The 247,197-nt window shown below is 46.2% G+C and overlaps 2 protein-coding genes across 3 annotated transcripts; both read left to right on the top strand.

The window, feature by feature from the left end:
• Positions 1 to 13,570: 13,570 nt before the first annotated feature.
• Positions 13,571 to 176,345, top strand: ITPR1 (inositol 1,4,5-trisphosphate receptor type 1; the record flags this gene model as incomplete). 2 transcript variants are annotated; one of them, XM_082004786.1, is made up of 60 exons in its annotated part: positions 13,571 to 13,722; positions 17,520 to 17,590; positions 49,976 to 50,091; positions 53,628 to 53,714; positions 55,357 to 55,515; positions 56,780 to 56,878; positions 57,347 to 57,430; positions 57,514 to 57,660; positions 59,043 to 59,138; positions 60,582 to 60,626; positions 63,614 to 63,768; positions 65,049 to 65,148; positions 65,619 to 65,779; positions 66,588 to 66,729; positions 67,110 to 67,268; positions 67,856 to 68,028; positions 68,293 to 68,412; positions 69,729 to 69,923; positions 71,658 to 71,909; positions 73,300 to 73,441; positions 74,445 to 74,598; positions 74,936 to 75,123; positions 76,576 to 76,714; positions 78,166 to 78,224; positions 79,475 to 79,636; positions 79,735 to 79,905; positions 80,908 to 80,973; positions 81,867 to 82,004; positions 83,488 to 83,613; positions 83,985 to 84,185; positions 85,707 to 85,958; positions 86,515 to 86,640; positions 87,370 to 87,498; positions 91,297 to 91,417; positions 92,059 to 92,243; positions 93,591 to 93,739; positions 94,736 to 94,847; positions 98,385 to 98,411; positions 108,651 to 108,686; positions 110,303 to 110,353; positions 113,810 to 113,942; positions 114,965 to 115,155; positions 130,285 to 130,465; positions 131,083 to 131,336; positions 136,515 to 136,715; positions 138,834 to 138,944; positions 140,212 to 140,307; positions 140,978 to 141,100; positions 142,116 to 142,220; positions 143,047 to 143,239; positions 146,978 to 147,100; positions 150,774 to 150,949; positions 152,240 to 152,404; positions 153,974 to 154,169; positions 155,554 to 155,655; positions 157,332 to 157,471; positions 158,756 to 158,921; positions 159,696 to 159,856; positions 171,220 to 171,381; positions 176,259 to 176,345. In XM_082004786.1, exons 1-60 carry the CDS (start codon positions 13,631 to 13,633, stop codon positions 176,343 to 176,345), a joined length of 8,253 nt encoding a protein of 2,750 aa, XP_081860912.1. In that variant the 5' UTR covers positions 13,571 to 13,630. The 2 variants fall into 2 exon arrangements, with proteins under 2 accessions (XP_081860912.1, XP_081860913.1); XM_082004787.1 differs by lacking the exons at positions 98,385 to 98,411; positions 108,651 to 108,686; positions 110,303 to 110,353.
• Positions 176,346 to 225,779: 49,434 nt separating this feature from the next.
• BHLHE40 (basic helix-loop-helix family member e40) lies at positions 225,780 to 229,533 on the top strand (the record flags this gene model as incomplete). Its single annotated transcript, XM_082004520.1, has 5 exons — positions 225,780 to 225,859; positions 225,957 to 226,026; positions 226,146 to 226,253; positions 226,781 to 226,904; positions 227,960 to 229,533. 5 exons carry the CDS (start codon positions 225,780 to 225,782, stop codon positions 228,817 to 228,819), a joined length of 1,242 nt encoding a protein of 413 aa, XP_081860646.1. The 3' UTR covers positions 228,820 to 229,533.
• Between the last annotated feature and the right edge of the window lie 17,664 nt (positions 229,534 to 247,197).

Here is a 247,197-nt window from a genome sequence, read left to right as displayed (position 1 = left end):
GAGCTTCAGCGGCGGCGAGGGGGCTCGTGCAGTCCCCGCATACGTGGGATGTGCCGTTACTCTGATCGGGTTTATGTCTTCATGCTAAAAGCTCAATTATTGCTAGTTCCGCTGGTTGGTTTGGGGCGGAAGGCTGCCTTGTGGCTGCTCCGGCTGTGCAGACAGGCTACGTGTGCCTGTTGCTCCTCGCACCCTTGCTGTGTTACCCTGGGTGCAGGGGGGCTTTGCTGTCGAGCTGCATGCAGTAGTGGCCTCAATGGAGCGGCCGTGGTTTGGGGTCGGTCAGGTTTTCTCCTCTAGTATGAAACCTCTTTGGCCCATGTGGGTTCTGTCTGGCTTACGGTAGTTTGTATAAAAGAAGTCCAACAGGTGAAAGGTTTGAATTACAGCATCAAATGTATCGTCATACACACTGTGCAACAGCTCGCGTGTGCCGGCTCTGCGTGGATGGGGCTGTGGTGTTGCTACTCACAAATCAGGAAGGGAAAATGTGGCTAATACAGTCCAGATCCTTGCCTTACAAAGATTTAGTGATTCAAAGTCGTGCCTGGAGTAGCGTGTGTGTGTGTGTGGTAGCTGTTTGTTTTATTTATTAATGAGAGTCAGTGCTTGTGCATGTGTTTTGTTTCTTAAATGTGCACTTTGTCATTTGCCTTTGAGTTTCTTTTCCTGTGCTCGGAAATTTGCCTGGTATCCCAGGACTTCCAAACCTGTTGAGCCAAAAGACTCGCTGACTCGGAGCCCAGTCCAAAGGCCCCACATCTGAATTGCTTTCCTTGTGGGGTTCAGCTGTGTGAGTGTGGGATGTGATGTGAAGCCAGGATCCATTTCTTTCCCTCGGTGTTTTCTCTGTGGCGAAGTTAATGGACTACCAGGCACTGGATTTTTTTGTTTGTTTATTTTCTGAACCTCTACTTTAAGCCAATTTCCTTGCACAGCGAATACTCCAGGTTCTAAATGCTTAGTGGTTTTGCTGGTGTAAGGTCAGTGCCTGAAATAATAACAGTATTTTACGGTGTCGTGACTGTGGCAAAACATTGGTTGTCCAACACGAGTTGTTCAGTGAGTGGAGAAAACTGGTGGCATCGATCAGGCCAAAAATTCTGCTGTAACAGGACACTTGACGAAAGAAATGTGCAAGTTGAGTGCTACGGAAGACTTGAAAGGGTGTGAATGCGTAGTGGTCAGTGTTTGTAAACCAAAAAAGGAGTCATTGTGGAAATGAAAAACACAGTTCCAGTGTTTTTCAAAACAAGCTGTTATAAGAGTGCTGTCAAGTAAGCTGTTTGCGGAGCTGATTATTGTTCTTTAAGCCATCTTTTGTCAATAACAATTTTTTTTCTTGTTAAAATACCTTATTCCACCCTGAGATTGAAGTGTTTGCTTAGATGGGTTTTTACCCCATCTGCTTGTTTTGCAGTGTTGATGCAGCCTTGAAATAGGGAATGACCTGGTTTCCTCTTACAGAGGTTCATAAATTAGGAAGTAAACAAACAGCAAGAGTAACTTTGGTTTGCCTTTGCAATCATGGGGTGGAGCTTAACTGTGGGAAATAGTGTATTTTTCTAAGATTTGCTAGTCCTGAACAACATCGTTGGAGGGTGGAAAAGGCCCTAGTGAAGAACACAGAAGGGGTGAGCACTTATTTGGTGCCTTTCTTCGGTGAGTGTTGTTGGAGCTGCAGGTCTGGGTAAGAACAGCTGGATGGCAGAGGTGTACTGGGAGTGATAAACTGGGTGGAGAGTGGTGTAAATGACAGCTATGGCCTCTGCTTATAAATGAGGGGAGTAATGCGATCTTATTTGTGGTGCCATAAATCCTCTTGCATCATGTCAACAAATCTGCATGTTGGGGGGGGGTTTACCAGCAAGTGGAAAAAACAAGTTCAGGTGAAGAAACTGAGTCTTGAGTCCTGGCTGCTCACAGGTGCCATTGCAACTTAGAGTGAGCCTTGCAAAGTGTGAAGCCACGCTGCTGTGTGGTGTGAGGTCTTGGTCTAATTTTATAGCAACTCTTCTTCTAAAGGCAATGCTGAGCGAGCAGTACAATGTGGCGGTGTGAGAAGATGGCCAGTCATCTGCAAGAGTGGCAGATTTAGGATGAAATGTGCAAGCAAGGTTCCAGCTTCTGCAGTACTCTGTGTGTGTGTGCCAGAGGAAAGGTAACAGTCCTGGTGGCTGATCAAATACCTCCTGGTATTTGGAAGCCCATTCTGGAAGCAGAAGCTTCTTTCAGCTGCTTCCTGTAAGATGAGCTGGTGTCTGATGATAAATTGCTGAAATGGGCAGTATTGAGGTGAAACTTCCTTGTCAGTGCTATAAAGCAGGCTTAAAACAGGACCCAGATATCTGGAGTCCTTGTCTTGTACCTGCCCTTAGATGAAGCAGTCAGAGGAGCAGGTGTAGCTCATTCTGGTTGTTTTGTTGATGGTGCTGTTGCCCCGTGATGCTGCGTGTGGTAGTTCTTCAGTGCTTAGCGTACTCCTTGGGAGTATCTGTTTTGTCAAGTTGCAAAGTGTACTGGGAGTCTTTGAGACATTATTACCCCATAAATATAAGATAGTTGTAGGATTGTGTCTTAAAGACGGGAGGAATCTCAAGATCCCGTGGGAGGTGGGATGAGGGTAGTGGCTCTGTAGTAGCTGGTAGACGAGCTGCTCACTCGCCCGTGGGTGCGTGTGAGGAAAGGCAGCTTCACCAAAGCAGCTTATGGAGACCGGAGGGGTTTAGAGGTAGAAAATGATGTGCTGCTAGAAAGTTATGTAAATCTAATGGTTCTGTCACAATGCAGCCATGGTATTAATCTGGTTTCGTAAAAATCTGCCTTACAGTACTTTCCAAATTAGTTTCTTCTGCTGCTGAGATAGGCTCCAGGCAATAGAAAGCAGAGAAGGTGCTTTTTTCTGCTTTTTTTGTGTGATAATACAGAAGATGAGTTAAAAGCCATTAACAGTTTCATATAGTGGCCCATGCTGGGTACAGACAGGTACTGCTTTACTGGGTGCTGTAAAGGAGAAGACTTGAAAAGCTAGCAGACAGCATCTTCAGGCTGCTGAGCCAGATCCTATCTGTGTCCATAGCTATTCAGAATTATTCCTGTGCTCTTCCGCTGTGCATCTCCCAGAGGCTGCTGTGGGAGGCAGGATGCCAAAGAGCACAAGCCTTCATCTGGCTCAGTATTCGTTTCTGATTTCTGTTCCCAACGGACGCTACAAAAGCACTACAGCAATTACTGCCTGGTTCTCTGTCTCGGCACAGAGTGGCGGTGGCTGGGTACGGAGGCAGAACCCCCTTTCCTGGGTGCTGCGACTGCCCCATGAGACTGGCAGAGGCAGCCGCAGGAAGCGTGTGCAGTTCTGTTCGTTCTGTACCTATTGAGAAAATACATTTCCAAGTGTTCAGAGCAGTTGTGTTTTATGGGACCAAATTCCTTTGAGGGGGGGGAAAATTAGGGTAAAATGAACAGTGCAGAAACTGTAATTCAGATGAGGAAAGCTGCAAAATTCAGGTATGGATTCTGAACTCAGAAGAGTTTCATTTTCATAGTTGTGGTTTTGATTAAGCCTGTCAAAACTTAGACCAGACTTATTTTTTCTTCCTAACAGTGTCATATGGAGAATAAAACGTCACTTCAGATCTGAGCAAGTTAACCCTCTAGAGAGAAAAATGGGTTAGAAATGCACATGGAAGTATGTGTTATTTTGCTGATTTATGGCTTGTGGCAATGTAACTGCATCTGCACATGCCAGAATGCCAACGTGAGGAGTGTTGCAGAAAGCTGAGTGTTCATATCTCACTGATCATTTGGCTGAACAGGTTAACAAAGGATGGTGAACAGCTCTGAGAAAACTGAATGCCAGATGAAGCAAATTTCTGGGTTAGGATGTTAGATAATGTTTCTGCTTGGGGAGTAATCTGATACTAAGCTCTAAGGAAAGAGGCTTGGATACTGGATCCAAATGTAATGATGTACTGAAACAGTTCATTCTCTCCTTGTCCCTGCTGTGTGCATGATGTCTGCAGTCAGAAGACTGTAATCTCTGTGCATATACATGTAAGAAATTTCTGATCACAGTAGGCCAAAAAATGACTACTGCTAGAAGGCTGTAGCTTTTTATTTTTTAATTTATGGGACTTGTTTAGTAGCAGTTTAGTATGAAACTTGTACAAACATTTCTTTTGTGCCTTGGCCCAGCCTATCCACTACTTCAGAAATTCAGGAATCTGCCAAGAAGTTCTGAAGAATAAAGTTTTGATTGCATCTCTCTCCATCCTGCTCTGAGAAGAGACGCGTGGACCCAAAGTCGGATACATACCTGAGTTGGCTGATGTTGCTTGATCTAAAGGGTTAACTGAAAACTTATCTTATGATTAAAATAACTGTGCAATCCTTGGCCACTCCTTTGTCTGTAAGAGTTAAGTAGATGGAGTTGCTAATGCTCTTTGAGATAAGGTGGTACATTATTTTGAACCTTTGCTTCAGAAGAATGACTCGTACTTGCATTCTAGAAAATTACTGTTGGGGTACGAGTGCCTACAAGTCAGCCTGGGAACTGGAGCCTTCATATGTAAAGGTGCCTAGCCCATTGGATTTTTTTAGACCAGCAGTGCTCAAAGTAGGTCCCCTGGCCACCAGTGGTTCTCCACATCTGCTAATCATGTGCTGGTAGTGGCTCCTCCTCTTCGGCTGCTTGTCACAGGCACTTAGGTTTTAGTCTGCAGACCTGGATGCCTGCTGAGGTGTCTAGGAGGGAAGAGCAGCGAGCTTACCCTTGTAGGGCTTGCTGCATCTGGAAGACAAGAGAAGACTTACAAGCCTTCAACAGGAGAGACTTGCTAGTGGAAGAGAAGTGCTAACTTTATTGCTGCTGGGGACCCAAGGCTACCAGGAGACATCCAGCAAAGCCCAATCGTGGATAACGACAGCAGTGCCACCATGGAGGCCAGAGAACCCCCACCAAGGTGCAGTATTGGCGAAAGAAGAAGTGGGAGGTGTAGGACATGGGAAGGATGAAAGTGTTGGGCAAGTAGTGTTAGAGGGAAATGAGCAGACACAGGCGGATGAAGGCTAGTGAGACAGACAAACAGAAGGAAAATACTTTCATAAATTAAGGGATAGTTGCATGTGCTAAAGAGTGTGAGGAAGGAAGCTTGGAGGCTTGATGCAAGGAATGGGCTGTAGGAGACAGCCCATTCTGTGGTGAAGGCTCAGTAGAGATATGGCCATGCAAAATGAAATTGGGACTGTTCTGTACCCTCTTCTTCCCTGGTCATTTTTCTTCCTTGGCCAAACTCCAATTGGTGTTATAAACTTGCTGTCTTTCCCGATGACATTGGTTGCCCTGGTTCTTTTGGCGTGTTCCAACTCTCTCCTAATAGAAATATGCTGGAAAACATTGTGTGCTTGTAGGGGCCTCGTCCAGAGGCTGACGTCTAAGCTGCCTTCTCCCATCAAGGTTAGAGCCAGTAAGTACGAACTTCAGTAAGTATCAACTGCAGTAACTGTTTCTTCCTTTTAATGGGATTAAAAAGGTGCTGTCAGGTCATACTTGTTTGAAACAAAAAATTATTTTTTTTTTCCCCTGCCAATGTGTCTCTAATAGATGTTCTTTTTTCAGCTTTCTGCAGATGCCTGTCAATAGGATCCATCAGTTGTGTTTCTTAAATCAGTCTGTTGGCTGCTGTCAAAGTGTGACTTCTACCTAGCATGTTGTTATAAGTGCATTACTTTCGACTTGAATTTTCTGTAACTAGCTTGTCTGGTTGCACTGGGCAAATTAAAAAAAAAAAGCAGGTGCTCTTTCTGAGGAGAAAAGGACGTTGTGCATGTTTGCTTTCCTGTATTGAGGATGTCTTGATGTTTAAGTTAAAATTAGTTACCTTTACCTGTTTCTCCGTTTTTCTTAAACCGACTTTTGTTGCACCTATGAAATAGTAACTGCTGAATAACTTTGTCATAGATATGGTAAAAAAAAAAAAAATCTATTTTTCTGTGGAGCGGCAAATAGTATGAATAGAACATAATTAACTTGGCCATTGTCTTGCTGTGAATTTACATGCCTCTTCCAACTTCCTTCAAGAAAAGGGGGAAACGTATGCTTAATTAGTTGTGCAATGAGCTTGATTTTCCTCTTGGGAGAAGGGTGGTGTGGACCAATGGATAGGGATTCGAGAGACCTGAATTTAAATCTGGGCTCTGAGCCTGACCTGCTGCGTGTCCTTGAGAAAGTCATAGCACTGTGCTGCTCCCTCCTTCCCCTCTTCTGTAGCCTCCATCTTGCCTGTTCAGATGCAAGCTATAGAAAAATCTGCTGCATTGTGTTAGGAGGAAAAATACTTTCTCTGAGAAAGTGCCTTTCTCTTATTTAATCTAACGGTTCATCAAGTGACAATTTGTCGGCAGATAGCGGGCTCCTGGACATGAAAGGTTGCAGTTAAATGCAAAACAAGATCATGTGGTAGATAAACGTACCATGCTGATATTTTTTTATGTGTAATCTCTTAAAATGTAACTAGATGTGCATAAAATTAGCACTGCTGAACCCTCTCAAAACTTAACGCGATTCCTGAGCTGCCTCCCACTGTGAGCGTGCGAGGGCGAGGATCCCGATGCTTGAGACGGCGTGGCTATGGGTGCCCTGCTCTGTTGTCATTTTCCGTGTGCTATGAACAGCGTTGGTGGTTGAGAAACTGCAGGATTTCACTCCGCTGTTCACTTGGTGCTCAGTTGAGGAGTGAACGAACTTCCCTGAGACGGCCCGCTCGGTGGCCCTTACCCCAACTGCCCGCGCGCTGCTACCCAAAATCTGTTGTATTTGTCTTTCCCTGGTGCATGCAAAGAGCTCCTTTTAGATTTGCTAAGTCAGACGCTTCGCAACTGCCAGTGCTCCATCCTGCAGCCCCAGAAGAGTGATTATTCACTAGACGATCTTTTAAATAGAGCACTTCCTCCTTGCTTTGGCTGTTCTAATGGGATTATTATGAATCTTTCTCACAGCCCTCAGGGAGCAAACCTTCCTTTTTTATTGAAATAAGAATGGGAAACATCAGATTTTGGTTTCAATTTTTAAAAAGTTAGCTGCACCTGTAAAAATAGATACAGAATGCTGGGTGGGTGTTACCCAAAATTATTCCAAAAAGATGGAAATCATTAGAGAAATGTTAGGAGATTCATTGACTCAAGCCTGTAGGACCAAATTTTTGGCCGAGTAATCTTCTTGTAAAGTTTGGGTTTACCGAATTGTTTAAGCATGGGACTGTCAGCTAAATCTAGGGAGTCAGGGTTTGGGTGCATTTAAAAAGAATGTTAACTTGCTTGGCGAATTCCCAATTCCATTCGATTCAAACGCACTTGCCTGATCTTGTGGGCTCTCAGTTGAGCGAGTCTTGCAGTAATGATAGAGGTATCTGTTAACTTATGGATGCATCTTCAAATGCATGGCAATAATAGCTTATGCCACTAAGCAGTCCTTTGGTTGTTTTTTGTGTCACTATTTTTTTTTTTTCCTGTTAAAAACTGAACCAAAATTAAACTTTCACTGTGGAGTCTTCTGTCTGCAGGAATGAAGTTGAAGCAGTTAAGTACAGTTTGAGATTCTATTCTTACCTAAACAACTTAAATAGTGAAAAAGGCTTTGATAAAAGTGCTGCCCCAATTTCTGTAACGGTACATATAAAATTGCCAGTCTCTATGTAATTGAGCACTAAACCACAGTGAAAATATGGTAATAGAGAACTGAGGACGTCATGGGTCTGCAAGGCAGAGCAAGGAGCTTTTTTGCTCAAAAGAAACATCGTTAGAACCATCTTAAAAAGATTAAGTCATTTGTATGCCGGTTGCTGGAAATCAAACCATCAGCAGTAAGACATATTTGGTCTCGTTTATTTTACAAATAGGATTTGCAGTCATAGGTTAAAGTATTAAAATCCCACACAAAGTAGACTAGTGAGACATGGTATCAACAAAATAGCTTCAGATTCTTTGAAAAGCCTTTCAGCATGAAATTGCTTGAGATGAGGAATAGCATCCTGCAGAAACAGTCCGCATAAGGAGGGACTTCAAAAGAGGGCCTTGACTCTGCTATTCAAGGAAAGCTAACTTTCAGCATTGCTCTGAAGCCTGTTTTTTTAACTTAGCATCAAGATCTAGATGAATAACAGGAGAAATTAGCATGAAATGTTTACAAAGCAGTTGCACTTCCTATTCTGAGATCTTCAAAATGCAGCTGTCTCATTAAGGTATTTGATATTTAACAGTCAGTTTGATTTCTAAGTGTTTTCACTGTTAATTCTGCTTTAACTGCCATTATGAAATGTGTTTTCATAAGAAAATGGATTGAAGTGTCTCACAGTTGAATGTCAGTGACAATATCAAACTTACACTGGCTTATTCAAGGCCATCAGCCTAAGCATATGATCTACTTGTGCCCTAAAATAAGACTGAGTCCTTTCAGTCTTCCTGAAAGCCAGTGGAAACAGTTACGAGGGAGAGTCTGCAGAACTTCGCCTTGGACTGGGAGAGGAATGGTGGTGCTGATGGTGACGGGCTGTGTACAGACCCTGTCAAAGTGTTAGTTTGCGTTTCAAGATTGGTTCTTTTCATTGGCTTTTGCTATATGAAATGCAGCTTGTTTTGAGGCTACGCATAAGATAATCTGTAAGTAAGAAAGTAATCAAAAATGAACCCCATAATTATGGCACTTACTTGTTCAGTCAGAAGACCAAACTTGTGGTCTTTTGATACAGATTTGTGTTCACCAAAGCGGTACAGAGTAGTAGGGGAAAGGCAAGTCCTAAAACTCTTGAGGTAAATAGAAAGTTGTCCTGGGTTTAATTCACTGCCTGGATATAGCTAATGCGTTTTCTGATCCAGTCCCACAGAGCAAAGCTAAAGACTGGCAAAATGACTTGTAAAGCAGTACCTTGCAATTCACATGAAATTCAGCGGCTTTCTATATTTTATTGTTTGGGGAGTAGCTTCTTAAACAGACACTTAATTTTATTTTCCTGTGCAGATAAGCTGTATATAAAACATACTTAAAGATGCACTAACTTTTATATAGGTAATGTCCATGAGGAAGTCATCACCAACAGAAATAAAAGAATTCAATCTGTCAAGGACTTAAATACTGTAGAATGTGTTCATCTTTCAGGTATTTTTTGATGTCTATGGGGAGATATACTCTACTTCTCAATATACAGTCCACTTTCAGTTCATGTTTCACTTCTCATCTTAAGTCTGTCTGTCAAAATTACAGTCTTCAGCTTTGCAGAAAAAGAACATTATTTTAAAAACTTGTGTTGCTGCCACCTGACTTAAGTCTCGTAATATTTGTTTGGAGAAACCCGACTCACTTTTGTTGAATTTGCATGCTAGTATTGCCATGCTGCTATCATTTCCGTACCAGAGGGCTGCTTTATGTTTGATTTTTCAAGTCAGTTTACCTAGAAGGAATCTTGTTTCCTCCTCCAGTCTTTAAGTAGAGGAGGACAACACTGCTCTATGGCTGGGAGACTGCGGTGTTATGACTGAGACACGATGGGTTTCTCGCAGGACTCCTCTCTTGCGAGGACGTGAGAATGCCATTAAAACTGGGGTTGTGCGTAGCAGTAACTGCAAACATTCTGTTGGGGCCGTCCCTCCTCTAGTATTAATCGATTGCTCTTGGCACTGGCATATCTAAAATAAATAAATTGCAGAGTAATGGTTGTATTTATCTACTGAGCACAATTGCTTTTTGAGCAAGGTGATTGTGCTTTTAGCCGTAGGAGGCAGGTACTGAGAGTGTGCGTGAGAATCCTCCTGCCCTGCGCTTCCAGGAGGCTTCTGGTGGTGGTCTCATGTCTTCGGCTGATGTGATGAGGAAGGGGAGGCATCCCCTCCCTGGACAAGGGGACGTGCACAGATGCTTTGGCTGACGTGTCCAGGAGGGCACCTGTTCTCGTAAGTTCCCGTGGCTTGCCTGTGCTGTGAACTTGGGATAAATGTGCCAAGGTTGGCAGATTTTTGGTGCTTCTCCAGCTGAAGATTCCCATAGAGGTCTGATGTCGGGTGGGGGGGACTGGCGTGGCCAGGTGATGTTGACAGTCAGAGCTGTTTTTAAGAGGTTTTCAAAGTGTGTACCTGGAAACTTTGCTCTTGAAAACCTTCCAGTTTTACTTCGTCTCAGATATATCCCAGTTGTCCTTCTCATGAGAGGTACAAAATATTCAATTTGTGGTAGCTGATCATTTAGTACTTAATGCAAATAATTGATCAATTAGTGGAGTAATTTTATAAGGTGTCATGAGTCCCTTGTGAGGAGACTATGAAAGCAGCTTTGAAGCAAGCTGAATCAGTTGAGAAATTATTACCTTTAAGTCTTGTATGTAAGGAGGCCTGTTGGGTCATTTAGTCCCTTACTCCATCTGCCAGTTCAGCATGTTCCTGAGCACTGGCCAACCTCAGAAATAGCATGTTTATAGATGAATGTCAGGTGGACTGACTTTTGATGTTCAATTATTAAATAATGTAATAGGCAGAGTTCATTGTACCAGTTTTGACTGTGACTAAGTCTCGGGATAAATAGGTATCGTACAAAGAGGCTCACCCTACTTGGAATTGGCAGCAGGCTTCATGAGAGCAGTGGAGGCATGCTCCATCCAAGTACCTCCTGTTGTGCTGGAGATAACATCATGCTGATGGGTGTTAAAACAGTATTCAAAAAGAATACAAGAAAAGACTAAGTCCTAAGTGAGGACTTACATGCTAAATACTACGTGCCTGAGAAAAGCCTTAAAGTAAGGTTATTGTAGGCAGATCAACCCTTCGTAAGTCTAAACTTCAGCAAAGCTGATGACCAGCAGGAAGCACAAGGAGCACGGCTCTCCTCTTTGGGAATGGGAGAGGTTGGGGTTCGGCGGTGCTGCAGGCAGCTTGTACCCTGGGGTGCACAGAAGCAGAACTTGACTTTGTAGTGTTAGCTTTGCAAGCTTGCCCAGAAAACTTTAAAAACGCATCTGGTGAACAGACGGGCAACGAAATTCAATCATACCGTGTATCTGAACTAATTCCAGACTTACTACCTGTTACCCATAACTGTATCATGGTTATAGGTAAAGTTGCTAAATATTTTAATAACGGAAATGTGAAGAAATTGCAAAAGGGCTTATTAGGGTGTACACCATGACAGTATACAACATGGTAAGTCAGGGTTACAATATCACAGTATACGACATGGTGTGTCAGAATCTTCCTCAGTAAGGAAAATACAAGAAAACTGAGGCTGTATTCTGGAAAGTAATGCAGAAATTTGATTGTCCAGCCTTGGGCCTGGTTTTGGTCAATGGTCTGAGACAATTTCCTTTTTGCCAAGAAAAAATTCTTTATTCTCTAATGGAAGTCAATAATTTTGACCTTCACATTCTCTTGGGAACAGCTGTGGTGAACATCTGCCTCTTCTAAAGGAAGAATGGTGGTGTTCAGTAAAGTAATCCCCCCCACCCTGAATGGGATGCCTTAAATGCCATTGTAAAAAGGGGTTGTTTGGAAGTATCTATGTTTCTTGTTGACTTAGATACCTTTTGCTTTGGGCTGTATTAATTTAGGGCTGAGCTTAATTTTGAGGGCCTAAAAGTTTTTTTTAGTATGAAGTTCGTAGTTAACATCCAAGTCAGGAAACGAGGAAAGCTGTGTTTCCAGTGACGCTAAGTCAGTCACTCAGCACATTTCTGTATGTTTTGTGGCATATATCTTAAAATAGGTAGTGATGTTTTTCTGTCCACTTATCAGGAGAGAATGGGAACGGACTGTGTAACATATGCAGTGGCTGAAGGACTTGGCATTAAACAAGCAACCTGAAGCCAAATGGTTTGCTTCTGTATGCACACAGATTTGACTTCAGAGGAGCTGAGACTTCCTTACGCTGCGTGTGAACTTGGCCTGTTGCCTTTTGTTTTTCCTGAATTTGTTTTTAATTGTACAAATGACACAGGGATTTACAGGCATGAGAAGGTCTATAATGTGCTTTGATTTAATAATAATGACGGTTGTTATTATTACCACCACCACCAATACTTTGAGGTGAGGCAGTGAGGAGCAGGGGATCGCTGTTTTCAGCTTTTCAGAAGAAAAGCACAGCTTCAGGTTTTTCTTTCACTTTCATCTCTGCAGTGCATTATCAACATCAACTTTTAAATCTCCATGAATCTGTCCTTGTTGAGCTCCAGCCTTGCTTAATAAACTTGATCCTTACACTTTTGGTAAACAAGATAATGTTCAGTGAAAGAGAGTATTTATCCCCTGTACCATATCAGAGCTGTGCTCTACAATAAGCATAATTTCCTGATGCTTAGTTCTCCTGGTGGTACGCCATTTAAAATTGATTTGGATATGATGTTGGAGAGGGTGAAAGTATTTTCAGTTATTTTCCCCTAAATCTGGGAGTCTGGTCCTGGGCAGTGTTTGCTGGCAGCGCTGCCTTGCAGAGCAAGTCACCAACCTGCGAGAAGGAGCAGCTTGGAAGAGCTACGTTGCTGCCTGCTGTTTGAAACCTCAAGCACAGAAAGCTATTTCAGTGTTTTGAACTCAGTGATCAAAAAGCATGGCTTAGGAGGATCTCCAGAAAAACAGTACATGGCCTTGGAAAAGATGTCTTTGAAAATCTGTTCAGTTGGGCTTCTTTTTATCCAGGCTCATGTTGTTTGTCTCTTTCTGTGTTGCTGTGACGGACAGAAACTCGCTTTTCTGTATTTATTTAGATGGCATGTAGGTCCTATATCATTCAGTCCAGGATTTGGGGCTTTAAAGAAAATAAGGATAGTTCTTGATGCCATGGAAGTTGACAACACTAAGTGCCTGTCTCCTCAGTGTTACTTTTAGGCAACCTTTTTTAAAAACAGGATTGAAGTATTCCTGATTTCGTGGGGATTTGGCTTCCTGATACATACGTAGTTTAAGTATTTGACTCTGAAAATCTTAATCTTTACATTTTTACATGCAAAATCTGTTGTCAGGCATATTCAGTGAGTCTTCACCTGATGCTGTCTTTGGACTGCAGCTGTAAGCAAGTGCCTACCTTGGTGTTGGTCATGTCAAAATACTGACATGACCAAAAAATATTGACATGTTTCATGTGCATAATTTGCATTACAATTCCCACAAGCACCAGTCCAGCACACCAGAGGACCTTTAAAATATGCTGAAACCTACCTTTGATTGTGACAAAAAATCTGGCAAAGGAATGTGTTGTGTTTTAGATGGTACAAATAATATGTCTTAAACTGAGGCAGCCCACTCTTCTTCCCCTTTTCCCTCTCACAGGTGGGATGAGACGGGTCGGCGTGCCTGGGCTGAAATGGCTGTGAGCATCTGTTGGGATGAATACAGCTACCCGTAAAACAATCCCACACCAAATGGGATGCCAGTAGCTGCTTGTTTTTCCCTGGTTTATTTTTCTAAGAAAGCATTTTGACATACTGTGTTTTATTTGATACCTGAAATTCCACTGCAAGAACTTGTTCCGTTTTTGAAACAAATGAACAAACAAAAGTGAAGAGTCCTGTTGTTGTAACCTCCTGTAGCTTATACCAAGAAATTCTGCCTGATAAATAGTAATGTTGTGCTTTATTCTTCTAGGGGCAGTAAGCCAGAGATGACTGACAAGATGTCGAGCTTCCTTCATATTGGAGATATTTGTTCTCTCTATGCAGAGGGCTCAACAAATGGATTTATTAGCACTTTGGGGTAAGAACAGCTGTTCTCTTGTACCAAAAACATCTTTAAGATGGACTAGCAGAGCTCAGCTAGCTATCATGAGCCTGACTCCCAGGAAATACTGGGTGAAGCAAGGTAGCTTTATGTACAGTTTTGGCCCTAAATTTAAAAATGGCCTGAAGCTAATATGGCAAGTTAGATTTTGGGAGGATGGAGAGCATATTGATAGCTATGGTGTGGGTTTGATGCCCTTGGTGGGGAGGAAGAAGCTTGTCAAGTTAAGGTGTGGGTAGAGGGAATGAATGCAAGAAAATGATTTTCATGTTGTTGTCTGTCCCATGTCCATCCGTGTGTCCCGTCCTGTCCCTCCCTGTCCCCCCAGTCAGGAATGAATAGGCCCCAGTGCAATCTGCTGATTCAAAAAAAAGGATGTAGCATAGGCAATATAAGTAGTTAAAAAAAAAAAAAAAGAAAAACAACCCATAAGAAGCCCTGAGCCAAACCTTTTATATACCACTAACTTACCACTATGACTAGTTTTGTCTTTTCTTACAGTATTTGAGGTTTCTCCTACAAACAAAGTTGTACTTCTCCAGTCTAAGGAGAACGTGTTTTGAATCTCCAGCTTTGCCAATGGCCAGCACCCTGGAGCTCCAGTGGGAGCTATGCCGTGCCGGCTCCTGCCCCTGGCGTGCTTCCCCACGGAGCTCCTTTGTGCTTTCTTCCGCAAAGACATCAGAGTAGGTGCTCCGTAGCAGAGTGCCTCTTACATACAGCAAGAAGTGTATGCCACTTCATTAAACAAAAAGTAGCTGTTCGCATAGGGAAAGGAAGAGTTTGCAGAGAAAAAGCCGTGGAATTGAAATAGAGCTCTGACGAGTGACAGGGTGTGTTTTATTCTGCTGCTCAACTGCTGCTGAGGAGAAATCTCTCCAAACATCAGAAGCTGGCTGCAGAGCTGTGTACCGATTTGGAAGACCTTGCGGGGGGCTGGATGAGAAGCTCAAAGAGCACATCTGCCACCTTGTTTCAAAGCAGTGAGAAAGTAGAGGGAGGAAAGTAGCATGCATGACATGTTGGTGTGGTACTTCAATACTGAATGAGTAGCAAAGAAGCAACCAGGAAGCTTGACTATCTGGTGAGTGGGCACACACACAACATGCTCTTTCTCATTTCCAGTAGCCGTAAGGGCGTCAGGGTGGGTACAGTGACAGCAAATTTTTTGATGCCTACTGTCCAGATGCATCTGATAAATGGAGCTCCCAAGCAGGGTACAAAGACAGCATCCTGGTAAGTCTCTCGGCAGGAAACGATGGGCTGGAATCTCACCTGAGTGACTCCAAACTAACTTGTAGGTTTAGTCCTCTAGCTATTAGGATTCTGGAAAATAAGGGGGCAGAGGAGGAATCAGACACTGAAGATGCACCATGATCTATTATAGGAAAGAGAAGAAAATATGGGATGCTGCCAGAAAGGAAAGAAGGTATGATAAAAGCAAGGGATGTAGTAAGTAGGGTTGGTTGAATAGTATTTGGCAAATGTATTTGACAAATTTCCCAGGTACTCGTCAAATATGACATGTACACTCTGCAGTATTCGATCAGCTGTGTAACTGGCCAAATACTATCTGCTGAAAACTGGCAAAACGAATTGAGCGATACTATACATTTGGCTATTTTTTTTCTTCCTAGTATTGAAGCAAGTTTGGCAGTAAATAATTCCCGAACAAGTAGAAAGTTGTTATGTTTAATCTCGTACAGTGCATGATGAACATTATGCAGTGGCTGTGGCTTTTGATGGCATTGCTGAGCAGATATTTTTCACCATGGGTAGTCCTTTTAGACATTACAGGCCCTAAGCACATGTATTTTCTAGGCTTGATGAGATGTTCACATGGCAGGTCTAAAGATCCGTTAGTGTTACAAGCATCCTATTTGATTTGATTAGTACTGTTTTAAGGTAACTGCATTATATAATGGTCACGCATCTTCTAAGTCTAATTTAAGCCAGAAATCCCAATTGCTATGTGAAACATGAAATGCATTATCATCTTAATAAGCCTTCATAATCAAATTAGTTTTGTCCCATATTTAATTTAGTCTTTGTCCTGGAGAAAATTAAAGAAGCAAAGGAAAGATTCAGTGTAATTGTACTCTATACCATGTGGAGTTTTGACAGTCTTATGTCATAACAATGTGTAATGACTTGTTCATGTGGCTAATGAAGGTTGAGAAACAGATACCACTATACATTCTAATGTCATTCCAAATCTCTGAAGAGTGTTCCTATTTAATATTCCTATGACATGACTGTTGCTTAATCGGGACTTTACTCTTGCCATTTCCCAAACTCAGCGCTGTCATCATTATGATTACTGGTTTACAATATATCCTCTTTTGTGTTTTGTGCCCTGTAAAATTATTTTCTTAGTAGTTTTAGAAGTCTTTCCTTCTAATTTAATCTCAGGATGAGATGGATGTATTGCACTGAGATTCTCTCTGTGTGGGCTGATCAGAGTAACCCATTTAACTTACGATATTTTTTCAGCCCCTTGTTCATTAGAAGCAGGTGTTTCTATATTAATACTAATTAAATATTAATAATACCATTCTTGTTGGAGCACATGTATGTATATATAATGCTGAATAGGGAGAAAATCCATGGGGAAAAAGCAATTTACTCTGAATGTTTGCATATGCAAATTTTAGATGCATAGAACTGTTGAGTCCACTTAATCTCTCTGATCTCTTAATTTTTATGCACTTCATTATTTTCCGTAATTGTTGTCTCAAGATGCTCCCTGCATGTAACCAGCCTCTGCAAGGAACAACTCTCATATTCTAGGTCTCAGTCTTTCTCAAGTTGATTCTGCATGAGAAAGGACCTCTCAAACCTTTAAGACCTTGAAGTTTTACTTTCTACTTTTGCGTAGAAAGCCTCTTTGACAGATTGGTTTTAAGGGGTCATACTGAATCATTTAGGATCAAATCAGCAACTACAGCGTATTTGGTTACAGTTGCATTTTCATGATTTGGAAATATTCTTTGGTAAAAGCGCAATTCCATGTTGATGCAAAGCATGCTAAGGACAGAGCAGTGGTGACAGGTGCATCTTAACTATTTTCTTTATTCTTTGGGCTTTGAATTGACCCTGTGAGTTTTTTTGCTGATGTGTATTCATGGGAGAAGCTCTGTCCTGGCATTCCCTATTGGAATCTCTTGGGTTCCCTTGTCCAATTCACCTCCTTCCTGGTAGAAGAGGAGGAGGTTAGTTCAGTCCCTTGACTTAACTTGTGTTTATGACTGGTGAGCAGGAAGGTGTATTTATGTCTTCCTTGCTCTTGGGAGTCAATTTTTATTGCGGCAGTTATTGTTTCTGCCTTTTCTTAGTACTTCGGGACTCGTAGGAGCAGTGTCCAGTTTGTGTAGTCATCATATTTTCCTGTTCGCTACCCTTCATATAAACACATTTGCAACGTTACTCAAATCTGTCCAAGAGGCAATAATTGTTCTAAGGCTGTCTCTTACCTAACTAGAATATGGGCTGTTCTGTCTGCGCCTCAAGGAGGGGACATAAAGATGATGCAGTATACAGGAGCAATGACCTATTTATTGTCCCGCCTATACAGGAGCATAGCTCTGGGCAACAGTAAAAATTAGCTGCATGCTTCTTAGAAAGATTTGGCATAAGTTGGCATTTGGGGAATGTCTTCTGCTGAAGTGGCCACTTGGATAAAATACTGTGGATAAATGACTTTGCAATTGCTTACATCCTTGTTAGCAAAACCAAGGGAATAGAATCTCACTTTATTTCTCATTTCTTTGCAGCCTGGTGGATGATCGGTGTGTTGTACAGCCAGAAGCAGGTGATCTTAACAACCCACCCAAAAAATTTAGAGGTAAGTTTGTTAGACAGCTTATTACCCTTCTTGTTGGAAGAAGTCCTTTGTATTGTGCAATCATGTGTAACTATTTTTGACCTCCACACTTCCTATAGAATATTTTAGTGTCATCTTCTTCCATGAAGGGCAACTCATGAGGGGAAAAAAGTATGTAAGTGTGAATGTCTGTGTGAAGTGAGTTGTGTGACTTAAAAAAGAATGCTTCGTGAGGGAGTGGAGATGGGGTTGCCAGTTGAGGTTAGCTTTCAGATCTGTTCAAACTTACAGACTCTCTGTATGTTTAATTTCTTTTTCTCCGTACTATCATACATGCCATTTAGTACCAAACCTATCTCAGAGAAGAGGAAAATGAAAAAGAGCAAATGTTTGTAACAGCTATTGTTGTTTCACCTCATTCGGTATTAACTATGTTTGACTTTACTTTCATTCTGTCAGGAAACTTATGCTTAGTGATAAGAAATTAATGCCTATTTCTTTGCACAATTTGGCTAGGGCTGATTTGTTTAAGAAAAATCTCAAACAGGAAGAGAAGCACTCACTGGGATTTTGCTTGGAAAAACCTTCTTGAATTCTTCTTTTTTCATGCCTTGGTTGCATCTTTTACCCAAACGATAGCTCAGCCAAATATTCTAAAAATTGATCGACCTTTTATTGCTATTCTCAGATGTAGCAGCAACTGTCTGTCTTGTTTCCGTGTTGGATGAATCTTGTTTCCTTGCTTATGGTTTGCCTTTATCAGGGGCTCAGAATTACCATATTTCTGTTCAGGTTTGGCTAGAACTGCAGGTGATTGCCCTTGAAAATGTACTGCTGGTTTTGTTTCCTGCTTTTTGGTTTTGGATATTTTTGCCATGACATGAAGATGTCGCGTATAATGAAACTCTTTTTAAAATTTTGCTGAAATCGGTGAGTTCTTGTTGGTTTTTCTCCCTTTTTACTGGAAAACTAAATAGCTGATGATTCAAATACTGAAGAGGCAACCTGGGGAAGTTTTAGCATTCAATATTAAGCTCTCCAGAAAAAGAACAATGGTGTTATGTGAACTAGCGCCCTGACTCTAGGCATTTCTTGATATTAAAATCATATGAAAGAATAAAGCCAGATTTGACTGAGACTGCTGGGTGTAGAAGGAGGGGAGGGGAAAGAGAGAGAAAAGGGTAAGAAAAAGGCAATTCTTGGTAGCACAGTTTAGGAACTGCAAGTACAGAGGGACATTTGTCTGACATAAAACATTGTGGTTAGACATTGTAAATGTTCTCATGTTACTTATAATTTATACATGGAGAAAGAATGGTGTGAACCTCCTCCAGCCCTTGTAGTTACTTTAGTTACACTAAAGGTTTCCTGGGGAAGTTTATGCTTCATGGTAAATGGCAACAAAATTCCTAAAATTTTAGCAGGCATTTCTGTTATTGATACACATGCTTTACAAGTGTGGTCTAAGACAAAATGCTTTGCATGATAAATATGTTCAGAAGAAGTAATAATGAAGTTTGTCGCACCGTCTTCAACACAAATGGAAAATATGTGAAGCAAAGGCACCCGGAGGTTTGTCTGGGGTGTTGCACGGGAAGTCTCAGGCAGGGTCAGGGGCTGCAGCCATGTGTCTGCAATCTCGGTGTTTTTATGACACTTTACAAAAATACCTGCCTTGCAAATGGAACACAAAGTCTAACGCTACGGTGCATTTATCCAAACAGCAACATTTACATCTGGGATATAAAGCAACCATGGGCATCTGGTGAATGTAGTTCCGTAGTCCCAGTACTGAGTTTTGTCATACTTGAGATTTAGTCTTCATTGCCTTGGGCAGTGTCACTGGTACAGCAAGTCTGTGGCACAAGACACCTCTTGTACAGTAGCAGCCTGGAGTGGGAACTGATGTGGAATGTTCTAGTAGCCAGTAAACTTTGTACTTTGCGGTGCCCACATTTGTTCAATGATTTCATATAGTCCACAGTAGTCATTGCAGCCAATACGATCACTGCCGTTCGAGGCCTGAGGAGAGGTGTGATCTCCGTTTGAATTTGAGTAGATGCAAAACACTGGCACTGGTACCTGAGAAGTAACTTCTGAAAATCTCTTTAGAGCAGGACCAAAATTAATCAAACGTAAGTGACTTAAGTTATAGCTATACACCATACTGAAAAAATGCCTGTATGCTATAACCTGTTTTCTGTCTATGTGCAAATCCTCTTTCAAACTAACTGTGCTTTAAAGTGTCCAGATGCAGGTCAGTCATATCTGAAGTCACCTTCTAGGAACACTGAACGTGTGACTTCGTGGCCAGTCTCAAGGATTTTGCTTTGGGTCGTGTATTTAAGAAATGTAATTCTAAGCTTCTCTGAGCAGATCTGTCTTCTGTGGGCAGATGTAAAACAGTTGTAAATATAATTTTCATGCTTAATCAAAGTGGTGAGAGATATCTAGAAGCAAGATTCACTGCTTAGATATGCATACATGACTCTAAGAAAATTCAGTGTGAAACTAAAGCATATATATCCAGTGGCAGAATTAATCCATCCTGCTTTTTCCTTAGCCATGGGTGTTTCAGGTTTTAAAAAGTCTGGTTGCCTAGGCTACACTTCATCAGTCGCATCTCGTGGCAGCAGCAAGACCCTGGTCTAGAGGATGGTGTTTTTTCTTTCCTCTCTACTTCAGACCCTTGAAATACAGCAGAGCTGCTGTGCACGAAGTGGTGGTGTGTATGCACCATCCTTCTTCCCAGAGAGCCCCTCTCAGGTGAGGGCAGCTGATGGTAATGCTTAGCCATATATGCTGTCACTAAACGCTGATAACCTGCTTGTGGTGTGAAAACAGTCCCTCCTGAGGAATGTGTTCCTAAAAGCAAGCACTTCGTAGCTGAAACGGAGGTGGGTTTATGTGCTAGTAAGTCACTCCTTTTAAAAGTGTTGGCTTCAAGTTGTCCTAAGGAAAATTCAGTGAGGAAAGCTTCATGTGTGTTTGGATGAGCTGGGTTGAACAGAATGATTTGCAGCGGCACGACTGGAGTAGGAGATGGGAACGATAGAGCCTTTCAGTCTGCTTGGAGGAAAATGTACAGAGGTATCCTGAGGACACGAGGGCTTGCTCTGTTGACAAAAGTTGTAGAAAAAGTAGGCTGACAGATGAATCTGGTGGTGGTGGAGCCCTGGAAGGGATGCAATGCAAGAGGAGACTGAGAGTAAGATGGGATAGAGTTCAGCTAAGATTTGGAGTGTGGTATGAAAGTATATGAGATATGAAAAAAAAGAAAATTCAGAGGGTGTATTAGGTGGAAAAAACCTGAAGTGCTGGAGTTGGAAAGAACTCTAAGGAAAGGCATTAGTCCCAGCACCCTCAAGTTACTATGAGTGTATACCAGTAGTTATTTCACATATTAAATGCTGTTGTGCCTCTAGGTCCTTACAATATTAGTTTGATCACTTGAAGGTGTGAAGGCTGATTTTTTTTTTTTTTTCCCCTTCCTTTTTCCCATCCCAATCAGAAGTAGGTAGTGCCTGAAGTTAGTGGGTTGATGCTGGATGGTAACTGTGGTCTGTGAGATTCTGGTGGATGCTGGTCTGTTTTTTTCGGGTGGGTTTCCGAGCCTGGCTTTCTGAATCCACTTTAAATATGGTGGTTTGGGTGTGGGTTTTTGGCTTTTTTTTTCTTTTTTTTTTTTTAAATACAGTGTTTCTCTGGACCTTCAAGTTCTCAGCTCCAACTAATTCAGAAGTCCTCTAAAACTGCCTTGCAAAACATTAAGACTTAAGAGTACATTTGTTACGGTGTTTCTTTTTAAAAAAGTTAATATAAAAATTCTTGTGAAAGAGTGTTTTACTTAAGTGCTCTGAATCTACTGTGTACAGATGAGATTCCTGGGGAAAAAGAAAAAACGTAGTTGTATGAGTCTCCAAAAAAGAGTGTGACAGTTCCTTGGTTATCTCCACTGCTTGGAACAAAAAAAGGCATTTTATGTATTTTATAAAGCTGGAATCGCTGCTTTAATTGCAGTCTTTGAATATGACTGTGCATCTGAATAGTGACTATAAATGAACATCCTTTTAATATGCGTGGATTTATGTGGAAAGCATGAACTACAGCTGACCCTCTAGCTAGGCTAAAAGCACCAGTGTTTCATAAGAAATCATTCGTACTTAAACGCACAGGGACAGATAGCTATTTTGCAAATTAAAGTCAGACCTAGCAATAGTGGTGAAGCTGAAGCAGAGCCCAGGGCTGATAATTTTGTGCTTTAGCTGCTGCTTCTGTGCTCTATTCATTAGTTTGTATGTGCTTTTGCAGAGGTTTTGTGTTCATTTTGTATTGGAATTAAGCGCTGTGCTAAGCCAAAAGTGTTTGCTTAATGCAAGACACTGCTACTACACCAAAACAGTCTGTCTGACAGCCTTCTCAGGAAATTCCTTACAGTTCTTTATTTGGGATGCAGATCTGTCTGCCAGGAATCCAGAAGCTTTGCAATAGCTGCGTAAAACGCAGGGAAAAGGGGGACTTACTGGGTTAATTTGTCCGGCAGCTACCTCCTAGAACATTGTTTTAGTAGTTGCTGGGCAACACTCTTTTTTTGGCAAGATGTTCAAGGAATGAACCCATATCTTAGACTTAAAATACCCTCATGGTGAAGCAGAAGATGAGTAGTTCAGATTTTTCTTTTTGTTTGTTCTTTTGATCCTAATCCATACTGTCTGCTCTTTCTGAATATTGCCTTAGCAAAGCATTCGGTCAGGCTCGCCGGGTGGTGTTAGGGGCTAGCACTGAGGCTCTCGGCTTTGAACTACAAGTTCATCTTCAGTAGACTATAAAGAAGCTTTAATGTATAAATATGTATTAAAAAAAAAATCTACACACCCATATTCTTTTGATGGCTTTCTCTTAAATTCACACTGTGCTTTGCATTGATGAAAGGCAATACGCTTCTCCATAACAAAAGTGGTTTGAGTTATGTTTTGTTCTTAATAGCTTTGCCATTGATGACCAGAAGCCTATACGCTACTGCTTTGTTTAATATGAAGGAAACCATATAATTTATGCAGTACTGATAGAGGCTGTGGAGCTATGTAGTATACATATGGGATCATTTAGCCTTATTTAGCCGATGCAAGCTTGTTTATAGTTTGGCATTAGAACGGAGATGAAGCAAATTTTTAGTTGAAGGGTCACATACATAGTTTTCTGAAATGCTTCAAATCATTAAAAAACAAACTGAAATACCCAGATCCCTCTGCGTGTTAGTTTTGGAAAAAATGTTAGCAGCATATTGAAGTGCACTTTCTAGGTAGTGAGGTAGTTCAGTCCTATGCCCTGTACTCATCAAGAAGAATTTTTTGCAGTATAAACCTTTAGGTATCATGTGTTCAGCTTCAGGTGAGTGTGTAGCCTCGAATCTTACTGCTCTCTGTACGCTCTCCATGCATACTTTTCCAGATCTACTCTGGTAAAAGCAATTATATCAGCTTAGGTTTGCTTTTTAAACTTTGATGTGAAAGAGTCTGAATTGTATGACTTTCAAAATCATCTAAGATATGCAGAGTGGGAGTTTTGCAGAGGGCTGAGGGCATATTCCTGGAATGATGGTGAGAAGAAGAGTGATAGACTTGGGCTGCATGGCTGAGTTTAGGCTCCTTCTTCTCTTTCAGCATGGGATTTCTAATGCTGCTGAAATGTTTGGGTATATTAATTATTAAGGTGCCTAGATTCCTTTAAGGAATATTTAAACTAATGTCTAACTATGGCTTTTTTCACTCCGATAACCATATATTAGCAGGTGAAATAGCAGGATTAGTTTTTCATGCAGGAAGCAGAACTTTTGAGAGTGCTTGAGTGCTAAGATCAAAGGTTAGCATGGTGATCTTGAAGAGAAATACATCACTTGCAATAGAATAGTGACTCCTTTTCAGTTTTGAGATGTCCAAGACAGATTAAAATGCACATGTTGAATACCAAAAGTAGGAAGTGGGGCAACAATAGTAAATACCTACTTAACTAACTTCTCTATTTTATGGTCAAACACCAGAAAAAGAAAAAATTATGCTTCCTAGCCCCTTTTCGAAAAGAGTACTAATCCGATGTAGTGTGAAATGAAAAGAAACTTTTGGGTTGGTATGATGGAAGAGAAAAATGATAAAAATACAGTCTAATGTTGTGCCTGTAACTTTTCTATTTAAAATTGAAGCATTGGTCATTTTGAATAGGGAAAAATCTTTCAATCTTGCTGAATTAGGATATAGTTTAAAAACTTAAAATACATTTTCACTGCTTTGATGAGGAAGCCTTTAGTGTGATTCTCAGTATTTATAGAACTGCACTAGAAAACTGCCAACTGCTAGTACGTATTTGAATTTGATGCCCTTTATACAACGAAGAAATGCTGAGCACTGTCTCCAAAATGTGAATCTTTAGCCCACTGCATCCTACATAGAATCAGATGTTACAGACAATTGTCACTGTGGCATTTAGGTATTTCAAAAAACCTCAAAAGTCAGAAGTGTTGCATTTGCATATGGACAAATGTGCTTTATATCTGCTAAAGTTTGGAAAACCCTGTGAGAGAGAGTGTCCTAATCAGGAGTTGATGCACCACTTAAATGAGCACACCCCAAGCCTCCTTCCTCTCTGCAGGTAGGCTGCCGTCTCTGGTAGCCCTTGGTGACTTCAGAGTGATGTCATGAACACCTCATCTCCAGACGTTTTTAACCACAGGCTTTGTGGTGGTGCCAGGCTCATCAATGGTTACTTATACGGCTTGCTGTATTAGCAAGCAGAGGAGGAACTGGAGTTTTCCTGCTATGAGCACAGCTGGAGAAGAGGTGTTTAACTTGCATAGCTGCTTTGTGCCATAATTTAAACATACAAAAGCAGCTGGCATTGCTTTGAAACCCAGTAGTGATTGGATGCGGGAACCAAAGGGAAGCTTTTTTTTTTTTACACAGGAAGGTAAGTACTGTCATGGAGACTGAATTGGAAAGCTGGCTTTATTTAATTGGCCACATCTATTGCAGTGTGGTTCCTTAGTGGCCTATTAAGCAAGACAAGTTTGCAGTCCAGTTGGTAGCTATGTGTGCTGAAGCATCAGGGCATCCTAAAGACGTTCCAACTCCACGATGCCAATGTGATTTGTTGAAACAGTGGATTAATGATTGGCTAAATAATTACTGATTTAATTGAGATGGTTTAGCATGTGTTTTTTCTGTGTGCTAGTGATGGGGTACCAAGACCATAAGGGGAAAGGTCTGTATGGTGCAGATTACAAGAGGGTCTCTTAAACTTGGTGTAAAAAAGTTGTCAATACTGAATCAGAAGAGGAGCTGGGTCCGTTTGGAATACAAGGCGCAGGCTGTGAAGGTTGGCCGGGTTACGTTTGCATGCTGGTCTGTACAGAGTACTGTGGTCAAACAGCTGTCTGCCAACTTCTGGTTTTAAAGTGCTTTCATCTTGGATGTTTTGCATCTAGATGAAGGCAGAGCAAAGCCCCTTTGAAATAGAAAGTGGCCATTAATATGCATAACTGGAATGCTGTATGAAAACCACAGTCTGTTGCTTAAGGTACTGCAAAAGAATTTGGGGGGACTTATTTGAACTCTTAGTCTGAAGTTTTATGATCTGTGCGCTTCATTTGCCCATCTAAAAAGTGTGGGTACTAATTCTGTGCTGATGAAATATACTGTGCAGGACAACAGGGGAAACGTGCTGCTGTAGTGACCATGTCCTAAAAATGAAGAAATAAGCAAAGTGCTGGTTTAAATGTTCATTCTTTCTCAACAGCTCTCACAGGTCTTAAGTTTTTTCCCCTGTGGAAAGTTCAGGGTATTTCAGGTAGGATCGAGGGAGGGATTGCCAAAAAGCAGTGCTTAGCTATTAAGTGGAACAGTACTGTTAATAAACCTAGCCCCAACCTTGTAGACAAAAGAATACTGTGGCTTTGTTGCCATAGTTTCAGTGCAAAATCTGACCTTAGCTACAATAACATTCGGTTAGAAAGAACTAGCTAATCAGTTTTCTAAAATTAGTGTGTTCCCTAGTACATAAGCCAGTATGAACAGGATATTTAATGAAATATTATACTTAGTCACAAGAGCCCAAGGGAGTGAAATGCCTTGATGAATTGTGGGGGTGGGGTGACATTGGTGCGTATCTTTTAATACAGCAAAGTTATTAAAATTTGTGGCTTGCTTAATATTTAGGGTAGCTGAACTGTTGTGTTCTTCTGCACACTCAATCTACTCTGCTCTGTTCCTTTTAAAAGCTCTCAGTCTGTTCTGTAACTGGGAAGATTGAGGTGCTGGTGAATCTCATCAATACTAAGTATTTGCAGAGGACCTTCAAATAAACTTCAGAGCTAGTGTTGTGCTTTTGGTATGGCCTGAGTGCTTTGCAGATGAAGGAGTCTTACGCATATAGAAGGATGCAAATAATGAAGCTGATGGATAAAGTAATGAAGTTTGGGGGCTGTGGGTGCGGAAACTGTGCGAGGGAAGCAGTCGCACAGGTATTAGGTACTAGACATCTTCAGCTTTTCACCAGTTGTCTAAAGTGTTGAGAAACTTAAGGGAGAGATTTGGAGGGGGCTGGCTGGTAGGTCTGGCATGCAAAATACTGTTATCAGTCCACAACACCTGACTTGAGAGTGCATTTATTAGGCCTGAGGCTTCCTGACCTAGTCTTGGGTTAGATTTTATCTAACTGTGGTGACCTGGAGCCCAAGATTGTTTCTTGGCAATATGGCAACTGTGATGCATTATCGGGTGTTCTTATGTGCAAGTTGGTTATTCAGGTACTAATATAAGAAAAATATGTAATATGCAAATTTGGGGTGTACTACGTGAGCTGTCTGTTACTTGCTTCTGTTTGAAATTTCATTTCTCATTCAGCCTGCTCAGTGTTTCTGCCTGGCTGAACCGTATTGTCCATGTAGCTTTCTGGTGTCACCAACGTGCTGAATTTTTCTCACTGTAGGTCTTGAATGGTAGCTTGCAGCTAAAGAAGCTGAACTGCCTTCTCTGCGAGGCTGACATACAGGATCGTGCTAGTGAAACACAGCTTTGCTGGCAGTACCAAGACTTTGTCATCCAACTCTCCATCCCAACTTGCTTGCCATATTGCACAGTGATGAGCAGTGTTCCCTTACTGCCTGGTACCTGAGAGATACCATATGCATGGGAAGAAGATTTGGACAAGGAGCATCTAAATGATGCTCACCAATTTGGTAGTAGCTTCTGTTGTTCCTGTCAGCCAGAGTGAGTTGCTAGTGAATCCTCACCTCTGCTGCCAGTGCTTTGCAGTTAAGGTTAAAAGTGCCCGTAATTAGTCAAAAGCAACTGTAAGTTACTTAGTGAATTCCCTGAGACTTAGCTTTGTACTGTCCTGGATATGGAGAAGCACAAATATGTGGTGACCAAGTGCAGTGGAGTTTGATTCAGAAAAACGTTTTTCACCTTGAATGCGCTGACACTTGCATAGCTGAGCTGTCAAGCAGATCCTCTTGGCTCTTAGTCTTCCATCTGTGACATGTAGCTTATGAATCCTGATACAGCACATAGTCACGGGAGAGTGTGATCCCTATTCTTGGATCTTCCAGTTCAGGTTATCATGTTTATGTTTCAGAGTTTGCATTTTCTGCCTTGTAAATCCAGCTGCCTTCCCCAGTAAACTTTAGGAGATTGTACCTAGCTTTTACTGTAGCAGAAGATATGAAGGATGTTCTCAAGTGTTTTCCCCTTTACATTTTTATGTGACCAAATTTGATTTCCTCTTTCCCCTTGAGCTGGATGATCATGAGTTTTGTTTCATTTTTTAAAGGGAGCAGATGAGTGTGGTGTGACACCCCTGAGGATCTTGGCTGTGTCTAATTCTTCGGAGAGTCTGGTCTGTAGGATCTCACTTCTCTGTCACTTTTAGGACAGAGTGAAGTTCTGTGCTGCTTGAGGTAGCAGTAAGTTATACTAAAAGTTTTTATTATTTTACTTTACTTAAAACATAAGGCTTTAAATTTTGCAAGGACTTAACAGTTCAAAAATATTTTCAATTTAGGATGTTTACTTAGAAGACATGAGATAAATATCTTAAGTACCCATACCGAGGTCTTACAGGTACTGTGTCTGAGTGCCACGTGGAAGTCATCAGTGAAAGAGGAACCCACTCTCAACCCAGAAGCGAAGTTATTTCACTTCTCATTTTCTGGGTAGCCTGTTCTTCACTGAGTAAGAGTCCTGGCTGAAGTGGTGGTGTCACTTCAGCTGTAAGCTCAGGGAAGTAATGCTCTGTTTGTCTGAGAGTTGACAGAAGAAAATTGGTGAGGCTGCCAGCATAGCCAGTCATAAAAAAGTGTGCTATTACAAAAGCCAGACCTTGCCACTTGTCTTCAGCGAGCGGTCTGACACTCGCATCTTCCTCCTTTTTCATCTTGCTGCTGGAGATAGAATACCCTGTCCTTCTCGTTGCAGAACTTGGATTCGTCTTTCTAGATGAAGTATAGTACTTAATGTGTCAACACCTGAGTGTGATTTCTCTTCTTCAATTACTGATGCATGCATAGCACTTCCAGATGAGTTCTTCACATTCCTGGGTGGAGATCAAGGTGCCAGTGCTGATCTGTCAAGCTCTTTCTGATTTGGGACCTGCCAGTAAAGTTACGCAGGAATGACTGGAGGTTTTTATGAAGTTTGTGGTCCAAATGCTAGGAAACAAGTGAATTACTGGTGAGGGGGGGCTCTTGACTCTGAAAAATGCATTACGTTTTTTGCCATCCAGAAGGGAACTCGCTTCTTTGAGTCAGCCTTGAAAAGCACCTCCTGGTTTCTTTAGGAAAAAACTGGAAAGTATCAGTTTGTTTCTTTGACAACTGACTGGCTGGGGTAGGGAGTTACAAAATCATGGATTAGCATTTAGTGGCTCCTAACAAATGCAACCACTATAAAAAACCTTGTGTTTCTCACCTAGAAGAAGTATTGTTTGTAAACATACATATGACGATTTTTTTTTCTTCCATTTGCCTGTTTTGGTTTTTTGGGGGTTTTTTTAATGGCTTATGTAGGACATTGTTTCTTATACACTGCACTTGCCTTTTACACTTTTGGTGGTCATAGGAAAGGACAAAATGTGTGCAGTGTTTTGGAGTAACTTTGTGGAAGCTCAGGTGGAGGCTTTCTGCCAGCTGGTAACTGGGAGGGGAGCCATTTGTACCCCTCTGCCTTCAGCTGGTCTGGGTGCAGCCTAGCAGAGATGCTGAGAAAGCTGAGCTGTGTAGCTCTTACCAAATACTGTTGTCTTGCTGTGAAAGTCAAAGCCTTTAGGTTGATACGTCTCAGGCAAATGTTTCAAACACAAGAATAGCCGTTACAGATTGATTGACACTAAATGCAGTGTTCCTCAAAAATTCTACTCTAATGAACAACCTATTATTCAGTCAACTAAGAGAGTTACTTATGTGGTAGGACTAACACTTCCTTCATACCTAATTTGTGAAAATAATCAGTGCTGAGTTCTCAGTGTTGTCAATTATTGTCTGTTTTGATTGTATAATATACAGAAGTTCAATGAAAACATAACTCCTTGTATTTTGGTTGAAGAGTCTTTCTGTAGCTCTCAGTCAGATTTTCAGAACAAATAATCACCTCCAAGCTCTACTGACAGCAGAGAAACTGTGACATTGCTGGAAAATGCTGTGACAGGATCCTCTCCTGCTTTAAGTAGAACAAATTATCTCAGAGTCAGATTTTTATTAAGAATACAGAAAGCTTTGCTGTGCAAAAGCAATCTGGTAGTGCTTAGACCTTGTATTTAGTGAATATCAGACCTTTTATTTGTCAAGGTTAAAAATTATACAAGGAAAAAATGAACACAGAACTTGTAGGCATGAGGAAGTGAAAGAGCTAGATGAGGGAGCAGCCATCCTGAAAAGGAAGAACTCTTAGCCATATCTACAAAAATCCTCCCCCCGCCTTCAGAGCCATGCGTGATCTCTAGCCAGCACCAATTAACTTGAAACAACCCCACAGGGCAGCGGTTCAGGCTGATGGTGGCCTGGCAGTCGCTGGGGCTCAGTACAAAAGGGTTCGTTTGTCTTAGGGATTCCAGTCCACGAGTGCTCCTTATGCCTGTGGAAAGCTGGGTTTTATTTTGAAGAAACAAGAATAAATCTTAATATTATTAGAACGTGACAGGTACCTATGTAGAAAGTGGAAAAGTTTAGTCCCTTCCTTGCAAAACTCTGGACTGAAATTTGTAGAGCCTGGTGGTGCTGGGATACTGAACATGAGAGGACTGAGCTGGGTATTTACTCAAAGTACCTTCGCAAAGCAGAAGTTGCAGTACTGATCTGGCGAATGCTCTGTCAGTCCAGCCTGGAAGTTTGGATTAATCAGCACCCAAGGCTTCAAAGAAGGGCTGAAGAACCAAGTGGTGGATTTGTGATTTTGCTTGATTGCAAATGGCTTCAGCACAGAGACGACTTTCTCAGCTACAGTGTTTTGCTCTTCATTCAACTAGGTGTTCTTGTCAAAAGCATCTGAGTGCCTTTGCCTTCTCGCCTATGTCTTACCAACAATATTAAGCAAAGTTGCTTTTTGGAGTGTACATATGCATACAACTTTTCTGGGGGTTGTCTTGACTGACTTAGTTCTGTCCTTCAAAAGTGCATTTTAAGTCTTGATTAAAAAGCAAATAATGTAAACCATATTCCTGTGATCACAACGGAGTGACACTAGAAAGCTCATAGAATCTTGAGGTAGTGTACTACAAGAGTAACTCAATTAGCAACTCTTCCAGGGAATCAAAAATTGTGTCTTTGCTGGTTGCCGTCAGAGTATTTGGCTATGGAAGCAGGATGGTGCCTGCATGCCCTGTGAGTGCTCAGTACCAAGCAATACATAACAATCTTTCCCTGCTGCAAAGTACATGCTCTCTAAATAGAAATGACAGTACCCTACAAGCTAATGTCTTAGGGATTGGAAGGTAAATCTGAAGGCAATAAAGATTTCAAAGATAATTCTTGGCTATCATTGACAAGTTTTAAAATAAGCTAAGAATTTATATCCTCCTACTCCTTGTCAGGCAGATGGCCTTGGTCATGGAGAATGACAATGAGGAGAAGATCCTTCAAACACGGTCTACAAGATTTAATTCCAAATATATTTTTTTTCCATATGTTATCAGTCATGTGCTTAAAGTTTTCTGTGTTTTGTGGAGACTTGGGAGTTTTGGCAAATGATAATTCTGCGTTGGGATCAGAATTTGTCTGCAGAGAACTCCTTGGAATTTAACAGCTTATTTTTCTTACGTTGTCTTTACAGGTCAGCTCTGTGTGTGTGTATATATGTATATATACAAAATTAAAATTGCAAGAGAAGGGACTACACTATATATAGGAGGATTTATATTTAAATGTAGTAGGTTGTGTGCTGACTATCCACTAATATTTCAAATCCACTTCTTTTACCCTTAATATTATGGTTGACATTTAACTTCACATTTTTATCTGATGCAAAAATTGAGAAGGTGTTTTCATATTTATTTATTTTTAGTATTTAGCTGAAGTTACCTCAAAAGGCATCACCATAGCTTTTCAGTCTCCACAATCCTCAATGCTGAACAGTAGTTTTGAGGACCTTGAAGGCATACGGGTAGCAGAGAAGACATAAAAGGAACAAATGTGTGTAATTAGTGCTTTGACTCTATGAAATATTTGAGGGGAAAGCCTGCAGCTTTGTTGAGGCTAAACTCATTTCGGTTGGTGCGAACTTAGCCTGAGGAATGACTTCAGACCAAGCCTGCAGTGGCAGTTGAATTTATCAGGGACCACGAGGAAGCTGCCCTTAAAATGGGGTAGGGTTTTGGGATGAGTTTTGAGTTGGCATGTAGTTTTGAATGTGGATTGGGATGGAGGTGATAGCAGGCACCTGCTATCAGGTGTGGCACTGAGTTTGCAGAGGGGTGCTGCATCCCAAGCCAGCATCCATTAAATGGGAAGCAGAAAGGGTGGGAGAGAGGAAAGCCCTTTGCAGGCTTTTGAGAAGACAGGGAGTTCACATGGGATTCTTACTCATAGAATCATAGAATAATTTGGGTTGGAAGGGACCTGTAAAGGTCATCTAGTCCAACCCCCCTGCAATGAGCAGGGACAAATTCAACTAGATCAGGTTGCTCAGAGCCCCATCCAACCTGACCTGGAATGTTGCCAGGGATGGGGCATCTACGACCTCTCGGGGTAACCTGTGCCAGTGTACTCTTTACATTGGTGAGAATAACTGAATTTCAGAATAAAACCAGATAAAATATTTTATTCTTATAACTTCTCCAAGAAACCTTTATTGACAAGAATATGGAAATATTGAAGCTTTTCATTTTCTGAAGTTCAAAAGGGAAAAAGAAACACAAATCAAAACTATGGTGAAAACTGTAAAAGTTCTTGGTGGGGGGGGGATTGTCAGAAAAAGTGGTTCTGCCTTCAGACATTTTCTTGCGGGGTACAAATTTCTGTCTGTAGAAACTTCTTTCTTTAAGCTTTCTTTGTTAAAGCTTTCATAACTGATAGTTTTTATAGGTTTGTGCACTATTGAGGATCTTTGTGATCCTTTGCTGAGGTTTGATCCTACCTAAAATGCGTCTGTCTGATGATAACTGGGAAAGAACTGAGCGGAGCTGTCTGCTTCTCATGCAAAGTTAATTCCTTCTTGCTGTACCTTGCTCTCCCTCCAGGTTCTCCCAATGTTTACATTTTCTATTCTCTTTATTGTACTTTTTCTGTGCAGAAACTACTGGATCTGTTTGTCTGCTCTGTGTTTTTTGTAATTATAGCGAGCCTGGCCATTGCTTTGCCCTGCTTCTATCATAGCTGTAAAACCACAACTGCAGGTAGTGGGGAGGGGGATGTTAATTGTAGACTTGGGGGGGAAGACCTTGAGGTTTTACGAAAACCTCAGGTTAGTCACAGAAGTCCATTGCCACAGACTGTTTGGCTCCCCACGCATGTCAGTGTTGAGAGTCCTGGCTTACAGAAGTACCTTCGGGACGGTGTGGTCTGAGATCCCAAAGAGTTAACTGCTCTGAAGAGCAATGTGATACTCATGCGGGGTTTAAATTATGGCTAATACAGGATTAAAGTTAAACATTGTGTTGGCAACTAAGCATCGAAGTACTCAAAAAAAAAAAAAAAAAAAAAAGAGTGAAAAAGTGTCAGGAAAATGAGTTGCAGTGTTAGACCTAAAAACTCAGTAACTTCAAAAGAAAAACTTTTATCTTTCAGAGATTTTGAAGTGCCTGTCAGTTAATGTTTCTTCCTTCAAGCCGTAGTTAAAGGCTCATTTCAGAAAACCACAATGACTCAGCTACTCTGAATATCTGTTCAGTTAGCATGTGGCTCATGTTGGAAGCCCTACGATTTTCTCCCACTTCCAAAGATGGTTTTTATTGCTGCATACTTTATTGGAAGTATCTTTTGCCCTATGCTAATTTTAAACATACCTTAAAGATTTAGATTTTTAAAGAAGTATAAAGGCATAGTACCCTGATATTGGTAATCAGAAAGGAGAATATTTGTTTATAAGTATGTATTATGTTGCAAATGCAAAGGTAAGTTTACCTAGATTTTTTTTTCCCCACATTTGAAAGTGACTGCTCCAGAAAGAGTGCTGTCTAATGTTTACTGCAGTAAGATGTAGGATTACACTGTTCTCTTCTGAAGGCTTGAAAATGTTCTTTGGATATTTTATGGAATGAATAAGTTAACCTGGAGAAATGAACAGTTCCTCCTGTGGTGCTTTGGCCTCCTCAGATCTGTGCACTGGTCAGACGGCACCTTCAGAATAGTCGACGGGCATCCTCACATGCATCAATATGAATATCTTGTCTTTCTGGTTGTGACCTCAGATAAATTCTTCTGTGTTCCTGTGTACAGCACTACGTGGTCTTGAGGACAAGACCTGCCTTGTTCTGTGTTTTATGTCCTCAAGCTCTTTGGTTGGGATTGGTATGGGTGGCTTGGAGAGAGTTGGTTGTGGTCAGAGCTCTTGCAAAATCAATTGGGTGACCTGGTGAGAGCTGTTCCTGAATACATCAAAGGGAATTTTTGAGCAAAAGCTATGTAAGTACATGTAAAACAGAATTAGTAGGCTGTACAGGAAGGAACTATGTGAATCTATCTTTCGATGTGGTGGGGCTTTAGTGTATCTTTCTATCTTTATTTAGCGGACAAAGGCTTGAGGGGGGTAGGAGGAATAGATGGCAGCGACCAGACATTTGTGGTGATTCAGTAAGGTGTTTAATGGCATAACCCTTCCATAAGACACAGAGATCTACAGGACGGCTTCTTGAATGGTCTGAGCCTCATCAGGCAGTTCCTGTGAGGGTTTTCTGTGTGGGTTTTCTGCGGCACAGCCAACTGTCGGGTTGGGCTTTTTAGATTTACATGGAGCCGGTCCAGTCTCTCGATTAAAATTTATGCAGTTGACTGAATTGCTGAAGTGGACATCTTACTTTGCAATGATTCTTGATTACTAGCATCATGCTGGTGCTAGATCTGAGGACACAGAAATAATCTCTTATTCATTTTTTTCTGTATTTCCCAGTTGGTACACAGAAGTGTTGCCATGGAGGAGAGCGTGGGGTGGGAGTGGGCAGGAACCAGCTGCTGTAGGGCCACGTTGGGAGGAAGACTGGGGGAGGATAACGCATGAAGCCTGCTCTTTCAAACAATCCTAGGAACTTCTTGCTGTCAAGTGTTGTGTGCATTCGTTACGGAGGAGCTTTGAAGGCACGTAGGGAAGGGTGGGTCTTTTAAAGAGAGGACATCTGCTTTCTCTGCACTGCTTGGGAGGGAAGAGGTTACAGAGCTAACATGCATGCTGGACTTCACAAGCCTTTGTTTTTAGCCAAGAGTGCCTTGGCAATCTTGTGCGCCTTTATGCATTGTTTAAACAAGTACTGCTTTTTAATGATGTGGCCCTTCAAGGATGTGCAGTACAACTGTGTTACTTTCTAAAAACTGCTTTGCAGATTTTTAATCGAGCCAGCACAATAAGTTTGCCAATAATTAAGTAACACTCCTTTACCTGGAATACGCTTGTGACCTGGCCAGATTTTTTTTTTTTTTGGTGTTTGTATTAACATTTGTTTGTCTCTTCTCATGAGGTCAGGTGTTCCTACAGTTTGCTTTGGGTAGCTGTGTGCTGTTTGAGGCTAAGATTTACCAGAGCTCTGGAAGCCTTTTGCTGTTGGTCGTACCCCCAGAGAGCAGCACACTGACAGCGCGGGACTGGTCGTAATGGTGGAATCACATGAGATGCCATTATTGCCATTGGATGACCCCTTCGGCTTCCTATGTCCGTATTTTCTTTTTGCAAATGTAACGCATTGGTCAGTCGTGGGGATGGCTGAGTACACGTTTGATAAAAGAATTGCTTCTCAACCACTCCCGTGCATTAGGAAGTGCAAATCCTGAGTACCAAGCGGTCAAGGAAGATGATGTGATGTGGTATTCTTTCTGCATGCTTGTCTTCTCTGTCAGTGTTGCAATTGTTTTGACCCATTTTTCTTACTGTTTTCCAATCATTTCTGAAAACTTTAAGGGATAGTTTCATCAGATTTCATTAAAGTAGAGGAAAAGGGTGTTCTGTTGCTGAACTGAAGGATCCATCCTTGCTACATCACGGTGGGTATATCAGCAGTCTCATTTTATATATTTTTAGTAAAAAAAAAAAAGTTCATTTGTATACATAACAAGCATATGGCTTAAGGCTTCTACTCCACAGTTATTTGGATGTATTTATTAGCAAAAGTACCACGTGGGGATGTTTGACAAGAAAAACTTGTTCTCTGGAATAAGGTTGGGGTTTATGAAGTTAATTAGTATTCCACAAGCAGCTCTTGAGTGAAGGCTGAAAGCTTTCTGATTTTAGGGGTCATTTGTGTCCCCAGATGTGGGCTGTCTGAGCGTGTGGGCTATCCGATGACAATTTTCAAGACATTATTGTAAAGAAGTGGAGATAACATGCATAGAAATTATGATATTTGGCAATATTTTTAAGTAGTGCAAGTTCAGGGACGGTATAGAAAAAAATCTGTTGTAGCCTTACTCTGGCAGGTCATGTATTGTGACCTACCACCATGCTTCCAGCCTCAGTTTTTCCTTTGAAAAAAATGTGATTACTCTCACAATGTCATAGAAGCGTTTTGGCTCAGAAACTTGCTGCTATACAGTGCACATGATTCTCCAGTGCTTTCCTTGAGCAGCTCATCTGTTTCTCTTCAAATATTGAGTCTGTGTAATGTTTTTAACCATACTTTAAATAGCTTCACCTTGTAAAAGCTTTCAAAGCTTTTTGAATGACCAGGAGGGGAAAACTGCATTGTGGAATAGCTCCTGTGCTGCCACACCACAGGAGGATGCAAGGCACAAATGACCATTTCAGGTTTTTTTAAGAGTTTTCTGTTTCTATGACAGTTGAAGATCATGGAAATATAATTCCCTGGATATAAGTTTGTACCAGCCAGTACCTTTTGGTTAAGTCTCGTAATCCTTCTTTCTTAAAAAGGTTTTTAATTTATATCGCTACTGCTCTGATCTTTGGTAAGAGTATAATGAATTTGTGCCTGAAAATGTAATGTACAGTTCATGTATTTTAATGGAAAAGTAGCAGTCTTTTTGAATATTTTCAAAGGGCAAAGAGAAGATGTGCTCAGTATCTTGAAGTTCACCTTTTAAAAATCCAGACACATGGCAGCCAAGTAAATCTAAATCACTGCTTCTAGTGCCTGCCTTTTCATACTGTGAGTGACTTAGTAAAATTGAAAGTCAATGAAGAAAGTCCCAAGTGCTCATACAGATCTAAAAGCTCAGGAAATTACCAATAATCGACTTTTCACATCTTTGTCACTTAGTTTTTTGTTTCGCGTAAGGTACATGTCCACAGGTGTTTTGAGGGTAGTTTTTGTTCTGCTTGTATCAGTTATCTCTGAACAAGGTCCATATATTTAATCAGTGCACTTGGCACTTTCCATGATTACGCCTTTGGATAGCATCAGTGCCTGGTTTCATTTACGATTTGCTGAAATAGTCTTTATTTCTGAACTCCCAGGCAGAATATTTTTTGAGCACCTCTAATATCTAGCATACTTGCAATCCATCTTTCATAACTCATGTCTAGTTTATGGTATGAGAGTCACTTGTAGGTTCAAGAGATTGATGTACTCGTTTTTCCAAAACTATGTGTTTTTAAATTGTTGTGGGTAAAAATTATCCCTGGGCTCTACAGATGAGTAACATAGTCAAGTGCTACCTCTTACTACTGCAGTTTTCCTCTGAAGTCATAAACGTAGAGAGCATTGTTTCAGACCTCCTCTGTGGGAGAGCTGGCATGGGACAGCGCATTGAGCGCTCTTGTAGCTGTCGGTGCCAAGGGCCATTTTTTAGTGGTTGAAAACAGCAACTGGCACCGTAACGGGTGAAATGCCACTGTTCAGACGTCACCGTTGATGTAGTTCTTGTGAACTCCCGTTAAAATTACAGCTGAGCAGGAGAGGGCTGCAGTATTTTTTAAAAAACTCCCATCACATCTGTGAAATGGGTGGGATTGGGTCCTGCTGCTGAAGGGTTAGTTGGTCCGTGGGATCAAATTTGGGTAGGGCTGCCTTGGCCATGAGTCGCCATTTCAGCCTGTCCTGGCATCTCCCTACCAAAGGGTTTCGTCTGTCTGCACTGTGGCTCTGTTCCTCTCTGCAGAACAACTATTGCAAATCTGTATTATCAAATCTATTGGATATAATCAGGGTGTTATAGTTGCTTCTGCTGTTTCTGAATGCCAAGATCCTGTGTAGAAAAGGAGAATCAATCTGAACCTGAAATCCTAAAAATCAGGACATGAACCGGACACAGATCTGGAAGTAGAGTCTGGACCACCTGGCACAACCAGAAAACAGTTTTAATACAATTATTATATGAATAATAATTGGAAAAAAAGGCAGTGATTGAAACAAATGAAAGAAGAGAAGGGACAGGAGCAGCCAACGTTAAGAGGATTTCAGTGCCTTTTTCTGAACTGTAAAGGTTATGGCTGCTTTGAGGCTACTGAGGGAGGGGGTATTCATGATCCGAGACGACTGTCTTTGCTGACTCTGTGCGGATATGAGTGTAGGATGTGTTCAGACAGGGCTGCAGCTGGTGTTATTTAATAGCTCTCACCAGCCCATCCATCACTTACGAATCCAGCTTTCTTCCGCACTGATAGGTTATCATTATGTCAGTAAGGCAGCTTGAAAGATGCCTTAAAACATTGAAAATACCTAATTATTGTTCATTATGGAAAAGTAAATTTTTTAAAGTGGATGTAGCACTAAATTGTTTGAACACATTTCTTTTCTCTGGACTTTTCAGAAACAAATACAGGTAGGGTTGCATATTGTGGTGGCAAGGGTCATGCCTTGAGGGCAAGATGGTAACGCAGTCTTTTTGGCATTTCCCTTGGCAATGTGAATGCCTTGATGCATTGTTGTTATCGTCTGAAGGGTTCCTTACAGTTCCATCACAAGGATCAATTGAAGTCTGGGAAAATGCCCATGAGGCTCAACGTTAAGGCAAAACTTTCAGTGCTGCAGTGATAGCTAGGTAAAGGTTTAATCATCACTTATTTCCCCCCTCCCGTTTTTCAGCAGATTTATGCATTGCTGCAAAGGCCTCCCAGCTGTGACTTCCAATGCCACACTAATGTACAGATTTGCTCATCTTTTTGCAGCTGGCAGGAGAGGGGACTGAAATGAATGGGTCTGTTGATTGACACACTGTGAGAAGGCAACCATTAACAGGCTTTGAAATTCAGTGACTGGTAAATACTGTGTTTTTGAAGATGAACTGGCTTAGGAAGCAAGCGGCATTCAGAATTGAAGGCACAGAGGTGGGTACTCCGTGCTTGGCTTTGGTAGAAGGCCAGTGTGTCTGCTGCAGAGAAGGGATGCAAGCTGGAAGGCCAAGTATCGCAGAAGTGGAGCACCTGGGAGCGTGGGGCAGGGGAGCTCCTGCTTCGGCAGGTGCGGCTGTTGTGACAGAGGGATAAGGAGCCTTGAGGTCCATCGCTTGCACGTTCTTACTGGGGTATTAGCATAATGGGGGTTTTTTGGTCGCTGTTGTCTGAAGGATTTCAGGGAAATAAGGCAGGCGTTGTCATGTGAAATTACAGCCCCTAAAAGCAAACTTCTTGGTCTACTTCATGGTCAGAGAAGAAGCTGAAGAAATTAAACCTATGGTTTCCTTCACAGCTATGTTTTTTAGCTCCTTGATTTATTGTATGAAGTTTGGGTGTTGCTGTCGCAGGCTTTTACAGTCTATTCTCCAGGGACGTAATCAGTTGTGATAAACAGAGGAGTCCTAGAAGCTGCTGCGTCCCCTGGAAAATAGTCACCAGGTTAACACAGCATTTATTTCTGCAAAAGGCTTACACTTGGAGCCTGTATGAAACATCCCTTAGAGATGGATGATAGCGTGTTCTACTTTTTCTGGAAGTTAATGAAGTAGTAGAGCAGGCTAAAGTAAATTGAATGACATCTGTGTGTTTTCAAACAGAAAAGAAAAAACCCAACTGTTTCTTTTGAAGTCGAAAGATGAACAGCATTGTTTTTAGCAACTCCACTGTTGTGCTTGTCCTCATCTAGTAGCACACTGGCCGCTTTGTACGGCGGGGTGAAATGTGTCAATCTAGGATATGCAGTGCGTTTCTAGGATTTGGACTTTTGTTTTTGCATGCTCCCTGCACTCGGGTGCCAAGCACTTCAGGTGATGCTGGGTACCCCATCAGCATCTCTTCCCAGACATAACCTACGGTGATCCCACTGCCTATTTAGAATGACAGCATTGCACTAAAAAAAAACCCAAACCAAACTCCAGTAAGAATGCGCTGTCGGCTCCTGCCGGCTGGGATAAACGCCTTCAGGCCTCTGCTGGCAGGCTCTGCTTCCGCTCATGGTCGCGGAACATTTGTTCTTCCCATTTGCAATCCGGTCTAGTGAAGCTGGCTTATTCACATTTCGATTATCCAGCTGTCTGGCTGTTTTTAATACAGCTTGGCTGTGCTGCTTTGGCTTCCAGCTCTCGCTGGCCTTATTTGGTAAAGCAGTGCTCTTAAGCTGTTCCTGGAAGGGACTGTTTTACTAGTTTAGGGACTGTTTTCCACTTTCATTTTTGATCTCTAAAGCTATAGATGGTGTTTCAGCAGTGGTGCTGGCATAGCTTAACTCTTCAGTGCTGTCAGACTGGAATATTGTGCTTTTTATAAGTGCCTGAAGTGTTTTATTCTCTCCTGTAACACACTGGTGTACTGCTGCAGACGATTCGAGCAGAGGCAATATATGACAGCACTTGTGTTTACAGCATACATATAACTTGTCAGCATAATCTACGTTTAAAAATGACAACTAGAGTGCTATCTTCAGTGCTAAGACTACGTTATGGGGGACTCGGCCAAATTTTAATTAGCTGCGTGATTTGTTGGCATTCTCTGTGCTCTGTTCCTGAGCAGGGGAGTGGCGTGCAGCGACGGAGTCGACTTGGACAAATTGAGTAGCATCACTTGATAGGCTTCAGCAAGAGCATCTCTGGTCTCCTGCCAAAAGCATGGTGACTGTTTAAAGTAGAGAGACGGAGACGGCCTCAGTAAGAGAGGTGAAAGACTCAAGCCAAGCCTAGGAACAGAAAGCAAGGAATAAGGCTTTCAGACTGAGAAAACAGATGTGGATGCTGGTGTTGTACTGTGGTTGCCGGGGAGTGCAGCACGGTTCGGCAGTATGACTCTGCTCTATTCAACTCCAGGATGGTGTTTCCTATGATTAAGGCAGATCTGGATTTTTTGCATTTATCTTAGCTTTGCTAAGCTCTTAAAATAGTGGTGCTCAAGTCCATCTATAGCCAATTTACTGGAAGTCTGAACATCTGTGTGGCAGCACGTGTCTTACGGACGCGGTCTGCTGCTGCCAGTGTAGCACCGCGCATCTGCTGCCACGCTGCTGGTAATTACATTTTTCACAGCTGGCCATCCTCTGCAGTCTCCACGGAGAAGAAAACTTGGGAATTCAGTCAGAATTATCTTGAAAACTGAAGAAACGATCTGAAAAATGGCATTGCAGTTCAGTGGGGGCATATGTCAAAGACTGCACTTAGCTGACTGCATCCAGGGAGGAGGAGGATGGACACAGGCGACAGTGCGGCAGGGAAGGATCTAGAGGTTGCAGGAATCAGTTTGAATAGTAGTCGTCGATGCTATGCTGTTACAAAAAGTGCAGTTGCTGCCTTGGCATATATAAAAAGAAACATTGCCAAGAAGACATAGTAATTATTTTTTCCAATTTTACTTCCTGGCAGAGCCTCAAGTGAAGTATCTTGTTTAGCATTGCACCTCATGCTTCCAGCAAGAGATGAGCCAACTAGAGAAAATCCAGAGGAGGGTAATGGTCAGGAGCAAGACTGATTAGTCTTGCATCTCAGTAACTGTGGAACAGGGACAGATGAGGCTGCAAATACTGCTGAGAGAGGGAGGAGAAGTTCTGTTCTGGATGCCCACATGGAGAGGGAAAGAATTAATGGGTTTAAATTATAAACATAAATAGGTTAAATGTAGAAACTGTGGAGCCCTGGAATAGGTGACTTCAGGAGTTATGTCAGGAGTGGAGCAGGCATAGTTAACTCTGCCTTTGGGAGGGAGAGATGAGCTACATAAGTTTTCTAAGGATCTGCCAGTCCTGTTAACCTGTGGCAATTCTGCCAAAGGATTGTGTTTGGGAAGATGATATTCGGTGCAGAAGGAAGGAAACAAATAAGCATTTCAGGCAAGGGAGCCCAAGCACCTCATGAGTGTAAAAAAAATTAAAGCACTGAATTACGTTTTATTGGTTCTTCAGTTCTTCCAACCTAGACTTCAATAGTATTATCAAATATTTATTTAACTTCCCTGTGTCTTATTCTTTGGCGACATGGATTTTCTTTAAGCCAAATGCATTTAAAAGCTGAAAATCGAGTTACTTTATTGAACAGCTGAAAAATTTGCCTTTTGTTTTGCGTGATGCTGTGGTGACTCGTTTCTTATGACACGCACGCAAAGCCTGCTTAAATAGAAACAACTTTTTTTATGCTGTTCAGTCACGTCAACTCTGTCTAATAGCACAACCGTATTCTTTCCATACTACTCAAGGGTGTTTGAAATTTGATCTTTCTTGTTCTTCCTGTGCTCGGACTGTCCGAGCCGTTCCCCGCCGCCTGCCCCCGCTTCCTGACCTGTTTTGAGCAGGAACTTAATTCCGGAAAAGCAGGAACAAGTGAAGAAGCAAACGTGAAAAAATCCAAGGGGCGAGCCATCGAAATAAAATGCAATACGGCCAGCAGATGAATACATGTTGGTTTACTGACGGGGTAAAATGCTACCAACGTAGACTGAGAAGACATCAAGATTTTGAGGAAGAATGTCGCAGCGTTCATGTTCTGAGTCTTGTGTTTTAGTGCCTCGCAGGGAGATTTATCATGGAAACTATTAGAAGGGAGGTAGGGGATGGCTTTCTGAGTTAAGAATACAGCTCTCAAGCTGGGACAAAGGCTAAAGCCACAATAGTTTGCTTAAAAATGCTTCTGCAGCTCTTACGCACATTAGCTTGCTGAATTCCCTTCATATAAAGTACGAATGCTTTTCCTCATAGTGTGTAAAACTGGATTTTCAGTACTTGTGGGGGAGAAAGGGGGCTGGCCTTTGGACTTGCCCCTTGGCAAGGTTTGCCTCTAGTCCAGGATTTCTTTTCATGCTGAACCAGAGACAGAGATGGGCTACGACAGTAAAAATACTCATGGATACTGATAGCTTTCTTGGGATCCTGGGTTAGCTCAAATTAAGGTATGCAGTTGTGAATTCAACTCTTGAGTTTTTTGGGGTTTTTTTCCTTCTCTTTTCTTTTCCCTGACCTTAACATTAAGAGGTTTTTTCTGGCTTGTATTTATTACTAGCCAGGAGCCCTCATGGTGCTTTGATTTCTTCTAAAGGTTCTTGAGATTATTCTGAAGTAGCTTCTCTTGGTCTAAGTTCCCCTTTGTGTCCATAAATTAGACCTGTTCCTTAATGCTTTCAACGGTACCTGGCACATTCACTCTCCTTAACAGTTTTCTCAGAGACAACTTGCTGTGTTTTTTGTTTTTGTGTATCTCTTGTAGACCTATGTATTTCCCATCAAGGGACATGTTACCCATCACGGTGCCACTCCTCAGAGACAAGGAGGCTGCCAGTTTTCCTGCATTCTTTAACCTGAGCCCCTAGATGCCAAATAGGACGTGTTTTAGTGAAATGCATCAGTGTTTGTTTTTTCTTCCTACTTGTGTTGCTGTCCCTTCAGGCTTTGTCTTTTCACAAAGCATCTTCACTCAGTGTTGCTCGTACCAGAGACTGAAAAAAGAATCTGGTGTTTCCTGCAAATGTTTCCTTTTGGAACTGCCTGTATATCCAGTATCTAAATATTTCTCTCTTTTCGAGTAGCAGTTTTCTTTCTGAAGGAGACTAAAGAGGTTACATGCAGAAATAAAACAAACACTGGTGTGTTCTGAACTCTTTGGTACCTAAGATGCTTACTTAAAGGTGCGTTTCTCATGTTAGTGTGTTGGTAGTTTTTTGGACACTTGGCTACCATTGTGATCTTGAAGACTTTGGAGGGTGTTCGCTTGTAGTGTTGTGAGGGTCTGTGCTTTGGTTCCTAATTTACCCGGAGACACGGCAGTGTGTCCAGAGCCTCAGGAGGTAATTTTCCCTGCAGGTGAGGAGCTGTTTGCTGTTCCTGTTGGAAGAAAGCTACTCTTGTTCAGTTTTTGCTGAAGGACAGCCATATCCCACAATTTCAGTGGGGTGGGATGTGTGTATTATTGTAAAGTTACTAACAATGTTGTGTGGAGTCATATGCTAATCTGTTATGTGTTCAAAAAGCCATTGCTTTTTAATCAACACCGCTTTCATGAGTGCTGTTGATTTAGTAGGCATTGATATTCAGTGCCCAGCTCTCAGGTATACAATTTTTCACACTCTGAAATCACTGTTGCAGGCTTCTCCCTTTGGTTTGATACATCAGCTCTAAGTTAATAACAATGACATTATTTCTCATGTTGTTCCAGCTTGAAAAAATGAAGTAGCCATTTCCGTTGGTAGAACTATGCATAAATGAGTACAATGTCAAGAGGGTGGTTACCCTCATGTCTTGTAGATATGAATTGAGGGTGGTTATTTTAACATAAAAATTAAAATATATTTAGATCATAAATCATGCAGGCTCTCCATTTAAATGTTGGTTGCAAGGGTGATTTTTCTCCTTTGTTCTGCTCTAAAAAGAAAAGCATTGAAAGCCCGTGAAACAGGCGAGATGCAACAGCGTGCGGAAGGGAGCGAACAGACTTAACAGCAGCAGAAACCTCAAATTCATTTTGTCATGTCGTCAGTTCAGCGGTTGCATGCCGAACGATTGGGTTGCTTTGTGGTGGCACGTGTGACTGTGGCAAAACCTTTGGGCTTGGAATACAAACGCCCTTCTCACCTGCGCTTAAACTGTCCCCACTTGGGGCATGGCAGAACTGTTGGCAGCGTGGGGTTTGACTTCAGTTGTCTTCCCCTGGGCTGGATGTGCACGGTTCGGGTGTGTTTGATGGCTCGTTTTGCGGGAGCGGCGGATGGGGTGGGCTCCGCCGGGACAGCAGGTCAAGCGCTTAGTGCATCCTGACAAAACACGTGTTTTGAGATGGTTTGCTGTGTTCCCGGCAAAGCTTGTTCACTGCGAATTGACAATGAAAGGATGTCTTCTCATCACCAAGACAGTAATTTCAGTAGGATCAGGTTCTTTTTTTCTCCCTTTTTATGGAAATGCAGGAATGATTAATAATCAACACATTTCTGTAGCTGCTTTTGTTCTATATTCTTTGAACCTCTTAGGCTGTCATCTATTAATTTTAAACCTCAGAAGGAACAAGTATAGAAATAGATGATGTAGTAATCCAAGGGCTTCTGCGGAGGTGAAACTTGCTTGTGATTGAATATATGCATTTTGTATTATTCTATATGCCTCCTGCATGAAAATATTTCACTTAAACACAAAAGAGGTCTTCATTTTGTCTTTAAATAAATAATCTCTTCATCCTGTGGAGTGTTATCATCCTTGTTGAGGGTATTAAAGCTGTGCAACTCTCAAATATAAAGTCGAGAACTTCTATTTCCAATATTTCCATCGTTGCCAGCTATGTTACTTCATCTTCTTTGCTGCTATTTTTTACATTTAAAATAAAAATTAAAAGAAACAAATACTATCCTTATATTTATTCTCTACTGTGAGCAGGCTTTGACCCTGGGGAAATATGAGATATCTAAGTATAGAAAAGTCTGAAGAGGAACTGCTAAATTTCAACAGGGAATTGCTAATTTTCTTTTAATTTTAGTATTGCTGCGCAAAAAGGAGTTTGGGTTTTTTTTCAAGTAATGAAGAAACAACTGTGTTGGTGTTAAATATTCAGTGGATTTTGCAAGTGACTTACTTAAATACCTTCATCTTTACAGATTTCCCTCACCTGAAAATATGCTGAAGTATGATTTTTTTTTTTTTTTGAGAGAGAGGGGATAATTTTTCTTGACGCTTACCTTTTTCCAGTTGGCTTTTTGTAAACTCTGGGCCTGTGTTTAAAAAATGAACTATATGACCCACATTTTGCCAACAAAATATTTGATGCCTGCTTTCTCTAACTGCAGAAAAGTTGGTGAAGGCTTTCTACTAAATGCTTAAAATAGCCAGGGGAGATCTGGAAAAAATGGTGAGTGGTGTGTTACACAAGCAGCCTGGCTTAGGTTAAAAGTGCTTCCAGATTGCTTAGAAACGAGCATGCTAGGGAACGGCAGAGTGAGAAAACCTGTGCGCTGCAACTCAAAACTGATCGGAGCTGCTCTCGGAGAGCAGCAGAGACGGGAAGTTCTCGTAGCGGCTGGTGTCCAGCTGTCACCCAGCGCGGGCAGCGCGAAGAGCTTCGCACGTCAGCAGCGCCAGTTTAGCAACTTCCTGAGCTGTCTTCCGATACCGAGGGTAGAATGGACACCGTGCCACCACTTAGTGCCCCAGGTGGTGGGACACCCTCTGAAGGGAAGACTGCGAATGCGTGGGTATGTTTGAGTTATGTATTTCTAGGCAGCTTGTGGTGAAAGAAGGTGATTGTATCCAGGGTGGGCTCTGAAATACTCCACTCGCTTCTCCAAATCATTCCAGCCTCTCTGAACTTAGTGGGTATTTGCAATTTTGGACAAGTCTTGCATTATGTCTTGTAATAATCTCATTAACATGCTACCTAACTGTTACTTAAATTCCTGTGCAGCACAGTCCATTTTAAAAAAAGAAAGGGTGAAGAAAAAAAAATGAGTCTGGTCAGGTTTTTCATCTTGCTATGAAAGCAAAAGTTGTGCGTACCCGATTGAATCGAACCCGGCGGGTAGGACAGGACGGGGGTAGCCAGCAAGCCATCTGTCACGGGGCAGCACCAAAAGGGAGCTTGCTGGTGTTGCGTGAAACAGTGACAGTCCGTTTCTTAAATTGGGTCCTGCATCTGTGAGCCCAGATGCTGTTACCCCTTTAGAGGGACTGACAGTACGATAATTTTCACTTGCCCAGCAGCAGCTTACCTGGGCAGGGCAGTTCTCGCGGAGGCTCAAGGCTGGCTGCAAGTTTCTGTTATGGGATGCTTTTCCAACCTCCTGTTTTTAAGTTTTGCTGGTTTGACTGATTTTTTTTTTTTTTTTCTGCCCCATGGTTCTTTTCCGAGATGTGTTTTTTAAAAAAGGTCTGCATTCTTAAAAAGTGATTGGCAATATACTGTGTCGATGGTTAAGGAAAAAAGCCCGGCTGTAAAGTTCTGGTTCCTTATGCTTTGGGAGTGTAAGGTGCCTTGGATGATGAAGCTGGGAAACCTTGGAAGATAAAGATTGTCAGGGCAAAACATAATCCCTCCTAAATTATTAGGTGGAGACCTGTACATTGCTGTCATGAGGGGAAAAGGGTTGTTGAGGGCTGAATAAATTAATCAGGATGGAAGTAGAGGATCTGACTGGTTGGGCTTGGACTGGGAGGTAAGTTTGGAAGTTTGGAGACTATGACTGGGAAGGAGAGCAGCAAGGTCTAGTACAAGAGAAGGCAACGGAAAAGGAAGAAGATAAAATTAAAACCATGGGGTTTCATGAAGGATTTCAGTTGGCGTAATGTAGCTGGCAAGTTTCTCTCTTTATTGAACCCCAGAATACTGCAGGACATAAAATTTTCTAGTGTTTCCAGTGTCCTTGATTTTGATCATTCCTCTGTCATGCCGGTACATGCAGAGGATAACCAAGCATTACTGAAAATATTTTTGTGAGCTTCAGGTGGCAGAGACCCGTGTGGGCATCTAAGTGTCCAAACAGTCAGAGCATGAATATATCACATGGTGCAATTATGGTCTTGCTCAGTGCACTTCATGAGAGGCAAAGCAATTGCTGATGAAAGAACAGGACTTAGCTTGGAAACATTGAAATGCACATCTAATACCGTCCATATAATCTTCATTCATCATACTTGTGCATATGCTTGATGGGTTAGTATACAATTATGCAACCACTTTTTCCTGCAGGACCTTTGTTTGGTGTTCAGGCTTGATGATGTGTCATCATTTCATGAGCGGTTACATGGTATTTTCTTTTTATACTTATTCATTGTGCAGTTCTGCCGTTTTTCACTGTATATCATGAAGATCTCAAAAGAAAATGCATTTCTTCGTGGTTAATATTCAACTAACAGTATATAATAAGACGTAATTACTCTGTGGTAATAGCTTTATCACCTTTCCTGTGTGGCTAAAGCTGCTTGAACCCATGATCAGAGCAGAGAACTGATTGGTTCAGCTGCTTTGGCTTCATTTTGGATCTGTTAGACCTAACTCCCGTAGTATAGTGTCTGACAAGTAGTTGGTTTATCTTACACAGTCATCACAACTGTGGGTTGCACATTGCTGACCGTGGTGGTACTCAGCACATCCTTGCATGTTGATTTTTGTAAACATATAAGGCTATGGAATCTGGATGCCTAAAACTCTTCTGGCCGGAAAGTTCATGTAGTTTGACCCATGATGAAATACATTTGGTACTAACCAGCCTCTGGTGGTCAAATTAAGGTGAATAAGGCTGAGTTTTACTCCTCAACCACTGAAGAAATAGATTTCATAGAACAAATACTAGAATAAAAATGGTGGGTGCTTTTCATTGTTTTAGACCTGTAGCTTTGTAACTAAGAAGGAAACCTAAGAAAAAACTGTTGTTTTGCCTTCTTGCATTGGACAAGGTCAAACACTTGTAGACTTCTCCCCTGTGCTACAGGGAAGAGAGGGGGTTGCTTGCAGTTAACAGTTTGGAAGTTAAGCCTTAACTTGACAACTTTCTTGACTGAGAATGATGGGAAAAAAGTACACTTGCACTGTGACTAAATCCAGCATACAATTAATTCTGCTATGCAGTTCTGTGTGTTAATTGCTGTCATTGTGTGAACTGATGGTTTAAGCAAAAATAGAAAATTTTAACTGGTGTGTTGCTTACAATGCATAGTCTTAGCTTAAAGTGCCACTCTGCAGTGGCTTTTTGAATTTGTTCTGTGCTGTCAATCTCTGTGAATCATTTATGTAAATGAAAAAGACGTTGAAGAGAGCAAACCTGGGAAGTGTGGTTTGCACTTCGTTTTCCACTTCTCTTGTTTGTTCAGAAGCTGTAAGCTGGTAGTGTCAAAGTGGAGGTGAGTATTTGTGGGTAGGTGCAATTAAATCTCCTTCCACATGCCCTCAGCTCTTCCTCTTCTTCCCCAGTATGTGTCACTCCATTAAAGATCCCCAGTGCCATACCCAGCTCCTCCTGTAGCTGTTGCTGGCATACTGGGCCACCAGCTAAGCAGGCTGCAGGGATCACTGTGGTGGTTTGGGACAAGTTGATCAGCCCATTTGGCAGTCGATGGCTCACTGACATGAAATGACAATCTGCCATGGGTGCTGCACCCTGTTAGAAGGGGATTTAGTTTCGAAGACAGACTTTTGCCCTTCTGTGAAACGTGTTTGATATTGGCTGCTGTGTTCTAATGGTGCTTTGAGGATGGATTGATCAGGCAAGCAGAGTGACATCAAATAGCTCTTTTCTTTAAGAAAGGCATGAAAAGAGTGAAGGTGTCCATCTCAAATGGCATCCTGAGGTAAAATTATCAAAGACTGTCTCTAACGGGGCTCAGCAACTTCAGCCTCTGGCAGAGCTGAAATGACTTGTCTTCAGTGTGGGGTTTTTCCCATTTTTGGTTGACATCCATCTGATGTGTCTATTAGCAAGGTAGCCCATAACCAGCTGTGCTTCTCAGAGAGTGAAGATAGAAGCCCAGGTGAGTCCCTGCTCAGCTCACTGCTTCCCGCGTTGCAGCGCTTGCCTGTCAGAATACACCGGGAGCCTTGAGAAATACCATCTGAATTAGAAGCCTCAAGTCTTCCATCCACGCCATTGCCAAGGAGGCACTGGGAACACCCTTCTGGCTTTTTTGGCACTTCGTTTAAACTTCTAAGCTGCTACCTTCGGCACTGTCTTTGGATAGCTTTATTTTTTTGCGTGTTTGGTCGCTTAGCAACACAGAAGAGGAAAAATAGTAAATGCAGCTAATTTGGTTTTATTACTGATAAGTTAGTATCTCTTCAATATAAAAATGTATTTTTAATAAGACTAATGAGCTGTGATTCCTGGCTTTCGCCAGGCAGAATGTTAAATAAACGATGTCGATGGACTGGGTAAAGAACCCGACACCCCGAGGGGTTTGCTGTTACCTGGAGCTGTGTGTTGAATGTCTCTGTGTGTGTGCTATTGTTTGGGGGATTTTATGCTGCTGCTACTTTATTGGGTGAGTTTCTCCAATCCTTTGTGCCTCATTTTCCCTAGCAGTAGAAGGGATTTGATTTAAAAACCAACAACAATGAAAAAAACAAACCAAAAACCCCCAACCTAACATTAATTGTGGTAAGTAGCCTACCTGCTAAAGTAGAAAACCAAAAAGTTGTAAGTGTGTAAAATGGATCTGTTTGCCTGGGAAAGCATTGAAATCTGTTACCATTTTAGTATTGTAGTGTTTTTGACTGGAACATGTTATAAATTTTCTGCTCTTGCATCAGATGTTTGGCAGCAACAGTTAATTTTTATCATTCATGGGGCAACATTCCTGTTGCTCAAAAAAGCGTTTGTCTGATCAAGAGCTTTTTGGAATTTGTTTATAAACCTTTCCTTGCTGCTGGAATATTTGGACAATGTTAGCAGCAAAAATCCAGATAATTACGAATGGTTGAAGCAATCTCTCTGTTTATTTCTTCTGTTTTTATAGATTGCTTGTTCAAACTATGTCCCATGAACCGGTACTCTGCTCAAAAGCAGTTCTGGAAAGCAGCAAAGCCAGGAGCTAACAGCACAACAGACGCCGTGCTACTCAATAAACTGCATGTAAGTATTCATGGTAAGGCTACTGCTGATCATAACACTCTTACCCATACTGCTTTAAATAAGTATTTTCAATCAACTTGACACACTTAACCTGGAGACACCAACAAAGTATATAGAAATCAGTATACAAGACTCCTTTGAGACAGTCACTGAGATCTAACTCTTTAATCATCCTCTGATTTATGACAACATGCTGTTCAAGGCCTGTGTGTGTCCCAATATCGGTATGTGTGATATTGGGTTAGAGTCACGGTAGCCATTTAAGCTTTTGTCGTTAACCTGTGCTAACCGGTAGTAGTGGTCTACGTGGGCATTATGGGTGGTAACAGTGTGAAAAGGGGACCTTTTCAAACAACTACGCAGAGTAGAGGATTCTCAGGCGTTGCGTCTCAACGTGGGAAGTCACAGGCGTTCGTGGCTGGTAGATGCCGTCTGAGCTACCAGTCTGATAAATCTTTTGGGATTCCTCAAAAAAATATAGCTGCTGTTGATACATCTAGATATTGATGGGTAATTATGAGTAATTATAAGGCCAGACAGCCTCTCCTTCCTAGTTAGCTTGCGGTATTTAATATTTTCTGGGTAAAATGTTGACGCTGAGCCGTTGAAAACCCAGTAAGGCAGTTGATTGCTGTTTTTAGAGTTCCTATAATAAAAAAAAAAGCCAACCTAACTTAAATACCATCTGTTGACTTTAGAGTTAAATAAACTTCATGTTTATGTTAAAATTGCATAGCTAGAGTACTTCATGTCAAAATTACAAATCTAAATATTTTTAGTTCCTTTAAGCCTATATTAAGCTCATTGTAGACTGAAATACAAAATGGCCCTGTAGGAGAGTGTCATTTGCTGATTGCCATATGGCTGCCTTGCTCCCGCATTTCACAAAGGCTGTTTGACTCATTTTACTTCTGAAAACATAATTTTATAACCTAGAAGTATTAACTTGGCAAGGAGAAAGCTATTTTGGTACTGTTTGTAGCACAAAGGTCCCTCACTTGTGCAGCATTTCTCCTGCCCCTTTAATGATGATCAAAGTAGACCATGCCAGCAAGCTTTCAGTAACAGAGGGTTCGGAGTTCGGTTTTTTTGGTGTACAAGGGAAGGGGAGAGTTTATGCCTGCAGGTTATGTGTGTGAGTTCATGGATTTTAAGAGAAAGTATGGTCTAAATACTGTGTCATGTAGAAGAAAAATACTGTGTAATTGCCCTGGATTACAAGGTCATTTAAAGTTATCTTCTCTTTCCTTAGTACGTGCCAGTTCAGGTGTTTGGGACCTGTTCCTATTTGTGTGACATTTTCCCGTTTTGTGCCGAGGTCCCTATGGAAATACAAGATTAGATTTTTCCAGTATTTAGCCCCAGCTGAGTGATGTTTGTACAGAAATGTACCACCATGCATGAACTGCTTGCTTGATTTGGTGAAAGTATTTCAGTACCTTGCAGTTTTATTGGATATTATTTAACATGCATCACTTTGACATAAAGGCTAATCTCTCATGTAGCATGTGCCAAATCAGGCCTTCAGTGACCTGGGGCTGGTACATGGCTGGAAAAGAATATGGTTCCATGTACATCACCCATATATCAACACTAATTTTTCTGCCAATCATATGGGCACATCTGTCATCTTTTCCATTTTTTGGCACATGGAATACACTAAAAAACCCTGCATTTTGCATGATGTTTGTTGGGGGACTATGCCCTGGAAAATGTGCATACAACTGTTAGCTCTGCCGGTGATGAGATTTTTTTTATCACTGCATATAATTTGTAATGCAATTGGTGATGCAAGATGTATTCATCATCACTTGCCTTTTTTGGCTTCTGTTTGTCTGCTGGTGGAATTTATTGTCTGCTGTGGAGTGCTCAATGCTGAGGTCAGGTTATTTTAAGTTAATGCCATTTAAGGGATTTAAAATCTGGGACACTTGTCTTTCTTTGGTATCAAGAAATCAGTGCTGGTTGAGAAGCTGACATCTAGTGGCCAAAGAAAATTATTCTTTCTTCTTGAATGATTGTCAGTTTTGGTGTGTGCTTTTGAAATGCATCCAAAGTCTTAATCATATTTTCACCGAATACACTATTTTCTTTACTTATTATAAGTGTGGCACCCAGTCCAGTGCAGGCAGAGAAGTCCTGTCTTATGTGATTGCTGTTGATAGTTGAGAGGGCCCTGGTGTATTGGAGAAATCCTTTCTCAACAAAATAACTTGAAATCGAGGAGAAAAAAAAAAAAAACAGTAATAGGGATAAAGTTTTTCCGCATTGTGGAAAATAGAAATATATGTTTCTAATATATTTCTGAATATATTCTTGAATTTGAATGAGCAGCTGTATTCCAGGTTCTCTTGGAGCAAGAGCCACCTACTATAACTAGCACAACTTCTAAAAATAGCACATTTTGTATAAGCTGAACATGCTGAAATTTTATAACAGTATGCAGGTAGCTCTTCCATTGTAGTAGCTAAGTTTTGTCCTGTGTTATTACTGCTTTACATTACTGCAGTTACGAACTGTGGGCACTTTCTTCTCCTCCAGGAGAAAACTAGACCTGCTATAGTCCTTGAGATCTGGGCACCAAACCATAAACATCAGTGCTTAGCCTCCAGAAAAGTCTACTTTTAAATTACTCTCTACTACCAGATATCAGTTAAAGCAAACACAGATGTTTTTAATGGAAAAACCCTGTCTTTCATGTAAAGTAAGAGAGAATTTCTTTACCGAATGAAATGGTTTAAAAAGGGGCTTGGCAAAATAGCTCATTTCTTGTGAAACAAAACAAAGTGCGAGAGGCTAGTTATCAATTAAGTTATTAAACAGAACAATGCATCCATATGATCATTCAATTTTGCAAGGACTTTCCCTTGTATTACCGTGTTAGTGTGATGCAGAAATGCCCAGCTGCGTTCTTGCAGCCGGTCTGTAACGTCGCACAGAGTATCCTTCAGCCTGATGAAGTACGCGCTCGGTGTTGCTGGCACGTCGGGAACTCGTGTATCCAGAGCTGCAGCGGGCTTTTGTAAATGTCTTCTGAATAATTCTGCTGCATGGTGAAGATGATTAGAGTTGTCGTAAAAAGACAGGCTATGGAAAAGTTGGGGCTTATATTGGCAAAGTAAAATGAAGATCTGAAGCCAAGGTCCTTCTCTTTGTATAGAAGTCAGTGGGAAGTAATACAGACCTCCTGGCTCGAGTCGTTACCCGTCCCTTTCCACCTTACCTCCATAGGTGCGTTGTTGTCTTCTCATGGCTTGTCTTTTGTCTTGTCCGAATTTTCCATCTCATGTTTTATTCCAAAATTTTGTCAAATTATACGCAAATTAAGAATTGCTTAAATGGCGTGTGTCTATCTTCCTAAACAACTGAAAAAGGCAATTGGGAATGACACTGTTAGAAGTTGAAAAAAAGAAATTGCGCTGTTTCAGATGCTCGCTGTTTTTCCAGTTCTTTGAAATACTCTTGAAGAACCTCGAGTGCCTGGCCACACTTTTTATAAAACAGTCAGCAATCTAATGGTTCTCCTTTACTTTCAGCATGCGGCAGATTTGGAAAAGAAACAGAATGAAACTGAAAACAGAAAGCTGCTGGGAACGGTCATCCAGTATGGCAATGTTATCCAGGTAGGCCATGAACGCCTTTGCAAGCTGTACAGGATTTTGCTCAAACTCCCCTGCTCAATGTAACTTGGAATTTCTGGAATTCATGGACAAGAGTCCGTAGCTTTGCAGGGTGTGACAACATCCTGAAGTGGGAGCCTGTGAAGCAAGAACTGGACGTATAGCTATGGTGGAGTCACTTTTTTATTATGGGTTAATCGTGCCTTTTTTGTTGTTGTCGTTGAGGTCACCATATGATAGCTTTCTTCAGAAACGCTTCTTAGAGCCTTCATTAGAGTTGGCCATTTGGAAGATGGCACAGGCACTGTACAATGCCAAATACGGCCTTGCACAGTCAAATGTTGACATGTCAAATAATAAACTGACGGAGAGAAGGAAAATCAAGCCGTATAAGTAGTTACAGTCCACTGAAGCAAAGGATATGCTAGATTGCAGGGAATGGATTAACAAATATTTAATAATGCGTTAAACCCAATAAAAATGGAAAGTATAATAATAATGTTAAAAAAAACAGGTGTTTAATGGGGAACATAATATGCAGCAGGTGTGGGTGCACCCTGGAACCAAAGCAGACCTACTTCCACTAGGTAGAGTGCCTCAGCTCTTCAGAAGTAGGGATAGCTGCCTGAGCGTTTTGAGCCTTAACTTAAGAAATTCCTCTAAAAATGCTTTTTATTTTATTCTACTGACATAATACTAGCCAACAGAGGGGGTGGCTAGCAGCACAGGCAAGACTGGGCTTTCTTGTTGCAAGGAGAAATTGGTTGGCTGCCCTTTAAATTGCAGGATTTGGAGCAGCCTGGTGGAGGAAGGGCAGGGAAGTCCCTGCTTTGGTTGAATTAAGTGTGCTATTGGCCTCTGTGTTTGAGGCAAAGAAAAATCTACTTTTAATGATGAAAGAAAAATAACAATATCCATTTTTATTGATTGGACTACAAGCATCAACACTATTAAGAGCAGCAATATTTTTTACCAATATTTTCCCATAACTCCAAAATCTTCTGTGAGTAACCACTATTTATGGTAGCCAAAAGGCATGAAAAAGCCCTTTCTATACAAAAGCACCTCTCTGTTAAATTTACTGTAAATTTGACCACAGTTGGTTGGAGCAGAGTGGCTGGGAGCTGGAATGTGACCTGTTGCAGCTTACATATTGATGCTGATGCTGTGCAGTCTGCGAGGTGGTACGCAGCAGAAGGTTGAAGAACGGGAGTTTTTTGAAGAGAGTCTTCAAAGGAGCAGTCACGTTTTCTGTTAAATCAGACAGAGCAAAGCAAGATAAGAGCAGCTTTCCTTCTCACCACCCCCTTTTTACCAGGGAAAACCACTTAGTCCCCAGCATCTTACAGCTTTTGATCCTGGGTTTTTGAATAGGCTGTTGTAAAGTGGCAAGAACGTTTCTAAGTGTTTATTGTTTGCTGGAGAAGGGACTGTTGGATTAGCTGAAGATGTTTTGTGCTGTAGGACTGTATATATACTGAAAGCAGTGTAAGTGAAATTGTGCCTGGATTCATCAGTATTTTTATACAATTTAGTTTTTATTTTAATTCCTGTATTATACTGTGGTCATCTTACGCACACTTGCTATTTATTGAGGGGAGGAAAAATGAGCATTCTTAGAACTGAACTCTAATTCTTATTCTAGCTGCTTCACTTAAAAAGTAACAAATACTTAACAGTAAATAAGAGACTTCCAGCCCTGCTAGAGAAGAATGCTATGAGGGTGACCTTGGATGAAGCTGGAAATGAAGGTTCCTGGTTCTACATACAGCCCTTCTATAAACTACGTTCCATTGGAGACAGTGTAAGTGCTAAGAGGAATATTTTCATGTATTTGTGCACAGCTTGGCAAACCTTGTTTCAGAAGGCCTGTTTTGCAATTAATGAAATGCACAGATCTTTTAGTGCGTGTTGTTGCAGGAACAACCTTTTTCCTCTGCTGTCATGAGGGGGAGGAAAATTGCTATGGTAACTTGTATTTTGGAAATGTGGAATGCTTTAATGTTGGAGGGAATGAGGGACCTAATTACACTAGCCTCTCACAATTCCTGTCCAATTCAAAATGGTAGGAAACGTTGAGTTCCATCAGTAGATTTGGAACAAATAGCATCTTGGTTTTCAATGTTGTCGGTTTGAAATCAAAATTCATCATCTTTTTGTATATGAGGAGTGAGGTTGTAATGAGGTTAAATGGTCCTGTTCATAGGAAATCTGGAAAATAATTGGTTCTGAATTAAATGCATTACCATTTTAATCTCTTAATCTCTCTCTCTTTTTTTTTTTTCCAAATCTGAGTAACCTGGGTATACTGTCTGCCTAAAATCATGAGGTAATAAGCTTCAGTGTCTAGGTATATATTTGGCATCTAAAGACAGCGGCCTTTATCAAATAGGAGTAATTGATCCTGTAGAGTAGCCCCATACATTTTGATGTGGCTGTTCCTCTTCTAAGGCACACACACGCACACAGTAAAGCCAAAGCACAGGGTAGCGCCATCTTAGTGGCCATTAAGCTCTTTTAAATCACAACAGTTCTCAGACTCTTTATCACTAAGAACAGTTCTTTTCAATACAGAAAAGGCTTTTTGGTTTTTAGTTTAAGTTAGACTTTGCCCTAGAAGAAGGGAAGAACAGGACCTTCACTGTCCATAATAAAGTGCATTTGTCTTGAGTCATATGCCAGCCTGGTCAAGGATCTGATTTTACAAATGAAAGTGTGTCTTGGAGGAGGAGGGTTTTTGGCTGACCTTTTGCTATAGGAATTATTTGTTAAATGTTAACCAATGAAACAACTTCATGGAAAGCAGCAGATAGGTTAGTTACCGGAATTGCAGTCTGTGTTTCTTCTGCAAGCCTCTGAATCCAATAGTATAGGGGTTTTTTTTCTGCCTGAATGACTGTGTATGATGAGCTGAACTCTGAAGCAAACAGAATCCTGGTTTTCATACTCAGACTGGCATCTCTCCAAATGCAAGAAGGTGATTTCCTCCCATCATTCCCATTAAAAAAAGAAAGAAGAAGAGCCTTCTCAGGTTGCAAGTTTCTGTCTGATGCTGTACTTATCTACAGGTTGTCATTGGAGACAAAGTAGTCCTGAATCCCGTCAACGCTGGCCAGCCTCTTCACGCCAGTAGTCATCAGCTTGTTGATAACCCAGGATGCAATGAGGTAAGGGCAGACTGACACAGCTGGAGCAACTGTACAAACCTCTGCATGTTTCAGCTAAGCTGCTAGGACATGTGTTTTATGAAAATCAGGTTATCAGTAAGTTGGTTGGTGCCTGTGGCTTTGTGGTTATCTTATTAATTAGCAACTTAATATAGCTCTCAGACATCTCTCATCAATTGGGCACTGGACAGAGGTTTGAGTTTGATCACTTTTGCTTAACTGGCTAAAAATAAAATTTTTCTTAAAAAATCATAAGTCGTGGCACAGAGATGTGCAGCAAGTGACTTCCTAGCAAGTCAGCTCTGTAGTTACTCTGGAGTAAATGCAGAAAGAGCTTTCCTTCTCTAGAGTAAAGTGACAGGGACTGGAGTATTCTGTTGAAAATCATCTAAAAGGTAAGGCAGTACTTTGGCAGAATCTTGTTCAGGCGCGAGACAGTGGAACTTATGGTTTTAGTTCTCCTTTTAGGTCAACTCTGTGAATTGCAATACAAGCTGGAAAATAGTCCTCTTCATGAAATGGAGTGATAACAAAGATGATATTCTCAAAGGGGTAAGACTCATAACTCTACTTGCTTGTAATGTGTTCACTCATGGGTAATGCCTATATTGACCATGCTGTCTGGGCTTTGACAGGGGGATGTGGTGAGACTGTTTCATGCAGAACAGGAGAAGTTTCTGACTTGCGATGAGCACAGGAAGAAGCAGCATGTCTTCCTGAGAACAACAGGGAGACAGTCAGCCACGTCTGCAACCAGTTCAAAAGCCCTGTGGGAAGTAGAGGTAAGAATTGTAACCCAGGCTGGCAGTGGCTGTATAGTAACAATTACTATTTCTGTTTAAAAACAGTGTACCTGGATTTCTTTTTTTAGGTAAAAGTCTTCCTGGTGTTAGAAGTTTAATCATAAAATTCCTTTTCTTACTGTGTTTTCTGTGCAAAATCAAAGAGGAGTTCTGATCTCTAATGCTGCAGCAGATAGCTCTCAAATTCAGGTTCTGCACAATTCAGAAAAAGGGGACAGAGAAGCATCTACAAAGTCATTTTCTTACCCGTCACTAGCGTTTAACACCAGCTCATAATTTCAAGTGTCCTGCTGAGTGTACCGAACACTCTATTTTTAGTGTGGAATAATGTGATTATGCACATCCTTATTTGACAGGAGATTGCAACCCTTTGCTAGTCTCTGTGCATTGTTTCTGGACCATTTTTTCTTTACTTGGCTCTTAAATAGTGTGACTAACACCTTGGCCATCACTGACTTCTTAAAATAGCCTCACTCTATTGGTGTGATTAGAGTTGTTTTATGATTTTAAATGCTTGCTGTGTTAACTGCCTATGAGAATCATAAAACCAATTGTAACAGTGGATAGGTGTTTTTCATATTCTCTTTCTAAAAGTATCTGCTTCGATATACATTAAAAGCCTACCTAGCATTAACTTACGTTGACATTTTAGAACACATCATTAGCTTCTGCAGTAACTGTCTATGTGTATGCAGTTACTGTTGGTAAATGCGAGGAAGAGGTAAGCTAGTCTTTCCCTGAAAGGCACAGCTCAGCAATGCTGAGTTTTCCCTAAGGAAGTGGGTACCCACAGGGAAGCTGATATGGAGTAACAGATCATCTGATGTTGGAGGCTCTGCTTGCTACAGGAGAAGTTAGAGAGTAAATACAAGTCTTTTTACAAAGCCATTGCATTTGAAACATTTCCAAGTGTCTTACCTCACCCACTTTCAGAAGGTCAAAAATTAGCTATACCAAAAAGGTGAAGGACTTGTTGCATTTCTGTAGGAGGTTTGTTTAAGACCTAGCGACACATGCACATTTAGACCACCTTCTTTAACTACTTCTCTGCCTACTTGCACCATGATCTTCCTGCCATCACTCACCAGGCTCCAGTGGAGCGCCAGCCATGGTCAGTGACTTTGCAAACAGATACTGTCACTTGACAATGAACAGAAAATTGAAATTGTTGGGGTGAACTAATTGTAGTCTGCTGAAAGTATTTACCATGCTGTGTGGTGTTCACATATGAAAGGTTGCTTCATCTTTTCTGGAGCTCGTCGTTCTGTTTCCTCCTAGCTGTACGTGAAGTACAGTAAATGCTGTGTTTGAAAGGGAGGTCACTGACACACGGTGTAAATGTGGTTTCCCTTTCCTTGTAGGTGGTGCAGCATGATCCTTGTCGTGGTGGTGCGGGCTACTGGAATAGCCTTTTCAGGTTCAAACACCTTGCTACTGGACACTACCTGGCAGCAGAGGTAGGTGTTGGGGCTTGCTTAGGAACTCTGCCTTTCTTCCGCAGTATTTTCTTCCTTTTACACCTTCTGAAAATCTCTCATTTCCTGCCCTAAAAATAGACATAGGGGAGGAGAGTGATGTTTGGGTCCTTAGTATTAATACAAAAGTAGATGGCTAAACATAGAAAACAAGATGGAAGAGGCTTGAAAAAATACCAAGGTACAGGGGTAGTCTTGAGCTTCTTTCACTTTTTGTATGAATTCTAGAGGCAATAACTCTTCTCCTGCAAAGGACAGACACTAAATAGTATCCTGTCATGTAGGCAGTAGAATCAAGATGAATTTATTAATAGATGAATAAATTGTAAAGAGTTGAGAGCCTTTGGGGGAAAATGAATTCAACTACTGTTAGTTTCTCTTGAATCACTGAAATCTGACTGGAATTGTAGAACAGACTGTAAAATGGAAATGCAGTTAGACTGCAGACCAGTCTTGTAAGAACTACAGATAATGCTTAGATGTCAAAGCACAATATAAATAAATTCTTTTCTCTCTCCATAGTAAACATCCTTCTTTCCCCATTGAAATTAGATTTCAAGATATTTTATTTTAAAAAAATAAATAAATTCAGGAGTTTTAATTTTGTGAGTTTTGCTGCTTAACACTTGCAAATGTTTATTAAAACTAGTTTTATTTACTTTAGAGCATATCAATATGCCAATACAGAAACCTCTGCAAGTAAAAGCTGTCCTGGATCTAAGAGTGTATAGCAGGGCAGAACGGTGCTATCAGCCCATGCTATTGACATGAGAGCATCAGTGGGAAAAGTCCAGATAAAATATCCCATTTTATATTCTTCTAATAAGCATATTGGAAAAACAGCAGCATTTTGTCACATGCACACTCACAAATCCTTTTCAGTAGTGATCCAGTATACAGCTTTTTCCAGTAAATCTTGGGTTTGCTAATCAGCCAAAACAAAAACATGGTCTTACATCATGCAAAAATATACCAGAGGAGACTGCTCACCTGATCCATGGTTAGAATAGTGTTTGTTCCAGAAGATTTCTGCCAAGCCGGTAATTTCTAGTTTGAAATTCCACTTGGGATTTAAAAAAACCAAACCAAACACCACACCACACAAACCAAACAAACAAAACCAAAAAAAAAAAACCTCCCACAATTGAAACTTGGTAACTCTCTACCCCTCTTGCTCCTTTAGTGATTATCCTGAACAAGATAAATCTCTCTGCATGTTCGCAGATTACTTAACTGCTTGATTCATGGACAGACAGATGCCCGAGTAGAAATGAATCGGTTTGCACAGTATATTTGTTCTGCATGCCTGGTAGTGCTGTAGCAGTAGAGTGCGTTTTTTACAAAATTGGTTTAGACTGCGCTGAGGATGTTTCCCACTTGCAGCTCTGTTAGAGTTTTGACGTGCCTGTGATTCTGTTTCATCAGGTAAACCCTGACTATGAGGAAGATGACCTGGAGTGTCAATCCTCAGTAAGTATAGGCAAGAGTATGATCTTGCCCCAGATTGAGGAGGGCTTGACACAGGCCCAGGTATTTGCCTGGCCAGTGCGTAGATGGTCCAGGCTTTGTTGCTAGTGAAGAAAGTAAAGCACTGAGAATGATCTGAAGGCTTTTAAGGCCTATCCAGAGGAGTGGATATTGAAAACTGGATTAGGCTTTAGTGAAGAGCAATGCACTTGGAACCAAATTTATATGTTACCTGGACCCCCTCGCCCTCCCCCCTTTGTAACATCTCTTTTTCTGTCTTCCTATTTCTTAAACCTTTGCCTCCTTGAAGCACTCTCCTGAATAGGTCTGAAAAGCAAGTTGCTCAAGGTGACACTGGCTGGCAAGCGTCCCTACCGGGATGTTCACGTAGTGCTGTGCCAGTCAGCCGTCTGACCACCTTGTTTAAGAAAAGAATTCCCTCTCATTTTAGCTTGTCACAGGAAAGCCAGGATAAAGAGTCTAGGGAGCAAGAATGGCAGAGTGAGAATAATTCCAGTGCCATTCTTCTGATTTTCCTGTGAAAGCAAGTCTGTGTTGTTTTCGGTAAATGTCGTTGTGTCAAAGATTGAGTGTGCTGATGCTTTGTATTAATAGAAGCTTCTCTTCGGTGTCAAAGGGAAGCAGCATTGCTTCAGTAGTTGAAAACGGATAAAACTGGAACAGCACTTTCCATTGTGGATTACATTTTTTTAGTCAGAGGTGATTGTAAGCTTATGCAGCTTTCTTGGCCATTTATCCTGCATTATGGAAGACTTGCTCCATTTGGATATGAAAAAGAACTACTCCTCTGATTTTCAAAAGGAGATGAATGTACTGCGATGCTTTGAAATCCTGTGAGGTGGAGTTCTCCTCCTAAAAGGATTTGTCATTATATCCTGGCCATTAAAAGGTTAACCCTTGCTGTCAGACATTGAGCTGTTATCCTGATTAGTTCTTGGTGGTGTTTGGCAGCAAACACTGATCTTCTGACAGCTTTGATTTCAGTAAACATACTGGAAAAACAAAAAATTAACTAAAAAACCCACGAAGCTATTGGGGGGCCAACTATTTTGTTGGCTTAACTTTTTGAAAGTTAATCAGTGTCAAGGTCTCTTATGTAGACTTCCATCCTACCGGTGTTTTGTTACTGCCTCCTTCTGATAATAATGCCCTGGCTTCAGTTGTGGATTTTCTCCCTGCTGCCTCTTTACCACTAGGTGGCAAAAATAGACCATAAAGAATAGGATCAGGAGCACATAATTCAATTCTGACACGGAATTACTGCATCGTTTAACATCCAGTAGTGACAGGATGGTGTAGGCTGCTTTATCCAACTTTATCTAAACTCCAACTTTATCCAAATGTGAGCTGGCTGCAAGACGGCAGGTTTCATTGCACAGCTCAACGACAGTGTTTTGTTGTTGGTCTCTCCTTATACCTCAGTGAGCTGCACAAGAATGGGGTTTAAATGGGCATGGGTGAGATGCCAGCTAGTACCCTTGCACCATTAAAAGAGACTGCTTTTGTCAACTTTGGGGTTGAAGTTTTAGTTCTCCCTAAATAGCCCCATATCCTACTGCCTGATTTACTGCTCATTTTCAGCTTCGTCACAGTTTCAATAACTGACCAGTTGTCTCCTGAAGTACAAATTGTGAATAAAGAGCAGTTGCCTTACTGTGGAGATGGAGACAGCTGAAATGCGGAGAATTCATTCAAGTGAGTGAATTTATCCCGATATAAAGCCTCCAGATAGGCTCTATTCAGTGTATAGTTGCTTTTTCTCTCGAAGGCACACTCCCAACGTGTATTTCTGTTCCATGCAGTTAACTGTCTGTTTCCATGTGCAAAATCAGACTTTAAATGTTACTACTTTACAGCCAGGTTCATTGACTAGAAATGTGCTAACTACAGAGTATCCTGAGGCACAAGCAGCATTAGGTACCTTTTCCATATGTTTAAGGATTGCAATGCCTTACACCAGAACTTTGCAAGACAGCTGCTTGAGTGCTGGCTACTTTGGGTGCCTACCTTTCACTGGTTCTAAGATCAGAGAGAAGCTGATCAATTGGTTACTTGAAAATTACATCTAGGATTTAGATGTTTGTATGTGGGCAGCTGGCTCCTGTGTCGTGTCAGGCAGTTAGCAACTTCTTTATTGACTCATGATAACTGCTAGTTCCCTAGAAGCGGTTTTAGAGAAAGTTGTTCCTTTTCCCTAGTATCTTCATTTTTTCCTACCTTTTGTCCCTTCTTCTGAAAATCCAGGGCTTTACTCGGTTGATGTTAGTATCTTTACTTTGTTAAAGGAGGCTGGTAATTTGCTAGCACCTTGGAAATAAAGATACTCCTGATGCCATGTCCTATATAGTGTATCGTTGTGTTTGAGTGCATCATAAGCTGAAGTGTGAACAGCAAGACACCTAACTTCTTGATTAGCTTTCTGTTTCGTTTGTCTGTGATTGATAGATGTGAGTCCCATTTTTGCTGCTGAAGGTGATTATTTCCCAGTGAAATTGTTGGTACATAGTGTTGCTGATTTTTATATTTGCAGCTCATGTAATTACTTTGTTAGAGTGGTAATTGTGGTATGTCAAACACATTTCAAGAGCTGGTAGTGTTGGGGCGGGGATCTTAGCAGATGTGGGTCGTCTGAAATTAGTCAGAGTTCCCAGTGCGCTGTGGGGTGTATGACTGGGGGATTCTGAGTCTCTTCTGGCACTGTCTGCAAGACATAACCTCTGTGGCTTAGGATTTATTGTGTTTGTGATCCAGAAATGCTCAGAAGTTATTAACACCAGGGAAAGCGAAGAAACGGTTGGCAAGAGCAGCTACTTGTCAGTTTTCCTGGTGTCCCAAAGCCCAGCTGTCTTAACCAGTCCTTGGAGTGGCCCAGAGTCATGTCTGCAAATGACAGGATGCATCTGTTTAACACTAGGCAGGTGGGTCTGGAGGGCTTGGTCTGACTGTGTGTGATGGGACTTCTTCCCCAGCTGGACCCTGAGCAGGATGCCTCCAGAAGAGGCTTGCGCAGTGCTCAGGAGAAGATGGCGTACTCTCTGGTGTCCGTGCCTGAAGGAAATGATATCTCCTCCATATTTGAGTTGGACCCTACCACCTTGCGAGGAGGAGACAGCCTTGTTCCCAGGTACAGCTAAGCACAGTGTTAAAACTGACCATCTGTTTTGGAGTTTGATTTTTTTTTTTTTTTTTTAAGGTAAAGTTGTCTCCCACTATTTTATTTGTTTTAAATCCTCTGGAATTAAGATTCTCCTCAAATTAATATAGAAATATTTAGCAAGTACCTGAAGCTTCACTTCAGTACTTTATAATTGAGTTATTGAGTTCTAAGTAACAGAGCCTCATTTTACAGATGGGAAAATTGAGATTGACTTCCTTGCCAGTGAACAAGGCAAAGACTAAAAGCCTTGGGTGTCCTTATCAAGTCACTCTGGTGACCTGCCTGTATTATGTTAGCTAGGAGGTGATACCAAGTATTTAGCACTTCATTTTCTGTTGTTTACATGTCCTTTATTGTTCATAGAGTTGGTACTCAAAAGATGCTGTATCCTTCAAAGACACACAGTCTGTATGCAGGCTCTTTGCTGTCACTGCGAAAGCACAGCATATTTGTTCCATCTGCTTTATCTAAGCAACTCTCTAAATCATCAGAGACTCTTAAGTTAGCAGAGGTTAACATGGCCACCAAAGCAGCCATCCTGGCTGCTGCTTCTCTCCTTTGGGCTGCCATGGTTGTCTGGAGAAGGGAGGTACTGCAGCTGAGAGACAGTTTGTTACCCTGGCCCAAGATGCTCGTCTGACTGTGGCTTGACATCTTTTATGAAAGAGCTGGTAGATGCAAAAGAGTGTCATTGCCTGAAATACCTGAGAAAATGAAGTCTGGGAACTGCTGTCCTCATAGATGAAGGACTCGTTGACTTTTGCTAAAGAAAATTGTTGCATGCTAGCCATGTGTTCTGGTATCTTAATGGACCTTTGGCGCTTGTACAACGCTGGCTCTTCATATAGCTAGTCTGAAAATTCTCAGTTTAGAAAATATAAAATAGAGAGTTATGGGCTGAAAAATACATAGGTAAGGGAGGAAGCTGACAGATCACTATAGCACATGGAAATGTGAGGATTTGGAAGAGGCTTAATTTGTTAATGTGCAGCAGCTGAGTTACAGCAACAAAATATAGACATAGTTCTGTTTTACAGCAGAATCTATTTCATTATATAAGAAGACTTCTTAAGGTGAATTTACAGAATGAAATAAAGAAAGGTCTTATTCCTGTTACGGTATGTAGCATGGATAAAGATGACATTCTTTTCCCACTTGTTCCTGCCAACATCGTGCAATTCAAACAATGCGAGGATTTCCCATCTGGGAAAATGACTCATGCTTTGAAACTTTTGACTTTCTTTCAGGAACTCTTACGTCAGACTTAGACACCTTTGCACTAACACCTGGGTTCATAGTACCAATATCCCTATTGATAAAGAAGAAGAGAAACCTGTGATGCTTAAAGTAAGTCTTGTTACTCTACGTAAGCACATCCTTAGATTCCTGTACTTTCACGAAAGTAGTATTGACAGGATAAGTCCCAGTCCCTTGAGACTGCTGGGTTTGTCAGACGGCAAGCCGTGTAGCAGCTATGAATAGTGCTCTTACGCAAAACGTTTTATCTAAAACATTAGGTTTTCATAGTAGTTTACTAGTTAAACTGCTCTGTTTCTAGTGTATGATAGTCATCACGAGGAGGACTTTATTCCACTGTTTATTGCAACGTTTTGCAATCTCTTCTGATGTCTCTCTGAATTTAGGAACAGCTTTAAGCTTGCACAGAGTGGTACTGTTCTCAAAGTTTGACTTCATCAGTAGCCTCGTACTGTCTAAGTGGAGTGTGGCTTTTATTCTGTTTTATTATCACTGAGTATGTGAATCATTACTTTGTTTTCTGCCTTTTGATTTGACGCTAAAAATTCTCTGTGTTTCAGATTGGTACTTCTCCAGTGAAAGAGGACAAAGAAGCTTTTGCTATAGTACCAGTTTCCCCTGCGGAGGTTCGGGACTTGGATTTTGCAAATGATGCAAGTAAGGTTTTAGGTTCCATTGCTGGCAAGTTGGAAAAGGGAACAATAACCCAGAATGAAAGAAGGTAAGGAAGCAAGAATTGAGTTCAGACAATGTTGTTACCTTTACACAGTAACTGTTTCATTGAAAATTTTATTTAAGTATGCTATCTTCAGGAGAGGGATTTTTTTTTTCCACCTTGATTAGATTAAAAAAAAAAAAAGTTGATGGTTTTATTGTTGACATGTCCACAGTGGAGGTTCTCAAGCCTATTTGGTCAAACCCTCCCTGTTGCTCTGTGAAATGAGAGCATGAGAACTGTTGTTGTGAACTTGGAGGAATAATCCACAGCATACCTTTCTTCATGGGCTTTGCAAATTGAGTGTGGGAATTTATAATCCATCTTGTGAAGACTGAACATATGACTTCTTGCAAATCCTCTGCCAATGTCCATGAAAAGTACATGGCCGCACAAAAACAGTGCAGAGTGGGCTGTGTAGAGCCAGGGCCCAGGTGCTTCTATAGCTAGTGTCTGTTATTTGGCCTTGGGAGAGATTATCACCTGATTTCCACCACCACCCCCGCCCCCCGCCCTGGCAATTTAAAGAACTGCCAGCGAGAACTTGGCTAGCGTATAGTTGTGCTAAAGTGATACCGTTGTCTTACTGCTGCTATGTTTTAGCTACTAGGCAGTAAGGCTATAGCAATAGGGAGCATTAGTTTTTAATTTTAAGTTCTGCACAAACTGATGTGCTCTATCCAGCATCTGAGTCAGTCTCTAATTGAAGTTCTTTTTTCACTTAGCGTTTCAAAATCTGTGTAAACTTACACTGGCGTTCTTTTAACAGGTAGAATCTGTAGTCTTGTATTAACAGCTTCTGGCTTTTCCGTAGATCTGTTACCAAATTGTTGGAGGATTTGGTCTACTTTGTTACTGGTGGAACTAATTCTGGACAAGATGTTCTTGAAGTGGTATTTTCTAAACCTAATAGAGAACGGCAAAAACTGATGAGAGAACAGAATATTCTAAAGCAGGTAGGCTGCATTTTTCTCTAAACTCTGCCTAGAAGAAGGGTTGTCAGAAAACAGAAACTAATAACAGAGGACTTGGCGAAATTATTTGGACCAAAAAAGATCCTTTGAGTTTCTAGCTTTCAGCAGGCTGTTGGCAGTGGACTGTAGGCATACCATTGCTAGAAGAAGAAATTACAGAATACGGTGTCCAATAAAGGTGATCAACAATGTTGTCTTTGCCATAGAGTAGCCTGGACAGAAACAAACATGGCAACTATAATATATTTCTGATGTACCTTTTAGAAATGTAACGACACTGACACAATACTTCTACACTAATTCTAATCAGATGAAGGCAGTGTCTCATGGGATTTTATCTTTGTTTTTTAATACCTCTATAGATTTTCAAGTTGTTGCAAGCACCATTTACAGACAGCGGTGATGGCCCGATGTTGCGGTTGGAGGAGCTTGGAGACCAGCGTCATGCTCCTTTCAGACACATATGCCGGCTTTGCTACAGAGTGCTGAGACACTCTCAGCAGGATTACAGAAAGAATCAGGTTTGAAATATGCCTGTAGCTTTCAGTGGCACTAACAATGTTTCTGTGCTCCAAAATATATAAAAGCTGCATCCCATTAATTAAACACTGCTATGCTGTGCTGTGATTGTACAGTAAGCAAGAGATTTTTGGATTGCTCGGTTTTACTCTATGTAGCATTTTTCATCTCTCTCAGAGACTATGTGCAGTGTAATTAGTACCAGTTCTAAGGGGAATTTAAGAAAACGACCAAATTGCTAACTGTCAAATCTGGGTGAATTACAAAACTTGCTTCACTCTTGCATACTGCAGGCTCCATTGAAAGTTGACCTGTGAATTAAGGCTGTTCATTTTTTTGTTGCAATTTATTAAAAACAAACTCATACCAGATAAGGATAAATGCCTTGGTGGTATCTGGCCCGGGAGGGAGGGAGGTGTTAAGTTTATCTGTTATCACTTGTTTTCTCTCAAAGGAAGAACAATTTGATTCTAATCCAGTTCGCTTCTTGGGATGTTGATCTTGACAAATACTGTTTTCTGTTACTGAGTATTTTCTTAAATTCTGAGAATTAATTACAACACCTTCCTCTTCCTTCTATGTTTTGAAGGAATACATTGCGAAGCAGTTTGGCTTCATGCAGAAGCAAATTGGCTACGATGTCTTGGCTGAGGACACTATTACAGCACTTCTTCATAACAATCGCAAGCTCTTGGAGAAGCACATCACAGCTGCCGAGATTGACACTTTTGTTAGTCTTGTGAGGAAAAATAGGGAGCCCAGGTGAGATGTATTTGAGTATATTATTACCCTTTTCCTGCTAGCCTTCTGAGGAAAATCTGTACCTGCCAACTTGCTAGTAAGGAAGCACAGCTAGTTCGCTAGTTCGCTGCTTTTTTGGCACTCACCGTAACTTCCCCTTTGGGCAACAGTCTCGCTCTGCGATGTTAAAATCGAGTTTTGAATGTTTTCTTTCTGGAATGTAGATTGCTTCTGTCTAGATCTCAACGAGGATTGATACCCTTTTTGGCTCGCGTTTTCCACCAGGTTTTTGGATTACCTCTCAGATCTGTGCGTTTCCATGAACAAGTCTATTCCAGTGACACAGGAGCTGATTTGTAAAGCTGTGCTGAATCCAGCAAATGCAGACATTCTCATTGAAACTAAGTAAGTTAATGCCTTTAAAGATGGTTTTCCTAGTGTGAAACAGAAGGAAGGTGATTCAAAGCTGAGAGCACTGCTGACATGTCTAGAGAAAGCAGTTAAGTATGTGTGGGGTCCTCTTCAAATACACAGTCAATGGGTATTGATGACAGCAGACGTCTGCCATGTGCATTCTCAGTCCTGCAGTCGGAGAAATCTTTCAGATATCTCACGTTGGATCAAAGCAGACAGACTTTGCAGGAAGGTGTGCAGAGTCCTGTGGGCCTGATCCTCCTCTGTGCCTCAGGCTTTCCTCCAGAAGCTGTCTGAAGTGAGCAAGTGCGTCTTGGGTGCCTGCCCACTGAGCTCGGCTTGCAGCAAAGCAGAAGCTGATGCACCTCTGCTCACCCGTTTCTCCCTCTGCAGTTAGGATTTTGGTCTCCAGCTCTCAGCATTGCCCTGCCGATGCTGAAGCATCATAGCAGGCACCAAATCCTGATAGTCTTCCGTAAAGATGGGTTTATTTGATGTGTGGGATAGGGCACAGGTATTATCAAAATACTGCAAAAGGGAAGCAGGTCTTTGTCAGGTAATATTTAAAACACAAATGGATGAGAGAGTATTTTTGCACGTTTGATACTCTTCATGAAATCATAAAGACAGTATTTATTTCCACCAGCACTTCAAGTTGCTACACCACTTATTTGTTCTTACCCTTGTGTATTTAATTTGTCTTTTTTCAGATGTATGATCTCTTCTTTGCTGAAGAGCTAAAAGCCCTTAAAGCCTTTTTAGTTTTAGTTACTGAATTGTTTCTAGTTTTTTTGCTACATAAGCAGAAACAAGTTTTGATCCAATTGGCATTTATGGGGTACAGAACTAATTGATTTTTAGGTATTTCTATTTACTAAATCCTTTCCTAGTCTGTTGAATGATCTTTGTACCAGTTCTCTTGTAAAGATGCTTTTGAAAGTCAGTTACATGTGTCTTTAACTTCTTGTTCCTCTGTCTTTGTCAGTTGAATGGAGCTGAAATGTTGGTCCTTTTAAGGCTGAATGAAAATCTTATAGTCTAAATTAATTCTAATCTCATGCTTTTAATAATAAAACACAAAGATTTTATGTAGTAAACTGCTGCTGCTGCTGAAAAGAGTGAGGTACTCCTGCTTTTACTTTGCAGAGTTAGGCAATAAAATTCATGTGTTCTGAATGCAGGTGAGATCACAAAATTAGTTATTTCTATGTCACCAGTACATTTTAGCAAATGTCTTAAAAGAAATGTGCTAAAAGATCTGCATGGGTCTTGGCAGTTTGTAATCTAGCCTAATTTTCTTCTGTCAGGCTGGTCCTCTCTCGATTTGAGTTTGAAGAAGTGTCCAGTGGAGAAAATGCCTTGGAAGTTGGAGAAGATGAGGAAGAAGTGTGGTTGTTCTGGAGAGACACTAACAAGGAAATCCGCAGTAAGAGTATCAGAGAGTTGGCTCAGGATGCTAAGGAAGGGCAGAAGGAAGATCGGGACGTACTCAGCTACTACAGGTTAAAGAGCATGTGCAGTAGTTGGCTAGCAAAGTTCATCAAGGCTGTGTGGGGAAGCCTTTGGTATATAGGCTGTAGTTGGTTTGGGAGAAAGGGTAATGGTTTGATGGACAAAATAGCCATTAGAGAGTGAGGATGAAGTCTCTTTGAAGTGAGAGCTAAAAGCACAAGCTTATTTGTGATGAGAAGTCCAATTATCAGCATAAGCAAGTTTAAACTGATTTTTTTTTTAAAATAGTTGAAGCTTAGAGTGCATTGAATTTGCATAGCATTTAATGCTTGTATTTCTGCTTGGTTTCCTGATAAGTGGGTGTTATGAGAGATCCTCTATGTTAACCGTTTAGGTTACCTGTATTCAGATGGTAGTTGGGGTGAACAACCACTTGGAGGAAGAACAGCATTTGAGCATGCAGATGGCTCTGCTTTTGATTCTAAAGGAGTCACTGCTGTTCCCTCTGCCTTCTAAATTTCTCTCTAGGCTCAAAGCCTTTAGTGGTCCTGTAGTTCTCAGCAGGACAATATGTGAAGTTATGAAAATGCCACAAGTTTGGTTTGATTAATGTGCAGTGCTCTTTTGTATGGCTTAAGCTATGCTTTTAGCAGTTTCTAACATGAAGCGATGTTTCCAGATGACTTGACAAGACACCAAGTTCTTGGCATAGTGGAAGATCAGGTTTCAGCCCAGACCAAATTCCTGTGTCTGGGTTATAAACTTCTGAGAGTAATTTGACGGACTCAGTTGTGGTGGTGCAGAAAGTACAACTAGATTTTTTTTTTTTAATAGCTATCTTATTTTTCATTATCTCTCCCATTGAAATAGTTCTTGCAGCAGACTTCTTAATACATGTTTTTATCTGAGCCTATTGGAGGGCTGAGCTCAAAAGGAGACCTCTTGTATATGTTTTTAAAAATTGCATTTGCTTTCAAAATAGATTTTTCTTGCACTTGTTTTTAAATAGAATTGATAGTGTTAATTGATTTTAGTCTACATCATAGTCTCATGAACATGCTTAAAACAAGGCTTTTAGGATATGGTTTGGTGAAATTCCCATGAGGAGTGCTGAGAGTGAAAAGGAGCCTGCTTTCAATTAAATGTTCATTTCTTTAGGAAACCTCACAGTTGACACTATTCAGCACAAGCCTGTATGAATACTCATGAGTGTTGGACATGGGCTGTATGACTAAAGGTTCATTATCAGCCTGTTGGATGAGCCTAACTTAAATGCCAGTTGCTTGCTTTTAGTTTACGGACTGAAAACCTTAGGGATGAAGTTCAGTTTTTCTCTACCAATTCTTTCACTGAAGGGAGCAGAGCTCAGTAGTTTAATCATGTACCTAATTTTAATGATTCTGTACTCCATCTACGTTGTTGCCTCACTGAACAACTGTGGCTTCAGCATCAGTAAGAAGTGTTCAGTCTTTCACAGTATTTAGGCTGACTTGCCTTAAGTGTTGTTTGGATTCTTCTGTACCTTTCATTAACAGCATTATTTAATTGTATGTAACTCTCAGGAAACTACGATGACTCCTTTTATTCTATTTTTCCACTATGTTACCTTTTACTAGTGTTTGTTACGCATTTTATTCTTTCCATAATAAGTATAGCTATATTACTGGAAAAGATAAGATTAATTCTGATAGTAAGTAAGAGCATGTCAGTAATATACCCAGTGGATGTCTCTGGAAATTAAAGTGTAAGCTGTTCATGTATTTTTTTTTTTCTTCCCCCTGAAGATACCAACTAAACCTCTTTGCTAGAATGTGCCTTGATAGACAGTACTTAGCCATAAATGAAATATCAGGACAGCTGGATGTGGACCTCATTCTCCGTTGCATGTCTGATGAAAACTTGCCGTATGATCTGAGAGCGTCTTTCTGCCGGCTAATGCTGCATATGCATGTTGATCGTGACCCCCAAGAACAAGTAACACCGGTGAAGTATGCTCGCCTGTGGTCTGAAATACCTTCTGAAATTGCTATTGATGAGTAAGTACTTGCTGGATAGTGTGGGAAAGGAAATTAATCCCTCTTGATTTTTAAAACAAACCTAGATCAATCCTAAACTCATGCATTGTTTATAATGCTTCTCTTAAAAAATAAAAAATAATAATAAAAAAAAACCCACAAACGTATTCTCACTAGTTCCATATTCAGACCCTGCAGTTTCCTTTGCTGGAGAGAACCTTCCTGCGAACAAAATAACTTTGCTGTATGTGCGTAGTGTGAGCTGTGAGGCAGTAGGGCTTTGTCTCCCGAACGGGCAGTGGTCGCAGTGATGATCTGTCTCCGATTTGGGTGATGTGACAAGTGCCCTAGCCCTGGGGAGGGAAGGCAAGGGAGGGCTATTTCGTTTTTCCTCCTGCCTTATTTGGTTAGAGTATAGACTCTGCAGGCAGGTTGTCCATACGGTAGCTCGCACAATCAAAAGCAAAAACAAGGGGGAAGATGCTGAAACAAGTAACGTGCTGGAGGCACAGTCACGTTCCTTAACCTCCAGTGGACTCTGATGCAGTGGGGAAAAACCTATACAAAACCACAGCTAGGCTGGAGATGTGATTTCTTGACCATAGACTTGTATTAACTCTACAGTGCAAATAATTTAAAATTTATAGTCCACTGTTCAGAACACAATTTTGTGGGTTGGAAAAAATAAACATTTAAAATTTATGCTAAATGTTAGGAATTTGAGTCTTGTCAGTGTTAGTACTGGTGTTCAGTGGTTTATTCTTTTGCCCTTTCTTCCCTCTTTGCTAGCCTAGTTTTTCTGGAGAGAGATGCAGTAGATCATACCCAACTTTAAATGCCGAAATAGAAAACCAAATGGTTTCAGCTCTGGCAGAGGCTAAACAGTGATATGTGATCAAACAGGGAAATGAAAGTAGTTAGTGGAAAGTGGTTGGGATTGTCTTTTCCTTTTCAAACGCTGTCTGCACACACTGAGAAACAAACCTAGAATTTGAATTAAGAAAAATGAATGTCTACTTTGCATATATCTTGTTTTTATTTGGAGGAAAATAGCATCCACAGTCAGCGTCTCTTGGCCACATCCGTTTGCCTTCGCTGTACATAGCTTGTCGTTGTTTCCACTAAAATAAGAAGGATTTCTTATTTATTGGGACAAAATTCTCTTTTTTTGTTCTCCTCAGAGGTTTTTAAGTAGTGCAAAATGACCATATGGGATAAAACAGCAAAAGCCAGGAAATTATGGTGTCAACTTCCCGACTCCCTCATTTGGATAAATTATTTAACAGCTTTTAAGTTTTCTTAGATTTTGACCAACCAATGAAAAATTGTATCAGGGGAAGAGAGCCCTGTGTATTTGCATGCTAAGTTTTGTGGTTTATTTTGTTTTGTTTTGTTTTTTTTTCCTCTTCAGCTATGATAGCAGTGGAACATCCAAAGATGAAATTAAGGAGAGATTTGCACAAACGATGGAATTTGTAGAGGAATATTTAAGAGATGTGGTGTGTCAGAGGTTCCCTTTCTCTGATAAAGAGAAAAATAAGCTCACTTTTGAGGTAGTTATCCAGTTCTGATTTTATCTTTTTTTTTGTGTGTGTGTGGAATGTTGGTACTTTTTTTTTTCAACACCAGGTGGACTGGCAAGTAATTGGCAAGTGCTGAGCCTCAGCAGGCTCCTACTTCCCAGTGTAGTCCTTTCTTCTTGTGCAAGCAACTTCACTGAAGTTTGTGAGAGTGTGCAGTGATAGTTCTTGAAATACAGTTAACCAATGTGAGCTTATGTCTTAGATTTGCAGCAGCCCTGTTTACTTTTTATGCTCTCACTGTTATTGCAAAGTCAAGCTTTAGTGGAATAAATATTCTCAAAAAGTAAACACTATGTCTGCATGCACAGATAGTCTCTAGAGCTTATAATATTACTCAGGAAGAGAACAATGCCGTGTCCTGTGACCTATTAAAATACTCTGTGCAAATAAAATGTAGCAAATCCATGTAATAGTATTCCCTAAATATATCACATATTTCCTAAAATTAGTGGTTTTCGTTAAAAAAAAAAAAAGTATGTGAGGGGATATACTTCAGATGGTGGGGCTACGTTAAATATTTGCACTATATGTGAAATTCTTGTGTGTGAATCTTGAAGCAGTGCATGAGGAGGACTTGTGGGAAACTTTAACTTGGCAGCAGTAAGCTTTAGATGGGTGATTTTTACTTTTTTCTAAGACAAAACCATAAAAAGCATCTGTACATTCCCTCTAGTCTTATGTTTATCTTATGTCTATCTTATGTTTTCTGTAATGAGACAAACATGGTATGATTTTGTAGCTATAGAATATCAATTGCAAGTACAGGCTGTTACTCCAGGCACTGCAGTATTTGTAGGCAAGTAGAAAACTTTATGATAAAATGTAGAGCTATAGAGTCTTATGGAATTATGAGCTATTGTGATAAGAATATGACTTGCAGCCAGGTTCTTGATCTTTTCCTTGTCTTACAACAACTTGATTGTGATAGCAAAATATTTAGTATTAATCAGGCTTTTTGTTATTATTTTGGTAGGTTGTTAACTTAGCCAGAAATCTGATATATTTTGGTTTCTACAACTTCTGTGACCTCCTCAGACTAACCAAAATCCTCCTTGCTATATTAGACTGTGTGCACATCACTACCATCTTCCCTATTACCAAGATGGCAAAAGGCGAGGAAAGTAAAGGTAAGGCCAAAAAATGATTGGCAGAACAGATCATTCTTTGGTAGTTTCTAGTTCATCTCAAAAAGTCAATGTGGATTTGACATCTTCTACCCCTTTCTGTCTATGGCTTGGCTGTACAGCTGAGTAATGCCTACAATGGAAAAGGGAGAGGGCAGGGGGGTTCTGAAAGTACAGCCGTGCTTCTGTTGACTTCCATCTCTTCCAGGGATTTAGGTGTCCATCTGTCCGCCTTTAATGTTGAGACAATTTCTCTTCATAGGATGTGGAGGGTCCTTGCCCTGTTAATGCAGTCCCATTACACCATCATAACTTTACCTGTTTACTTACCTCTCTGAAGGGAGCAATGTGATGAGATCAATCCATGGAGTCGGGGAGCTGATGACCCAGGTGGTGCTCAGAGGTGGTGGGTTCTTGCCTATGACTCCGCTTGCTGCTGCTCCTGAGGGTAATGTCAAGCAGAGCGAACCAGAGAAAGAGGACATCCTGGTAATGGACACAAAGCTGAAGATCATTGAAATACTTCAGGTACTAGCAATGCAAACTAACGTAGCATCTCGTGCTGTCTTTAAGTATTAATGTAGTGCCATGCTGCCTTTTAATTCACTCCTGCCTTGTATGTGCCTCTTTTAAACTGGTGAAGCCTTAAAAGAGTGACTTTTTCAGGCGTGCACTCAACTTGCATATGACAATAGCATTACTGGAACAATTTAGTAGAAATGAGTTTGCAATAGACGTTTGCATATCTAACCGTGATTTGTAAGTACCTGAGCTGCTGAAGTGGAGAGCTCATTTTCCACCTTACTGTCTCAGTAATTTCCCTGAATAGGCAGGGCGGTCTTGTTAAGTGCCCCAAGGAAGGGGGAGATACTTGACTCCTTGTACAGCCACCAGCCTGAAATGTTTTTTATGTATGCACCTTTGCCAGCCTCTCTGTCTCTTCCATCTCTGTCTGGCTTTTCTCACTTGTTCACTCCTAAGTTTTCAGGACACAAACAGAAAAGTTTTTTCCCTTTTCCACAATTCTGTCTTGATCTAGATGTTGCCACAGAATTACTGCACTGAAAGCCATCTTCCCTCCCTCAGTCTAGGAGCCCCTTTTCTGTTCGGTAACTTCATGGGCAAGTTCATGGAGGCCAGAACTCTGCAAAAGCCTTGTGGGCGAAAGTATGCGAAGCGGCAGGAAAGGCACGGTGTACCTTCCCTGTGCCCCCGTGGGAGGTTTCGCACATCGCTGGGTGTGAGGTTATGCCCTTCCCCGCAGCAGCAGATGCAGCACGGAGCGTGGGCTTGAGTCGCTTCCTTTCACCATTGCTAATTTTAGTTAAAGCCAGAACTTCTCTTGTGGCCTGGCATGTGCAATGGGATATGTTAGCATGCCACTATCCCCCCCTTTACCATGGGTTATTAAAACTGGCATTAAGCATTTTCCCCGTAAATTTGAGAGAACCTCAAGTGTTCTTTGCATTGTACTACTTTCCCCAAGAGGGAGGAAGACCACCTAATACAGCCCTCCTGAAGTGGGAGCTGTTGTATGGCAGCAGCAGGCTGCGGCGCTGCGCTTGCGGCAGCAGCTCGTGTTCGGCTTCCCCTGCCGCAGCGCCCTGGGGTCGGTGCGAGGAGCACAGCAGCGCTTGTCTCGGATTCCTGCTGTTTTCAAAACAGAGGCAGAAACGCTGCTTCCCTTTCCTGGGGGGCAGGGTGAGAGCGCCCGCATTGGGTGGCAACGAGGGATCAAAACTCCGCCAAAATCTCTGACTCATGAGTATTGATTACTGTGTGCATACCATACACTCATAGAAATCACGGGAAAAAAGGTCACTGAATTCTGGGGATTTTAAAGAGAACATCTCTGTACCCCTTCTCCAAGTTAAATCCACATTTTTACTATGCTGGTCTTGCATTATGTGTAAATTGTCTGTATGTGTGCTTGGAAATAGGCAAGTTATTTCAATATTTTTACTACTTCTGTATTATCAGTTTATTTTGAATGTGAGATTGGACTACAGAATCTCCTGCCTACTTTGTATATTTAAACATGAATTTGATGAAAGCAATGCCCAGATGTCTGAATCACCCACTGGAAGCAGTAATCAAGAAATGCCAGCTAATGTACCAGGTTAGTTATTTTGCAAAGAATGAATTTGTGTGGGTTAGGGAATCTGCTTTAATCTTAGAGGTGCTAATAGGATAATTGCATCGTGTTCTTGCTTTGGCATATGAAGGGTCCCACTGAAGCAGAGTACCCTGCTAGCAGCAGGAATAACAGTAGGGATCGTTTCCATATGCCCCAAACAAACCCCAGGATTTGTTTGTACTTTCTCCTACTTGTTTCCATGTGTTAAGTGTGACCGAGAGCCCGAGATGCACCTTTTAAAGAAAACCTGAAATAAACACTATCATGTGTGTTCCGTCATCAAGCTCAGATTAGATCTTTTATATTAAAATGTTTTGGGGTGAAGGAGAAGGGTCCCCAAGTGATGCCTCTACCCACACAAATTTCTCTTTCCCAAAAATACTGTAGGAAGGCAAGACATCTGGAGGTGTCTGTATCTCAGTGCTGCTAGACAAGGGTAGGAAAGTAAGCAGTCGAGGAGCTTGTCGTGTCCGGCGTTGTTCTTAATTGAAAGCAGGGTAGTTAGTGGATGGGTGAACGGGGTGTTGTCAATTCCTATATTGCTTCCCGGGGGAAAAGCATACGGTCGTTAGGACCTGTGCTGTGTAGGGATAGCTGGACTTGAAAAGTGCAGCTTATTAGACATCAAACAGTTTTTCTTCCTCAGTTTGGGGACTGTATCTCTAGATGCAAAGGAGAAAGATAAGGAGAACGTGGTTTAGACGTGAAGTCTTCAAAGGGAGGAGACTGTTTCTTTTGATCTCACTTCAAAGGGGATGTGATTACTTTTTTGCTTGGACTGCCTGTCCAGCAGCCCCCCGGGGTGCCAGGGCCTTCGAAACTGGGCTGGCGGGGAGAGCGAGCGCTCCTTCTGCGAGCTGAACTTCGAAAGAAAGAGGGTAGATGTTTTTGGCAAAGATGTAAAGTCCCCATGCGCTTTCCATTCCCCTCTGCAAATGCTTGTGAAAGATTGAGAGCTCCAACGCTGTTTTACCATTTTTATTTTATTGCCCATGTGATAATATATACCTTACACTGAAAAATGCAAAGACCTTTTTGTCTCTTGGGCCACAGGGGTATTGCTGTCACTGCTGAATTTACTGCTTTAGAACTTCCCAGGGCTGAAGTTCAGCATTTCTTGTGGCAGGCCCCTCTGAATGACACCAGGTCCCATCAGCGCCCTGGAATGATGCTGGTGCAATCTAAAAATAGGCAGGAGAAGAATAAGCCTAGATGTTGCTGAAGTGATTACGCAGTTTAATTTGTGAGCTCAGAACAGGTTAATTTATTGTCGTATGTTATCTTAGCAGGCTGCTTCGGTAATCTCTCAGCATTCCTGTTACAACCTTCTTGTTTACAGCTACATCAACACTTGTCGTTTAAAATGTTTTTAGGCTGCAAAAACATCTCTGGTGCCATCCTGACATAATGTATTTGTCTTGTTATTTCCTCAGGAGCCCTAGACTTTGAACATATTGAAGAACAAGCTGAAGGGATCTTTGGTGGAAGGAAAGTATCTCTTCATTAGTGCTGATCAAGGGGTAGCTCAGCCGTTCCCAGGCTGCAGCCCTCGGGCTCCCAAGGAGTGGGGTTTGCAGTTGAAAGGGAGGTGGTAATGGGGGAAAAATTGGGAACAGCTGCCACAGTTACCTAGGCTTTATTTTCCTGAAATGCCTTTGATACAGCTCAAAGTAGTGTCCATTTGGATTAAAAGCCACAGATAAGGGACAGGGGTCCTTCAGCCAGAAAGATCTTGATGGGAGGGCTCACTTGTGTGGGTGAAAGCCAGGCTGGAGGATTAGTGCATCTAAGCTGAATGCTGCAGCAAAATCCTAGGTGGAAAAGCTTGTGTAGGCAAGGATTGGAACTTGTACTGGGACAGATATATATTTAGCCATCTTTTTTTTTTGTATAATGCAGCGTTAAAGTGCACATGCATGACAGAACAAGGCAAGCTGTACCTTCCATACCTGCCTGCCTTTCGGAGCAGCTTATATCCTTTCTTAAATCACAGGACAGCAAGTCAGTGACGGACTCCAAGTAGTTAAGCTTATCCTGATACTCCATCCACTATCTGCCCCCACTATTGGGGCACCATGAAGCTGTATGTTCCAACTGTCCTTAAGCTGCTCAGAGCTGCAGTTGTTTTTTATAAACCTAAGATAACTGATTTCTTAAGTGAAGGCAGAAGGGGAGAGAGAGATTCACTTACAGAATTAATAACCAGAATTTTTAATGTAAAAATGCAGGCTCAGTTGGAAGCAGAATACAGAAAAGATTAAGGGGGCACTGATAGGAAAAAAACCCAACAAAACATGAGTTTCTCATGCTCAGAAAAGAGGTGCAGGGGAAAGGAAAGAGGAGGATTTCAAGTGCTTGACAGAATTAGCGTTGCAGCCTGGGTACTGAGGTAGGGTTTTATTTCATAAATAGTGAGAAAGGTTAGTACCAGGAATGGGCAAGAACTGAGCAATAGAGTGAGGCTGACATAGGGACAAATATTTTGGCATAGTTTGACCCCCAGAAATGTACATTCATGTCAGCTGAGTGAACCATGATTAATGAGGTTCTGGAGTAGCCTCCCTTTTAAGCAGCACACAAAAAAAAAAGCCCTGCATGTCTTAAGATAGTACTTGATTTAATAAATTTTCCCCTATTAAAAAGTAAGAAAAAAGGTTTTCTGCCACCACTGACTGGACTTAAGAACCTGCTGGGACATTCAGTCTAATATGCAGTTAACTCCTACACTCTGTTTTCAGTGAGGAGAATACACCACTGGATTTGGATGATCACGGTGGCAGAACGTTTCTCAGAGTTTTGTTGCATTTAACAATGCATGATTATCCTCCTCTGGTGTCTGGAGCACTTCAGCTACTCTTCCGGCACTTCAGTCAGAGACAAGAAGTTCTTCAAGCTTTTAAACAGGTACGTGTGTGTATTAAGAGTGTTATTCCTCACCTGAATCTATATATTGCAGCTAAAAACAATCCTTTTGTGCAACTAATGGGTTGTATTCATGTAAGGTTCAACTGCTTGTTACCAGCCAAGATGTTGACAACTACAAGCAGATAAAACAAGATTTGGACCAGCTGAGGTCTATCGTGGAAAAATCGGAGCTTTGGGTGTACAAAGGCCAGGGCCCTGATGAGACTATGGATGGAGTGCAAGGTGAAAATGAACACAAGAAAAAAGAGGTAATTAGGTTCTGTTTGCACAAATTAATGTATTAATATTTTATGAAAACATAACTGTTTCCAGAACTGTGACTAAAAAAACCAAACACTTTTCCAGCGCACTGCAGAGCCTGGTGAGGCTATCTGAACTGCTTTTGGACTGAGGCAAGACTAAGAGGAGAACTTGAGCCAGTTGATGCCAGTTAGTCTCAGGTGGAAACTGCTCAAGATTAGAACCCACTGATGTGTCATCTTTGGGCTCTAACAGAACAGTCGGTTTGGGTTTGCTCTGGCTTCTCAGTTGTGTCCTTTCAGTGCTGACAGCTTGCATGGTTTTTATATGGTCAAAAGTACCTCAAATAGTGTAAGGGCAGAGCTGTGAACTGTTCAGGTGATGCATTTTGAATCATGGCACTATTATTAAATGGCAGAAGAGAAACAGTGCTTAAGACACGTGTTAAAAGTTGGTGCTTTATCTGTACCTGGTAATACTGGACTTTCCTGGCATGCACATCTGGCTTAGAACTAATTAAACACCATTTGTCCTAGTATAATTTGCAATCAAATAGAAAAGACGAAGTGAGGGAATGCAAGAAACAGTCCCTGGGTTATGAACATTTATTGTTGGAAGTAAACAGAAGTAATTCACTCGTTGCTTTCCTAGTGTGTAGTTCGGTGAGGTATCTCTTGGTATCTGTGCGATGACAGCTTAATAATAGTAGAGAGGGAGAGAAAGTAAGAAGGTTTTTTGTGGGGAGACTTGATTATAGACAGAATGTGACAAGCAAAGGAAAGGACAGGAGGTTGCTGTCTGTAAAATCATCCCCCCCTCACCTTATTTTATGGTATAGAGGTCAGTGTGACTTGACAGGATAATTATATGTGTTTTTCTGAGACTGTCAGAAAATTGAAGGATGACACTCACTTCCAGGAAGAGAGCACGCACTATCCTACAAAGGTACTTTTAGCCTTTATGAGGACAACACTATAGGCTGGTAATAAATTGTCTGATTTTATCCACAGGAAGGTCACAGCAAGTCCCAAAAACCTGAAAGTACTAGCAGCTACAACTACCGTGTAGTAAAAGAGGTAAAACTTTGCTTCTTGATGGTTAAATGGAAATGTAAATGAGTAACACAGCTCTGGAGAGCTGCAGTCAGAGGGAGACACCCAGGAAAGTCTGAGTCACTCTTCCATTGTGGAAACTATTTGCTGAGTAATAACATATCCCAACTTGAATGAGAAGCCAGGAATATAATAAGCACGACGTGTATCTTTCCTTAAGAATGGATTAGTGAGAAACGCAACATTTTGCTGCTGTTTCAATGGTAACACAATATTTTCTTTGTTAAAGGCTACAAAGGAAGTAAGCAAGTGGAGAAGCTATTTAATTTGCCCTGTCCCAAGTACCTTGCACTCAAAACCACCGTGCTGTTGAAATTTAATTTTAAAAACACCAGACAAAGAGCATGCGTTGGCGTGGTGTTAGCTAATGGGCTTTTATTCAGGGTTGACTTGGCATGGCTGAATTCCGCAGGACCAGCACTCGTCAGAGGTGCAATGGATGGTGCCCAGACCAGCAGACCAGCAGACGTGACGATAGCGCCATGGCCACGCTGCTTCCCTTGCCTGTGCCGAGTCCCCGGTGGGGTGGCCATGGGGGTGGTACCTGCTGGTCGAGAGGGCGACAGACACCATCACTGCCGGTGAGCAGTGAGCTCACTGCCATGATGCACCACCACATTCCCGGTGGCTCTCAGTTCCAGCTCGGTCCTTTTGCACTTTTGCTGATGTTGTAGGAGCAACCAGGCCTTAGACTGGTCTTATCTCCTCCCATCGAGACCACAAAACTTGATTTTGCAGCCTAGAGCTGCTCTGGTCCGTGCAGATGCGTTTTTCACTGTTGCTGCTCTCTGGGAGCCGCCTGGCATGTTCTGAAATAAAGCCCAGAATTTCAGCTCTAAAGCAAGTGTCTTCTCCAGATCCTGCTGCGGCTCAGCAAGCTCTGTGTTCAGGAGAGCGCCTCGGTCAGGAAAAGCCGTAAGCAGCAGCAGCGACTTCTGAGGAACATGGGAGCTCATGCGGTTGTGCTGGAGCTGCTGCAGATCCCTTACGAAAAGGTTGGGTTTCTGTACGGCTGTTACCTTGCTTCGTGTCATGTTGATGGTCTTTTAATAACTCCCTTGAATCTTCCTGAACCTTCCACCTGTATATTGGATTCAAAGAGACTATTCTAACTCTTCACACTTGAAAAATAATTGAGTCTTTGAATATACAGTGTTATGTACTGTTTCCTGAGGATATATTTGTCTGTCTTAGCTCAGAGTAAGACCAAGGCACAACTCTCAGCTTTTCACGGGAGGTGTGTGCTGCCTTGAAGTTAAGCTGTGCAGGTGGAAGCAAGACCCTCATTATTGCTATGAGGTAGCTGTATGACAGCCATCCCAGGAAGGCTAAGGAAAACGAGGGTGCCTGGTCCCCTGGTAGTTAGAGACGTGGATCTCGCCAGTTGTAGAGTCCCAAACTCCCCCTTAGAAATGAATAAATATCAACTGGCTTTCCAGGTGAGGACTGCTGTTCATAATTAGCCATACCAGCGTGCCATGTCATGTCAGTGGTACAGCTTGAAGCCCACTTTGGGTTGCTGTACGGTTTGAGCATGCACAGCACGGTGTTGTGCTGATGAAGCACACCCTAAGTTCATCACGTTGGCTGCCCATTAGTCACAGGTGATAGGTACTTATCAGTGCATAGGTGAGCGAGCTCTTCACATTTTCCTGGTCACTGCTGTCTTCTGTTCCAGACTCTACAGGTTTCTGAGAACTGGTAATTCTAGACAGTAGTTTTTATTAACATTAAGCTAAGTCTCATGCTGTCTTGCTTCATATTTTGATAAAAAATCAACAGCAAAACCACCCTCCAACACCTCTTGTCAGCTTTCTGTCCTATGCATATGAAAACATATTGGTCAGGCAGTGTGGAAGGTGTTTCACCCTTGGAAATATATGAAACTCTTTAAAAATAAAAGCAGACACTAATTTTCTGAACTGCATTTTATACCATCAGTGGACTGGTAATCCACACTGATGTCAGAGGAAAGGCACCGATTCCTGAACTGTACTTGGAAGCATGCAAGTAGTGTGTGGATTCCAGTAAATATAAATTTGGCTTAACTGTTGCAATAATAACTTTCCATCTCCTCTTTGCTATGAACTACCTATCTGCATTTCAGTGGAACATGGCAATTTTCCTGTGTAGCCCCAAGGTTACGATGTGTGGTTTGGCCAATATACTGGTATGTTCAGAAGTGTAAAAGTGACTAAAGCACGTTGCTGGCAGGCTTGGCCATGGAACATGCAATTTTAGAGAATAAACTACTGTAATTTCTATTATGGTCTTTATTTTTGATGATCTTTAAAACAGTGAAGCAGGCCAACCTCATCCCTAATGTGTGTGAACTGGGTGGAGGTTTGTTTTTCTTTGGAGTGTGAGAGAGACGTGACAGTTCCCTTGCAGAGCTGGAGCTGTGGCTCATCCAGTACTCACCTGAAAATGAACCTTCAGATTCTTTTTAACCCCATCTTACTTGTCATGCAATCACAGGCTGAAGACACGAGGATGCAGGAGATAATGAAGCTTGCACACGAGTTTTTACAGAACTTCTGTGCTGGGAACCAACAGAACCAAGCGTTGCTGCACAAGCACATAAACCTGTTCCTTAACCCAGGGGTAAGAATAACCTCATGCCACGATGTATTTTTTTTTCTAGCAAAAAGAGAATGAATCGTCCTTGATGATCGCCTCTGGGCCTGTTCTGATGCAAGAGTGGTCGGAGGGGTCACATTTTGGTTTTGTTCTAAAGCCTTGAAAGTTGGCAAAATCTGTTTTTTTAGGACCGTTTCAGTGTAGAAAGTTCAAGAGGCTCAAGTGGACTGAAAAATAGGCTTGGATACGAGCCATTGTGTTGAAAGATTAGGTCCTCGGAAATGTTCTTTTCAGTCCTGCACCCTGCAGGAGTGTTGACTTTATCCTGACCTCTGTGCAGGTTTGGTGGTTTGCTTATTTTCTAATGTCTGTCTGTCTTTCATCCCCTCCATTAGATTCTGGAAGCAGTAACAATGCAGCACATTTTCATGAACAACTTCCAGCTTTGCAGTGAGATTAATGAACGCGTTGTTCAACACTTTGTCCACTGTATAGAAACACATGGCAGAAATGTTCAGTACATAAAGTTCCTGCAGACAATTGTCAAGGCGGAAGGAAAATTCATTAAGAAATGCCAAGATATGGTAATGGCTGAGGTGAGAGCTGCAGAGATTTGCAAGGTCTGAACAGAAGTTTTCACATACCATTTGGTGAAAATGACAAATTGATCCTCTCGCTTCTGGGACTGCCAAGAAGCTGACAGTTAGCTCACTCAATGCAAAAAGAGCATACAGCTACCAGAAAGCACAGTCTTTTTTGTGACTAAAAGCTTTCTAAGCTATTCACCCATAGGTATAAGGAGTGGTCGGTTATTAATGATACTTATAAGTTGCTTTTCAGGCTTCTACACAGCAGCATATAGCTGGGCCTATGAAGCATGGGTGCCTTTCTTTAGCAAAATTGTTCAGAAGAGAAATAGTTTAGTTTCAAGATCACTAATGCAGAAGGAAAATTTTACCATGAGAGTAGTTTGATGGGAATTTCTTATCTTACCAAGACCTACATATTCAGCTGTTTCAGTGCTGAAAGGGGGAGAAGTCTGAGAGTCTTCAGAAATTTCAGTGTGTGGGTAACTGGGAAATTGGGATGTCAGGATAAAAGGGAGAGGTAAGAGAAAGGTGAATAAATCCCTTTAAGTTGCATATTGGACATGATGTGTTTGACAGCATGTTCGCATGTCCGATGGGATTTTTATTGGCCTCTTCAGCAGGGGGAGCCCAAGGATCAGATTTGTCAAGCTCTGGCTTTTGTGTATCAATCTTACTAGATTGATGAAAAGCCTCCGGTATTTTGTCATTCAGTTCAAAAATGGTTTCATGAGCTTCTCAACATGGAGTCGACCATGCGAGATGGTCGGCAGTTGGTTTCCACAGGGGTCAGCAGCTGCTGGGATAAGGGGGTTGCCTTGGGGTTGCCTTCTGCATTTTATCTGGCTCTTTGCCGCAAGCCCTGCGGGAGGACAGCCTCGCATCCCTCCAGCTGCGTGCTCACAAGTGCCCGGCCCAGAGCAGGTCTCTCTTTACTTATTCTCCTTTCCTTCATGGAGTTATGGGAGGTCTGAACTGCTCTGAAAATCTGGCCATCCGGGTCTCAAATGTGAAGCTGATAGAAGTCTTCAGAGTGTGACTTAACATGTCGCTCGCTAGCCTTGGAAAATTGATGATGTTTGTTCAGAAGGGTGGAATTACTGAGCCCTGCAGTCCTCCCATCCGGCGTGCCCCTGGGGCGTTTCTCTGAACAAAACGGTATGTCTACAGCTAGCTGTATTAAAAAGTCAGCTGAGGCAATATACGTGAAATAAAAAAGCACAATGGAAAGTCACAAGCTTCTTGGCACAACTTCTGTCTAAGCAGTCAGTTGGACTGACTTTGAAGTTCTTCAGCAGTTCAGAAGTGGTAAATTCTTTAGGAGAAAATGTCGTACTCGAGCCCTCTGTCCTGTGAAGGCAGCCCAAGAGGAATGCCCAGCTGACTTGGTGGGCTGCGCTCCTTTTAAGTGTCTAAAGAATAGTTAATCAGGATTTGCGCTGTAACAGTCAGCCCACAGATTAGGGGAGGATGCTGCGGGGAGATGCACAGGCTTTGATCTGCTGATGGAATATTTTTCTTCCTCGGTAGCTGGTGAATGCTGGAGAAGACGTCCTGGTGTTCTACAACGACAGAGCCTCCTTCCAGACTTTGGTGCAAATGATGAGATCAGAGAGGGATCGGATGGATGAAAACAGCCCACTGATGTACCACATCCACTTAGTAGAACTGCTTGCTGTCTGCACAGAAGGCAAAAATGTCTACACAGAAATAAAATGCAATTCCCTTCTGCCTCTGGATGACATTGTTAGAGTAGTAACCCACGAGGATTGCATACCTGAGGTGAGGGCTGCTTGGAGGCACTGGCCTATATGTATTTGAAATGTGCTGGCTTGGGCTGAGAGGGATTTGATATTAAGAGTCTGGCCTGGGAAAGGTGGTGGTGCAGGTGGACAGTAAGCTGTGAGCTGGGAAACTGGATTCCTTCCCTGGTTCTGCTGTTGGCAACCCCAGTGAATTTGGATAGTTAAGTTAAACCCTTTTATACTTGTTTCCTTGCCCTTAAAATGGGGATGGGATGCTGTACTTCGTTGTTTTATAATGTTCTTGAGGCAGCAAGGTTTATGGAGTATACTGCTAACCTTGAACAGATGGTTCCACAGAACTGGAAGTGATTATTATGCTGACGTTTTGTCTACAGTAATCCTGTTGGTTTTTTGGGTTTTTTTATTGGATGGTGTCTTGCTATTCATGGCATTAAATTTCACCAGTTCTTAAAGAAAAGGAAGAAGTTGAATTACAAATGATTTACATAGCAGTTTTAATGTGACGTTATATTCATTCATAATGTCATTCAGGTTTTTATTTTTTAACGGTGATATTTTTTCTCTACTTACAGGTCAAAATTGCATACATCAACTTCTTGAATCATTGCTATGTGGACACAGAAGTAGAAATGAAAGAGATTTACACCAGTAATCATATGTGGAAGCTATTTGAGAACTTCCTGGTTGACATCTGTCGGGTAATGATTTCTGTATCTAGGAACAGAATTAAAAAAGCTTAAGTGAACCTATTTAATATGGAGCGGTAAGAATAAGCCATAACAGTGCATCAAGGCAATAAGTACCCTGAATACTGTGTTCCTTCAAATTTATATGTGCCTTCTTTTCCTTATGCCTGTGGATTTCATTAGTCATATTCCATGGAACACTATAATATTTTCCTTTTAAAAAGAAAAAAAAAAAACCCAACCAACAAACCTCAGAAAAGCCCCACACCCTGCTCTTTTGTCTGATGCTTTTTTCTGTTCTGCCACCTGGCTTGCTTATTCTGGCTGGGATAGCGAGCTGCTTCCTGAGCAATAGTCAACGATTTTTGGCAGGTCAGGACAAATTTTTTCCAAGCTTGGCATTTGTTTGGCCATATGGCTTTTTGCCTGGGATTCCAAGTATTTCCCCATACGAAAGCATTACACCTCAGTCTTCTTTACCCTACTACTTTCTTTCCTCTAAGGCACTTCTTTGTTTTTTTCCCCTCCCTCCTAAACATACTATATGCCAACACAATAAAACAGTAACAGGCTTCTGCATTTGCATGTGCTAGAAATCCAGAGACCCAAGTGTCATAAATATCACTGTGGCAGGGAATTGCTGTGACTAGAAGAGTGCGAAATCAAGAATTCCAGTCTGTAAGAGTTGATTCATGTACCTTGGTTGAGGTGCTTCTGACCTAAGAACGAATTGTCTTGCAGGCCTGTAACAACACCAGCGACAGGAAGCATGCTGACTCCATATTGGAGAAGTACGTTACAGAAATAGTGATGAGTATAGTCACCACTTTCTTCAGTTCCCCATTCTCTGATCAGAGCACTACTTTGCAGGTAAGAAAATGTAGAGAGACAGAAAAGTAAAAATATGCTGCAAATGCAATTTTGTTCGTTCCCCTTTGGTTCCATTTACCAGTTAAAAAGAAAGGCATGTGTTGTAATGGGGGAGCAGGTATGTATTCTTTGGTCGGGATGTTTCCTTTGCTGTGGAAGTGGAAAGATGTATAGATCAGAGTACACATATTTTTCTAGAGAGGCTGAAGATTCAACTCTGTGCTACCACCGAGATCACACAGGTCTTTTGGAGAGAATTTCTATGTGTCATTATCGGGTTCCAGGTGAGAAAAATCACACCTGCAAGTAGGGAAATTAAGGATTTTTTTTGTAAGTTCGTATTGCAGTTACATCTAAGGGCTCTGGTTTTCCTCTTTGTGGCCTTACATCAGAGTACAGTTGAATAAGATGATGTGAGCAGGTGTAGGAGTGCAAAAAAGCAGTTTTGCTCAGTGATAGTTTGGCATGCCCCCTCTCTAGCAGTGGTAAAGCAGTAGCACAGCAACAAGGAGTTCCCCAGAGTGCCATGAAGAAGGAAAGTAAAGCTTTGGTGGCAGGCTTTCCAGATGGGAGGGGAGGGTGTTGCATTGCAGACGGTGCAAAGGTGATCATTTAAAGAAAGCGTATTTTTAGAGTAAGTTTCTAATTTCCTTTGAAACAAAAAAAAAATCCAGAATCTCTAGTGTGTTAATGAAACACTAAGTATGAATGAAGTAGTGAAGCTGAGTAATTTTTGTCTTGTTGGGGAAATGTGGAGGAGAAGCGTGGAACATCCGTGAAGTGACAGAAGGTAGAGATTTCCACTGCAGAACAGCAGTGTCAGGACGTTGCCCTAATATTTGTATTGCAGCACAAAGATAACATCATGTATTCATAAATAACTTTTTGGGAGGAGTGTGGGTGGAGTGGTCAGGTGCCTGGCAGGTCTGTCAGAAGTTTGAGTATGGTAGTTGTTGAAACTTGATGCAACCTCATCATGCCAAAGGCAGTTGTTCACAGTGGAAACTCCAGGTTTGTAATTGAAGGCAACTGGCAGCAGGTTAGGAGGCATCTGGTTCCCAAAAGCAGCCATAAAGGGCATCTGGCAATTTGATGTGTCTGTCCCTCGTCAAAGAATTTGTGCTAACCCTTTGGGTTCGTGGTGTGCTGCCTGGGTGACTGCAGTGCTCCAGGGAAGTGTCCATGAAACTGCTGTGTGACTGTGCCTCAGGTAAAGACTTCCTTCTGCTCAGTATGAGCAGCGGTGTTCCTGCTTTTCCCTGACTGACTACACGTCTGCCCCCCTTGAGTCAGGACATGTATTGGACCCATGTCTGGATGACCGGTGGCCAGCCTGCTCTACCAGCTGTTGAGCATTCAACACAGCCCTGCTTCTCATAGGCTTCGGCAGCCCTCCTTATTCAGACAAGGAGACGCTGAAAGCAACAGAGCTGCATTTGGGATCGGCTCAGATGCTCTTAAATTGCCAAACAGCGGGCATTGCCTGGGAGAGGGCAGGGAGCTGCATCAGCTGTGTTTGAACTGAGCAGCTTTATTAGGGTTCTGTCTTAACTCAAGGAAGTCTGAGCTGTCCCGCAGTTGATTTGTGCCTCATGACTTTCGCATGTCAGCCACTATTGTGGTGTCAGCCTCCACGCTAGTTTGTCAAAACTTCATCAAAAGAAAGTGAGAAATTGAGATCGTTAGCCTTGTCCCCCAGGGCTCTGTCCTTCCTCTTCTCTGTTATGCTTTTAATTGTGACATCTGAGGGTACGGCATTTGATTAGACTTTCTTACCACCATATTTTAGTGATCTTCTAATTTTACTTGTCAGCAGTTTTTCTTCAGTTTCTCAATCTCTCCCTCTGTCTAGCAGGATGAAGTAACTTGTTTCACCTCTCTTTTACCATCCCAGTTGATGGTTCTGTCTTATCCTAGATTCATCTTTCCTCTACATCTCTTAAGTTAAAAGCTCTGTTTCTCTCCTTTTTTTCTGCTTGTCAAGACTCTTGCCCATAACCAGGGACTCTCCCATCCGAGGAGTACAGCCCGTTGGACTACCTGGATGCGTACATCACCCCTCTGGGTGGGGTTTTTCCCTCCCGTCTGAGATGCTGCCTGACCTGGTGCCGCTCCACTCTCCACAGGCGAGTGACTGTTGCCACTCTCCTTTGCGTTGCTTGTGGATTCAGTCACTCCCCGTCCTTTCTGCTGCACCTCGTCATCTCATTTTTTCCCATGCGAGCCTCTTCTTGTCTCATGCTCTTTCGTGTTGCAGCTTGTTTGACTTAAATTGTACCTCCTTTGAGTCAAGACCAGCCTTGCTTGTTCAAGGAACACCTTTCACGTCTGTCATGCGGTTCAAATAATATCCAATTAGGAGAACGTAAATATATCTTTGAAAAGAACAGCTGTCCAAAACTTTTCCTCTTTAACAAGTACTGTTTAGCCTGTTTGTCTCCTAAGAGTGCTGCTGCCCAAGGCTTTCCTTTGCAAGTGTAGTTGGAGGCATGTGGAACACGGAATAAATTTCTTATTTGATTTATTGACCTAGTTTAAGCAAGTGAAATGTCTTTGAAGCTTTTCAAGGCCAAAAAGTCTTTAAACATGGACTGAAAGGAATACATGGGTGGCTTACATCCAAAAATGCAGGTATTTTCAGTGCCCTTGGAGAATACTACTGTCTGCCATGTTTTTGGTGTTTGGCTTATTTCTAGAAAGGATAATAGGTATTTGCCTCTTAGTAATTTTGGGTTCTTGAATTTTGGTTCTCCTTTTGTACATTTCATAATGGTGTTACTTGATTAATTGATCTAATAGATTTAATTATCTAATAGACTTGCCTTTTTCATCTAACTCCACTTTTTTCTTACAAACAGGCATTAATCTTGACAAGAATAAAAGAGGTACTTTTTCACTGGTTCCTAAGTCTTGTGGGCTTTGCACTGTGGTGTAGTTCACTTAGCTGATAGAAACATTATGTAGCTAGTAGGCACAGGAACACGGAGTATTCCCTCTCAATGTATGTTCCTTTGAAATATTTAAAATACTCTTTTGTCTACAGGTAAAATAAATGAATTGTTCTGCTAAGTAATTACTGTACAAAACCAAACAGGGAGTTTTGGTCAATATTGTTGGGATGTTGCAAAGATGAAAGAACAGAGCTCATGTGAGGTACTCCAACACACGCATGTGCCTATCTATAGTGGAAGATCACCTTGCGAAATACAGGGCTAAAAACCACACCTGAATTGTGGCTGATCCATAGCAGCTGCAGTGTTTACCACTAACTATTACCTGTCTTGGAAGTAACAAACACACAGCTGGTTTCTTCAGAAAATTACATACCAGCTAATAATACTTGAAATGATGAGTTTTCAACTCTGGAGCTGCGCTGCTGTTTAGCCAAGAGCAAACTCCCATTTACCTGTGGACTATTGAGTCAGCTACTGGTCAACGCTAAAAGAAGAATCTCTATGCCAGGTTTGCTGATAAGTCTGATTAAACAGATGAAGATGACTGCTTATTTCCTTTGCTTAGTCAGGCTTCAATTACTTGAGGCTTTGTGCTTTAGAAGCTATATATTTAATACTTCCCTTCCAGCCTTCGTTCCCACCCTTCCCATTCAGTTGCTGATTGTGTGGTAGATACGCTGTCTACAACATGAAGTTGCCTAACAAGTGGATGCAGACCAGTTAGAGATGACTGGTGTGCAGAGAGTCATGGCTGAAGCTGGTATTACCTCGAGGTGATGCTGATACATCCCAATATGACGTGATGAGTTTGATTTTTTTTCTGTTCTTTAACCTTTTGTTCTAGACTCGCCAGCCTGTCTTTGTACAGTTGCTGCAAGGCGTGTTCAGAGTGTACCATTGCAACTGGTTAATGCCAAGCCAAAAGGCATCAGTGGAAAGCTGCATTCGGGTCCTCTCAGATGTGGGTAAGAAACGGACGTAATCGGAACTAACTGCTGCAAACATGGTCATCCAGTATTTACAGCTTACACATCATCATTCCAAAAAGAAACTGCAGTTTACGTCCCGCAGGTGCCACTTGCAGATAACTCGGAGCCAAGGCATAGTACAAAGCCAGAGTTACATTGATATATTGTGGTGGTTGAGCAATAGGTGTTGTCACTGTAACTTGAAGTGCTTTCTCTGTTTAACCTCAAAACTCTCTGTGGTCTTGTTGATGTGCAGCAGGAAAATAATTCTGTGCCACTCCTACCAGTAATTTGCTCCACTTCTAGTCGCAAGAAGAGTAATTTGTGTTGGATGTGAGGCCAAATTCTGTTGGATAGGTATACATGTGTGTTAGCATGTGATGTTGGGAATGTGTGTGTAAGGACAGGTTCCTACTCCCACACTTTGAAGACAGTAAACAGCTCTGAGGTGTGAAAGCCTTTAACCATAATACTGCAGAGAGGTCTGACCCATTGCACAGGGACTGAGCATTGCATTGTTTAAAGTGCATATGAAGGAGATTGTAGAAGGAATTGCAAGTAGAGCTTGTCTTGTTCTTGCGTTGGTTGTAATACATGGGCTGAAGGAGTCAATTCTTACCAACTTCTGTTTTTTGCAGCAAAAAGCCGTGCAATTGCAATTCCTGTAGACTTGGACAGTCAGGTCAACAATCTCTTCCTGAAATCTCATAACATTGTACAGAAGACTGCAATGAACTGGCGAATGACTGCAAGGAATGCTGCCCGCAGAGATTCAGTGCTCACTGCCTCCAGGGATTATCGAAACATAATTGAAAGATTACAGGTGACTACACAGCACCCCTTCCTCCTTTGAGAAACACTTACTTGCATGCCTACACAAAAGGAGGAATTTACTAAGTAGAAAGACATTTGGGAATGAATTAACTAGTCAAAATGCCACATGGTAATCAAGTTAGCTGAGGCTGAATATAATAATACTGTAATACTGTATAGAAAATCAAATGTAAACCATTGTATCAAAACAGATAATTGAACGTGCATGGCTAGTGGATATAGAAGTGCTCCTCCTAGGAGATGTTGCTATTTGAAGCTAGTGGTGCTAGGTATTACAATGCCATTAGTAATATTTCTTGTTCAGACGGGACTTTTTCAGCATCACAGCCTTCCAAACTCCTCCAGTGCTTTGCTCCTCGTATACCAAACCCCTCAGTACAAAGGAAGGTGCTGCAGCCCTGCTTGGAAACCACTGCAGAGCTTGAAATAAATAGATGTGTTGGTTCCTTGTGAACCAGTTGCCCCCACAGTCATTGCCTGAGACAAAGTGTGTACATTCCCATACTGTTTTTGCTAAAAAGACTATTTAAACATAATGCTTCATGTTACAAATAGGGATTGATGTGTTATAGCTATATTCTATGCTCAAATCTGTAGGCAGTTCAATAAGGCCTTTTTTATACCAAATTAAGTTCATTATCTTGAATGATGCCTTTATCTGTTGAAGATTCATTCTCTGGTCAACAGCTTTTTCTGGCAAACAGTTCTACCTGACTTTACATAAACCTATATTAAGTAATGTAAAAACACTGCCCAACCGACTGTCGCTGAAATAGCTTCTCCCTCTTAATCCATTCCTGTTTATTTGTGCATTTCAATTTGATTAAACTTTCTCTCTGTCTTCAGAGGTATCTCAGTATCTTCTGCTTGTTTAAGTATTAGGATAAATGCTGTTTCATTTTAAGGTAGCTACAGCTTTCCAAACATCGATGCAAAGGGGATTAGTTTTATTTTTTGCATCATTTTAACAGTAGTACTTTTTTGTCAGCTCATGTAAGTATTAATAACCTGGTCGTTATCACGGTTTCAGTGCAGCTCTGAATCTGCATTTATCTCTTTCCCCTATATGAACGAGAGCACCTCCAAAGATGGGGAGGGTAGGGGAACTAAGTAATCTGGGGGGTTGCTGGAAATCAGAGCTTCCCTTTTAAAGACAACTATTAAATGATAAAACTGAAAGTCTTACCTGGCCGTCCTTTGAGGTCTTTGGTCTAGTTTATCCAGGCAGGACAGACCTAACTGTCCTCTCCCTCTTTTGCGGTTTGTAAAATTAATTTGCGTATACTTTTAGATCTATTTAACGTTTATTTAAAATCTTGATATGATTATATTGTAGGACATAGTATCAGCTTTAGAGGATCGCCTACGTCCTCTTGTCCAGGCAGAGTTATCGGTTCTGGTGGATGTGCTTCACAGGCCCGAACTGCTCTTCCCAGAGAACACAGATGCAAGGAGGAAATGTGAAAGTGGAGGTTTCATTTGCAAGTAAGTTGCCCTGAAGTCTGGCTTGTTGGGAGGGTTTTTGTTACGTTTTGGTTTTTCCCGATTTTCCCATGCCCTGTGGAACGGTGCCCTCTTGCCCAGCTTTATGTGAAGCAGAGTATTTCATGACACGGTAAATGCAATTTGTCCTGGGGCGGGGTTGCAGAGAGCGGGAAGCTCTTGCGGATGGGGAAAGACTGCTTGACGTGCTCTCACAGCTAAGGCTTAAAAATTTCTGGCTTTGCTGCAGGATAGAAGTGTCATAAACAGTAGTATAAACAAGTAAAAACTTTGGAGCTAATCCCTGTTATTCTATCCGTGCCTTCAACCCTAGTAATGTTCGCAAGGTACTTGATCTTGTAGCACTTAGTGCTGGGGCCGTGTGTCGGAATCGGTGGCTACCACGTGCATCACCCAATGCAGATGCCTCCCAAGTTTGGAGGGAAGGAAAAGGAAAGATTACAAGGTCATTTAGAGGGCAATTCAGAAAGGACTCCAGCTTCTTAGATCACCTCCTGGAGGGGTGGATTATATAGGGAGTTTATGGAAACTAGGTACCAGCGTAACAAACAAATGCTGGGTAGGATGGATTTCTAATTGCGCTATCCAGGACTCTCAGTCTATTTTTTGACCAAGTAGTATGTGGATTTAACCAAGTATGTAGTATTTCTTTCTTACTGTTAAGTGTTTGTTCTGGAGGACCAGCAAGTCCCGAATCGCACTGCCCCGTCCCCTGATTCCTTTCTGCCTGTAGTCAGAGGGTTTTACCTGGCTGCCCTGCTGCCGGGGGGGATGCAGTTTCCTTCAGAGCTTCACCAACGCTCATGATACCTGGTTCAATCTCACTCTTGAGACAATGTTCCCAAGATGGTTGTATAATGGTGCGATAATAAAACTTGTTTGCAGCTTAAACCGATTAAGTAAGATAGCCACGTATATCGTATCCCATTTTTAGAATATTAGTACTAAAACGAGCTGTGATTGATTGGTTATTTTCAGGTTAATAAAGCATACTAAACAGCTGCTAGAGGAGAATGAGGAGAAACTGTGTATTAAAGTATTACAGACGCTCAGGGAAATGATGACCAAAGATAGAGGCTATGGAGAAAAGGTAATGTAATTTACAGTTCATCATTCTGTGTTAAACACTGTCTTTATTATTCAGTAAAGAAAAATAAAATTCTCACTCTTTCAAACTGTGTTTTGTATGTGTAAGCACTTCTGTACTGGATCAGGAACAAAACATTTTTAGTCAACTAATAACTTCAAATATAATTTGAAAGGTAAGCTTGTTTCTGTTGCTTTTCTACTTCAGACTTGCAAGTTTAATTCCTGCAGTTGTTGGCACTGTAAAAATACCTAATTTCCTTACCTTTTTATAAGGATATACCTCTTTATTTGCTTTCTGGGTCTAGGTGACTCTTCATCAGGTCACATAACCTTAACAACAAGAGGATATTTTGTAATTTAATTTGAATTTACATACATCTGAGTCATCACCTTTTTGTGGATTATAGGTGGAAGCTGTCTGTACACCCACCCATGTTTGCTTTTTTTTTTCCCCTTTCCTACATACAACTCCTTTGTCTTGTTGAGAAGAGTGTTTTTTCTGTAGGTAACAGACCTGTTCTCTATTTGTATCAGAAAAGTATGTGCATGCCCATATGTTTGTGTACCTAGACATTCTTAAGTCAATCTGAAAATCCTAGTCTAAGGTATCTCATGCATTTTTAAGCAACCTAGGTTATTGCCATGCCACACGGGAGGTGTACAGAGCAATATACCCTCCCAGTGAACGTGCTCATGAGTAATTGAGAATTGGCCGCTGGGACTGTGGGAAGCAGTGGTGTGGAAGGACGCTGGCTGCAACGGGGAGTCCGTGCCCAGGAGCAGATGGTGTTTCATATCCAATTCTCACTTGCAGTAGGGTTTAAAGTTATTTCATAGTACTAGATTCACAGCACAAAAAGGCAAAAGACAAAAAGATGGTTTCATAATAATAATAGTTCTTCATCACGGTAGTGATAGCTGCAGCCACAAGAGAGGGAGATGCTCTATAGGAAGAGGAACCCGTAGCATCGCTGGGCTCCCTGGCCGTCTGGGATGTCGCACAGCACCGCTGCTTTGGCCAGCCTAGCTGGGAATGAGTAGGATGACAGTGCTGTGCTGCCGTACCGGGGCACGGGCACCTGGAGGAGGGAGAGCAAACAGAGCGAGGAGGCTACGTGCATGTGGGTGTGCACGTGCACGCATGTGGGCTGCTACCCGAGCACACCCAGCTGAGCTCACCGCAGCGCCGTGAGCGAGCGGGAGACTCCTAGGAAAATGCCCGAAGGGCGGGGATGGCCAGGCGCGCAGCAGCCCTGTTCCCCGTCAGGGAATGCTCTTCCCACGTGCTGCCGCTACCTCTTGGCTGTCAGAGGTCAGCCCACCTCCCGGCCATTGCTGCTGCTTTGCTCTAGACCTGCAGTCCTACCTAGGGTTTGGGTTTTTTTTTTTTTAGCTTTGCAGTAGCAATATTTGTGAATAAACTCACTGCCTGAGGGAATGCCCTCATCAGCTGCAAGAAAGAAGTGTATATATGCAGGGTGAGAAGGGGAGCAGGGTAGGTAGGAGAGGGCAGCAGCCGCAGGTTTCTGCTCGCTTTCAACACATTGTCCTTTCCTGCTGAAGTGGCAGTATCATGTGCTGGGCCGTAACCCCCTCTGGGAAGCCCTGTGGTGGCCTTCTGTCCCCTCCCCAGCCCCGTGGCTACAGCTGGAAGTCTCCAGCCTCAAGGTCCCTGTGCAGACGCCTGCAAGGTAGTACAAGTCCGGTCTGGAAGGGGACGAGCTGCAGCCTGCGGGGGTCAGGCTGCTCCGGCAGAAGCTGGGCTGGCTGGTTCTTTTTAGCACATGTAGAGTGCTGATACTTCCTGTTGCCCAAAGCTGGGGATGTGAAAGAGTCAGTGTAATCCCAGATTTGGTTTTATTAGTGTATCTGTGTACATACATACTCCTGTTAAAAACAGCCAAGAGAGACTGTCCAAGGTGACCTGAAGGTAACATAGAGGGTGGGTGATATATACTATACACAGCAAAACCCTGTTGAGAGCTTTGAGGTTTTTTCTTTTAATGCAGTATGCCACCCAGAGATCTTTCTAAGTGGAAATTTAGTTAAGAGTTCCTTAGATTACTTTTTTTGGTGCAAATTGCTGAAGCAGTATTTCTAGACAGTGCAGCTAAGAGGACTTGCACCATTCATACCACAGAGAACCCCACAAGATTCTAAAAATCTTCAAAGTGTAGAAAATGCATTAGTTTGTGAAACAGTAGATCAGTTACATAATGCAAGATAAGAACATGCTTGCTTGTGAAGTGGATTTCCGAATATGAAAAAGCAGCTGATTCCTTACAGATAGACTGCTAGTAGTAGTAGAACAGCTTTTACTGTCTGGCTGTGAGAAATGCAATTGTATTTATTCTCCCTTGTGACTGATATAACTGTATTTAGTCACCACTTAAAAGGCAATACCTTTTGTTTTTAAAATCATCCTGAAGTGTTTAAAAAAAGGGGGGGGGGGAAGGAAAAAACCTGCTGCGTACATTCTAAATACAGGAGTCCCTACACACTTAAAGGTGGCAAAACTTACTCCTGTGGCCAGCATATCAATCACGCAAGCAATACTGCCTGTAGGTCAGCTGTTCACAGACTTGACAGCAGTCACTTCAAAGTAGTCTTCAGCAGCAGTGCCATGGCAGTTTTGGCATAGTGTGCAATTTTGCTGCGATACCATGTGGTGCTCGCTGGAACCATCTGATTTGTAAAAAGATTGTACTCCTCCTCTCACACTTAATCTTCCAGCAGAAATAATAAAAGTGCCACAGGCTCCTGGCCCGTGCTCTTGTCCCTTTCGTAGGTGGGAGACCTACTGAGAATGCGGTGTTGTCCGCTCCCATTAGCGAAGGCCTTCATTAAGCAGCTGGGATTCCTCTGCAGCATGCAAAAACCGTGGTGAGAACACAGATGTACAGAAGCCTGTGGGAAGGCTCGAAGTTTTACATATTGCTAAAGACTCCTCGTCTTGGCACGCGCTCAGGTTCGCTCAGTGATGGGTAGCATACTGTGGTATATTTAATAGGCAGAAAACTTTACTACATTGACAGTGTAGGCTAGACCCAAGTTTTTTACTTTGCTGAAACATGTCATTCATACACGTCTTCCTGGGCGCCTACCAGATGATTAGCCTTAGTTCTGCAGGACTTGCATTTCAAAACTCCCTTTCTCTTCCCAAACTGGAAATGGCAGCCTCTGCACTCCTGCTGCTGCTCGCAGCTCACGCTATTGACGACTCTTACACCCAAGGGTGAAGTTCTTGGATCTCGGTCAGCTAGCCCGAGTGGTTTGTCACTTGGCACAGGAACAAAGCCAGGGCGCATTCTGCCTCCGAAGCTGCCTGGCGCAGCGTTTCCAGCGGTGTCGGTTCCCTAACCCGCCGCATCGCAGGCGCTCACAAATGTTACTCGTGCCGACTGTAAAATACTGACAATGTTGGATTGCAACATTAAAGTGTTAAATGATTTATAAGATCCTAACATGAAATTTATTTGTAATTTCTCTTACTAATGCCTGCTTTCAATTCTTCCCCTTCTTCTTTCTTTTCCGGCAGATTACCATTGAATTGGATAATGCTGAGGTTTTAATTTTATTTATTATCTACAGTGTTGTTTCTATGGTGTTTGTTTTACGAGTAGCCCTGTGATCTGTCCTGTTGTCTCTTCAGCACCGAGCTTTCAGATTTGTATGTCGGTGAATTAGTTGAGTTTTTCAGTCCGCCATGTGTCTATGCTGGGAATAGTTACCATAACTAATTCCGTATGTCATTACTTGGAGTATTAGTCCAAATGCAGTTACAGTTTCTGTCAGTCTGCAATCATCTGGTGCCACAGTAGATGCCATGAAGTTTAGGACAAGATCTGAGTGCTTTTGGAGCACCAACTGCTGCAAGCACCGTTAAAACATCAGCATTTAGCACTCGGCCGTGATTACCGCGTCATGGGTGAACAGGCTCTTTCAGCAAAACTAAATACTGAGGTTTAATGGCATCCACACAAGTTGGAAGAACCTGCCAAAAGCCAGCTGGAGAAGACCCTGAATGAGGTGTCTCCACTTGCTGACTAGCGAGAGCCACTGCATCCCAGGGCACGGCGCCGCGGGGTGCAGGCAGGACTGCAGAGGATGGGGACCTTGTGCAGAGACTATATTGCTGATGTCACCCAAAAAGGTGACAGTCATGCAATTCATCAAAGCATCTCGCTGTCCTTCCTGGTGCTTCTCAGTCAAGGTTCGCTGTATAAAGCCACGTAAAAAGTTGGGACGTCTTGTGGAAGAGGTGTGGTGTAACCCTATGAAAATTACAGACTTGTGAAGCTATTTCGGTGTGAAAAGCTTCCTACCATCAAAAACATGCCTTCACTTGGCTGTGCAACAGCCTGGGCTGTGTTTATGCTGCATGTAGCTGTTTTACAGGCAGAAAAGCCATATTTGAGTGAAAACTTTCAGTTTAACTGAAATTAAGCTTTCTAAGGACTTTTAAAAGCGGTGTGTCTGGTTCGGGCACTGGTGCACGGGGTGGAGGGGGGGAGCTGAGCTGTCTCTGCTGCTGCAACTTCCTCATCCAGCTCAAAAAAAAACGATGTGTGGGTGCTAAATTTGAGATTCTTTTTGCATAAATGTGTAATACTGAGAAAGTGATTGACTGGCACCTTATTTTACTGAAATACCAGGAAAAAAAGAAATATTTTCCTCTGTGCTTTGTTTCCTGCATTCCCTCCCAAGCTAACCTTTTATTTGGAACAGAATTCAACCACTTAAAATGCTTAAAATGTTACTGTTCTTTATTCAATAGAGTAGATAATGAAATGTGCCATAAATTGCTTTCTGCAGAACTTGTTAATTTTGACGTTGATCAGCTGAATTCCTCTGGGTGAACTTCATTGTGAGAACCAAATAATATTTGGGGACTTTGCCTGTTGAAATGGATTTGAAATGCAAACTGTTTGTCACAAAACTAGACCGAAAAGCGTACACATTGCCCCAGGGTTGGGTTGGAGGGTCTTTTCTCTTCAGTGGGGCTTTTGGAGAAGGCAGAGAGACAAGCTCCTGGTGTGAACAAACTGGAGTTGTGGCTTTTCTGGTTAGTTTTTAACCCAGCCTCTGGCTGGGACGCTCAGGCCCTGCTGTGCAGCAGGTCGGTGCTGTCACCGTCATCCCAGTGCGGCTGGGGTCCCCCCTCCAGGCTGGAGCAGAAGGTCCAGCCAGGGTCTGGGATACCTTCCCTAAGAAAAACTCTGTGAGTCTCCCGTCTTCAGCTTCCACAAAAAGCTCTTTCATCAGAAGATCCTTAGCTAGAGCTGCTCGGAGTATTCGCTCCCCTGTTTATTGGTGGAATTTTTCTCCTCTTGGCGTGCCCTGCCCATTCGCGAGCGTAGGAGATGGCTGATGAGACGGAGCGAGAGCCTGGTTTTGGTCTGAAGGGCAGCTTTTCATGTGGCAGAAGTCCATTTACTGGACCATTTTACTCATCTGCTCTGACCTGTGTTAGCACGAGACATCTCAGGTGTGCCTCCAAGCTTCACACCAAACTTCTAGTGTTATATAGCTCCAGAGGTGCTGTAGTGTCTAACCTCTGGTGTAATTATTTTCTTTTTCCATAAACCAAGGCTTTTTTTCCCCCTCTTACCCTGGTACGCACCAGCGGTGTGCTCTGTTTTTGCAAAGTTCATCTGTAGCGTGTGAATGTTTCTGCCGGGCGCTAGACCCCTTAGATTGTGTGGTGCTACACCTTGCTACACCTTCCCAGAATAGCGCATATAAATGTAATTTTATCTTGGAGAAACTTCAGACAGAAACTTGAATTGTTTAATTGCAAATTAAGTCGTCATATGAAACTCTTTTCCCCTTTAATTCCTGGCTGTAATGTGCTGTCTTTGCCCGCAATAAATCAGCCAGAGCGTGCGGAGCAATTCAGGATTTGGTCTGGAGGCTGCAAAGGATGGAGCAGCTGCGGGGAGGGAGCCAGTGTGTTTATAACCATGGGCAACGAGCGCTGGCTGCCTACAGAAAGGGATTCGGATGGGGCTTGAACCACTGGCAAGTCTCAGAGAAAATCCTGAGGTTTCCTTCCCCCTTCCCATTGTCAACCCTGGAAACTGTAAATGTTTAGGGCAAAGAACACCGAAACCTCTGTTGTTAGTGCAATTATTAACTTCCTTTTCTGTCAAGCTATGCACAACTTAATTTTTCTGATCAGCTGAAATGCTCCTTATTCTCTCAGGGTAAAACTCTATGAAAGTAACTGTCTTACGGCATGATTTCATAACACTGACGTGATCGTATACATAGGTTGAGTCATACAGCTTAGTTGCTTACTGCACGGTAGTTTCAGTGAGCGGCGGGTCCAAATAATAAAAGGTACTAAAAATGCCGGGAGGTCCATGCATTTGTTTCTGAAAGTCGTGATAGCAAATGGCGTTACAGTCCCCCGTAGCATTTTTGCGAGTCAAGAAAGGGAGTGCCCTTTTAAGTGGGTGAATAATGCTGGAATTCACCTCGATGGTAGGAAATCCCCCGCAAAACAGGAGGGATGGTGACCGCTGCCACCGGAGCACGGGCTCGGCGCCCGGCTGCGCCCTTGGGGTTGCTGGAGAGGTGTTGTGGAAATGGCGGCGGGAGGGTAGCATGGGTTCGTGCTGTTGGCCTTACCTGGCCCTACGTTCACCAAGGGGTTTATCTGGTATTTGCTTTTGGTGTCACGGTTGGAAAGGAGGGACAGGAAGGAACTGGAGAGGAGAAGCGGTGTGGTGCAGTGTTTGTTTTCAACATCTGTCACTATAATCTGAGGACCGTGACCTGGTCTGGCAGAAATAGGCTGATAGCATCTTTTAGCTCTTGCAGATGTTTTCTGAGCTCTGCAGCATCCGCTGTTGTGGCAGGATTCGTGTAAAAGGCTTTTCAACTGGGGATGGGAATTAGGGTGCACTAAGGATGAGAGTCCTCTTGCAGTATTTCCAAAACATTCAGGTTCCTGTAAACCTGTGAAAGCGCAGAGACCTTTGGGATAGGAGCTGCATAAGACCTGTATTAAAACAAAGAGCAGAAAAGGTATCTTGAGAGATGGATGAAAAGCATGATATGTTTTGATAGAAAACCAAAACCATCGGAAACAGTGAACCATTTTGCACCTTATTTGCACCTTACTTGCAACATGGTTGTGTTGGTTTTGTCCTGATCTTGGGGAGCTGTGTGCTCAGACCTTGTCTTTTGGTTTGCGTTGGGGCTCCTCTTTCTCTGGCTCCATGGACTCTCCCAGAGCCTCGGGTGGGCGGTAGGAGCTGGAGGGGTCTGACTGGAGCTGGAGACCTAACAAGGGTGGTCTTGACATGGGCTCTGTGCAGCTGTCTCAAGTAATAGAGAAAGTGGAAAGCCCCAAGGCAGGGCACTGGCACACTGGGTCGAGTCTCTCGTGATCGACTCCTTACTGGGCTGGAACTGCTGCAATCCCGTTCTTGATGGAGCTGTTGATTACGCTGGTCTCTCGGAGAAGAGATTCAGGACCAAGGTATATTTTTCTCGAGTGCCATCAAGTGTGAATCTTCACTCAACAGTGGTAACGAAACCCTGGTTGTAGTTAGACACAACAGCTTTAATTTACTTGTGAATCAATCCTCAACTCACAAAAAAGTCTGGGCACGATACAAGCGCAGGTTTTAGGGTGTTTCACAAGTCAAGTGGAGATGGTGAGCTCCACCGTGGGTTCCCTGTGGTCCAGGGCCGCACAGGCAGCACAGCTCCCTCCCCGCGGAGGCACTTCTGTTCGCAACGCAGCGTTCCCGTCCGCTCCCCCGGGTCCGGATAGGCGTTCGGGGACAGCCTGGCCCAGTTTCCACCTGCGGTGTGAGTCTTGGACACTAAAACGCCTGTGTCCTGGAGAAACACATTAATATTTTACAGACCAAAAAGGAGAGGAGTGTTAGTGCTGACCTGCAGGTGGCATGCTCAGGATGCAGAATGCGGCTGGGAGATGTCCTACTTTTCTTTTCTTGTTTTCTTTTTTTTCCCCTCCCTTTCCCCGCTCCCAGCCACATTGCAGTGAGCTGCTCCGCTGGGCACCTGCCAACATTCAAGCAGCAGTTACATAAGAACAGCTTTTTTTCCTGGAATTTAGGCCCGCCGCTGATGTGTGACCTTCAGCGGTAATTGCCAATAAACGCGGCGGAGATGTTTACGGTCACCGCAGGCCGCGCCGGGGCTGCCGATGCTCGCCGGGCCCTCGGGCCCTTGGATCGGGATTTACCGTTCAGGGCCAAGAGGGGATGCTGTGCCGCTGCCCCGGTGGGGCCCTGGGCAGGGCCGGCAAGCGCCAAAACGACCAAATCCAGCAAAACTCTTACCAGCGCCCAGAGTCTCCCTTGTAATTACTTAGTCCTATTTAGGATTTGAGGTTAAAAAAAAAGAATTAAGTAAAACCCCAGGGGTTTGTTGTTGTTGTTGGGGATTTTGTATTTTTATTCAGTCTTGATACTTCTTTGTGCAGCTGATAAAACAGTATTCAGCAAAATACACCTGCAGGACCCACTCAATATAGTTTTGGGGTTGGGTTTTGGGTTTTTTCACCTCTTCATTTTGGTCTTCAGCTTTCAAGTAGGTGAAAAGGGAACTGAAAATCCTGGTTCAAAGGGGTTGACTGAAGTAACCTTCTCAGTGCTCTTTATCAATGATAAACCAAAGCTATGGCAGCTGAGTAAGGTGCAAAAGATGTGCTATTTTATGCATCTTCTGATTGGAGTTGGAGAATGTATTAACCTCTTAAGTGCTGGAGGGATGCACTTACAAATTGCTTTCATTGTACAGAGAGCTTGCTCCACAGTCATTTCTCTTGTGTATTTTGCACTTAGACAGTGCTTCACTTGTTATGTCTCAAGCAGAGGAAATGCAGGCTCTCATAAATTTTTGTGGGCTGCCTTATATTTTTTTTTCCTTCAGAAATCCTGCAATCTTTGGACTGTTTTTATTGCACAAACTGGAATTGGTGAGCTCTTTGGAAGAGGAGACTGGAACATTTCTTACAGTTACTTGTAACAAAAAAGTTATACCATCTTACTAGTTAATTAAAACTGCTAACGTAAAATGTGTAGTGAAAATAGTTCTTAACTATATTCAGTTTTTGTAAAAGACCTGCAAGATTAGGGATTTAAAGAGAAGCAAGATTGAGGATCTAAAGAGCAGCAAGCGATTGCACTCCAGTTGAAGGTCAGTGGTGTATCAGAGGCTGAGGTCTCTAACTCCAGGAAAGCCCCAGCCCAAGTAAAACATGCTTTCTCGACTGCAAACTCTGGAAAATGAGAGAAGGCATTCCCGTAGGCAGATCTCAGTGACCTTTCAGTGCAGGCACTGACAGCCCTTATGCCAAATTTTCCACCTCATCGTCTGGCAGCGCACAAAGTCTCTGCAGAATCACTGAGATAAGCGGGGGGAAATGTTTAGCCACGTCCCCGACCCGGGTGTGCACCGCAGTGGTGAGGCGAGGGGGTGTAAGCGTGTGGTTGCTGCTCCATCACATGCCGGTGGCAGCCGGGGGGCTGGCTCAGCCCCCCATAAATCCCATGTGTTTTCTGCAAGGGCTGGGAGAGCTGCACGGCTCGGAGGAGCCCGTGCCAGGACAAGGTGCTGCTCCACATCTCCCACTGCCGCTTAATTTGTGGCAGTGTGAGATCCTCCATCACTAAAAATACACTGCTCGGCAGCTCTGATGCAGGTCCGTTACAATGGTGAATGCAATGCGGGAAGCTTGTCAGAGCAGTTCAGTGCTCTTGGTTCCCTGTTATTCCCCTCCGCCCTGAAACTTAGCCATAGCAAGTCAAATGCATTTTTGACAAACACCTACGTATCATCTGCAGAGGCTAGAAATTTCCTATCCAAATTTTTTCTTCGTTCTGCAAGGTAACAGTATTGGCTTTACAAAGGAGACTTGGCAAGCAGGTAACCTACATGGACTTTTCTAGTATTATTGAGGAGTTATGGAGGACAGCAACGTAATTTGTGCCCTAGTCTGTTGTCATGAATCAGACTAGGCGGTGCTTTTGCTGTGTGTCTTTCAAGTAAGAGCAATACTGCATGTATTTAACAGAGAAAAGAGGAGAAATTCAGAAAAGGGAGGAAGAAGTGGCTTCCAGGACGGTATCCAAACAGCCAGTCCTGCTGGAACTCCAGCGGCTATGGGAGATGGTCATGCAAGAGCCAGGGCAGAAGGCAATGGTTTCAGAATAACATATATCTGAGATTTTCACTGTAGTTCTCTGCATCTGGATATACAACCTAGCTATCAAAAGCTTAATGGGATCTTTGGATGACTGACTCTGTAGTAGTGTTTTTCCCCTTTTTCTTTCCTCCTTTATGCCAAATCCCGCCCCCCCCAATAATTAGATGCCATATGCATGGAGGTGGGTTGGTTCCTGAATTCACAGATTTCAGGACCAGAAGGGACCGCTCAGTAATTTAACCTGACTTCCTGCGCAGTGCAGGGCATCTCATTTCTCACCATTGCTTCCCTACTGAGCCAAATCAATTCAGTTTGACTAAGCTTCTTCAAAATTCTCAGTGTTGATCTTAAAGACCTCCCAGGACCGGTGTCAGTTCACTACTGCCTTGCACCAGCTAGTCACCTGTGTATCCGACTTCAGATAGCGATTGGAAAATGACTTGAAGGAGATGTTGGGTAGTTTGGGAAATGGCGTCAGCCTGTGGAAGTTAAGCAGTCTGAGGTCTGTCATTTCTCAGTCTTTGAACTCAGAGATGGCCTGAAGTGGAGGAGGCCTGTGCTTGTAAGTGTGCTATTTTGTCCATTATTTTGTCAAAATTCTGAAGTTTGGTGAGGCTGAAGAGAAAAGGATCAGGTTTTTGAAAGTATCCCTGTGTGTGTGCTCACACAAACATGCATAATTTTCTGATGAGATTATTTCCTATCCACTTGTAACATTACAATATGAGATATTTTCCATCCTGTTTTGCTGAAGCCGCTATCTGGAGCAGACACAGTCTATATGAACTGGAGTCTCCACCTGCCATTTCAAGCCTTTTCAGCGCTCAGTGTTCTGGATGTTTACTGCATAGTTGAGTTTAAAAAAAAGTATTGGGAAAAGCAATCCTGAGGCTTTAAACCTCAATGAAAATCTTTCTGCGTTTCCTCAAACCATTTCCACTTGTTTTATCCATAGGGCTAGTCGTCTGAATTGTCTGTGAAAGACAGGATTAGACAACTTTCATCTTGATTGTTATTTTGAAAGCAAATGAAAATAAAACTTTCATACCTTCCTCAAAACCATAAAGGAAAAGGACTGAAACCTCTTCCATATCTCAGAAGTTGAGATGTAATGAGTTCACACTTGAGCTGTCACTTGCTTTGGTGGTTTTTGAGGTGGATGCATCCACTGTTGAGTCAGATGAAGACCATTCTGGGAAACACGCGTAGTCTGAGTTGGGGAAATGGATGCTAGAAGCATTACGGTCACCAACAGGTCAAAGAAACTGCAGTTCTCCTGTTCCGGCTAATGTTGAGTGGTTTATTTGCCAGCCTTGTGGGAATGGAAACTTCAAAGGAGGAGGGGTTTTTGCACAGCAAATTGAACGGAACTTTTGCTACTGCTAGCAAACAGTAAAGATCTTTAAAGTATCTTTAAAAGTAAAGATAAAGGTAGGTCTTCTCTGACCCTGCCACCCACTATGTTCCGGTTTAAAAGCTGGCAACTGTTCCATGGCACTCATTTGGCCGCTGCTCGGTAGTCCACAAACTTGCCCTTGCCACCCCAAGCCATCATTTTTCTTCTAGATGGAGAGCTGAGGTATATGGAGGCACAAGAAATCTAGCAAAATTACTACTTCAGTCTACTTTTCCACCCTATTCAATCCTTCTTGTAAAGCATAAGCTGCTACTTTGCTTTTGCAGCACACAGGATAGTGCGAAGTGTAGCATAGTAGCTATAGCTCCATAATTCTTCGCTATTTTAACCCATTTTGACTCAAAGGATAACCATTTCAGTATTTGGAGTTTATATTCTTACTGAAAGATTGCTGAAGGCAGTACTTATTTGGAAGGATCCATCCGAGCATTGCCAAGGGCAGTAGCTTTTGCTTGCGGATGAGTTTGTGGGGCTGGTTCTAACATGCTGATCTATTTATACGTGTGTCTGTGCTACAGTGGGAAGGCACAGGAATCTGCAGCTAGAGTATGTACTTTTTCCTTCTCCGATTTAAGTTGGAAAGATCAGACTAATTTCATGCTGATTCTTTGTCTCTGCTGGTTTTCAGCCCCAAAATGTACGCATATGTTTGATTAATTTGGGGTCATGGTGTAAGCCTGGGAATAAGGAAGCCTTCATTAGGAATCCAAAGTCCAGCACGTTATCTCGTGGCAGTCATATCCACTTGACCCGCCAGCTTCAGTCTCCCCTTCTCTGGAAGGAAGGTACCTAATTTCCTTTACAGGAGAATACGCACAATTTCCTTGCTGCTGTTGACTACTTAAGAATGGAGGAATTTTTTGCTTTGCTCTGAAGCCAGTTGTGCAGACGGTGTCTGCAATCAGAACAACGTGCCCAGACTCCCTGATGGCTTGATACAGCGTTTCCAGCATCCAGCCTACAAGCAGCAAGGGTGTACAACGCGGGCTGTGCGGGAACTGTGTGTTCCTCTGCATAAACGAGGCTCTTCCCGTTAACCTTTGGTCCTCTGGCTTAAATACTCCTTGCTTCAGTTTGCCCAAGAGAGACATGGTTTGCACGCTTGTGAAGTTTCCAAGAGTGGTGACAATGCAAGGAAACGGTGCACCAAAGGCCGTGTGAATTAGCCAGGAGGAAAGTCCATTAGTAGGAGAACGGAGGACGGTTCTTCCTGGCCAAGGAGCCCCAGCCCACGGAGCACCGCAGGGGAAGCGCTCGCTCCGCTGGCTCCTTCCTGCGAAGCGGAGTCTCTCCATGTTTAGGCTTACGGATCCCATGGCCTTCCGCTCCCTTCGCTGTGCATCTCCTAGGCTGCAGCGGACACCGGGTTAAAATACCATGGTCACTCTCCCAGCCTACGCTTGATTTGTCTGTCTAGTTCGTGTGGCCTCTGGGCAGACACGGACAATCAGTGGCTGACTTAATTTGGTATTACTGTATCGTCCTTGTCTTATTTCTCAGTGTCTGCTCCTGAGAAGTTAAATCAATTCACCCACGATTAAGTAGGCAGTTTCATTTGAATGTTTAGGTCTCTGTTGTATGTCTAAGCTCTACTAGATAAAAGTTGCTCGTCTTCATCTGTTTCGGTGTGATGATCAGCATTTTAAATTTGACAAGCTGTCACCGTTAAGCCTCTTATTTCGTTGCTCATGTTTGGTACTGTATCATGTATCTTTCATCTCAGGAAAAGTATGTTTATGGATGCGATCCACTGAAAGCATTTTTTTAAATTAACATTATAAGGCTGCTGCCTTTCTGTGACATGCAGCCCTGGCTTCCTCCTCCTCCTCCCTGCTGGGGATGGGTGTGCTGCCTTCATCCCGGCTCTGCGGTCCGAGCAGGCTGCCCAAAAGCGCATCTCTGCGCGGCAGGCCTGTGTGCACCTGCAGCTGAAGCCTTCTGCGTGTTCCTCTGTGTTCATGCAAAGCAATTTGGGATGTTCAAAGGATACCTGCTAAATTTCCAAAATGTAACCCTTTTAGGAGGTGGGTGGGAGGGAGGGTGTAAACAGTAATTACGGCTATAATTCGTTTGTGATGATTCAGCTGAAGTCAGGGGCTTTGCTAGCTCCTGTCCCCTAAGTGTTGACCACCAGATTTCTGTTGGGATAAAAGATTCTTGAAGAATGACTAATTTTTCTGCATTTTACTTTCAACTAGCTGCCGCAACCTCCCGAAACGGAGAGCCCTGTAGAGGTGTGTCGCTCACCTATATTTGTGCAAGAGGCAAATATCGGTGTTTTGAAGTAGTCCTGGTGGAGTGTCTTGTTGGTAAACCCCCCCCGTGAAATGTGTGTTCCTGCGTGGTGTTAGTGAAAAATAAGTAGATTTGTTGAAGCGGTTTAATCCCATACAGCATCAGTGTGATAGTCTGAAAATATTAAAACACCTGTGTAAACCGGTCCCAAATCTTTGTTCCTTTCAGCCATTTCCCTGATGGGAAATGTAGCTTATGTAGGGAGCTTATGGGAGCTCCTCCTTTAGGGGAGGCACTCTGAAAAGTCTCCTCTCAAATCCCTCTGCATTAGCAAAATGAGACTTTGTTTCTCTGGCTCCTAATACAGAATTTGGTTTTCCCTTTGTCTCACACATTTAAAAACTTTGATAAGGAAAGGGAGGTGTCAGAAATTGTTAGCGGAAGCTCCATAATCCCAGAGCAGCTGGGTGTCCCTTTTAAAATGCCGCAGTGAAACAGCTAAGGGTTGCTTCACATCTTCAAGATTGCTAGCTCTATAGTGAATTGGATATGTAGGCACATTTCCTTTATGAGATACCCAGCATTAGTTCACATAAAACAGATTATTTGCCAAAATGAAGACATAAGAATTTATGAAATCTCAAATTCTTTTGAAATTAATAGGACATTCGGAGACGGCATTGGTAGATTGTACAACTGGGTGCTATAGCAGTGCCAGTCTTAAGTGAAACAACGTAGAAGTCTAAATCTAGGACAGTGTCGATTCTCTGACCTATATAATATGAAGATTATAAATATGTTTTGAAATTGTGACGGAAAAAAATGTTTGTGGTGGTTTAGACCTTTGTATTCGTAGTTTTTGTTTAAATGTAAACTGAAACTCTGAGTGGTCATAGAAAGACTTTGAGATGTTTGGGAGATGGCTCCTGGCTTAAGACAGGTCCCTGTGTAGAATGGTTGTTCCTACACATTTTCAGAATGCTTTAAAACAGCAAAAACTCAATGTCCTTTGGGTTTACAAAAATAGAAGTTCCATTCCTGAAAATTAGTGTCTGAAATAAGAGAGATTTGATTTGGAAACATGCAAGTGCCAAGGGACTTCGTTCAGTGAAACCCCACTGAAGTCCGCGGCGTTGGAGTGGAGATGCCCGGGGTTTTGCCAGAGGCCCTCCGCAGTCTCAAAAGCTTCATTGACCACGGCCAGATATGTTGAAGTACCTACACTTCCTCCAGAAGTGTGCGTATAGCGGGACGGGGTGTTTGTGTGTGTGTGTCTGTGTCTATGTATGCATGGGCATGCATGGTTTGAGTTCTTACAAACTTCCGTGTATTATTGGTACCAGTTAGACAGACTTTGTGTTCTCTTTAAATCCGTGAGAATGCGTTGGCATACGTGCATGCCGTGGTGGTCTGCTGGAGGGTGGCGGAGCCGGCTGGTTAAGTACCGCCAGAGCTAATGGAGGGCGGATGTTCTGTTTCCATAGCTTGTCAGTCGATCTTCCTCATCTCCCCCCTCGCTTTCAGCTGTGACTTCCCTTAATATTTTCCATGAGTGCAAAGATGTTAGTGCTCTTTAGTGTTGTTCTGCTTTAAAATGAAATTTCTGCACACACAGCAGGAGCTTGATCAAAGTCTACCACAGAGGCAACTGGAGGATCATAGAAGGGTATGTACAGCGGTCAAGCACATTCAGAACTAATCCTCTACCTTTTCCTTTTACACAGTGAAACGTAAGTCACGTAAGAAACTTCTGTGCTTAACCGCTTGTGGTCGGTCTCTTGGAAAATCTAAAAGGATCAGCCACGCTTACAAAACGGGGTGCTGGAGCACCTTCTCTTGTAAAAAGCAGAAGGAGCAAGTGCTTGGCTGCTCTGAATTAAACCTAAATCCTGATCTAGTCTGTTCACACTTTCAAAGCACTCCCCTTTGGTGATGCTCACACAATTATGAAGTGAGATTAATCGGTGCTTGTGGAGTTTGCCTGCTTTGGCCAGACACCCCCCCTTCGTAAACAGCCAAGCTGCGAAATCAAGGTCATTAAGACATTTCTCTCTATCTTCTGCTTTTGTAGCTAGGATCAGAATAGCAGCAACTTGTAACTGCTTCAGTCTTAAATATTATTAAAGTTTCTCTGTTTTAAAGATTATAGCAGGTTTTTGATAGCGCTTGAATGGAGTTGTGCATTACATCTGCTTTACTGATACATGTACAATAATCTTTGTATGCTACTTACTGTTAGTTTACCTTGATGGTGAATGCAGATGAAACGGAATGTTGTTGGGTTTTTTCTAGGTAGCATATTTGATTTTTCTTATTGCTGCCAAACATCTGATATTTGTTTGCATACTGTACGCATCAAAGTGGTGTACAACAGTAACATGATGGTTAAAGAACTGTTCTGGAGCCAAGCTTTGCAGCTGAATTAATTATAACATTTCTTAAATACCACTTATTTTTTTTCTCCCCTCTACTTTGATCACAGACTCACATACTTGTTAGCTAACACAGTGGGTTTGAATAATTTTGTAGGAAACAAAATTTTTCTTCCCAGTTAAAATTCGAAATGCTCGTGAATGCAGATTGCCAAGCCTCCAAAATCATGGATCAGCACGCTTTCAGACTAGAAACGCCAAATGCTCGATACATGTTCCCACTTGTATTTTCTGGTTACTTGTCCTGTTTTGGATACGCCACCCCTATAGTGGGTGCTGCAGGTCTGTCCTGGGAGCCAGAGCTCCCAGGGAGGTTTCTCCACTCGCCCCAACTATTTTGACCATGGAACAGAAGTTGCCTTCAGCTCCTCAGTAGACCAGAAGGAAAGTCTAGAGACAACCCAGGAGCTTTAGTTATCCGTCGGAATTCAGGAGGAGGCAGAACTTACTGAACAGCAGTTTTTGTGGTTCAGTGTGTGGTGTTATCTTTGTAGTAAGTAGTAAAAATTACTGGTTTTAAATACCAGTTGACATGACAGCCAGACAAACAGAAGAGGAAAATGTAACGTGAGAACTCCATTGTAAATTTTTGGCATAGGGCTTATATGGGTGTCAAGTTGCCTTTCTAGTCAGTACACATGTAGAAGGAGGATGTAGTTAAGGGTTTTTTTGTCTAGCTTGGCCTTGTTCTGTCATGTAGCCTTCCTTACCTGCCAGACTGAGACCAGAAAGATGGTTAAAGCACTACATCATGTACTAAAGACTCTCATATTGCTGTCAGTCAAAGGAGCTCCTCTGGGGTAAGATTTTGCTGGAGCTTTTGAATTTAGTCTCTTGCTTCTCCTACATGTTAACTGTTTGGCCCAAGCGGTGATAGGAAGCGTATGTCCCTTGGAAAAGTGCTCATAGTCTTCTACTGTTGCTTCCAAAGTAACTTGCCTGTTTTTTCTTTTTTTTGGAAGCCACTGGGTGGAAAGCTCTCTGTGTTTATTTTACATCTTGTCTCCCTGCCGCTTCCCCCTTCCCATCTGATTCCATAAAATGCAGCTCTTGTGCTGCAGCTTTCACACTAATAATCTAGAGGAACAATTTTTAATTTGCTGAATTGTAGTGGCAAGAAGCAGACGGTGGGAGCCCTGACATGAGCACCAGCCTTGTGGGGAGGGCAGGGATCCCTGACCAGCTGTAGGCCGGTGCTGATCTTCTCCATTTGGAAGGCATGTCTGAAATTTGGTAGAGGACTCTTCATTCCCAGACGGGTTTTTGTCTTTCCAGTGCATTGGGGTATAAGGATTTCTCTAAGCTACCTTTTGTGCGTGCCAGCAGTGTGGCTGCGGCCGTGCTGGAGTTTTGTGGAAACCCATTAATGCACCTTTACGTGGCTCCATTTACTTATTTTTGTTTTAAAGGTCTCTTGTGAACGTTTAAAAAGTAAGGCTTCACTTGCATGACAGCTAATATTAAACCTCATAGTTAATGACATTTTGAATCTATAGTCAGACAACTAATTTCATTTGAAATACAACTGAAAATCAGTGTCAAGCACTTGTTTTGTGAATGGAGATCAAGATACTTCAGTTCATCCTGACAGATGTTTTAATACGAAATTATTCGTGGCTAGATTAATTTTTTTATTTTTTTTCACATCCCCTTCCTCCCCTCTCAGGGTGGTGCTGCTGTAACCACAGCACACTGCCACTAGCAGAGCAGTAGCTCCCCGTTAAAATAGCTGCACAAAGACCTTACACAAATCTGTTAATCCCGCTGCGGCGTTTGTGTGTCTGCCCGCTGCTGGCAGCACCGCCAGCGTTTGTACGGCGCTCTGAATTACTGGGAACGCCTGTAGAGGCTTAAGTGAGAGCAGTGCAGGGTCCGCAGGTTAACGCTCAACCTGGGAGGTGTGTTGATCTCCTCTGGCCTCGGCTGACGGCAGCGGCGCGTGCTCCGGGCGGCCATGCCGGGTGCTCCCCGGGGCACGGGGCCGGGACGCCGGGGTTATCTGAGGACCGGTGCCCTGCAGCGTCCGCGGGCTCATGTGCTCGTATGCTGACTGCCGGCGTGACCGGGCGGCTGGGGCAGCTGCCAGCAGGGACGCGGGGAACAAAGAGCTGGGATGCAGCGGGCATCGCTCGGGTTTCCGCTCGGCGGCTGCAGCGTTGGGTCGCATCAGTGGCCGATGGAGGGGAGCAAAGAGCGTGTCCCTGTAACACCGGCGAAATGGCAAAACGGGACGGGTGTGAGAAGATGGGATCGCTCGCTCACAAAACTGTTTCTGATGCTACTCTAATCCTCTTCTTCGTTTTGTGTTGGTGCTGTACAGATGCAAATTTTTTACATTTAAAACTGAAGCAATAAAACTTAATTTAAAAAAAAACCAAACCACAATGCTCTTCAAGAATAAAATCTGTCTAGAAAGCTTTAGCACAAAATCTGAACTGTAGCTGTTTCTGGCACTGGGAACACGTTATTTTACCTGAGCCCCATGAGACACCCCCCCCCCGGTGTCCCAGCCTGCCCGAGCACACCAGGAGATGCTCAGTGGGTTTTTTCCAAATCTCCAGGGTTTTGGGTTCCCCCTTCCCTTGCTGCAAGTAGGCTAATGATAACAACATTCCCCTTGCTCCTGAATATTAGTAGTTAATTTATTCATTAAACTCACCTCATGATTTCATTATCCTCTTTGAATCAAGGGTGAGGCACTCAGGCAAGTTTTGGTCAACCGTTACTACGGCAACGTGAGACCGGCGGGACGGCGCGAGAGCCTCACCACCTTCGGCAATGGCCCCTTGTCTGCCGGCAGCGCCAGCAAAGCCGGGGCAGGAGGTAGGACGTGCTCCTGCTCGTCGTGGTTCGTGTGATCTGCCCTGCCAGATGCTGTGTGTCCGTGTCTGCCTGACAAATGAAGTGAAATGGGTTTTTGTTTTCCCCCTTTTGGACTTTTTTTCCTACTGTTCTGTCCTGTGAAATCCCAAAAAAGAAGGAACTATCAACATGGGTGGGGTAGAAGTCTTGCTTGCATGTTGCTACTGGTTTTGGAAACTCCGACGTGTTTTAACTCTCCTTGAGGGAATCCACTTTAGGCTGATGGGAGCATCCCTCTCCTGTCTCTAATGGTGTCAACTGCTTTTTCTTCATGCAGAGAAGAGCAGTGTTCTTTTTCTCCTGGCTGCGTTCGAGAAAGTACTTTAAAATTAAGCAGGCAGAGCTTTTTATACTTTCCAGAGACTGTCTTGGGCTGTCTTGAAATTTGTGACTCTGCTTTGAATTAATGTGCTTAGAAAACCTGGTCAATTTAATAGTTGCAAAAATATTTGGGAAATGTGCTCATAAGGATGTCAGATTATTAACCATCTCTGAAACAAAAACATTTTGTTGTATTACAGAGAGATTGCAGGGTAGGATGAGCAAAAATTCAGTTTGAAGTCAGTTCTAAAGTGGAGTTTGTTAGCAATGGCCTCAAATTCAAGTCAGTCAGTAATTCAAACAGGTTTTGTCAAAACAAAGTTCAGTGGGTAATCCTGTCGAAAGCAGGCCTGACCAGAAACAAACAAAAAAAAACCCCAAAAACCTATTTCTCCCTATATTCTGAAGTTGATATGTATTTCATTTGTCCTCGTGATGTGCTGCCTTAAAGCAGCGTTAAGTGCCCATCTTACAACGTGCCAGATACGTGGTTTAAGCTACAAACTCTTCTTTGCGGAAACGCGAGGAGCTGGGTTCCTCACCGTTAATAAACGTGTGCACACCATTGGGATAGCTTAATGATTTATAGCAGAAAAGAGGTGCCATCACCATAGGGTAGCGGGGCTTGAATCTCAGCCTGTTTCTCATGATCGCCTTTATAGGAGGAAGCTCCGGATCGAGTTCAATGAGCCGAGGTGAGATGAGTTTGGCAGATGTCCAGTGTCATCTGGATAAAGAAGGTGCATCCAACCTGGTCATAGATCTCATCATGAATGCCACCAGTGACAGAGTCTTCCATGAGAGCATCCTGCTAGCCATTGCCCTTCTGGAAGGTGGGAACACTACAATACAGGTAGGGACACGGAAAGCTTCAAGCTTGTAACTAAAACATGTTGGCAAGGGAAATGTTTTTTATGAAATCCAGGAAACTTGAGGAGGTTAAGGAGGTGGGAGGGGAAATGACTAAATGATCTTTGACCTGTAATTAAGAAAAATATCAGTGTCTAATGTGCTAAAGCTACCTAGTGCCCATGCAAACATTTAATAAGTTAATTGAGGTATTTCCCAGGGCACTATAGAGGAAGGTATAACGAAACAGCATTGTAGCATAAGTTAATGTTATTACTTTCATGTGTTAAGTTTAAGCAACTGCAACATGCTGAGAGACTTCCACAGACTAGCTGTTAGATTTCAGACTGGAATTTAAAATAACAGTGTATGGTGAACTCCAGATCACCGCTGTTCTCCTTTAATCATGCTGTCCTTTGTTCCTGTGTTTTAAGTAAGTATTTGGTTTCCTTAAATGAGAATTGCACCTGGTGTGGATTTTAATGAACATGCACCAACTACCTTCTATGGTATTCTTCCAAACAGAAAGTAAAAACTTATTATGGCAAAATATGCCTACAAAGATTATTGCACATGTAATATCTCATTCTTTTGACATTGCACGTGTTCTATTTGCAAACAGTCTGTTTCAGCCTTGGACAAGGGGCTTTATGCATAGCTTTTCCAGAGAGCGTTAGCCCTCTCCTGCCCATTGCTGTGCGTTTCACATGGCTGAACAAAACAATCGGTGATTTGTTTAAGAAGGTCAATTTTGCAGATTGTTCCTTTCACTCAGAAGTGGTACATCCAAATGTTTGATATACATACAGATTTAGGCTTATAATTTGATGCCATTTGTGTGGCATCCTAATCAGGAACTTTTATTTAGGTACTTAAAGATAAAACACATTTTCAGAAGAGCTTGAGCGAAGCGAACTAAGAAAAACATATACGTGGCCCACTGTTCCCAGTGCAGTATAACCACTCCCAGGTCCTTTATTTGTTTCTGCCCTGAAAACCAAGCTACCGAAAGACGCAGTCTGTCTCTGGTACCGCTGCGGCAGCAAAGAGCCGCCGCAGTGATGACGTTATTTTACTAGACCCCCATGGCAACTTCTGGGAGAAATGTTGGAACAGAGTGAGGGTAGCGCCCCGTGTTGGGCTTGATTAAATCTAGCTGTGGGCCGTTGCCAAAACACACCATCCTGTTCTGGTTAGCTCTGCTTGTCCCCTCTTCGGATGGCATCTGTGGGGTGAGTTGAATTAAGTGGCTGATCTGATGGAAAACCAGACTGCCAGTGAAAACAGATGCGATCCCATAGAAATATCTGGCTCGAACCTGACCAGACATGTGCTAAAGAGCAGCTTTATCATCTGGGCAGCAGTTCGTGGTGAGATTTGATGAAGTGTAATGTGGGGCTGAATCCTGACGAGTTATAATTGGCCATTATGGTTAAAAGATGCACTAGATGTCTACAGCAGCGCCTCTTTGTGTTCATGCAAACTTCCCTCGAGAGGAGAGGGAACATCTTTGGGCTTCTTCACTCTATCTCTGTAATCAGTACCCTCTTTTTTTTCCCCTGTGTATATGCTCTAGAGTGAAGCTTCTTTGCAAGGACGAGGTGGGACTCAAGCGTTTGAAATCCTCTATCACCTTAAACTGCAATGACAGGATTAACATTCCTTGGGGAGAGTCACTCCTTTAAATTTCCTTTTCTTCTCCCATGTAAAGGAAGCTGAGCTTTCATCTTCTGAGCTCTCGGGGAGCCTCAGGTAACATCACACTGTCATGCTGAAAGGAAAAACAAATTCTTTACCAGCCTGACATGGAGAGTTCCTTTGCTTGTGCTGGAACCTAGAACTCACGGACTGAGTGGAGTCCCTTCCTGCTGTGGCAGATCAGTGTTGGAAGCAGTTTAGCTCATCTGGTCAAAACGAACAGGGAGATCTGCAGTCCATCTCCGAAGACATCTTTCTCACCAGAAAGGGAGATTCTTTAGTTTGCGTTAGCTGCCTGTAACTGGGAGCTGGGAGTCTGTGTAATAACTGTGGGGTTTAGGAATGAGCTGTTGACACAGGGTGCTTACAGCAAATGGCGTAACACTTTCACATCCGTGCCTTATGGTCCTGCCAGTTTCTGTTGCGCTCTTGCCTTTATAGATGTTACATCCACACACCAGAGAAACTATTTTCCATCCTTTCCCGCTCAGGAATAAGTGCTTAGCAGTTGTCTTTACCTTAACAAAAATGTTCTGGGCAGCCAGCAGTTAGTTGGTGCACGTGCGTGTACGTGCCACAGTGCAGCGGCGAAGGGCTGGGAGGGGGCTCTTGTGTAGGCTGCTTTTAAGTACAGAATGTTTTAGGAACCAAATGACTTGTGATGCCTACAGCTAATGCTGTAAGCTGCGAGGTCTTGGACACACCCAGGAGCTCTTACTCATGCATGCAAAGCACAGGTGAGACTTTACTGAAAATATCCTCTGGAGCGGTTGTAATCTAGATATTCTGTGTTATAGCGATCCAGTGGCCTGATAGCAGGAGGCAAAACAGAAGGTTTATGCAGCACAAAGATGTTTCCTGACTTACCTCTGCACTGGTGAATTGGTCCTGGTGCTACATAGTGAGTTCACTGGTGCCTTGCTTTACTTGCACTGGCCCTAGCACGGGCCCACGGGGACTACCACAATGTCAGTCAAGAACGGCACATATTCAGTACTCTGATTTTTCAGTAGTATTTGAGTCATGAAAGCCAAGTAAGTAAAACTTCAATGGAAAAAAAAAAACTACCAACCACAAAGCATAACTTCTGGGAGAACAGCTGGCTCAACGCTGGGGAATCAAAGCGACGATGGAGGTTTTGCTGTTTCATAAAATCAGTATTTCGGGTCTATATCTCCCAGAGTCATTGCTGAGTGATGTCCAAGTGCAGCTGGTGTCCTGAGACAGTAAATTCACGTAATTAAGGTTTTCTCTCTTTACATAGGAAGAATAGCGTATCTGCTCACCCGGAAAATACGGAAGGCTCGGGGTGCAGCCCAGCTGTTGGGGAGCACTGCCTTTGCAGGAGAGCTGCATGGGGTGCCTGCTAGTCTGCACAGCTTCAAATCCAACAGGTTTTATGAAGCAGCCTTTTGCTACAGCACAGTAAAGATTTATTGAATGCAGCAGAGTGATGGTCTCCTGCTTAGTAAGATTTCATTTTTACAAAATACACTGCAAAATTTGTCTGCTTAGGGAAACTAGATGCACTTATGAAAATGAACCTAATACTTACCCTGGTCTTTTATCCTGATCTTTCTCTAATCTGTGTTCTTTTGGGAAGTTTTGCAGATTAGGTAGATAGGGCTTCACAACCTCTGCAACCTGCAGAGTGGGTTTTCTGAAGTTTTACGGCAGTTTCCAGTAACTGCCAGTGGAAGAGTCATCTTCAGTCTCTGGACTAATAACTGCGTTCATTTTTCATCAGATACCTTTGTCATTGTGAAAGTTGACCTAGCCAAATCGGCCAGCTGTGTCTTTGAGGTCTAACACGGTTTATCTTAATTTCACAATTTTTTTGGTTATTGTTAACAGCTCTTGATTTGTAGTATTCTGAGCAAGTTCATTCTGTGCTCGGTCTGAATACTTTTTACTGAACTTAAATCACTTATATCTACAGGCCTTTGAGGATAGGAAACTGGTGGGATGGGGACAGGTTATGTAAAAAGGCTTTTTGGCAGCAAAGCCAGAAATGTGTCACCCCTGCATGGCGTTTTTCTCAACTCCGGGTTTTCACACGGGAAATTAATTCGGCCTGAAGTTAAGCAAAAGGTTTGTACTGACACACAGGAACTCGCACATGATGATTGTAATATGGTTAATAATGGGAGTTCCCGGGTAACTCCCATGAGCTTCAGTGGGAGAAGAGATCCCCAGGATGTTGGGAAGGGATAACTGGAGTAGGTGTTACTGTTTCATTAGATACATGCAGGGCCAATATTAAGGCTAGGCAAAGTAGGTGGTTGCCAACTCTAACAGAAAAGCAAATCTAGAAATGTTCCTTATTATACTTAGAAGGAGTGATTTTTATTGTATTATTAAGAAAATTAATGTGGGAGAGAAGCAGGACGAGAAAAAATACTCCTGGTTTACCTTAGGAAGGAGACTAAGCTGGTAGTATATGGCACACGGAAACCCAGGCTTCTCTGTGTTTTGCTATAGGAGTGAACGTGGATGTGATAAATTAACCGTTCTGGGAGAAAGGCAGAGGTCTTTGCCCGCTTAAAGTTTTCTGGATGGAAACTTTACTGGGTTATTTTTAGTTTTTGAATTCACTTAGAAACGCTGTCAGGCTCTTTGGTAACAGAGATGCTGATGGAAGTGTCGTGGCTGTGTCCGGTGAGCTCGTCACTGCCGCTCAGCAGCAGCTCCGCTTTTGTTTCGGTGGGAAGCCTGCCCTCATTTGTAAGGAGACAGAAGTGGAGGTGGAACCGCAGGGTCAAAACCGGACAACAAATTAACTTGACAAATGCTGCAGCTCACTGAACTGAAAATTACATAAACCCCTTTATTAATTTATATAACCCTCAGCATCCACCTCCAGAGAGCTGGCGTCAGCGGTTCTGCACAGAGCAGCCCTGGGGGGGACGCCCTGCCAGCCCCACGCTCTCCTCCGAAATGGCAACGGGTGAGGGTGCCCTGTGTCCAGGGCGTCACCAGCCGGCACGTGGCGCCCGTCCGCCCGGGGTGCTGGCTTGGGTGCGCTTTGCCGGAGCTTGCGTGGTAGGTGCCGTTGCTTGTAGGCATGCTGCACGCAGAGCTCCATCTCCTTTGGAAGAGATGAAAGCTTGGTCCGTTCCCTGCGCACACTGCAACACGGCGAGTTTTCCTCTGTTAAAGCAACCCTGGCAAATGAGTGACAGTGGAGGAAATTGCTGAGGACTTCTCCTGTAACGCTTGTCTCTCATCTGCCAAAGAAAAATTAAATGTGCCGTTACTCTGCCTCACCACCATGGAGTTTCGGATTTCTTTGGTCCGTGGAAGTTAATGGCAAGTTAAGTCCCTTACATAACTGCCTTTCCATGGAGACTTCGGTCTGCTCCTTTAATTAGGGATCTTCTCAAAAGTTAGATTGCGTGACAAATTACCCATACGCACATGTTGGTATTTTCAGCAAGGGAAGGTAAAATGAGGTTGTTGGCAGTAGTTTAGTTTCAGGCATTTTTTAAAGTGCTACCCCAAAGTAACGTGATGCAGACCTACCATTCTGAGGTGCCACGTTGCCTTCTTGCCCCGCTTCATCCACAGTTCTTCCCAAGATGGGCTGCAAGCACAGAGGATGAGGTGATAGAAGTCAGCACCCAACCAGAAGGTGATTATTTTCCAGGAAAGCAGTGGGATTTGCTCCTGGCTTTAAGGCATCTGAGCTGAGTTGCTGCTCTTGCACAGAGGATGATGATGGGATCTGCTCTGACCCTCCTTCCCCCAGCAGCTGAGTATGGGATGAGGACCAGGGGCCACCAGGACTAGAGATAGCACCGAGGAGCCTGTAGTGGTGGACTGGAGGGTTGTGCCTCCATGACAGCAAGGCAACAGCAAATCACTGTTGTGCTGAGCCAGGGTTTGAAGCTCACCGTGTATGTGTGAGGCTCCTTTGAGGTGGGACTGCACAAAAAGCCATGTGGCTTTAAGTTGCTCTAACTTGCAGAGCTCTTCAGTTCGGCCTGCAAAGAAGAGCCGTGCATTTTGTGTGCCCTCCTTTCAGTGCTCTTTAGGGTTAGGGGCTATGGCTGCTGGTACTGTGGTACCCTGAGCAAGCGAGATACCAGAAGCCATGGCAGCCAGCTCTTCATTAGTCTGGTTTAGTAGGAAGTTCTGGTTTGGGTAAAATGGTGGGCTAGCGTGGCTGTCCCGTCTCCAGCTCCGTCTTGCACCAGACACGGACTTGGACTTAGTTGACATTTCTCCTCATGCATTGCCACCAGTAAGAAAACTCCAGCACGGTGAATTGTGGTCTCCTTTGCTGAACTCGCTGCCTCAAACTGTCCAGAGATGATCGATAGTTACTAAATCACCGCAGAATCGATGCACAAAAGGAATTGAATCCAGAGCTATCCAACTCCCGTTTCCGGCACGTCGGAAAGCCGCGGGAGCCCAGCGAGCCGTGGCGGTCCCGGCCAGAGGGGCGGTGGGGCTCACTTCTGGGGCCGGCCGCCGCAGCCCCTGGGTTTGGTGAGCGGTAACTTGGAGGCAGATCGGTGTCCTTCGGCTTGCGGTCGTGTTGGCTGTGAAGTACTGTGACAAAAATGGAAGGATAAGCAACGCTAAACCCATCGGCAGTGGAATAGCTGGAACCAGCCAGTCAACCCGCTTTATCTTTTTCACTTTCCCTGTTGGCCTAGATGTGTCTTGTCCTATTCGGTTGCCAAATCACTTACAGTTTCTTTCTCTCCGTGGCTGCAATTGCCCTTCAAAATTGGGCGAAAATTTTACAAGAAGTTACAGAAGTATTGGTGATATAAAATGTAGATTTAGTGACACGAGGGTGCTTTAGGGTTTGTGGCTCGGACTTTTTAAACCAGATTTACTTACTACAAAATTTGCAAGTCACAGATATCAGCGAGGACACAAAATCGTACGTGATGGTAAGTGCTTCAGAGGCAAGGATCTCTTTGGATTGCTAAACTTCTGTAAATAGTGGTTTTGGTCACTGATAAAAAAAAAGTCTCTTAAAATTTCAGCTGTTTAGTGTTTGTTTATAAGGGGCAGAATCCTTTGATACAGGATGTTACATCTTTTTTACACTGTGTCAATAATACCTGTTTAGGTAACTAATGCAAAACCAGCAAGCTGTTGGCATGTATTAAGTAATCACATATGTCTTCCACCATTTTAATGAGTTTTCTTCTCAAGTTAAAATATACCATAATTTATTTTTTTTTTACATTCTGAGTACGTTACTTCAGAACTTGACATAAAAAAAAAAAAGTTGATAAAGGACCTGCATCAAACACTGCGTTCAGCTGTGGGCAGTGATCTTGTCCTCTTGCAAAAGAGAGCCCTCTCCAGAGTGAAGCACGCTGCAAATCCAGACCCTCCTTCACGGCACAGTTACCTTCAAAACAAGGCACAGAACCTGCACTAGTAATTAAGTCAACGCTGAGGAAATCCATGTCCTGATGCTCTGTTGATCCGCAGCACGTGAGGAGACTCGAGATGGCGAGCCCGTGGGAGCGCATGGTCTCTCCACATGTATTTTAATGTCTCAATCTCAATTAGCCATTAGATACCACCATGTTAAAAACAAACAAGCCCTGCTAATAATGTGCCAAGCGACAGAGTCAAGAGGTGTGAGGAAGCATTCCTGCGGAGACGATGTAATTTTCATTGGGGGCAGTAGGATGCAGAGGTGAGATTGTAACGATACCACTACTAGTCTTTCTGCTGCAGCTGACACTACTTTTTGAAGTATATTTGGGCCATCAGTATTCCTGTATCACAGCATCTTTCAGTCTTTTTGCCCAAAATGAAGGTTTTATGCTTAGATTTTGAGGTGCCCATCTATGCGACTGAGCAAGATAGGCAGAAAAAAGGTGGAGAGGTGCTACGTCGGGCTTCAGCTGCGTTGCTTGCTCTCCAGTCTTGGTAGCCTTGTATCGTTCATGATAGTTGGGTACCAGGGACCTCTCGTGTGGCAGTCCTGTTGGCATTCAGGGGTGATACTGGTCCTGTTAAGGAGCAGGGACATAAATCACTAATTCCGCCTATTCTTCTCCATGGGATCCAGGTCCAACATAAACTTTTCAGATGATCCCTAGCAGGATTAAAGTCCTCCACAAGCAGGCAGAGGCAAGCTATTCAGAAAAACAAGGTCATGCTGCCTTTTTCTTTTTTTTTTTTTTTTTTTTGGTAAGCACAGGAATCAACAAAGCGATGTTATATAACTTCTATTTATATCCCACTCGCTCACTAGCTGCAGGCATACAAGAGTAGCTGAGAAGGGAATTTAATGAGCTCTCAGGGCTTGCTCACCTTCCAGAGCGGGTAGGAGCCAGCTTGTTTTGAAGTGCGTCAGCAAATGAAACTGGTGGTGGGTGGGTGGTTTGGGTAGGTGGACTGACTTGTTGCTATGGTTTTCTTTAATTCCTCTGTCTCTCAAGAAGATCTTACACTTTTTTTTTTTTTCTTTTGGGGAGTCTGCAGACTTCCTTGTTTCTCACACCTACACAGAGCTCGCTGGTTCGGCGAGGAAGTGGGATTCATGCTCCTGCCATGCAAGAGCCTTGCACAGATTAGCTGGGTGACCCGGCGGGTGCGTGCTCCCACATGCATGCAGGAGGAACTCAAATAAGGCTCCGTGCTGAAGGCAGGTCAGGCCCCCAAGTCTCCCACGCTTTGGAAGCCATCTGCTCCGTCTGCGGGGGGATTTCAACCCCGAACGCAGCAGCCACGTTTCTACCTATTGCTGCCCCGCTGTGCCTTCACCTCCTGGTGACCACCCCGGCACCTCACTGTCCTGGGGGTTCGTACTGGCTCTGGGAGGTTTGTTCCTACTTTCCTCTTCATGAAATTACTTCATATTGCATCAAGATTTTAGGTGTTGCTGTAGGAGAATGTGTAGAATACAAGGGCTCTTTCTAAAATGAGTGGTGTAAATCTGCTGCGACTTTCATTTGAAGCTGGTTGGGAAGGACGAGCTGTTACAAGGGTCTGTCTGTGTCATTCGTACCCCTCCAAAAACCTCCTCTGTCACTGGAGCAGAGCCTTGCCAGGATGGCACGTGGATGCCCGTGACAGGGACTTGGTCTTATTTGTGGAAAATCGAGCTGGGAAGTCCCCCTTCTGCTTTCAGGACAAAAGCTTATTTTGCACTTTGTAAAAAAAACGCCAGGCAGTTGAGGTGTTCTGGCAGGTTTTCCTTATGGATTTATTTCAAACTGTGAAGTATGCTCAGCATGAAATATTTCAGCTGCCATTTCCTTAAGCTGTGCGAGACTAATGATACCTATCACTCTCGACACACGTCGCGGAGTGATGGAGCTTTTAGTGAGCCGGGACGTATGGAAGATCTCAAGAAAAGAGAGGTATCGGTGATATTTAAAATAAATAATTGAGGGGGGAGAGAAAGCAAAGTTGGGTTTGAATTTTCTGCAGTGGAAGCCCTTGCAATATGTTTAGGCAGAACGTAAAGGGTTGGCATTTGTATTTAATTCAGTGCTTGTGTTAGCAGTGCAGTTCCCCTTAAAATGTGGCTGCTTTGAAGTAGTCCAGCTATAAGAAACGGTACGGGGGTGGCAAGCCCTTTCCGCAGACATGAGGTAGCACAGAAGTTTTGCATCAGTTGATGCTGGCAGCCTGTCCAGAGAGCCCAAGCAAGTTAACATCCCCATAATAATCTCTCCCTAACATTGGAATAAAATGTCCTGAATTGGAGCCAGAGAGCTGATCTCTCTTCTATCTGGAGGGACTTTCCTCGTTAAAGTACCACAACTAGTCAAGTTCATGGGGTATTTTCTGTTCACTGGCATGGGAAATGGGGAGGGAGACGACAACAGTTTGCTTTAATTTGTGAGGTGCTTGCTGTGGCATGGCTTTCCCTTATTTATCGGTAATCAAGTATTTGCTTTCCCGGGGAATCCTCTGGGGCCTGATCAGATGGTCTGGCAGGGCTTAACGGCTGTGGTCTGCTGGGACGGCGCTGTGGACGCCGAGGGTGTGGTGCGGGAAACGCTCAGTCCTCTGCGGGATGACGGCCGTCTCTGCTTGGGTTCTGCAGCTTCCCTAAAACCAGGCCCCCCTTCCTTCAGGAGGAAGCACGCATCCCAGCAGATGCCTCTTAAACCGGAGGCTCGCTAATAGGGCTTAGCTGTATTTCTCACGACGCGATCGTTCAGACAGCGCGTACGGTCCAGCCTGTCGGTACTGAGTGCGGGGCGGAAAGCCGAGCTATTCGATGCGAGACCATCCAACAGTTGTTCCTTTTCTCGGCTGGCCAAACGGTTGTGACTTCGGGGCAGATCCGGCTAACGGGTGGCGGCGTAGAGGAAGGTGTTCCCAGTACAGGTGACAGCACGCGCAGGCGAAACGGGGTACGCCTCTCAACGGCAAGAGCCTGAAACCAGCTGCCTTCGCTGGTTCCTCCCCCCCATTTTACAGTCCTACGCTGGGCACACTCGTTCATCGCTAAACTTACTGTGGATTAGTTAAACTTAGAGCGGATTAGTCAGGTGCGTCTGTTCTCGGTACACTTAGCACAAAGGTATTGCTCTGCTGCGGTTGACGGCTTCGCTCTCCAAAGGGCGGATGTCAGCTCTGCTGGGTAAAAAACCAGTTTGCCACCGATTTGCTGGTACATGAGACACGTTAAGGAGCGTTCATACATGCCGTGAGGTTATCCTGCCTCCCGGATCCTGCTCCCCTGAACTGCTGGGTGGGCCAGGCTGTAGCTGATCAACATGCTGTAATTTAAACTTGGCCTTTGATTTATTTCCAAGTGAAATCAGCTGAGCTGCTCTGCCACTCATCATTGGAAATTACCTATATTTTGTGTCAAAGACCTTGGAAGGCAAGGCAGGAGGGTGAAGAGGTGAAGTGGTGATGCTAGGTAATGTGCCTGTTCTTTGCTGATTTTTTTTTTTAAGTTGGATTCTACAATCCAGATTGTTAATGATCTGCAATGTTTAAGAACATGCCAAAAAATAACCACCACAGAAAATTATATTACTTCTGAATAAAATGCCAGCAAGCAAAAATAGTATTTTCAGTTTAGCAAAAAAGGTAGGTAAACATTTAATAGCGTATGTAAATAATTTGAAGGGGAGAGGATACCAGCTTCCTGAGGTAACCATGGGAAAGACATAAATTAAAAAAAAAAAAAAAAAATTAAAAAATCAGTGACTGGAGGTTAGAGTGACATAAGAAGGAGCTTAATCACATGTTTCCAACAGTAATTAACCACTGGAACAGAATATGGACAGACATAGTTCATCACCTCTGATGCCTTCTAAAGAAAGATAGGATGCATTTCTCCAAAAGATGTGTTACTTATTAACTGAGCCCAAAGTTGTCTTTGAGCAAGAGCAAAGGGCTGATGGTGCTCAGAGGTGGGCCAGGCTGTAGCTGATCAACACGCTGTAATTTAAACTTGGCCTTTGATTTATTTTCAAGTGAAATCAGTCACTTGGTTTGCAGCTTTTCTTCTGCAACGTTTTGCATGGACCAGGGAGATGAAGTTGTAGGTGGTGTGGTGATGGTTTTTACTTAGCGTCCTCCTTCGGCTCAGAGGCTGTGTGCTGGAGGGCAGAGGTGTAAGGGGGATGTTCTGCCGTGCGTGAGGTTTCTGGTTGGATTTCTTTGGGAGCAGAGTTGGGTGATAGAGAGGAGAAGGAAGGAGACGTTATTGCACAGGTTTCCTAGTACCTGGTGGTGGTAGTTGTTTTACTCTGTAGTAATTTAACAGCCCACTTTGGATGTTGGGAGGAGGACTCAGTGTGGCTGACTTGGCAGATGTGATGCCCATGCTGGGTTCTTCTGCTTCCATCGCCTCGAAACAAATACAGGCTCATCATAATGCTTCACGTATCGGACGCCTGTAAAAGATGCGGCATACTGCTACTTGCCTAGTGCTTCCTACCTGCGTGGAAACAATGCACCACAAAAATATATTTATTCTCAAGCCACCTACAAGACTTAGAAGAACTTGGAAGCCTTTACGCAAGAAGATTTTCCCCTTGTGTTTCTTAACAAAGTTCTTTCCGTTGCCCCAAGTTAGTCTTGAATGAGCTTGTGTAGGTGGTGGTTGCTCCATCTTTAAAATAACGATTGAGAACACTTTGCGTGATGCCCTTATGTACGGTGAGCGTAGCTATCGTGTTAGAAGCTTGTGCATGTCATATGCGGATGTTTTTGACTTTGTTTCATTCTGTGGCTGTGTAATTAATTGCAGTCACATTATCTCCGATATCCTCGCATCGGAGAGAAGTCTTGGTTCATTTAATCGGCTGGTTGTTGTGCTCTGGTTATGTATTGTGTTTTGCTGAGGTGCATGTACTTGTAAAGCCGTTTGCTGAGGCTGGCATTCATAAAACAAACCTCATGATCTTCTGTGTGTCATGTGATGTCTCTTGTTTAATGACAATGACTCTTTTAACAGTCGTTAACAAAACACAGTTAAAATACAGTTTCATACTGCCTGATTTTAGCACTCAGTGTGAGCAGGCAACTGGTCCACTGCCAGCGTCTCGAGTACAAGATGAAGCTCGTATCCTCACTTGCCTTTCAGGTAGCTTTTCCTCCGGTACCTCATACTGGGATAGCCGGGTGAAGTCCACAGACTGGTACGTTACAGGTCGCGGTGCCCTGCCCTGCCCTACCGTAGGGTTCTCGGAGATCGCGGGTCCCAGCTTGGCGGTGGCTCAATCGAGAGGGTCTGTCGGGGAGATGAAGAACTGGCCTGGGCTCCGCTGCCCGGGCACGGTGAGGGCAGCGCGCTCTCTTGTTGACAGGACACTTGGCTTTGGGGTTTGCATTCATTTGCGTCAAGGGGCCCTCAAAGGAGCAGCTGAAGTCCAATGCTCCCGTGTCGGTGGTACGTTAAAAGCACTATTCTTCAAAAAGCCCAGTGGGTGTCGAGGTTTGCTGTTCTCTTCGTTCCAAGCTGCTCTCCTAGCACACTTGCTCCTTCAGCAGTCTTGCTGGTGGTTGCACGACATCTATGTGCAAGCCAGGACACTGGCATACAGTAGTCTAAAATGGCCACTCTATTTCCATTTTTAAAAGGGAGATTTTTCCATTTTTTGCTTTGAGGCTACACCTGTAAATAAATTTTAGGATTTCTGTCATAATTATCACTACCAATTACCTGCTCGAGCGCAACTTGCAAGATCACACCTCTTAAAATACAGTATCTTTGATAGCTGGCATGTGGTTGATACATATGTGTGAAGGTGTTAGGCATCCTGACCTAAACTGAAACAATCATTTTGTGACGACCATTGAACGTATGCACAGCACGCATAAGAAAGAATTACTGGAAATGTTTGCTTCATTTGTTTTTTCTCTGAAGTGCAGTGGGAAGTCAGTTAAGAAGCTCGAAAAGATGACAAAAATTAAGCCTGCCAGCAAGTAACAATTACTTGCATACAAGGTATTTCTTCAGCGTGGTTCATTTAAAAAAAAAAAAGCTTTTCCTTCACCGCTGCTTCATCGCAGGGAAACTCCTCCTGTATAGGCTCTTGAGATGTGCAGCCAGGTGACAACCATCGCTCGCCTGACGAGCAAGTTGTGGCATTTTTCAGAAAGCGGTTACCCTTTCTGGAACCTATGGTTTATGCAGGTCTATCTGTAAAATATGATTACTGGTATGCTCATTGTGTAATACCGGTAGAGTAAAATTTTCAAGATGCAACATAGATACTCTGTCTCCGTCAGTTCTTCTAGCCACCGCGTAAGAGACCGTGTCTCAGAGGGCTGGCTGTCTAAATGACCCAAACCGGGGTTTGGTTACTGGTCAGCAGCTCAGGGAAATCATGTTAATGCACCTCTTGGTTATGATTTTAATTTGACAGTATTCTGTCCATTAAGTCTGGTCAGGTCAAAGAACCAGTTTAGAATAAAAAAAAAAATCTGGATAAGTAAACTCTTACTCAGACAAAGGATGTTTTTATTTGGGTATATTTTATGAGAAAACATTAAAAACTCTTGAAATGAAGTATTGGATTAGAGATACCTGCAAATACTGTTAAATGAATTGGGCACCCAAATCGTCTTGTGCCATGTCACAGGGCCCAGCACAATTTCTGTTGCAGCAGCTTTCGGTAGAAGACACCTCTTGCGGGGTGCTGGCGTCTCTGTTCTACCAGGCGGTTTGGACGGATGTCAGGAGAAGGTACCGGTGTGGCCGGCTTTGCGGGCGTGCGATGCCCGTGCTGGGTGGTTCTCCTTTCCCTCCTCTCTGTTAATCATTAGAAGTAAGAATGGACTCTTAAGAGTTTACCTGAGATGCTCTGGGCAGGTAGAAGGAATGGCAGTAGTGGGAGGGATCTCTCATGTGAATATTGACCAACTTCTTTAAGAGCGCTGCTCTTCTGTCTGTAATCAAAGATGCAACTTTATTAGTGTTTCAAAGTCTTTCAGCGCTGTTCTGACTGCAGCTGCTCGGGAGTGATCAAAGGCAGGCGTACCAGAGACGGCCTTGTGTGCTCTGCTTTGCAGAAAAGCAGGCAGGATATATTGCTATTCCCATTTTAATTTGTTTTTTCAATAAATCAGGGTTCATTCCTATTCATCATGTAAAGCTGTTGGATCGTGAGCCGCTGCAGAATGCTAACTAATTTCATAATACTCTGCATAAGGTGACCCACTTATAAGTTCATCCTTCAGTTGTATTTAAGCTCTGGTCCTGATTTATGTAACAGCATATTGGTTTCATCAAGAATTGTCTGATCACTCACTGTGGTGGCTCCTTTTTGACCTGTACATGATTTGTATTCTCCTCGATTTTAGGAAGAACTTTCTGTCTCTCTGCACATACGGGCAGAAGAACATTAATAAACCTTTTTAAAAGTAGTCAATGCTTTCAGTTTTTCTGTTACTTAAAGATACATTGGAGTAGGAATTAAAAGGGGTTTTAAGAAGTCTGCTGCAGACAGGACGATGGAAACTTAGCACGAAATATCCCTCATTACATTGCCCTGTTCGGACGTTTTTGGACTGTGATTAACGTGGACTATTGCATGTTGAGAGTCACAGTCCCTTTGATTCGAGGGCGGGAAGGCAGGACAGTTCTTCTTCCTCTATATTTTGCTCATACGCTTTTGTTTCTGAACTGAGAATCAAATCACAGATAATTCCATTGTCCTTACCTTAATTCATTGTACCTTAATTCCGCTGTGGAGAGAGAAGTGTGCTGCCTAAATGTATTAGGCCTAGCTTGATTTATTGCACTCACTTTTCTTTAGAAATGTATTTGGAAGTTGTTAATAAGCGAGTTAACGTAGCTGAGACACTGGGGCTTCCTTAGCAATAAAGTATGAGTTTCCGTTGCTCTAGGTTTCAGTTTACTGAAAACTAATTAACCTCCCAGTCCTTCAGGATATCACGCAGTGAAGAAAGGTGAAATAATCTGTATTCAGACCTGCGTATGAAGATAGAGATCCTGTTCCATTTTCTCTTGTAGCATTCATTCTTCTGCCGACTGACGGAAGATAAGAAATCTGAAAAGTTCTTTAAGGTTTTTTATGATCGCATGAAAGTGGCACAGCAAGAAATCAAGGCTACTGTCACAGTCAATACTAGTGACTTAGGAAATAAAAAGAAGGATGAAGACTCAGACAGAGATGTACCGAGCAGGAAAAGAGGTAATCCCTAGTTGTTCCATTTCTGAAGTCACAAGGGAGTAAAATGCTTTGTTTTGAACTCATTTCAATTGATGCAATAATGCTCTGATCTCTGATCCCACAGAGCAAAGTTCAGAGATCAGTGGTGCCCTGGCTTGGGATTTCAAGAGCTTCATCCCCTCTTCATCCATTTGTGAGATTGTGCTATTGAAATGAATTTTCTGAGATGAGACTCTGCCGCCTTGTCTGTCGTGACAAGCTGCCCAAATCTGATCCATAGTAACGACCCTGGACTGTGGGTTGTGGTCAGTGCCTTCTCTAACAATAAGTGGAGAAATCCTAATTTTCTTCTGTAGTAGGTCCTTTGATCATAACTCCTGATAGCACTAGAGGTGTGTGCCCTAACCAATTAATACCAGAATTTATAACTTCAATGCGGTTCGCATAAAAGGTGCGAAGAGTGACACGATACCCTTCTAAGCTCGAGACCCTCACACCACACTAAACATACTTACCAGAAAGAACTGATGATGAGTAGCTGGCCTGCGTGTGAAACTGTAATGGGAAATGTGTGAATAGATTTTTCTGGTCCCCTTTATTCAGTTTCCCTAAGGAAGACCTGTTCTTGTGTGTTTTAGTGAGAGAGCCTATGACCCAAATCACTGAGGAGGTCCGGGATCAGTTACTGGAGGCCTCTGCAGCTACAAGAAAGGCTTACAACACTTACCGGAGGGAAGCCGATCCCGATGATCATTATTCGGCCGGAGAAGGAGCACAGTCTGCGGCAGACAAGAGCAAAGATGACCTGGAGATGAGTGCTGTGATCTCAATAATGCAACCCATCCTCCGGTTCTTGCAGCTGCTCTGTGAAAACCACAATCGGGATTTGCAGGTACAGCCTGGCTCCTGAGCAGGCGTGCTCATGTCGCCGTGCGCAGTCGCTGCTGTCGCATCGGTCTCGCCAATCCCATGCCTTTTTAAATTGATACGTGACCGACTTTTTTCTTTGGCTTTGAAGATAATCCAAAGAAAGCATTTATGCCTTGCTGGACAAATACAGGGAAGTCCAGTTATCCAGTGTTCAGTGGTCTTTTCAATGTATGTAAAAGGTGGTGGGATCAACGCTTCGTGTGGCTTTTTTAGAAGTATATACTTAAAGTAAGCAAGTGTTCTGCTGTGAAGTTAGTGATCTACTTTTTAGAGGGGAAGGAAAGGGGGGAAAAAAAGTCATGTAGGAAAATCAAGCGAGCCCTGGGACTTTGGTTCCAGCAGCCCTCAGGCATGTGCTTACTTTCCAGTGAACAGGTTCTCATGGGTTTTCATGGACCTGTTCACGTGCATAGAGTTGAACACGTGGAGATGGTATCAGGAAAGCCTCAGCTGGAGTTGAGTCTGGTGAGGAACATCAAGGGCAACGATACCACCTTCACCTTTGTCTTTACTGGTAAGACCATCCTTCACAAACCTTAGGTCCATGAGACCAGAGGGAAGGTCTGGAGCAAGGAAGACATACTCTCAGTGGAGGAGAATTGGGTTAGGAATCGCTGAACAAGCTAGACATGCACAAGTCCACGGTGCCTGATGGGAAGCTCCAGGCCCTCTCTGGAGTGTTGGGTCCAGTCCTGGGCTCCCAAGTCCAGCAGAGCTTCTTAAGGAAGACTGAGGGACTGGAGCATCTAATGGGCAAGGAGGAGGTGGGGAGAGGTCAGCCTGGAGAGGAGAAGGCTCGGGCTATCTCACCCGCGTGTATGAATACCTGACGGGGGGATGTGAAGAGGACGGAGCCAGGCTCTGCTCGGTGGTGCCCCATGACGGGGCAAGGGGGTTGGACTAGACAGTCTCCAAAGGTCCCTGCCAGCCTCCGCTGTCCTCTGGTACTCTGTGATGTGTTTCTATAATTTTAAATAGCGAGCCCAGAACTTGTACATTCGTAATCGTGTCTAGCGCATGCCTCTGCAGGAGATAAGATTTTTGCTTACAAATGGACTGCAATTAATGTGATGATTTGTTCAGCGTAACTGCTGCTGCTGGATGAGAATTGAATGCGAGCGAGCAGCTAGTGAGACACAGTACAATGTACTAAATGTCCTCATAAAGGAGGAATAATTGCCGTGATTGCATATTGTTGTGTGGCACGCCAGAAGTGTAGGACCCTGCGTGAGTGCTTTTCAGACCTGCCAAATCACTTCCGCTGAACTCGAATGCCCTGCTGCTGGCAATATGTGAAATCAAATCTGTATGGTAATGCTCCTGTGCTGTGAACGTGGAATTCTTTTAGCATTTTCTAGGTGCTGAGGTTACATACATCGGGGTTTCTCCTAATTTTTTTCGAAAAACTATTTGATCTTTGTTTTGTCAAACAATTTTCATGCCGTTAGCGATGTCGGAGACAAGTAGGACGGCAGTTTTATATGGCAGTAGTCCAAACCGCACACACATGATCCTTTGCTGCTGCTGTCTTTGGCTAGGCACTGAAAGCTATAGGAGCAAAATTGACTTCAAGCCAATGCAGAAACTTGGCGTGAACTGTTCACCATCCTGAACAATTAAACTCCCTAAATAGAAGGTAGTTGCACTCAGCTCTGGGAGAAAAAGTTTTTTTTTTTTATTTAGGGGAAAAAAAAAAAAAGCTGGTAGGAACAATTTCTCAAATACAGTCCTCTTGCCGCTTGCCTGCCTCGATGCTTGCCTTTCTCCTTCAGCCCTGAAGGGGAGTCAGGAGCGTTTGAAGCTTCAAGACCTTTGCCTCATCAGCTAGTATGTTGCAACTGAACTCCTGATCAATATTGCCAGTGGACTCGCTGCTTAAAGGAATAAGTAAGACGTGTTCTGGAAGGTGTGCATCTTCCAAAACTGCGTAAGTTAGATTTGAATTAGAACTGAATAGGGATCACCTGCCCAGTGCAGTTGTAGGTTTGTCAGACTAAGCGTCTTACAAGCCGTTAGCAATGATGAGTAGCCAGATGTTGTGCAAAAACAGGAAAATGCAAGTCACAGCTGTGAGAGTCGATATGTCTTTTAGATGAGGAGGAAGTCTTTGTGAAGTGTCTCAGAGAGATGCAATACTGTGCCTCCGGCATCACTCGGTCGTTCCCTCCGCAGATAAAACTGCAGTTTGTTCCATGATGCATGCAGTCAGGATGCTGTTCCCTCCAGCTTACCCCATAGGTCTGGAGGAGGACTTGCAAGATCTTCAAATTAATGCAAGGACAGGGACAAACAGGTGGGCACTTAAGTATGTTTTGTTAACCGCTTCAGGCTGGATGCATCAAATTTTCCTGTGGAGTACTCTTGATGTCTCCATTTCTCTCTCGGCACACAGATACTTGGGTGCTCTTATTAAACTTGCACTAGGTGTGACCCTTGGTTCTGCACGAGAGCTCAGCCTTGAAAGCGAAGCTGTCACAGCTCTGAATTGCTGTAGCCAGCCTGTCGTCAGTTCTGCTTTGGCCGGGCTACAGCCCCACCAGTTTCCTTGGGAGGTCTTGCTGGTACCGTCTCTTTTCTGGATGAAGGTGTCCCTGTGTACTACAGAATCAGCCACGAGAACTGAAGCTCGTGACAAGCCGAGTGAACGCTTTGCTGTAAGCAAGAGCTGTGCTGGCTGGAAGCGAGAGGGAGAGGAGTGGGGATTCCCGGTGGGAGAGGGAGCAGTGCCCTCCCTCCGGGGTTGGCACTTGGGCAGGTGATACCCAGGAGCCTTCCGCACCGCCGCAGCCAAGCGTGCAGCTCCAGCGTTACACCTAAAAAGCCCGTCTTCATGGGAAAAATAATACTCCAATTCTTTTTTCTTATCAAGTGCGTTATTTCTGTGAAATAAAAATATTGTAGTAATACGCTAGCCAGTCATGCTCAGATTAAAGGTCTAAGTCGGTAGGCTAAATACTGCTTTTGTGCAGAAGAAGCAGGAATTGATACAACTGTTAACATTGGATCTGACTGTTTCTTTTATTCCGAATCCCTGGAGACAAAGCCTAGGTAATAAAGAACAGTAAAGTTCTGCATGCTGCAGGAGAGCGATTTGGTAATTTGGCAAGTGGAGCAGTACTACTGCATGCAGAGAATGAGCTGGTTTAGTTCACCATTTTTTAGGCAAGAAGCATGTGTGTGTGAGAGAATTACCTTTATAAGAACAAAGAGCAAGCCTGTATTCAGTGAAAAATGCCTTGCCTTACGTGACTGCTTGTAGAGAAAAATCTGGTCATTTAAAAATATCTGTTTACTATGACTTTAAAGACTTAGAGTTTAAAGACTGCCTGACTTTGAGTTCACTTCATCCTATCGGAAAGTATTTCTCCCTCAACTGAGTATATAGGATCCTTAAAGTTAGCAGTATACGTGCTCTTTTCCCCCTTTTCTCCTCAAGATCCCACAAGCTGCGTATTTGTCATACGGTCTAGCTGAATCTGCAACTATGGCTCTTTACTCTGAACGCAGGGTCTCACGGATGGTATCTCAGGTTCATTCCCACTGACAGTTGCAGGATGGCACGTCCAGTACTGAAGAGTTGTGTTCCCACTTCATAGCCCGTGAGATGCTCTGGGTGGCAGACACTGAAGAACTCTATCTATGCTGGCTGAGGTGGCAGCAGACATTCCCTGGGGCAGTTTCTCACAGAGCAGCAGGGTCTTGTTTTCTACAATTTTTACCTTCCCCTTGTTTTGCCATCTAACATTGTCCTTCTGCTTCCCGTGCCTCATTCTTCCTCTGCCTCCTGTGCCTCATTCCTGCTCTTCCCTTGGTGTTTATTGACTTTGGATCAAGAAGCTAAGGCTGGTGTAAACCTACCTATAATCAGAATAATGCCGTCCTGCAGCCGGGGAGCATTTTGTTTCATCGCTTTCAGTATTATCCATTATTTTTGCTTTTTTCCTGGAGGGAAGGCATGAGTTCCAATTTCTGTAGCATCAACCTTTCTACATTCTGACAAGTTAATCAAAAGTCCGGATACTAAATGAGCAATCAGCTGAAATGTGCTGAATCACTGTCACCTTTAGTCTGCATTCATAGATAGCATTTTCCTTTTTTAGCTCAGCCTTCAATTGAATCTGGCAATTTTGCAGTCTGTTTGCCTTAAAAGACTTATTAGTCTGACGCAGGCAGTAGAGACAATCAGTTAACAGCGCTCCTCTGCAGGCCTGCGGAAAAGCCCTTGCTGCTTCCGTAGTCCCGTGCATCTTGTTCGTCTGAGGGGTTTTTCACCTTTGAAGTGAAGTGTTTTGTAACCTGCTAGAATTAGGCTAGATAGGAGTTCTCCTGCTGAAACTTTGAAGAGAAGAAAGTGGTAGTGGCTATCCATTTTTACAGCACGCTGCTGGACACAGCACACTGGACAAAGCACACTGACAAAACAGCATCTGAGTCACTGGGAAATTGTTTTTCATTGATTGTCTGTCTTTGTTTTGGTTGGGTTTGGTTGGGGTTTTTTCCCATTTGGAATACAGGAGAGAGGAAACACGTTTAATCCATGCTGATAAATCTGGCATTTCATTAGAAGAGCTGCTCCTAATCAGCAGCTTCGAGCAGGGATTGCAATAATTATGTGGGAAGAAATGCAGCCGAGAGAGCTGCTCTTCCAGACGCCTCCTTCCAGGCGTGCGGTCAGGTGCCTCCTGGCCGCTTGCGCAGGTGGTGCCGCTGCGGAGCCGGAGCCACGGAGCTGCTGCCGCTGTCTTGGAGAAAGGTCTCGGGAGGAGAGAGCCTTGAGAGATGGTTAGCAGTGAAATGCAGCAGGTAGGCTAGAAGGAAAGCTTCCAGGCTCAGGAACGAGCTCAGGCTCAGGCAGCGAACGGCCTGTTCCATGTTGGGTTTCAGTGCTCTCATGGAGGCACTCTGCTTATTGCTGCTTGCCTTCTATGAAATTTGAAGCCAACAAGCTGCTCAAGAGAGCAGCGCGTTGCAAGCAAGCCCTGAAAGAGGCTTAAGTTGCTTGTACAGGCTCCAGTGAAATTAGAGCAATATACTGTGCAGTGCGATTGTGGGTTGATAAACTTAATAAAATGTTATGATCCAACCATCAGTTTGTATGTGTTTTTCCTCCTCCCTCCCGGCTTTGACACTTTCCCCGCAGAACTTCCTACGCTGCCAGAACAACAAGACGAACTACAACTTGGTGTGTGAGACGCTGCAGTTTCTGGACTGTATCTGTGGAAGCACAACTGGTGGACTCGGACTACTTGGTCTGTACATAAATGAGAAAAATGTAGCGCTGATCAACCAGACGCTGGAAAGTTTGACCGAGTACTGTCAGGGGCCTTGCCATGAGAACCAGGTAATACATCCATAGCTGTCAAAAGCATCACCCTTTCTCCCTACACCCGCAGCCTGTGCTTTGCTGGGCTTGGCTCTGAGTCTTCTAGACTCGTGTTGTCTTGTAACGCAGCTCGCTTTACTTGCCCTACAAAGGGGTTTTGGTTTGGGGTGGGTTTTTTTCTTTTAAACGCATAATAGTCAACTTCTCTTTTTCAAGGCCTCCTCTGAGGAGTTAAACCACTCAAAGCAGTAGATATTTTTCTGCCTTGCTAGTATTTAAGTGGTTTTATTAGACTCGACAGACAGGGAGAGTGGGGAGTTTTTGTACTTTATGGTGGAAACACTGCTAAACCCAATCTCTGTTACCTGTTGTAAATGAGGCCAGAAATGTGCCTCCCCCCGCCCCGCCTCAGCCTAATGAGAGAAGGTTGAGCTCTGTAGTTTCATTAACGAAGGTGATAACCACGTTGAGGCTGTTTTCAGACACGGTCTCGTGTGTAGAAGCAGGTGCGTGCAGCTGCCGACTGCCCGTGCGCTTGCATGGGGACGTGGCGGTGGTTCCCAGTGACAAGGGTTACGTGTTGGTGAGGACCACCAACTGTCTGCGGGGGGTCGGCAGCCTCTCTCCGGCTGCCCCCAAGCTGTACTCGCTGTCAGCGGTAAGTTCTGCTCCGAGAAGGAATAACTGTTCTAAAGCAAGCATGGTGGTTTAAGTAATCATGTTACAGGATTATGTTACTGAATAATGACAATAATGCTATCGGCTAAAGCAGTTACTGAGCTGCAGCTGGACTCGGTCTGCTCTGTGCCTCAAAGGTTGAATAATTAGCAAGGAGTATGGGAAGATACTTTGTTTGCATAAGCAGGAGTTTTTAGGTGCTGAAGAATTCGGGTTTGCTCCAGAGGGGAGGATCCGAGGGCAGGGGCGGCTGTACTGCTCAGCCATGCTTTCCCACTTACCTGCCCGCAGCTTGTACGGCCAGGTTTTAGAGCAGCATCGCCCATGAGGCCCGTTTCTTCTGCCTTTGGTCTAAATGTGACTCTTGCTGTAACTGTTTCAATGAGTCAAATGAAGTCTGGAAGCCTAGTAAACCATACTGAAGAGAGAGCTACCCCAAAATAGTTTTCCAAACTCTGGCCGCTCTGTGGCATTGACTCAACAAATAACGTGCTCGGCGTGTGTGGTAGTAGCACTCTTCCCATCGGGCTGGCATGACCTGGTACGTCCTGTGTTCCAGCGTGGGCGTCCCCCTTCTAACAAGCAAACCTCTGTACTTAAAACGTGGATATCTGCTTATTTTCTCCATTTGCATACTCTTTGAACCGTAGTATGGTACAGAAAGACTGGCATATGACTTTTCAAAAAGCCTTCAAGAATATCTATCCTTTGAAGTGCCTCTTCTTGAAGTGCACTCAAATGTCATGTACAGCAAAGCTTAACAAAGCATCGTGGGGGTGACCGATGTTCAGATGAAATCATATATATGAGTGGGAATGCACAGGGCCGTATATGTCGGTTCATAACCGACAGTTTCTCTCTGTTACACGGACCGGGTGGAATAACAACTTTTAGATACAGGTACGGATCTTCGCGGTGGAGCTCGAAGACAGAGCAGGGCTCTGGATTTTGAAGCCAGCAAGCTACTGTCGGTTTGTACATTTTATAGACCATTTGTACATTTTATAGACCATTATAGAAGCAGGGTTGAAGGGTGAGCAAGAAGGTTATGGAAATTCACATTCTTTGGTTAGACAGCACTGAAGTAGGTGTTGATTGGCACATCTGAAATAAAGAAAACTCTCCCTAATCTTAGTAAAACAGCGTTCTTCCTTAGCTATGTATTGAGCCTGGACGCTTTGGCATGGAAATGCTTCGTTTATCAACTGCGTTGCTGTCTGCTTCCTGAGGCTGGGTGGTTTCAGTAGGACATGCCATGGCTGATGGTAGGAAAAGTTTGAAACAAAATGCCTTAATCTTTTGTTATTCCACTGACTGGAGTTTTCTGTTCAGTTATCCATCTCGAACAGCTTACGAGGTGATGAAAGAGGTGACTCTTCTGTTCTGGCTGGGTCACCAGCCTAGGCTGCATGTTTAGTGTAGACAGTGAGTGAAGTTTGATTAATTTTCTTTGGACAGAACTGCATTGCTACTCACGAGTCCAACGGCATTGACATCATCACAGCATTAATTCTCAATGACATCAACCCTTTGGGAAAGAAGAGGATGGACCTTGTGTTAGAATTGAAGGCAAGTGAATATTTTTTTGCGATCCCCGTTTAACAGTAAGATGAAACATAATTTTATTGTTGGAATTATGTGGGTGTTTATAGTATCCCAATATTCATAAGTGCCAAAAAAATATATGCATCAGCAAGCTGGAGGCAGTGCCGAAAGATTGTTTTTCACAGGTATTTAATCTTCTAAATGATAACGTGGAGCCACCGGTTTTCAGATGGGGGGATGCAGGCAGTCAAGACACGCTTGAGGAATCCTAGAATAATTTCCTGTTAAAAATTTAAAGCCAATGAAAACTCCTCCATTGGTGGTGAGCTTATGCATATACAATGGAAGTCAAATTTCTCATGCTACCTCTAGTTTCCTAATAGTTTATTGCTGTTGTTTAATCATCGAGAATTTTTTAGGGCTATTCATATCAATGTTGAAATAATTAGCCCTGCAGCCGGTTTCAAAATACACTAGCAGGTTGTCTTCTAGCAACAATAGTCAGAGAGCACTCCTGCTTCAGCACGTGTTTTAGAAATATTTCCTTTCTGACTTATTGTCCTGTCTTATAGTGCAATGTCTAGTTGTTTTCCGCTGCCGACTTAGACCATTATTATGGGTAATGTGGGTTTTTTATTATTCTAAATAAAAAATGCTTTTAGACTCAATTAGCATTATACTTCAAAATTAAATATTTTTATTGGTTTCTATTGTCAGTCATGATGGATTTTAATCTTAATTGTTCGTATTAAAGTAGTCTGGTGCCTTGTGGTAGTTTCCCATTTCCTCCCTCTATTTCTTGGCATGAGCAGGTCTCAGAGTAATTTTCAGTTAAAAGCAGTGAAGCACATCTATGTCTTCAGCCTTGGCTGTCCTTTGATTTAATCAACAGTATTTTGGAGTTGAGAGCTTGTAGTAATGCAGCAGTGTCTTTAAAACAAGACAAAATAATACACACAAGCTTGAAATCTCAGCGGTTTAGAAATCTGAAACTTAACTTGGGTTAATTTGATGTCCTTCAGTAAGTAGGGGTTGGGAAATAAAGTGGTAAAAAATACTACTGAGTTGTCTATCTCAGTAATTAGAGGAGGGAGTGCTTGGCGAGGTGAGGCTGTAGGAGTTCTGCAGTAGGGAGAACGTGGCTGGGAGGCTCTCCCTTGCCTGCAGCTCCGATTTGGAGAAATGAGGTATCTCAAGCCCTTCTGGGCAGCAGGGATGGGAGTGCTCCAGCTGGGTACCCTCAGTTTTTTGACTCCTGGCAGTGATTGGTGGTGTTCTTCCCTCCCTTCAGAACAATGCTTCAAAACTGCTCTTGGCGATCATGGAAAGCAGGCATGACAGCGAGAACGCGGAGAGGATCCTCTACAACATGAGGCCCAAAGAGCTGGTGAGTCCCTGCATCACTCTGAAACTCCCAACTCCATTCAAGCCAGGTACGGCAGCACTGGGGAGACTGGGGTGGCCACGTCCACCACAGGGGTGCTGCAAGAGGTCTCTGCATGGATCGCTAGCAGCTGGAAGACGTTTCAAGGATGTGTTGAATGAGTGCAATATCCAAAGGGGACGGGTCTGTCTTCTCAGGCAGCACGAACGATGAGGGTAGCCATGCTGAATGCTACAGAGGAGGCATTCGGCATCCTGCGCAAGACAGGGAAGGAGCATCATTCAGTAGACTGTAACAGGCTTTTGGGCTGGTTAATGTATTAACTGGCGAAAACACAGGACATTCGAAGTACAGCTGAAACATTGTGGGCTTGTCTTGGTGCACATAGCTACAGCAGGGGCCAGAGGTCAGAACGTGACGCACCATGCCATGAGGGTGGCTCAGAATATATTACCTAGAGGAACATAAAGTTTGGCTTCTTGTGTTGATGAGCTGGACTGAAGGTGCTGAGTTCAGGTCTTCTGTTTTATCCTGGTTATTGAGAAGCCCACTGACCTTCCTCTTGAATTTGTTTGCTCAACTCCCTTTCGCCCCTGTAGGAGTGGCAGGTGTATACTGGCTTTAGCAGACTTCAACCCTCAGTCTTTTCGTTGGCCTGTGTCTGTCTTTCTAGGTGGAAGTGATAAAGAAGGCTTATCTGCAAGGAGAAGTAGAATTTGAGGATGGAGAGAATGGGGAAGATCTTGCAGCATCTCCGAGGAATGTGGGACACAACATTTATATATTAGCTCATCAGGTAGAATTTCACCTACAGCTTCTGTAGCACCAAGTTTCGCAAACTGTGAATAGCAAGAGGTCTACTTTTCCCTGAAATTGCTTTAATGGCTCACCTCTGAGACAAACTCACTGCACATTCGCTTTTTATCAGAGCAAATTCCTATCCTTAAAGAATCAGAAAAGAAAATTATGTAAGAAAATTTTTGGAGTTTTCTTTTATAACGGGAAGCAGGCAGGCTCGCGACCAAGTTTCTGAAGAGACGTGATTCAAGTTCTTGGCAGTGCTGGGAGCGATGTATTATTTTTCAGCTGTATCAAAGGTTACTTTATACTCCCAAAGAAATCCTACTCACAGATCACTTAAAACGTAAGCAGAAATCTCACTCTGCTTTTATAGTTCTTGCCACATTCTCTCTATGGTGGAGCCAGTCAGGTGTGTTGTATCTATACAATGTGGTGTTTGAAAGGTAAAAGACCAGGACGGTGGCGGGGGGAAGTATCTAGATCTACTTAATACATTATATGCTACATATATCACTCCACTGGAGACTTCTTGTTCCTTCAGCATCTAAGAAAAAAAAACATTACTATGCTGTAAGATGAATTTAGAGCATCCAGAAGCATTTTTGGAGCAGTGCTCTGTGCATCTGCTTTTCAATTGATGCAAATTTTCTCTTCCATCCCTGCCTAGATACCTGTGTGATTAGCACACCTTTGAGTTCGGGTGGGTGTAGAAGAATAGACCGACTGTGCATGTTCAAAAGTTTCCCAAGTCAGGCAAAGGGTGGGAGAGGATGGGTAAAAGAGGAGTACAATGCGGATATTAAAAAGAATACATATATGAATCATTCTGCCTTGCTCCCAAAATAGAGCTGCAGGGTGTCTGGTTGGAATAGAACAAGCCTTCTGTCAACTTTGCCCTTTCTTAGCAGCTGACTGCATACTACTTCTTTTTTTTATGCCAAAAATCAGAAATTTAATATCATAGGGAGACATCTGGTGTCTCCCACTCCCTTTGCATTCCTTTATTTTAGTTGGCTCGTCATAACAAAGAGCTGCAGAACATGCTGAAGCCGGGAGGTCAGATAGAGGGAGACGAGGCTCTGGAGTTCTATGCCAAGCACACGGCACAGATTGAGGTAAGGGGAGACCGGGAGGTGCGGGGGGGATGCTCTGCTGCGGGAAATGCTGCTTGGAGAGAAATGGTGGAGTTAAACACCGGTTACATTATACCTGATACTTTGATCGAACTGACTACCTGTGTGTGGACTGTCATCTTTGACATGAGAATGTATGTGTACTTATTTTTTTATTTTATTTTTTGACAGCTGCTGGGGGGGAGCTATTTTTGAGCTGTCATGTGTGGGCTTTAAGAGGGAGCTGAGCAGAGAGCTCTGTTGGCAGGAGGAAGTGTAACTTCGCTTCTGTTACATTTTGGCCAGTACCACTGCTGAATCCGTAAAGTTAGTGATAGCTTTTGCCTTCCTTTCTGTGTTAAAACGACATTTTGGCCTGATGCACAGTCCAAGATGCTTTTCAAAAGTTAAACACACACAAACGTGGAAAGTTCACAAAACTCTCTAATAAGCAATATAAATATAACTATCATTCCTCACACTTGCCTGTGCAATGTGTGGCTGAAATTTGCTGAGATACTTGAATTGGGTGACCAGATTGCTCTGAAATTCAGCACAGCTTTGGTGCAGGATTCACTGGGCCCCTTGGAAATCCCAGCTAAGTATTGCCAGGATAAGACCACAGCACAGAAATGACCGGTCTTGGAGCTAAATGTAGGCCTGCATTGAAAGGTAAGTTAAGTGAAGTCTCTACCAAGCTGCTGTTCTACAAAATGCATCCAAGTCTCTACATGTAGCTGTTTTGGGAGGGGGCGGGGGGGGAAGCAAACCAACCAAGAAATGAAAGCATTTAATAACTTGGAAGAACCCTAATAAGGCTGCTGTTCAGATTGTCAGGTCGGACCGTACCATGGAGCAAATAGTCTTCCCTGTGCCCAGTATCTGTGAATTCCTCACGAAGGAGTCCAAGCTACGGATATATTATACCACGGAGAGGGATGAACAAGGCAGCAAGATCAATGACTTCTTCATGAAATCGGAAGACCTCTTTAATGAGATGAACTGGCAAAAGAAATTGCGAGGTAGGTTGCTGTTGCCAGTGTGGTGGTGTGGAGCGTTACCAGCAGAGCGCTGAGGTCAGGTTTTCGGAGTTTGAAATGTTGACTCGGTAGCAGATGGTTCCCCAGTGTGGCAGCAACCTTGATAATTGTTTGAAAGAGTCTGCTCCTCTGCACGATGGCAACATGCTGTAATGAAGTCAAGCTTGCTGCAAGAGCAATATGGACCAACTGGAGGGGATCCAGGGGAGAGTGGTAAGAAGGATCACAGGTTGTCTTTTTTAAGATCCAACAGGAAGGAACGAATTTGTGGAGGCTTAGCTTAAATGAGAAGGCATTTGGTGGCAGAGAGAAATGGAGAGGACTCAGCTGAAGAAAGCAGTGGTCTCTTCTCCTTCCCTGCACTGGATACACAAAGCAGTTCCCTTGCGTTGCAGGAAGGAATAAGGCTGGGTAATGCAGCATGGACTTACGGCATCTCCAGCAATGGAGGTATTTAAGAACAGGATAAACATGCATTTTCTAGTAACAGTAGAAGTAGAATTCATCCTTTCTTTGGACAAGGAATACACCGGTAGACGGGCTGATTAAGTCCCTTCCACCCTTGTAATGCTAAGATATCAAGTAATGCTTTTGCCTCTGGCAGCTAGGAAAACTTTAAAAATTATCTTTTAGTTCACACAGTGCCACCACTTCCCCCAGTAAAGTTCCTAACTCATTTGCTTAAAATTATTAATTTTTTTTTTATAACATAGGTTTTTTGTTTTGCTAAAGGAGAAATGGTGCGCATGAGGCTCAGCTTCCGTGGGCAGTGATGAGTGGTTAGAGTTTACCGACAATGACCCTCTGAAACGTGAGAGAGAAAGCAGCTATTTCCTGTTCCAGTCAACATCTGCCATCTGGTAGCGCTGCTGTTCCCCATGCTTGAATCAGCTGGACTCCAGTCCTTAGCGCAAGAGTGCGGACTGGTCCAGAACCACCTCCTAGAGCAAATGTGAGGGTGGACTTCTGTCCAGCTGCACGCTGCCGTCAGCCACCCAAACCTGCCTGCCGCGCCAGGCGATCCACGCCAGCATGGTTAGCAAAGGCTTTCCCCCCGACGGAGACCTCGCTGGCGCTCGGTCAGCATTGCATATCGTAGGGAAAAAGAAGACGGGAGAAGGGACCTCTTGACCTTCCTCATTGTGAAAATTATTTTTTATAAAATTACTTCCCTTGTTGCAGCCTCTGATGATTGCATTTCGCCCTTTCACTGTGCACTTCCAAGAAGAGCCTGGACTCTTTCCAGTTTGTTTTTCGAATGCGTATGCACCGTTCACACTAGAGCTGATGATATGTTGCACATTTGATAATGGAAACTCGGTATTTGCTTCTGATTGTTGGGATGTATGTACATATATGTTAATAGGCCTTTTAACAGAGAAAAGCAGCTGGAATCATATTATTCAAAATTATCAAATTCAGGTATGGATAAGACCGCCTGAAACTTGGTCAGGTCTACTGAAATATTTTTTCACGTGTATGAATACCAAATAGAGTGGAGCTATTTCCACCGAGCAATGGATTAGTACTTCTGACAGCATCAAAATCCCCAGGAAGCTGCTTCCTAAAATGAATTCTAAGAACTCTACAAGAATATGGGAGTATTTGACGTCCTAGACAAATGTGCAACTTTGACGGTATCCATGTCTTCTATTGGATTTTGTTGTTTGAGTTACTTTAATTGTCTTTGAGGCTATCTCCAGGCAAGCTGTGAAGACATCCATAATTAATGACAGACCACAGATGGATCAAGATCCACCTGCAGAAGTGGAGAATATTTCTTTTTTTCTTTAAGCAACTGGAATAGTTTAGTCTGTCTCCTAGTATTCTGGTCTTGTTTGGCCTCTGGGTGATACTTTACATTTATGCAGTTTTTCTTACATCTTAAATACAGGTTTGTGTTTTCAAGACATGACTGGATGGCAGTGCTCTGTGCTGTGCTCATGTGATACCGCTTACAGTTTATTCAAACCTGAGAGAGACTTTTTAAAAGTCTTTATAAAGACCCATGTACTTCCCCCTTCTGCTCATGATGCTAGCCCATAATCCGAGCACCGTAAGTCTCCCAAGGTCTTAATTAAGAATTCAAATGAGCCTGACAAAACCAGGCAGAAGTGCTACACAGTGCAGATAGTCTGTGCCCATCCCCAAAGGAAGTTTTAAAGTAAAACCTGGAACTTTGTATAACAAATTCATACAAATTAATTCAACCTGCTTACAGATTCTTCCAGTTAAAATGAAATTGAGAACAGAAATAATATAGAAATCAGTGTATCATATATTCAAAACATTGCTGTATTGCGTTTCAGTGAGGCTTAACATATGCTTGGCTAATTAGGCGCAATGAAGCTTGTATTCTTAGAGACGGGGTACCTTTTTGTGGTCCTTCCCTTTGCATTCAGCTGTTCAATACGTTTGCTTTTTATGTGCATTTCAACTCAGTATAATGAGGCATTCTATAATTCTTTTAACCCTTTTTTTTTTTTTTTGCTTAAGATGCTAGAAGACGTGATTTGCTGAAGAGAGGTGGTGGCTACTGTGAGGCTCAGAATTGCTGCATTCATTAATTTACTCTTCAGCCCCAGAGTTTGCATTTTCACATTCTCATCTTTTCCCTAAATTTCACTGTGAGCTTCTTTTCCTTCACTCTCTGATATACACGTTACCTCCTTCCAACAGGGAAAAACATTATTTCTTTCCCTTCTTTGAGAGCATTTTTAATAGATTTTTTTTTTTCCTCCTCCGCTCTAGATTTCAGGAGTACGCTATTTGCGGTACAGTAAGCCTGCAGGAGCTAAAATGGGGGGGATTTTGCCTTGATGCAGAGGGAATTACTGTAAGGCAGCTTCTTGGCTGTCCTTGTTGTCTTCTGGTCCACTACCATTTCAGAAAATGAATCGCTTTGCTTTCTGTGCCTCTTGATTCTAGCTGCAGAGATTATTAAAATTAGGAGTCTTTTTGAAAAGTATTTGTATGTAATGCTGGGAATTTAAAATGAGCAGCTGTTGAACTGTATGCCTAGCTCTGTGCAGATGTGCTTGCATCCCTCGCCCACAGGGCAGAGGGAAGTCCGGCCAAGCTTCAACTCGGGGATTATTGTGGGGCTACATCGGTCTCTTACCAGCCTGAAGTGAAGTTGCCTCACTGGCTTGGCAGCTCGTGCTAAACATTTTAGCTTTATTGCTATCTCACTACGCTGCATTTTGTGTCTTGAGTGTCCACCCTGTGCTGCCTCCCCTGCGTTTTTTTCTGGCTTGCTACAGCGGAAGGGAAGTTTGAAGGTGGGCAGCATCTCGTGCAGGTGAGGTGCTGGGAGCAGTGGGGCTGAATCTCGCCCTTGATAACGGGTGCAGATTTTCTGCCTCCTAGCTGTTCTCTGTGTGACTCTAGGTTTCCCCTAATAATATACTTTGTACTCCAAGTTCTTGATCTCTGGCATTTCTGAACTCCTCATGCTACCACTAAATCAACTCATGTTTGAAAATACTTTTTAACATGAGTCCTTTGCCTGGAAGCACTATCTAGGAAACTGGGTGTACCCTAAAGATAAAGGGTAATCAAATAAACTTTGGAATAAGCCATGACTATTACTGCTGTTGATGCTGTGCTTTTGGGCAAACTGAAAATAAACAGTTTTGGTGGAGATTAATTTTTATATAGAAGTCTTTTTTTTTTTTTTTTAAATCCATCATTAAAAAGAATTGTTTCTCTCCTTTGCAGCTCAACCTTTCCTCTACTGGTGTGCTCGCAACATGTCCTTCTGGAGCAGTATTTCCTTTAACCTGGCTGTCCTTATGAACCTGCTTGTGGCATTTTTCTATCCATTCAAAGGAATTCGAGGAGGTACTGATATTTAACGTACAAAACTATGTGAACAAACAAGAGCTAATGAGCCAAATTCTATCCCTCACTTGTCTCTGCGTCCCTGTTTTCTTCAGTGGGGATAGTAGAAAACAACTTGGCTTTTTTAAAATTTTCTTGATTTAAATTGTGTTGTTTGTGGAGTTACTTTTTCTTGAGGCATTTGTAAGGAGAATGTAGAGCCATGCTCTTTCCTAGGGGAAAAAATTATCAAAAACAGACGTCCACCTTTAATGACTTGAATGTTCTGCTTTGTTTTAGAGTTCTGCAATTAAGTATTGAACTAAAAACACGAGAAACATTAATTTGTTGTTTTCCTTGAGCTTGCATTTTATTAACACCATTTTCCATAAAACTTGCATGGTTGCATAGCACTTCAGGAGGCCTCTGAGCGTTGGGGTTGGGTGAGCGAGATTACCCTGCGCTGGCAGGTGACGTGTACGGGGGCAAAGGGACCTGCCTCGTGCCTTTAGAAATCGATGGAGACAGAAAAAGAGCCCATCTCCCTCTGTTCCTGTCTCTCCTAGGAGTCCCTTACCCTCGCGAGCACTTTGAGCAGAGGTTGCCCACAGAGCGAGGAGGAGCATGCCCTCCATGTCCCGTGCTCGGGAGCAACCTGCCGCTCCGAGGCTCCTTGCCATCAGCGGGCAGCAGCTGGGCTTGCTGGCATTTCTAACATGAAGCACGGGTTAACATGTGCGGTTCGTGCGGGGTTGCACAATCTTACTGTAATAGGTCTCATGGAAATCGCTTTTGATCCAACCAGTGGGTTTGTGCGACAGCGATGGTTCTTGGAGCCAGTTACTAAATACCCCCAGTGGAGTCTTCGGCTGCTCTTCCTTAGATCCTGCCTCTCCCAAGAGATGTCCCCCAGGGCAGGTCAAGGGGTGGATTCATGTCAGTATCTGGAAATTTAGAGAAATGTTCTTGTGAATGCCTCTGCTGTGTTGCAAAGCTGGTGTAGAGGCAATGCCTAGGTAGGAGCTTTTGCCATGTCCCTGTCAACTGGAGCAAATAAGGACTCCAGCAGTAAAACCTCCTCCTGGAGCGGGTGGTCCACATTCAAGCCTTCACCTCCCTATCTTTGAAACTCATCATGCGACAGGGCCAGTTAGATGCTTATCTTCTCCTGTTGAACTTCCCTCTGCATCTTCTGTTCGTTGCTAACACAGAACCCAAAGACAATGCCGCTCAAAGACAGCAGTAGCCTGAACGTAAGAAAATTACCATCTGAGCAACGTGTGTGCAGCATAAAAGGTGCTTCCCCCTTTTTTGCAGCTCACCAGTTAATTCAAATTGAGGAGCACCCTGGTTTTGTCCAAGCAGTGTCTGACAGTGGCTTACGGTCGCAGTGGGCATGGAAAACTTGGGTTTAGGAGTTCTGCATCCTGATGCAGCCGGTGAGAAGGTGCAGGGTATTTTAGGCCAAAATCTGGTGTTCCTCAGAGGGGAAGAGTATAGTTACCTCCTGCAGCATCAGGCTGTGGTTTCGGCCGCCGTACCTCTGCGTCGCATGCTGTGACAGCAGACCGTGGGGCTACCCAGGTCCTGTTCCAGCCAGCAGTTGGTTGAAGGGTTTTAACCAGCACAAAGAGCAACTGAATTTTCTGTCTCTAGTTTCAAAGATCACAGGTTAAAATTTAAAAGTCTGTATTTACGGCTGCTAGGAAAGCTGGTAATTAAATGAGTTCGTTGAGATTACAAGTTGCAAGACTGGGGTGGGGGGGATCATTTGGCATTTTGAAGATGCCCTACCCTGCATATTTGAAATACCTTATTTATCAGGTAACATTTTGATAACATCTCTTCCTCTACTAGTTACAATCAAAAATGTAAATTAATTAAATACATGTGTATTTTATATTTAGCTTTAAAAAGAAAAAAGGCTTTTCCAAACAGACTGTTTGGGGGAAGTTGTCAGTGTCTTGAATTGCTCAGACATGGTGAACTGAGCAGCTGATTAGCATCTGACTGTAGCAGAAGCTGTAAAACTTCTGACTTGAGGAGCAGAAATGAAACTGGATGCCTGGAATTCAGTACTGGAACGGTGAGAATTCCAGAAGCAGGGAGAACCTTCCTACCAGGTCCTGCAGGTTTCATGCTCTGCCTGCCAGCAGTCATGGAATGCCCTCCACGTGCTCGCAGCAAGCGCTTCGGCATTGGGTTGGGTGCAGTTGATGGCAAGTGACCGCTCTCTTGGTGAGCTTCATCTGCCAGGGGCAAGGACACCGCTCCCAGTTTGCTCCCAGTCTCTCTCCGTCCCCAAGAAGGAGAGACGAGCCTGTGCCCTGAGCCCCACTCTTCCCCGCGAGTACCCACCCGACCCGTGTCCCTTCAGGGTCGTCTTACGTCGTGGCATTGCGCTCCGCAGGCCGATGAGCAGCCCGTGGTGTCAGGCCTTTCCAAGGCAACACTTGAGGACTTCATTAACTCTAGTTATTTTTGCAGGCCTGCTGGGAACTGCTGAAATTTGTGAAAGCAAATACATTCATGTCCCGTGGATGACTTTGTAATAGCTGGGACGTTCCGACACCTGTGCAGGTGCAGGCGGGATCCTTCAGGATCTGCCGTTCACAGCAATTCCCATGTCACCTGCAGAAGCTCATTTAGGAACGTTTTTCCCCTCTCCCCTCAGTGCTGTTTATCGTTCCCACCGGGTGACTCTGTTTCCGTCCCTGCACCTTTCGCTGTTTGACAGCTCGAGCGGCGGCGGCGTTGCTCTGGGATCCCAAACTCCCTTCAGACGGCGGAAACATCTGCTCAACTTTACGCTTATTAAGTTTTAATTTCCATCTATCCTCTGCTGTCTTTTTTAATCTACGGTGATTTGGAACAAAATTAAATGGCTGCTCGTGGTAGTCAGATGAGAGTAATATTTCCTAAGCCTTCTGAGTTCGGGTGGGGGGAGGAAAAAAGCCCTGGGTGAGTGTCTTGCCAGTAAGAATCAAGAGTCCTCTGAGTACGTACTTGCAGAAGGGCTGCAGAGTGCTGTGAAGTGTGAGGGGTCTTGCCTTTCTATCTGTTGAGGGACCAGTTGCTTGAAGAAAAGCATTTTTTAATGTCAGTTTTAGGAAAAAGATGTCTCTCATATTCGGCGTAAATCCAGGGTAAATGGTATTTTCAGCCAAGTATTTTTTACGGCTCTTTCAGCGAAGTGTTTTTTTAGCAACACGGGCTGATGTTACGTAAGCAGTCAGTCTCACGGGACAGTCTAAATAGAACCAGAAATAGCAAGAGACGACAAAAACTGGTAGGAGGTTTTTGACCAAAAGCATAGTAGGAGAATCTGCCGTGAATCTGGGCCTGGAGGAGTGTGTTGACTGTCCTCACCTACCCATTCAATGCCTCTACAGATTGCATTTTACCAAAATGCCTCTCCTTTTCAGCATCCAAGGTGTATAAGTAATGAACCCTACAATGAAGAATCCTATCATACTGGCGCTTACCATTTACATAATGCTTTAGTAAGAAGTTTGTAATTAAAATCTGCTGAAGGCATTGGCCTCAGGTGTTCCACTTCCTGCTTTGAAATCAGTAACGTCTGAACGTGAGGCTTAATGATGCTTCACCAAAAATGAGGTAAAATGACATTTATCTGGTTATTTTGGTTACAGAAAGTATTGAAATGGGTTTTGTTTTTTCTTCTTCACCCTAGGTACACTGGAGCCCCACTTGTCAGGCTTGCTGTGGACAGCGATGCTGATATCTCTGGCCATCGTTATAGCTCTTCCGAAGCCCCACGGCATCCGAGCCTTAATCGCTTCTACAATATTACGACTAATATTTTCAGTTGGTTTACAACCTACTTTATTTCTGCTGGGTGCATTCAACGTAAGAATCGAGTGGGCTTTTTTGAATCTCTCTTGCATCTTATGTAAGGGTTTCTTACCTGCTCGTGAAGATGTCAGGCAAAAATAGCCTGGGACATTGTGGTGGAACTGGTGGGAGGAGTAGTTCCTTTTTGGACTGTTTCTAGCAGAAATGCTTTGCTGCTGGTCATTTAATCCTGGTTCCCCAGGCTGTGGAGTCTCTAAGGTTTTGTTCAGTTTTGCCACGGTCTAGAAACAACTCCCACCCCAGCTAGAAATGTAGAGAAGTCTCTGTGACCCTGAAGTACTTAGTTATGCGCTCAAACCCATCTCCCGTTCAGCAACTAAGCTATGGTATTAACGCGGTTGTGTAAGATTCACTAAAGAGTGCATTTCCCAAATGTCTGACTGCAGTCTACCTGCCAGCCAAAAGCTGACACTAAGCAGTTTTGCTGCAGTAGTGTGTGGACTGACCATGTAAGCTGAGCCACCAGAGAACTTCATTAACGCTCAAACCCGGATACTTGTGGTCTCTTGTGGCAAGTGAGCCAAAAGGGTTTCTCTCCGAGTGAGTCAGCAGGAGCTGTGCAAAGATGCGTCTTCTCAAAGTCCTTGCCTTTATTCCGAAGTGCCTAGCGTTCAAGTGCATCATTTAATAGCACTCGTTGTCTGCAAAATGCGTCACCGAGTACCGTGTACTACACAGGCAGAGTTGCATTGCGAGGGTGGTGGTTGTTATTGGTAATTGTAGCATTTAGCAGGTTCCAGGTAAGTTGAAGGCAGCTTTCCTTTGGCGTTGATGGCTGGTGCTGCAGAGGAGGATTACTGGGTGCATGATTCGAGAGTGAATTGCTGAGGGAATCTGGAGCACTTGCTTATTAGCAAGCAACGGGCTGTTTCGGAACCATAAGGGTTGCTGTAGGCTAGAGAGTTACTTGACTGCAGAAAGTGCTGTGCTTAGAACAGGGTTGGGGTTTTTATTGAGGAAGGTTTACCTCTCACACCAGGGAGTGTTTTTACTTTCTTCTTTAAATCTTAGTCTTGATGCCCTTCGACAACAAGCTGGAGTCAAGAGTCAGTGTGCACGTTGTATTAGATGTGTGCAGTTCCAGTTTTGGGTCGCTGTCTCAGCTGTGCATAAAACACAACAGAAAGCAGGTTTTGACTGATGTGTAAAAACGCTGTCTTGTAACAGACAATTCAACACGGTTGTTGACATTATCATGGAGCCGAGTTATCTCCAGCTCTGAAAAATTGCCTTTTTTCCTGAAAGCCACATGCTGTGACTAATTTATAGTTAATCTTTCCTTAGGTTTGTAATAAAATCATTTTTCTGATGAGTTTTGTGGGTAACTGTGGAACCTTCACTAGAGGATACAAGGCAATGATCATGGACGTAGAGTTTCTTTATCACCTGCTGTACCTTCTGATTTGCGCCCTGGGGCTCTTCGTACACGAATTCTTTTATAGTTTGTTGGTAGGTATTCACTTTGTCCTCAGCATGTTGTTCTGTTAATCTGTTTGGGAAGTCCCATCTCGGGCATATGTAGATGTGTCGTACACCACTTGCTTTCTGGTTTACTACTGGGAAGCTGTTGTACAGGCACTCCTTTGAGAACGGCACGCTGGAGATTTTGCTTGGGAGAAGTTATGGTGGGAGGCTACGGGACTCCTGCCACATCTCTTCTTCCTGATTTGTACAGACAAGCGGAGACTTCTTTATTCTTCTCAAGTGTATTACACAAGATTTGTTTAAGATTAAATGTAGTTAAAATTGCTCATTACAGTAAACGTGTGCAGTTGTGATGAAGGTACTTAGCATTTCTCTCTCTCCTCAACTTCTAAGGTACAGGTTTTCTAGGTCAGATGTTTGTGACCCAGCTCTAAATTCCAAGATAATAAACCAATTTAAAACGTTGTGACTCCCAATTTATATCAATACCTGGTGAAGGCTTAAGCCTTCTTAAGCTCATATAAGCTCCTACATGAGAAAAAAAGAATCATTGAAAAATCTAGCCGTAGAAGTGTTAGCTGAACAGTAGGTGCTTTTGGAGTTACCATGCTATGAGTAAGAGGCAGAGAGTCTTTAACTGTAGTTATTGCCAGTAACTATAACATAGCGTCCGTGCTTTTTGAGCAGTTGGTTAACTTTGGAGTGTCTCCCTAGCTGTAGCGAGACTGCAGACCTCACACGACTGACATGGGTGCCTGGCATACGTGTTTTTTCTGTTTGGGGTGGAATTCATCTTGCACGGCACAATGCTTCTAAGAATAAGCACTGAAGGAGTATGTCTAGTGTTGGTGGAGAAAACGTGTCGCTTTTAAAGCAAACCTGAAATCCCATTCAGAACACTCTATTTTTGTCCCTTTGTTTGATGCTTGCTACATCCTCTGGTAACGGAATTGGTTTTTTTTCTGTATTCATGTAGGTCCAATTTAGCAAATACCTTTTCTCTCATTGTCAGCCAGCATAGCCAGCAACCTGCCTGGGCTGTGCTGGTGAATTGTCATAGACCTAGAGGAGTGAGAAATGAAGGAAACATCTGTAAAGAAGTTTAAACAAGGAATTTGGCCAAAAATATTGCTCATTTAATTATACACTCAGTAAACCAAGACTTAAAGAAAATAGCTGATTGCATTTCTGAAATGAGATATTTTGAGATTGTGGTGGGACAGATAGTACTGGGGGAAAAAAAAAAAGATAGAACAGTGGTAACAGCTTTATGTTTTTATGTCCCTGATGTGCAGATGAAGAGGGAGGTACAGCTGCCACCATTCTTCATGTTTCAGAGTGCATGGCACAAGACTGGTAGAGTGGGGGCGAGGGACCCCATCTCCCTTGCCTCCTGCTGTGTTTTTCTGTGCTAATACGTTAAATTTCAGACAACTGTGAAAAGGAAGAAAAAAAAGGTGCTTTAAATGCTCTTTAAACCATCGGATTGTTATTGTTAACATGCTGCCCCTGTTATGCCACCACGTGGCATGCCACCAGTGGGATTGGCGGTACATGTGAGAAGCAGCCTTTGCTTTTGTTCGTTGTCCTCAGCTCTTTGACTTGGTGTACCGAGAAGAGACCTTGCTGAACGTCATCAAGAGCGTCACTCGCAATGGGCGTTCCATCATCCTGACTGCAGTTCTCGCTCTCATCTTGGTCTACCTGTTCTCCATAGTGGGGTACCTTTTCTTCAAAGATGACTTCATCCTGGAAGTAGACAAGCTCCCTAACGAAACGTTACTGCCAGGTTGGTACCGGCGATGCATTTCGACGGTTTGTGTCGAAGAAAGCCATGGGCTTTTGTTCCACGAGGCATGCTGATTGTCTTCCACCTTTTGCAAGCCATACTGGTTACCTTACCAGTGTGACGATTTCTTTCTTACAAAGGACACTTTTTAAACAGAATATAAAATTCAAAAAACCCCAGGGTGATTGGGGCAAACAGATACCCCAGTATCTTTACAAAACACTGCAACCTGCTGCAGCATAAAGAGGGATGGAGAGGAGAAACCCCTGGAGATAGCACTTGGGCTCTTCTGCACACAGCTGAGATGTCTGCCCTCGCTGTTTGCTAAAACACTTGAGATTATCTAATTCAGCTGTACCTGCTTCCTCCCCCAGTTTAATGACAAGCAGACTTTTGGTAGGTCATGGTGGAGAAGGCTCTGCACTGGGAGAGTTGGGCTCTGCACTGGGAGAGTTGGGCTCTGCACTGGGAGAGTTGGGCTCTGCCTCGGTTTGCCGGATATTGAATGCTTATATTGGCTTTTAATGGTGGGGTTTAGTTTCAACATAACAAAAATTAATATTTTATCTGAAATAACAGATTGAATATAAATGATTGGCATCAAAGAGATACTCCTGTGAAGCAGGGGTTTATCTCTCTAACTTTGGTTTGCTCATGGTTTTTATAGACTGTATTAACCTCCCTCAAATGCTACAGTTTAAATTCCATAGCACATTCTCTGCGCTGACCTTAGGTTGCTTATTGTAAGTTAAAATTTGGGGGGGGTTTCCCACCCTGCAGCATCAAGCAACTCGCTCAGTGGGTGGGAAGCACAGAAATGAAAATTGTTAAGAGGAGAGGTTTGGGTTTTGTCTTGGCTTTTTTCCTCTGACACTTGAGCTATTCAGACAAGTACTATTTGACGTTCCCGCTATTTTTTCTAATTTTACTGCCAACCCTGTGAGAGACCCAAACCTCACTGACCCTATTATTTGACGTTTCTATGCAGCTGGAGAAATGCCAAAGATGTCTTACTATGTGGCAGTAGGTTTGTTTTGATGCTTGCAAGGCATTGAAAGGCAAGTTTTCAAGGCACCTTGAAAATTCACGATGCACTAGAACATAGTATTTTTGGAACAATTTCAATTACTCTGTCAACTTTGGATCTGATGCAAAATAAATGCACAACTCTGGTCTTTAATAGAAATAAGAATTTTGTGTTTGAATTTAAAATCATTGAATGTCTAAATCAGAAAGTAGTGTGCCCTTCTAAACAGCAGGATAATATACTATTCTAAATCTGCCTAATAATTGCACACTGAATATGATGGGGCACCTTAATATCTGAGAAGTAATCTTGCAAAACGTTAAACTACGCGTCTGATTCATCGCCTTCTGTTTTTAGATCGCACAGAACCAGGTGAGACCATGACCGGAGAGTTTCTCTATTCAGATGTATGCAAAGCGGGTAGCAGTGAAAACTGTTCTTCAATCATTCCTTCAGACCGTAAGTATCTGCTGTTGAATTTGTAACTCACACCCTGAGTTTTCATATTTTCTCTAATTAAGCACCTTAAGTTAAAAAAAATACTACGTTCATAAAAAATGCTATGTAACGAATTTGAGAACAAATCTATCATGAGTCTATCTAAATTGGAAAAAGGATTAATTTAGGCCGACAGCATAAATGACATTTGTTACATGAACTAGAGAAACTTAGAACTAAACCGTACTTTGATAAAACAGTCATATTCTTTAATTTTCTACCTTACCAATTCGAGAAGGAAGTGATGCAGTTTACCTCTTTGCAAAGTTTATTATTTTAAAACATTAGGCTATTAAATGCGATCTCAGAGGATAGTAGACTGTGAAATATGGAGCAGAACATTGTTTGTTGTCAGCATACTCTATCTCGCTAACTAAGGAAACCGTTTTTAACATCATGGCAGGAAGTACTCAATGGATTAAGTAGACAGAGGGTAGGTTTGGGGGTTTTTGAGATCAAAGAAGTGCATGTGAGAGATTGTAGCATAATCGCCAGCCTCAGATTGGGTATTGAAATATTTCAGTTTTATTTTCTAGGAAATGTAATTTACTTCTCAGAGATTTATGATGCTGGCTGTGAGAGCCAGACAGAACATCACTATTTCTCTTAGAAGTGGAGCTCTTACATGGTCAAATGCTTCAAAGGTCAATAATGGCCACGAGCCCATGCTCGCAAGAGGAGATGGCTCTGTTTTGCTCAAGCGTCCTCTTTGATAAGCTAAGATTCAACAGTGATACAAGAATAGCTGCTTTATTCAGCTCTAGGAGGAGGACTGGGCTGCTTTGTCTTCATACGCTGTGGCTGCAGAAGGGAAAGCTCTAGAGATGTTTTTATATCATAAATAATCAACCTGATATCAGGGTCTTACGTGGCCAAGGATATTAATGCTGCCCAAATCTTTGGCCACTTGTGTCTCATATTGCATTTTTAATATTTCTGGATTGCACGGGGATCGGGGCCTTTCTAAGGCTAGCTGTGGGAAGGTGGGACCCGCTCAGGAGCGTTTTTATGGTGAAATGAAAGTCATGAGACTTTTGACGGGTACGGGGAGAGTATATGAGATTAGGTGGTTAATTCTAGCGGTTCTGCAACTGAAACACTGAAGTTGGAGGCTTCAGCCAAATGAAGAAAGGGTCAAAAAAGTGTGTTACTTTTTTAGTAAAATGCTGTTTCCATAAGCAGTGATATTTTAGCCATTTGAAAAATACAAGTCGAAGTTGCCATTTTGAGTGCAGCCCAAAGGCTCTGCAATCTGTTAGGCACCAACGGAGAGTGTAAGAGGCAACACTTTGTCCTCTGAGCTGTCAAAAAGCTATGATTCTGTATAAACAGGCATCTGGTGATCTGAGCTAAGCATGTTAACAGAAATGGAAAGAGAGATTTAACCAAGTCAAAGACGACAGTTCAAGCACAAAAGAAAACTCTGCTGGTGGGGAGAGGAGGGCAGGTTGGAGCCAGAGCAGAGATCCGCTCCGATGGTCGGCTCTTCGCAAGAGCTAAGGAGGTTTGCAACGCTGGCTGGAAATCCGGCAGGTTTTTTAAAGTGGGGAGAGAGCATAACCAGCAGAGAATGGAGAGAATTATTGAAAACTGATCTTCTTGCCTTCTAAACGTGTCTTTGCTTGCTGTGTTAATAGAACTGATTGGTGAAGAAATGGAGGAAGAGAATAAAGAGCATACGTGCGAGACGTTGCTGATGTGCATTGTTACTGTACTGAGTCATGGGCTCAGGAGTGGGGGTGGAGTAGGTGATGTGCTCAGGAAACCATCCAAAGAGGTAAATTATCACTGAATGGGGGCGGGAGAGTGATAACCGTGTAGGGCTGGGGATCTAGTTCTGCTGGGGAAAACGCGTATGCACTCCCTTCAAACAGATGTAGGACACCTCGCGACTACAAGGGACCCCGCTTTCTCTCTGGGCGGTGTAGTTAAATCTCTGTAGAACCAGGTTAAACAACAGCCAGTTCAAAGAAGCTTCTACCCATCTGTTTTTAAGGGCTTTTTTAGCTTGAGGGTTGTCCAGAATGGGGCCGGGAAGAACAGAAATGGTGTAGCCGACAGCCAGTGCTTTGGGAGTTCAGGATCTGAAGAAATAAGATAAGTACAAGCTGGTGAAAGAGTGAAGTGAGGTAGCGGAATGAAATGCAGTGCTAGCGGGTACCATGCTAGTGGCGTGGAGAGCATCCCTAGGGAAAGGATGAGAGGACAGGGACCAAGATGGGTTGGAGCTGGGGCTGTGGAAAGGAAGGAAGGATGTTGCTTGGAGCCATCATCAGAGAGCAAGGACGAGTCAAAGCAGCAGGAATTTTTCGTAGTGGCCAAAGCTGCCCATTTAGCTGCTTCTTCAGCTAATTGTACCCATTTGAGTCTCAGGCTGTCCCCCCCCGCAAAACCAGGGAAGGGGGCAAAGGAGCAGAATTGGTCAGAGCGAATGCTTTTCTGTATTGTCAGCAATTTCAAAGTGTTTTCTAATATTTAGCCTTATTTTCAGCTTACAATGGTTTAAAAGTTACGTAATTCTTAATAAAAGTTTGGCACCCAGCTGGCAGGACGATTCTGAAAATGGGGGTTAGGTATTGAGGGCTGCAATAAGTATGAAATGGGTACAGGGAAGTCCAGCTTAATGTCCACGTACATGGTTGTTAGCATAAGTGAAATGAATACTATTAAACTCCAGGAAAAGACTTTATGGTCAACACTAATACTGTATTCATATGTAAGCAGATTAATATAAGGATATAATCTGGATGGGCTTGCAGGGTGGGGGTGAGGAGAGAACGCGTTTCGATGCGTGTGAGAGGGGAGAGGACAGACTTGGACACAGTAAGCAGAACGATCGCATACTGGTAGCTGACTAATTTGGCTTTTCTTTCCATAGTCTTGCATTTTAGTTTCACTTAATGTTTTGAGTTGTAAGTTATCAGTGGAGAGCATCAGAAATGGAGATTCTAAAGGGAGGGGCTGTGGGGCAGTGTGCTCTGTTGCTGAACTGAGAAAGGTATGGTGAGGCTTAGAGGTGCACGTATTTGGGTTGTTAATTATTGAAATATGTATCTTGCAGGAACCTCTTTTTGCTGCTAGAGTGATATATGATCTGTTATTCTTCTTCATGGTCATCATTATTGTCCTTAACCTGATTTTTGGTGTGATCATTGATACTTTTGCTGATTTAAGGAGTGAAAAGCAGAAGAAAGAAGAAATTTTAAAAACAACTTGCTTTATTTGTGGTAAGTGTGGAAACACCCTTAAGTAAGGAGTTACTCTGCCAGAGTCGGAGGTAGCTGCAAAATAGCAGGAAATGGGATTCTGGAATTACTGGCTGTTCCTACCTTGCGTTCCTCGGCTGGTTGATATTCTTGGGTACCACATGCGTAGGAGCTTGGCAGCAGGAAGAGATAGGGAATGTATGCTCAGTTACCATTTTCTCCTCTAATCCTTAGTTTCTGTTTCTCCTGTGCTTCAGAGAATAGTTTCCTATTGAAATGGGAGAGATTTTTATAAACAGTTGGTTTTTTTCCAAGGGTGCAGCCTGTTGAGTAGTGCCTGTGAAAGTTTTTCCCATCGGTAGAGTGGGAATGAAGCTGCCGAGCCTCTGAGGCCGGTGCGGTTAAATGAGACGGTCATGCAGAAGTTGCATAACACACAGACTGGCAGAAGTAACCTTTGGAAGTTTGCTGCAAATCAAATATTGCTTTTGGTATCATTTGGCCTAAAAATAGGAGATGAGTTATGGAATCCAATAAACCCACTGCATTTTTTTAACCAAAAGTTTTCTGTTACGTGTAATAAGTGTGAGCAGGGCTTGTTATGCCTTTTTTCCTCTCCTCACTACATTGTGGCCCTTCGTTAGAGGGTTTTTCCCTCTTACTGGGTGTTCGTTTAACAGTGATTGTGGCTGTTACGAAGCGCAGCAGCCTGTAGAAACAAGTTTTGTTCTTAGAGCTCGTTTTCTTAGTACCGGTTCGTAAGCACTAAGGGTTATATATGTGTCACTCTTGTAGGTTTGGAAAGAGATAAGTTTGATAACAAGACAGTCACGTTTGAAGAGCACATTAAAGAAGAGCACAACATGTGGCATTACTTGTGCTTTATTGTGTTAGTGAAAGTAAAAGATTCAACGGAATATACAGGACCGGAAAGTTATGTGGCAGAAATGATCAAGGTGAGTTTGGAGTTTTGCCTTTTTTTTTCCCACTAGATTAGACCAACCTACTGGCATGTTTGGTAAATGTAGTACTCTGTATTTTATTTCTTTTGCAAGCAAAAACTCGGAGCAAGAGTTCTTCTACAATAATAGGCTTAATCCGATGCCTTTCCTTGTAGAAGCGTCTTCTAAAGATAACATACTTAAGATGTACTTGGCGAGGTAACTCGACAAAAGGCGTTGCGTCGATGGCAGCACGTTGCAGCACGCTGCAGATGGGCGGTGCAGGCAGGGGCGATCTGCGGCTGCGTACCTGCAGCTTCTCGGGCTCGGAAATGCTCCCGTGCGTACGCCGGAGTAGGTGGCAGTGAGCAGTGACAGCGAGGTAGTGGCCCCGCTTTTAAAGTGGGTGAAGAGAAGCTGTTCTGTTTTGAAAACGAGTGTTTAAGGGACAATATTTTCAAGCTGGTGAAAGTGTCTGAAGTATAACGAATATATATAATATATTTTATATATATATTAAAAAAATAATATATATTATATATATATTATATATATATTATATATATAACCTGTCCTAGTGTAAGTATCTTGAACTGACTTGTAGGATTTGTTGTCATAAAGTAAAATTAATATCTACTCAATTGTAGGGCCTTTTAATGAGAGAATTAAAAGCCTCGTCCCTGCCAAGCTGCAGGTTCAGAGCTCCTGGAATTAGATCCTAAACCCCAATTACTAATTTGTGTGGCTTCTGGATGGTTAGCAAAAGCTGTTTCTGATTTGTGAAATTTCAGTTAGCTATTTCTTTATTTGCCTTCAGACAAAAAAATAGCAGAATACTTTTCTTCTTTCTTCTACTCTGGCTTTTCTGCCACAGCGGTACAACCCACCTTTAAGGGAGCAACTTGTTGGCCTGGTCAGAATGTAAATCCCACCAAGATCTCTCAGAGGTTAAACATGTTACTTTGGGGTCACTACAGTGTATGTCCTGGTTCTGGGTTTCTGCCTCTGTAATGAGGGCTTAAAGAAATCTTGTGAGCGGTCACCTGATAGAGGATTAGCGCAGTGAGATAACTAAGTACATCACTGCTGCTTTCTAGTCTGACTGATTATATTGCTCCCTTTCTTTATCCCACTGCAGCAAACATCACTTCGGGGGGAAGCAGTGTAGTCTTTAAAATGTTTCTGCTTGTGCAAGACTGTTGTGTTGTGTTAAAACTAGTTTTGTTTTTAAAAAAAGTTTCAATTAACAATGTATTAACAACTTATTATTTCAGTTCAAATTAGGTAAGAACCAAAAACCAGTCACTGAACATGCGTGCAATAAATAAAAAACTGGAGAACTTTTACGAGTATGCCCATTCATAGAAGTGTCAGCAAAGGCTAATTACTACGTGTTGGTTGGGAATATGGATGAATTACGCACAGACCAAGCGTCTCATGCAGATGCAATTTTATATAACCGTATGCGCTAGGTGGAGGTTTGGAGTGCGTCTTGTAGTTGGTGTGTTTTTGCATTTCGTGAGCCAGTTTTACGTTGAGAACTAGCGGCAGGGTCTCACTGCAGTGCTGTTGAAAGCGTGGTGTAACCGTACGAGCCGTGGAATAGGAAGTAAATTTGCTTTGCACATCAGTGGTCTGCCACGACCCGGCGCAGCGGGACTGGAGCAGCTCAGGCTGCTGCTGCCCCGACACCGTAGATCTCGGCAGCATTTTGCAGTTGACGTATTCCTTAGGACCGATCTGGCAAAGCTTATTCTGAAGATCAGAAGCAATTTCTTTCCATTGTCCTTTAACATTAAAAACACTCTTTGCTGCCCTAGAAAATGTGAATCTAAACCATGATGAATATATTTCTCTACCAGACCTGTTTTAAATACTTCTGTAAGAGTCAGAAATCCCTTTTTCTGCCCTAAGGTGTATCTAGGAGTAACTTGGGGCATGGTTCATCTTTTGCTCAAGCCTTCTGTCTTCGTTCCATGAATCTAGAAGGACAGGCAAAAGGAAAGCCATAAATATGGCAGCGGTTCCAAAGATTCAGATTCACCTCTTGGAGGTGATGGTTTATTTTGTATTTCTACAGAGGACGAATGGAAACCTGTGGTTGCTTAATGTCTGCAGCTACCAGATTCTCCTGGAAAGCCTACTCACGTCATGCTTAGATTTAAAAGGGATTTTCTCCCCACATTTTCAGGCTGAAGGTGGCACTCTAACATCTTTGATAATAACATAGATGGGGCAGGTCTTTTCCATGGGCTGTTATGTGGTACCATTGTTCAACTGCAATTTATATCCATCTTTAGTAGTTGAGGGTAGGAAGCATAATGTGCTCCAAATGATACTGTGGTGACAGAATACACCTCAAATATGCTTCACCTTTGCTCTGACTCCCAACAGAATATCTTTAGAAAACTCTGGGATTTCTGCCTTTTGGCAATAGTAAATAAATAAATAAATATTAAAAAAAAAAAAAAAAAAAGCCTGTGCCATTTAGTATTTGTGGGTTGTTCTAACACCACAGAAGATTAAAAAAAAAAAAAATTTAGGACACTAAAATTACATTCACCATCAGCTTGTGAGTTGCATCCAGTGCTGCTTGTACAGTGCTTTAAAGATATTTTAAGCACTGTGGTATCAAAAGAATCCTGGACAATTTCACTTATGCCGGTTAGTGAATATTCAGAAGCTTTAAGAGTGATTTTGAATTTTGATGTTTCCTTGTCTAAAAATAATATGTGTAGAAAGGCAATTCTGAGGCTATCCACTGTACTGGAGATGGCAGAGCTGAATCTTGCCCACAGAATTCATCCTGCAACCTGCAGGAATCTGACCCAGCATGAGAAGAAATTTTAGCCTTGAAAATCAATGATTAACTACAATTCTGTAGTGAATTTTATACTTCTTCATGGATAGGAGCTCATTAAGTTAAAATGCAGCATGCAGAAAGAAGTCACAGTTAAATTTGGAAACAGAATTTAAGGTTTAGGAATATTTTGAACACTATAAGCCTGATCAAAAGAAATAATAAAAAACTCCCAATGATCTGTCAAAATAAAATCTAATATACTGATGCGTAACTATACCTTCCGTAATGGTTTTCCGATACAAATAGGGGTCTGTTGGTGCTTGCAGTCTCGGATTGTTCTTGTTCAAGTTCCCCATGCTGCGGAGCCCCGCGTGTTTGCGTGCCGCGGCGTGGGAAGCCAGGCTGCGGTGGTCTTGTAGCTACAAGTCCAGACCTTTGATAGGAGGCCTGGGATTCATCTCCAGCTTTTCCCCCTGTCCCTGCTTACGCAGGGACAATATTCACTTTCACCAGTAAGGTGAGCATGTGCCTGCTGTGATACATGATGTAAAGCTTGGGATATCTTAAGAATCTTAGCTGGGAACTGCTAGAGCAATGCAAGGGGGGAATGGGATTGCTGGTTCTGTCTGGTGTAGAAGTGGAGCTTGCGTGCACACCCGAGCTGCTGCGGTGAATCATCTGCTGTCCTGAAGCCCTTACCAGCGCTGGCGAGGTCGATAACCTCATAGATTTCAGGAGAGGGTGAACAGAAGCTTGGCATGAAGCAGCTCATCTTCGAAATGCGTTTTTGAGCCACCTCCTGATACCTCTTTAATAGCAGGGACAGTACTGCAAGACGTGAGAAAACATCTAGTGGTAATAGAGATGGTCTTTAATTCCCAATGTTTATAAAGCCCTCCCGATGACCTAACTTCTGTTCATCTGGCTAAATCACTGCAGATGTGCACTTAAGATAGCGAGGCTTCCAGATGGGTCAATGTCTTTTCAGAAGGGTTTATCTGGAAAGTATGCTAATGGTGCTGCAGAGCTGGTAGTCCAGTGCTCCCCGTGTGTCCCAGGAGCAAAGGCACAGGGTTCAGCTGCTGCGTGGCTTTGTAGTCACCCGGGAAGATCAGGTGATGTCTGAATAATACCGTGTGTGTAGGAGGTGGGGGGATCCACTTATCGTCTTGGCCAGACACTGACATCCCCACCCAAATGACTAACGTGAACTCGGTGCAACTCCCTGCAGAGTAGTTCATTTAAATGTCTTATCTGCCCATCCTGTCTCGAGAATTTCTTCTGAAGTTCTCTGCAGTTGCCTGCTGTCCCTGTGGCAGCCTCGCTAGCGGCAGCCCCGGCAGTACAGCTGTCGCTGAGGCTCGGCGAAGGTCTGCTGCGAGCAGCTGTTTGCAGGCACTTATAAAATGTACAAATTCTCACTCTGAAGCTCGATACGTAGAAAACCGCATACACGCTTCGGGTCTGTGCGCATTCGTACGCCGCTGTGCACGCAGCTGCGGTGTGCTGTCGCTGGGCAAATACTTGCATACACAACTCTTGTATACCCTGACGTGGGGATTTGCATATACACCTTCACATCAACGTTTGATGGGTGTGGGGAAGAGCCGCACGGCTGCGAGTGATCTGATGCACGCAGATGTGCATATTAAAAAATAAAGGCTTGTTTGGAAAAGTTTTTAGCGCAAAGCTTCCTAACTAGCTCTTGCAGTTTCCAGATTTTTAATCTAGTGTTGCACCAAGCAGGATACATGTCATTAACCTTTATTATCCAGTAGAGCGCTGTAAGGGATTGCCCAAGTCACACGTCCAGATCGAGAGCGCCGAGTCTTGAATCTTCAAGAATCTTCATGGATTGTGTTGTCATTTGAAAATGAACCATCTATAAATAGGAGTGATGGTGCAGATATCCTTACAGGAACCTGGAATGGAAGGAAAGACTACAGATTTCATTGTGCCCTAATTAGCCTCTTGGTACAAAAATGGAAGTTTTAATATACTATTGGGCTTTTTTTTTTTTGCTTGAGCTGTGTGCTATACCATAATTGGAAAGTATTTCTTATTACTGTTTTGAGTGTCCCATGTAGCCTGTAACTTCTGCCAAGACGTAGCCTCCTAGGAAGCAAAGGCAAGGTTTCATCCGTCTCGGGCTTTTAAAATAACATCCTTCCAGAAGTGCAAGTTCGACTTGAAACCTCTGCTAAGGAGTTAAACACCCAGCCCTGACTGTCCCTGTGCTCTGAACCTCCGCAGGAGTGTGTGATTCACAACCTGCACGAGGCTCACGTGACGGTGGCTTGGAAGGGCTGCTGTGTCCCCAGGCTCTACGTCGAATATAATTTGGTTGGAGATGGCCAAGACTGGATTTGAACTGCAGCACCGATAGGAGTAACGAGCGGTGAGCCATGATGCTTCAAACCCCAAGCGTTTCAAATTCCGATTTAATGATCCCAGCGTTGGTGAAAGACGCGTGTACAGCTGAGGCTACAGTCTGAGAAAGTGTTAGAAACTGAGCTACGTTCATGTGTAATTTGTACTTGGAAGTCCTGCACTCTGGGGCAAAATGGAATAGAAAAGATTTGTCATATCAATACTTACCAAACCAGCTGCAGACGCAGAGGAGAGCAGCCCGTACAAATAACTTGTATGCAGTCGCTCGGTTATAAGGGAGAAGCTGGGGCTTCAGGGCTCCTGGTTGCAATGACACCGGGTGCAAGCTGGGCGAGGGGGAGGACCGAGGAGGTCAGGATCTGAGCTGGGGCTGATGGTGCTTAATTTGGTAGTATCTTCCCAACAAGCTGCATCTTGAGATGCCTTACCAGACTTAGACAATATAATTACAGGGTTAAACAATAAATAATAGCAGAGGCATCGAAGAGCCAAGAGGTGTGTTTGGCAGAAGGCCCGTGGCTGCTGGAAACACTGTGTCACAGGCATAGGTCCTGAGCTTTGCATTTAGATAGCGAAGCAACTTGTTCCACCTTTGAAACCAGCGTCAAGGTGCAAACCAGAAGCTGCACGGGCAGAAATTATTGGTCAACCTTCCCTTCCCCAGGCCGCGCTGGCGTACGCCCTTCCCTCCGGAGGTGTGCAAGCTGCTGCGCCGCGCAGCGTGCTGCGCCGCGAAACCTCCTGTCGCTGCATTAACCCTACGTGGCCGAGTTCTTGGTTTTCCCTGATAAAGCGGCTGGGCAGGCATCCGTGCTGGGAATATCGGGTCAGCATCCCCAGCAACGAGGCAAGGGTTTCGCTTTGGCTGAGCGTGTGGCAGGAGAAGGGCCCGGGCGGGTGCACGCAGAAGCAAAGGCTCCAGCCCGGTTCCGTGTAATGGTTTGCTTGCGTAATGTGTTGGGATTGGGGTGGATCCCAAAGCAGCTTGCAGGGTGGGCGCCGTGTCCTTGCTGCTGGGGCTCCGCCTGGGAGGGAGGGGGAAGGTTTCCAACTGGAAACCATCGAGGCTGACACACTGGGGAAAATAAACTGCTCCGTCTGCAACGCCGGCCAGGACAAAAAAGCCCCGCGGGGCCACGTGTGCCGAGGAGGTGGCCCGGGGCTGGGGCGAGGTGGCTGTCCCTTGAGTCATTGCTGCCGCCTCCGCCAGCACGGCGGTGCCGGGGCGCCCGTGACCCTGTGCCGCGGGGCGCTCGGGGCCGTGCCGGATGCGTTGTGCAAGAGTAGGTGGGTGACTGCAGCCATTGCCACCAGCAGCTGTTTGTTCAGCCTTTGCATGCTTAATTGTTTTGTCCTGCCCCGCTGATGGTGGTGTAACACGTCCTACTTAAAACGTAGGTCCAAACAGCCAGAAGTAGGTTGCTGCGGAGGGGTGGCACTGTCCTTTCCGCAAGAGCAAGGAGAGCGCCTTCAGGGCTGGCCGCCTCGGTCGCGTCAAGCTGGGTGACGCTCGGTGGGGTCGCTTCTCCGCTGGTCAACGCAACGCTCGGCTCAAGTGGGTCACCCGTAGCCGGAGTGTCCCTGGGATGGACGGGGGGGATCGCTTCTTAGAGGGATGTGGTTGTCTTCCGCCTTTGGAAATAGTGTCTGTCTTCCAAATTCCTTGCTCTGCACCCGTGCAAAAGCCGCTTAGGTATTTAATCTATGGAAACAGTGAAAAAGGAGATTTTTAGATCTTTAGCCTTATGTCATTGGCCTCATGTTTAAAGACATGGTGGATGTGAGGGTTTGAAAATACCCTCGGTGTGGAGGGGGGGCACTGTCGAGTGCCATTCTTCATGGAGAGGGGAGAAGTGCAGCTTGGAGTGGAAGTAGTGGTGGTGAGCCCTTTGCAGAAGAAGGGGAGAACCTGGCGTGGGGCTTTTTCCAGGAAGCACAAGAAAGAACCAAGAGCAGTTTCATCTCGCCACAAACAAACAAATTAATTTTCAAAGCGCTTCACAAAGCTGTTTATTAGCTACACAGCTAATACATACTAGCTACCTACCCCATACGGGTATGATTTTTAATGACACAAGGCAGAAACTGAAATTTGCTGCTGCCGCCTTCCCCTGCTAACTGGCGGCCGCTGGGCTGCCTTCCAGTGGCAGGCTATAGGGATTTATTCTGACGAGCGTTGAATTAGCCCTTCAGCACCCCGTAAATATTAGGCGCAGGGGGTGGCCAGATAAATGGAGACCCAGAAGAGGAGCGTTGACTTCCTTGGGGCAGCACGGCGGTGCCGGAGGCAAGGACGAGCCCCGGTCACTGCCGTTAGCAGCCGCCTCTTGCCCGAGGAGCGGAGCTAATGCATCTCTTGGCACGGCTCGTGCTGAGGTTGCCTCAGAAACCTTTCTTAGAATAAACTCTTCGGCAGAAGCAGGGAGGAGCGAGCGCTTCTCAGAATGAATTGCATCTGCATCATGCAGCGCTGCTTCCTCTTTTTCAAATTTCCAATCGTGGATGGTCAGCATCGCCCCCATGTCTGAGATTTAATGATATTTGCTTTACAAGAGGGACTTTTCCAGCTTTACCTAGAAAAGAGCTAACCCGAAACCCAGCACTTGCGGTTAGCCAGCTTCCGTCAGCGGCTTTAGTCGGTTCGTCTGTTGAAGCAGAGGAAGCTGCGACTGTGACGGGAAGAGGGAGCTGACTGCACACCAGGATCCCGGTGCCTCCGCTTGCAGGAGGACCACAGCAGACAGTGCCTAACGGCATCGGTATGCGAGGTGCCAGCAGCCGGGAGGGCGCGCAGCGGGACGGGCGACAGGCAGGGACGGGGATCAAGGGGAGCCTTTCCCTTCACGGCTCCCTTAGTGCCTCTGAAAAACCACCAAACCCCCGGTGAAAGATGTAAGGCTGTATCTTTAAAGGCACCCCGGTGTTCAGTTAAAGTTCAGCAGAAACTAGATCATCAAGATATAAATCTTTTATTCAACCTTGAATGGAAGCGCTCTGCAGAGGAGCGCCGCTGGCAGGCGCGGGGCCGGGAGCCGGGCTGGCTGCCGCGCGCCGGCCCAGCGGGCTTGTCAGCGACTGACCTTTCTGCATTCCTGCTTATTTCCGTTTTCACCGTCTCCGCTTGAGGCATCATTATTTATTTATTTAGAAGAGAACACCCCCGCCCGCCTCCCCCCAGGGACAGGCGTGCGGGCGTGAGGCTGCATTTCAGCAGCTGGTCGCGTCCAGGCTCTCGAGCTTCTCTCTGTGGCGCTGATGGAGGTTGTAGGGACAGGCCGAAGGTTTCCCAGGCGAAGCCAGAGCCCAGGGGTGCAGGATCGAGTGTGCAGAGAGGAGGAGGAGGAGGCAGAGGGGTGCCCCAGCCTGCTGGCAGCATCCCTGCTGCCCTCTCCGGCGAGGTCCCAGCAGCCGCGGTGGGTCAGCGCCTTCACCGGTGCCCATTTTACCTGTGTCGATGCAGTTCTACCTGCACGTCTGTCCCCACGGCTCCTCACCCCAGGCTGTGTGCCCAGGCTGTCGGGGTGGACGTCCCCTTATTTCTTGCTGGGTGGCAGCTGGACACTTCCAGGTGAACGTGGGGCTTGAGTTGTGCCAACAAGCTACATCAAACCTGCACGGTTAGGGCTGGCCCGATGACACGGGCTGGCAAAGTGATGTATAGGTCCTTCCCTAAGCTGGTCTCTGCACAGAAAATGTCCAGGTGCCCCCGTTAACTCTTCCACAGGTAGATGAGGACTTAGCAGGGGTATTGGTAGTTCCAGGCTCAAAAGAGAGTCCTGTCTCACTGCTGAGGAGACTGCCCGGGGAGCCATGAGTCTCGTCTCCTTTTCGTTAGTCTTCTCCTTTCTCAGCTTGTGCAGTCCACGTGGAACATTGTTGGTTTTAATCTTTCACCATTGCCATGAGAACTAGAGAGGCACTTCGTTGTTTTTTTCAAGTGAAAGCCAAGATTTCCCATACTCAAGTGACATCAAGAGCTGGGGCTTTCAGAAAACCAGCGCGTATGAAACTTCTGACAAGCCGGGAGAAGCCGGCAATGCTGGAACGCTTGCTGCTTTGGTTTCGCCACCCGAGCGCCCGTCACCTTCCCTGCCTGGAATGACCAAGTTGCAACCCCTGCAGCAGCTACGGCATTTGCTTAAGTTGCAAAGCAAGGCTAGGAAAGGTTTGGGGTATTGGTTAATAAAACGTTGCGGGTGGGGAAAGGTTGGTGTTTCCAGGTCCCGCTCCCCTGGTCCCCTTCGTCCTTCACAAGGATGGGCCTGGCAGCTCACCTCTTCGGGACCAGTAAAGTAACACTATTCCCACAGCAAGTAAGGAGTGGGCCGGAGCGTCCGGGCTCAGGACGCGGCCCCCAGGGTCCAGGCAAAGCTGCGACTATCGATTGCCCTTAGGCTACCGTGCCTTGTCCTGGCAAAGCTCCTGCAGGAGAGCGGGGAGCGGAGTAGCCGCTGGTTTAGTTGGTTTTCCCTGGGTGGGGAGGAGGAGTGCTCCGGGGGGAGGAGCTGGACCTGAGCACGAGTGACGAGCCTGCCCTCTCTTCGCTAACGAGGATTTTACTACGGCTGGAAGAACGCAGCGAAATGTTGCCTGACTACTATTAAATCTTAATTGCGGGACTGTCGTTTCCTAAAGTCCAAAATATTTTGGCACTTGTCTTGATAAAGGCGTATTTATTTCTACATACGTTTTTTTCTTTTATTAGCAGAAACCATCTGCCCTGTAAACAGAGATCAGGAGAAAAAAGCCTTCCTGGCAGTTTTGCATCATGCGGGAATCCTGTGGTGCGCTGCATGGGAAAGGGCCTGCTTTCTGCCGTTCAGTCTCGGCAATGGTAAACTCCAAGCAGATCAGAAGCAACTAATTTAAGATGATGAGTCTTGGCAGCACATCTGAATTGCAGGAAGGACGTGCCGGTAACCCTCTGCAGAGGTGCACAACCCTGATTGAAGCAGGGTGGATGCTCCCGGGAATGAGTGAACGCGGAGGGGGAGCAGAGGGATGGGGAGCGGGTTCGAGTTAGAGCAGGGAATGGCAGAAAGCCAAAGGGAGTTTGCAGTGCCCTAAAAATCAGCCGTAGGCGTGAGGGAGCACCCCGCGAGGAGCTTGGCCTGCGAAGCGGGGCAAACTTTGGTCGCCGTTAATCAGTGATGTCGATCGATCTTCGGTTTGGGACGCTGTTAATCCAGTAGCCTGTTCCCGTTTCATCCGGTTTGTTTAAAATATTACCAGCTGTTGCAGCGTCACCTGTGAGAGCGCACGCATCCGTATCTCATCCAGCGTTAGTTTAACTTCCATTTCAGAGAGTATCTCCAGCGTGGGAGGAGAACCGGACTAGATAGGAAACCAGTTCAGTGTTGAAATTTAAGGTGTCAAGATGCGGTATGCACCCCTCCTCCTCTTTTGTGGCTTTCTATTCCGTTCCTGCTTTTATTTTTAACGTCACTGGCATGTACGTGAGTGTATGTGTGAGCCTCTATGTACATATTAATCAAACCAAGCACGTGTCCACTGAAGTTCCTGACTGTAACTCAAACGTGGAATATTAGAGAATTTGTATGCCTGAACGAAAACTTTACCATAAGCAATTCTTTGTAACTTAATCTGTCCCACGTTGTAGCCTGAGCCAGCCAGTCAGAATATGATTTTTTTTATTATTTTTTCATTAAAAAGGAAGTATTTAAACTAGGAAAGTATTTCCAGGTAGAACACGGTTTCTTTCATTAGAAAGCACAGCCAAACTTTGCTTGACCAAGAAAGCAAACCAGCTTTATCAGCAGAAAATCTCCCAACAAACACAAATTAAAAGACTGTAAGACGGCAGCAGATTTCTAGCACTGGCAAATGCTTGTCCAGACGTGAAATCCAGGCTGGTTTATTGTTCGGTGTTCGTGTATTACACTGAAATGTGTCTGAAAAAGAAATGGCTGGGGAGAGCGAGTTGCTGGAAAGGAGAAGCCAACAATAAGCAGCCTTAATTTTCAGTAGTTATGTCTGAAGTGCCTCATTGCCTCTAGCGGGCAATTTTGCAAACTTTCCAGTAAGATGCAAATGAAAATAACTACGGAGCTTGTGTATCTGAGGAACGTCCCCGCGTGGCATTACAGATCTGTCTGCGCGCAGCCGCTCGGGTGCAGGTTGTCATTGGGCGAACGCTAACTGTGAACTCGTGTGTGATCCTCAGGAGAGAAACCTGGACTGGTTCCCCCGGATGCGGGCCATGTCGCTTGTGAGCAGCGACTCGGAAGGAGAGCAGAATGAGCTGAGGAACTTGCAGGAGAAGTTGGAGTCCACCATGAAGCTCGTGACCAACCTCTCTGGCCAGCTGTCAGAGCTTAAAGATCAGGTAAGGGTAGAGCTGGCTGCGAACGTGCAGCCGCGCACTGGTGCGGGCAGGACAAAGGTCCTGCGAGCCTGTTGTACAAAGCGGCGTTTTACAGCTCCATGGCTTCTGCGAACCCTGTGAAGAGCTCTTCTAAAGTAACCCGTGTTTAGGAAAGAAGTGAACAAACAAAACGTCCTTCCAAAGCCCCGTGCCCCAGCTGACCTGCCTGGCAGCGCTAACCAAAGCGGTGTAGTCCGAAGCGGCCGCCTCCAGAAAGGGAAAACTTGCATTAAAAAAAAATCAAAGCTGAAGTTAACTTAAATCAGTCGTCGCTGGTGCAGGCAGCCTGTAGGTATGTCTTGTTGTTGTTGTTACAGGTTTTAACCCTAAGACCTTAGCACGATGCTGTAAGTCAGAGGGCGTGATAGTGAGAGAAGTGCTGTGTTGCTGTGCGGACCTCAAAACCCACTGAGAAACTGGAGAAATACTTGGGTGGTTACCTTGCACTGGTCTCCTCCGTGCTATTGCTGCACTGCTAATGCAGATATAATTTGGCTACTGTCACGCTTTAGACTGCAGCGTAGACAGACTTACCCACAGAAATATTTTGCGCTGCAGCATGTGTTGCTGCTGCTTAACACGTGAATGCTGCATAGACCTCTGAGTATTTTTTTCGGCGCAGCAGTTCTTTCTGCAGCAAGAGTTTGAGGACTTGTGTTAACTCTTGGCTCAGCCGGGGCTTGAGGGGATCGTAGGGACTGTTCCCAACCCAGCCCCAGCGATGGCTTTGTGAAAGTCACGGAGGCGGCGGGGCTTTATTTCACGTCGTCCAGACAGATTACAGCCTAACTGGAAGTAAAAGGGGAAACGCCGCTGCCCGCCCTGGTGGGAGCTGCTTGTGGTGGCAAAGTGACTAGCTGCTTATCTCTATGCATTAATAACCTGAGCCAGATGGTTCAATTAGTTAAGTTTATATAGGTATTGGCACTGGATAAAACTAATTGCTGACTTGCACAGGATGGTATCCCGGGGCAGCCGATGGAATCGCACGAGGCAGAAATGGCCAACAGATTTGGTTCGTTACCTTTTCAGATGCGATCTGCCTACTGCCGCGCAGCTGGCACGCCTCTCTCCGGTACTAAGCGGGTTCCTGCTCTCCAGCTCTGCTCTGGGTTGGTGGGGTTTCTCTGTAAGCCACTTACCGCCGTGGGGACATGAGTCTCTGGTATTGACTGAGATCCCAGCTCCCTGCCTTCCGATCACGCTCTGCATGTCTGATGGAGCTGGGCCCTTTACCCGACACCCCACGGAGCACAAGGAAGGGATTAACATCTGGGATTGGGAGCAGAAAACCTTGCTGCTCTGGGCTGTAATTAGTTTTCAGACACTGTGCCACGGACCCCCCTGCTCTAGTTGGTTTTGAGGATGGAGGATAGAGGCGGTTGCTCTTTTGTCTGTGCTTTAAGACTTGCCGGGTGGTGGTTTTGCTATTTGGCCTGGAAACAATTATCTTGAAACATGTGTCTTGCATCGTCTTGTTGAAGGGTCTGACTCAAAGTCGTCTGCAGTCACTCAAAGGAGTCTTTCCGTTGGCCACAGCCAGCTCTGGATCAGAATGCATTTGTTTCTGAAGCTTGCAGCTCTTGGCTGGCCAAGCACTAAAACCCTTCTCGCTCTTTGTGAAAATAAGAATGAAGGATTTAGCTTTTAGAGAGTTGACTGTAAAAGCAAAAGAGGAAACCAGCTTCATTAATGTTGTGATAGCTTTTAGGAATTCCCCTAAGTACTGTTATTGAGAGCCCTGCTTGAGTTGCAGGATGCTCCAATTATGTGACAAAACCAGTATATCCCTCCTCCTGATCAGGAACTGTCTCCAGGAAAAGGAACTAACTTGGGGAACTTTTATTTGTATTTATTTTCTTGTAATTAAATAACGGGAAAACCTCTCATTCATTTGCTTTTCAAGCCCGTTCGGTTTCTGGAGACTGTAATTGTTAGAAGCTGAAATCCAGCATGCCCGCGCACACAAAGCAGCGCACCAAGAGCCATCAAGAATCTTGATCGCTTTAATTCCCTGCAAAAAGTTTACAACATAATTGTCTGCAACAGCGGGGGATTAGCTGCCGCCACCCAGAAGTCCTTTCCAGCGCTGTCCTCCAATGTCCGTCAGCGCGAGGCATCTCTAACGGAGGTTGGCTTCTCGCTCGGGACGGTCCCCTCGCGCCCGCCGGGACCCCTGACCCCGTCGCCGCAAGCGTGACTCGCGGCTGGAGCTGCCGCCGGGGTCGGCTGCGTTCGAGCGGGCTGGCAAGCGGCGCAGCGGGCAGAGGCCGCGCGTCCGTGTGTGCCCGTGCCCGTCGCGCAGCCCCTGCTCCCGTTCCTGGAGGTAACTCCAACTCAGCCCTGACCTTCGGAACGGGGCAGCGTGCGTCTGTGCAGGTACAGGCAATTATCGGAGAGTCCAGCTTGACTCAGATGAACTTCAGGCCCCTCGGTTTCGTTTTTTTAATCCTGTCAGCATTACTCCAGTAGCTGACGGCTCCCCTGCGACGCGTTGTGCGTAGCTTTTATTGCCCTTTAGGCTCAGGTGTACAGTCGCTGTAAAGCTTTTGCAAGGGATTCACTCTCCAGGTAAATGTGGTAGAGACTGAAGTCGCTCCATCGCTCCATCTTGCAGCCCTGTGCCCTCCAGACAAGCTTTACACATCTTGCGGGATGAGTAACGTTCTGCATCAGCATCGCAGTTGTGTTTCTCTCTCTGCTTTACGCTCGGTTGCTTTATTCTTCCCTTTTTTTAAAAGGCACATCTACGTACGCCTGCGTCGGGGTGCCCCATCCCTTTTTCTACACAGCATGAAAAATACCTATTACAGCCCCTTCTCATTATTCCTTTTTCTTTCCATTTTTATTTCGCGCGTCCTCTGAACCAGTTTATTGGCTGTGTGAAACGGTGGTGCTCAGTGAAGCTAATTAGTGTAAATGGGCGTTTTAAAAACGAAGTCCTCGTTGCCTCTTTGCATTTCCAACCTGTGGGTTACCTTAGAAACAGTTAAAAAAAAGTCCCAGCTGGTTCAGCAGGGGAGCAGCTTGTGTGCGTGTCTGAGACGGGAGAGCGATGGCTAGACCCCTCTCCTCCTGCTCCCGTGTGCCTGCCAGGCGTTACAAGCCTTCTGTGAAAACAGGCTTCCAAAAGCGTGGTGCGGAGGACTGGGAGGCGGGACCTGCCCTCGCGAGGCTGCGCTCGGCTCCCTGGGCAGGTGCAATAAGTTCTGCCTCCCCTCGAGCCGGGCGATGAGCAAGGCGGTGGGCTGCAGTCGAGTTTAATTACGGTTCCGAGAGGAATTACCGTATTTCAGTCCTTGCCCATTCAGTTAAATGGGTGTGAATATACACAGCTAGCCTGAGCGCAAGCCACGGCATGCGCGGTGCCGTGCGGCCCCTGGGACGTGGAGGAGCCTTTTGGAAGTTGACCAGAACTGCCTGTTTTTAAGCAATTTCTTTCCCCACGATGAACTCCAGACCTGAGGTTGGCCCCCGGCCGGCTGCCCCAGCACGCCGGGTGCCCCGCGCCGGAGACGGGAAGGCTATTCGCCATGGCCAAAACTGGAGGTTTTAAACAAATACGTTCAAGTGCGTGTTACAAATGCGCCGAACGTGCGAGCACACTATCTGCCTCCTCCTGGAGTTCCTTCCACAAGCAGTTATATTGGCTGACATTTGTCCTTAAGTATCTGAAAACTGGAAAAATTAGATTGTGGATGTAGATGTTACAGGAAAAGCTTTGCAGGGAACTTCGTTAATTCTCACAAAGAAAAATACTCTAAATTGTGTATTACGTTTAAATGAAAAAATTACTTTATCGGGCAAGCCAGCCAGGCTTTCTGGGGCAGGGGCATGCTGCCGGAGCCGCCCGTGGGGTCCTGCCAAGCACGGTTGTGCGTTTGCACGTTGCTTTGAGGGTGCGGGGGCTCTCGGTGGAGCCCGAGTGCCCGAGGAGCAGCATTGGGCTCCCCTCGCCTCGGTGGTCCAGGGGCGAGGCGCTGTCCTGGCATCCTCGGCACGGCTGCTGCAAGCCGTCCCACGTGTCGGCTCCTCCGAAGCCGAGATGCGGCCGCGGCGAGCACCTGCAGCGATCCAGCTGTTTGCTGCTGGAGAGCCTGCCCACGCCGGAGTTGTTCCTTACGTGGCGTCTCGGCTTATGCAAGTTGTCAGAAACCTCCCAAGGTTTGAAAAAAATAGAGCAGAGAACTGGATTGTGACCATTTTTCAGTATCAGTAATAAAAACATGATGATCTATTTTCAGGTCACGATTGCACTGATCGGGAGAAACGTTATTTTGTCTGGTGGGAAGCACGGCCGAAGATTTGGCTGTCTGGCAGTGAGGTGGTTAACCTCCAGTCCCTGTCTCGCATCTTGGCTTTTGGCAGATGGAGAGGGATGTTGGCTCGCTTCTGATGAGAGCGGGAGCGCTCGAGTCTATTCCAGCAAAGACAAGGGTATTCCCAGCCGGACTCGAGGGCTCGCCCCTTTTTTCCGCCCTCTGCGTCTGGTCTGCCTTGCGCGTTGGACCGGTTACAAAGAATTTCTAACGGGGGAGGTTGCTGCGAGCTGCGAGCTGCACTGATTCGCGCTGGCCGCCTGGCTCTCGCCAGCTCTTTTCTTGCAAAACGGTAGTCAGCCGCACGAGCAAGTTCACGGCCGTCCCCGACGAGTGCACGAGACGGGGCTCTAGTTGCCCCTCTCATCTATCAGCGCTTGGCACAGCGGACGGAGGAGCGTTACTTGTAGCGAGTGGGTTTCAGAGTAAACGCTAACCACAAAAGGCAGCGCTGGTCCTTCGGCGAGCTGACGCACAGGAAGCGTCTAGGCCTAATGAGCAAACTTTTTAATTTTCCAGATGACGGAGCAGAGGAAGCAGAAACAGCGCATCGGTCTCCTAGGACACCCTCCGCCCATGAATGTGAACCCGCAGCAACCGGCGTAAGTCGGAAGGGTCGCTTGCCCCTCTCGCCGCCGCGCGAGTAACGCCAAGCCGGAGTTCAGACCCGACCGCTAAGGCTGCTTCTGTGTACGTTCGGTTCATTCTGTAAATAACCTGGTTTTATACTGTATGTATATGACTGCTACTATATAAAGTCTTGGGCGTACGTATTGTAATTAGAACTGTTGGCACGGGACGGAGGTTAAACTTTGTGCCAAAACTATCAAAATTGCCTTTTTCTTGGAAGGACTAAAGAGAGCACCTGAATTGCACTTGAAAAGAATATTTGACTATGTGACATGTATTTTGTATTTAAAAAAAAAAATAGAATAGGTAGTATTTATGTTTTTATACAATTGTGCAATATGAATTATGCAATCACAATATATTTGTAACTCCTCAACGTCCTAAAGGGAGTGCACATCTTTGAATCTGGTGTGTTAGTACAATGTAATAAATGGTATAAAATTACAGGTGTAAATGAGGCTGCTGCAAAATTGTGTTCCTGGTGATTTTTCATAGCCTTGGACATTTTTGTACCATGTGTGTAAATACCTTGCAATGCCATATCTGTTGCCTCTTCCTCCCAGAGATAAGACGGGGAATCCGTCAGCTGTTAAATTGGTATCAATTAAAGCAAACGAATACTTTGAAGCTTCCAAACGAGGAAAGCAGGAGGTATTTTACAAGTGACTTCTTCAAAGTACTGAGGCTAGAAGAGCTCAGATACCAGGTTTTTTAAATGCTAAGATTTCTTAAAGGGAACTTTTTATGCAAAATGAAGTTTGGGATGAGGATGCGCTACCGGTGAGTCGGTGCAGTCTCCTACGGACATTTTGTGCCACAACACCCAAAACCTATCACGAGGCTGTCCGGGCTTTGCATTCTCAGTGTGTAGGATCCTTTGGTTGGTTGGTTGGTTGGTTTTTTTCCTCCATTAGAGACCTACGTGCCTGCTAAAGCTTTAGCAAACAGGCATTGCACCGACTGAAACATGACCTACCCCGATAGGACTGTAGCTGAGCACTGACATACGTAATGCTTGTGAGAGCCACTGGTTTGAGGTTGGTCTGTCCCACCCTTTCCCTCTCCCCCTCCATTTGGTCACTTTCTTTGGTTTCTGATTCTAGAGAGTATGAAAGGAAACTTTTTTTTTCTTTCCTCCAGTCTGTTGCATAGTTTTATACATGGACCTCATTTTACAAAAGCTAACTTCTCTGCAATACTGTCTACAAAAAAAAAAAAAAGAAGGAAAAAAAAAAGCTACAAACAGAGCTATGAAAATTTGTAAATGCATAAATATAGGTATTTAAATAAATGATGCAAAATACTCTACGGTCAGAGGCTGCTGGTGGTTTGTCTCCCCCCTCCAAGGTGGTGTGTGGTTGCGCTTGCCCACGCGCCCCGGAGAGTTGAGCCGCAGGGGTCTGCAGGGAAGGACGGTGCTTTTCCCAGCTCAGAGGTTGGGCTTTTAATACCGGAGCGAGTCCTGCCTCCTCGGGCAGCACGAGGCACTGGTGCCCCCGGAGCCTCGCCTGCCATCGCTCCAGTGTCGGATACTTCAGACCCTCACTGGTATCTCAGGCTGGTCGTCCTCAGACTGGAGCGTGCGAGAGCTAAAATCAACCAAAAGCACCCGCTCCCGCTCCAAGCAGCGTGCACGCAGGAGCGTCGCTGGTTATGCGTATTTGATTAAGATGCAGCAGGAGCTACCTGGCACAATTAATCACCTTTCATCTGGTAAGCGCACACAGCTGGCTGAAACGGGTGCGTCTCCCTAAGGTCATCACGAAACATCAAAGCGGGGGCACACGGGGCGTGGGGAGGGCAGCCTGACCAGCGGCCTCCCGGCCAGAGATCTGCCGGCGAGACTGTGACTTCTTAATCGCGCGTCCTTCCCCCTGTCCCTGCCTGAGGCTGTCTTCCCTCTGCTGGCTCCCAGCAAGGCGTACACAGCGGGAGCGTGACGGGTGCGACTGCCATCGGGGTTGTGCAATGAAGGAGCAGGATTTCGTTTTCTGTGAGCAGAGACACGGATCTGACTCACTTTTCCCTTCGTGCCATCCAGGGATGAGCAGACACACGCGCGTCTGTCGGGCTTCCCGGCGTCTCTGCCAGTCAGGTGAGAGGGAGGAGGCTGCAGCGCAGCCCGGCAAGGCGGCTGCTTCCAGACGGCTTCGGTACAAATGCTCAACGTTGCTTCATCTTTACCTTAAAAAGGCAAAAATACTGCGTGCTTCAGCAAAAGCACAAACCCCGGTCTGCGCCGTAACCCCTGTGAAAATCAGCTGAGTAAAATCGGGTGTTTTCGCATGCGGTTGCCCTTTCCCAGGAGATGTGGGGACATGCAAAAAGCGATAGTTTTTTTTCCTCCCTCCGGTACAGCTGCGGCACGGCGACTGAAGCGGAGCGCAACCACGGCCCCGACAGCAGAAAGGGACGGCGGCGTGGGGCAGGTGGGCGGTTTGGGGGGGGTCCAAGGCCACGCTGCTTCCCCGGCCCAAGCAGGGGCTGCGTCAGCTCCCGGTCGGGAGAAAAGCTTCTGCCTGGCAGCGGGTTTGTCCCTGCAGCGTCCCAGGTCAACGCCTGGGCAAGGGGGTTCCGTTCCGCACTGAGATCCGGCGCCTCGTGGCAACTTGTCCGTTGATCTCGAGGAAAAGCTGCGTGAGCGGTCTGTTGAAATACCACATTTTGGGTATTTTTTCCACAAAAGCTGAATATCTCTTGAAACCACAAGAAGTTTTATTAACAATTCGTAGACTCTGAAGTGAAAAATAAGACCCAAAAAACTCAACTTAACCTCTCTAAAACCTGAGGTCAGAATCTGTAATGAAACCCTTATTATCTTTATTATATATTATTCTTTACGCCAGGGCCCGGGAGGCTGAGCGTCGCTGCCGGAGACGCCGTAAGATGAGGTACGTGGCTCTCGCTGCCCGCCTCTGCGGAGGTCCTGCAGTCGTATTTCTCAGGGACATCAGCGACGGACTGCAGACGGGGAATCCTTCGGGAGCGTTGGGATCGGCGTGCGCTGTGCCTCGGGTGCGATAGCTACAAACACCAAAAGATAACTTCAAGGAACAAAACTAGCACTTGCAGACCGCAGCCAGCGGCGCGGCCGGGGCCGAGGAGCGGACTTCCCTCTCGACGCGGAGCTCGCGCGTGGCGGCGGCCGGGAGGAACTGGCTCCCCCCCAGCGCCGGCGACGCGGCGATGGGCGCGGAGCGAGGGGAGCTGGGGCGGCAGAACCCCTGCGGGGGAGGTCCGGGGCAGCAGCGGGCCCCCAGAACGGGTGGGCGCTGGGTGGGAGAAGGCAGCGGGCGCCTGGGTACGGGGCAGGGTGTCCGTACGTGAGAAGGTGCCCGCTCTGCTCCAGCCGGCGCCCCGCGGGCCTTCTGGGGTGGTCCCACCTTCAGAAAAAATGGCGTGGGCGCGCCGGAGGGGGAAAGCAGGAAGGGTGTCTGGGTTTGGGAAAAGGGGGCTTGCGAGGAACTGGGATCGCGGGGCCTGGTAAACAGGGAGGGAGGAAGGGAGAGGTCCCGTGTGCTGTCAGAAGGTGCTGCTGGCTGAGGGTGTCAGGAGAAGGAGCTGCTCGGCTGAGCCCAGGAGGTTTAGGTCCTACATGGCGGGGAGCCTTTTGTCCTTCCCAATCTCCAGTAAAATCAAAGACTCGGTGACACTTCGAGGTGGCAGCCAGCGTAAGGGTTAGGCTGAAGCTGGGGGGTCTCCGCCTGCCTTACAGGAGCCTGAGATTGAGATTGAGATTGTTTGGGATCAGGTTTCTGTAAGCAAGACTGCTGTGCGTTAGAGTTTGGGAAGACGATTACTTTGTCTTTTAAATAAGAACTTTCCTTCGGAGGTGAAAATGAAAGTGACCTTCCGAAGAGGAAGGAACAAAAAGAATCTACCAGTTTTGCTAATAATGGAAAGTCCTAGAGGGGAAGGATCTCCGTGTATTCTTCAATTTGCATGAATGGCTGAGTCTGTGGATGAGAATTCTCTTCGCTAATGAAGCAGGTGACATGCTAATCAAGGCAATGCAAATAACTGCTCCGAAAGCACAGCCGCGGCCCCGAGACTGCCACAATGGCAAATTCAAGCCTCATCCTCGATTTTGCAGAAAATTGGCGGAGGGCAGGACAAAGGAGCCGGGATTACAGTCTCCGTGCTCACGGCAGGGACTCGCGATGGGGCGCGTGTGATGGATACCTCGTTACATAATGGGGACTTGATTGATACCGTGTCGGGAAAGTCATAATATAGCTCCATATAACAATTCGACTTGTCTCCCAGAATGGGAAATGCTCCTACACACATACTTAATAGGGTTTTTTAAATTGCCCATTGTATTCCTGAACAAGAGAAACTTATTTGGAGTACTTTCCCTTTTACGTTTCCAACATAAGCATCTGAAGACGTTGCCCGTGTGTGTTCTTTGCACTCCCGCAGCCCCACTTGCCTTTTCCCCGGCAGCTGTAGGATCACCCAAAGCGAGGTGTTAAAGGGACGCCCGGGAAGCGTACCCGTGCCAAAATATCCAAAGTAAGTACTGCATCAAGTAGCTGCTGCAAGACGGGACACAAAGGGGCCAGAAGCCTAGTGATGACTGATCTGGGTGGCTCTTTGTTTTAATTGGAGATTACATTGTTTTCAGACGATGTGACCAGGTTCTCACATGCTGCGATGGAAGTTTGGTCCTGAACTGTGAATTTCCTGGCCCTGAACAGTGTAGAGTGTAACCTGGACATTTAACGTGGTGCATTTACTTTTACAAGCAGACAGACCCATGTCGCTAATCTTTGAACTTGGCCAGTAGGAGATGTTGATATTTGGAGCAAAATCAGTACAAATACTCCACCTGCGTGAAACCGGCATTTTAACTGAGACATAAGGAGTAACTTCGGGAGATGTGCGCTACTTCTGTGTCCAATTTTTTATGTGCTACCTTTCCAACCTTCTTTCAGACCAAACATGTTAATGAGATGAATGTCAAAACCACCCACAAGTAAACCGAGTTGTCCCATCCAGTAGGCTAATGTTGATTTGTTTTTAGTAACTAGCAAGGATGCTGGAAAACCCCTATAAAGATTTCATTTTCAACAAAAAGTACCAAAAACTCCACCAGTTTTGCATCACAAAGTAGTGGTTAAAGTAAAGATTTGAGTAAAGCAGCATGTCTGTGGTTTTTGTGGGTGGATGCATCTCGGAATGACTATCAATCTGTCAGAGGGGAGATCTGCATGTCATCTCTGCCTATGACAAGCAAAATCTGCAGTGACAAATATCTTTCCAGTACTCGGCTGTGTTGTGAGCCTCGTACCCCTCCTGCCATCCATAACAGTTAAGTCTTGTCAGCACGTAGCGTATGAACCCGCTTTTTTTTTTTTTTTTAAACTAAGGAAGGAAAGACAAATATGGATCAGTACTGTAAAGATGCAATCAAACGCCACTGCCAATGTGCTTAGTCATACAGAAATCCACTTCCGAGATGCACACGGGAGATGCCACGCCGAACAGTTGTGTTAGACCAGCTAGCCCACTCTTGGCATGCTCTCATGAGTTTTTGCGATGCTTCTCTGTGTTATGTGTGTGAGTGGGACACTTGGAAATGAAATTATGTAAGGCTGGAGGGGGGGGAAAAAAAAAAAGATGAGACCAATTCTTGACCGAATCAAAGCAAATCGAGAGAAGTCTGAATACAGATGCAATTGGAATGGCAGCTAGAAAAGTTGGCGGAAAGAAAACATTTAGGTGGTAGGGAGATGCACAAAGCCTACAGCGCTTTTGCCTAATGCGATGAGGCCGTAGTGTCGGAGCGCGCTCCGTGGTCGCCCAGCTGTGGGAAGCCGTCGCTGCAGCTCGGCTCCACTGGCAGCTGGAGCCTCTTCTTCCCGCGCTCGGGTCTCTGTGGGAAAAATGGAAGCGGTTTGTCCCACTGCAACACGGGATAAACGTCTGAAATGCCAAAAGTAATCACAGTATGGGAAAACCATCCTGTGGTTTCAGCCCAGTTGAAGTCACAATCCCAGGATGCATTTATGGTCTGTGTGAAAACAAGCTGACAGCTGGATAAATTGCCTCGAGGCAGGTGCCTCCCCCGGAGCCCCAGGGAGCAGGGACAGCCAGACGCATTTCAGGTCAGCCTTCCCATCCGGAAGAGCTATCATCCTTCAGGTCCATCTCTCGGCTTTCTCACCCATTAGTCCTCCTCAGCTGGCTTGTCTCACCCTGGCACTCCATTCTTTTTTTCCCCCCTTTTTTTTTTTCCCCTTTCTCTCCATTGTCTCATTTTGGGAATGACTTTGCAGCTCTCCCTTGCCCAGAGCCCTTCCACTGCCTGGAAATGGTACCCAGTCCAGCGGTACCCCGTCCTAAGGGAAAGGGCAGAAGCAAAGCCTGTTCCTGGGGCTTAGTGAGGCAACGGCTTTGTCTTCACTTTCCTTTTCTAGCGCTAAGTAAATACACCGAGCACCAAATCTGAAGGCAGCAAAGAGTGGAATTACATATCTGTTCCATGTGTTTCAATACGACTTTTAAAATAGCGGAGATGCTATGTTATGATTTCCATTTCACTTGTGTCCATAATACTGTTTTTACGCAACAGAGATGGAAACACAATCTGTTAAGTCTGTAAGAAACATTTACTTACGAATGATGGGAGCAAACATCATGTACAATTAAATTACAGAAAGAAAATTATATCCCCTCAGTGTTAGTATATCTGAAAGGAGTTAAAAATTGCAGTTTGCCTCTGTTTGCACAACACAGGGAGTTTTCACGACAATTTGATCACAGGATGATTCATTATCCGTAAACCAAAGAACCATTATAATCAAGTAGCACAACAACTTGCAGGATCCAAATCACAGAGCATCTCCCAGCGGTTCCCGTGTCCAACCCCGTAGCTGGTGGGTAAACTGCCCCACATTTTCAGGAAAAATCTCTCCTGGTAAATTTGGTGTAGACATTTGCAGTGTGCCCCAGTGACTAACAGCCTTTAAGGGTAAATGTACTTACTGCCTTTACTTTGAATTTTTGCAGCCATTGAATCTCATTCAAGTATGAAAGGTCGTCTCAATGGCTGGGAGATTTTTGCAGAGAGCCATCTGGATTGTGTCCACTTAGATCTAGAGCTGACAAGAGGATCAGGCTATCTAAACCCAAAATGCGGATCCTTGGAAACCCAGACGCACCCTGAAGACACCCCCAAACCTACGGCTGCTCTGCGTCTGGAAGAAGCCAGGACTAGAGCTACGGAAAACCTCAAACAGGCAGGGCTAGACAGGCGGGACGAGTCGTCCGCAGGGAAATGCTGCTGATGGGCTCACCTTGAGCGTGCTCCCAGACACCCCACTCTGCTGCACCGGGGAGCCTTCCTCCCGAAGGTGTGCGTTTGTGCTTGGCAACGAGAGCTTGCTCTTTTTTTTTTTTTTTCCCTCTGAAATTAGGAAGTGGGAGGAACAGAAGGAAATGGTGGTCTCCAAACCTGCTCAATGTAAATGCTGGGAAGAGAGATGGAAACGCGGGTTTCTGGCAGTGCCTTTGATGTCAGTGCCATCACAGCCGCTCCCAAGTTTCTTCATGGGCCCGTGAAAGCTTTCTGCGCAGAGCCAACGGCGCCGGCAGCGGTGCAGAGGGGCGGATGGCCCTGAAGGTGGGGGACCTGGCTTGCACCACCCCAAAGAGGACAGTCCTTCATTTGCTAAGGGAAATCCAGGGACTGGATGAGATCCTGGGCGCTGCAGGCACAAACCGCGGGCAAGTGTTACGGGAAACGCTGACGTGCCTGGGGAGTTTGAGCAAACGCAGGTGAGGACCCAGCTGAGCGGGGATTCGTGTCAGACAGTTCATGCTGACCCAAACCAGGCGCCCATGTCACTCAGAGCCCCCTCTCTGGCAGTGACCAGCCGAAAAAGTGCTACCAAGGACGGCTGCTTCCCCAGCCGGCTCCTATACACCCATTTGTTACCATCCTTGGGACAGTCGAGGTTTCGACAGTACCTCGTGCCTTGCGCCTCGTGCGCGTCCAAGCCCCCGAGCCCTCGGCTGCGTGATCTGATCCGAGTGCACGTTTTCAGAGCCGGGAGGGGGTCAGACCCGTTTAAAAAGCGGAGGGACCCGGCGTAGCAGGGAGCAGGGCTGGGTGCTAGAAACGTAAACCATTTCGACTGCCAGAGCAGGGAGGATGCCACCTTCTCTCCCTGAAACTGGTCTACTTTGCATCTGGCAGCATTTATTGGACTGAGGAGAGTGACGGCAGGCACCGATAGCACTCCTGGAAGCAGACCTGGGTGCAGTTGCTGGCTTAGGGAACAGTGAACAAAAATACTTACCTGTTGCCTGGAGCAGGCAGGGACGGTGAGGCTGCTGCGCCCCAGAGCTACCCGGCCTTCCCAGCTGGGGAACAGTCGAGTGTTACAGGGTTCAAAGGCGTGCGCGTACACGGAGGAATGAAGGAGCTCCTGTCTCAGGGATGCCTTGCTGGCTAGAGCTGTTACCTGGAAGAACTAGATTGAAATCTTCCCTGGGCATGAAAGGGCATTGCCCCCGGTTCCCACTTTGGCAGTGCTCTGCATGGCTCTTCCAGGCTGCTGCCCGCCTGTACTGCGGTTCACCTCCCACCTCGCCCCGGGCAGAGCTCCCAGGTGTGAATCTGGCGCGGAGGAAAGCAGCTCAGTGCGTGTCACCTGCTGACCAGGGGCTACAGCTCTCTGCCAGCCCTGCAGGAGGCTAAACCACGACACTTCCACACATAGCCGCCCTTCTCTGCCCACTGCCTGTCTAGGAACCGAGACCCCCGACTCGGGGCTCGAGCTGGTGCCTACAAGGTAAGAGCTGAAACGCTCCGGGTTTTGCTGCTCAGACCTTTTGTGAGTCTAGTTCCTGGCCCTTCTGTGGGTCTAGTGCTCAGTCTGACAGGACAGTAGGGCAAAGTCTTGCTCCTCACCCACATCCTCACCCCAATTCTGAGCAATCGGAATCATAAAGCAAAAGGGAAGATTACGTGCTTGTAAAATACCTGCAGTGCTACCCCCTAACCTCTCTCCCAGCTTCCCTCCTTGGCAGAGCAGGGTTATCTCAGCCTATGCCAAAACCAAATTTTATACAGTGGAAAAATAAATAGGCAGAACGTTACATTTTCCTGAACCAAAAAAATACAACAGAGGTGATGCATGAAATCGTGCACGAGCAGGCCAGGCAGACAGAATGAATCAGAGGGACCGGAGACAACATGGAGGAGGAAAGCCCTTCTGGCAGCCAGCCAGGATGAGGCAGAGCTCCTGGTGCGTGCGCTCCCGCAGCGTCCTGCCCACCCAGCCCGACAAACCCCTTCAGTCAGTAATGAATAGCAGTGGGAAGCTGGCGACCAACGTCCTTCATCTGGCGGCTCGGCCGCCTTGCTTGGGGCGACTCCTAAACGTGCTATCTGAAAGCGAATCGCTCTGAAATTCAGAGTTACCACATTTTGGCTTGCATGGGGGAGACCTGTGATTCAAGTCTGTCGTGCACAAATAGGAAGTATGCATGACGAATAATCATATATTAACAGATGAGAAATAGAAGGTTGCCACCTCCAGAAAGGAAAAGCACCTGGTTTCAGTTCTAAATGCCCTCGAGTGCACGGCTCAGCTGCCAACCGGCGCTGAAGGCGGGAGCGGGTACGGCCCCTTCACTGCTACCCGGTGCACGAGCCGCCGCAGTCACCTTCTCCGCGAGCAGGTTGAGTTCAGCTGCCTCTCCCTGCTGAGGCGGTTACGCTGCGCACAGCCGCTGACCCGGCGCTTCGCCTTCGTACATCACGTTTACGGTAACGACGGGATGACTGGTGCCTGTAAATTACTGTAGTTGCACTACGTTCAACCGCTACTACACCCTTTCGGGGGGACGAACTTAATTCTTAATTCAAAATGGAGACAGAACCGATACAAAGCATTAATCAATGCCTACATCAATACACTGCAGTCTTTTAATGCGTACACCGAGACGCGCGCATGAGCCGTCTGGGACGCGTTAGGAAAGGTGAGGGCCCTTTCTGCCCCGCTCTTGCTCTTAAAAGGCCAGGCCCGGCTTCGCGGGGCCGCGAGGCCGTAGCGCGCCGCTGGGCCGTCCCGCCGCGGCAGCGGTGACCGTAAAGGTTAAGCCTGCCACAGACTATTGTACCCAGCAGCACTGCTTGGCTGGGCGCTGCCGTCTAATTGCCACTGACCCCGTGACAATGAGGTAATGTCTCTGACTCCCGGGTCAGATAAATACTGCTCATTTTATAAGCACCAGACACGTTACTGAAAAACAGATAGGCAGCAACCAAAAGTCCCATGATCGGTAGAATATAAACTCTACTACAGCTGTTACTCCTGACCTTCGTTTGAACGCTCAGGGTTTTTTCTCCTACCACCCACTTACAGTCAGAGCCTCCGGCCGGGGATGCTTCTCCTCCAGCCTGCGCCTCAGGTGGCCTCACCCAAACTAAGAGGGAAAGGCGGGAAACCAGGAGAACGCGTGAGTGGAAGGATGCCGTCGGTAAGAAACAACATGGCTGAAGATTATGTTCAAACGGATTCCTAAGCCGCAGCCGGGACGGGAACCGGAGGGAAGAGCTGTGCCAGGGACTGACAGCCAGCAACCCTCACGCAAGCTCAAGGGCGCTGGCAAAGCATCTCGGAACACCACGGGTTCAATGCCGGCCTTAATAAGCTGCGGCTTGTAGTCCTGCTGGTGTGGCCATGGTTTCAGCCCAGCGTCCTTGTTCCCACCTTCACCTCGTTCCCTCTGCCCCATTTTAGCTCCGTAACAACCGGAGCCTTTGAAGATAAATGCCCGAGCGATGCCAGAATGACGATGAGGACTTTGCACCCCTCCCGAGAGCAGGCGTAGCCCCAGCGATGAGGCGCCGATGAGCATGGGTGCAAGAGGGCAATGATCACCCCGGCTCCAAATCCATCTCCCTACCTCCAAACCCCTCGGCTGGGCCAGCCTCAGCCTCCCCTTTCGGAAAGAGGCCAGGCCGCTCCCAGGGAGGAATGGCATGGAAAGCTAAAAGTTGTTTTTCTGGACTAGCAAAGCAGCATTTCTCCCCACTGCCTCCAGAGCCGCGAACACCCTGAAGCACCGCTCTGCATCCTCAGCGCCGGGAAAACTGGGGTCAAGATAAACCCTGCTGGAGAGGCACGCAGTCTATGCGTGGTTTTACTGTCTAAAACCAGAACCTCTGCAGAATAACCCCAAAATATTTAGAGAAACTAACCCAGAATGACTTAATCATCTCCTCGTCACTGATACGTTCTTATGTTATATAAAATAAGCCCAGAGCTGCTAGCTGGTTTTGTTACTATTCAGATTTTTACCCATCTACTCTGCGTACCTTTGGTTTTAAGAAGTTGGGGACCTTCTTTTTAAGCTCTTGAAAGATGCTGAGATGAAAAATATTTTTCCTGTTCCTTACCCAGTATTTACAATAATTTTGGCTTTTTAAGCATTTAATTTAAATTGTTAATCTTGCAGTGTTTATCTTACCTTGATATACTGTCCCCTAACTGTACACTGGGACATTCCACACAACATTCAAAAGCTGCAGGATTACTTTTTTTCTTTCCCTCATGTTAGTTTTCAGATCACATTTTAAATTGACTTTTTCTTCCCCACTCTGGCCATGACTCAGCAGTGTTAATTTGCATTGGTCTGACACTTTGCATACAAGCTGCACAAAAGCTATTTAAATACAAAATGGTTGAATACTTTATTGACCTTGTTTGACCTTCTCCTCCGTTCCTGTACCACCAGTTTCTTTTCCACACATGTTTTGGTGGGAAGGGAAGATTCCTAGCATGGGATGTTACAGACTTTTGCCATGTTTCTGCACATAATCATTACCTCTCTGCACCAGTTCCGTCGGTATTTGGATTTGCCGTTTCTTGCACTATTGAAAAGTTTCCTGCTCAATACGAAAATGCACAACTGATCCACTTTTTGTGCAATTAATAGATTTTAATAGTTTGTCTTCTATGGATGCCAACAGCTGTAGAGAAAGGCTTTCGTATCATCGTACATCAAGCCTGTTGGATTCTAGCTGTCTAGTGCTGTCCGCTGTTAGTCACTTGGCTGGCTGGGAAGGTGCCGGGGTAGCTGCAGAGAGGCTGGTGCTCAACTCCAGGGTGAGTTTGCGCACCGCCGTTCTGCCTTGCTTCCTTGCAGGGTAGCCGCTACCGTAGGAGCCGCCAATTCTAGTCCCAGGAAACACACGCATTAGAAAAAGCGGTTGTCAAATAGAAGAACTGGTACAATCAAACTGAAATGCATTTGGAAAAGTCACTGGTGCTTACAGTAACCACTTGCTGAAACATTTTGAAAGCAAGCTTTAAAATAAGTAGCCCCATGTAGTACTAAACTTCCTTTTTCACGATAGGCATTTACCTTACAAAACCTCTCAAAAGTAGCTTTCTTAAATGCCAGTTTTAAATGCTACTGTGCCAGGGAAAAGAATCAAAACAAACTCGGCTCCACCAGCTCCAGCTACTTCTGCGTTTGTTTATCAGCAGGTCAGACAGGGGTTTATGTATGGCCCCGTGCAATGCTGAGGAGCAAATTCAGGGCCTGGCCATCCCCCAAGAGGTCCCACTGCACAGAGGGGCCGCCCGGAGGAGCTCACGGCCCAGACCCCTCAGAGCTCCTCAGTTAGCAACGTGGCAAGGACCGCCTGCCCGTGCAAACCCAAGCCTTAATCCACTGATGGTTATTTTGAACGGGACAGTCAGTGGCAATTTCTTCAAAATCCCTTGATGCCCCAGTCATGTGAGAATACGGCAGAAATCTCCCTCTTGGCCTGGCACAACCTGTTTATTTGACTTTTCAAATGACTTTGCTGTTTTGTGTTTTTTTCACTCAGTTCTTGTTAAGGAGCATCGCCTTTCCTCTTATTACTGGAACAAACATATTTGAACTACATTACATTCTGTTTTAAAGAGAGGTAATGTCAAATGCTTTTGCACTCTCAGTGTTAAAGGAGGTTTACATAAGGCATCAGTTATGTCTTAATCATATTTTATTTAAGAGATGGAACAACTTTTTTTTTTCTTTTTTTTTCAGGATTATATTGGGGAAATACAATACTTGCAGCAGATTAGGAGGCACTGAATTAAAAACCCTGAAAGGTTTCTTTTCTTAAAGGAAGCAAGACATTGATCAAGCAATGGTGCTAAATTACCAATTTCTGCTGAACCAAGCTGTTGCATCAGTTGGGGCAGAAGCAGCATTTGTGACCAGCCCGGATTGCCACTAATGGACACTGGCACATTGGACATGATGTGTAGCCATAAATCTCCCACCAGGTTCCAGATATATAAGCCCTACCACAATATAAGGACTCCGTCTGGAAAATCACATCATCTTTGCGAGCCCAAATCAAGCGGGTCAGTTAAGACTGCCAAGGAAACGCGGTTCTGCACTGATAAACGGCAAGGTAACAGCCTGAGACACAGTCCTCATTAGTAAGTTAAAAAGTTATTAAAAACAGTAGTTTTAAAAAGTTATTAAAAACAGTAGAGTATTAACTATAAAATGTCAAGAAGCAGGGATACTACTTTCTGCAAAGTGAACTTCTACCTGAGCTGCTGTTGTTGTGAAAAGTAAAACCTGACGTAGTCACAGGGATGACACCTGAGCATTACGCAAGTGTGTGCTGAGGCCTTTGGGAAACAAGACGGCCCCACGGGCTCCGCCGCTCCCCATGCCTGCGGCCACCCGAGGCCTCTGGGGAACGCGCCTAGCAGAAGGTGGGCTCGACACCCCGAGCAACCTGCCGGGGCAGGGGGGCTGCCGGGGCCGGGGGGCTGCCGGGGCCGGGGGGCTGCCGGGGCCAGGCGCTATTGCCTCCGGCCGGCGGCCGGCTCCGCGGCCTCCCCGGTTTGCGGCATCCCCAAGACGCCGGGTTCGCCTTTCGCCCTTCGCGGACAGCGCGTTCAGGGAACGGGCCGCCGGGCTGCTCGCCGCCTCTCCCAGCGCGGGGCCGGCCTGCTGAGGGGTTCAGCCCAGCGCCGCGGGCGGCCCGCCGCCACACGGGCGCTATTTCAGCGGCAGCGCGCCCGGCGCCGCCGGCCCTACCCAGCCCGCTCCGGCGCACGTCGGCGCTGGGTTTCCCCCCCGGCCCCCCCCGGCCCCCCCCGGCCCGCCGCGCTGCCGCCGCGGGGCGGAGACGCAACGGGCTGGAAAACCCCGCGGCGGCGGCTGCCAGCCGCCACCGGGGGCGGGGAGCGGCAGGAAGGCCGGCGGACACGGGCAGACCGCGGCCCTGCCCGCGGGGGAGGCGCTGGCTGCCGGCCCGCCAGCCGCACGCCCTGGCCGCCCGCCCGGCCCCCCTCACGTTCCGCTCCGCATGGCGCGGCCCGGCCCGCCCCGCGGAGGGAGCACGGCCCGGCCCGGCCCGCCCTCAGCGGCGGCGCCGGCGGGGGCCGGCGGGCAGCGGGGCCGCGCCCTGGGGCGAGGCGGCCGGCGGGTGGGTGCGGCCGCGCCGGCGCCCTGCGCCGGCCGCGGGGGCCGGCCCGAAGCCCCACGGGCCCGAGCTCGCCGTGCCCTGCGGATCCCCCCGCCCCCCGCCCGCCGCCTGTTACAGGAACGGGGTGAATTTGGTGCCTGTGCCCCAGCTGGTACCATGGCGCCCTGCGCTGGGGGCTCCGCGCGGCCGAGCTCACCCTTCCCGCCGCGTTCAGAGTTCGGGCTGCCGTCCCGAAGCATGGTGACACCGGACCTTTTCACAAAAAAACATTTTTAGAATTATTTTAGCATGGATAAAAGATCCCTGCCCACCCTGCTTCCTTGGCTGAAAGGACCAGTGAAGCCTTTCAAAGTTGCAATCAACTTAAACCGGGGTTTTTACTGGGGAAAGTGTTGGACAACCCTTGCGATAGGGGTACTGGTCCTGCCTGGAGCATTCATGGCAGTAACACGAGGAGGGCGGCATGCTAAAGATCTGTGCAGGTCATTGAGATAAAGGTCTGGAAGGAGAGTTCAGCCACGGTGCTTGCTGTGACCTAAGAAATCATAATGACGGGCACCGTCCAAGAAATGACACAGCCAGCGTGACAGCCAGCAGCGAGTTCAGAGTCCACCGGAGAGCGCTTCTGCTGGGGCAGCAATGCCGACGTGACTTCTGCCTGTGTCTGTGCGCTCGCCAAGCAGCTCTGGGCTGGGACCGCGCCAATTTTACAAAGCCGACCAAGCTGCGGAGCTGCGTTTTGATGAAATAGGTAGCTAAAAGAGGAGCAAGCGATGCAACTGTCCCGGCTGGGAGAGAAGTAGCAACGTTAACGCTCTTTGAGTATGAGGGTATTTGCGTGAGAGAGGAAGGGAAAGACGGATGGAGGCAGAATGACATGGCTCAGCCGTGTGAAATTTGCAGCCAGTCCTTGTGCCTTTGCAGGAACCAAACTCACACGAGTAGCTGTCTCCTCAGTCTGCGAGAAACGAGGTTTCCTTAGTCCCACGGCTCACTCACCTCCTTATCGGGAAACAGATAAAAAGTGTTTAATGAGAAACAGGGAGCATTTAAAGCTGAGGGTTCAGTGTTACACTGAAAATTGTCCTTTGAGTAACCCCACTGAAGTGAAAAAGGGGTTAAATTAATCTTGGGTCTAACTACCGAATTACAACAGGGAATTATGTGGGGTTGAACCTGTATAAGAGCCAAGTTGTGTAAAATTTTAGAGAAAGTATTAACATAAATTTCTGAGCCTCAGTGTTACTGGAGGCATACGAGTAAGGGAGAATACTGAGAGGCGCCTTTGCGGGGATGTGCAGCTGCAGGGTGCGGAGGCTGCTGCAAAGCAGTGGTCCCCAGCACGTACGGACGTACGGCTGTGCCAACCGGCGAGAGGTGCCTGCGCTGATGGCAGCTTCTGTTGGCAAGCGCTGTGTGTTTGCTGAAGGTCTCTCTGGCAAAGCCATGGTAACAGCAGCCACGCTCGGTGTCTCCCTGGGAGATGAGGCACCCGCAGAGCCCTGCGGAGCATCGCGGGAAGGGATGGATGCCTTCGGACTGCTGCCTGGCCACGTCTCGTCATCAGTGGAAGCAGTCGGTATGCCAGGGGAAACTGTTCCTACTGGGATACCCCGCCACATTAAGCCTTGGATTTATTATTCCCAGTGTTCTGCTAAAACTCCTACTTAACGTGGGTGTAAACCTGCGTTTCTGTCAATGGCGTATGTGCTCGGGTTGGCTGTCAGCTGCTGCTGTGCCGTGACTCCCCGCACCTGGGCAGGAACCTGAGAAGCTGCTGCAGGTCGCCCCGGGTTGACCTGGAGGTCCATCAAGCAGGTCTGCAAATATATTAGAGTCAGAGTGTGAGGGAGGAGACAAATCTTTATACAACCATGTGTGTTCATAGAACAAGATACAGCCCCCTCCTCTCTGTGTCCAGCTATGATGGATGTTCTTGCTTGGGTAAAGTTGTGCCCTTCAAAAGTCTGTCTTGTAGCGAGTATCACGGGTTTGCTTAAAAATCGCATGCCCTTTCTTACGAGCGCGGCTTGCATAACAAAATAAATCTGACAGACAACTGGCTTGCTAATAAGGGCAATTAAGCAGTATGGGGGCTTAGTTTTATCAGTTTCTTGGTAAAATTACAGAATGTTTTATGAAGCTTGTTTCATGGTAATGAAATGATTGATAGTTTTGTAGAGGAATGCCATGGAAATCCTTCTTTTGTTTCCTGGCTTAGAAGACGTACGCCGTTCTTCTAGTGTGAAGGAATTCATTTGGCTCCTCTTTGTTATTTACAACTACTTACTTTATGAACCCTTCACCCCAGGGACCTCTGTGTGATGGTCTCACTTGAAAAAACGTCACCAGTGGGTCAGATAAAGTATACATCAAAGCCGGTCAAAATTCAGCTGTTTGTTAATAATGCAGTGAGAAATCAGTCACGATCAAAGAAAAATTATCCATCTTGCTTGATCTATGGAGTCTGAAAATACTGCAGCCCCATGCTTGCCATTGTCTGTAGCACCATGGGGAAGTTGTAGGAGGTGTCACTATTCCACAGAGACGTTTTCTTTGGTTTCTGCGTGGCTGGTGCTCTGCTTGTCGAGAATAGGGATCGAGGCCTGACCCGAGCCCTGCCCGGCCATCTTCAGAGGACTGTGTGTTGATGAACCTTTTACAGGGACTCTAGCAAGCTATTTTTAGGGCATGATTTCCATTAAAAGGAAATATGTTGCTAGATATATTACCCCTGTATATTAATTTGGAAATAATTTTCAAGAGCCCGTAAGGCATTATGCCGTCACTTTTGCACAGCAGCTGAAAAACAAGAGTAATTGGTGAAATAAAGCATAGACCACCCCTCTGATAAAACGTTCCATGAAGTAAGTTGTGAACTAATGGAATGAATCCAGACAAGGACAGCAAGCAAGAAAGAAGGATGGTTTGCAGGTCATGGATTCATCAGAGGGCATAGCATAGAGCCAACCGTCAGTACAAAACTGCTGCTGGAATGATCAGATGAATATTGACCTATGTGGAAAAAGGGAAAGAGTGAGACAACCTGCCTGTGAAAGCAAGCACAGACACCGGGAGAGGGGAGCGGGCAGCTGGGTGGGTTGGGGTTGGGTTGTTTTTCAGGAAAAGAAAACTTGGCCTAGTAAGAATCATAAAAGGTTGTAAAATCAAAGAGTGAAAGACTGGAAGGGCTTTGGTAAATATTAATAAATAAAGACGTGCATGCTTTTAGAGACTAAATTAAAGGCTGTTGGCAAGGTCCTGAAGGAAGTCAGTAAGAGCCTTTGTAGCGATTTAAATGGCTTGAGGTCAGGTCTTCAGCGGGTGCTTTGCAAAGGGCTCCCAGCTGCGTGGTGACTGCAGCAGCGGCGGGAGCCAGGATCCGGCGCTCCTGTGTTGGTTAAGGGCTCGAGCAGCCGCCCCGAGCGTCGGCCCGCTGCACTAACGAGAGGGCAGTGTCAGCAGTGTGTACGTGACGCTGAAGACACTCGGCCTGCAGGACGCCTTGAGATACTTCAGAGTGAATTTTCCTGCAAGGGACGATGTGGAAGTGGGAAGAGGCATGGGAGAAGTCGGCGAGCCCAGGAACCAAGGGCACCTGGGGCAGAGGGGCCCATTTGCAAAGGCCGGCAAAAGCAACTCAACCCACCTCTATAAATGAAGGTTTTGTCAGTTCCACTGTTGAACTTTGCCCTCTCTCCATAATTTGGCATTTGCATGATGGCCCTTCTCGCTTGTCTTCACCTCAGCATTTATCTAGCAGCGGGCGACGATTATCTCAGGGCAGCTCTCTGTGCCTTTGACATCCCTTAATTAAACTATGACATTTGCTAAGTATGGAAGAGAAAAATACTGGAGGAAAAAAACAACCCACCATTGCATTCTCATTAGACCACTGTATTCATGAGACTTTGGGTGCCACGTAGGAGAGCGGTACAAAGCATAGTTTTAATGAGCTTCAGTAAAGGTGCCCTTGCTTTTAGTTTGTCCCTAATTGTACGAGCTTTGATCTTGATTTCTTCAAGAGAAATCTTACTGTGCACTTAGATATAGCTGACAGACCTGAACAGTTTTTTCTTTGACCAGTTTCTAAGAGCGGAAAAAAGTTTTCACTGTAAAATGGTTCCAGGGAAAGCTTCACCAAGCAGCATCTTCAGGATCTGGCCTGATAACTGTCTACAGATAGGTGCTGCATAAGGAAGAAAGCATGCTCAGGCGATACTTAACGCATGCACTGGGACAAATAAAGTCAAATGCTAAATGGATGGGTGTGTTTCATGCTTAGCTATCACGTGCGGTGGTGAAGAAAGCTTTAGAAAGGCGTAAAAGTGCTGAGGAATACTGCAATGCTGTGTAGCAGCACAAGCCCAGCTAATGGCTTGAGGACTTCTTGGCCAGGTCACTCTCCTTCACATTAGGTCTCCAGTAAGGCTGGAAGCCTTGTGGAAGGGCATTTCTGCTTTTATCACTTGGGAGTGCCTCGATTTGGAGTTAGCACCAGGCCTGCCTTAGAAGACAGCTGAAATCTCTTTTTCTGATATGAATCATTTACTGGTTTTTTTTATTAGTAAAGCAATCAAACAAGATGCAAACTCAGAGTAATTTTAAAGCTGCTTTTAAATTCGTCTTGGCATTTTGCTGCTTGAGAAATCCAGAAGCATTCAAATCATTGCAAGGATACAGCATGGATGTGGCAAATAAAGTTTTTGCTCAGGAGAGATCAAGTCTAGAGGTTTTTCTGTTTCCAACCGTGGCATTACAGCTGAGGTTGCCAGTGATGAAGCTTACTTGAACTAGACTGAGCTCACCGCGTGAAGAGCCTTCACTTCAGAGGGAGCTCAGGCACTTACTCATAGGCTGCCTTAAATTAATACTTCTTCATTCACCAGAGCCTTAGATTTGCGTTTAGGGGTAGCTGGCGTCAAGACAGTCCTGGAGAATAGTCTATAGTATAAGAACAGCCATACTTAGGCTGTGAATCTTCCTCTCCCCAGCGAGAGCACAGGATAAAACCTGCTGAGACATCCTTGGTACCCTGCCACGAGCTCCCTTCTCCACTGCCTTTTCATCTTCCCTTCCATGAATATTAACAACAGTTCTTTCCGCAATGTTAAAAAACTGCCATGCTAAAATACATCCAGAGATGCCTCCTCAAGTCCTAACAGCACTCACCCCGCCTTGCCGAGTTCGGTTTTGCAGTGAGGCCGCTCAGTCAGGCCCAGACGGTCCGTTGTTTTGCAATGAAGACATGCCTTCACTTCGCCCATCATAGGACACTTGAGCAATCAGATGTGCCAGTGACTTGTTGCCATGATTGAACTAGGTTGAATTTAAGCCCCAGCCGTGGGGAGTACATCATCTGCAGAGCTGCCCCCGTCGGTGTCAGGTGTTTGGGGGTCACAGGCAGGAGGGAATGCCAGCCTGGGCTTCAGTTCTCCCCTGGTGAGAGGCTTACAAAAGGCAAGAAAAAAAAAATCAATCGTGAAGCTTCAGATATTCCCTGGGATAAAGTTCCCAGCATAGTGAAAGTTAGTTGCAGTTCTGCCATTCGGCGTGCGCCTGCAGTTCATCAGTCGTGACTTGGTGGAAAAGCTCATCTTTGTTGGTGGGAGTGCGTGCTATGCAGGGGCAGGTCTGCTGCGGGTAGCATCCCGCTAGCTAGCAAGGTACAGAGCTAACCTTTAGAGATGCTGTGAAAGCAATTCTGTTCTGCTGTCTTCTGGATGTTTATTTGCTCTTTTTTATTTTTTAATTTTATTTAGCTATCTGCAGATTACTCCGATTAAATTACTCAGGGAATAAATCACTGCCCCATGAAAAGTACCTAATCAAACAGATAAGTCTTGCATTTCACCCTTGTCTCTCTCCCTCCCACACATGACTTTGCATGTGAATCTTTAAGACCTGTGTGCCCTATATTTTTTCACTCTAATGCTGCAATTAATCACATTACATAACCAGCCTACTGCTGTTTCTAATTAAATTTTTCGGGGGGGGGGGGAAGGTGAGAGGGGGGGAAGGAAGAAAGAACCCTGCATTTAAATACTGTGAAGGGTCTGTCTGGAAATGACAATGCCAGGAAGTGGCGAGGGAAGGCTCCCTCCGTCCTCCTCGCACCCCCGTGCGCCGGGAGCTGCGGCGCAGGGCCCGTCTTATGCAACGTCCCACGCCGGGGTCTGACTCACGCGCACTTACCTCACTGGGGACAGGCTAAAAATAGGGTTTCATTCTTAACTCTGCACAGCCGGGCTCTGCCTTGCTTCCAAGAAGACCCTTGACGGGATTAAAATAGAGCAAGCTCTGCGCTTTGTTTCCTGCCGGAGATGTCTGCACTGCACCCTTACGCTGTTTGTTTATCCGGCGCTTCGGTGCAGCAGGGAGCGGGCTGGATGCTTTTGGAGGCAGAGAAAATACGCTCCTTTGCTCGCGTGGTTTGCCAGCTGGTTCCAGACGGGGTGCCAGGAGGAGGAGCGGGGCAGTGGGGAGCTGGGCATGGGGGAGCGCCGTGGTAGCTGCGTGCAGCCGTTCCCGCAGCTTTGGGAAGGGACACTGGGCTGGAAGGACGTGAAATCAGCCCTGGTCTGGGCGGGAGGGGGTTGCCGGTCCCGGAGTAGGAATGCACCGGTGACTGTGGGAACAAGCCTCCCTTAAAGCCCTCTCTGCGGCCGCAGCTTAGACCCGAGTGCTGCCCCGTGCCCCTGCCCTCGCTCGGGGATGCAGACTGGCCCTCCTTCCCCCATCACCCTGGCATCTCCTCTTGGGAAACGTCTGTGTCTGCACCACGTGGGGCCGGAGTGAAGGCACCACGGGGCTCCCGCGCGGTGGTGCGGCGGGGGGCGCAGGATGGCAGCGGCGGAGCAACGCCGGCTGGGCACGGGCTGACTCAGCGCACCGGGGACGGCCGCTGCCACCGGCCCGGGACAGGGCTGGCACAGCTCATCTTCCCCCGGTACGGGCGGCCACGGCGTGTCCGTGGAAGGCACGCACGCACATCTTCTCACCTCAGCTTTAGCAGCACTGCCTCTGCTTTGCGAGGCTCGTGGCATGTCCAGAGGCCCCAAACCTCACGGCGGGTCATTACCCGAGAGCTCTGCTTTCCGCCTAAAACAAAGTGACTTTCTAGCTGTCATGGTGGCTGCAGAAGGATTGAAAGAGCAGACTAAGTGTCTCAAAAGTCAGAGAGCAAGTCAACTTCCAGATGAATTAGAAAACTTAAAAGAAATCTAGCAATTGATACATCACTACTAAATTCTCTGGCTGGCCTGAAGAACAAGTTCTGAAGCTTTGGGCTGGTGTAACTGGTATGTAATTGGTACAGGGCTGCCTCCCCTCTGCTTTCTCAGCTTGTGAACCTTTGGCCAACAGTCATGTAGAGGGTTTTTTCCCTACTAATGCTAACTTAATGTGAGAGTGAAAAAGTGATATGTAAAACCACACTCGTTTTGCTTCCATCTGCCTTTTCAAGAACATGTTTCTAGGTTGACTTATTTTACCTGGGATTTCAGTTTAGGCCCATCTTAAAAATGGCAGTTGGGATGAACAAAGTGAACCCGAGGCTCTCGCATAGGAGCGTTAACCCAGGGTGGTTGCTGTCCCTATTTAGTCAGTTGGACATGCTCTTTGCAGGTTTACCATAATGATAGAGTTTCTTAAACATAAGTCCTGCACTTAAGGAGATCCGTGACCATTCATTGATTCCAGAGCTAACTTTACAGTGTACTTGTAAGGAATTTTAATTGGATTATAACTAACATAGCTACTTTCTAAAAGCCACATAAAGACTTGTCGTCTTTAACTTTCTGCTCCTCCCTGAAGGCACAGGCACTAGCGGGGCAAGGTACCTGTGGCCCAGTTATTTCGCCTCAGGCTTTCTGCCCTTGCAGCAGCCATAAGCTCAGCCCTCATCCCGCGGCTGCGCGGGGACTCGGAGCATCAGCATAATTTACTTAACTTTATCTTTTGCATTGCAGGAGTAGGAGGGCTGCCCTTCCTGGCCTGAAGGAACGTGCGGTGTGATGTTGGTACGGTCAGAGTTGAGAAGGCACGGAGCACTGAGAGCAGAGGAGAAGGGCGGCTTCGGGAATGGCTCGGTGGCAGGGCATGATGGCAGCACACCCCGTCACTTCGTTGCAAGGTGAATCTGAGCTCCTGCTTAGCAGAACAAGAGTTCAGCGAGATTTTGTGAATGGAGGTGGCAGGAGGCTTTGATGGCATGTGGATGTCTGAGGTGTTTCCCTGGTTGCTGCTGAATTGAAATCACCTGTTTGATGTGATTGAGAAAGAATGCAAATGGCCTTGCAGGAAACCCCAGGGAAGAGGAAGGAGACACTGGTTAACTGTGAGAAAGAAAAGGTGATAACAAAAGGGAGGGAGGAATAAGAGAAAGAGAAGAACTATATAAGGAAACAGGCACCTTAAGAAAAATTAAAAAAAAAAGTGGAACCAGGATAAGGAGTAGCAAGAAGGAAAAAAAATAATTAAACATGCAGGGAGCAAAGCTTATAGACAAGAGGACAGAGTGAAGGAGGACAATGAAAAGAGAGGAGCCGATCTATGAAACAGGTAAAGAAAGCCAGCCTTCTGTAGCCTGCATTTTAACAGCATGGCCGTGGTATCTGTCCTACATCCTTGTAGCAGTGCAGGAAAGGGTGTAGCTGAAGGATGCTGCTTTGGAAGTGCTGGAGCCTAATTACTACCTCCTGTTATTTGGGACAAGTGCTTTAAATTTGCGTTCTGCCTTGAGAGGCATTGCTCCCTCTAATAATTTCAAGTCTTGGTTTGGAGCTGGGAGAAGGAGATTTCTGAATAGCGTAAAAGTAAGTCACAGGCCTTGGAGATGGGAGCAGAAATTGTACTAGTGCGTTAGGAACGAGGTGCTCGGGTTTGTCATTTCTTTAATGCTGTCTGGTGGCCAGGAGAGAAACCTCTCATTGGCTGTGCCTGCCTGGCTATAACCTGAACATGGAATAGGGAGGGTTGATGGAGGCTCTCTCCTTCACATCTGGTTTTCATCCTTCCTCACTGTGGGCCAGATTCTGTGTTCTTCTCTGTTGGTTGTGCATCTCCGTGTAACATAATACAAAATTAAAAGAGCCAGAGAGTCCCACAGGAGAATTTCTGTTTATATAAAGCTAAGAGAAATGGCCTCGTTGCTTCCTACAGTTTGTTCTGATGGAAGGGATAGAGAGTGGAGGAGCAGGACTGTCAGCACTAGCAAAGCCTGTGAGTTTGATGTGATTAACTATGGACCAATTTACAAAGGTTGTAGACGTGGGACTGGCATCCCACGGTTGCCACAGTTTTTACAGCAACGAGACAGATGGAAATCGAGGAGGCGAAGCTTGCTCCTGAGGGCTGCAGCCCATTGCCCGCCGTCCCACGGAGAACCCGGGGCTGTGAACCACGCGGCTGACCGCGGCGTGATGCTGGGTGTCAGTAGCCCAGCTTTGTGTGTAGCCCCGCTGAAGTGGGCGATTTTTCTCACAGAGGAGAGGGAGTGATTTTCTCCCGTCTTTGCTGGGAGTGACAGGGAAGCACTGTGGCCTGATGCTGCGCTGGTGTTAGGCGAGAGAGCTCCCAGGTGCTTTTGCCAGGTCTTGCTGTGATCTGTGCACATCCCGTGCACAGATCCCACCCTCTGAGTTTCCTAACCGGGCCATTAAGTAAACAAACAGAGAATAAACCCAGTGTGGGCAGTAGACTCCTCAGGCTGGAGGGCCCAGAGAAATCATTGCATTGCTGGGGGGTTTCTGCGCTGTAATTGTGGGCCAAGGGAGGGAGTTCAAAGCTAATGCAAGGGCCGGGGGTTGAAGCTGATGCAAGGCTGAAAAGGAGGAGGGAGAGAAAAGCAGGGAAATTCTTGCATTTCTTTATTATGCTTTGAACTCCTTAATGCAATTCATCCAAATTCCGTAGGGCACAACCCAACGGGGCACGGTTAGGTGGGAACACGCACGTGGCACCCTTAGCATTTGGTTTCTGCAAACATTGGCTCTGTTGCAGTTAACCAGCATCGTGCCGGGGGCCTGCAGGCAGCCATGGGATGCGGGATCTCGCCGGTCACTGGAGGAGGACCGAGGCAGCTCTGCTGTGGGTCCCCTGCCCCACTGGCAGTGTGTTGCTTGAAACAACGGACAAGCACATGACCGGAGCTTCGCGGCCCATCTGGACCCAGGGACATCAGCCGCCAGCGCTGCTGCTGAAGCCCTCGTGCTTCAGGGTGAGGTGGTTATACACGCACGGGCCATCCGTAGAGGTCTACGTGAGCTGTATGGGCAAACCCCATCAGATAGGGAAGGCAGAGCAGTTGCCAAGTGATTACTCTGCTGATGGGATTGGTGTTTGGCCCTCTCCCATCCCGCTCTGAGGTCTGTGCTGGAGGGTTTGGGGGATTGTCAGCTGATGGCTGCTTTGCCTGTGGTCTGGTTGAGCAACATGCTCAGATGTTAGCTCTTGGCTGGATAAGTGAGTTTGCGGGCATTAGTGTGAGTAGAGGTCTTGTTTTAAGTTCTGGGGGAGAAAAATGGGCTACCACCACCCAAAAAATAGCAGCCAGTTCCCCCAAACTCTGTTTGTGACCTGAAGGGAATGAGGACGTCTTGAGAGTACAACACAGGCATAAAATTCATCTCTGGCCCCAGCATGGTCTTGCTTGCTCTGCTGCTGTTACTGCTCACGCATGAAGCTCCTGAGTTTGTTCTCCTGTCAGCAGAATGAAGCAAATCACCCTGGAGCAGATCTTACTCAAATCAAATACAAGAAGTCTTCATTCATTTCTGTAAACCTAGGACTTGTATTTGCTCTAATGGCATTCTGTGAGGGTTGCTGCCATTTTTCTAGAGAGTAGCCCATTTTTTTCCTTTTTGCAGTAACCAGATCACTGTTCACCTCTGTGAAGGTGCTTATTCACCCAGGAGCTGAGGTCTGACCATGGTGGCCATGATCTGTAGTAGTGTCACCCGGCAGGGTGAAAGCCCATCCTGTCCCAGTACTACATGAACTGCACAAAATCCCAAAATCTGATTGATTGGCTTTTTTACTTGAGGATTCATGTCTTGTCTGAGCTTGCGGGCACAAGTCAGGTCATTTAGATGTGGAGGAAGAGTACTGCTGATTGATACTGATATATCTAGGACTGTGCTTGATTCTGAGAATACTGCTGGATATAATTAGGAGAAGCACCCAAAAATGTTGCTGCTAGCAATGAAATACTGGAATGTATGGCTGGGCGGGGGACGACACCAACGACACACACCTTTCACTGAGATTTGAGATGTTGAGATCACAATTGCAAATCTTGGGAAATTTGAACTATCACAACAGTCAATGTTAATTTTTGTATTTACAAACTTTTTAGGGGAAATTACTTTCTTATTTTGGACAATCGTGTTTATGTGACAGTGGAAAGCTTCTTCAGGCAGTGTATTATGTTCATTTAATATCACATGCAAAACACAGAGATCTGAATTGGAAGCTCAACCGCCCCCTAAGAAGTGTTTCTCCATCTTTTCCTCTGAAAGGTGAATCGGAAGCTCCTGCTGAGGGAAGAGCGTGCTTAAAGGTTGTAAACTAGCTTGTGGAGCCTCCTGATGGGCTCACCACTGCACAAACTTTGGCCCATGTGTCAAAGTCATCATGTTTCTAAGAGCAGCTTCTCCCACTTCCCTGATTTTTGACCCCAGAATGAGGAGGTTGGTTCTTCATCAGGTGACGGAGATGAGGCTTAGTCTGTTTTACCACCGCTTGCAAATACAGTTGCGGGGTTTGTGGGCATTTCTCTCCTGGCCCACCATGAGACCGTCGCTGGGTGGATTTGGCAGTGCAGGTGTCGGAGCCGTGAGCGTTCCCGCCTGGGTTCACCCGGTTCCCTGGGGCTCTCCAGGCACCGTGGGGAACAACGTCTGTCTGGCACTGGTTGCTTGCTCAGCCGTTGTGATTCAACTGTTGATGCTGTAGTTAAACCATAAATTTAACATCTTACTTAACTGGTATACTTTGATTAAAGAGAAATCTATCTAAAGGCAGTTCCTCTTCAAAGCAGCACAGAAGTACGTGTTTAATGTGCAAAGGAAGAATTCGCGCAGTGCCGGCACTGGGCTCTCAGAAGCCGCCCGGCGTCGGTTACCTGCGTGCAGGCGGCCGGCCGGGAGCGAGCCGGCACGCCGTCTGCGTCCAGGCTTCTGCAGGAAAGCTGGCGTTACTCTATCGGAAGTCATCTGGTGAGGGTGCAGAGCATGAATCAGTCTGGATTTCTCTAATGGTTTTCTAGCCAGAGCCTTCAAGCAAATATGTACTTTTGCATCATAACAGCTGTTGCCCTTTCTGCCAGTTTCTAACACTTGCGGTTGCCGGCTTGGCTCTAATGCATGCTTCTACCCGGCGTAAACAAATCCCACCCGTGTTATGTTTTTGAGATGAAAGCAAAGATCTGTGCGTGAAATGTTGAACAGGGTACGGGAAACATAGGATGCGTGTCGCTTAGTAATGTGGTCAAGCGTAGTTATCGGGAAGCGCGTGAGCTCCCCACCGCACCTTCCCTGCTCACAAACCCAAACCCACAGTCTTGAGCTGATGCATTACAAAAGGGCAACGTTACTGTTAACGCAAAGTCATCCTTAAGGCTGCGAGATGGCTTCATGGCATAAACATTAAGTCTCATAGCTATGGTTTTACCTTAAGCTTTCCTGGGAAAAGGCATTCTTTGTCTTCATACTTTGGGGTCTCAAAGAAGCTGGATTCTTAGATGTTTTTTGATGTCTTGCATTTGTGACTGATTGAGGGAGCACTGAGCAGTTAGGTCTCTGAGTAATAAGTGCTCCAGAGAGAGTGTCTGGAGTGAAAAGTGTATGGCACTGACAGGCAAGGTTCTGAGCAGTGATTCAGGAAAGGTCAGGGTGGAGATGGGTCAGATGAGAAGGCACTTCTCCTCTAACCCAGAAACCGAGATGGGAGCTGCAGGGAGAAGGAACTCTGCAGTGATCACTAACAGCTTCTCCCTTCCCCAAGAGGACCAGTAATGTAGGAGCTCTTTTATTTCGAAAATGCATTTGTATGAGCTATATGTATTTTCGTGATACTCAGTATTTTGCACATCTTTTTTATTTTTTCCCTTCAGTAATGCATTTCTCACTGTGTAAGGCCCTTAAGTGGGTTAAGAGGAGAACAGTGAAGGTCTCCTACCTATATTTTGATTTCGGTGCATTGTGATTTCTGCATCTGCATTTGTAAAACTTGCGCTGCCGGAGCTTTAATTGACCTTTGTATCCTGGGCTGATTCGAAGCCTGATGGAGTCAGTACGGAGGAGCTGGCTGAGTTCAGTGGTGTTTGCAGCTGCCTGGAAGGGCATGGAGAAATACATTTGAGGAATGACAGTCAAAGCTTTCCTGCGACTGTCCCTCTCCCTTTATCCGAAGGGAATTCCCTGCGTTTGGAAAGATTGTTCAGTCTCGGGAACTGCAGCCAAGATACTGAGGCATGCAGCAAAGGTCCCAATAGCTGTCATGGTAATGAAGGAGCAATAGGGATGCCCTTTGCCTGGCAGCAGTCCTGAAAGCATTGCCATATCAATTCCTTTGGGGGGCGGGGGGGAAGGCAAGAACAAATGGCCTTGAGAAGCAGTTAATGGTGGAAAAGTGGCCAAGCGAAAGCTTGCTCTTGAGAGGCTGGTGGTGCTGCTGTCTGGTCCCAGCCTCAGATGAGCAATGTGAACCAGGAGCAAACCAAACCTAAGGAGCAAGGGAAAGGTTGGGAAGAAAATATGAGACATGAGAAAACTGAAGACAGTTGTGTGTAGTGTTTTGCATAATCAAAGGGGTTCTTTTGAGCCCTTTTGTGTTTTACTTTGGGTTCTCATGCCTCTTGTGAGATTCACACCCAACATATGTCCGCAGGCCATTGCCACAAGGAAGTTTTATTAAAACTGTGGCTCATGCAAAAGCACAATCCATTTACCATGGGTCTGACCCATCCTGACTACCTAACCAAAGAGATGGGTATCCCAGATGATGTTAAGCCTCCAGAGACAAATCTCAGGTTCATCTGAGATTTCCCAATGATTTGAAAAGTTCTTCTCAGAAAATGTTATCTGATAGACAAGCGCTGCCTGGTGACCATTAATAGCATCTCAGAGTCATCCACAGCTATTTCCTTATGTCACATGTGTGCATGAAACCCTTGAAGAAAAGACTTGCAGAAGAAAGTAAGTAAGTAGATTTTAAAAATTATTTGGACTTAAATTTTGCTGTTAATCCCTCTCCTGGTTCAACAATAGCTAGCAGTAACCAGCCAGTCTGTGCTGTTAGATGTCAGGATGACTCAACTGGTGTTGGGATCTGCTGGGTCAGGAGGGGACGGGTTCATGCCTGGGGCAGGAGGCTGCTGGAGGTGATGTCCTGGGGAGAAGACAATCCGCTGAGCTCCCTCCTGCCCGCCCCTGCTCTGTGCCCAGTTGGCAACCACAGGACCCGTGGAGCTCTTGGAAGGACGTCGGAATAACCTGAGCATCCCGGCGGCACGTTCGCCCTCCTCAAAGCCAGCTTTTGTACCCAAACGTGCGGGTGAGCTTTGGCAAGTGTTGTAGCTATTGTTTTCCTTGCTCTGTCACTGGCTGTGTGTATTTACTTGATTTGATGCTTCTTTAATTAAATTTAACTTAAATTCAACTCCCATAGCAGTCCCCCCTAAAATGCTTTGCGATCCCCTGGATATCACAGATACTGTAAGGGACACCAGGCTTTTCTTGAGCGAGAGTGAGGAGGAGGTTTGAAAGCAGCGCTATTGATTAAATAATTAAATGGATACAAATGAGCTTTTCTTGGGATTTTGTTTAACTGGTCCTTGGGTGGAAAAAAGTAGGTAGCCTGAGAAGACCAGCATTCTGCCTGGTCTTATTCCTGTTTGAGGAGGGTCTTCTGAATATCTCACTGATGGTGCTCTGGCAGGAGAGTGCATCGCTATCAATAATTTTTTTTTTTTCTTTCTTTAGCAGAGAGACCTTTTTTTTCACGATACCTGGGTTAGAGGCCTGTGCTCCCGGCCAACGCAGCTCCCTTTCCCCAGCCCCACTGGGGACTTGCCACCAATTCCAGTCTGGGGTTTCTCTGACTCCCACTGAAAATAGCGTCAGGGTCCCTCAGCATCAGGGAGAAACCTGGGGGTCTCGTGGGTCTGCTCCCACCGCAGGTGAGCTCCCATGCTCGGAGTTGCACCGCTTTTCTGCAGCAGCCTTATCTGCCCCGGCTCTCCGTGTCTCCCAGGAAGGCGAGGAGCCCGCAGCTGGCTTGGCTGCGGCGCACGTACTAGGAAGGCATATATAGATTATATAATGATAGCTTTATGCGGCGCACGCTTTCGATAGCTTTTTAGCAGCTTTCGGAGAATATTTGCGTGTCCTGGTGAGGTCCCCCGGGTGCTGGGGCAGTGCTGGAGCCACTGCCTCTCACTCTTGGAGATGCTTCGTGAAACACTGGGCAGCAGAGGGTCCATGGAAGAGGAGGACCGCAGCCCCAGCACGCCGCAGCCTAAGCTGAAGCTGCGCCGACGCCTTCCCGCAGCCCGTACTTGGCCGCTCTTTCCGGGGTTGGCTTTCATTTTGGGTTGTCAGTTCACCTGTTAAAAAGTTAGACTCAGACACCTCATGAAATATCATTGGTTTTGTCTAAACATGCACTCTTCCCTGTAACGCTTCTTTTAAATTCTTTTTCTAAGCATTAAGACTAGATACAATGAGGAAAAGTTTGCGGACATATTTCAATATTAAAACAGGGTAATTCCTACCGTCTTTTCCCCCTTTTTTATCTTATTTTGAGCTGATGGGAACTGTTTGGAAAAGATAGCTTGAAAAGTTAATCTTTGAATAGCAAATGCCCCTGAAGGGAGAAGGGGGGGAAAAAAAAAAAAGAATGGTCCTTTCAAAGAATCATTGACCTAAATTGCACTTTAATGCACATACCATGCTGTCCACACCACCTACGTGTCTCCAGGAATACTGCTAAATAACAAGCACTAAATGTTTAGTCATTTCCTGCATCACGTTTGCCGGAGTCGGTGGCTTCGCGCGATTAGCATATGTAAGTGCACTGCAGTTCAAACAGTTGGTTTCCATATCAGCAGCTGCTGGGTTTAATCTCCTTTTGGGAAAGGTGCCACCGGGAGTGTTGCAGCGAGCCCCAGGTTAATGTTTCAGCCGGCTTTCCTCAGAACTTCCAGCGCAGGGCCGCGGTGACGCAGTGCCGCCTCGCAAAGGCACTCAAACCCGGTTTTTCAAAGTGCGCTGTGGGAAAACTGGGCTTAAAAATCGAGCGGGCAGCGCATCGGCTCGGTTGCAGGAGGTGGCTTTTTTTTCTTTCCGTAGCGGGGCTCTTGAGGAGGTTTTATTTTTGTATTTTATGAATCTTGTGTGTTTACGGGCTGGGTGGCGGCGGCCCTCGCAGGAAATAGCAGAGGCTGCTCTGACCTGTGCGGCTCTGGCTCGCTCGGTCCCAGCTGCCTGCCTGCCTGCCTGCGCGCCCGGGCTGCCGGAGGCTCCTTCCTGCTGGGGCTGCCGCCGTTCCGCGCGGGGGGCTGGCGCTCCCGCACCCGCCGGAGCCTCGGGGGTTTTGTAGCCGTTGGCTCAGCTTTTACTCAGCCTCGCAGGGAAGATGCAGTCTTACCCAGAGAGGTTTGTAGTTCGTGTGTTGGCCTTCCGGGCTGGCACCGGAGCAGGCTTCTGTCCAAGGAATCGAGGGCTAAATCCTCTCGCTTTTTTAAGTGTCTGCCTTCAAAATGGTGGCTGCTTCTCATTTGAAGTTCATGGTAACAGATGGCTCGATCTCAAAGACATTAGTTAAAAGCTATAGGGTGTTTTTCACCACGTCTTGCTAGTTTTCCCTCCTAAAAAAAAAAAAAAAAATTCTGTGTGAGAGCCTTCCCGACATGACAGGCCAAATCTGACTGCTGTTAAGTTCACTTTATATAATGTCTGTATACCATGAAGTGGCCCCTAAAGAGCGCGGGCTCCTGGCCGGGTAGTTCTCTGAGCTCTGGCAGGGCAGGCAGCCTGCCCGCTCGGAGCGGCACTTGCTTCTCTGCAGCCTCACCGCCATCCGGAGCCAAGAAGCATCTCTTTGCAGCTATGTGATTTTTGGGTCTAGGGAGGGGGAAGTCCGCCCAAAGTACCTTTCATATGGGCTGTGCGGGGGCCCAGGGATTTGTGTGCGTATTCGGGGCATAGTAAGGGCTCATGAAATTGCGTGCACCTTCTGTGCGGCCCACCAGCGTTTTTGGTCTCATTTAGCAGAGAGAACAAGCAGAAATCTCACAACTCGAGTAAGAGCATATGCTCTGGGAGACCTCGCTACGTTGCATAAGCCTTCCCATTAAAGGAGCTGGCTTTGCGAGCACAGCACATGAGTCAACAGCACAGCTAGACTTGTAACGTGGGAGTCACACCTACTCTTGGCTGCAGAATTATCCAGAGAAACAGAAGGTTAATAGGAACAAAATAAAGACTAAGGAACCCTTAAAGGTTAGTTACAGGATTCGATTCAATTGGCAAGAGGGGAAAAAAGAAAGGAAATGGGTCAAGCCAGGGGAGAGAGAGTAGGGTAATGAAAAGCCACGTTGTCTGTCTCCTGAGGAAAGACAGTTCAGTTTAGATCCGTTAAAATGGGATCAATAAAACTTTTTTTTTCAAATTGGCTAGTTCTGGAGAGGGTCATTATTGATTACAGAAAGAAAAAGTCACTTGACTAATGAGAAAGAGAGTGGAGTGAGCTCCAGGATGCTCAAGAAATATTAACACTGCATGAAAGCAGTTCTGCAAGACAGGGAATGACTCCCCAAAGCATGTAAATACAGGCAAAGCAAGCACCTGACCCGGAGTACCAGTAGCAACAGCACATTCCTTGGCTTTGCTTCTGCTTTATAGATCCTTATTTTATGTTGGGACATTTTAGAAATTAAAAGCAAAGAAGGAGCACGTCCGTCTGTGATTAGTTGGCGAGCCTGAGCGTCCCCAAACCACGCAGACCAGAGCTCGCTCCCCTGCGCCGGCTGGGTGAGGCAGGGCGGCCGCGCCGGAGATGGGACGGCAGCACGGGAGAGCGGGGCTCAGCTCCCAGGCTGCGCCGGCACCCGCTTCTCACTGGTTTGGCCCGTGTTAAGTGCCCGAGTCCCCGTACGGGCCTGGGGCCGACTGGTCCGCTGGAGTTTGCAGAGAAGCCAGTTGCAGCTCTCTTGAGCTGATTGGATCCAAATTTCACTGCAGCCAGTGGAAAGGCTCCAAGTGGGCTTTGGGTCAGGATCAGGAAACAGGGATATCCTGAATAGATGAATTCACGGGGTTTTCAGTTTATAATGATGTTCCACTGAGCAAAACTGATCCTGATACTGAATCCTTACTGTGGGCTGGAGCCAACTTCCATATAAATTAATCGGGGACATTGCATTTGTGTGTTTTCAAGAATGCAGTAGCCTCACTGGCCTGATAAGAAGAAAAAGAAAGAATACAGAAAGTCGTGTTTAGTTTCCAGGATGTTATCTTTGTTTTCTTCCCCTGAGAAACAAGACTTCACATGGCCAAATCTGGTATTGCTCACGGTGCAGGCTTGCCACCTCACCTCAGTCCTAAATCTGTGCTGTAAAAATCAGGGATTACCAAGATGGGAATGAAAAAACCTTGATAGCTCAGAGCTTCTGATCGGAGCTTATAGACGAGCCCCACACGAGGCTGCCCGGGAACTGCTTTCATTATTACATTGGTTTCTTGGCTCTCCTCCATGTATACCAAGGTCTAAGTGGAACATGTCCGTGGGGGAGGTGTTGGGCAACAGAAACGACGTTTCATCCCTCGCTCTCAGTGCTCTTGCAGAGGGAAAGATTGTCTTGTGATCAAGGCACAAGACCAGGAGTCAGACGATCGGGGTTATTGCAAAGTTTGATTTGCCAATGTTGGTTAACAGTTCTGACACCTCCGAACGCAGAGGCGCTCAGGGAACGTGCAGGTTGCCTGCTGCCACAACGCAGCCTATTTTGGGGTTCTTGTGCTGTTCTTTTTGAATGAATGATGGATTTAGCGAAATAATTTACCAGTGATGAACTCCACAGTGATGGAGCCAAGGAACTCTTAGTGGCCTTAGCCTGAAGGTTTTGAAAATGGCTTTCAGGACTCATTTGTACGGGGTAGGCTAGTAAGGGGTAATGGAGGGAGGAAGACGGAGCAGATCTGAATGGCCGGTCTCCACGTGCATCCCAAGTGAGAGGGCACTCGCATAGTGCCTGTCTCGCCATAAAACCCTGTGCTCGAGGTAATGAAGATCGTACCTCTCTTCTGAAGGCCAACTGATCATCTTTCCTAATGCGTGGCCTCAGTCCTGCTGTAGGTATGCACGGGGAGCCACATCGCCGTGCCCATGTACCAGCGTACGTGATGTGTGCTCGGGTCACGCCGTGTGGTAGCGACCACAGAGCATCTGCCTCCTGGTGAGGCATGTTTGGGCATGAGGTCTCGCCCTGTCCCTTGCCGTTCCGGGGCTTTCCCTGACTCCAGCCACAGCGGGGAAGTGGACAACACATTTGACCAAGCTTCTCCTCTGATGTACAGGGCCACGGGGTGGGAGGAAGGTTGCCTGAGGTCCCTACATAGTCACCGGGGAGTAGCAGGACTTCCGTAGGCAAGGTCAAATGCCTCTTTTCCCCGTGCAGGCCAGAGTGGGGGGACCCCAGCTTACGTATTGAGGTGCAGAGCCCAAATGGCTGGAGGTCCCCGCGGAGAGCTGAGCCCAGCGCCTGTGCATGCTGCCGATCATGGACTCTTCTGTTGCACCGTCTGGCAACGAGCCGTAGCAGAGTCTTCAAGTGCTTGAGCTAGATCCTTGCCTTTCCACCAGCATCTGCGATGGGTCCTGGCACAGGAGACTGCTCAGTTTTTCCTAAATCTGGCTGAACTGTCTCCTGAGAAATGGGAGTCATCTCGCTCGCTATCCTGCGTGCATCAGGCCCGGAGTGGCAGGTGGGAAGTCAAAGTCCCTCCTTAGCAGAAGACATACAGAGGAGCTTTCATCCCCAATGTGTACAGGTTTTGAAAATTTAATTGGGGGGGGGGCAGGAAAGGATGTTTCCTTACATGAGGGGGGAAAAAAAAGATAAAATTCAGTAAATCAGATCGGCTCCTCTGTGCCCTCTTTTCAGGTGCAGACTTGAGGGGCTGGAAGAAGATAGAAAGGAGGGAGAAATCCCAGCTGGAAAGGACCTGTGTGGCGTTTCAAGGCAGTGAGAGCCCAAGTGGTGCTCCCCGTGCCGCGGAGGGCTGCGCCGTGCCGCATGCGGTGCTCTGGCTGCGGGCACCCTCCTTGCACTGCGCTGCCCGGCGCCAAGCCACCGGTCTTGTGATTTCTTTTTTTTTTTTAATTCTTATTATTTCAGTCCCATGATTTTGTTTTCACTGTTCCTAATTCTTTGCCTTGGGGAAGGGAGGCAGGGAACAGCACAGGATTTGTACTGCTGTGGTTTTCTGGGTGTCGTGGGCCATAATCTGACATTTAACTGACGAGGCATTGCCATCCAGGCTGCAGAAATCAGATTTTGTGATAAATGGTGGGTAGCGCAGTTCTCCTAACGAAGCTGTGTTTTTGGCATAACTAGTGGTTTCACTTCTATTCATTTCACTATTTCACTTCTTTCCTTCTCTTTATCCAATCAATCAACAGCAGAAATTGTGGCATTGTATTCACTTGAGGGCAGCTGCTAAGACATCTTGGTGGAGTACAAGAACGTACTTGGCCAATGACAGGTAAAGATTAAATCCTGCATCATGCTGAGTTTCCAGAACTGAAGGGATTACATTATTTCTTGATAATTTTAATGGCACCGAGAGACAGTTTTAAACTTACACGGTGCTTTTCATACTAAAAAGTCCCAGAGCATTTTACTGGCAGAATTTGATACAGAAACTGTCCTTAGAGATAAAATACGACAATTGAGTGATAGCACCGGCAATAAAAGTCCAGAAAAAACGCATGTTCTGAACGCTGGGGGAGGGAGGCATCTAGACAGACGTACGTACGTACCTACCCACGTCGCACACCCTTGTGAGAGACGCAAGGACGAGCGTTCGGTTCTAAATTTCATCTGCAAGCAAGCTCCGAAATGCCTCCGCGCGCCCACCTGAGCCATTGCTGACCTCCCCCTGTGCCAGCTTGCTCCGCTTCCCCGTCTCGCTTCCGCCGCGGGACACGGGCGCTGGCGGTCCCCCCACGGCCGGGCCGACCTGGAAGTCTCCCCTCCTCTGGGTCGCTCTGCTCTGCCCTGGGGACATGGCCGGTGTCAGGCTCTGGGGGTTTTCCGTGTCTGGCAACTGGGAAGAAACCAGGTAGGGCAGCGGCGGCGAGGGGTGGCGGATCAGGAACGTCCGGTCAGAGATGTGGCCGTGCTCCTGCCCTGTCTGCCCGCTCCTGCCCGCCCTGGTGGCATCGCTACTGCCCCATGGCGGCACCGAGCGGAGGGGACAATGCGCAGGGCAGGTTGTGCGTGAGCCAAACGTGCTTCTCGCGCCAGCTGGGAAAATACCACTAATGGCCGCTTGCCCCGCGGTGGGGTGGGACGGAGGTCAGGCCTTTGGCCGCTTGCGTCGTCTTCTTGGTTGGGAGCTGCAGCCTGTGCCGGAGGCAGGAGCCTGCTCCTGGCACAGGAGCGGCAAGTGTTCGCACGCCCTCCTGACCCAGGGTGAAGGTATGGCCTCCGCCGCGAGAGCCGGACGCTGGTCCGGCAGGGAGCGTAAGGTGCAGGAGGAAGGTCTGTCCGACAGGGAAGTCTGTCTGTCTGCAGGGAGGGCGTGCATGTGCACCCACCTCTTCACAAAGACACAGAGCAGCTTCTCCCACCCGGGAGCCTGAGAGCATCGCCGCGCAGGCGGAGGCAGCTCTGGTTAAGCAACACCAGGCGCCTCGAAGCGGTCCCCGTCGTTGCCCCAAGCTTAACCCAGGCTGGGGTTGCATTTAAAGAGTCTGAGGGAGTCTTGTGTGAGGCTGCAGCTCTAGCCCACCACAGCTCATCTCCTGACACTTTCTTCACCACTCAAGAACATGCAGAATGGAAGTAGACGCTCCTGCCAGGGAATTCCCACCCCCAGTGGGTAATGTTTGAGCGGCGGGAACGAGATGCCAAAGCGGCAGGTTTTTTAAATTTCATTTTTATGGAAGGTTGGCTGTGTGGATGTGTGATTTGGTGGTGGGTGTGGTGACCCTGGCATTGCACACGCGCGCAAACGTTGCTAAGGGGTGAATAAAATGACAGCCGTGGCTGGCCGTAGGAGAGGCAAGAGCAGCACCGAAGCGAACGCAGACTGTGCTTCAAAATTGTTTTACAGTTAAAGGAGGTTTCAGCGTTTTCTTTGCAAACAGAAGAAGAATTTATTTGTATTTTTAAAACCCGTAAGAAAACCAAAACTAAAGATCTCCCACTAACTTTTTGAGGAAGTTACTTTCTGATCAAAATAGATTGCTGTCCAAAATACACAAGGTTAAGCAGCTTGGAGGGGGTCACGGCAGTCAGCTGAACTGGTCCTGTTACTCAGCACTCTGACATGCTCTGAAAGGGGTTTTGCTGGAAATCTGGAGGAGGTTTCACGATGGAAGATCAGGCTAAATAAAGGTCTTCCACCTCCATAATTCCGGCAGCTGAATTTCAGCACAGTATCTAGTCACAACGTGACACGGCTTCTCATATTGAAAAGCTAACCTCAAACCTCTCTAATTTTGGCGATGCTGAGTTGCAGCCAAAATGATTAATGGAGCAATCTCTGCTAAGGTGGGTTGTTCCTGTGGCTGCCTGCTTTGTATTTCCCCCGTACCTATCTGTGAAGATCAGCTGAAACGAGTCCTGGATTTGGTTAGCTGGCAGCGATAAAATTCATTTTTTTACCGGTCCATCTCCAGGAAGTGCCTTTCAGCACCAAGAGGGCTGAAGCCACCGCACCAGACCGCCCGGCACGGCACCGTAATTTCCAGTGAAACTGGGGTTGCCAGAGGAGTTGAGCCGGTCATGTCACGCTCTGGGCATCCTGACAGCTCCTCACTGCTGGCTGGGAACAATACGAGCGTTCCCAAGGGATGGCTAGCAAAAATCAGTTTATTTTGGTATTTCCGATGAGCTGTTAAAGAACAGCCAAAATTGGCGGGCTTCAGCCAGCTGTTTATGCCATGGGATGTTTTATTCCGTGTGCAGATTCTAATTCCCTGCTGCCTCGCAGCAGTTATCGGTGGGAACGGCCCAGATGCCCCCGAAGGGGATCCCCCCGCGCGCCGCAGAGCCTGCCGGCAGCACGAATGGCTGGGGAAGGGTTACTGGGGCCGGGAGCCGGCAGCGGAGCTGCAGGTAGCTGGGCTGGTCCCCGGAAGGGGATGCTGTTCATGGGGGAAGAGGGAAGCCCGTCGGGGGCGTAGGAGAGACTTGGCGGGTTGCTGCTCTGATCAGAAGAGACGAGGAGAGCGGGGCAGGCAGGCCATGTCCGGTCGCCTGGGCCCGGCCCTCAAAGGGAGTTGCTTTTAAGGAGGACTTCCTCTGGGAGGAAGAGAACAAGAGACATGGAAACCATCCAAACGCTCTGCCGAGAAAGAGGGTGGGGCCAGACAGCACTGATTTGGGACTTTATTTGGGTGTGCTTGGAATTGCCTGGGCCCGGGGAAGCACCGGGAGCCGGAGGACGAAGATAACCTGTGGGCAGAGAGCGCTGGCTGGAGCCCGGCCGCGGCCGCCGGGCGCGTGAGTCACCCATCCACACCTGCAGACAGCACCTTGCTGGCTGGAGCCGTAGCGATCTTTGCTGAACTCTGCTTTTTTTTGATGTGAATAGGAAATGACTGCTGCAGCTGAGTCTTTGTGGGCACAGGGCTATAAAAGGCACTGCCATTTTACATACCACATTTTAGCTTGAGAGAGAGGAAGGAGGCTTTGCCATTACAGTCACGTAGTTAATAAGCAAATATATGTGGCTCCATAGGGCTTGAATAACTTTGGGAAGCAAAGCAGTTCTGAGGGCTGAGTCCTTTGCCTGCTCTAAATGACTAAAAATAATTGTTTTTATTTCACTTACCGAGTTGCAGAACCCAAACATTTCCGTATAACATACCTGGCTCCGGCTCGTTGTCTGCGCAGCTCATGAGGAATGAACCTGTTGCAATTGTCTGCTGGATGCAGCGGCGGCCCCGGGCCTGGACTCCACTTTTCTTGCAGGCGCCTGCTTGCACAGCTTGCTGTGGCCGGGGCAAAACTTGGGAAGCCCGAAACCTGCAGCCCCTTGCTGCGGGAAGGAGCAGCGAGAAAAAGAGATTGCCGTCGCGCGATTGCAGCTACGGGCTGCGCTGCCCAGGGGTCAGGCGGGATGAGCCTAAGGGGCTCCTCTGGCTTCAACGGCTATGAAAAACCCAACGGGTGGGCTGGCCCACGGTGGCCACGAGTGAAAGCCGAGGGGCCCATTTCCATGACAGCATATCATAAGGGTGTGATTCAGTGGCTTTCTAGAAATGTGAGGATCTAAAAGAAGTAAAGAAGGAAGTTTTCCTTCTCTGTCTCATTCTACATTAAGAAATAAGGCAATTTGGGTTCTCCCTTTAGGGAAAAGGGAAATTTGGCACAAAAAAAGCCCCTCCCTACCTCCACACATCTCTGTAGCACATGCCTCCGCTTCACTATTCGCTTGTTTTGACATAAAGTACTTTCCCAAAAAAATATTAGTCACAACTTTGGCTTCAACCAGCCAACTCTTAACCTTCCTCAAAACAGTTTGAAATGGGTGACGTTAGTGATGTGTGATGGTGATGGGTTGGGGTGGGTGGATTTAGCATTTGGGGAAGGTTCTGCATTGAAGGTTGGGAGCCCAAAACCTGTCACCTGCCCGGGCTGGCACGGGCTGTGGTAGGGGAGTCCCAAGGATCTGCCAGCAGGTCAGAGGGTCTTTGCTGGGTTCCTTGAATAAGCCAAGCTGTGAGGATGGAAAACCAGAACACCTGGTAACGGCATTGTGGAGATGCTTATGTGAGTTTTGTCAAGGGAGGCTGAAGAAGCCAGAGTGATGACTACTGTGTAAAGTTGACTAATCCACATCAGCGGGTGTCAGAATTGAACCAGCTGCCTGAAATCCTGTTTTGGAGCAGTAAGTGCTTTACCAAGCAGTTCAGCACCAAGGGGAAGAAAAAAACCCAAGTGGCGTGTTGGATCAGATACAGGCTCCCAAGAGTTCCTGGGAAGGAAGGGGCAAGGGATGTTTGGGTTAGAGCTGTAAAATTATATTCCAGGCCTGTAGCAGCTGCACACGCAAGCAAGCCTGCAGTCGCTGTGGGATCCCAAGGAGATGAGCCCTGCCATCCCCCGTGCTTCCTCAAGTAATTATTACATGTGCTGCACCCTAATGAGAACCTGCTCCATTTTGTCATCCCTCCACTCTGCTGCTCTTCCCTCATGGCTGCTTCTTCAGAGCTCTTCGTTGTAAAACTCACCTGGCAAAAGGCTTATATTTTACTTTAAAAAAGAGAAATCTTTGGAAATTAGTAGTTTCGCTGTGCGTTATTATCCTTATAATCCTCTAATTTGGTAATAAGTCTCTAATCATAGCCGTGCAGAATGATGAGCAGAGCCAGCCTGGAAAGGTGTCCTCCGGGTTTCCCAGGCGCAGCAGCCGCGGCGTGCCCTGATGGACCATTGATTCCACGCCTGGTCCACAGGCAAGGCAGGGAGAAGAGGGACCGTGCAGCAGCGGCGGCGAGGACTTTAGTGAGCTCCCTACCGACATAAATATGAAATCAGCAATTCCCAGCAACGACATCAGACTGAAGGAATGTGACCACGTACTGATAATGTAAAGCCATTCTGGAAACAGACAAACGTAGATCATTCATCAGAAATCCGTGAAACAAGAGACGTTACCACGAGCATCTTGGGGTGGCTGCTGCACGACGATGCCGTTCTGGGCAGCAGGGCAGTGCGGGCCCCAGATTTTAATGCATCATCCTGGTACAAATTTTCTCAGTGTAACAGAGGAAGGAGGACAGCCTGGGGGGTCCTGGCCCAGCATTCAGATAGGTGGTATGACCGTGTTTCACAGATGTGAAGGATGTCAGGATGCTTCAGCTGACCAGCCCCTCTCACCAGCTGTAGTAGAAACAAACTGTAAGACGTTAAGACTAAAAAAAAGCTGGTAAAGAAGGGGGGGGGGGGGCGGGGAGCCAATAAAGCCCAGGTAGGTGCTGGGGTGGCAGACCCTGTTTCCAGACTCTGTGCACAGCCTGTGGTGGCAGCTGGGGGACGGGCGTTCACGCTGATGAGGAGCAGCCGGAGCAGGAGCTCTGCGGGTCACCGGCACTGCCACGGTTGTGCTCCAGGCAAGGTCCGGGGTGGCAGCGATGCCGAGCCTGTGGTGGTTGCAAAGGAGCCTTGTCAGCCCTGGGAAGAAGTGGTTTTCGTGAGAGAGGAGCTGCTGACTGTGCTGCCAGGGTCGAGGGAAGAGGGGCGGCAGCTCGGGGCCGGGGGGTGCAGGGGTGTCTCTGCAGAGGGTGTCCTCGCGGGAGGAGACATGGTCCCGGTCTGCGTGGGAGTTCGTGTGATAATCTGTTCCCCGTTGTTCTGGCATAACGCAGGGCTTTACAAAAGCTGATTTCTCTTAGCCTAAGCTAAACCCTGCGATGTCTACGCTGCACTACTACGTGCGCAGGAAGAGGAGGGAAAAAGGAAAACCTTTTGAGAAGTACGTCTATGAACAGCAAGTCATCTTGCCAACCCCATCTCCCCCCAAAAAAGTCGGGAGAAAACAACAAATAATATCCCTTTGCTAGGGACCCTGTCTGCTCAGGAGCGTTTTTCAAGGCTGCCTCTTGTGCAAAGGCGTTAGCAGGATGCAGAGCAAGGTGCAGTCTGCGAGCGAGGCCCTTCCAGCCCCTAATTACAACCTGCTGCTCTCGGGGCTTCTGCCCAGCCCGCTCCTCTAACAGGACTTTTCTCACTTCCAACACTGCACAGAGGCGAATCAGTGCAAATCCGCAGCTTGCTGAGTGCAGCGTGTGGTGCCAAGCCACATCTTTAATTAAAAAAAAAAAAAAAAGGGACTTCCAGATTCTTAGATTTGAAAGAGCATAGTAGCTAATTGAGCTCCACATAGCCGGGCTTCCCGGGCAGGGAAACCGCCCGTCTGCTGAGGCTGGTGACCGGTCAGGCAACTGGTCATTCCCACCCTTCTGCACCCTGTTGAAAGGACTGTATCTTTACATCATGCCACCCTTCCAGATTGCAAAGTGGTGGCAACAGGTTCCTTGCCCTCAGCAGAGCCGAGCCCTGAGTAAACCCCTGGTAAGCATCTTGGAAAGGAGACTGGAGTAGATCTGGCTTAGGTTAGAAATGGGTTATGTTCTCGAGAACCCCGCAAACTCGATGCCAGTGTAGGAGAGGTGGATGGGACAGGTTCCCCGTGAGGGTGATAGGGAAAGCCAAAACGTGAGCCCCGACGGGCACACTGGAGTCGGGGATGTCTTTACTCGGTGCCGCAGCTGCCTCAGAGATCCCGGGGAAAGCTCCAAGCCTTGAGAAGCGAGGGACCAGAAATGCAGAGTAGGGTAAGATGAAAATGAGACAAAGTCATCACTTCCCAAAACCTTCACAGTGAAGAAAACACCTCCCACTGTCTGGAGGATCCATGGGAATATTATAATATTTGTTCCAAAAACATGACTGGGTGGATACAGAATTACTGACGCAGACACAAGCAGCTAATTGAATTCATACGTAGAAGCCCTGGACACCATATGGCCTCAATAAAATGTGGGTCCGTAGCTGTTTCTTAGCAGATGGTTATTCATTTTCATAATCTTAAATCAAAGGATCATTTTTGTATCTGCAGATCAAAGGCCCTTAATGTCTCCTTGGTCAAGGTTTATAAAAACGAAACCTCTGTCCTCTGTTTTGGCGTTACGTGCGAGGCAGGCGGGGGTTTTCCCCTGAAACCTTTGCAGAGGCTCCGGGCAACCACATCTGGGCAGCAGCTGCAGATGTTCGCGGCTCTTCAGGGCTGGGACTTTATTTTCATTATACAGACGCACAGTTCGTAAAATCAGAAGGGACAGTTGTAATGAGCTTGTGTGGCCATTTATATTTCCCCAGATTATTGGGATATAGGCCATGTGAATATTTTGTGATGAAATTATTCTTTTTCCCTCAGAAAAAAGTGCTCAAAGCACCGTCTGACCTCTCAGATCCCCTACTCAGCCGCCCAACGCGGCTGTGTGAGGCCAACGCCGTACGTACGCTGGCATCCCCGTGGGGGATGACCCCGCGGAGGCACGAGGCGAGTCTCGGACTCCTCTTCAGCTGTGTGCGAGAGTGGGCGAGCGCTCGCCTCGGCGGCCGCGCGTCAATGCTGCTCCGCCGGCAGCCCGTGCAGGGGAGGGGAAGGGGGCGAGATGCGTTTATGTGGAAAGCACTTCCACACCCACCAACAAACCTCTAGGATAGGCATGATCTTTGCCACCTAAGAATGAAAGGCGTGTGGTTACTCCGAGCACCGTAGGTACAGGTTGCAACAAACTGAGTCCTGTAGCCTGTTAATAAACCTCATTTTTGCAGCAGCTACCTGCCGGCTGATGCGCAGTTCTCATCGGCGTGAAGGCGTAACCGAAACGCACGTCCTCTCCTGCGAACCCACACCGCCGGAGTGCTCTTTGCATTTCAAACACCGATGCGTGCGGTTAATGTTTGCGCCACGATCAGCAGGCATCTCCGAGAAGAGATGCCTTCCCTGCCATCGCGCGGGTTTTGCCTGCCAGCCTCGCCGCCTCGGCTGCAATATGGAAATGATCCTCCCCGGCAGACAGCAGAGTCCCACCTCGGTTCCCATTCACCTGGAGATGAAAGTGCTTTGGCTGCCAGTGTAGGCGGGGCAAAACTATTTAAAAACCTCATTAGAGAAAGTATTTGGGGAAGACAGCAACACCCTCAGTTGTGGTTTGCTCCAGGACTTCTCAGCCAGATCACTTCTGATACAGAGGGAAGGGCACTATGAGAGACATTCCTGTCAACCAGTACTTCTCGTAGGGATGCCTTGGGTGTACTTTTCTTTTTTTGCTGTCCTGGTGGGCTGTATTTTCTACGTAAATACAGGCACGTTCCCCTCCAGGTGCTGTTTAGGTGAGGAGCCTGACTGCAGCATGGCGTCAGGGCTGCCGCGCGGCGCGGAGGGGTCCTGTTTCGCGCCGGAGGAATGCAGTCAGCAAAACTGTGTGTAACCTTGATCAGGCACAAATCCACCGTGAATATTTCCTATTCCATTTAATTCCCGTTCGTGCTTATTTCAGCTGAATTTGCATCAGGAGTAATGCCCAAGCCACATCTGGCTCGTGATGCACATGGGATCAGACCGGGAGTTTGGGAGGAGGTGGATCTGGACTCAGAGGCTTGGCTTCTTGTTTAGAAAATGACTGGTTGCATTCTCCCACGGCTGCTCCAGACTACCCCAGAGCTTAATGATGTTCACATCCAAGTGTTTTTTTAAGTCTGCATGACCTGGAAACAATGTCAAGCGTATGGTTTGTCCGGCCTGTTACGAAGGAGCCCGTGCACTTGCATTTCCCCTACCACCTGCGTTTCCTTTGCATTGCATTTATTCAAAGGGGTCAAATGTTTGCTAACCACTAGCGAGTTAGAGCGCCGATAAGCCCTTTTCCTCTCCCAACGTTGTCAGCCATCCACACACCTTAAGCAGCCCCCCGTTAATCAGGACCACCGCAGCCCCTCGCCAGCCGCAGGGATGTCCTGCTCCCTCGCAAGCAGGTGCTTGATCCCGTATGACCACACAAGCCTACAAAGACCAGGCTGGGCTAAGCGGGTCCACGCGCAGGATACGGGCTTGTTGTCCCTCACCTCCAGCCACAGGAGCTGACGGTGTCCCTGCAGAAGTTCAGATGGGTTCCCCCGCCGGGTCTTGTCCCAGCCAGCTTCCCATGCCACGCTGCTGCGCTCTTCACCTCTGCCAAGCAGCCTGCGCTCCGCCGCTGCCGCTAACGATATTTACGGTTTGAACCGAGTCCCCCTGAACTGAGCAACGGGCGCCTTACACGCCTGATCGCACAGACCTTGCCCAACAGGCTCAGGTTCGGAGGTCAGGGTGGAACTCATCCGTGTCCTGACATGAACTGTGGGAGGAAGGTACTCCCGGTCTCTTCTTCTGCCTGTTCTATTTTATTATTATTTTTAGGGGGGGTAGTTATTTTTTTAAATCCAGTTAGCAAGTTCAGAATGATTTTTGTGTTAGTATTTGACTCAGAGGTGATGTATTTTGGCCCTGTAGCTGTTGTTACCGACATCCACCAGGAAGAACAAAATCTCCCTAGACTCTGAGCCCCGGTGGTATCGATTCCTGCTGGGGTATGCGAAAGCCAGGGCAAAATAAATAACACTGTAGTTAAAAGGTGTGGTATTTTCTAAGTCATAGATCTAAAGGCTCCCTACTTTCTTTGCTTTGCATACTTGCAGGGCACCATCCTTTCTGCTTTTCAGATATGAAAGCCGAAGCAGAGCGGCATCTGATGAGGCTTCATCGCTGACTCACTGTTTGATGTTAGGCAGAAAGAGGAATGTGATCAGATACCATTGTGCAAAGCATCCACCAGACAACCCCGTCACTCGGGAGGAGAAGCAACTCTTGCTCCGGAGCAGGGTGGGGTGGCAGCCCACCTGGGCTTACATCTCCAAACGGGGTGGGGAACCCCTCATCGTCCCCCGAGAAAAGCAGCGGGGACGTCACCTTGGAAATGGCCCTTATGCCCCGCGCAGAGAGAGGTTCAGGGGTCTGCTCCGGCGCGCGGGCTCAGCGGGCGGCGCGGGAGAGGCTGCGGCCCGGCGCGCAGCCGCAGGGACGCGTGCGGGTGTGCGCGGCCGTGCACGCCTGGAGGTCTTTCTCACGAGATGGTGCAACCAGCTGGCGGGGAACTGGTTAAACAGCGTAAGCGCCTCGGCTGCCTGGGCTTGGCTGGCGGCGCGAGGCAGGGCAGCGTGTCACCGGGAAGCCGGCATGTTTTATTAAACAGAGTATCAAAGTGGGCTAAAGTCTCTTATTATGAATCGTAATGTCCACAAATTTTGCCACTTCCAAATAGTTTCCACCTACATATTCCTCCCACTGCTACACTGGGTGCTGGCAAACATCCCCGCTCCAAGAGGGGAATGGCTTTCATTTGAACAGTCCTCGGGCAAGTTTCACCGAGCGGTGCCAGCGCCATTCCCGCAGCTCTCGTGCGCCCGGCAGCGATCCAGGGTAGTGCCGGAGGGAGGGCCCTTCGCTTGCCCAGGACTCCACAGAGACGACAACTCTCACTAGCTTTTCCCAGTGTTTTATCCAAGCAGAGTCCATGGTAGCCTAAACCAATGTAATTAAGCAGCGATGGGTGCACGTACTCGCCGTATTAGATCTCGGCTTATTCTGACTTGCGGATGATTCCTTTCACCGCGGCAGCGAGCGCGGAAAGCTGTGATCGTGAGTGACACGCACACGCAGCTGAAACCACCGGACTTCACACTGAATTCAAGGTTTTGCCACTCCCTGCAGGCTACCAGCAGGGCGAGGCAGAGCCCTGGTTCCTCAGAGCCTACACTGTTAAGTCACACCGAGCCCCTTTCGGGGTCTCCAGCTGACGGGTGCGGGCTCCCCTACGCGTGCCTCAGTGCGGTTGGGAAATTAGACTTGCGGGTCTCCTGGGAGCTGCCGGTCCTGAGCGCTCCTGGCTCAGTACATCCTACGCCGACCAGCACCCTCAGGTACTGCGGGCCTCAGGCCGCAGTGAGGCAGTGGGTGTTCGACGGAGGCACCGTCCTGCGCGGCTGGCAGCACCCTGCTGCCCACCGAGGGCTTTCACGTCCACCCCCGAGGCTGGTGCGGTGGCTGGAGATGTGCCTGCCTCGGAAGAAGAGCCGTCACATTTACCGAGCAAAGGCTGGGCGAGGAGGGCACCCCGCTGCCCCGCTCTCCTAGAGGCAGTTTGGCTCCCATGGAAACTTATTTTGGCAAAAAGTAATGGGTATTAATTACCGGGGCCTGGAGGCCCTCCGTTGGATGCTGAGGACTAACCGCGTCCGCGCGGCGCCTCGCGCACGGCGTAACCTCGGCGTCCGGCCTCGGCTGCTGGGCCAAGGCATGGCTGCTCTTTCACCTCCGGTGCCGGTAACCTGAAACGAGCTTGCTGGAAATGAGAGAGAGGGAGAGTCAGCGATTTGATTACAGGCCACAGGCACATGCCTGGCCTTCATGGATATATTAAGTAAGAGACATTTTAAAACAAAACCGCCCTCAGTAACCTTATCGTAAGCTTGAATCCACAACCCATCTGTTAACTCCCAGCGCTGCCCACATAGGCTCCGACCAGGCGTCGGTGCCAGGGATTTTCGGAACGTTCGCCCCCCAAACCGCTGTGGTCGGGACAGTCCCGGGGAAGGGGCAGGTCCTGGGCCTGGCCCCCCCGCCCACCTCCAGCACGCCTTCCCGCCGCCCCCAAACCCTCGCCTTTCACCGCGCCCGTAAATAACTGCAAATCCCCCTCGGACACGAGCTGCCGCCGTCCTGTGACTCTCAGCCCTTCTGAAACAGGCGTCCGGGAGGCCTGCCGCTCGACAGGTGGCTTTGGAAAATTAAGCCTTTTTAAACATTCTGCTACTGCCTTAATCGTAAAGGAACCCTCCATGCAGAAATAATTCAGCAAACAAAATCGAGAAAGCAAATTGATGATTGCGTCAGCCCTAGCTTATGAAAACTGATCCCCAGGAAAGTGTAACTCAACTCTCCAGCAATCTAACTTGATGCCCAAGAATGTAGTAACTTCATTTGGATCCTCTTTTTAGGGGGACTCCTAAATCCTTGGCAACGTCCCTTAAGGTCATGAGTAAATCTTGATACGGAGAATTGTTTGGCAAGCACGAGAACAGTAAAAGGGCTAAATAATTGGGGATTACCTCTGACCCTGATTTGTAGCTCACCACCCACTGCAGGAATGTACTGAATATCTGAAAGAGCATGCAGGAGTCTGACAATTCATGGGCATGAAACCGTCCATGTACACTTGGAGTCCGAACTTCAACTGCAGAGCAGGTTGGCCCCAAACCTCATTTTTCATAAGCAATCAGCTGCAGCAAGCTCTAACGATTTCTGCTGCCTTGGACAGAGGGTCAGTGATGGGACAGATTAAAAATTGTATGTAATTTTTTTCCCCCCTTCATTTGGAAAATAACAGCTTGGGTCTTCAGGGCAGAGGGAGAATGAACCACCGGATTCAGCGCCCGTTCCCTAGGCTGGTGCTTTCCCCTGAACTGCAGGCGCAGCGACAGACCCGCGAGTTTCATCTTTTCGCAGGGTCACTGCTGGATCTGTTCAGTGCCCGTAGGAAAGCCACTCTCTGCTTTGGGAAGTCCACCGCCCGGAGCGGTGATCCTGCCCCGCTTCGTTCTCAGCCCTTGGTTTTCAGTCCCTAAGTGCTCTCCTTGGCGGTGGGCTGGGTCTGCAGCACCGCAGCGGACCCGCAAGATCGTCGGGCGGATCACGGCCATAAACGCCACATCTGCAGGCTCAGACACAAAATATGGAGGAGACCCTATCGGGTGGGACAACCTAAGCCTCTGCTTTTGGGGAGCTCCGTGTCACTGACACAGTGCTGCCTTGTTGATGCTGCAGATGCAACTGGGACATTGCGAAGAGGTTTTTGGGGTTCATAAACCTTACATTACGGCTAGCGGATTTCAGCCAGGCTCTGGCTTCCCTTCAGATTCCTCCTGGTGAGGCCGACGCGCACCTTCAGATGGTGGCGAGCCTTAAAAGGCCCGTCTGCATCGCCCGCACGAGAGCGCTTCGTGCTCTCGTGTCGTACCGCCCGACCTCAGGTCCCTCCGGCCGTGAGGCGGGCCAGGACGCTGGGGGGCAATGGCAGAGGCCCCGCGCTGGGGTTCTGCTGGCGCCTTATCTTGGTAAACGCGCCTTTTATCTGATGAGCTTGCCTCTGCTTGTTCAGCGCTCCGCGGGGAAGTGACCGCAGCCCTCCGAGGGAAGGGGTTTGCTTTGGCAGGTACGCGCCATCGTCGCCGTGCGCAGTCTTCTGCAACAGCTGGCGAAGGCGCGAGGCGCCCGAAGCGTCCCTGCGACACCGGCGCTGACCCGCAGCCGTTCTCCCGTGGCTGCCGGTTACTTTCCCCGTGTCTCCCGCGTTCTGAGTCCGCGGACCGGAGCCGCGTCTGTGTTCGCGGCTCGGGCGTGGCGCGGGTGTTCTTGCCTCTCCCCGCGCTGTGTCCGGAGGACGCGCGGTTTGCGGCACCCGGCGTGCGGGCAACGGGCAACGAACGGCGCCCGGGCCGGGCCGGGCCGCGCCCAGGGCGCGGGGGGGCAGCGGCTGCCCCGGAGCGGGAGCGCGGCGGTGCCTGTACAGACACACGGACACGGACACACGGACACACGTACGGACACGCACACCCATACACAGACACACACACACACGCGCGCGCACACACACACACGCACACGCGCGCGCACAGACCCATACACAGGCACGCGCACACTTACACAAGCGCACACATACACGCGCGCGCACACACACGCGCGCACCCCCCACCCCCCGACAGACACACGCGCACACACACAGATGCGCCCCGCCCCCCCTCCCGACACAGACACACGCGCGCACACACGCGCAGGGCCCCGCGGCCCGGCCCCGCCTCCCCCCGGCACGTCGCGCGGCGGCGCCGCCGGCACGTGAGGCTCATGTGACACGGGGGGGGGCCGCCCGCCCGCCCGCCGCGCCGGCAGTCACAGGGCCGCGCACGTCGCTCCCGTCCACCCACTCGCCCGCATTTAACCCGGCCCGCCGCCGCCCGCCGCTCCTCAGCCCGGCGCGGACGCGGCATGAGCAGCCCGCCCTGAGCGGCGCCCGCCCCGCGCCCCAGCGCTCCGCACCCCGCCGCCATGGAGCGGCTCCCCAGCGCGCAGCCCCCGCCCGGCTGCCTGGGCAAGCTGCCCGCCCTGGAGAGCGGCGACGTGCCGGGGTAAGCGGCGGCGGGCGGCGGGCTCGGGGGGAGGAGCGGCCCCGCCGCGGCCCCCGGGGACGGGGGTAATCTCGCTGCTTTCCTTTCGCCCGTGCAGGCTAGACTTCGCCCACATGTACCAAGTTTACAAGCCCAGGAGGGGGTTAAAGAGGAGCGAGGACAACAAGGTGAGCGGGGGGCTGCTCCGCGCGTGGGGCCGGGGAGCGCGGCCGCAGGCGCCCAGCCGCCGTCCCGGGGAGGGCGGCGGGCAGCGGCGAGCGCTGACCCGCTCCCGCCGCTTTTGCAGGAGACCTACAAGCTGCCCCACAGGCTGATCGAGAAGAAGAGGCGCGACAGGATCAACGAGTGCATCGCCCAGCTGAAGGACCTGCTGCCGGAGCACCTCAAGCTGACGGTGGGTGCCGGCGGGCAGACCCGGCGCCGGGCTCGGGCTTTGCTTGGTTGGGTTGGGGTTTGGTTTTTGGCTTTTTTCTCCTTTTTCTTGGTTCCCCCCACCCCTGGCTTGCCCCGTCGGGGCCGCACGCCCGAGGCGGGCTGCAAACGCGCATCCCGAACTCGCCCGGGAATGGCCGCGGGGCTCGGCCCCTCGCCCCCCGCTGCCCGCCGGGTTTCCCCTCTGCTGAGGCCACGATGGCAGCAGAGCGGAAAAATAAAATACTTCTTTTGGAGCTCTGCGGCTGGTCCGAAAATACCCACAGGGTTCCGTGATAGCCTTTTCTGGAACTTGCTTTTTAACGTATTTTCGTGGAATGTTGTTGTTCATAGCCCCGTAGCACGCAGGATCAAGGCACTGCCTTCAAGCCTTTTCTCCAAACTCCGACGGTCCTTCATCTGTTACTCGGAAAGCCTTGGCAGCCCCGTGAGGCTCCTGCCTGCGTGGCCGACTCCATGGCAGACGCCAACCTGTCCCTTTGCTTTCAGACTCTAGGGCACTTGGAAAAGGCAGTGGTTCTCGAGCTCACCTTGAAGCATGTGAAAGCCCTAACCAATCTCATTGAGCAGCAGCAGCAGAAAATAATTGCTTTGCAGAATGGTTTACAAGCGGGTGAGTATTCAAATCGTATCGTGTGAGAACCTGCGCGTGCTTGATGGACTTTCTCTCGGAGTCTTTGAAATGCAGTTGTGACACTTCGTTCCTGAGAAGGGAGGAGGCAGGAGTCCCTGCCTTTAATCACCATGATTTTCTCTTGCTTTGCTTATAAGCTTTCGCAAAAAAAAGATGCGTTTCTCAACACAGGCAATGTAGAGTACCCTGCGGAGTTGTTTTGAAATTAAATTGGATTTTAAGTAGTTTTATTTAAAGCCCAGGTTTGCGGTGAGGTTCTTTTCAAAGCCATTTGAATCTTCCCATTCGTGTTCATGAGCTTTGGATCAAACCCATTTTTGTTTGTTTGCTGTTTTTTGGGGTTTTTTTTCTGAAACGATATATAAATCTGCTTTTTGTACACACCTTTTTTAGGTCTCTATAAATGAGCTAGCCTGTGTTCTGCAGGCAAAAAGAGGGGACCTGGTCTATCAACTTACCATGCTTTAGATGCACTTCCTCCTTCTCTTTTCACATGTGGCACTCATGTGAATCTGATAAAGTAAAACTCAGTTTTTCTGAAGAGCCTTCCACCGCTCTGACAGCCACAGGGAGTGCAATAGAGCTTCAACAAGCTGAAGCAAAAGTGCCCGAGGTTGGTGGAGTGGAGCCGCTGCCGGCGGGTAGTCGTGCTCCAGGAGCTCTCTGCCTGGAGGTGAAGGGCGAGGTGCGCTCTGCCTTCCCCCCAGGGTGTTTCCCGGAGAAGGCACCAGCTTGAGTCACTCCTCTGCTCTGTACTTCAGCACCTGGTGAAGGTGGCATATACAGTCACTACAGAACTAAAAAATAACTTCAGAGTTACTATGTGAAAGTGGACAGGCAGATGTTCAGATAAAAATGCGTGCTTGTGCAGAAGTCAGGGGACTGTACGCAGAGTTCAGGTTGACCATCACGTTCATCTCCCTAGCTGTGCTGTAACCAAAGTTTAGTATCGCCCCCAGTCCGCCTCCAAGATGGTAATGGAACTATTTAGCATGTTGTTAATTTTTAATTTCTTTCTGTTAATGTTTCCTCAGGTGACCTGTCATCAAGAAACCTTGATTCCAGCCAGGAAATGTTTCGATCCGGTTTCCAGATGTGTGCCAAGGAAATGCTGCAATACCTGGCAAAGCACGAGAACAGTAAGGACCTGAAGTCGTCCCAGCTGGTCAGCCATCTGCACCGAATGGCCTCCGAGGTGCTCCAGGGCGGAGCCGGCCGCAAGGCTGGAGACATCCCTCCTAAAATGGTGGACTTGAAAGAGAAGCCTGTCTCCTTGACCAAAGTGGTGGAGGGACATGGGAAAAACTGCGTGCCTGTGATCCAGAGGACATTTGCTCACTCCAGCGGGGAGCAGAGCGGCAGCGACACAGACACGGACAGCGGGTATGGGGGAGAGCTGGAGAAAAGTGACTCCAAATCCGAACAGCAGTATTTCAAAAAGGATACCGAACTCAAGTATGCTGTCCAGGAGAGAATAAGCTCTATTAAACAAGAGACTGAGGACCCGCCGGCCAAAAGGAGCAGGCTGGAGTCGCCGGAGGACGAGGGCCCTTTTGGCAGCGACATGATGGGCTCTTCCAGCAGCTTCCTGGGCCCCCACGCTCACCAGCCGCCCTTGTGCCTGCCTTTCTATTTGATCCCACCATCCGCAACAGCGTATCTGCCCATGCTGGAGAAGTGCTGGTACCCAGCGTCCGTACCTGTCTTGTACCCCAGCCTCCCAGCCTCTGCCGCAGCACTTACAGGGTTCATGAACCCCGATAAAATCTCCCCGCCTCTGCTGATGCCCCAGAGACTCCCTTCTCCCGTACCAGCCCATTCCCCTATCGACTCTTCGGCTCTGCTTCAAGCTTTGAAGCAGATTCCTCCTTTGAACTTGGAAACCAAAGACTAAGCACAGTGTGACTTTTTTCTTTTTTTTTCTTTTTGTTTTTTTTCTTAGTTTGAGACTGTTTCACGTTTATATATTGGCTGGACTGAGGTGTGGGGATAAGGTTCACTGCACGTAGGAAGCTAAATCCCCTTTTCTGTGACTTGTCAGGTAGCTTGGAGAAGGATGAAGGATGCACCCAGGTTAGCGATTCAGAACTACTTCCAAAAGAAAAAAAAAAAAAAAGGAGGGTTTTGTGCTTTAGCCCTTACCTTCTTCCCTCTCCGCATCTACAGAACAACAGTTGACTTGGTCAGCTGCGACTATTGCAAAGCTGTGAAAAAATTCCATTAGGCAGACTTGGTTTTAGGGTCTGTGAATATAACAATATGGTACTTCTCATAAGGGTTTTTAAGGCGGCGGCCCCACTGCCAGTGGTTTGAGCTGAACCGATTGGGTGCCCCATCAGCCGCCAGTGTCTGAGTGACAGGCGCGGCCGCCCGGAGCGCGGCGCGGCGGTGGTGGCAATGCCACCGAAAGCGTAGGAGGGGCAGAGTAGCGGTCACTGCATGGTCATGCACAGTCAGGTGGACTTAAGATGGGTTTCTCCCCACACCTTTGCTGATACATATATATATTTTTTAAGAAAATAAAACGTAGATGCTGCTTGGAAGCTTTACATGGCGTACATCTAATAAATTAACACGCGCCCCTTCCTGTAACTTGAGCTGCTAGTTTGGGCCGGGTAGGGGAGAAAATACCCCAAGGATCACTTTGCTTGTTGCACCTGACTCCAAGCCTCTCTCTCGCTGCTGCTGTACAGTTTTGCCGGGTCTAGTCTCTCGGAAATCAAAATGTTTTTACGAGTCCCGTCAGCGGGGGCCCAGCCGGTGAGCAGCCGCTTCCCGACGCGGGGCTGGTTGAGGGCGTCATGCAAGAGGGAGCAGTTCAGCCGAAGTCGGCAGCGCGATGCCCACTGAATGTGCCCCTGTCAGTGCCTTTGAAAAACGAAAGGCTGGGATTTTCAAAGGAGTCTAATCCCGGTGGGGTTTGCGCACCTAAATTCCTTCGTCTCCTTGGCAAACCCTGGCCCACATTGCTGTATTAAAGAGGGCTAGGGTGTGGACGCTCGTCCCGTTAAGCTGCAAGGGTCTTTCTCCACAGAGAAACATCATGTCCAATTTGGCTTTTTTTAAATTAAAAAAACCCCCAAACATCACTGCAAAATGCAGTGCTCTTGGTGGTTTTTTTTTTTTTCCGTACTGGTTTTGAGAACTTGTGTCCGGAAACCCTGTTGTATGGATTTTCAATTTGCCCTCCCGTTGCACCAGCTGTCGAGATGCACTATGCTTGATTGCAGATTGTGTTCTAACGTTTATTTTGTTGTTGGTTTTTGGTTTTTTTGGTATACAGTTGTTGCCTTTATTTGTAAAATCCTGTTATAAATATATATATTATATAAATATATTAAAAGGTAAAACGTTTCAGATGTCTATTATTTGTATAACTACTTGAGCATAAAGAAGTGAGAAATATGAATGTATTCTTGTTTCTGGGTTGTCTTGTTTTTTTGAAGAGAAGAATTTTTTTGTTTTTCTCTAGGGAGAGGTACAGTGTTTATATTTTGGAGCCTTCTTCAAGGTGGGATATTGTACATATTTTTATCTTGAGTAAATGTTAAGTAGTTGTTTAAAAATACTTAATAAAATAATTCTTTTCCTGTGGAAGATGAGAGTTTGCCTCCTGTGCTTTTAAATATTTGAGCAGGGTCATTTCGCGTGGTCCAGCCCGGCGGTCGATGGCGAGCAGACGGGGGAGCGGGGCTCCCCTCGCTCCCTGGCAGCTCCCGGGCCATCGGCGCCCGAAGGCAGCTCGGGGTCCCGTTCCCCATGTCCCCTTCCCCGTGTCCCCAGGGATATTTATTTATTTTAACTCCTTGGCACCTTCGGGGTTTTTTCTGCTTCCCGACCCCAGCGAGGTGCCAGGAGCGCCTGGCTGGCTCGTCTGCTGGCTCCTAATGGCGCTCTGCTCCCCGGGCCTGGCTCGTCGGCTCATCCGCCCCGAGCTCAGCAGGGGGAGGAGGAGGAGGAGGCAGCCCCTGGCCATGGAGGATGCATCTTCTCCGCAGGCTTTGCCCGTTACCTTGGAGGCAAAATGGGCTTTTTACAAACGGCAGGGCTGGACCCTGCGTCTGCAGGGAACGCGGCCGTGCTTCTCCCACGCGCTCCCGGGGCTGGTTTGCTGGTTTTGGGACTTCCAGCCGGCGCCGCGGGCGGGGGCGAGCGGCCTGGTGCCTCTTCAGGACGGGCTCGGAGGACGTCGCGCACATCTGAACACGGGCTCCTCCCCACCCCTCCAGCCACGGCGCACGGTGTCCGGCCTCCGTGCAAAATGGAGAGGACCCCCAGCCTCTCCCCAAAGACAAAAGGTGGGCGCAGCGCGGCCCCGGCCTGTGAGGGACGGCTGGGAGGACTCGGTTTCCCGGCGGTGCTGCCTACGGCGTGGATGGGGCCCAGGCACGTGGTGGGGGTATTTCAAATATGGGCTATTTCAGATTTTCACCACGCGGCTGAGCAGCAAAGCGTGGTGAGGGGTTGGACATGGGGCTCGGGTCAGCGCCCTCGGCCCTGGGCGGCAGCCTCCCTGGGACCCCGCCGGAGGAGAAGCGGGTTCCCGGGGGCTGCCGCTGGACCGCGGTTAGCGTGAGCTTACAGTAGCGTCAGCTTAAGTAACGCTCGACAAAAATACAGGGCTGCGCGTATTAATTCATTTGGGGCCTCCATACCTCCTGATGTTTATGTTGTGTTTGTTTTAATTAGGGATAAATATTGATCGCACTGAAGACGACTGTAAGGAACCCCGTTTTGGGGACAGCATTTGGCGCTCGGCGCAGCGGCGTGCAAAGCCTCGTTAACGGCTGGATTTCTGGCTCGTTTCCATGGCTCTCGCTCCCCTTCGGTCTCCATCTCCTGCCCCACCTTGTTGTGTGGTGGGAGGACTCACAGAAGCTCCAGATCCTCAGTCACGAAGGAAAAAAAAAAAAAAAATTGGGGGGGGGGGCGGGAAAAGTGGGAGAGAGAAGGTTTATACAGGGAGCGAGGGCTAATTACGGGCTGGGGATTTTCGCTGCCGCCCTGGCCCGGCGCCAGCGGGACAGGTGAGCTCTCCGGGGCAGAGCAGGGCCCGGCGGCCCGCGGTCATCCCCGGCCGGCAGCGCCGCGTGGGGGACGCCCCGCCGCCGTCCCACCGCCGCGTCGCCCGCCTGGCAGAGCCGGCGCGCTCCATCCCGGCGCAAAGAGGAGAGGGGGCAACGCGGGCGGCCGAGGGAGGAAGGTGACGGAGGGGCTGACCCCCGGCATGGCGCCAGGACGTGGCAGCCCGTGCCGCGCCGCGCCGGCGGGGTGTGCTGAGTTCCCCGGACTTGTTTTCATGGTCTCACCCAGCTCTGACCTGCCTCAAATGTTGACACAATGTCACGTTTCCGACTGCAGTCTTTCATGTGCAGCCGGAGGCTAAATACGGCTGCTGGTTCCTGGAAAAAGACGTGCCTGGCACCCTTTCAGCAGAAACCCGATCTCCATGCAGGCTTGGCACAACAGCTGAATAACATGGCAATAACTCTTTCAGCAGCATTTCAACCCATAAATAGGGCTTCCCGAGCGACTCCTTGAAGTAAGGCAAGGAGGATACAATGGTTTTTTAGAAAAAGCAAAAAATAAAGCCAGCGTGCGTGAAAAGCAAGTACAAGGAGGCAGCCCGGTTCAGAGCAGATCAAAGGAGATCGTGGAGATGCTGAGCGCGGTTTGGTTAACACGAGCGCAGGATTGCCTCAAAAGGAAAGAAAAGCCCTTGAATTTTTTAATGTCTCAGTCCTGCTTTATACCAGCCCTGTGGAGGGAGGGTAAGAGTCTTCCTGAAAGCGAGGGCCCTTCCTAACCCCGGTGAGGACACCAAGACACATCACTTCAGCTTTTCACCACCTGTTTGGAAAGCTCCTGTAACCCAGCGCTATGGGACTGGATGGTTTTTACAGGCATGTACCCCGGGAGCTGCTTATTTGCATTATGCATGGACCAGGGCCTAAAATAATCTGCAGTGACGCACATTTTTTGCTGTGATTTTCTTTTTTTTTCCTTTTCCAGGACTCCATTTTTCTGAACGTGCCGCGACTTTTGAGGACCACGCATGGTTAACCAGCCCCGGGGCTCCCGAGCCCCTGAATCAGCACGTCCGCCTGCAGACGCTGAGCCGAGGGGGAGCGCTCCCCCCGGCCGTGACACGGCCATGGCGGGGAGAAGTGCCCTTCTGCTCTGCCCTGGCTTTCATCTGCAAAGCGTGTAGCTGCAAGTGCTGCGTGTTTACAAATGCAGGCATTGCAAGATCCCTTGAACTGTGTCCTAGTACAAAAGAGGCTTTGAAACAAGAAACACGTTGTCATGGCATGTTCCAGGCCAGCAGCACCAGACTGAACCAGATAATTGCTGTTTCTGCTTTAGCTGCTTCATCGGGGAAAAAGCAGCAGGTCTTGAGCAAGTCTTTCTTCCCTTCAGACATTTGGTGTGACGCTCGCGATGGCAGGAGAGGGTCGGGAATGCCTGGGCAGAGGCGGGATGCACCCAGCCGGCGCTGCGTACAGCTCCCGAGCTCCACAGGGCGGGAGACAAAGCTGCTCTGCTGGGTTCAGGTCACGTAACCGTAGCCAGCGGAGCCGGTGATACGGCCCCTCGCTATGCGACACGGGGTGTTCATGTTTTGTAACCCTGACTCGTGGCATGCTGCCGGAGCCAGGAGATGCGGTTCTCACAGACCCGCCGTGCTCCAGACCTTTCCCGCTGCCCTTCATGGCACTTGAGAAATAACCAAACACCTCTCGGTGGCAGCCGGCCAGGTGAAAACTGCTAATTGTCCCCTACATTGAATACGTCCGTTACCGGCCCTGGGCTCGCTGGCCGGGCGAGCAGTACCCTTGCAGCGTCAGAGCTGCGGGCGCAATGGAGGGGGTGCCCGCGCTCTCGGCCCATGGTCCCAGGGCACCACATTCCCATGCTGGAGCTTTAACAGAGAGTAATACTTCTACCCGGGATTTGGAAATAATTAATTTCTTATACATTTCTCTCCTCCCGGGTGTGTTTTTGCTCTGGGCACATCACTCTCTGGGGTCAGCTACTGCCATTACGCCCAGTGCCTTCGGAATCGGCAAAACAGTAAAGCTCTGGCTGGGAAGGGCTTTCACTGCCTGTGTCTCGTTAAAAACTGCAGAACTGGGGAAGGCTGGGTTACACCACACAGCTGAGGGAAAATGGAGGAGTTTGGGACTAGTTTGCAAGAAGCAATGCCAAGGAATTGCCTGGAAATAACAAGGCAGATCCCCCACCTCCTCTTGCGCGTGCTGCTGCCCTCAGGAACGCGGATAGGGTCTGACCCAGGCTGGTTGCTCCCGGCCTCCCCGTACCCGACACGTCACATCCACGCGGAGCCGCAGTCGTGCCCGGGACTGGGGCTAGGACAGTCCTGCGGCGTGGCCAGGCTAAGGCAGGTCTGGCTAAGGCAGGTAGGTGTCTGCCGCGGGATGCCAGACCCTCGGCCGGCTCGGCACTGCCCCACGCCCGTGCATGTCCGTCCGCCTCCGCGCCGGGCTGCGGGCGGGGAATCCCGCTCTGCGGGGGCGAAAACGCGGACCGGGGAAGAGCTGGGTCAGCCGTCTGCAGCCTTGGGCTTGTCCCCAGAGGTCCATTTTTTCTGGTCTCCCGACCTTCGCTTTTTATTCCATCACCCAGGCCGGGATGCCACTTTATTGTTTGCTGGACAACAGCTCAGGCCAAAAAACGGTGGCAGCTGTCTGTCATCGCCAGAGCTGCCACACGAGAAGGAGTAATTAGCTTTCCCTCTGCAATACAGCTTTATCTTTCCTTCAGCCCGTGGTGCTGCTGGAAGTACTGCAACGTTCCCTTCTCCCGTGCGGGGCTCTTGCGGTAGCCTCGCTGCGTGCCTCCTTTTAGTGGCAGCTAGAAAACAGGCAAAGATATATTCTGCTTTGAAAGTACTGATGAATATGCAAACAGTTAGGCCTGAAATATTACTTATCCTTGTCACGGGGTATGCACAGAGTTCGTATTTGCACTTTTGCCTGAGGATGTATACAACATGAATGTGGAGCTGAGCAGCTTAAAGAAGATTTAACTCTTATTTCTATTCTTGACGCCGAATCATTAATAAGGTTATGCCCATGTTCAGGGTCTTTCCCTGCTGCGGTGGGGGTTTGGAAACCTGCCGGCAGAGTTTTACTTCAGCCATCGATTGGTGCGCAGCGGAGGTAATGCTTCATCCCGAATGGAAGCAGTCGCTGATGATTTATCGTGTGGTATTAGCACGTGTCGTTGTGAAATTGGGGTGATTTGAGATGAAGTGTGACCTATGGGCGTAGGCAACCACATTCTAATGTATTCCAGCCACATTATGCTGCACGGCTAACGCCGGTGCTCGATGAGCTATTACTGTTGCTGGTACCATGCTGATTAAAAAACCCCCAGCCCGCTCCCGCTCCCACTGAAATCAGTGGGGGGTCTGTCATGGCCCTCAGCGAGCGCTGGACCGCATCCAGATTTCCCTTCATAGGATGCATTGTTCCATAGGATTAAAGCGGCGCAGGGAGCGGGATTCCTCTCCCTTGCTGATCTCTACCGCTTAGACGTTTGCCTTGGAGCTGGTCGGGGTGCGAGGTACCCGACCTGGTTTCCATGACTAGCAGACGAGCAGCGATTTCCCTGCGGCGGCTGCGACAGCCGTACGAGCGGCAGCAGTGCCCGAACACCCCGCTCCCCAAGGTCAGCCGGGGCGGGGGTGCTGCTCTGGGGACGCAGGATAAACGCGAGGTGCTGGGCAGCCCCGGAGCACTCCGGGGCACCCCCTTAGGAGGAGCACAGCTGGGTGGCACGGGGACGCGGCAGGCGGGGAGGCAGGGGGTCCCGTAAGCGGTGCCTCTACGAAGGGCTGGACCCCACCAGCGTGCTGCAGCCCCAGTGTGCAAACGAAAAAGCCCGAGGAGGCCGCGGGAGCCTCGGAGGAGGCCCTGGCTCTGTGCGCGCCGGTCAGGAGTCGGTTGGGGAGGGTTTTTCTCTGGTTCTTGATTTCAAATGAGCGTTTGACCTCAAAGCCGTACCGGCTGCTCGGAGGCTGAATTCCCCTTCTGGTGTGGGAGGGCTCCTCAGGGCACCACGGCGGCTGCGAGCGCCCGTCCCCACCGTGTGCCCGGCCCCGCCTTGGTGGTGGAGAATGACTCAGGGCCCCGTGGAGGAAGGGCCACGGAGGGAGGGGGTGGCAGTGACCCCCCCCAGTGCTGCTGGGGAACTGAAGCAATCTGTTGATCATGGAAAAACTGCTCTTTGCAGCAATTCAAATGGAAACTTCCCAGAATGACTGTTGCTGAGCTTTCCCCTTGAATCACCGCACCTCCGAAGAGCCGCTTTCTAAGACGATGCCCTCGGGAAAGCTGTCATCGGCCTCGGCCGCGCCGCGGTGGCTCCCTCCCTGCAGCACAGCCGGTGTCGGTCCCTCCTCAGGCCCGTTTCTATCAGAGCATCTCTGCTCCGTTCGGCGGGACAGCAGTGTCTGATGAGCGCAGGAGTCCCTGAAGGCCACGGGCTGGGGCTCAGCTTGGGGGCTGAGCCCGGCTTTTGATCTGCAGACCATGGCAGGGGCTTGCCCCGGGAGGGACACGTAAGTGACCACCAGCACCAAGGTGTCCCACGAACCACACCGCCTGGTTTTGGAGGAATAAAGGCCAGAGGATGGTGGTTGGCCCTGCCACCCCACGCCGGCTTCTGGAAGGCTCTAGGAGTGATCGGCACCACGCTCGCCCCAGCTCGGGGGCCACCCTGGGACAGAGGCTCTGATGGCAGCATCCCCTGCCATCTCGCGAAGGCCATTTGCCTCTTTTCCCTGCCCGCTGGCTGCCCATCACCCTTTTCATGGCTTAAATGAGTGTCCAAAGGTCACGGAGAATTCAGCCTCTGCCTGGCGGCTCACGTAGCCGAATGAATGAGGAGTGAGTGTGCGAAGCCTGACTCAGTCCGCTCCCGCGTGCAAACTCGCCGGGTGCTTTGCATCCCGTGCTGACACGGCTGCTGCAAAACCTGCGCCGGCAGAGAGCACGGAGCATGCACGTCGCCTGCCGGGCTGTGCCTGCAGCCCGCACGCCTTGCACGAGGCCCCTTGCCCAGCATACGCCCCGACGGATGCTCCCCGGGCAGCCGGGGTGGCCCGTCCCCAGCAGCGGGCAGGGCAGCGGGCAGGGCAGCGGGCAGGGCAGCGAGCAGGGCAGCGAGCACGCCGCCTCCGCCGCGAGGCATTTCCGGGCCAGCGTAACCACAACTGCGTGTAAAGCTCTGAGCTGTCAGCCTCACAGATTGGGAAAAGATACGAAGAAGCTGCGTGTCGCAAGGGGTGGGCGGCCACGGAGCTGGGCAGGGGGCAGGGAGGGAGGGCAGGTGACGGCACCCCAGCAATCCCCGCTGCCGCCCTCGGAGCAAAGCCGCCGGGGATTTTTCTGCATTTATTCCTGTCGTCCCCGCAGTGCTCGTCCCCATAGTAACACAGCAACCCGGCACTGCAGCGCTCGGTGACACCCCGGGTCCCCAGCCGGGAACCGAGGACCTGCGAAGCCTGTGCCAGACCCCCAAGCCCAGGGACGGCTTTCCTGCACCATGTCTGTGACTCTGCAGCCCTGGAAAAGCAAGAGCTGCCGGCTGCGGGGACGGCACAGCCGGGCAGGCTTGGGGCTGGCCAGGACCTGGTAGGAGCTTGCCCAGGGCGAGGGATGGCTGCTGGCAGAGGTCCCCAGGGCTGGTGGCAGATGCTTGTCCTCGGTGCCCGCAGCAAGTGGTTGCATGCCGGGGCTCGTGGGGCGGGCTGGTGTGAATGCCATGCCGACGGTCAGCCGGGCACCTGCTCCGGAAAAGCCAGGCTCTGCCATGCGTGTGACAAGCACGAGCCCCGGCTGCTGCGTGCGGGTGAGGCATTAACCACAGAGGGGTTTTCCAGCTGTAGCCGGGCTCCGGCAAACACCTGGGCACTCGAGGCCAGGAGGTATTTGCAACAGGAGCTTTCTGAACCCAGAAGCGAGGCGAAGGTGTTTTTAAGGAGACTGGTGAGACCAAGATCTCCATGCAGATCCCGGAGCCACTTGGAAGATGAGTCAAAGGATTCCTGAAACGGTTACAGCTGTGAGGTGCTGCAGCCCCGACACATCCACCGTCAGCAGCACTGCCAGGCTCCCTGGCCAGCTGCTCGCGCTTTCCGTTCAATAAGGCATGTGAGGCAATTTCCCATTAAAAATGTTTACAGGAATATATAAATATTCACTTATACAGAACTTGCCTGGCCCTCTGTGCACAGACTGGTGGCGAGAGTGACTCGAGTTGTTACAAAATCTATCAAGAAAGCTTGAGGTGGAGCCTGCAACATGGCGAGGAGATGGATGTCCTGGAGCCCCAGTGGGGGCTGAGGTTCTCCCGGCGCCTGGAGGACCTTGCTCAGAGGGATGCAGCATCCCACCGAGCAGGACAGGGCCACCACGGGACCTGCGCCACGTCCTCGACGCCCAGCTGCAGGCAGCGTGGGCCGGGTTTTCCCTTGTGTGATTTCCCAATGGCCACAGGAAGAGCATGCACAGACCCGATCTGGATTAAATCAAAGGAATTTTTTTTTTTTTCATTTGCTGTCTTACGCGCTGACCACCAAACCACATCCTTCGAGCCTGAGCCCAGCGCAGTGAAACAAAAACTAGGCCAGGGCTTTTTGCGCTTTTTTTTTTTCCTTTTCTTTCCCTTAGTGCATCAGTTGGGTGCAAAGCTGGCACATGCCTCTCCTCCCACCCCTCCGCTCCCCATGGAGCCCAACACATCCCTGTGGGACGGGCCCCTCCTAGGGCAGCCTGGCATTTTTCCCCACCCCGATTACCCTGAGCAAACCGCTTGCAGCTCCTTGTGAAACCTGGGAACGATCCAGATTATGTCCACTGAGCACAGTGTCAGTGGGGAGTAAATATAGAGGAATAGTAAGTAATGATGTCCTGGCAGGTCGTGTTGTCAGGACCTAATAAGACGCAGTGCGGGGACTGTGCTTAGCTCTCACCCGACTGCATTAAGCAGGTGAGTGTTTTACAGTCTGACCATGAGGCCGGAGCAAACTGGAGGGGACCTGTCAGCAAAGAGCCCCCAGTTGCTGGCAGGAGCGGCGGCCGCGGCGTGACGCAGGTCCCTGGGCAGCAGCATCTCGAGAGCAGGGCTTGCATCAGTCGCGATCTGCCTGCATAGGGAAGTTCTCACGTTTACAGAACAGAGAGCAGCTTTATTGTTTTATTTTGCAAACCAAAACCAGCCGGGAGTTTCTGAAGTGTCTGCCATCCCCGCAGAGAGCTGTTTAGTCATGCCTGGTGTGTATGCATGTGAGACAGAGTGTAGGGGAGGGAGTCTCTAGGACTTTGCAAAGATTAAAGATTTATGCTGACCCTTGAATCTGATCCAAGGCTACTAATCTGCCCTGATCCTATCGTCTGCTCAGGGTGGATCTATTTCACTTTCCTTTATGGTACTCCTGACTCACTCCACTCCCACTCCAGGCCAGCCCAGTGGGAATGGGAAGCACTACCACATATTTGTTTGGGTTTGCATTTAAAGCTCTGGACCTGTAGTGGGTGCAGCTCATAAAGGAAACCAGTGTGGATAAGATACGAGTGAGCTGAATGCTTGGAAACCACTCCCAAACACAAGCTGAAGTGGTTTGAAATCAAGGTGGAGTGATGTACAGAAGGCACAATGCTTGGCAGCTACGCCCAACGTGTGAGAAAGGCATTTAAACCCGCAGTGGTAAGGTAGGCAGGGCATCCAACCTGCTTCCGAGGGAGACCGCGTGTTGCCTTGTGGGGTCTGGAATGCCAGGTGTAACCTCTCCAGCAGACAACCAGGTATAGACCCCCTCCATCTGCCCACCCACCCTCTCCGACTCTGCACTTCGCACCCTTGTGAGGTCTCCGTGGGCCTGTGGGAAGCCGTACCGGGGGTACTGCTCGTGGCCTGGGAAACGTCTCGCTTGTGCTCCATCACCCAGCACTGAAACACTCCTGATGGCTGCTGGGGACTTAGTGTGAAAAACAAAGCGTAGAGGAAAATACAGACCTGATTTTGTTGAAGGCAGAATTAATCTCTTCTGCCCTTGCAAAAAAAGGTGTGGCAGAAAGAGAAATTGGAGCTTTCCACCCGCCCCGCGGCTCTCCTCTGCCTCAGCCACACGTGTCAGACTTGGTCTGGAGGAAGGCTGGGGATGCCAGAGCAGCTCGGCCCGCGTGCCAGCCGGGCTGGGGATGGATAACACCCACCCCGGCACCGCCGGCGCTGCCGGAGCCACGGGCAGACAGGCAAACGGTGTCAGTCATACAGACCTGGCCCGTGGCTGAACCGAGCAGGAGATGAAGAGTGCGGTGTATCCTATTTCAGATCCCCCGGGACATCCTGTTCTCCTGATAACTGATGATATGTAAATATAGCAAATGCAAAGCGAGGCACTTTCCTACCATGCCTTGCTCAGGCTGCATATAGAAAGGGGATGAAACCTAGCAGCGCAGTTGGAAACACCCATCTGCAACTGTGAAATAGGCATCATGCTTTATTTTTAGTGCAAAATGAAGTTCCTGTTTGTAAGGCCAGAAGGGTTACAGCGAAAAAAATGATGAAGCAGGATCATTTACTGCTATTTTTCTTTTCACGTGTCCTTCCTTCCTTCCTCCCTCCTGAGAAATAGGATGTAGCACATCGCTATTCCGGGCTGCAATATTCGCTCACAGGAACGCTGGTTTCTGCTCCCTCCGAAGAGGCCCATTACGCCGCGTGTAACGACAGACACCGGTCTCCCAACCACGCCAATTACCCTTGATTTCTAGTTGCTACATGAAGGCGCTTATCTCATGGAAATGAAACGCCGTCTTCACGCTGACTCGCACTTCCTTTCTCTTTCATCAGAGTTTTGGGCTGCCCCTGCCAGGCCGGGGTGAAGGGCAGGTCAGGCAGCGGGACTGGGGATCCCTCCCCGTCTGATCAGCCGAATCCCCCCTCCCCGGGCAGTTGATCAGACCCAGCAGCGGCGGGGTGGACCGAAAGATTTGGTCAGCTCAGCCAAAACGAGCCTTTTTAACTAGCGAAGCCGAGCACTAATTAGTCTGGTGTCTAAATCCTTGAGCCAGCACCCAGGCCGTGCGTTTCTCCTTCGGGTGGGGGTCACCCAGGCGCCGCGAAGGAGGGCTGCAGGGATGCGTTTTGGCAGGTGCCCACGCGTTTTCCTCCTTCCCGTGCCCCAGGAGGGAAAGGTAATTGCGAGCTGCCAGGAGGGAAACTGCGAGCTGCTGATGGGAATTCCCAGCTGAGGGGTTTCAAGAGCGGTGGGAGCTTTGGCGTATGGATTAGGTTGCTTATATATACTATGGTGCGAAGGAAACAGGCAGTTTTGCTAATTCCCTTGCACTTTAGTTTAATAAAGTAGGATTTGTCTGGTGGGAAAGTGTAACAGTGGGATTTAAGCCGGGTGAGTCTCATGACTGGTGCTCGCCTAGCGGGGTGGGAAGAAGGGAAGCATCGTTTGCATTCTGTCTTTTCTGTGCTCCTGTGGTTTTAAACATGATTTCTGAGTGCCCACAGCTTTGCATGAGCTTTATTTGGGATTAAGTTTATTTAAAAAATCCGTATGCAGATACCAGCACTAAATTCTGCAGCCCAGTTTCTCAGAAACTGGAGTGCCCTGTGTCTAGGGAGAACCAAGACTGCTCGGTTTGTTAAGTGCCTAATATCAAGACTCACATAAACTGAAAAAGGATTAAGAGGGGGATGGACAGTACACAGAGGGAAAAGGGGCAAATTAATATCTGGTACAGCCTCTGTAGGGAAACTGGATCCTTCTCGTTTCCATGAGAAAAACCCCAATGGAACTTTTAAATCTGGATCTGCATCAAATCCTCAAAGTTCAGGGAGTTTAGAACAAGGAGTTCGGTCCAGTCCATCATGTATCAGAGCTATCTGCAAAATTCACATCCTAGCATTTTTTTCCAGCAATAAGTTCTGCCAAAGATGCGTGCTTGGATGTGAGGTATTTTTCTTCTTTTTCATTCCTTTTGCTAATTTAATTCCCAGATGTAAATCAATTTTTTCCATCTCAGGCTTCCATGAGCTGGGACGCATTGTTTGCAGTTGTGAAGCTGTTAGGGCTTTGTTGTGCCCTGTATTGCATGTTGAGACGTCGGCCGTGTTTACCTGCCTGCAACGGCAACGACCGAGTGAGGGGGAGGCCTGAAGGTTAAGCGCTGAGTTGGTTTATTGCCAAATGGAGTCAAAGCTTTCTGATGTGATAGTGAGCAAATCATTACATTGCTCCTGCACTTTGTTTTCTCATTATTAAGAGAGGATAAAACCCAACCAATTATTGGGATATGCACAAATATGCCATTGATGAGGGCCCTGAGCAACCGGAAAGATTTTCTGAGGAGCCTTGAAGCAGCAAGGCACAGAAGCCACATGCTGGGCTCTCCCTTCTTTTTATTCTTTCTTGTTTTCTTGGTTGTAGAATAAAAGCTAATCAGGGTGATGCTCTCCAGCAGGCTTTTGTGTGTGGCATTACAGTAAAACCCTAAATTCCCTTTCCTGCTCATGCATATAAAGCAAGAAGAACTAGGATGGCTGCAGACTATTTTCAGATGATTTAGCCAAGGAAAAAATTACTGGATAGTGGGAAGAATGAGCATTTGATAGGAAATAACCTTGGAGCGCAGACATGATGGCGTGCGAGGTGCCCAGTTTCCTGAGACAACGGTGCTCTGTGAAATGCCAACGGCGAACGTAACTTCCAGTGGAGACGACAAAGGGCAATAAAGACAACCAGAGCATGCAGAGTCCAATGCAAGAGAGACTGCAGACCAGCTGGGTGCTCCCTTCTGCTCCTCATCAAGAAATGGTTTCAGCATCAACATACGTGAAGTCCCTCCTGTTCGGTTTAGGACTCCTACTGGATGCTGAGGCAGAGAGTTGGGTAATTGGCTGGTGTAGATCAGTGCAGCTCAACTGACTTGGTTCATGGGAGGACGTTTGTGCCTGTAGATGTGTTGCTTCTTCCCCTACTAAAGGCAAAGACATCACCTGGGACTTGCCCCTCACACCTGGAGCAAGTCGGACACTCCCTCACTGCAAGGCAGGAGCGTGGGCAGCTTCTCCTTGCTGTAGGACCGCAGCGGAGAGCGATGCCTGGGCAAAAACTCAGGCCTCCGTGCACATCACTTCATAGCGTCCGGTCTGCAGCCTGCCAGCGAAACTACAGCTCCCAGCCCCTGGCCTCTGTGCCCGACTCCGGCTGCCTGCTACCTTTGGGCACACCGCTTCCCTGTCTCTGCCGCAGCTTCCCCGGCCGTACGACACTTCATGAAGGACTTCTTTGAATTTCACTGATTAAAAAGCATTAAATGAGACTGTCTTGTCCTTCTGGCTTTATGTACATTATACAGCAACCGTGGCTGGGAATAAACATTCCTCTGTTTCCCTTATTTCAAAGTGATACTCAGTTCCCAGGATTATCTCCCCTCCTTGTCTGTGAAGACACTGGGATAAAAAAGCAAAGACGTTCACATCATGGAGGCTGGGGCTGACATGTGGACATCACGTCCCTGTTTGAGTTCGTTCATCTCTCATTAACAGCTTACCACAGATCAAAGCCCTTGCTTTGGATTTATTACGTGCAACAAAAAAGAAGATTTGCCGGACTCCACGATGCCCACGTGCTGGGGAGCGCTGGGGTGTGGGTGCGGGCACTGCCAGCCCAGGGGGGCCGTGCTGCGCAGGGAGCCCATTCCTGGGTCAGGGTGCAGGTGAGGGTGAGGATAAAGGCGAGGCCATGTTTGTGCAAGGAGGACAGTTTTGGTGAGGTTGCATCCCCCTCTGCTGGAAAAGCCAGGCAAAGACAGAAGAGCACCCGCCGGCCAGGGAGAAAACTGGGGTGCGAAAAAGAGGAAATAAATGCACAAAGCAAGCAGCTGAGCCCCGGTGCCCCGGGGTCCGCAGGGGACATGGCGGGCAGCCAGCCTGATCTGTAGCTGCCGGCCGTGATGAGAGGGCTCTTGCTGGGGACGATCAGGCCCTCTGAAGAAACGGGGACTGCGTCTCGCTCGTGCCGGGCGTAATCCCACTCCCCATCATGGGAGTGGGCAAGCGGGGCGATGCTGGCTGCCAGCAAATACACACAACCGCTGGTCAGCAAGAAGGGAGATGGACGGAAAGAAGCTGGGCAGTGGGTGTCCCTGCAGGACTGACCCGCTCAGGGGTCTGGGACACCGCGCTGGGGGACACCATGGGTCAGGCAGGTCCTGACTACGTGGCTCTGACAGCAGCCAGAAAATCGTGAGCGTAGCTAAGCTGGATTGCATAGACAGCTGCATAGACAAAGTCAGTGCTTTGGTGGTGGATTCAAAGCTGCTTTGTAGCCCAGGTGATGCCAAGGGGCCATGGCTGACGGGTACTGAGGTGCAAAACACCTCGGTGGGATTTAAATACGTAAGGAAACCTGAACCACAGGCACCTAAATTTGCCAGGAAAGGTGCTGCAGAGCTGTCTATGTTTTTTTGCCAAGCAGCTGGCAGGGAGCCCTACTGTAAATCGGAGCTGGAGAAAATGCCTCCCCTGGCCTGTCCCGGTGGGTCGCCTCGTGTCCTCTGTGTCAGCAAGGCAGATGCCGGCGGCTGCCGGGCGCAGAGCAGCGGGTCAGCGGCGAAGGCAGCCGGCACTCTGGAGGAAGGGGGCAGCCAGAGACGCGCCGCGCAGCGGCGGGGAGCGGGCAGGGGGGTTCGTTCCTAGGCACGGCGCTGTGGAGGCAACTTTGGCATCAAGGCAGCTCCCCCAGGCCTGGCAGCCTCTCCCGCCGGGCTGCGAGGGCAGGCGGCTCCCTGACCCTGAGCACTGCTGCTGCAGCTCGGTCTTGCTCTCCGCCTGCCCGGGCGGGCTGGGACAAGGGCTCGTGGTAGCCCCAAGCAGGGCGGGCGACTGGCAGCAGCAGGGGCTCGCCACCACGGCTCCGCGTGCGTGGTGCCACTGTGGCTCTGCATGCGTGGTGCCTGAGTGGCGGCTCATGGCTCCTAACCAAGGACCTCTAAGAAGTTGCTGCTACGGGCTTTCCCTTGGTGCTGTCTTCCTCTAGATTCGGTAGTACACGTGTCTGCACAGAGCTAGAGGCCAAGGGCTCTACGCCCTTCTTGCAGAGACTCACTTGGAGACTGTTTGTGCTTAGACTGAGCACTGGAAGAATGGTTTTTTGGATTTTAAATCTAAATTACAGAGAGGGTGAAACGCTGTGACTTTGCTGGCAAAGGCCCTGACTGTGCAATAAATCTGCAAGCATGGGCCTGGCTTTTGCGCAGGGGTCTGTGCAAGTGCCAAGGTCTCTGCTAATAAATCTGACTGGAGGACCAGGAGGAAACTTTTTTTTAACTTGCTGTTAACAGCAGGCTCTTTTTTAACCATCATTTTTTCCCCTCTCCCTTCTGCTGATTCATGCTCCTGCTGCTTCGCTGCAGGGAGACGCCAGCATTCCTGAAGGTCATCACTTGCATGCAGCAGCTCACGCTGCAAAGTGTTTGCCAGCATCTACCAAACCAAAATGCTAAAATGACTCTGATAATTTATATTTTCACTGCCAGTGATGGAAAATCTTACAGCCTGCCAGCCTCGTAGCTGCCACGTTTCCAGTCTGCTAGACTACTAGAAGGTAACGGAGGTGCATGAAAGGTAATGCCTCCCAACAAACCCGACATCAGGTCATCTCAGTGGCATGACAGCCTGAGGGTTTTCACCTGGGCTCACCTATAGGCAGTCCTCTTAGAGATTTGGAAAACCTAGGGTCCACGTATGCACTCCTCTGGCACAGCAGCCTGCCTCTCAGACAAACATCTCCTTTCTCATGGGGAAATGAGGTACCTCTGCTCACCTCAGGTTTCACGCAGGAGTCACGCCGCTGCCTGCAGCCCCAGGGTCTCTGGGGAAGTAGGGCTGTGCTTCCCTCCCCGGCACCTCCCTCCCCTCCTCTGTCTCTCTTCCCCGCTATGTTCAAGACTTTACGCTGTCCTGGGCTGCACTGAAAGGCATGCTAGCAGCATGCAACATCTCTAAGAAAATAAGAGTTATGTTTTAGTTTTCAAGGCGTGTCTCCCTCTTAATGGCAAAGGAATACTTCTGGTTTAGCTCAAGCAATAATAGCACAATAGACCTGTTTCTTTTTCAGGAAAGCTGTGGGGAAGGCACAGTGAAATCCTTCCTTTGCTTCTTCAGGTTCTTTAGTGAGTATTAATACTGTGGCAGTACCCGAAAGTCTGCGAAAGAGCAAGCCCTGAGTAAAACTACGGGAAGACACAGTGTTACAGGCCATGGGGTAGATTTAGGAACCATCAGTTACTTTAATGACCACCTCTTTAGGGGTGACCACTAACCTCATGCTTTCCTTTAAGCATTTGTAATGTAAGGATGACACATATCTCATGTACGCTACCGTACGCCTCTGTTTCTTTTGCTAATATTTTAAGTGGGACTTAAAAAGGCAGGGCTGGAAACAGACCCCACTCGCTGGTGCCACGGAGCAAGGCTCCCAGCTGGGGCCAGTTTGTACGCACAGGTCCTCCTTCGCTTCCCCAGCTCAGAGACCTTCTTCCTCCCTCGAGAAGGGAGGATGCCTGACCTGGAAGGCACCCGCAGTTTCTAAGACGTTTTACAAGTGGCCAGCTCAATCCTTCTTGAAAGAAAATCAGTGTCAAAGCAAACTGATGGCACAAACAGGGCATGTGTATTTGCTTCCTTAAAGTATGAAACGTGAACAAGCAGAAATGCAAAATCTCAGAGCAATATTGACACTATTATTTTTCCATGGTTCCTTGCTCAGCAGCAGGGAAAAGTGCCACACACCAGGCTTCTGTAACTCATCAAATCAATTAGTTTCTTTGTCTGCATCAGCTAGTGGGAGTAGTCTTTAGCCAAAGACAAATTAAAGAAACATCCAGTAAGATATTCTATTTTGAGAGGTGCTGTCCTATTTTCTCATACTAACGACAGACTCAGAAATCTGTGCACAATTTAGCTCATTATTAGAACTAATTGGTGCCAGGCATTCCAACCTCTTTGATATGGCTAACCATGGGTATGAAATTTTCTGAGTTAATGAACCATAAAATGGATTAAGAGCTTTCAAAGTGCAGTTCATATCACAGCTTAATTGGAAGGAGTACATTAGTTGGCTTTTTATGGATACAAAGGAAATCCATGTTTTGGGGTGGAAAAGCACATGCACAGCCCCCTTCCCTGCCACTGGGGAGCTGGGAAATTTCTAATTTCGGTG

The sequence above is a fragment of the Phaethon aethereus genome (assembly GCF_964289735.1).
Source record: "Phaethon aethereus genome assembly, chromosome: 11".
NCBI classification, from domain to species: domain Eukaryota; kingdom Metazoa; phylum Chordata; class Aves; order Phaethontiformes; family Phaethontidae; genus Phaethon; species Phaethon aethereus.
Note: the sequence above shows the minus strand (reverse complement) of the source record. Positions and strands in the feature narration are given on the sequence as shown.